Source organism: Lissotriton helveticus, chromosome 5_1 (assembly GCF_964261635.1).
Source record: "Lissotriton helveticus chromosome 5_1, aLisHel1.1, whole genome shotgun sequence".
NCBI classification, from domain to species: domain Eukaryota; kingdom Metazoa; phylum Chordata; class Amphibia; order Caudata; family Salamandridae; genus Lissotriton; species Lissotriton helveticus.
In genome coordinates, this window is record NC_136065.1 from 45,054,286 (window position 1) to 45,342,643 (window position 288,358).

Sequence of the window (288,358 nt, forward strand, 5' to 3'; positions counted from 1 at the left end):
GGCCGCGGCAGCGCCAGCAGGTCCCACGAAGATGAAGGGTGCAGAGGGCCGCGGCAGCGCCAGCAGGTCCCACGAGGATGAAGGTTGCAGAGGGCCGCGGCAGCGCCAGCAGGTCCCACGAGGATGAAGGTTGCAGAGGGCCGGGGCAGCGCCAGCAGGCAGGACAAGAGTTCACAAGGCAGGGCTGTGGCAGCGCCAACAGTCCGTCAAGGATGATTTCGTCGCGGTGTCTCTCGACTCCAGGATACAACTGCCTTCCTGTCCTGGGGCGGCCCCAGTTATAGGTCTGGCGCCCTTTGATGTCCGGACCCTCGCTCTTGGAGGTCGGGAGGTCTGGGATGAGGGAGTCCAGACACCCAGCAGGGGGGTGGAGCCAGCGCCCGAGGAGGCTGGGGGTGCTCGGCACCTGGCGGGGGAGAGCCATCGACACTTCTTACTCCCATTGACCTGCCAAGTGGTCCGTTCACCTCCTGGGTGGAGGGTGGTGCCGGGATGTCGGGGCCTGGCCAGGCCCAGGGTTGGGGTCGGGCTGAGGCCGCGTGGCCGCGTGGTGCCGTGTCCAAGATGGCGGCTGGGCCGGGCAATGGTGCTGACGGTGGCCCGGGCCCTGTCCTGCGGGGAGGGAGCGAGCCCTTCATGTGGCCTGTCCAACAACCTCAAACCTCCAGAGGGAGCGGGTCCTCTCCTTTGTTCTCGCCCCTCGCCTCAGCCCCCCTCTTTGACGTCACTGTCCCCCTTCTTATGTTGCCGTTGGACACGCTCGCTGTTGCTCCTTCCTTGGAACTAGTTACAAAGCAAAATGCAGTTGTCAGGTGTGAAAATGCAGCACGAGTAAAAGTGTGAGGGGCCAAAGAAACAAAATGCCTGAAATGCTCAGGAGTAATTGAAATTAGGTTAGAATAAATGTGCAGCTACAGATTAAGACACTCATTTAGACTCCAAAACAAAAATAAAAGGCATTGCTATTTGCAATGTCAATAGCTCAAACTCGCGTCAATGCGAGACCTATTGCATTGCAAATGCTTGTTAGTTAGGTCTCGCCCTATACCACGCAGGCGATTCTTGTCAACGCTCGTTGCTTTACAGTCACTGTGTCTGACAATAGCTCAGAGGTTTGCACGTACCGTTTGTCCTTTTGAGATTTGGGAGTTCGATCCCCGCTCCCCTCACCACCTGCGTGATTTTTATTTTTATTTTCATTTACATTTTGTCCTGACTTTCTCTACCTCCCCTCCATGCATTGCAGACTCTGCCCCTTCCTCTCCCACTGCCCCTCAATTCATCCAAAGACTCTGCCCCTTCCTCTCCCACTGGTCTCAATTCACCCAAAGACTCTGCCCCTTCCTCTCCCACTGACCCTCAATTCATCCAAAGACTCTGCCCTTCCTCTCCCACTGCCCCTCAATTCATCCAAAGACTCTGACCCTTCCTCTCCCACTGCCCCTCAATTCATCCCAAGACTCTGCCCATTCTTCTCCCACTGCCCCTCAATTCATTCAGACTCTGTCCCTTCCTCTCCCACTGCCCCTCAAATCTTCCAAAAACTCTGCCCCTTCTTCTCCCACTGCCCCTCAATTCATCCAAAGACTCTGCCCCTTCTTCTGCCACTGCCCCTCAATTCATCCAAAGACTCTGCCCCTTCCTCTCCCACTGCCCCTCAATTCATCCAAAGACTCTGCCCTTTCCTCTCCCACGGCCCCTCAATTCATCCAAAGACTCTGCCCCTTCACTGCCCCTCAATTCATCCAAAGACTCTGCCCCTTCCTCTCCCTCTGCCCCTCAATTCATCCAAGGACTCTGCCTCCTCCTCTCCCACTGCCCCTCAATTCATCCAAAGACTCTGCCCCTTCCTCTCCCTCTGCCCCTCAATTAATTCAAAGACTCTGCCCCTTCACTGCCCCTCCATTCATCCAAAGACTCTACCCCTTCCTCTCCCACTGCCCCTCAATTCATCCAAAGACTCTGCCCCTTCCTCTCCCACTGCCCCTCAATTCATCCAAGGACTCTGCCCCTTCCTCTCCCACTGCCCCTCAATTCATCCAAAGACTCTGCCCCTTCTTCTCCCACTGCCACTCAATTCATCCAAAGACTCTGCCCCTTCTTCTCCCACTGGCCTCATTTTATCCAAAGACTCTGCCCCTTCTTCTCCCACTGCCCCTCAATTCATCCAAAGACTCTGCCCCTTCCTCTCCCACTGCCCCTCAATTCATCCAAAGACTCTGCCCCTTCTTCTCCCACTGGCCTCAATTCATCCAAAGACTCTGCCCCTTCTTCTCCCACTGCCCCTCAATTCATCCAAAGACTCTGCCCCTTCCTCTCCCACTGCCCCTCAATTCATCCAAAGACTCTGCTCCTTCCTCTTCCACTGCCCCTCAATTCATCCAAAGACTCTGCCCCTTCTTCTCCCACTGCCCCTCAATTCATCCAAAGACCCTGCCCCTTCTTCTCCCACTGCCCCTCAATTCATCCAAAGACTCTGCCCCTTCTCCCACTGCCCCTCAATTCATCCAAAGACTCTGCCCCTTCTTCTCCCACTGCCCCTCAATTCATCCAAATACTCTGCCCCTTCCTCTCCCACTGCCCCTGAATTCATCCTAAGACTCTGCCCCTTCTTCTCCCACTGGCCTCAATTCATCCAAAGACTCTGCCCCTTCCTCTCCCACTGCCCCTCAATTCATCCAAAGACTCTGCCCCTTCCCCTCCCACTGCCCCTCAATTCACCCGAAAACTCTGCCCCTTCTTCTCCCACTGCCCCTCCATTCATCCAAAGACTCTGCCCATTCTTCTCCCACTGCCCCTAAATTCATCCTAGGACTCTGCCCCTTCTTCTCGCACTGCCCCTCAATTCATCCAAAGACTCTGCCCCTTCTTCTCCCACTGCCCCTCAATTCATCCAAAGACTCTGCCCCCTTCTTCTCCCACTGCCCCTCAATTCATCCAGAGTCTGTCCCTTCCTCTCCCACTGCCGGCCCCTCAATTCATCCAAAGACTCTGCCCCTTCTTCTCCCACTGGCCTCAATTCATCCAAAGACTCTGCCCCTTCCTCTCCCTCTGCCCCTCAATTCATCCAAGGACTCTGCCCCCTCCTCTCCCACTGCCCCTCAATTCATCCAAAGACTCTGCCCCTTCCTCTCCCTCTGCCCCTCCATTCATCCAAAGACTCTGCCCCTTCACTGCCCCTCCATTCATCCAAAGACTCTGCCACTTCACTGCCCCTCAATTCATCCAAAGACTCTACCCCTTCCTCTCCCACTGCCCCTCAATTCATCCAAAGACTCTGCCCCTTCCTCTCCCACTGCCCCTCAATTCATCCAAGGACTCTGCCCCTTCTTCTCCCACTGCCCCTCAATTCATCCAAAGACTCTGCCCCTTCTTCTCCCACTGCCCCTCAATTCATCCAAAGACCCTGCCCCTTCTTCTCCCACTGCCCCTCAATTCATCCAAAGACTCTGCCCCTTCTCCCACTGCCCCTCAATTCATCCAAAGACTCTGCCCCTTCTTCTCCCACTGCCCCTCAATTCATCCAAATACTCTGCCCCTTCCTCTCCCACTGCCCCTGAATTTATCCTAAGACTCTGCCCCTTCTTCTCCCACTGGCCTCAATTCATCCAAAGACTCTGCCCCTTCCTCTCCCACTGCCCCTCAATTCATCCAAAGACTCTGCCCATTCCCCTCCCACTGCCCCTCAATTCACCCGAAAACTCTGCCCCTTCTTCTCCCACTGCCCCTCCATTCATCCAAAGACTCTGCCCATTCTTCTCCCACTGCCCCTAAATTCATCCTAAGACTCTGCCCCTTCTTCTCGCACTGCCCCTCAATTCATCCAAAGACTCTGCCCCTTCTTCTCCCACTGCCCCTCAATGCATCCAAAGACTCTGCCCCCTTCTTCTCCCACTGCCCCTACATTCATCCAGACTCTGCCCCTTCTTCTCCCACTGCCCCTCAATTCATCCAGAGTCTGTCCCTTCCTCTCCCACTGCCGGCCCCTCAATTCATCCAAAGACTCTGCCCCTTCTTCTCCCACTGGCCTCAATTCATCCAAAGACTCTGCCCCTTCCTCTCCCACTGCCCCTCAATTCATCCAAAGACTCTGCCCCTTCTTCTCCCACTGCCCCTCCATTCATCCAAAGACTCTGCCCCTTCTTCTCCCACTGCCCCTCAATTCATCCAAATACTCTGCCCCTTCCTCTCCCACTGCCCCTCAATTCATCCAAAGACTCTGCACCTTCTTCTCCTACTGCCCCTCCATTCATCCAAAGACTCTGCCCCTTCTTCTCTCACTGCCACTCAATTCATCCAGACTCTGCCCCTCCATGCATTGCAGACTCTGCCTCTTCCTCTCCCACTCCCCCTCAATTCATCCAAAGACTCTGACCCTTCCTCTACCGCTGCCCCTAAATTCATCCAAAGAATCTGCCCCTTCTTCTCCCACTGCCCCTCCATTCATCCAAAGACTCTGCCCCTTCTTCGCCCACTGCCCCTCAAATCATCCTAAGACTCTGCCCCTTCTTCTCCCACTGCCCCTCAATTCATCCAAAGATTCTGCCCCTTCTTCTCCCACTGCCCCTCAATTCATCCAAAGACTCTGCCCCTTCCTCTCCCACTGTCCCTCAATTCATCCAAAGACTCTGCCCCTTCCTCTCCCACTGCCCCTCAATTCATCCAGACTGTGCCCCTTCCTCTCCCACTGCCCCTCAATTCATCCAAAGACTCTGCGCCTTCACTGCCCCTCAATTCATCCAAAGACTCTGCCCCTTCCTCTCCCACTGCCCCTCCTTTCATCCAGACTCTGCCCCTTCTTCTCCCACTGCCCCTCAATTCATCCAGAGTCTATACCTTCCTCTCCCACTGCCGGCCCCCCAATTCATCCAAAGACTCTGCCCCTTCTTCTCCCACTAGCCTCAATTCATCCAAAGACTCTGCCCCTTCCTCTCCCACTGCCCCTCAATTCATCCAAAGACTCTGCCCCTTCTTCTCCCACTGGCCCTCAATTCGTCCAAAGACTCTGCCCATTCCTCTCCCCCTGCCCCTCAATTCATCCAAAGACTCTGCCCCTTCCTCTCCCACTGCCCCTCAGTTCATCCAGACTCTGCCCCCTCCTCTCCCACTGCCCCTCAATTCATCCAAAGACTCTGCCCCTTCTTCTCCCACTGCCCCTCAATTCATCCAAAGACTCTGCCCCTTCTTCTCCCACTGCCCCTCAATTCATCCAAAGGTTCTGCCCCTTCTTCTCCCACTGGCCTCAATTCATCCAAAGACTCTGCCCCTTCACTGCCCCTCAATTCATCCAAAGACTCTGCCCCTTCCTCTCCCACTGCCCCTCCATGCATTGCAGACTCTACCCCTTCTTCTCCCACTGCCCCTCAATTCATCCAAAGACTCTGCCCCTTCACTGCCCCTCAATTCATCCAGACTCTGCCCCTTCTTCTCCCACTGCCCCTCAATTCATCCAAAGACTCGGCCCCTTCACTGCCCCTCAATTCATCCAAAGACTCTGCCCCTTCCTCTCCCACTGCCCCTCAATTCATCCAGACTCTGCCCCTTCCTCTCCCGCTGCCCCTCCATGCATTGCAGACTCTGCCCCTTCACTGCCACTCCATGCATTGCAGACTCTGCCCCTTCTTCTCCCACTGCCCCTCAATTCATGCAAAGACTCTGCCCATTCCTCTCCCAATGCCCCTCAATTCATCCAGACTGCCCCTTCCTCTCCCACTGCCCCTCAATTCATCCAAAGACTCTGCCCCTTCACTGCCCCTCAATTCATCCAAAGACTCTGCCCCTTCACTGCCCCTCAATTCATCCAGACTCTGCCCCTTCTTCTCCCACTGCCCCTCAATTCATCCAAAGACTCTGCCCCTTAACTGCCCCTCAATTCATCCAAAGACTCTGCCCCTTCACTGCCCCTCAATTCATCCAGACTCTGCCCCTTCCTCTCCCACTGCCCCTCAATTCATCCAAAGACTCTGCCCCTTCCTCTCCCACTGCCCCTCAATTCATCCAAAGACTCTGCCCCTTCCTCTCCCTCTGCCCCTCCATGCATTGCAGACTCTGCCCCTTCTTCTTCCTCTGGCGTCCATTAATCTCTGCCTCTCTCGCCCTCATCCTCGCTCTTTTGATCTGTCCATCGCTGTTCTCTGTCCTGTCATACTGTCCCTCCTTCCACTGTCCATCAGTCTTCTCAGGTTGTCTGTCACTGTTGGAAAGGCGACCCCAGGGGAGACAGAAGGTGTCTGACTGTCCGCCCCGAGGCCCACCTCTCTGTATGGAATAGGCCGAGCGCCGTAGGGAGGCCTCCTTGGCGAGGCTCCTCTCCTACAATCGTAACAGCAGAGCAATCACACTACTTACAGATAGACACGACACAGGAAAGATGTTCACAAGAATCTTTATATAAGTACTCAAAGCAAGTTCTTGGCAGGGTAGCAGCAAGGATCGAGGGATCCGTAATGTCGTGGTCTCGGGGGAAAAGGGGTAGCAGGACAGTCTTGGCACCCACTGGTGCGTGGATAGTTCAAGGGTTCAGGCCGCGACAGCGTCAGCAGGGCCTCGAAGGTGGTTCAGTTGGTACAGGCCGCGACAGCGTCAGCAGGGCCTCGAGGATAGTTCCGCTTGGACAGGCCGCGACAGCGTCAGCAGGGCCTCGAAGATAGTTCAGCTTGGACAGGCCGCGACAGCGTCAGCAGGGCCTCGAAGGTAGTTCAGCTTGGACAGGCCGCGACAGCGTCAGCAGGGCCTCGAAGATAGTTCAGCTTGGACAGACCGCGACAGCGTCAGCAGGGCCTCGAAGGTAGTTCAGCTTGGACAGGCCGCGACAGCGTCAGCAGGGCCTCGAAGATAGTTCAGCTTGGACAGGCCGCGACAGCGTCAGCAGGGCCTCGAAGATAGTTCAGCTTGGACAGGCCGCGACAGCGTCAGCAGGGCCTCGGAGATAGTTCCAGGTGCAGGAGTTAGGATCAGCCGCGACGAGGTCAGCAGGGCTTCGACTCCAGATACAACTGCCGTCTGGATCCGGGGCTCGCCCAGATATAGGACTGGAGGGCTTTGATGTCCGGACCCTCGCGCCTGGGGGTCGGAGGGGCCGGGATGAAGGTGTCCAGACACCCAGCAGGGGGGCGGAGCCCGCTCCCAGGGAGTCTGGAGAGCGATCGATACCAGGCGTCCGGGGGCGGTGGAAGGCCCATCGAGACTCTCCTCCTCCGGGGTCTGGTCGAGTGGCCACTTTACCACCTGGGAGGATCCTGGTGCCTCGATGTCTGGGCTTCGCTGGGGCCGGGCCCGGGATGGCTGCGGCCACGTGGTCGGGGCGTGAGGGTCCCAAGATGGAGTCGGGCCGGAAAGGGTGGCCTGGTCAGGGTGCCAGGCTGGCAGCGTTGGCGAGCAGGTCCTGCCGGGGTACCAGGGAGGGGGAGCGCTGTAGGTGGCCCGGGAGGCTGCTCGCGCCGATGGTTCGTGAATGTGCGTGTCAGGGGGGTCGATAGTAGGTAAATGGAGGGCCGCTGTCGTCCCGGGCCCTCCATGCGGACGGGGTCGGACCACGCCACGAGGCCGTGTCCAACACACGTCCCCTCCAGCTGAAGGTGGGGAGAGTCACCCATCTTCCTGGGGGCTCTCTTCGTCGAGGCGGAAAAACCGGGACAGGCCATCAGCGTTGGCGTGGTCACTGCCAGGGCGATGCTCCACAGTGAAATCCATACCTTGGAGGGAGATGGACAATCGCAGCAGTTTGGGATTTTCGCCACGCATGTGCATCAGCCACCTTAGGGGCCCGTGGTCAGTCTGCACCCGGAAGTGGGTGCCGAAGAGGTAGGGCCTGAGTTTCTTGAGGGCCCACACGACAGCGAAGGCTTCTCTCTCGATGGTGCTCCATCGCTGTTCTCGGGCCAGCAGCCGCCGGCTGATGAAGGCCACAGGATGGTCAGTTCCCGCGGAGTCCATTTGCGATAGGACCGCCCCGATGCCGTGTTCCGAGGCATCGGTCTGGACCACAAACTCTCGGCTGTAGTCGGGGGCCTGGAGCACAGGGGCGGTACACATGGCTGCTTTCAAGGTCTCGAAGGCCACCTGACACGCGGGTGTCCACTGCACTTTTTGGGGCCGGTTCTTCGAGGTCAGTCCTGTGAGGGGGCCCACAATGCTCCCATAGTTCTTGATGAAATGCCGATAGTACCCCGTGAGCCCCAGGAAGGCTCGGACGGCGGTTTGGTTGACCGGGGGTTCCCAGGCTAGGATAGCGTCAATCTTGGGTTGGAGGGGAGCCACTTGGCCGCTCCCCACTTGGTGTCCCAGATAGGTCACGGACCCTTGGCCTATCTGGCACTTGCTGGCCTTCACAGTTAGCCCGGCCCGGCGGAGGGCAGTCAGGACTTCCCAGAGGTGTTTCAGGTGCTCAGCCCAGTGGAGGCTGTAGACCGCAATGTCGTCTAGGTAGGCGGCACTGAACTCTTCCAGCCCCGCCAGTACCTTGTTTACTAGTCTCTGGAAGGTGGCCGGGGCGTTTTTCATGCCGCAGGGCATCACCTTGAATTGGAAGTGGCCGTCGGGTGTGGAGAAGGCGGAGCGCTCCTGGGCGCCAGGGGTGAGGCCGATCTGCCAATACCCGGCGGTGAGGTCGAAGGTACTGAGGTACTTGGCGGCCCCCAGGCGGTCGATCAGTTCATCGGCCCGGGGGATGGGATGTGCGTCGGTTCTCGTAACAGCATTCAGCCCCCGGTAGTCGACGTAAAACCGGAGCTCTGGCGGGGTGCCAGGTGCGGCGGCCTTGGGGACCAGGACCACGGGGCTGGCCCAGGGACTGTCGGAGGGTTCGACTACCCCCCAGGGCCAGCATCTTGGTGACCTCCGTCTGGATGCAGGCCCGAACTCGGTCGGGGACCCGGTAGGCCCGGTGTCGTACTGGCTGACTGTCCCCGGTGTCGACATCGTGGACACACCATTGGGTAACCCCGGGGGTGAGGGTGTGGTCCCACAAGCTTGGAAACAGGCGATGGTGATCCCCTTGCTTAAAAAGCCTGGCCTTGATCCGAAGGCCCCAGTTAATTATAGGCCCATCTCTCTGTTGCCGGCTCTCACGAAGATTTTGGAGAAACACGTACAAGGTGTGTTGTCCAATTTTCTTGAAACTAACGAGATCCTGCATGCCACCCAATCGGGCTTTCGTCCCCATCTTAGCACAGAGACTGCGCTCCTCGAGGTCTCAGAAACCATTAAAGGGGTTCTGGACTCGGGGGGCAAAGTCATGCTGGTGATGTTAGATCTGTCGGCGGCGTTCGACACCGTTCCCCATGATGGTCTTCTCGCCAGACTCTTCGAGATAGGCCTTCGGGGGACGGTGTTCGATTGGTTTTCTTCCTTTCTAGCCGGCCGCCGGCAAACGATCTGGGCGCCGCCGGATTCCGCCGTGATGCCGCCTCTGGGAGTCGGGGTCCCACAGGGCTCTATTTTGAGCCCGACCCTCTTTAACATCATTATGACCCCTCTGGCGGCGCTGGTGGAGTCGTTGGGCGCCCGGATCGTATCCTACGCGGATGACACCCAGCTCCTCTTCTCTTGTACGAGAGGAGGTGACTTTGATGGGGAGAGTATTCGGGATTGCCTTGGGGCTGTTTTTCACTGGTTCCATCTGAACAGCCTCAAGTGCAATTCCGATAAGTCCGAGGTGCTTTTCTTTGGGTGTGATACAGAGCCAGACTGGCAGGCCTGGTGGCCACCGAATATGTTCCCCCCGTCTTGTTCCTCTCAGGTTGCCAAGAATCTGGGGGTCAAGATGGATAATAGGCTAACCTTGAAATCCCAGATCTTGGGGGTGTCGGGCACTTGCTTCGGCATCCTTAGGATGCTGCGGAGGTTTCTGCCCCTGCTTTCCGAGGAGCATAGGAGATTGACAGTCCAGGCTCTGATTGGGTCCAGGTTGGATTATTCCAACATTCTTTACCTGGGCCTACCAGAGTACTTGCTGCAGCGGCTTCAAGTGGTGCAGAATGCCGCTGCTAGGGCAATCTATGGTTTGAACAGGCGTTCCAGTGCGTCGGGCTTGCTAGAAACTCTGCACTGGCTCCCCATCCGCAAGCGGATTGCCTTTAAGGCTCTAACTTTGGCCTATAAAGCTCTTCACAAGGGGGGAGCCAAGTACCTCCAAAAGAGACTGGTCTTTTATCAACCGACCAGGTCTCTGAGGTCGGAATCCCTGTACTTGGCAGTTGTTCCTCGTGTAAAGAAAGCGCGCCTTGGAGGCCGCTCTTTCGGATGGCTGGCGCCACGGCTGTGGAATTCTTTGCCGCTTGCTCTGCGGGGAGCCACTAGCTTGTTGGCCTTTAGAAAAGGCCTTAAAACTTGGCTGTTTACTCAGTAGCCTGTTTATTGTGAGTTTTTGTCTGGCATCTTTGTTTTCTTTCTTTTTATCTGGTGTTATGTTATTATGTTGCAGCGTTTCCTTTCTCCAATAAAGCGCCGGGACACTCTTTTTGAGTAGCCGAGCGCTATATAAATAAATAAATAACATAACATAACATAACAGGGAGAACAGATCTGTGAATTGTCCCAACAGTACTTGACAGTCTCGGCGCTGTGCGGGGGTCAGGTCGGGGGAGAGAGAGATCCCTTCGACGGAGCCGTCCTTCTCAGTGCACTTTAGGAGGTCGGGCAAGGGCTCGGAGTCGTCTTCGGTCCCATCGTCGGTAGCGAGTAGCAGGCTCAGTTCGGTGCGGGCAAAATGAGGTTTGAGCCGGTTGGCGTGCAGAACCCGGAGGGGGTTCCGGGGAGACTCCATATCCACGAGGTAGGTGACGGGGCTCTTGCGCTCGATCACTTTGAAGGGCCCCGACCATTTGTCCTGGAGGGCACAGGGTTCGACCGGGGACATGACCCAGACCTGCTGGCCCGGCTCGAACTCGATGGAGGAGGAGTGCTGGTCGTACCAGCGTTTCATGTCCTCCTGACTGGCCTCCAGGTTGGCCTCTGCAAGGGCCCGGAACTTCCGAGTCTGGTTTCGGAGGGTCAGGAGGTATCGGTAGACATCCGGTGGTGCGCCTTGGACGGTAGTTTCCCCGCCCTCTCTGACCAGGCTGAGCGGACCTCGGACAGGGTGTCCGTACAAGAGTTCAAAGGGGCTGAACCCCAGGGATTTCTGTGGTACCTCCCGATAGGCAAACAGGAGGCAGGGCAGTAGGACATCCCATCTGCGTCGTAGTGGCTCCTCTAGACCCTGTATCATTCCCTTGAGTGTCCGGTTGAACCGCTCCACAAGTCCATTCCCTTGGGGATGATACGGGGTGGTGAACTTGTATGTGACCCCGCACTGTTGCCACAGGGACCGCATATATTTAGATATAAAGTTCGTGCCCCGATCGCTCACGACCTCCCGGGGGAATCCTACTCGGGAGAAGATCCCCATCAAGGCTCGCCCCACCACGGGAGCGGTGATGGTTCTGAGGGGGATGGCCTCAGGATAGCGGGTGGCGTGGTCCACCAGGACAAGTACGAAGCGATGCCCTTGCGAGGTTGGAGGGTCCAGGGGCCCCACAATGTCTATTCCCACTCGCTCGAAGGGGGTGGTTACGACTGGAAAGGGTTGGAGCGGGGCCTTCACCTTCCCTCCGCTCTTTCCGCTGGCTTGGCATGTTGGGCAGGTGCGGCAGTGGTTATGTACATCCGTGCGCATTTTGGGCCAGTAGAAGTGGGTCACCAGGCGGCTGTAAGTTTTGTCCTGCCCCAGGTGCCCTGCGAGGGGCACTGTTGGACAGGCCACATGAAGGGCCGCTCTCCCCCGGCCCAACCAGGCCCGAGCCCAGCCACGCAAGTACCACACACCACCATTGCACGTCCACCGTCCCCGCAGGGACCCCTACACTCGAACCTGTTGACAGCGGAGGCCGACCCACTACCGGCCTGCGCGCCCATCCTGGGCGCCATCTTGGACACTCCACCACGAGGCCGCCTGGCCCCCGATCGACCTCAACCCTGGGCCTGGCCAGGCCTCAGACATTCCGGCACCAACATCCACCCAGGAGGTGAGCGGGCTACTTGGTCAGTCAATGGGAGCAAGAGGTGTCGATGGCTCTCCCCCGCCAAGTGCCGCTCGCCCATCGCCTCCCCGGGCGCTGGCTCCACCCCCCTGCTGGGTGTCTGGACGCCCTCATCCCGGACCTCCCGACCTCCAAGTGCGAGGGTCCGGACATCAAAGCACACCAGCCCTATAACTGGGGCAGCTCCAGAGCAGGACGGCAGTTGTATCTTGGAGTCGAGAGATGCAAAGAAGAACTCATCCTTGACGGACTACTGGCGCTGCCGTAGCTCTGTCTTGTGCACCCTCGTCTTGCCTGCTGGCGCTGCCGCGGCTTTGGGAACCACCCTATCCTTCATCGTCGTCGGGTCCTGCTGGCGTGGCCGCGGACCGTTTGTAACCACCACCTTCATCGGGACCTGCTGGCTCTGCCGCGGACCGTCGTCTTCCTTCATCCATCTCGGGACCTGCTGGCTCCGCCGCGGCCCGTTCATCTACACCACCGAGCTCGAGGATTGAGAGCTATTTCCATCTTTTTGGTAACAAGACTGTCCCGCTACCCTTTTCCCAAACAGAGACCAGAATAGAGGGGACCCCTGAGTCCAGACCTCCTTGTACCATTCTACCGTACTTGAAGAATTGCCTATAAAGTATCGTGAACTTTATCCTTGTGTGGTGTCCGTCTGTGGGGGGGAAGTTACTTGTCTGTACGATTCGCTGGAGACGGCTCTCCCCGGAGACCTCTCCCCTTATCCTCGGCCGACCCTCCCGGTCCGTCTAACATTGGTGGCCAGCGACGGGATCCGAATCACCGCATAAACCGTACAGAGAGTAGCTCACCCCACGGCGAATCACGATGTCAACTAAAGACAGCGGATCAACGGAGAAATTCCAGATGGAGAAATTGGACGAGTACAGCCATCGTGAACTTAAACAATTCTGTATCGAATTAGGTATCGCTACCACCGGACTAAGTACCAAAGATGACTTTAAGCAGGCCCTAGAATCTTGGGCAGAAACCGGGGCCGCCGGAACCCCCGATCAAAACATCGCGGCACAAACCACCATGGCCCCTGAAGAGCGAAGAACGGGTCTCTCGCCAGACGAGATCCAGGAACGAGAAAGAACCCGACTACACGAGCTGGAAATGGCCCGGCTCAAAATGGACGTTGAACTGAAGTTGGCCGAACAGAAAATCAACTTAGAGCACCTGCGTCTCCGAGAAGAAAGAGAGGAGAAACAGAGACAAAGGGAGCTTGAGGAAAAGAAACTGGCATATGAACATGAGCGGAAACTAGCTGAAATCGACCTACGCAAACAGAATAAAGAAGCAGGGGTGTCCGAGCAACCCCACACTCCAGGGGCGACAGAGAAAAAGGTACACATCCCCAAGGATGTCGTTCGAGAATACTTCCGAGAGGACGACATCCAGCAATGGTTTAAGGCCTATGAAATCGCTATGACTGCACACCGGATCGATAGAAGCGATTGGGGGGCTGGTCTGTGGGGAAGATTCCTCAATGAGGGCCGCGACGCCCTGCTGCAACTCCCGGAACACCAGATGACCTCCTATGACCATATGAAAGCGGCACTCCTCACCCGCTATGGCCTCACACCCGAGATGTACCGTCAGAGGTTCCGAGACTGCACCCGCATCCCGGGTACAACTTGGGTGGACTATGTCAATTACTTTAGCCGAGCCTTCGAGGGCTGGATCAAAGGAAGCAAGGTCACAACCTACGAACAACTGTTCAATCTTATGGTATGGGAGCATCTGTCGAACAATTGCTTCATTGAACTTCGCCAGCACCTCCTCGACAGCAAGTTAACGGATCCCCGGCAGCTCGCAGCCGAAGCTGACCGGTGGGAGATCACCAGAGTGGGTCGAAATGGGTCCTACGAACAGAACCGGAACAACAATGGTCAGCACCGTCCCCGAGGAGGAGGAGGCCAAGGACGCGGAAGAAGCAACGCTCCGGCCACCCCCACTACCAGCACCACCCCCCCGGCCAACCGGGGCAGCACCCCAGCGCGACCGGGATATCGAGCCAATGTTACCTGCCATCGATGCCAACGAGTCGGACACTATGCAAACGACCCAAACTGCCCCCAGTACCAGAGCCCAAGACCCCGCCAAGTAGCCGCTGCTGCTCTGGGGGAGGAACAGATCTCAGAGGAACAAGAAGAATATGAACAGGAACACCAAGAGTGGGAGCCAGCCGCCATGGCTCTAGCCTGCCTAGGGGGGAGAGACATGGTCCCGCGGGTCCCCCTACCCGCTAATACCCAGAAGTACAGCCAATGGGTGAGCATCAATGGACGCCGGGCTGAAGCCCTTCGTGACACGGGGGCCAGTGTAACAGCCGTCCGCTGTCACCTGGTGACCCCCGAACAGTACTTACCAAACATTCTCTGCCCTGTACGTTCAGCCGATAACTCAGAAAGTCTGTGTCGGATGGCCTGCGTCCCCTTCGAATGGGGAGGGGTCTCCGGCATGTTGAAGGTGACGGTCCGAGATGATGCCCCCGTAGACTGCCTCCTGGGTAATGACCTGGAAAGCTCTCCATGGGCAGCCGTCGAACGAAAAGAGCACCTGGGGATGTTGGGCGTCCCGGACTGGGCGTGCGTCACCACCCGGTCCATGACCGCCCGTGCCAACCCCCGCCCAGAGGAACCCGAATGGCCGGCGCCACCGCCTCCGGTCGCCCCCGCCGAAATCACCGACCGTGACGTCCCCCCCGAACCAGCTCAACCTCCAGACCTCGCTAACCCCGACCAGTGGCTTCAAGAGGGGGGGCCCACGCAAGAACAATTTCGCCAAGAACAAAAGACCTGTCCCTCCCTCGAGGGACTCCGCCAGCAAGCGCTAGCCCAAAGCGCAGGGGATACCTCCGGAACTCACTGGGTCTACTGGGACAATGATCTGCTGTACAGTGAGCAAAGAATCGCGGAGCTGGGGGCCAGCCGAGTCCTAGTGGTACCCCTCCGATTTAGAGACTTTCTGCTAAACCTGGCCCACGATGTCCCCCTGGCAGGACACCTGGGTCAAGACAAAACCTATAGCCGCCTGGTGACCCACTTTTTCTGGCCCAAAATGAGGGACAATGTACACCAGCATTGCCGATCTTGCCCCACGTGCCAAGCCAGTGGAAAGAGCGGCCGCAAACTGAAAGCCCCCCTGCAACCTTTTCCCGTGGTCACCACCCCGTTCGAGAGGGTCGGAATCGATATCGTAGGGCCCCTGGACCCGCGCACAAAACAAGGCCATCGATTCATCCTGGTGCTAGTGGACCACGCCACCCGCTACCCGGAGGCTGTTCCCCTGCGAACTGTGACAGCCCCGGTAGTCGGCCGGGCTCTGATGGGGATCTTCTCCCGGGTGGGCTTCCCCCGGGAGGTCGTCAGTGATAGAGGCACGAACTTTATTTCGAAATATATGAAATCTCTCTGGCAACAGTGCGGGGTTACCTACCGGTTCACGACCCCCTATCACCCTCAAGGAAACGGACTCGTTGAGCGGTTCAACCGCACGCTCAAAGGGATGATCGGGGGGTTGGAAGAGCCCCTCCGTCGCCAGTGGGATGTGCTGCTGCCGTGCCTCCTCTTCGCCTATCGAGAGGTTCCCCAGAAGTCCCTGGGCTTCAGCCCATTTGAACTGCTATATGGACACCCCGTGCGGGGGCCGCTCAGCCTAGTCAAGGAAGGCTGGGAGTTGCCCCCTCTAAAGAACCCACCAGATGTTTTCCGCTACCTCCTAACACTCCGCAACCAGACCCGGCGATTCCGAGAACTAGCAAAAGCCAACCTAGAGGCCAGTCAAGAAGACATGAAAAGGTGGTATGACCGGAATGCCTCCTCCATCGAATTTGAACCTGGGCAACAGGTATGGGTGATGTCCCCCACCGAACCCTGCGCCCTACAAGACAAGTGGACAGGGCCCTTCAAAGTGGTCGAGCGCAAGGGTCCGGCTACCTATCTCATCGACTTGGAATCTTCCCGGAACCCCCTCCGGGTCCTCCACGCTAACAGACTGAAACCGCACTTTGTACGGACAGAACTCAGCCTCCTGATGGCCACAGACAATGGGGCTGAAGAGGACTCCGAGCCCCTCCCCGACCTCCTACGGACTCGGGAGAAAGACGGCTCCGTAGATGGGGTCCGACTCTCAGAGGCCCTCACCCGGGAGCAACGCCAGGAGTGCCGAGTCCTCCTGTCACAATTCGCCAGCCTGTTCTCCCTCACCCCAGGTGTCACTTCCTGGTGTACGCACGATGTGGACACGGGGGACAGCCCCCCTATCCGCCACCGGGCCTACCGCGTGCCAGATCGGGTACGGGCCTGCATCCAGGAAGAAGTAGCCAAAATGCTCACGCTCGGGGTCATCGAGCCCTCAGACAGCCCCTGGGCCAGCCCTGTAGTACTGGTCCCCAAAGCAGCTGCCCCCGGCACCACACCAGAACTCCGGTTCTGCGTCGACTACCGGGGCTTGAATGCGGTCACCAGGACAGACGCACATCCCATCCCCCGGGCAGATGAACTAATCGACCGCATGGGAGTTGCCCGCTACCTCAGTATCTTCGACCTGACGGCGGGCTACTGGCAAATCGGCCTCACACCCCGGGCACAAGAACGTTCTGCCTTTTCCACTCCCGATGGCCATTACCATTTCACAGTCATGCCCTTCGGCATGAAGAATGCCCCAGCAACATTCCAACGGCTCGTCAATCAGGTCCTGGCGGGGCTCGAAGGATTCAGCGCCGCCTACCTAGACGACATCGCTGTCTACAGCAACCATTGGTCCGAGCACCTCCACCACCTCCGAGCAGTGCTGCAAGCCCTTCAGCGAGCTGGCCTCACGATCAAGGCCAGCAAGTGTCAAATTGGGCAAGGGTCTGTAACCTACCTCGGGCACCAGGTGGGAAGCGGCCTGGTGGCCCCTCTGCAGCTAAAAATTGCCGCCATCCAGTCCTGGCAGCCCCCCATCACCCAGACCGAGGTACGAGCCTTCCTCGGCCTCACGGGCTATTACCGAAGGTTCGTGAAAGACTATGGTACTATCGTGAGGCCCCTCACAGAACTCACGTCAAAAAATCAGCCCCAGAAAGTCAACTGGGCCCCAGAGTGTCAAGCTGCATTTGAACAATTGAAAGCCGCCATGTGCTCCGCTCCTGTGCTCCAGGCCCCCGACTACAGCCGGGAGTTCATCGTCCAGACGGATGCCTCCGACCATGGCATTGGGGCAGTCCTGTCTCAAGTGAACACCGAAGGCCGTGATCAACCGGTGGCCTTCATCAGCCGGCGACTCCTACCACGGGAACAACGCTGGAGCACCATAGAGAGGGAGGCCTTCGCGGTGGTATGGGCCCTCAAGAAGCTCCGGCCCTACCTTTTTGGCACACCCTTTCGGGTACAGACCGACCACCGACCCCTGCAGTGGCTGATGCAGATGCGGGGGGAAAACCCGAAGCTACTACGCTGGTCCATCTCCCTACAAGGGATGGACTTCACAGTTGAACACCGGCCTGGGCCAGATCACGCCAACGCAGATGGCCTGTCCCGGTTCTTCCGCCTCGACGAGAAGAGTCCCCAAGAGGATGGGTAACTCTCCCCGCCTTCAGCTGGGGGGGACGCATGTTGGACAGGCCACATGAAGGGCCGCTCTCCCCCGGCCCAACCAGGCCCGAGCCCAGCCACGCAAGTACCACACACCACCATTGCACGTCCACCGTCCCCGCAGGGACCCCTACACTCGAACCTGTTGACAGCGGAGGCCGACCCACTACCGGCCTGCGCGCCCATCCTGGGCGCCATCTTGGACACTCCACCACGAGGCCGCCTGGCCCCCGATCGACCTCAACCCTGGGCCTGGCCAGGCCTCAGACATTCCGGCACCAACATCCACCCAGGAGGTGAGCGGGCTACTTGGTCAGTCAATGGGAGCAAGAGGTGTCGATGGCTCTCCCCCGCCAAGTGCCGCTCGCCCATCGCCTCCCCGGGCGCTGGCTCCACCCCCCTGCTGGGTGTCTGGACGCCCTCATCCCGGACCTCCCGACCTCCAAGTGCGAGGGTCCAGACATCAAAGCACACCAGCCCTATAACTGGGGCAGCTCCAGAGCAGGACGGCAGTTGTATCTTGGAGTCGAGAGACGCAAAGAAGAACTCATCCTTGACGGACTACTGGCGCTGCCGTAGCTCTGTCTTGTGCACCCTCGTCTTGCCTGCTGGCGCTGCCGCGGCTTTGGGAACCACCCTATCCTTCATCGTCGTCGGGTCCTGCTGGCGTGGCCGCGGACCGTTTGTAACCACCACCTTCATCGGGACCTGCTGGCTCTGCCGCGGACCGTCGTCTTCCTTCATCCATCTCGGGACCTGCTGGCTCCGCCGCGGCCCGTTCATCTACACCACCGAGCTCGAGGATTGAGAGCTATTTCCATCTTTTTGGTAACAAGACTGTCCCGCTACCCTTTTCCCAAACAGAGACCAGAATAGAGGGGACCCCTGAGTCCAGACCTCCTTGTACCATTCTACCGTACTTGAAGAATTGCCTATAAAGTATCGTGAACTTTATCCTTGTGTGGTGTCCGTCTGTGGGGGGGAAGTTACTTGTCTGTACGATTCGCTGGAGACGGCTCTCCCCGGAGACCTCTCCCCTTATCCTCGGCCGACCCTCCCGGTCCGTCTAACAGGCACATCGTGCGCCAGGTTCAAAAGGAAGTCTTTGAATCGCAGGGGAACCACTAGCACTCGGCTGGCCCCCAGCTCGGCAATTTTCTGTTCACTATATAGGAGGTCGTGGTCCCAGTAGACCCAGTGGGACCCTGAGGTATCCCCGGTAGCTTGGGCAGCGGCTTGTTGGCGGGTCCCCTCGAGGGAAGGGCAGGTCTTCTGTTCCTGCCGAAACTGTTCTCGGGTGGGACCACCCTCTTGGCGCCATTGGGCTAGTTCGGGGATGTCGCTGAGCTCGTGGTGGTCTCCGGGCTCCGAGGGCCTGGTCTCGGAGTCGCATTCTTTGGGGATGGCAGAGGGTGGTGGCTCGGGCCACTCCGGCTCCTCGGTCGGGGCGGCCGGGGCTCGGGCTGCCATAGATCGGGTCGTCGCACAGACCCACTCTGGTAATCCCATCATTCCTAGGTGCTCTCTCCGCTCGACTTGGGCCCAGGGAGAGCTCTCGAGGTCGTTCCCAAGGAGGCAGTCCACGGGGGCGTCGTCCCGGACGGTCACCTTGAGGGTGCCCGACACTCCCCCCCCCATTCGAAGGGAATTCTGGCCATCTGGCATAGAGTTTCTGAGTTGTCGGCGGCCCTCACGGGGCAGCGTACGTTCGGGATGATCTGTTCGGGGGTCACCAAGTGGCAGCGGACGGCCGTCACACTGGCTCCCATGTCCCGGAGGGCTTCGGTCCGTCGTCCATTGATGTGGACCCACTGACGGTATTTTCGAGTGTTGCTTGGTAGCGGGGCCTGGGGTACCAGGTCTCTATTGCCCAGGCAGGCTAGGGCCATGGCGGCCGGTTCATACTCCATTTGATCTTCCTCGTAGACCTCTACGTCTTCTTCCCTCTCTTCTCCCAGAGCTGCAGCAGCGAACTGGCGGGTCGGAGGCCCGGTGGTCCCGGAACGCTGGTTCATGGGGCAGAGGGGGTCACTGGCATAGTGACCGGTCCGCTGGCATCTGTGGCAAGTAATGTTCGGGTGGGGCCCCGGCCGTGCTGGGGGGTCCCTCTTCAGGGACGGCGAAGTGTTACTCGGGGGGTTCCCTGGAGGGGGACCCCGGCCCGAGGCTGGCGGGAAGCTTCGGCTTGGGTTCTGTCCTCCGCCTCCCCGCTGGCGGGGGTGGCCCCGACCGCCCTGACCGGTTTCTCCTATCGGTGTTCGGGGAACCCGGGTGCTCACCCACCGATCTGCCTCGACGGCGAGTTTCCGGGGCTCGGTTAGCTTGCTGTCGAGTAGATGCTGTCGGAGCTCGACAAAGCAGTTGTTGGAGAGGTGCTCCCAAACGATGAGGTCGAACAGCTGCTTGTAGGTGGACACTCTGCTGCCCTTTATCCATCCTTCCAGGGCCCTGCTATAAAAGTTCACGTACTCGACCCACGTGGTACCGGGGATTTTCTTGCAGTCTCTGAATCTCTGCCGGTACATCTCGGGGGTGAGGCCATACCGGACAAGCAGGGCGTCCTTCATATGGTCATAGGAGGACATTACGTCGTCGGCCAGCTCCAGCAGGGTGTCTCTTCCTTCGCTGACGAATCTCCCCCATAAGCCGTGTTGGACAGGCCACATGAAGGGCCGCTCTCCCCCGGCCCAACCAGGCCCGAACCAGCCACGCAAGTACCACACACCACCATTGCACGTCCACCGTCCCCGCAGGGACCCCTACACTCGAACCTGTTGACCGCGTAGGCCGACCCACTACCGGCCTGCGCACCCCTCCTGGGCGCCATCTTGGACACTCCACCACGAGGCCGCCTGGCCCCCGATCGACCTCAACCCTGGGCCTGGCCAGGCCTCAGACATTCCGGCACCAACATCCACCCAGGAGGTGAGCGGGCTACTTGGTCAGTCAATGGGAGCAGGAGGTGTCGATGGCTCTCCCCCGCCAAGTGCCGCTCGCCCATCGCCTCCCCGGGCGCTGGCTCCACCCCCCTGCTGGGTGTCTGAACCCCCTCATCCCGGACCTCCCGACCTCCAAGTGCGAGGGTCCGGACATCAAAGCACACCAGCCCTATAACTGGGGCAGCTCCAGAGCAGGACGGCAGTTGTATCTTGGAGTCGAGAGACGCAAAGAAGAACTCATCCTTGACGGACTACTGGCGCTGCCGTAGCTCTGTCTTGTGCACCCTCGTCTTGCCTGCTGGCGCTGCCGCGGCTTTGGGAACCACCCTATCCTTCATCATCGTCGGGACCTGCTGGCGTGGCCGCGGACCGTTTGTAACCACCACCTTCATCGGGACCTGCTGGCTCTGCCGCGGACCGTCGTCTTCCTTCATCCATCTCGGGACCTGCTGGCTCCGCCGCGGCCCGTTCATCTACACCACCGAGCTCGAGGATTGAGAGCTATTTTCCATCTTTTTAGTAACAAGACTGTCCCGCTACCCTTTTCCCAAACAGAGACCAGAATAGAGGGGACCCCTGAGTCCAGACCTCCTTGTACCATTCTACCGTACTTGAAGAATTGTCTATAAAGTATCGTTGAACTTTATCGTTGTGTGGTGTCCGTCTGTGGGGGGGAAGTTACTTGTCTGTACGATTCACTGGAGACGGCTCTCCCCGGAGACCTCTCCCCGTATCCTCGGCCGACCCTCCCGGTCCGTCTAACAAGCCGGCACCCCAGTCTGATTGCGGAATGCGGTGCGCGGTCATGGCAACTTCGTACGCCTTGAACCATTGCTGGATATCGTCATTCTTGTAGTACTCCTTGACGATATCCTTCGGGATGTGGACCTTTGGGTCGGCAGGAGGTGAGGGGTTCCGGGCTACCGTGGCGCCAGCTTCTTCGAGTTTGGCTTTGATTTCGAGTTCTTTCAGGCCACGCTCGTGTTCGTATGCAAGTTTTTTCTTCCAATTCTCTTTGCCGCCGCCTCTCTTCCAGATCTCCCTCTAATCGCCGTTGTTCAAGGGCCATTTTTTTTTCTGCTAATTGGAGTTCTCCGTCCAGCCGGAGTCGGGCGAGCTCTAGTTCATGGAGCCGACTCCTCTCTCGCTCCCGGGCATCTTCGTGGGAGAGGCCCGGGTCCCTGTTGGCGGTTCTTTCCTCTATGGGGGTTATGACGGTACTCACGGGTACCTCTCGGACAATGTCATCGTTCGTTTGGGGTGGGGTCTCTCTGGACTCCACCCAGGTTTGCAGCGCTTCTTTGAAATCGTCCTTTGTACTTAGTCCAGTGGTAGCGATACCCAAGTCTTTGCAAAATTGTTTAAGTTCTTTATGGGTATACTCCTCTAACAGGTCTTTCTGGAATTCTGCGGTCGTTCCGGCTTCCTTAGTAGTCATCGTGGCTGTGGGTCTCTGTCAGTAGTGACGTGTTACTCGCTATACGATTTGCGTGGGCTCGGATCCCGTCGCTTGCCACCAATGTTGGAAAGGCGACCCCAGGGGAGACAGAAGGTGTCTGACTGTCCGCCCCGAGGCCCACCTCTCTGTATGGAATAGGCCGAGCGCCGTAGGGAGGTTACTTGGCGAGGCTCCTCTCCTACAATCGTAACAGCAGAGCAATCACACTACTTACAGATAGACACGACACAGGAAAGATGTTCACAAGAATCTTTATATAAGTACTCAAAGCCAGTTCTTGGCAGGGTAGCAGCAAGGATCGAGGGATCCGTAATGTCGTGGTCTCGGGGGAAAGGGGGTAGCGGGACAGTCTTGGCACCCACTGGTGCGTGGATAGTTCAAGGGTTCAGGCCGCGACAGCGTCAGCAGGGCCTCGAAGGTGGTTCAGTTGGTACAGGCCGCGACAGCGTCAGCAGGGCCTCGAGGATAGTTCAGCTTGGACAGGCCGCGACAGCGTCAGCAGGGCCTCGAAGATAGTTCAGCTTGGACAGGCCGCGACAGCGTCAGCAGGGCCTCGAAGGTAGTTTAGCTTGGACAGGCCGCGACAGCGTCAGCAGGGCCTCAAAGATAGTTCAGCTTGGACAGGCCGCGACAGCGTCAGCAGGGCCTCGAAGTTAGTTCAGCTTGGACAGGCCGCGACAGCGTCAGCAGGGCCTCGAAGATAGTTCAGCTTGGACAGGCCGCGACAGCGTCAGCAGGGCCTCGAAGATAGTTCAGCTTGGACAGGCCGCGACAGCGTCAGCAGGGCCTCGGAGATAGTTCCAGGTGCAGGAGTTAGGATCAGGATCAGCCGCGACGAGGTCAGCAGGGCTTCGACTCCAGATACAACTGCCGTCTGGATCCGGGGCTCGCCCAGATATAGGACTGGAGGGCTTTGATGTCCGGACCCTCGCGCCTGGGGGTCGGAGGGGCCGGGATGAAGGTGTCCAGACACCCAGCAGGGGGGCGGAGCCCGCGCCCAGGGAGTCTGGAGAGCGATCGATACCAGGCGTCCGGGGGCGGTGGAAGGCCCATCGAGACTCTCCTCCTCCGGGGTCTGGTCGAGTGGCCACTTTACCACCTGGGAGGATCCTGGTGCCTCGATGTCTGGGCTTCGCTGGGGCCGGGCCTGGGATGGCTGCGGCCACGTGGTCTGGGCGTGAGGGTCCCAAGATGGAGTCGGGCCGGAAAGGGTGGCCTGGTCAGGGTGCCAGGCTGGCAGCGTTGGCGAGCAGGTCCTGCCGGGGTACCAGGGAGGGGGAGCACTGTAGGTGGCCCGGGAGGCTGCTCGCGCCGATGGTTCGTGAATGTGCGTGTCAGGGGGGGTCGATAGTAGGTAAATGGAGGGCCGCTGTCGTCCCGGGCCCTCCATGCGGACGGGGTCGGACCACGCCACGAGGCCGTGTCCAACAGTCACTCCTGCGGTATAGCGCTTCTCATGGTCAATCCGTCACTCTGGCATTCATTCTGCTCTGTGTCAAGTTCTGTACAGTTTCGATTCTCGTCAGGGGGGGCCGGGTCACGTGATCTGCAGCAGGTTCTTGAAGACAGGGTTCCGCCAGACCCTCCGGTCCTTTCACGCCCCTGTCAGGAGAGAGAGAAAGGGGGAGCCCTCAGAAGAAGAAGGGGAGAAACACGCAGAGCAGCCCTGTGAGTTGAACTTTATTTTTGAAAGATGTTTTCTTGGTTTTGCTGACAGTTGATAATCACCACCGGGCCTTGAAACAGACACACAACGGGGCCAGTTTACAGGCAAATCACACTCATCCATGTTTTAACATTAAATGCAAATGCTTAGAGGTAATCGATATCTGCCATTGAGTTCCTGCTTCTGTTTCACATGTTCCATGAATGTGGCCCTCGGCTCTCGCCTTATAGCTATAAAGAGGCTCAGGTCCACGTCCATTCCTGGCACTCAGAAGGCGCCACTGGGATCCCAAACATTATAAGGGGGAAGAGGCTTGGATAGGACAATCAGGAATTGAGTGAATGCATTACACAACTGCAAAATGATTCCATAATTGTGGAAAAGTCCTTCTGGAAACAGCTGCTGGTGCAATTCATGCGTCACGTCCAATGTTTCAGTCCCCGGTTTTGGTTCGGGAGCAGCTGTAACTCGATGGAGGTGTTCATGATTGAAACCACATGTTTAATATCAATAAAACGTCGATATTACTAGACGCATTACTTAATAAGCATTGGCAAAGTCAATAGGTCTCGCTTTGTGACCTATTTACTTTGCCAATGTATTCTAAACACGCTGCAAAGAATCTCTGATCCTGTGCAAGGTGGATAAAGGTAAACAAGCATTTGTAATGCTATAGGTGGAAACTTTCACCTATTGGTATTGTAAATGACAATGCTTTGTATGTATGTGCACTTTGTACTCAGTCATTGTTTGAAGAATTTCAAAACACATAAATAAGAGGCATTGTCATTTACAATGCTAATAGCTCAAAATCTCACAAATGCGAGACCTATTCCATTGCAAATGCTTGTTTGTAAGTAAGACTGCACTCCATGGGGGCGTGGCCTAGACATCCATCATGGTGGATGCAGCCTAGTGAAGCTCCGACCGCCCAAGCCATGATCTGCAATAATCCGCCGATATCCCTCTCCTGAGTGAGCCAAATCCACTGCTCCTGCACTCGGGGCAGAGAGGCGTCCGTTCCTGGCGCCGTGGCTGATCTGACACCGAAAGTGGACACTACAGGTGACAGAGGAGTCATGGCCTAGTGCCCGGTCCAGCGCTGTAGGACGAGATTGTGCTGTCTCGGGCGCCCGGCGTGGTGAGTGCGGCCCAAGATGAAGCCGGAGTGCAGCCTAACCCTGGGCGTAGTACTACGCTACTCTCGCGTAGCGTGCGTAGTATGCTCTACTACGTGAATTGCACATAGCACAGTGCAAAAACAAGTAGCGGGCATTCTTTGCTTGCTCGCGGTCCTCAACATCAAGTTGGCGACTGCGAAGGAGCAAAATCAACATCCCGGAGAGACCATTTCCTCATTCGCAATCAGCAACATCAAGTTACCGATCGCGAGCGTGGAAAATACACCTCCCGGCGAGATTCTCAACGCGGGGAGGTCAGGTTTCTCATTGCGACTGGTCACGTATGCTCGCGGCCACTCGCTATGAGATACTACCAGTCCGCGTTGAGAAAGCTGCAGCTCGAGTACAAATATACTTGAGCGGCAGAAAACGACTGCTTGCACTGTGCAAGATGCCGTTTGCAATGATTGCTAAGTGCAGACAAGCATCTGGATCTGTGCAATTAGTGCAAACAGCATTTCCCTACCGCACTACGCAGTTCGCGTAGCTACACTTAGCGTGCGTAGTGCGAAGTGTACTTCGCGTAACTACCCATAGCGCTACTATGCAAACTAGCACTTCGCGTAACGCTACTACGCACACTACACCCAGGGTTAGTGCTGCCCACGTGGGACTTGCTGATGACTCGGGTGCCGGGGCTATCGCGGCTGAAGCCAGATCTGGGTCCTGGTCGCGGGTGCCTGGGAGATCCTGAAGGTCCTGCGGGGCTCGTGGAGGCCCTCATGTGTGTCATGCGGCGGTGCGTCAGGCAGTTAGGGCCCCTGATGGCTGGGGCATAGCCATTGACCCCCACACAGAAGACTCACCCACATCAAAGGGCCTCAGACGCGAGAGGTAGTGCAGAGTCCTCAAGGTAGACCCTGTGCAGCTCAAAGGGGCCCTGTGGGCGCCCTGAGCCGTGGGTGTGCCCCGCGGGGCCGGGTGCCACCCCAGGGATTCCAATCTACCCAGGCATGCCGGAGCAGACGGTGACACTGACTGTGCCCGGGCCGACCCTGTTGACGCATCTTCGTGGCTGGCTGGGCCTGAGGGCCTTGAGAAGACACCTGCTTATGGTCGGGGCTGAGCCAGTAGGGGTGCTCGGGCCCGCCCGCTCCTACCATCCTGCTAGGGGGGCTCGTGGGGCTCAAGAGGACTAAGACACAGCAGTGGAGGCAGGCATTGGGGCCCACTGTCTGGGGCACGAGCCGCCTGTAAGACGACGTGGCAGCAGACTGATGACCTCTGGGCCTGTGCTGAGGGTGTCGCGGCCCGGCTGATGGTATAGCAGAGGTGGCCCTTCACATAAAGGGCCTGCTGAGGAGATTTGCCACTATTCCACTGGGCTGCCGGACAGGGCCAACTTCTCCCACTGAACACAAGGAATGCAGCAGGTAGGCCAGTGGTACGGAGCTTATACTTTTACCCCCCCCACCCCGAGGAACCGGGCCTACTGGGGATCTCCCCTGATATCGCGTGGCGGCCTTCCCTGGAGTGGATACTAAACCACCCCATCGAGGGCTGGTGGAGTGGGCCACCCACACTTGAAGGCTGTGGGCCCAGCTCCACAACATCCTGGAGGGACAACGGGGCACCTGGGTGGCAGGTCGACTAGCGGAGATACCTGCCTGAATCCTCAACTGAAGGAAATACAATCAGGAGCAGGGTAGACACTGTACTATGGCTCCCCCTCCCCACCTCTCCTTTTTCTTCATGGCCAAGGATAAACCAGCGGGCCCCACCTCCAAGCAAAGCACCCTGGACCCGTTTGCAACAGCCCCTGGTAGTGCAAGCAACACTGACACCAAGAGCCCTCTTTCCGACAACGCCGCTTTGCTGGCCGCGAGCACTCGGGTCCGCGATACCCTAGACACAAAGATCAGTGTTGTGGGTTTGGGGGCCTCCTTTCTGCGTCAAGATTATAGAAAGGCTGTGGATCGCATCTAGGACTGGGCGGTGTACTTCGCTCCATTCGCAGTGTTTGCAGAGTTTTCTGCACTCTGCACTCCGTGGAGCTCACGGAGTGCAGAAAACTCCGCTTCGTGATGTGCAGTGGAGTTTTTTTCCCCACTTGCGATCGCGAACGGTGAGTTTGCGATCCCAAACTGTAAGTTTACGAGCGCGAGCTTCAGCTCGGGTAGAATTTCTAGCCAAGCAGTAGGAATACCAGCACAAACTGCAGTTCACACTGCACTCCGCGTTTATATAGGTGGAAACCCATGCTTTCAACGGTGGAGGACACAGTTGCAACCCTGCAAAAAAAGGTGATGTCCCGCTTTGAAGATGCAGAGGGCCACTCCTTATGCAATAACCTGCACTTCAATGGCTTTCCGTAGAGGTGCAAGGGCTCCTCCATGGAACGCTTTCTCTCGCAGTGGTTGAGATCCCTCCTGCCTAAAGACTCCTTATCCTCCTGTTTCGTGGTGGAGAGAGCCCACAGGGCATTGACTAGGAAACCCCCTCCGGGGGAACGCCCCAGGCCAGTAATTGCCAAGCTGCTGAATTATGTAGACCCGGACACCATCCTTCAATATTCAAGAACCCACAGGGATAAACTGCTCTACGATTCACAGAACATAATGATCTTCCCACACTACACCCACCGGCTGCAGCAGCGCCAGTCATTAACAGCCTTCAAACGCAGACTTGGAGAACTCAATGTGCAGTATATGCTGTTGTACCCAGCCTGAATGAGAATAACATAGAATTCTAAATCTCTCTTCTTTGATACGCTGGAAGCAATCTTCACTTATGCCGGCGAGACAGTACATCTAAACTACACACCCCACCGCCTCTGGAGTCTAACTCCTCGCAGGGTACACATAGGAATCGTCCGAAGAGGGTCAACTCCAAAAGGCGGCACTGGTCGAGGTCTAACTGGCGCTCCCAGACACAGGGCAACAAGTCGTGAATGCAGTGGGACTGCTCCTGCCTCTTCTGCCCATGGCTTTGACTGAGGATATTTATCACCCCGAAGGCTATGGCTCACCTAGAGAGCAAATATGGCTTGGGGGCCTTGAGCCACTAACACCCCCATAACAATTATGTTTAAGTTTTGTCGGAAGTTTGGGTTCTATTGGCAGAGGTACCCTGGCAACCCCTGTTGGGGCCTCGGGCTCTCACCAACTGCAACAGATACTCCTTGTTGGTGGAGGTATTGGGGTGGGGGCTGGGTGGCGGGGATGTTTAGATTCCCTGGACTAGAGTTATTTTAGTTCACACATAGGCACAGGGAACCCAGTATATTTTCACCCGCTCATCCTAGCTGGGAACCTCCCTAGATGACAGATGACCGCACACACAAGTAATTCCCTGCCTGGGGGTCCGAACTTTATAATGTGGAACATTAGAGGGATGCTCAATAAAATAAAGAGAAGCACTGTCCTTCAGCAAGCCAATCGCTGGAAGCGGCTATACTCCTACTGAAAGAGACCCATCTACTACGCAATAAATCCCCATGTCTTGCGTGGTTTGGTTATGACACAGTAGATCACTCAGCGTTCACATGCTGCTGTCGCGGAACGGCCATTCTGGTGCACCGCAGTATCCCCTTCACTCTGTCCAAACTCTGGTCAGATCCAGGGGAACAATACACTATAGCGACAGGTACATTATACCGCAAAACAATAACCATAGGCAGCGTTTACGCCCCCTCCCCCCCTTTAGGACACACTTTCATTGACAAAATCACACCACTGTGGGGAGAACTCCTGGCTGGCCTAATAACACTGGGCGTCAACTGCATTGAAGCCATGTCAACCTTGGACCGCCAACGTGAGTCAGGACATAGGCACCAATCGGGAGAATCCAAACTCCACCAGCTACCACCACACCTGGGTGAAATGCCCGCCACGTTCCTTTCAGCAGTACATTAGTCCCTATCCAGATTTGACTACTTCTTCTTACCATGCAGCCACATACATAGGGCCTCACATGTCTATCCTGCCCAGAGACCTCTCCGACTGTAAAGTCTGGATGGGCCCTATGCCCTCATGCTGGCAATCAGTCACACGCAGACACAGGACACACCGGAGGTATGGTGCAACTGGCCCAGAGCACGTGGATGTAGTAATGTCATTATCTTATTTGTATCTTCCCCTTAGCTACTCAGCCAAGATGGATGTAGTGTATGTGTGGAATGTGGAATGCCTGATGAGAGAGTGTGTAGAATGTTAGTGTGCCTGCCGGTTGGAGAGAATGACAGTTGGAGTGAGTGGGCTGAGTGGCTGAGATGCTGCTCCTGGTGGGATTCCCTTTGGACTTATTGTAACCTGCAACATCCTATGAATAAACCTTCTACATGGAAATATACCTCCTGGCTACCTCTGGTCATCTGTACATTATACCTACAACAGTGGGCTCGGCCTCTTTTATTGAAGCTGTGTCACCTGACCAGTGACATCAGTGGTGGGTGGGTGTTCAGTGTAGTTACAGGCTCAGCACTAGAATGCTGACTTATGCTGGGCATTACATCCCTCCCCAAATTGGTTTATAATTAAACCAAACAGAAAAAGTCCAAACACCTGTGGGGGAAAGAAAACCTAGAAATGTACCACTGGACTTGCGCTTTCAAAACGAGTCTCTTTGGCTGCTTGCAAGCCGCAGGCAGTATAGTTCTTGCATTCAGGACTAACAATTCTCTGTGGCACGGTTCGCAGTTGTTCGGCGGGTTCATTCTTTGTCTGTGCTGTCTGTCCGCTATTCTCAGCCCTGCCTTTGCTTCGCTCCGTTGGTGATGAGAGATAAATGGATGACACAGGTGTCAACAGTATTCTGGTTTTGTTCTCTCTTCTTGCTTCGTGATGTTTTCCGGGCAGGCTTTAGTGTTGACCCTTGGCAGGTGAATAGAGTAGGTGCACACATCCCTCTCACTAGGATGTCCCTCTCGCCGGTATTCCTCTCTCACCAGATGTCCGGGAGGACCTCTTTGCCAGGTTTCCACTGGACTGGTGTTTTCGGTCGTGTTGCTCCACCATGGCCTTCGGGCCTTGAGCAGGACGCTCCACGAGCCTCACCGTCGTGTCCTAGTTCCACCTGAAGGTTGAGTTGTAGACTCTTCTCATTGCTCGCGAGGCTTTCATCCCCTTGGGTCCTGCAGATGTGCATCTGTGGATCTGTCTCCCGTGCCGGACTTGCTGGCACCAGAGTCCCTTGAGACCTCTAATTCTGGGTTGACCCACGGGCTGGTGTGAGGTGGTCAGTTCCTCAGCTTCCGGAGGCCTGAGCAGTCTCGCCATCCAATCTTCCGCTAAACCCCAGAGGTAGATGTCGCCAACAGTCTAGCTTGCTCTCTTCTGCGATCGCCATGTGGATGCATGGCTCGTAGGTGGTTGCCTTTGGTCTGTGCTGCCGGTGTTCTTGCCAGGCTGGTCTTCCATTGCACTCAGGTGTTCCAGTGCCCGTCACCTTGCTTCTTTCCGCAGGGGTGGCTTCTTCTTTGCAGTGGCAGCATGCAATTCCGACTTCTCCCTTCTTCTTTTCTTCTTAGTGGCGGTGGCCACTCTGTTCTTTCTTCCTTCTTCTTGAAGTGGCTGCGTGCCACTCTGACTTCTCCTTTCTTCCTTTCCTCGGTGGCGGCGTGCCCCTCCGATCTTTCTTCTTCTCTTCTCGCGACGTGCCCTGGTCCCCTTTTCTTCATCTTCTCTGTCCAGGCTTCCCCATGCAGCGCGAGCACTCTGCACGTGTCTTCCTGGTCTTGTCCTAGTCCTAGGACACTGCCTTCTTGTCACTCACTTCCCAGGGTTAGCATCGCGACCTTCTTTTCTTCTTTCTGTCGCTTTCATTAAATATGGGGTGGAATTTCGTGGGTCCATGTCCTCGGACCGCGCCTTGTCTGAACTTCTTGGACCTCGTGCTGGTCCCCTCTGCCGATCACTGACAGGCAGGCTACTCGGTGCGACCCTCTGCCGATCACTGACAGGCAGGCTTCTCGTTGCGACCCTCGACTTCTTGGTGCCGCCATCTGGCTGGCCGGCTTCATGCTTGGTGACCAGGCTGAATGGTCATGTTGCTTCTGTGTTGGATCCTCACTGCTGCGGGTTGTCTGCGCAACCATTTTCTTTCCTTCGCAGTATCTTCCTTGTGACTTGCTGCTTTGGGCTAGTGCGGTCTGCACTGCTGCGCAGTTGCGTCATGTGCTTTCGCACGCCCTGGTGCGTTCTTGGGGTTTTCTTTGCGCTCCTTTGTGCTTCTGGCGTGCTCCTACGCCATTACCTTTTATCTCCCTCGGTGGTGTGATTGCTTGTATACTACTTCGGACGTGACTGCGGGCAGGTTGCTGACTTTCGTAGTCTTTTGCTGCAAACCTTCCTTGTGTTTTGTGGCGCGTTCCTCTCTTCTTGGGAGTAGCCACCTGCCAGCAGGTGGTTCTCTATCCGTCTCTGGGCGTCACTCGGGCAAAGGTGTTCAGGGGTGCTGCGAGCTGTTTCTTGGTACCTGGAGCAGATCTGTCCTGAACAGGTTACATGTCCTTTCTTTCATTGGAGCCTCTCACTCTGCCATCATTTGCTCAATTCCTTCATGTTGGGGGCGCAGTTACTCAAAATGGCCACTAGATGGCAGTGTTCTCTTTTCTGAAAGCGTGGGCCCGGGATATCTGCTGGGAATTGAAACTTGTTTTTTTTCTTTCTTTTGACGAACTGTCTCCTCGCCGGCTTCGTGTGCTTCCGCTTGTGAGCAGGCCATTCGCTGGGTCATGCATGCCTATCCCTTGACTTCCGAGGGTTCCACATTCTCCATGCTATGGGCGAGCACATCTTTGAACGGCCGCCTCGCTGCCAGGTTCACTCTGCTCTACCGTGAGTCTTTTCCTGTTTTCATATCCCCTGGCTCTGCGAGCACAAAATCCATTCAGTGAGGGGGGCTCTTCTCGTTTTGCTTTTCTCCACCCCTCGCGGCAGGCATTTCTCTTACCGGGCCACGCAGGGAGGGGCATTGGTGCTGCTCCGCCGCTGGTCACTCTCTGCTTGCTGCGGTCACTTTCTATCCCGGCTGGGGCCTCGTAATTTTCCTCACTTGTTCCCCACCGCCACAGCAGACTCTCATTCCTCGCGCTGCGTGGCGGTAGAGAAGTGTTGGCGCTTCTTTGATTTCTTCATGGCGCTGCAGGCTGGGGCGGCTGGAGTTGCTTTTACCGGCTGCAGGCCGGGTGCTGAATTTAGTTTCCCTTCCCCCACTACCGCAGCCACACGTCACACGCGGCGGGGGGTGGGAAGCGATTAGCGCTTCACTGCGGGTGGGCTCCGCTGGAGATTCCTGTCATAGCGGGTGGGCTCCGCTTCACTTATTCGGCGCCCGGCAGCTCTTCACACGCTGCGGGCGGTTCCCTTTCAAGTTTGCTCACCCCGCCGCCGCAGCCTCACTTCTCACATGCTGCGTGGCGGGGGACGCTGCAGACAGGCCGCGGGTGGGCTCTGCGAGCCTTGCTTTATCACGGGGGCAGTTGCGGCCGACGCCGCGTCGCTGTAGGCAAGCCGCGGGTGGGCTCCGCGAGCCTTGCCGTATTAACGGGGGCAATATCTGGTCCCGCTCGCCCTGTTGGGGCAACGTGTACAGTTAATGGCGGGTGGGCTCCGCTTTGCACGTAGACTCGGCGGCGCTAGCTGGCGGCCGCTATTATCAAGCTCACCTTCGGCCAACGGGCTTATTCAACCACGCGGGTGGGCTCCGCGTTGGTTCAGCATACGTGGGCACATTCGCGGCCGACGCGGGTGGGCTCCAGTCGGTCCGCACTTTTCTTCAGGCTCACTTGCGGCCGGTACAGGTGGGCTCTGGCCGGTCCGCTTATACTCTTGGGGGCACCGCCACGGCAAGGCGGCATTCAGCAGGCTGGAGAGGTGCGGGGTGGATTCCCGGTCACCTCCTCCTTCTCCAGGCCTGGGGCTCGACGCACGCCTCGTGGGCCTCTCGGCGGCCGGCTTCTATCTCAGGGGGTGTGCCTTTGCAGCAGGCAGGTCTCTCTTCCCCTTTTTCTTGAAGTTTTCATGTTAGCTGCGGCACGCTGGGCACAGCTCCGTCCTCGTCGCCATTGTAAAGTCTGGATGGGCCCTAGGCCCTCATGCTGGCAATCAGTCACACGCAGACACAGGACACACCGGAGGTATGGTGCAACTGGCCCAGAGCACGTGGGCTCGGCCTCTTTTATTGAAGCTGTGTCACCTGACCAGTGACATCAGTGGTGGGTGGGTGTTCAGTGTAGTTACAGGCTCAGCACTAGAATGCTGACTTATGCTGGGCATTACACCGACCACCCCCCGGATCTACTTAGACTCCACATTGGGCAAACAAACCCCCCCTTCGGATGATGCTTGTCACCCTGGCACCTTGGCGACCCGGGTTACCAAGACGTTCTCCGACAGGCAATTACAGACAATCTATTGTCCAATTTGGGCACTGCCCCCTCCAGTGTTATACTGTGGAAAGCCCTTAAACCCACTGTTCCCGGGGTAGACATCAACTTTAGTGCAGGGAAAAACGCAAGCGCCTTGCAAAAATAGTAGACCTAGAAAATCCAAAGCTGCAGAGACCTCAGGCCCAATACCGCAATGCAGCCTCCTCAAAGTACAACAACAAATCCATCAGCATCTCACTAATGAGATGTATGAGATCTGGTTAGCGACCCAACATAGGATTTATCAATGGGGTGACAAATCAAACAAAATGCTTCATCGTTTAAGTCAGGCGGCGATGTCCCCCGCCTCGGTGTTGGCACTGCGAAACGCGGACAGAGTCCTTTGTAATACTCCGACACAGTCGTCCAAGGGCCAACTATGCCTCCTTATACGAGCAGAAGGCACTCATATCACGCGTGACAATAGGGGAATTTCCAACAGACAGATCACCCAAAAATCTCCCAGACCACCTGCGCGACCAGCTAGATGCCCCCATTACCACAGAGGAACTCGGTGCGGCTTTATCCAACATGCACGCCGGTCACGCGCCTGGTCCCAATGGCTTCCTTAGTGACTTCCTAGTGACACATGGCGCAGCTCGGCCACATCTTTTGGATGTACTTCATGAGGCTCTGGAGCTGCACATCTTACTTCCTGATTGGTGCCATGCCGAGATAGTGGTGTTCCTTAAACCAGGCCAACCCCCAGAAGAACCATCTTCTTACCACCCCATCCTCTTCCTAAATTTGAACCCAAACTGATGGGTAAGGTCCTTGCTGGCCTCCACACGTGTATCCACAAACTGATCCACCCCGACCAGGGCAGCTTCCTGCTGCACCGGTCTACCCAGCACAATATTAGGCAGGTTCACAATGCCATTGTGAAGGCCCCGGAGCTGGGCTGCCCTGCGGCCATTCTTTTGGCTGATATAGATAAGGCGTTTGATTCCCTGAGTTGGACATATTTTTTTCAGCTCCTCTGATCTCTCAACTTTGGCCTACGCTTTTTGTCTTACATACAATTATTACACACAGAGCTCTCAGCCTCTGTGCGGGTAGCAGGCTTCTGGTCCACACCCTTCCCAATACGTCGGGGTTTTAGGCAGGGTGGCCCCCTGCATTCATTGCTATTTGTGCTCGCCACAGAGCCCTTAGCTACATGGGTGCAGCGGGACCCATTAATTTGTGGGTATGAATGGTCACAAGACCGGTCCGACAGTATTGTGCTATATGCAGACAAGGTATTATTATTTTTAACCGATAGCGGATTTTCCCGATACTTTGGGTGTTTGGGGAGACCTCCAGCCTTGGAGACAATCCAGCGAAGTCAGTGTTATTTCCAGTTTGCGGTCACCATGGGCGCGTCTCCTGGGCTTCGCAGTTCTCTCACGCAACCAAGGGCTTTAAATATCCGGGGGTCTTCATCTCGCCTTGTCCCACGATATCTTTGGCACATAATATCAATCCACGTACGTGGTTCACCCAGGTTAATGCACTCCTTAACAATTTCCTATGGGGAGGTGGCATCGTCCGTGTTGCGCTACGAACCTGCACCCAGTCGATGTACTGTGGCAGGATTGCGGTGGCCGATATATATGCCTACTATGTGGTATCTCATCTGTCGAATATCAACGAGTGGTGGTACAGCTCATACACCGATCCAGCGTTTGCTGTGGAGTGACATGCAATAAAGGGTACCCCCCCCTTGAGCCTCCTCCACAGTCATAAAAACCTTGTCCACCCAACCCCCACCTGCAGAACTGTCATCCAGCTCTGGCGTTATATCGTGAATCAAATGGGCTGGGACGGGTGCCTGACGCAGACAGCCCCTCTTTGGCAGGGTACCTACCTGCGACCTTTGTCGGACTTCCAGGCTTCTGAGCCAGGGACCTCATTGGAATCTCTACCCTTAGTGACATTCTGCTGGGACCCACTCTCAAATTGTTTCAGCAATTGCAGATAGAATTCCACTTGCACTGGACACAGTTTTACAAATATCTGCAGCTGAGACACGCCCTGACTCCCCTAATCTGTTCGCCGGAGGTCTACCAGAATTTCATACCCTAAGGGACGTTTACTAATGGGGGGATCTTGGCACGCATAAGACCCGGCAAATCACCAGACACTGACTACCCATATCCAAACCACAGTACAAAAAACCCGAGATGCGTGGGAAGCCTGTAGTGTAGTTCCTATATTCCCAACAGGCTTTGCGCATTGGAATAACACAAACTATAGTTTAGACGTAGAACTGAGGTCGACTAGGTCTCTATTGAATATGTTAGACTTAATTATGAATGCCAGCTAGCTCAGAGGTCACTAGAAACTTTCTCGAGTAAACAAGAAGGTGTTAACTTTCCTGAATAGACAAGAAGGTATTAGTTTCTGACAACCGCATAAACATGACAACTTTGCTCCCCTAGAACAAGAAGTATATCTCCAGAGTCGCGGAAACATAGATAGCTATTTCACTCAGTCAATCGTGCATGCTTAGTTTCACCAGAGGTGCAGAGAAATAGAGAGACTGGCGTTTTCAATAAAAGTGGTTATTTATTGAGCAGTCTTCTTTCTCATGCAAGAGAAGTGAATTGCTACAATTGCAATACTTGTCATAAAGTAAAGTGCGTACAGTAAAAGGAGTATTATGAAATAATACTGTAAACACATTTATATGGTTTCTAAGCCATAAGATACTTAAAACGGATAAGATACATACAATGATAAAAGTTGACTAAACGTACTCAACTGGTGCTTCTAAAATACGCCTACCCCGGTGTACCTAACCTAAGCCTAGTACATGGGACGGAATAAATAAGATGTAGTTTGAGTTAAGATAGTTTCTGCCAAGAATCTGAATCAAGAATTCTCTATGGGTCTAATCAGCTCCGTACCTTGGTTATAGAATGAAGGAGGTCTTGAAACTCTCTCTCAGGACTCGATCTCCCAGCAACCCGCGAGGGTGACAGGGAAACACTGGAGCTGGATTTCTCTAGCCTTCAGCCGGGCGTCGGGCAAGTAGATAGCTGATCTGCTCCAAACAACTGTGTATTTGCTAAGGCAGATGCTGGTATATTTAAACCTGGAAGGTGCCGAGTTTGACGTAAGGTTGGACATAAGACGTCAATAAGAATTTGCAGTTCTTGGAGGACTCCAGGAGTTCTTGGACAAATCAAAACAGAAGCAGGGGGAATTCCTGGGCTGCTGGAGGCTTGGTTTGTTTAAAGATGGCGTTGTATTTTCTAGTAGTCTATGGGAGTAGCTTTGCCTTGGACTGCATTGGCTATGACTAAATATGGATCTGATTCTTATGCCTTTATAAGGATATGATTTGATATAACCACATAAGGGCATACATCGGGAATATCTAAATAGGGTCCTAGATACGTTCACAGCACCCACTCCACGTATAATGCCCATCATTACTAAATACTAAGCAATATTTAAACATATAACGATGCATGTGTTTTCCAGCCCACCCCAAAATACATAAAATGCATTTGAAATGGTATATACACGAAAAGTACGTTTTCAAGCAGTGGTATCATTCAGACAATATTTTTTGTATATTGGAATCTTGACTGAATGAATCACGAAATTTACATTTATGAAATGGCTCTTAATACGGAAGAGAAGGTCGAGACCATTTCATCACATATTTATACAACACTGTACATGTGCTAGAGGCTAAGTCAAAATATTGTCTCTAGAGTTTCTAAAAATAGAAATCTTGTTCTCTAAGAATAGTTCTACTTTAAGCAAAGTATCATGTGCCAAAAAGGTAAATATTTTGGAAACCGGGAAAAAAATAATTTCGTTTTCAGGGGAGAAAAAAACATTTCCAGTGTTTTTAGAAGTTCTGTTTATCTCAATTGAAGGCCAAATTCAGAGTTCAGGGAACGCTGTGTGCTCGTGTTTTCAAAAGCTATTCTCGTTGTTTGGAGAGCACATTAAATCAGATAGGCTGGTGAAAAATTTGTCTACAACGGTAGGTGAAAGTTCGACCAAGTTTGAAAAAGCAGAAATAGTGCATATGTGAAATTCATTGCCATCATCGATGTCTAGATCAGCAATGGTCACAGAAGGTTGTACCCGTGTGCCACTTTCATCTCGTACTTCACCGCCACCTAATCGTAATGGTTAAGTCTCAACGAATGCCGTCATCAGAATAGGTAGCCGTTGGGGACAACACGTTGCATGAGCCGTTACCGAACCAAGCAAAGTATCTATCCATAGGTACTGCTGATGGGAGTGTGAGACAGATGTCCAACACGCATTCTTCTCCGCAAAGCAGGCATCGTAGAACAGGTAAGATGCAATCTTGCCAGATTGGTCTGAATGAAAGAAACCAGGTAGTATTCCGATCTCTTAGCCGGGCCAAGCCGAGGACTTTAGTGATCCGGTCTCGGTATCGCATTGCTAGGATCATTTCTTCAATTGCAGCCTGAGTTTTGTCTGTGACTTGACTTGCCATATCGCAGCAGAAGGAACAAAAATAAGATTCTTGCAACGAGTCCCAAGATGAGAGGCAGGCCGCCGAACACAGAGTGCACGAAATTCGGGAAGATGCTCAGGACTGCTTCAAAGGGTGATAACAGTCCCCAAAAAATTGCCTTAAATACATGTGCGATGCCACTGGTATCTCGTATGTTCAAGATTTGACTTAACATTTCTACGAAATGCACGGGGCAATTTGTCGATAATAGTGTATGTATCTCTGCCGCCGTCCTTGCAACTTGCAGATCATACGTTTCTCTAGGCGAGGTTAAAGGCACAGTTGTTTGTAAAAGAATAGACTTCATTCTGCTTAAAGTATCAATTCGAATAGAAGAGCTATTCAGAGAAGGCCATATTGCTGCCTCCATGTCTGGTTTGCTGTTTGGTTACAATACTTGCATTCAACAAATGACCCTGGAAGTAACGCTCACGAGATAGGCTTTTCCTGGCACCATGCCACAACAGCTGTGGTCACTTATTATAACGTAGCTACCGTTGGAAAGTTGTCTGAAAAAGGGCTCTATCTGTGTAGCAGGGGTGCCATGCAGATGACATGAAAGGTTATTAGATGAACCTTCGCAGGCTCCTTGCAAGTTAATACCTTGACACAGAAGTGTACCGCTTAGTTAATTTTTACAGTTGTTACCACTAAGAAATACCTCTTTTTTTTCCCTTCACTATAACATCTATGTGTATAAGGTAAATTCCAGGTTGACTTGATGTATCCTTTACCCAACCTTTCATACAGGCCCGCTGGTAAATACTTATGACAGTATTGACACTCGAAAGTCGTTATCGGAATTGTAATGGTTCCATGTATTATCCATTTAATGACCGGTCTATCTGACATTGTCAATGGTAATCTTTCTAGTTTTTCAATGCTCAGCACTGTATAGTCTGCTCCTTTTTGTGCCAAAGAGATTTGTTTATCTGTAAGGTTAAAGATAGAAAATAATGACGTTGTGTTGATTAGACACCATGCCACGTAGCCTGAACGGAGGTTTTGTAACGTCCACCTTAGCTGTACAATAGAACGCAATTGAGACTGGCCATGTTGTAATATTAGCATATCCTGTTCTATTATATCAATAGCAGATGATACAATGCTGTCCAGTGAATAAATTCTGGAGGACAGAGTCGTTAACCCATTGTCCACTACAGACAGTGATTTTCCCAAATTAAAACGATCAATTTCTCGTATTTTTTCAGCATTTTCAATTTGCATTACTTTCCAAGCTTCTTTGTAAGCAGCGTATATACTGGCGTATATGAAACGTTTTTGACGCTGTTTGCGAGGTCCCAGTAAGACATCTCGCAAGTCAGCACCTTCTTTAAGTAAAGTCAAGTGTTGCTTAATTTCAGGCAGTGTGGATTTTTTTAGCCACTCGAGGCATAGTTTTCCTACACTGTATGTTGTTACTATCCCTGGATGTTGTCTCTGGGAATATCTTGGGTCTGGTCTGTTCTGTTTGAACACCTGTGTTTTGTTCAGGAATCTATCTTGACAGTTATTAGTGTCTATGGGCCAGATCAACCATTTTCTCCAATCAGGATTTGTTCTGTTTTGTTTTAAAATATGGGATTCCTCTATCTCCTCATCTGTAGTGCTAATACTATCAGGTATGGGTTTAGGAATAGACAGTTTGTTTAATTCCTTTATCTTGGCTATGCCAAGACAGGTTGTTTGTTGAATGGTGTCATTCAGGAACATTATTTGTTCTGGGATCATGCAGGCTCTGAATAATGATTCTAAACCTTGTACCTGCCAGTCTTTTGTACCCCAGATAGTTTTTGTCTCAATGTTGTTTTTCATGAAATGTTATCAGAATAAATCAGTTTAGTATTTGTCAACATGTTTTTCATTCCGGTCTTATTCATAATTTTAAAATAAAACGTTTCTGGATCTGAGTTATTGAATCCTGAAAAGTATGGGAATTTCTCATAAAATGTTTTCGAACTGCCTTTTGGCGGAGTTGGACAATGTTCCCATTAATTATAACTAAAAACATTTCTAGGATTAGCAGATTTATGCAAATAGTGATGCCCATAATGATTAAAACAATACATTCCCTCATAATTTGATGAACATTGTAAATAATCATGTTCTGTAAATTTTGCTGACATTTCGAAATCGGACATCATATTGTTAATATTTTCAAAGTCCCAATCATCAGAGGAAGTACTAGGTGATACAAAGTCACTTAAAGAAACCTTGAGCTGATGTGGATATTTCAAGAGTTCAACCGGACCATAGATTTCGTAATCAGTAGTGTCCCATGCTACACTACCAGGTATAGGAATGGCTGTGATGTTCACTGATGATAGTTCTCTTTTTTCGATGTGAGATGATCTGTGGGGCTTTAGAACCAAGTTGATGTTCTGACTTGCTGTGTCCATTGCACTATATTTTCCATCTGTCATTCTTCCCAAGCTTAAAACCAAAATGAGCCAGAGGAGAAGGAAAAGTAAACCTAACACAATCCTCAATTCAATACATGGTAAAATCAGATATGTTTCTCCAAGTTGATGAAAGAGTTCTGTAATTTTGTGTTTGAAAGTTTGATTTGCTGGCTTGTCTTCATGTTCACTTGGATCATCAGAAAAGTCATCGAAATTGATGAAGTAGCCAGATGCAGTTCTGTCAATTGTTGGAATTGCTTCTGGATTTCTTTTAGTCTTTGGATCTTCTTTTGTCACATTAGTATAGTTAGAGGCTACCTCATTGTAGACAGGTGTTTCTTGACGAACTGTTGCAATTTGGGTTTCAAGAGGCACAAGTTCAATGGCTTTGTCGCATAGTCCTTTTTTTATTCACTGCAGGTTTATCAAATGTGTCTTTCAGTTTGAACCTCTTGGATTGTAGCAAGGTTTGGTCTTCTGCTACATCTTGGGAGTCCACTTGGCCTACTACTTATTATTGGCCACATGATTGTGGTTTTACCAGGTCGATTGATACAACTCTGTTCTCCTTTTTACCAGCAAGGGGCGGTAGTACTACTGATCTTGTTCCGCTGATTGCTAGGACAGGTACTGCTTTTCTGTAAGAAGGCCCAAATTCCTTCTTTACCGCAATCTTTTCTCTGACCAGATCCCCAATCTTTGGAATCCAGACAGGTCTTGCTGGGACAGGTGGTTTTTCTTAAGTGGCCGTTGGCTCTTGCTTTGTGTTACTTAGACTTCTTCTTGTTTCATTTAAGTCCTGTAAAACAGCTGAACGATCTTTGATATCAAAAGTTTTTGTTTCTCCACTGAAGTATGGTAATCGAGGTCTTCTTATCATTCTTTTACCAAACAAAAATTCATACCGAGTGATTCCACCCAGAGAATTTCTTGGCAGATTATTAACACATCGTTGGACACTTATTAGATGTTTGACCCACCCGTCACCCGATCCGAATACCCTCGCTGTTATAGACTGCTTTATGTCACGGTTTTTTCTCTCCACTACCGCATTTCCCTCAGGATGGAATGGACTAGAGTACCGCAATGCAAAGCCCAAGCTGGCCCTGGCCTCCTTGTAAGCTCGAGAGCTAAACGCAGGACCCTGGTCAGAATGTAGGATGCCAATTGCATATGTGCCGATAAAGACTCGCAAATCTTTTATAACAGTTCTGGCGTCAGCCGAGCGCTGGGACCACATCCAAATGTATCTCGTCTTAGTAGTTGTGGGGCCGCATCCGTCCGTAGGGACGCCTGCGTGTAGACAGTCTAATGCTATCTAACAGAGGTGTCTGGGCTTGACTGACCATGCTATTGTCAGTTACCTGGTCCGGTTTATAACTGCGATCTCTGTTGCATTTTTGGCAGTTCATTGCAAAGTTATAAACTTGCACGCTCATCCCCGGCCACCAGTATTTTGATTGCAATTCTATTACAGATTTCAAGATCTCTTGGTGCCTCAGACCCATTCCCATGTGTGCTTCTTGAATCAAGTAAGCCCTCCGGTTTGTGTTTGGAATTACTCTGTCCCCCACTCCAGGGATTCGAGCAAAAGGAACGTAGTTTGCGTCAATTAGGCATGTATTTCCGAGTGGATAATTTAGAGGTAACGCCGCATAGTTGCCTTCCATTGAGGCTTTTACTGCTAGTAGCGTTTCACTGTCTATTTGTATTTGAGAACGCTTTTTTGTAGCTATGGAAGCCGGTTGAACAGCTGCCGCTGTGGCTCTGTTAGCCAATGAATTCCCTGCAACGTGAACGCCATCACGTCGAAGACTCTGCGTATGTATCACGTGAGTCTTTCGTAGTTCTTTCTGTAAAATAACTACTTGTTCCCATAGTTTTTTATGTTTTATTGTGACACCTGTCGTTTTTGTAACTGTTTTTAATCCAGGTCTGCATGGACTTATTGTAAGACTGGACGCAGTAATGCGAATCGCACACTATTAGTGTGGGGAATTCGCGATCGGCATTTTCAAGCGCCATCTTCAAATTTCGTAGTTCAGCTCGCTGAGCTGTACAGTTTCTGAGTGATTCAGTTTTAGTGACCATCTGTCTAAATTTACCTAAGCACCAGCGACCTTTAACAATCGCGCATGCTGCATTGTAAACTTTGTTTATCCACAACGTAATGTTATGCAAATCTGTCTGTGTAGATTACACAGGTGTACTGTTCCAGAGGCAGAATTTCGATCGGCAGAGGACATTCATGTTCATATTCTAGATGTTCTAGTTTTTTCATTTTAGGATCAAATGCGTGTATCACGTCTGTTGTAGCAAGAGAATTAACCCACTGGATCCATTATGGGTCTAATGCCATAGCATTTGGAATGCTCGGTCTTGTTACTGCCTCAAGGGCTGATGCTGCCGTTAAAACAGAAATGCTCTTCCCTTGAGCTTGGGCTTTTTCTTTTGCTTCAGCAGTTTGAACCGCGGTTAGAATTTTATCAGTAGAACGGAATTTCATTTCAGCTTGTGTGTACAAGTGTGATTTATAAGCTATTGGTACCGTTTCTCCCTCATTAGAGGTCAGGTATGTGAAACGGCATCTTCCTGGGATGAGTCGGATTACAAGGTTGCGTTCGTTTGTGCGTGTTTGCATTTTTGTTTTAGTTAACATGTCTGTTTGTAATGATCGTAATATTTCTTTGTGTTTCTGAGTCCAATTAATTGGTTTGAAATCAGGTTTTATTAATTCGTAGAGGGGTTTAACCCTCTCTGCATAATTTAGAATGAAAGTTCTTCCAAAATTCAGGAAACCTAGAATTGATTTAAAGTTTTTCAGCATTTTTTGGAGCTTGGAGTACTGCGCACTTCTCTAAGAAGTTGTCTGCTAGGCTTTTGCCTACACTTGATATTTCATATCCTAAAAACAGGACAGTTAGGTGGGCAATTTGTGACTTTTTAAAGTTGAATTTGTACCCTTCAGATGCAAACCCAAGTATGATGGTGTTCACTCTTTTCAAGTGTGTCTCCAGGTCATCGTCTGTGAGATAGATGTCGACATAAGATAATGCCTCATCATCATATGTGGAGAGCACCAGGGAGCTTACCAGCGTTTTCGCCATGTTTTCAGGTAAAAAGGGCAGAATTTTTTTGATGAGATACTAGAGTAGCTCAGTCGTGCTTTTCACACAGACCCCTTTTCCCGTAAAAACTCCAATAGACGTCTGGAGTGGGTAAAAGGTTAATATCCTCCAAAACTTAGTAGGAAGAGATTCCTATGTATTAGTTTTTGGTTTAGTCAACGTTGAAGGATACAGTGTTCCAAAATATTGTGCACCTAATCTTTGTTTCCTTGAAACTCACTCTGCAAACTTTCATTAAACAATGTTGACGGCGACAACAATGCAACCGGTGAAGCTGCAGTTGATGCGAATCAACCGGGTTCAGACGTTACAGGGTTTAAGGAAAATGAACCGGATGCAATACTCATCCCGGTAAATGTAAGGAAAACCTTAACTATAAAACTTATAGAAAATGGAGTATCATCAAGAGGTGGTACGGTCACATTTGTTCTCGAGGCACATGAATATCGGCAGACAGAGGTATTCTATTCATGGATAACTTTTCCAGCAGCAAATGCTGTGATACGCGAGTTCCACTATTACAAAATAGAGGAACCTCCAGAGGAATACTCCCCTTTCGAGGAAGTTGAAATTCCACTAACTTACCAAGAGCATGAGCTCTGGTTTAATGGCGCCCTAAAACATCAAAATCACATTACCAGGCTCGGTCCACTAGGTAGACCAGGAGCCACATGGCCGGTTCTAGCCAGCTATACACCACATCCTGACATTGAAAAAATGTCAAGCGGAGAACTTTTAGTTCAGCTAAAACAACTAATTAAAATACATAGACAATTGGTACAATCTGCCATGCGGACTTTAACAGACCAACCAGCAATAAAAATTCCACAGTACACCGCTCACCAGGGGAACACAAATAAAATCACACCACAGACTATTCAATCAGTCATTGGCAAATTACCCACAAAACGGGAATAAATTCCATTCTGGTTAGCTCAAAAAAGTACTCAGATAGAGGCAGTATTTCCTGATACTACACCTCACGAAAAAACACAGAATTCTGACACTCTGCTTACCAATGGGGATTGCACCACATGTGGAGGACTGTGACACTTGGGGAACAGTCTTTGCTTCAATATACACAAAAACACATGGTGTTCAGTCTATGGCGGTTATACCAGACGTACTAAGACAGATTCAAAATGAATATGGTCCTGAGCCTGCTTTAAATCTAGGTATGAAATTACTGAAAGACTTTAAGCAAGTCTCGGCTATACTACTAGCCAACATAAAAGGAGAAGCAGCATCCGTGGCGGTCCGCCAAAAATTAAAAGAAACCGATATAGCAGACCAACCTTTTGAACTTGCCAGAATAATTGAAAAATCCTATGAAGAATTAGGTAGAGATAGTTTGGGTTGGAAACCACTAAAACCACAACTAACTGAAAATCCTGAAAAGACTTTCATTAAAAATAATTTCATTACTCCAAAAAAGAAGTGGGAGGGTAATAAACAGACCACTCCCAGAGAAAAACAGTTTCAGTCCAGAGGAAGATCTCCAGAGAGTCAAGTCTCCCCTAAGGGAGCCCTCCGAGAAAAGATATAACCTTAGAAATAGGGACAATTTGAGAAAACCTGACGGATATCAAGATATTGATACTCGTCCCTCTCGATCTTTTCAGACTTCCTCACAAAAACCGGAAAGAAGAGGACGGTCAGAACATAAAGAAGAGCACGTCCAGTCCAAAGACAAAGAACCTGCTCATCAAAGTAACAAATTACTATTTCCCAAAAAGAAGGTAGCCAGCATTAAAGTAAAACATGCCGAGGATCCTGAGGACACAACTCAAGAACGGAGAGTGGGCCCAAACAATGCTAGACAGCGCTGCAGAAGTAACCATAGCTCGCAAGATCCTGATGAATCTTCTGGAGACAGTGGACACGAATGAATACATTCAGGTGGAAACTGCAGACACCAGAGTTAGCGTGCCCCATAAACTATATGAAATAACATTACGTATAGAGGGGGACAAACTAGGAAAATTAAAGGTCTCTTTTGAAAGAACCTATCTAAAGGCTATGATATCCTTCTAGCAGAGAAAGACTGGCCACCAGAGTTTGTCAGGGAGTGCCCACATGGCGAAGAAATGATTATGCCTGCCTTCTCAAATCACATTCCAATTCATAAAAAATACGCATATGCAAGAAAATGGGCAGTGGCCCAAGCCCCTGCATTATATAAAAAACATGTAGGATGGGATGAGGACTCTCCTCACCATAAAATCCAGTAAAAAAAATCAACCTACTGCACAGAGGCAGTATCCTGTTAAGCACGAAGCTAAAAAACAAGTCAGAGATCTTAGATCAACTTGAATATCAGGGGGTGATTGAAACATGCACCTCGCAAATGAACAATCCTTTGTTTCCTGTCTCCAAACCAGACAATTCATATAGTCTAGTTTTGGACTACAGACACCTAAACTCTTGTTGCAAAACATTTGCAGTACAAAACTCACACAGTGCAGCACTAATGAATAATATTGTGCGCAAAAAATATAAAACAACGTTAGATATTTCAAATGTTTTTTTCTGTCAAAACATTGCACCAGAAAGCAGGTATTTAAACGCTTTCTCAAGCATGGGAGACCAAAATCAATTTTGTCGTCTCCGACAGGTATTCAAGAAGAGCCCAGGATTATTTTCAGACAGAGTAACAGAGTTACTACAAATATATGATGATGAGGCATTATCTTATGTCGATGACATCTATCTTACAGAAAATGACCTGGAGACACACTTGAAAAGAGTGAACACCATCATACTTTGGTTCGCATCTGAAGGGTACAAATTTAACTTTAAAAACTCACGAATTGCCCACCAGACAGTCCTATTTTTAGGATATAAATTATCAAGTGAAGGCAAAAGCCTAGCAGGCAATTTCTTAGAGAAGTGTGCAGTACTCCAAGCTCCAAAAACGCTAAAAAACTAACAATCAATCCTAGGTTTCCTGAACTTTGGAAGAACTTACATTCTAAATTATGCAGAGAGGGTCAAACTGCTCTACGAATTAATATAACCTGATTTCAAACCAATTAATTGGACTCAGAAACACACAGAAATTTAAGATCATTACAAACAGACATGTTAACTAAAACAAAACTGCAAACACGTGCAAACGAACGCAACCTTGTAATCCGAGTCATCCCAGGAAGATGCGGATTCACATACCTGACCTCTAATGAGGGAGAAACGGTACAAATAGCTTACAAATCACACTTGTGCACACAAGCTGAAATGAAATTCAGTTCTACTGAAAAAATTCTAACTGCGGTTCAAACGGCTGTAGAAAGAAAAAGCCCTAGCTCAAGGGAAGAGAATATCTGTTTTAACAGCAGTATCAGCCCTTGAAGCAGTCACAAGACCGAGCATTACAAATGTTATGGCCTTAGATCCAAAATGGATACAATGGGTTAATTCTCTTGATACAACTGACGTAATACACGCATTTGATCCCAATATGAAAAAGCAAGAACATCTAGAATACGAAAAAGAATGTCCTCTGTGGATCGGAATTCTGCCTCTGGAACAGTACAGCTGTGTAATCTACACAGATAGATTTGCGCAACACTACGTTGTGGAGAAAAAAGTTTACAATGCTGCGTGCGCGATTGATAAAGGTCGCTGGCGCTTAGGTAAATTCAGACAGATGGTCACTAAAACTGAATCACTCAGAAACTGTACAGCTCAGCAAGCTGAACTACAAAATTTGAAGATGCGCTCGAAAGTGCAGATCGCGAATTCCCCACACTAATAGTGTGCGATTCGCATTTCTGTGTCGAATCTTACAATAATTCCATGCAGACCTGGATTGAAAACGGTTACAAAGATGAGACAGGTGGCACAATAAAATATAAAAAACTATGGGTATATGTAGTTCTTTTGCAGAAAGAACTACAAAAGACTCACGTGATACATACGCAGAGTCTTCAACGTGATGGCGTTCACGTTGCAGGGAATTCATGGGCTAACAGAGCCACAGCGGCAGCTGGTCACCCGGCTTCCGTAGCTACAAAAAAGCGTTCTAAAAAACAAATAGATGGAGAAACGCTAATCGCAGTAAAAGCCTCAATGGAAGGCAATTATGCGGTGTTACCTCTAAACTATCCACTCGGAAATACATACATTATTGATGCGAACTCTGTTCCGTTTGCTCAAATCCATGGAGTGGGGGATAGAGTAATTCCAAAACGAACCGGAGAGTCTTCTTGATTCAAGAAGCACACATGGGAATGGGTCTGAGGCACAAGAGATCCTGAAATCTCTAATAGAATTGCAATCAAGATACTGGTGGCCGGGAATGAGTGTGCAAGTTTATAACTTTGCAATGAATTGTTAAGACTGCAATAGAGATCGTAGTTATGAACCGGACCAGATATCTGACTCTAGCCCAGTAAGACCAGCCCAGACACCTCTATTAGACAGCATTAGACTATCTACATGCAAACGTTCGACAAGACAAATGCGATCCAATACATATTAAGACTAGATTCATTTGGATGTGGCCCCAGCGCTCGGCTGACGCCAGAACTGCCATAAAAGATTTGCGAGTCTTTATCGGCACATACGCAATTGGCATGCTACATTCTGACCAGGGTCCTGCGTTTAGCTCTCGAGCTTACAAGGAGGCCATGGCCGGCTTGGGCATTGCATTGCGGTACTCTAGTCCATTCCATCCTGAGGGAAATGCGGTAGTAGAGAGAAAAAAAGTGACATAAAGCAATCTATAACAGCGAGGGTATTAGGTTCGGGTGATGGGTGGGTCAAACATCTAATAAGTGTCCAACATAGTCTTAATAATCTGCCAAGAAATTCTCTGGGTGGAATCACTCCGTATGAACTATTGTTTGGTACAAGAATGATAATCGAAGACCTCGATTGTCAGACTTCAGTGGTGGAACAAAAAGCTTTTGATATCAAAGATCGTTTAGCTGTTTTACAGGACTTGAATGAAACAAGAAGAAGTCTAAGTAACACAAAGCTAAAGCCAACGGCCACTGAAGAAAAACCACATGTCCCAGCAAGACCTGTCTGGATTCCAAAGATTGGGGATCTGGTCAGAGAAAAGATCGCGGTGAAGAAGGAATTTGGGCCTTCTTATAGAAAAGCAGTACCTGTCTTAGCTATCAGCGGAACAAGATCAGTAGTACTACCGCCCCTTGCTGGTAAAAAGGAGAACCGAGTTGTATCAATCGACCTGGTAAAACCACAACGATGTGGCCAATAATAAGTAGTAGGCCCAGTGGACTCCCAAGATGTAGCAGAAGAACAAACCTTGCTACAATCCAAGAGGTTCAAACTGAGAGACTAATCCCATTTGATAAACCTGCAGTGAATAAGGATAGGACTATGCAACAAACCCATGGAACTTGTGCCTCTTGAGACCCAAATTGCAACAGTTCATCAAGAAACACCTGTCTACAATGATGTAGCCCCGGACTATACTAATTTGGCAAAGGAAGAAGCAAATCCACAGATCAAAGAAAATCCGGAAGCAATTCCAACAATTGACCGAACTGCATCTGGCTACTTTATCAATTTCAATGACTTTTCTGATGATCCAAATGAACATGGAGACAAGCCAGCAAACAAAACTTTCAAAGAAAATGTAAAAGAACTCTTTCACCAACTTGGAGAAATATATCTGATCTCACCTTGGATTGAATTGTGGATTGTGTTAGGTGTACTTTTCCTCCTGCTCTGGCTCATCTTAGTTTTAAGCTTGGGAAGAATGATTGATGGAAAATACAGTACAATGGACACAGCAAGTCAGAACATAAACATGGTTCTAAATCCTCACAGATCCTCTCATGTTGAAAAAAGAGAACTATCATCAGTGAACATCACAGCCATTCCTATACCTGGTGGTGTAGCATGGGACAATACTGATTACGAAATCTAAGGCCCGGTTAAGCTCTTGAAATATCCACATCAGTTCAAAATTTCTTTAAGTGACTTTGTATCACCTAGTACTTTCTCTGATGATTGGGACTTTGAAAATATTAATAATATGATGTCAGATTTAGAAATGTCAGCAAAATTTACAGAACATGAATATTTACAAGGTTCATCAAATTATGAAGAAATGTATTGCTTTAATCATTTTGGGCATCATTATTTGCATAAATCTGCTAATCCTAGAAATGTTTTCAGTTATAATCAGTGGGAACATTGTCCAACACCGCCAAAAGGCAGCTCAAAAACATTTTATGAGAAATTGGCATACTTTTCAGGGTTTAATATCACAGATCCAGAAACATTGTATTTTAAAATTATGAATAAGACAGGAGTGAAAAACATGTTAACAAATACTAAACTGATTTATTTTGAAAAAGTTTATGAAAAAATATCTACATTTGGTTTTGAATTTTGAAATAAGCAATGTTGAGACAAAAACTGTCTGGGGTACAAAAGAATGGCAGGTACAAGTTTTAGAATCATTATTCAGAGCCTGCATGATCCCAGAACAAATAATGTTCCTGAATGACACCATTCAACAAACAACCTGTCTTGGCCTAGCCAAGATAAAAGATTTAAACAACCCGCTTATACCAAAGCCTATGCCTGATAGAAATAACACTACAGATGAGGGGTTAGACGTGTCCTATATTTTAAAACAAAACAGAACTAATCCTGATTGGAAAAAATGGTTGATCTGGCCCCCAGACACTAATAACTGTCAAGATAGATTCCTGAACAAAATACAGGGGTTCAAACAGAACAGGCCAGACCCAAGATATTCCCAGAGACAACATCCAGGGATAATTACAACATACAGTGTAGGAAAACTATGCCTCGAATGGCTACAGAAATCCACACTACCCGAAATTAAGCAACACTTGACTTTACTTAAAGAAGGTGCTGATTTGCGAGATTTCTTACTGGGACCTCGCAAACAGCGTCAGAAACGTTTCATATACGCCGGTATATACGCAGCTTACAATGAAGCTTGGAAAGTGACACAAATTGAAACTGCTGAAAAAATACGAGAAATTGATCGTATTAATTTGGAAAAATCACTGTCTGTAGTGGACAATGGGTTAACGACTGTCCTCCAGAATTTATTCACTGGACAGCATTGTATCATCTGCTATTGATATAATAGAACAGGATATGCTAATGTTATAACATGGCCAGTCCCAATTACGTTCTATTGTACAGTTAGGCTGGACGTTACAAAATCTGCGTTCAGGCAACGTGCCATGGCGTCTAATCAACACAACGTCATTATTTTCAGTCTTTAACCTTACTGATAAACAAATCTCTTTGGCACAAAGAGGGGCAGACTATACGGTGCTGAGCATTGAAAAACTAGAAAGATTACCATTGACCATGTCAGAAAGACCTGTCATTGAATGGATAATACATGGAACAATTACAATGCCGATAACAACTTTTCAGTTTCAATACTGCCAAAAGTATATACCAGCAGGCCTGTATGAAAGGTTGGATAAAGGATACATCAAGTCAACCTGGAATTTGCCTTATACACATAGATGTTGGAGTAGGGGCAAGAAAGAGGTATTTCTTAGTGGTAACACCTGTAAAAAAACACTAAGCGGTACACTTCTGTGTCAAGGAATTAACTTGCATGAGCCTGCGAAGGTTCATCAAACAACCTTTATGTCACCTGCACGGCACCCCTGCTACACAGATAGAGCCTATTTTCAGACAGCTTTCCAACGGCAGCTACGTTCTAATAAGTGACCACAGCTGTTGTGGCATGGTGCCAGGAAAAGCCTATCTCGTGAGCGTTACTTCCATGGTCATTTGTTGTATGCAAGTATTGTATCCAAACAGCAAACCAGGCATGGAGGCGGCAATATGGCCTTCTTTGAATATCTCTTCTATTCGAATGGATACTTTAAGCAGAATGAAGTGATTTATTTTACAAACAACTGTGCCTTTAACCACAAGAATTCTCTATGGGTCTAATCAGCTCCGTACCTTGGTTATAGAATGAAGGAGGTCTTGTATCTCTCTCTCAGGACTCGATCTCCCAGCAACCCACGAGGGTGACAGGGAAACACTGGAGCTGGATTTCTCGGCAGGAGAAAAGACAGCGTCTCTCTCAGTGCGTCAATGGGAGGGTCGGCTTCCTTCGGCACTCGCATCAGCAGGGCGTCGGGCAAGTAGATAGCTGATCTGCTCCAAACCACCGTGTGTTTGCTAAGGCAGATGCTGGTATATTTATACCCGGAAGGTGCCGAGTTTGACGTAAGGTTGGACATAAGACGTCACTAAGAACTTGCAGGTCTTTCAGGACTCCAGGAGTTCTTGGACAAATCAAAACCGAAGCAGGGGGAATTCCCGGGCTGCTGGAGGCTTGGTTTGTTTAAAGAACGCGTTGTACTTTCTAGGAGTCTATGGGAGTAGCCTTGCCGTATTTGGACTGCATTGGCTATGACTAAATATGGATATGATTCTTATGTCTTTATAAGGATATGATTTGTTATAACCACATAAGGGCATAAATCGGGAATATCTAAATAGGGTCCTAGATACGTTCACAACAAGCCGACATCCCGACCTTACAGAGGATGCCTGTACTGAGGCTCTAGCTAGTCATGAGTTGCCACTATAACCACATGTTACAGTATAATCCATGTTAAATAACTCCACTGAGCAAACTACACCTGCTACCCCTTCTGGAGGATGGTCGTTATCCAGTCCCCCATATGTCTCAGATGCGGAGAATCGGAGGGGACCTTCCTACACATGTTCTGGAGCTGTGGGGCAATGTAACCATTTTGGCATGCCTGGGTCGGTTCCTGTACTGGCGTCTTCCATTCGATCCCAAGCTTTTCTTGATTCACAGCACCGAAGGGATAGGGGGAATTGCTATAAACAACATCTACTATTTTTGGGCCTCACACTTGCCAAGCGGGGCATTGCCCAAACATGGAAGGGTACCTCCCCTCGATCAATGGGTGGGTGGAGAAAGGCCGCGGACAAATGCATGGAGGCTGAAATTGGAGTGTATCAGGCGTGTGGTTGTCCACGAAAATATGGTCTCACTGGGCAACATACCGCAGTAAATACTTGTCTCCCATCAGACCCTCCCTAAACGAGGCAATCAAATCAAACTGGACCAATATTTAGGTAAGATGATTTGCTCTGTCATCTTAACATGTACACCTGAACATTTTACTGATAGTGAAACATATAGTAACCTGTGCCAAGTTTAGTTATTGGGCCTGTACGTTCACAGGCAATGTTGTTTGAATATAATTGGTACCATCTCATATAAACTGTATCCAAAATGTATGCTTCGAGCACCTCCCGCTATGTATGGTTAAAGTCAATAACGTATTAACAATAAAAAAAAGACTGCACTCCATATATCTACACTTATTTCTTGCACTTTCATCTCTGCAGGTAAAACTTCAAGAGTGGCTGCGTCTTCTGAAGAATGAGGGCAAATATTTTCAGGAGTCTAAAATCAAGGAAGAAGAACAGTATCAAACCATGAGGGTGAGTGGCTGCAGTGAGTGCTGTGTCTCTGTGTGTCTGTGTATGTCCCTGCCCATGTCTTTTTGTGATCTCTTAGAGTTCAAGAACACATGAGCAAATGAATGTTCGAGGCATGTGGGCTGCTGAATTCATATCAATTGCATTAGATTGCCGCCTAGTGTTGGGCCCGGATGATTGCACATTGTTGTCCTGGAGAAGTCTTCGAAGTATCACGGGATAGGTGTCTCCTCCCCTGGACTACAGTGCACATGGGCATCCTCTCCATCCTCAGATTGTTTTTTTCCGCCATTGGGTTCGGATGTTCAAATCTTAGCTCAAGTTAGGAAACTTTTCTCAAAGCCAAAAGGCTTTCGCGAGCGTCGGTATAGTTTCGATCGGTATCGATAACATTTATCTGCAGGACATCGACTATCGGACGGCTTCTTTCACCTCTCGCATCGAGTTTCATCGACGATGGAGAGTCGAGGCCTTTTCAAAAGGTGTCCGCTTTGTAACGCAAAATATGCACACAACGACGTCCACCCTGTGTGCAACAAATGCTTGTCGCCGGACCACAATGAAGACCAATGTATGGCCTTTGCCCGGTTCAGATCGAAGAAGACTCTTCGAACCCGACGCGCGGCTCGATTGCAATCAAATAGGCCTGCGCCGGAACCAGATAATATCTTCGGGACCGGAGACGAAGAAGTCGTCGAGATACCGGACCGAGATGAATCATCGGAGCAGGGATCCGTGCATGGATCCGACTATGAGGCCGATGGAGAGGAGTATCTGGAAGACGAGGAGAGTTATGAAGTAGTCGACGAGGTAGGAGACGTCGACGTTCAGGCCCTTGGGGCCAAGGAAGATAGCTCAGAGGAGCTAGGCCCACCCGTCGATATGGGGGCCGATGGACATAATATCAATACGGCTCAGGTCGAGGGATCGCCACAAGGCCTTACCCAAGATCGCCCTTCCAGTTCAACAGCCCCGCAACAAGGCCCGGCTTCGAACATTATCATTGAGCCATCGGTTTCGAAACCAACTTTGGTTGATCTCAGCAAAACGAAACCTAAGCCAGCACAGTCGAAACCGAAAGTGCAACTGGCTCAAGTCGGCGCCAAGGCCTCAAACCCCTCGGGCCGACGAAACAAATGAGGTACTTCGATGCGGGGAGCTTCCAGAAGGCCCTCGACTCCAGTAGCGGGGCGCCAAAGGCCACGGTGAAGATCTTCGAGTCGAAGACGTCGGCGCCGAAGGGAGCCGCTACGCAGCTCGAATCGAGACAGAGCTCCAATCCTCGCTCAATGACGGGACCGGGGACGAACGTCGGTTCACAGTCAGATGCAGACGCGGCTCATGTGGTGCGTAAGGCCCAAGACATGGCCCTACATGTCTGGGAGTCGATTCAAAGAATCAAAGACAAGGCTTTGTCGGCGGGACCGAAGAAAGTCACAACTACCAAGTTGGTCACCGCGCTCGCTGCGTCGGCGCCAATAAAATACGGTTTACCGCCGCCAGTGAGGCCAAAGATGTTCAAGCCAAAAAAGGCCATTGACCCCATAAAAAGACCTGGGTTAACTTACAGGCCTGCAACCGAGACAGAGGAACAAGAACCGAGGAAGTTCATCGACTCAGAAACGAGGAGACTAACTATCGACAAAAGGAAAATAGTCCCAGAAAAACCCATGGAGTCTTTCAGGATTCCTCTTAAGAAAAAGAGGGGATCACCTGCGTCACCAGTGATGGTCGAACACTTGCAAACATATGAGCAGGAGCCTCAGTCCTTTTCCCCTACATACTCGGATGCAGGGGCATGTGATGATAATATTGATGCTGATGACGATGTGATCGACACTGGTTGTGATGATCAGAACCACCCATGGGCAGACCCTGCTTACCCAGGCAACCCGCAACATGACCCTGATACTACTGTCTACAATGTCCAAACATCACCAACTGAAGACACTACAGCTTTCAACGCTCTGATTGAAAGAGCTGCGTTAAATCATGACGTTGATCTTCATAGTGATACTGTGGAAGTGGACTTCCTTGTGGACACGTTCTCAACTTCCGAACGAAGTGTAAAGACACTGCCAATGCTCATGGGCGTTCTTAAACACGCCAAGGACATTTTCAAAGAAAATACTAGAGCAAGGGTAGTTAACCCGATAATAGAAAAAAAGTATAGGCCGGCCCCCGAGGATCCTACCTATATTAAAGGTCAATTGCCTTTGGACTCTATGGTGGTTGCCAATGCAAGAAAGAGGGCGAACTCGCAGACAATGGGAGATGCGCCTCCGCCTGATAAAGAGTCAAAGATACTGGAAACATCTGGCAAAAGAGTGGCAGCACAGGCTGCAAACATCTGGCGTATTGCTAATACTCAGGCGCTTCTGGCCAGATATGATAGGTCACACTACGATACTCTGGAGACATTATTACAGCACCTCCCAGAACAATTCAAGGAAGGAGCAGAGCTGTTGGTTCAGGAGGGGAAGCTGATCTCCAACGCTTCCATCAAGTGTGCACTAGACACAGCTGACACTGCAGCTAGGGCTATAACCACTAGCGTCATGCTAAGACGACATGCTTGGTTGAGGATATCTGGTTTCAAACCAGAAATACAGACCACCATTCTTAATCAGCCGGTTAACACTGACTTCTTGTTTGGCCCTGAAGTTGATGCCACCCTAGAAAAAATTAAAAAGGACACGGAAACTGCAAAATCCATGGGAGCTCTGCAGTCGCAGTAGTTTCGGGGTGGTTCCTTTCGTCGCTCCAATAACAGAGGACCCTCAAGGGGCCAAAACACCCAACAAACGCAGTATAACAAGGGAGGTACACAATCCACCTACAATAAAAATCCCAGGGGTGGATATAGAGGAAATAACATCAAGGGCAGAGGAAGAGGAAACAACAACTCCAGATCCTCTGCCAATACCAAACAGTGACGCCTTGTCACTGCCCCCCGACCATCTAACACCTGTCGGGGGGGAGACTACAACAGTTCCTGTCTGTATGGAAATCCATCACCACAGACAGTGGGTACGAGATATTGTACAGTACGGGTATTGTCTAGAGATTACAGCCACTCCACCCAACATTCCACCACGACATCGTCCTATGTCTGCAGAGCACTTACACTTATTGCAGCAAGAGGTCGTCAGTATGCTGCAAAAAGGAGCCATAGAGCTCGTGCCTCTAGCGGAGCAAGGATCAGGGGTGTGCTCTCTGTACTTCTTGATTCCAAAAAAGGACAGGTCTCTCAGGCCCATACTCGACCTACGGCCTCTGAACCAATACATTCTGTCAGAGCACTTTCACATGCTCACCTTACAGCAAGTTCTACCGCTTTTAAGTCCGGGAGATTTCCTCGCAACACTGGATCTCAAAGATGCATACTTCCACATTCCCATGCACCCTTCCCACAGAAAGTATCTCAGGTTCACCATTCAGGATCAACACTACCAGTTCAAAGTCCTCCCCTTTGGAGTGACGACGGCACCCAGAGTATTCACCAAGTGTCTGGCGACAGTGGCGGCACACCTAAGGAGACAGCACATACATGTCTACCCTTATCTGGACGACTGGCTTATTCAGGCAAAGTCGGCCCCGCTGTGTGCCAGCCATGTGTCCCACACCATTCACCTCCTTCACAATTTGGGAGTCTCACTGAATTACCCCAAGTCACATCTTCAACCCGCCCGCGTACGGCAGTACCTGGGCGCAACAATAGACACTCTGGCGGCCAAAGCTCAGCCAAATTCAGTGCGGATACACAGCATGCAATTGCTGATCCAAAAATTCAGACCTCAACACTCGCTTCAGGCAAAAGTGTTCATGCAGTTGATAGGCATGATGGCCTCCTGCATCTTCATAGTCCCGCATGCGAGACTACATATGCGACCGCTTCAGGAGTGCTTGGCACGTCAGTGGAACCAGGCTCAAGGGCAGTTAAAAGACCTGGTATTGGTGAGCGGTCGGGCATACAACTCTCTGCATTGGTGGAATCCACAAAACCTTTGCAAGGGCCGACCGTTCCAAGAGCCTGTACCACAGGTAATACTGACAACGGACGCATCTCTCCAGGGATGGGGAGCTCATGTACTCCATTACACAGAGCAGGGACTATGGACGTCACAGCAGAAGATGCACATCAACCTTCTAGAGCTGATGGCAATCTTCATGGCACTGAAAGCCTTCAAAGTACATCTGTGCTACAAAGTCGTGTTGATCCGGACGGACAACATGACTGCCATGTACTACATACAGAAGCAGGGAGGAACACACTCTCCACAGTTGTCTCACCTGGCTCACAGCATGTGGAAGTGGGCCATTCAGAGGAACATGTTCCTCATGGCGGAACACCTCCCAGGCAAGGACAACCAAATGGCGGATCTGCTCAGCAGGCACAGCCACCAGATGCACGAGTGGGAGATACATCCATCAGTGCTCCATCCGTACTTCCATCAGTGGGGTCATCCAGAGATAGACCTATTCGCCACAAGGGAAAACGCAAAATGCCCAAGCTTCGCCGCCAGGTTGCCACATCCGCAGTCGCAGGGCAATGCGATATGGATGAACTGGTCAGGCAAGTTTGCGTACGCTTTTCCCCCAGCGCCATTGATTCCGCTAGTGGCACGCAAACTGAGGCAACACTCGATGACACTCATCCTGGTTGCTCCAACGTTGGCACACCAACCATGGTACACCACGCTCGTGGAACTTTCCGTGGTGCCTCATCAAAGGCTGCAACTGACACCCAGACTTATGATGCAGAGCCATGGCAAAATTCAGCACCCAGAACCGCAACAGCTCAACCTGGCGATCTGGCTCCTGAGGTCCTAGAATTTATATACCTCAACTTGCCTCCAGACTGCATGAATATCATAAAGGAGGCAAGAAGACCCACAACTAGAGCATGTTATGGGGCGAAATGGAAAAGGTTTGTCATATACTGCAACAATAATGACATTAACCCACTAGATGCATCTATTCAGAACATTATTTGTTATCTGTTGCATTTATACAGATGTAATCTGGCTTACAGTTCCATCCGCATACATCTATCCGCAGTAGCGGCATAACTGCAAAACAGACAGCACCTATCCCTATTCAGAGTACCTACAATTAAAGCCTTTCTTAAGGGACTCAAGAGAGTAATCCCTCCAAGACTTCCACCTTCGCCAGTCTGGAACCTCAACCTGGTTCTCACAAGACTCATGGGGCCACCCTTTGAACCTCTAAATTCATGTGAGATTCAATTTTTAACCTGGAAAGTGGCTTTCCTAGTTGCCATTACCTCACTCAGAAGAGTTAGTGAACTCCAGGCGCTAACCATTCAAGAGCCATTCATACAGGTTCACCCAAACAGAGTTGTTTTACGTACAAACCCCACTTTTATGCCTAAGGTGATTTCGCAGTTCCACATGAACCAAACCATAGAACTGCCGGTTTTCTACCCAAATCCAGAAAATGTTGCAGAGAGATGCCTACACACGTTAGATGTGAAAAGGGCCCTCATGTATTATATAGACAGAACTAAATATTTCAGAAAAACGAAACAACTGTTCGTCGCCTTCGCTCCACAGCATAAAGGCAATCCCATTTCAAAATCAGGAATAGCCAGATGGATCGTTAAGTGTATACAAATTTGCTATGAAAAAGCTAAACGCACTTTAACGATTCCTCCACGTGCACACTCCACACGCAAGTTAGGAGCATCCATGGCTTTCCTAGGGAACATTCCACTAGAGGAGATATGTAGAGCAGCCACATGGTCCACTATTCATACATTTACGAAACACTACTGCATCGATGTACACTCTAGACAGCAGGCAGCTGTAGGACAGGCTGTTCTCAAAACCCTTTTTCAGACTGCTGCAGCTGGCACGGGCGGCCGCCGCTAATGGAGGGACTGCTATGTATTCTATGCAATAGATATGAATTCAGCAGCCCACATGCCTCGAACCGAATATGCTACTTACCAGTATGCATCTGTTCTTGGCATGTAGGGCTGCTGACAGTCATATCCATCTGTGTCTTTACAAGGTTTGTGTGTGAGTGTGCACATTAATGTGTGCATGTGTATGAGTGTGTACCTCTGGGAGTGTGTATGAATGGATCTGGAGTTATACATCTGTGTGACTTTATATGCATCTGTGTGGGAGTATACATATATGCATGGATGTGTGCCTCTGTGCATGCATGGACTGAGGATATCCACCTGTGAGTTTGTACAAGGTTTGTGTGTGAGTCTGGAAATGTATGTGTGGTTCTGTGTGGGTGTGTACCTCTGTGGGTTGTGTATGCAGGGATCAGTAATGATCTATACATCCATCAGACTGAGCAAGCCTGGTGTAAGCCCCTTCCTAAACAAAGGTTTTATCAGTGTAATCAGCTATGGTTGTGTATATACTTCAATAAACCTCATAACATCCAAGAGAGTTCATCTAAGTAAAAAACAATGATCAACCATAGTACATCAGAGCACACCCGCTCACTATATCTATGATCCAACAAGATAGTGAGAGAAAAAATGGTGGAGATTCTTCCACAAGATGCGTTCCAATTGTCCTTGTCAAGTGTCCTTTCAATAAAGTTTCAAGCACAATCCTGAATCGGGTCTTTTCCGTTTAACTTTTATTTCCAATTTTCCAAACACACTTTGCTATCTACAAAATTTTACAGTTACATGTGCAATCAGACGCCATTGCAGGTACGGGTTGGCTTATCAATAGTTGCAAGTGTAGCTGTATTAAAGCCATAGTTATTGTACATCTTCTCAACCCTTCACCTTTGTGTAGTGGTGCCTCTTCTGTATTCCCTTTCCCATGGCGGCATCATCCATGAACCCACCCCCCTCTTTCTTAAACGACATTGGCGATCCAGATATACACTGGAAGGACTGGATCAATTTATTTGATTCATACCTCATAGCCATTGGGGGAGAGAAATTTTCAGCCGTACGGAAGCATAATGTCTTGCTCCATAATTTAGGAGTGCAAGGAAGGCAAATTTATTACACCCTTCTAGTCCCTGCATTGGAAGATGATGAGTTAGACTTAGATGTGTTTAAAATCACCATGCTAAAACTAGAAACCCATTTCGGGGACAAGGTTAATGATGTTCTTGAGAGACACAAGTTTTTTTTCGCGAGTTCAGGCAAAGAATGAGTCTATTATCAATTATATAGCAGCACTCCGTGGTCTCACCCAGCTGTGCGAATTTGGGGAGTTGAACGACTCCCTCATTAGGGATCAGCTGGTGAGGTGTACACACAACCCTAGAATAAAGGAAAAGTTACTTGCAAAGAATCCCTCTTTGAGGGAAGCCGTCTCCATGGCCCAATCCATCGAACACACCGCGAAGTGTATTCTGGAAATGGACCAACCTAAAGAACCCAGTAGTAGTGTGAACAAAATCAAAGGATTGGTTCTGGAGGATAGGAGAGAGGGAGAAGTGTACAAGGTCAGGTCCAAGGAAATTAAAGGTGAGCAACCCATAAGCATCACAGAGGGTTTGAAATGCTTCAGATGTGGCAGCTGCAATCATCTAGCCAATAGTGTACATTGTACTGCACGTAATTCAACTTGCATGAAGTGCAACAGAAGGGGCCATTTTGCTAGAGTTTGCAAGGAAGGGGAGATGAATCAGGTGAAGGTGGTGCACAGCGAAGATGTACAGAATCAAAACTATGTGTTCTAGGGAACCGCAAGGTGAGCTCCTGTTTTGCTCCGCATAATTCTCTGCATTGGGGTGTTTGTGTTATTATTTCCTCTATATTATAAAGTGTGGTGCTTATGCCAGTTACACCCTTTGCCTTTATTGTTCCCTTTAGTCCCTGGAATTCCTTTTTGTTTTGGCCCAAGCCTTCCCGGAGCTGGGGTATTGCTGGTGAAGTTGTTACATCCTTGTGTTTCACCCGGGGTTCGCATGCACTATTACGAGTCCTTCGCTTCCATTTTTCCCTCACTTTTTACCCTTCCTTTCCTTTTCCTACTATTTCTCTTCTGTTTCGAAGGGAGATGTGTTGCAATCTAAGTATGTTAAGTTATCATTAGTGGCACATTCCGCCCACCCCTCCGGACTTCCACCTGTTCGTATGTTCCCTTGGAGGCAGCTTTGGAATGTTGGAATTCACCTGACAGTCTGGAGAGTTGGGTGACAGAATAAAGGTTGTTCTTACCTTATCCTGGTGTCAAGAATCTTCTTTGCAACACTTACATTATGCAAATCTCCTTTATTGCCAACTCACAGCAGCAACAAATAAAGAATATAGAACTTCAAAAAAATTTTAATAGGCTATAAAGTCCCGCCACATGGAGTGTTCTCCCTTTCGGTGTTGCTTCTGCTCATACGAGAAGTACAGCCTTTATAATACTAATACTTCGGGCTAATATCGATGTTGGCGGTCCAAACTGCCTCATTAGAATGCGATTGAACACCGTTATGTCGCGTGCCTATATAACACTATGGGAGCATGCATTCTGGCTGTAATGCATGCTCCGATAGTGAAATTGAAAGTGCGGTTCATCCCTGCACCCTGCACCCCGTGCAGGGATCAATAGATGCCCCCTCTGCCTCCAACCAGAGACCGTGCATCAAAGGAGGCCTTGGTGGGGGCTCCCAAACATGCTTTCGACATGGTTTCCATGTCGGACAGACCGGCCCTTGAAATTACAGGCCGGCTGCCATCTGGCGGATGGGCTCGAGAGCCCGTCGGAAGCCAGTCGCAATGAGCGGCCGGTTTACTTTCCGACGGCCCATTTCTTATATCTCATCTTGATTAGGTGGTCGAAAAGTAAACCAACTGGCACATTATGATCCGGCTGTGAGAAGTTGGCCTGGTATATGATGTTCACTAGTCTAGTGGGCACCTTGCACCAGTCCAAACGACCCTTATTGATGGTAGGTTGTTAAGTCAACCTTATAGAAAGCTATCCTAGTGGTAGTTGTGGAGAGCAGCCTTCAGGCGAGTTAAGCTAGTTGGTTTACCAATTATAATCTCTTGAATGATCAAATGAAAGCACACGACACAAGGAATATATCAAATATATATGTATGTATTCTAAATACAACCCCTCTAGGCTCGTTATGAGGTCAGAGGTAAAAGTACAATACAAGGAACTTAATTAGCATACGATAAGTTGCACAGTATATGTTATGCCCTAGGGGCATATAGGCCTAGGGCCTATTGAACCGCTATAACCACCTAAGGTTAGAATGCAGGAGGCCCACTGGGGACGAGTGCAGTGTCTAAACACAGCCATGGATCACCATTGACTTTCTATGGAGAACGAACAAGTTACAATTTGAAAGATTAAGGGCACTTCTAGGTGAACTACGATGGAACCCTTTTAGACTACGACACTTCGGAGTACTCGTGTTACCTCCTCCAGGGAAGCCGGGTGCATAGGTGTCTTTAGGTGTCGGGTTTCGTCGTCGATTCCTATGGAGAGCTGCGAAGAAAAGCTGCAGGCGACCAGAGGAAAAGTGTCTGGGTGGATCCAAGGGTGGATCGGAGATGTGAAGAACCTGAAACCAGAGTTGACAGTCTGGGTCACTAGCCAGTGACCAGGATGGCGAGGAGAAGATCCCAGCCGATGTCGGGTGATTTCAGGTGAAAGAGGTGAAGCTTGACTCTTCAGCCACGAGGACCAGGAGGCCGACGATGACCAGGAGCTGGATTTAAGCTGTCCCACGAAGTATCTAGTTGACTGCAGTGTTGGAATCCGGAGTGGACCCAGCAAGCCTTGACAACAGCAACCCACGCAAGATGACAAAATTGGCTTCGGTGCAGACCAACAAGGTCTGAGGGACTCCTCTTGGAGAGGAGTGGGAGCATGTCTGGAGCAACCAAGAAAGCTCACTAAATCAGAAATGGCCCTTCGTGGGGGCTCGCTAGCCAACGGACTAGGAACCGCAAAGGGGCCTCGAGCGGAAATGCATAAAGCGGGCACACGGGACACTCGTGGAGTGTAGGCCTCTGAGCTTCGGTGCACGGGGCAGGGGCTTCAAATACCTCAATGCACAACTTCAGGATACCTTGGGAAGTAGGTGCAGTTGCAAAGATGCTGGATGTCCAGGAGTTCCGGTCCTGCGTCTCTCGTGTCTGCTACAGGTCTCAGCTTTGCTGGGAGTGCAGGTCAGCATCAGAGATGTCTGGAAGTCTGTGTCCTGTGTCGCAGATTCTTCGGGATCCAGCGGGAGCCTCGAAAATGAAGATCGTCAAAGATGCAGTTAGTGCCTGTTTGAACAGGGTGGTCACTCCTTGACCACAAGGGAGATTTCTTCTGTCTTGCAGTCGAAATGGAATGTCAAAGGTCCAAGATATATGTTGCAGAGTTTCGTCCAGGGTAATGTAAAGTCCTAGGGACTGGGTTTCTATACTTATAGTAAGTTTAGGGGTTGGACTAACTCTAAGGTCCCTCCTATGGGTGGACCTGGGGAGGGGGTGGTTAGACCCCGACCCCTTCCCCTTTGTCCAGTTTCGGGCCAGAGCTGGGGCTGAGCGCCCCAGCAACCTGTTTGAAATGGGAAATGCATGGAGCACCTTGTGTGCCCCAGGCACTGTCTGAAAAGCATTCACTGAATGCAACCCACCCTGCCCCAATCCACTAAAGCCAGTCTGGGGAGGTGCCAGCACCTCCCTAGACAGGAAACCTATTGTCCCGGCCTCCCCTGCTATAGTTATGTCCAGCACCAGGAGGGCAGACTCGTGTCTGTGGCAGCAGCATCCATTTTGTGATGCTGGGTCTCTGTTTAACTTTAACCGGGTTTACCAGTACCTACATGTCTTCTCCCTCTGGAAAGGTGGAAGTATTCCAAAGTGTATGACACCTTACACGACATGTTTTGATAAAGCCAAACCAAAGTTAGCATTAACCGCGAGGATTATAATGCACTTAAGAGTATATGGTATGGCTATATCATAGAAGAGCCATAAGGAGATGGTTCCAAAAGCTGCAGAGGGGCTCAGCTCATGCTAGGGCACCCTCTCACACAAAACCAAGCACTCTGCCTTCAGGATTGTGATTCAGAAAAGGGGGTGGTGATGAACAGAGTGCCTGAATTAAGCAGACCACTCTTACCCAGTCCAAAGATCAGGGCTTGATCCATCACCGTTTTTTAGCTCACTGCACCATCCCAGCTCAGAACTTGGCTATATGCAAATTAGTCTGTTCCTGTCCCAGTGCATGATGGGAACAGGGCAAACCAAACTACCAAGCCAATTCTTATACTGGGAAGGAAACAAGCTTCCGGGGACCGGTTTCTGCCATTTCAGGCGTCGTCGGCCCGGCTTGCTTGAATCCTGATGGTGCAATGAGCAAGGGACTCACATCTGAGTATACCCTTCCACGCTTATGGTGGACAAAATGATTCAGAAAAGGGGGTGGTGATGAACAGAGTGCCTGAATTAAGCAGACCACTCTTACCCAGTCCAAAGATCAGGGCTTGATCCATCACCGTTTTTTAGCTCACTGCACCATCCCAGCTCGGGACTTGGCTATATGCAAATTAGTCTGTTCCTGTCCCAGTGCATGATGGGAACAGGGCAAACCAAACTACCAAGCCAATTCTTATACTGGGAAGGAAACAAGCTTCCGGGGACCGGTTTCTGCCATTTCAGGCGTCGTCGGCCCGGCTTGCTTGAATCCTGATGGTGCAATGAGCAAGGGACTCACATCTGAGTATACCCTTCCACGCTTATGGTGGACAAAATGATTCAGAAAAGGGGGTGGTGATGAACAGAGTGCCTGAATTAGGCCTGCCATAGGAGTGACTTATAGGTTACTATGTGTCTTTATGTAAGGTAGATATAGGTATACTATATCTAAGTAAGGGGTGCTTACTAGGGGTGAGCGGATTTTGCGTATTGGCAATCCGCGTATTTGCGTATTTGCGTATTTCGAAAATACGCAAAATCCGCGGATCCTAGCGTATTTTTTTTTTTGTGTTCGCACGGGTTTCTGCAAGTTCGCAAGGGTTGTATTGTACAAAACGCTCGCGAACGTGCAGAAACCCGTGCGAACACAATGTGCCTACTCATGGGTATTGCGCTCGTGAAAGTCAAGGATGCAAAGTCTATCCAGCATCACAGCTGATTTTCCACGGTAGATTTGGTAAAGAAGGCACATTGCCCGGCCTCGACGACGCTCTCGATTGTTTCTGGGCTGATGAATGAGTCACTGCATTTGAGCTTCAACTAGTTCCAGCGACCATGTGTGTGTTACTATGCAATCGCGCCGAAGGGCGCAGGGGTCTCTTGAGTGAGCTGCTGTTGCTGTAGTATTTTACAATGGCGCCAGCAAGCTGCCAGCGCCGTTGTAAAATAGTTACAAAGTTAGCTTGCACAGGAAGCACTTAGATAAAATAAAGCAGCACCTGCTTCGTTTTATCTAGTGGTTCCTGTGCAAGCTAACTTTGTAACTATTTTACAACGGCGCTGGCAGCTTGCTGGCGCCATTGTAAAATAGTTACATGAGTGGGGGTTCAACTTTTGAACCCGTTACATCCGCGGATTTTTTTTTCGGATTTTGTGGAAAATACGTAAAATACGCGGATTGCGTATTCACTAAAAATCCGAAAAATCCGCGGACGTAACGGATTTTCCGCTCGTGCCTAGTGCTTACACCACCTTACCCAGGCTGTAAGTACAGACCTGAGGTGTCCGTTTGGAAGGCTAACCAGGGGTTGCACAAGACATGCTGCAGCCCGTGGTAGGCCTCTGGGGTCCCTATGCCCTGGGTACCTAAGGGACCATATACAGGGGCTCACAAGGGTGACCCAGTAGCCAATCTGGTATGTACCTAAAGTACATGGAAACCATTTTATAGAGCAAGCAGACAGACTGGGCCCCTGAATAGCAGGATCCCAGTCCAACTAAGTCGAAAACCATTAAAACACCAGGCAAAAAGTGGGGGTAACCATATAGTCAGATTCCACCTTCCTACACGGCAATAAAGGCTCTGCCCTAAGGTCGGAGCCTGTACAGGCCGCATCATAATCCGCGTCTTACTGTGTTTTTTCACCTTGAGATATCCCACCCTCCCCTATAGAAAATAAGAGTAATATCTCCCTCCTACCCTTGTACCAACACCCTCAACCAGTTTATTGTGTAACTTCCCATGTCTCCCAATGTCTTTTCCTAACCCTAGAAAGGAGTCTGGTTGTATTTTTATATTTAACTTCCCCTCTCTTACAGCGTCGGGTCGAAGGTCCTACTTCCTCTGTACCCGACACAACTTTTCAGCGTTTCTCTCGGCTCCTTAAGGCCGAGAAATACTCCCTTGCTGTGGACCGATCTTTTTTTTCTAAATCCGACCCCACGACACTTGTTGCTGCGGGTCACCTCCCACTGAGGCCGTTGAGCTACGCAAGCGGGGCTCACCCATCGGCAGCAGTCCAGTAGAGTCATCTCACAGGCGTGGCAACGGAAGAAAGTCTGTCTACTTAACAAAGATGCCAGCAGCCCTCCTTTCCCCTCAGCGACTGCTGGCCCATGTAAAAAAAAGCCAACGGTGCGATACGCAATTATCGTACAGTTTTATAAATAACACCAAAAAAAGAGAGATTCCAAGGCACAACAATAAAGAAAGGACCACACAATTAGAAGAAAGACCCTTAAGAGATGGTCAGCCACACTCGGAAACGGAAGAAAGTCTGTCTACTTAACAAAGATGCCAGCAGCCCTCCTTTCCCCTCAGCGACTGCTGGCCCATGTAAAAAAAAAAGCCAACGGTGCGATACGCAATTATCGTACAGTTTTGTAAATAACACCAAAAAAGAGATTCCAAGGCACAACAATAAAGAAAGGACCACACAATTAGAAGAAAGACCCTTAAGAGATGGTCAGCCACACTCTGTATGTGCCTGGCCATTTTAGGAGATTGGGGCACCTTAGTAAAGACACTACAGTCGCCATTTTAACTGATTGGACAAACTGCTTGAATTCTGGCAGTTGCAGTCCAACGGACTGTCAGAGCAGCTGTTTCCTTACACCGAGCCCAGTAATCTTAAATATTTACCTTCTGCCATGTCCCTTGAATCTTCAGAGAATACTATGGAGGATAGACTGGAAGAACTTCTAAATAAGGCACTGGATAAGGTAATGGGACACTGGATGACATAATTAATAAAAAAGTAGAGGTTCTCTCCAAGAAGGGTTGGTCAGTTTCTGTCCCAGGACACCCTGATGGGAGAGATGGGGAGATTAAGGCCCAGAGGAAGAGGCTGCAGGGGAAACCCTGACTAAGGGAGTTATAAAGCCAAACGCTCAAAACAAATTACTTCACACATTAGCGGTGACAAGGATGGTGCCTCTAGCACTGCAGATGGGCAAGAAAAAGGCCCAGAGGTTCCTATTCCCATAGATTGTGATGAAACATTGCAGGATGCAATTAACCTATCCTGTTCCTCCGACTTTGATTCAAGTATTGAGGAGATAGAGGTGAGGAATATGGGTACAACTAAGGAGGCATCAAGGGCATCTGGGTCCAAAATGGGCATTGTTGACCCATTCGGAGAGAATATGTTTGACCCGCTGCTCATCAAACACCCCTTGTCTCCGGAGTTGGCTCCATCGCGGCATTTTGCTGAGTACCTCTCCTTTTGACCTTGGAAGGAAATACCAAAAGAGGCCAGCTCCCGTCTTAGATCCGAATGCCCACACCCCTCCCTCCCAGATAAAGTTGGGTCTACCTCAGAGTTACATGCAAAGGTGGTGGCTCTTAGCTCCAAGGGAGGAAAAGGCCCTAGGAAAGGTATCGATAAAGGCCTCCAGTTCTGCCAAGACTGTCTATTTAATATTACTGGCCCACTCACAAAGACGTTTGAGAAGGCTGAAGTCGCATATCTTGAAGACACCATCATTGACCCCAAGGAATTGTGCCAATGGGCACAAATAGCCATTTGCCGCCTGGGGAATGCAAATACTGCACTCTCAAATGAGAGATGAAAAAGCATATTGCTAAAAATAGATCCTAAATCGGTCCAACTGGCCACTAGAGAAGGAGTAGCTGCCTCCCAGGGTCTACATTTCTGGGGACAATTTTATCAGGGACATGGCGAAGTACATGGGAGCATGTAGCTCATTTCAGAAGTCATAGAAAGACATCAAGAAAGTCTTCCAGGATAGGGTTTTTAGCTAGACTGGGAGAACAGGGGGTAAGTTCCTCGGCCGTGGCCAAAGCTCTTCAAGACCCTACCTGTGATTACTGGGCAAGATTTGCGCACCCACACTTTGCTCCACATTTGTCATTTATGCCCACAGAAACAAATACCTCACAGAAGAGGCTTCAGAAGTGAGTGGAGACAAAGGGGCTTTTCAGTAGGTAAGAAGTATGAAAGACCTTTCAGATACCCCAAAAAGTAGGAGGCAGACTAGCCCAATTTTGTGGAAACTGGAACTTGGTGAATCAGGACCCTTTGGTCCTAGACACAGTGGAGGGACACAAGATCGAATTTTCAGATTCACCATTACAAAGGAAAATTCCCCCAAAATTGATATTCTCACAAGAAGATTCTATCTTAGTAACACAAGAGGTAGTGGAATTATTGACCAAAGGGGCAATACAAGAGGTAACGGAATCAGGCTTTATCAGCAATATCTTTCTAGTGGAGAAGAGGGACAAAGGAATGAGACCAGTGATAAATCTAAAAGAGTTGTACGAATGGATTGTCTACCACAACTTCAAAATGGAAGGGGTGCACCTCCTTAGAGATGTGCTAAGGAAAGGGGATTGACTAACACGGTTAGATCTAAAGGATGCGTACCTGCCCATCCCAATTTGGACTCCACACCAAAAGTTTCTCCAATTCACCTGAAGGGGCAGACTATGGAAATGGTGCAGTCTCCTTTTCGGACTTTCCTCATCCCCTTGGTGTTTGACCAAGGTTCGCGGGACGCGAGACAGCTGAGGCTAATAGTTTACTTAGATGATATCCTGATAATGGCACAGTGCAGATAAGTGGTCTCACCCCACACAGAACTTACCATGAGCCTAATAGATCACCTGGGTTTTGTCATAAACGGGAACAAATCTAGCATGGTAGCAAACCAGTAAATGCAGTTCTTGGGTTTTGTCATGAACATAACAAGGGCAGAATTGAAATTGCCACTGGAAAAGTTAAAGAAACTTCATAACGAATTGAGGAATCACTTAGGGAGAAAGAAATTCCCCTTGTGGGCTCTAGCAAGGAACCTAGGCCTTCTGTCGTCAAGAAGCCGAGCAATCTACTGTGCGCTCCAAAGACTCAAAGTCAAAGCATAAAGAACATGTCAATCGTATTCTCAAATGCTGTCTCTGGACCTGGATTCAAAGAAGGAACTACTTTGGTGGCTGCGGAATGAAGAAGCATGGAATGGAGGAGCCATTTTTGGGGAAAACCAGGAGATTGTGATAGAATCAGATGCAAGTTTAGAGGGATGGGTTGCAAGATGTGGCGACTCATCAGCAGGGGGACGATGGACAGATCAGGAGGAGGAGTTGCTCATCAACTGCTTGGAATTATTGGCAGGTTCATTTACAATTCTATGCTTCAACAAAGACTTACTGAAGTGTTCTGTAACATGTGCATGGACAACGTATCTGCGGTCAGATACGTCAAGACAATGGGGGGCCCTCAGATTTCGTCAAGGTCTTCTGGAGTTACTTTCTGAGCAAGGGCATGTTGGTAGCAGCTGAGCATATCCCAGGATAGAGCAATGGTGTTACAGATTTGTTCTCCCGGAATTTCAGGGATTCTATCAATAGGAGGTTAAACATGGACATTTTCCTCAGTTGCCAGTCTATATGGGGAACCTTTGGGTGGACCTCTTTGTGGACAGATGGAACACTCAACTGTCAAAATCTTTCAGCTGGATGCCGGACCCTCAGGCCTCTGGGTGGATGCCTTCTTTCAGAATTGGCAGGGCCTAGCACCTTATGCTTTCGCTCCTTTTGTCATGCTACCAAGACCTCCTCCTACTACTACCTAAGCTACTGTTGCATGTTTGCAGGAACATGAAGGTCACAGTAGTGATAACACCACTTTGGAGGTCACAGACATGGTTCTCAATTCTACTACAAATGAGCATAGGCTTATAATCTTAATTCCAACTTTCAGGGAAGTAATTACAGGCCCAGACAGAAGGAGAGTCACATCCTATTGAAGAGCAAGGACACCTGACGCTGATGGCCTGGCGGATTTCAGGAGACAATGGCAGATCCAGGCCTTTCGGCAGACGTTTGTAGACTCATATCGGAGTCATGAGTGCCTGGCACAAGGAAAGCATATAGACTGGCTTGGGAGAAATGGGTTTGTTCCTTTGAAGGAACTACAATCTTGTTTCAACTGGTTTAGTAAATGTCGTTAATTACTTATCTGGTTTATTCACATTAGGACTTTCTTTCTTATAGAACAGTTAAGGTTTGCAGATCGGCTTTTGCAGCATGTCGCTGCCTTGTAGACGGAGTCTCTGTGGGCCAAAACTTACTGACTAAAAAATGTATGCGAAGTATGTGGGTACTAAACCCACCTTCTGCAAAATATACTGCATTATGGGACATTAGAGATGTCCTACAGGTTGGGGAGATAATTCTTGATTATCCTCAAAACATATCTCTTATAAACTCACTGTCTTGCTGTGCCTGGTGTCTTGTAGATGGACTTCAGACATAAAAGCCTTAGACATCACCATCCGGGCCTACCAATCAGAATGGGTTAGTTTTATTTAAAAGGCGAACAGAGACCATGTCAACAAATGTTTTCTACCCCTATTTACAGAGAATGAAAGAATGTTTGTAGTGAAATGTTTGATGAAATATGAGAGGACTGTGAGTATGAGAGGAAATACAGAAAACATGCTAATATCCTATAAATTGCCTCATAGAGCAGTTTACTCCCCAACCATAGCACAATGGGTGACAGAAGTAATGAAAGAAGCAGGTGTAGACATTACTATGTTGGTGTAAGGCACATCACATGATTAGACACTTATTTGCTCCTGACTACAGTCGCAGATGCAGACTGGATAAGCTCACAGGCGCAGGTGGTGAGGTTCGGGGGGAGGGATGGGTAGTTGGGGATAGGTTAGACGTTTCCAGGGGGGAGGAGGGAGGGAATGAATGGGGGGGAGGTACATAAAAATAAGGAAAAGCAGATATGGATGATCTTAATACACTGTTTACGGCTTGTGGTGGGGCTATTGCTTATGTTATTCTCCCACTTGATGCCGCCCGACCCCTGGGATGTGGGCTTAATGGCAGTGTACGGAATTGAACAGAGTCCGGCGCCTTATAGCAGCCAGAGATAACAGTTTTGTGTTGAAAACTTGTGAGCTTTGTACATCTGCAATAAAAAAAATTTACAAAAAAAAAAAAATTACTCTTCCTGGTAGATATCCTCGGGGCTGCAGCTTGGTCCAATGAAAATGTTTAAAAGTTGCTATTTTTGACCTGTAACAAGCTTTATTGACAATGTATTAAATGCACTTTAAAACTAAATAATGTTAACCTCTGTGTCATGCCATAACATTTAGATTTTTCACAGCCTGGTGGGCAGACATTCTAGGTTTCATTAAAGACACGGAGCCTTAGATTATCCCTCCACATTGGAACCCTCCCTGATGGAGAAAAGTTATTGATTTTGTCTTGGGTTTTTCTTTTCCAGAGTAAGATGTTTTCACTGATTAAGTTTTTCGTTTGTAAGTTATGGATCTAAGAAACTATCTTGTTCGCGAAACCAAAAAAGGAAGAACACTGCATGCGGGGGAACTTTATTGTCTATTATAAAGTTATTGAAGTTCTATATTCTTCTATTGTTGCTGCTGTGAGCGAGCAATAAAGGAGCGGGCAATAAAGGAGATTTGCATAATCGTAGCCCCTGTGTCTTTAATAAAATACAGACTTTCTCCCCACCGGGCTGTGAAAAATCAAAATTCTCTTTCAAATGTAATTTTTTGGATGTCTCTCAGACAAAGCCTTTGTGCAAGGTGATGACAATCAGAATAGGCAACCCCTCCACCCTCCTCCTGGACCCCTACTCTCTGGACGGCCTATAGGAAGCTTTATAAAATCTAACCAGCTTTTCTTTGCTTCTGACAGAACAAGCTAAGAACTGAGAAGAAGAAACTTGAATCTGAAATTGAAAAACTGCGGCAACTCCTGAAAGAAAATGAGCAAACACTGCACAGGAGACTGGAGGAGATGGAGAAGAAAATCACCATGGTGGAAAATGCAAATATCACCAAACTTTCCAATCAAATCACCTCTCTCAATGCAGTGATAACGGAGATAGGAAAAAAGTGTCAGGCGCCAGCATGGGAACTTCTGAAGGTGAGATACTGTTTGGTAAATACAACAAAAGAAGGAAGTGAAATAATTCTATTTTGTGTGCATTATTAAATGTATGAGTGGAACACACAATGATCTCCTGGCAGGGTCAATGCACAGTGACCCCACGCACTCTGACAGCTGCACAAAATATACAGTCATGGATTATTTACACTGTCCTACTTGATGCTGAGAGCCCGATTCAATATACAAGCAGTGAAATGTACAGTGACCTCTTACAGTGTCACATACAAGTTAATGTGACACACCAAGAAATTCCAGTGACAGTAATTAACGGGGAACCAAAGGAGCAAAATGTGAAAAAAGGCGGATAAAAATGTAAAGCATAATGTGAGCAAACATCCAAGAAATTTGGAAAGAAACCAAATTCCTCCTTTTCTAAGAAGTTTAAAAACATTTCTGTTTTAAATTGATTACTTTTCTCCTGATGCAAGTGGCCACCTACTTTCGAGTGCACTGATCTCTCGTTAGGGTGAACAGCTATGTAACTACAGTACAGAGGATAGGTGGTCCCAGTGGGACAATTTGGAAGAACACACATATTTATGTAGCAGCATCCATTAAATTACTCGTACTATAAAATTCTGCTCATTATTATTTATTCATATTGAACATCAATCTGAATGTTCAAAATCCAGCAAAACATCTGGAACATACATATGCAAAAGTGCCCCGAATTTGTAAAATGGAGAAAGGAAGGACTTGTGTGCAAAGTGGGGTTAAATGAGAGTGGAAAGCGAGTGACCATATACACATCAACAATGATATTAGTATGAATTCTAAGTTGTCCTGCGCATGAGGGAGCACGCCACGGTAGGCAATTCATCTGAATTATTACTACCAGGGGAACCCGCAAGTTTCATGCTGAGTTTATTTTCCGCTTAACACGTTTCAGAGCCCCCACCACCTTTGTCAAAGGCTGCCTGCAGCTTCGCAAGAAAACATCCAAGGAATGTTCTGTCATCTTCGGACGAATGCTCTCTGTCGCCCTCAGATGGATGCTCTCTGTCATCCTCCGAGGGATGCTTTCTGTCGCCCTCAGATGGATGCTCTCTGTCATCCTCCGAGGGATGCTTTCTGTTACCGTCGTAGGGATGATCTCTTTTGCCCTTGGAGGGATGCTCTCTGTCACCCTCGTAGGGATGCTCTCTTTTGCCCTTGGAGGGATGCTCTCTTTTGCCCTTGGAGGGATGCTCTCTGCCACCCTCGTAGGGATGCTCTCTGTCGTCCTCGGAGGGATGTCCTGGATGTTTTCTGTCACCCTCATCTAGTGCCCTTTACATGGAGCTACTTCTCATGAAGCTTCTTGGCTGTAAACTAATCAACATATTTGAGCAGAACATTACTGTTAAAGTGACAGCATATAACCACAATAAGGAGGTTTACACCTCTAACCCCACCCTAAGCCATATTGGAGAGGAATTTGGTTAATATTTAGGGTGCCAAGAAAATCTAGTTTTAAATTACATTTCTAATGCTGCTGGGCAGCAATTTACAGATTCATTTTGCACACACTGTAATATAATCAAGGGTTACTTGTAATATAAAATTGTCACTATTATTCAAACTAAATTTATCTGGGGCAACATGCCATCACCTACTCCAAATGCCTGGTTACATAGCTGGTTACAAAAAAAGAGTACAGCCCAGTTAGGCCACCGGGACCTGGGTGACTAACAGTACAGAAGATAGGTGGTCCCAGTGGGACAATTCGGAAGAACACACATATTTATGTAGCAGCATCCATTAAATTACTCATACTATAAAATTCTGTTCAATATTATTTATTCATGTTGAACATCAATCTGAATGTTCAAAATCCAGCAAAACATCTGGAACCTACATATACAAAAGTGCCCCGAATATGTAGAAGGGAGAAAGGAAGGACGTGTGTGCAAAGTGAGGGTTAAATGAGGGTGGAAAGGGAATGAAAATATACACATCAACAATGATATTGGTATGTCCTACATGACAATTATATACAAGCAAAATATTTAGCAGCCATTATGCCACTGAATAGGCACAATGAACAAAGCACTGTTGCACGCATTGGCTTATATACAACAATGTGTCAACATTTCGACCGTTGACAGACGTAGGTGACCTTGATCCTTACAATGGGGTCTTCCTCAGGACTGTAAAGGGGCACCAGAGAATTTAATAAAGGGAAATAACTGGGTTGTACCCTTTTTTTGTAACCAGCTATGTAACTAGGCATTTCGAGTAGGTGATGGCATGTTGCCCCAGATAAAGGTAGAGATTTCCACAGAAAACTCTTTAGTTTGAAGAGTAGTGACAATTCTATATTTCGAGTAACCCTTTTTTTCCTCTCCTTAATGCGATTTTTATGGTTATGGCGGACAAGGTCCCTTGTCTTGGTTCCGATTGGTATGGCTGGAGACCGCCCTTTATTAACGTGCTGAGGACTGGGACTTATCCTAGGACCTTTAGATTTGTTGAAGTCGGTCACAAAAACCACGTGCCGACCATTTGAATCTGAAAGATCGCATTATATGTATCATTGGACATTTCTACGAACCCTACCTCATGTTTTTGTCCCGTAGATCCCAAAACCTTGTTTTGTTGCTGTTCCCTCTTTGTTTATCCAATAGCTTGACTTTCCTTACTGAGCCAATCCACTCTATTGCCCTGGGAGGGGTAGTAAGAATCCAATTCACACATATCTCGCCCCTAGCTAATAATATTACGGTAAACAATAAACACTTTTAACTTTACTTAATACAGTAGTAGAATGATTACTATCGAAAATATCAAATAATACAATTAGTGGGCTTACCTCAATATTTGTTTCTAGAACTTTATCAATGGTCTTGTCCACTTCTTCCCAAAAGATTCCCAGGTGTGGACTCTGGTGGAACGTGTGAATATCATTCGCCTTGGGATCCCGGCATTTTGGACATTTTCTTACCACCTGGTTGTTCAGTTTGGAGAGTCTTTCCGGCGTCCAGTATGTCCTATGTAAAGTGAAGAGATGATTTCTCCTAAGTGGTGCAGAGACTATAGTTTGCCATAAAAGAGTGCAAGATACTTGCCAAAGATGATGCAAGCCTTGAGTAGGGAAGGTCTTTCGCCATACTTCATCTGGGACAGTGAATTCATTGTCAGGGGACTGTATCAAGTGCCAATACCATTTCGATATTTCTTTTTTCCGTACGTCGCTTAATAGTTCGTATTCCAGATTCGCTGTGATTTTTAAACTTAATTTCACATGTTTCGACCAATTCTGTAGTTGATCGTATTTAAACCTAGAGATCTTGCCCTGTGTTACTTCCAATAATGAGTCCCAACTTATTAATGATCCAGAGTCAATCAAATGTCCCCATCCTGTTATTCCTGCTTCCCTAAGTGGGGTTGCTAATGTATCTTTTAGGCACTCTGGGGTTCCTGGAGACCTCCAAATGGTTGCTAGCTGGCTATAGTACGGAATCTTCCAAATTCTTCTAATATCGTATCATAACTTATATGCAGTGTTAAGTACCTTTAGTTTGATCTTTTTAAAGTAGTTTGGATGTCCAATCTTGTAGAAACAATGATCATCCTGTGTTACGGCTTTCCAGTAAGAAGAATAGTCGGCATTAGGTATAAGAAAATTTCTTATATGTTTAAAATGAAAGGCTCTATAGTAAGAAAGCAGGTCAGGGCTAGCAATGCCCACTCGATATTTCCTTTGACACAGTTTTCTCCATGATATCCTCACTCCCTTTGAGGCACAAATATAGCTATTAATTTCACTCTGTATATTTTTTAGCCAAGGTATCTTAAATTCTAACAGTATAGCGTTAAATAAGAAAATAAACTTTGGCAAAATAGGCATTTTAATTACATTTGAACGCCCCAAAAAGGACGGGGATAGACAACTCCACGATTTTAAGAATTTCCTCATTTCCTTAATCTTTGAGTTTAGGTTAACCTGAGCAACTTCTTCAATGTTTTTCGTAACCTCTATTCCCAGATACTTGATGCCATTTTTGATTCGACTAATGGTGTTACTACATTCCAGTGCATTATTTCCGTTTTCTGAATATTCCCTTGGTAGCCTGAAATTTGGCCAAAGTCAACAAGCAGCTTCGTGATGAAGGGGAGAGTTTTATTAAGATCGCTCTTATAAATAATTGAATCATTGGCATACAATGCCACTTTATTTACCCAGCCGTTGAATTGGAATGGGATAATTTCCTCGACTCTCCTTATCATATTGGCCAGTGGTTCTATATACAAATTACAAAGATGAGGAGACAAGGAGGAACCTTGTCTCGTCCCCCTTCCAATCTGAATCTGTTTAGACAAGCTACCATTTATGAGTACTTTTGCAACTGGCATAGTATATATATTTCTTATTACTCTTAAAAAATGTGTTCCCAAACCAAAGTGTTTTATAGCTTCATGCATGTATATCCAATTTACACGATCAAATGCTGTAGCAGCATCAAAGGTTAAGACTGCTAATGTGAACTTTGCTTTGGAAGCTTTGTCAATGGACCAGATTAGTTGATGAGTAAGATCATGTAGCTGTCTTCCCTCTTATAAACCCTTTTTGTTCAGTATGTATGATTCTACCGGAGATATTCCCTATCCGTACTTCTAATATTTGGGTAAAAATGTTATAATCACAATTTTAAAGTGAAATGGGTCTGTATGACTCACATCTGAGTGGATCTTTTCCTGATTTTAACATTAAGCTGATGGTGGCATCATTCCACGATTTAGGGAGCTCAAGACCTTTCAAGTAAATGTTATTGAAGAGAGTCGTTAATCTTGGAATTAGTATTTCCCTTAAGACTACATATAATTCCACTGAGATAGCATCTGGGCCTGCAGCTTTCCCTTTTTTAGATTTTTGTAGAACCTCTAAAACTTCTTTGCAGGTAATTACTGCATTTAACACTTCGCTAAGCCCTTCTCCCAGAATTGGTAACTTTGATTCCCTGAGGTACAAATCTACCACATTGACTGAGGGGGTCTGATCCTCCGTATACAATGTCGGAAAAAAATCATCGAATGCCTTTTCTGTTTCTGTACTGCTCTCTACCTTTGCATCTACCAAGTCGCTATGTATTGCATTTATTATGTTCCTGCTGTTGTCAATATTGGTTGTCCATTCTATGAGTTTCCCACTATTCTCTCCGTATTCATAATTTGACAACTAGCAACCCATCTTTTCATTATCCTTCCTTCCAAATAGACAGACCATTCAATTTTCTTTTTAAGAACTTCCTCTTTTACTTTTTCTTGTTCTGTTGCAGAGGTTGCTGCTTCATAATTCCTGTGTTGGTCTAGAATATCTGATTCTAATTGAATTATAATATGTCTAGATTCCTTATTTCTTTCTGCAGCTAGTCCAATCAGCGCTCCTCTGACTACGGCTTTGTGTGCATCCCACACACCTTGCAATGAAACTTCACAGTTAGCCTTAATTTGAAAGTCTTCCTCTGTTATAAGTTTTAACTTTTCTATAATTTCCTCATGTAATAAGCGTGTGCGATCTAAGGTCCACCTAACCTCACCCTGTGTATAGCTTTGGATGAATTCGATTTGGACTACGGAGTGATCGGATAGATGGGCTGGTACATGATTTACTTTAATAAAATGTTTGCTTAATGATATATCTATCAAGATATAATTCTTGATGAATGCCCATACTTATGGTTTATATAAGTAAATCTGCTAATCGGATCCCCTTTACTCTTCCATATATCACTAGTCCCAAGTCTTCTTTAAACCTATTAATCCATTTCCTCATTTTCAGGAGATTTAAGGCTCTCCCTGGCGGGTGTCTGTCTTTTCTTGGGATTAATAACAGATTAAAGTCTCCCCCTATCATTGTTGGGACCAATATATTACTTAGCTGAGCATACAGGGATTGCAGAGGGGCTGGGTCATCTGAATGTGGGCCATTGTATCCGACTACAAAAAAAGTTTGCCCTCTATGTTGATCTTAGCTGCAGCCCATCTGCCATTTGAATCAGCAAACTCTTCTACAATCTTTATCTTTGAGGGTTTTAACAATTATTGCTACACCTTTAATACAGCAGGACTGATTAGTACAGATTGATATTTCCACACATTTTCATGTTTTATCATTTCAAGCCACTCCGATTTAACAAGTGGGTTTCCTGTAAAATTATAAGGCCACATGTATAGAGCTTCAAGTATTCAAAGATTTTTTGTCGCCTTCTCCACACCTTCAGGCCATTTACGTTCCATGTTATAATTTTAATTTTACCCTCTAATGCTACCATCTATATTTTCTGCTCACTTCCTTTGTCGCTCTCTCCCCAGGCTCTGATTGTTTTAGGTAAAAGGTTCCATTTTCAGGACCTTGTATTCCCTGTCTCTTGCATATCGGACAATTTTTGTTTTGTTTTTCCCTAATGCTCCCCACTCGATAAACCAAAAATAAAATAACCTAAACTAACCCCGGTCACCCTCTCCTGGAGAACCCTCCCTTCTGTCTTTGGGCAAATATTATAGCCCTATTTATGTTCCGACTTCATGAGGTCATCCATTTGACATAACTGGCCCTTATTTTTTTACTTTAATTTGCTCAAGTAATGTCTCAACTTCTTTTGGTTCTTTAATATTGTAAGTTTTGTTATCCCACATAATTCTCAGTAATGCTGGGAATTTCATCTGAACAGTAGCACCTGCATTTTCCGAGGATTTTTCCTTTGTGCACTTCGTCTAAAAGGATCTCTGTGTGCTCTTTGGATATCTTCATCCAGTGCTTTGCTTTTGTCTCTAGTTCCGGAACACAATCCTTCAACAAGGATACCAAAAAACTATTAATATTCTGTCCCTCTGAGCCCTCCGGGATATTTAAAATTCGTAAATTGATCCTTCGAGAGTTCAATTCAATTCAAAGAAATGTATTCGGTTATTATACAGGTAAAAATAACCATAAAAGTACAATTAATAGATTACAATCATTCCATATGTAAAAATGTCAAAAAATGCATGTAATCAAGAACTTCTATGTTAAAATTCATATTACATTTGTTTTCTGAAATTTAAAAATGCAAAAACGGAAGCAACAATAAAAATATTATCCAATTTCTGAATTGTCAGGAATCCTGAACGGCATTGTCTTAGTTCCATTCTCTTTAACACTGGAACAATCCATCTTTTTCTGGGTATCATATAAAATGTGTAAAAGAACAAAACATGTATAGACGACTGAGCAGACATATCGTCACATGGGCATTTACAAAGTAATCTTGACCAATCGTTCACCTCAGGAAAACTTAAAGATCTATGCAGGATGTTAAGTCTGAGGCAAGTTCAAAAACCTGTCAATCCTTAATAGGTAACAAAATCTAAGGCTGAATATTCACTCAAATGTAAGTAAGTAAGTAAACGTTTATTGTTTTAGGTTAATTAAAACCATTACAAAAAATATACATTGAAAGCATGTGTCCTCAGGTAAAAGTTAAAAGAAGAGTTTAAAAACAGAAAATTTTGTTGTAAAAGTAGTAGTGCTAAAACACAGTGTAATATGAGAGGTGAACATTGTTCATTGCATCTTATCTTGGCTATGGTTCCTTAGATCTGTTCGGGGCGAATTCATGGCTTATTAGTTTCAGCTCCACTAGTTTCAGGAATTTCACCAACTTCCCATTTAGTGGCGGAAGACCTGGATCAAAAAAAGGGAGAACTGCTTGTCTGCAAGTGCGAATTCTTTCTTCATTAAAAGCAGATTTTAGCAGGGCTGCTATTTCCTCTTTCAGCCCCGGGCAGGTGCATAGCAGATGTTCAAAGCTTTCGTTCCCTGCACCGCACAGCCTACATTTTACCCCACAGTTCCTTCTCAGCCATGGTTGTAGATGTGGTATGGCTGTGCTCCACCTGAGGTCCTGGACTTCCTATGGACTCTGCTTTCTGTGGCCCTAGCGCTGGGAGCGCTCTATTTTCTCTTTTAGCTCTGGGAGCGCTGTATTCCTGCTGCGAGCGCTTTCTTGCTGTCCTAGCGCCTTGGGGCGCTTCATCCATGCTACTAGCGCTGGGAGCGCTAGATTCCACAAGCCGGTGCCCACCCGGCATTTGCCCCGTTGGTGTGGAGGGCCCGAGCCCCCTACCTCGCTTGCCCCCGTAATTGCTATATTTTTCGAGCGAGCCTACTCCTCGTCAATTCCCCCGAGTTCACCGCCGCCGGCCCGGGACCCCTCGTGATGCCCTCCCCCGGGCCACGTTCGGATTGGCTGCCGGCCCGGGCTTGGCTGCTGACATCTCCCCCGGCCGCGCTGTGATTGGCCGGCGGCCCGAGGAGCTGTGATGGCGGCTGGAGAGAGTGAACGACGAAGCAGGGAGCGGCGGGAGCCTACTCCGCGCCCCTGCGCCCCCCAAGACAACTGCCGCTTCCCCCCCCCCCCCGGGGCCCCCAGGAGCGAGAGGGAGCCCCGGAGAGCGAGGAGAGACCGGCGCGTCCACCGACCGGTGAGTGCTGCAGGAGGGAGTGGCGGGGGCGTCGGGACACATTGCCGGTGCCCACCCCTCCCCTCCAGCGCGAGCGCCCAGGTGCTCCGAGGCCCGTGGGGACTTCCCTAATATAGAGTCCTCCGAGGGGGGGCCCCGCCTGCCCACACCTTGCTTCCTGAGCCCGGAGAGGCTCCACCTTTGGTCCTTTTCCCGCTGAGCCTGCGAGGCTCGGCCCCAGCCCATATCATGCTTCCCAAGCACCAGAGGCTCCCCCATTTGGCGCGCATTCCTCCTGAGCCTGCGAGGCTCCACCCCAGCCCCTTGGTTCCGAGCCTGCGAGGCTCCAATGTGTTGCCCTCATCATCTACAGCTGCCCAGCACTTCGTGGGCAGCTGCCACGTGTAGGTTTATGACGGGCTACCTGCAGCCTGTCCTGACATTGAGACATTGGGCGTCCTAGCCCCAGAAAGGCCAGTTGGCCTGTTGAAAGTATTTGGCTAATGTTATGTGATTCCTGAGAGGTATATTGTGTTGCACCTCTGAAGGTGCTCCTGATACGTTATGTGTTTTATCCTTTGTGTTCCTTCCAGAATGTCCTATGCCTCAGATAGGTTGCTTATGGTTATAGTGAGTCCTAATGCTAGTTCTTTGAAGTCCCTGTTTGTTATGTGTTCTAATGCCAGTTCCATCATGTGCATATTCCTAGCAGTGGCCCCATGGCTCTGCCTTGTATATAGTCCCTTGTAAACCCTGCCCGTGCCCCTGGCACCTTGTAAATTGTGTATTTATCCCTAAGTAGGTTTTTCAATACAAAGTCTATTTTTCATATATATCTTGTGTAGAGTTCCTTTTGTGGGGGGCCCTGGAGGTTGTTGCTGGGGGTGCGTGCGCAAATGCTTTACACATGACCTCCGAGATAAGCCTGACTGCTCGTGCCAAGCTACCAAGGGGGTGAGCAGGGGTTGTCTTGGCGGGTGACTTCCCTACCCTAACTAGAATTGGCGATTTCTGCCTGGCCTTGGCGCAAGCCTTGGCCAACCAGGGATCCCATTTCTAACAGGTGCCTTGCCGCCCAAACTGGCTTTAATTAATAGTCAAATTTACCTCTTTCAAAGTAAAGTCCATATCCAGTTTCTGAAAAGTGGGTATGTTCTCCAAGTAAGGTTCTAGTCATTCCGGTACCTGATCAGTTGAAGGTTGATCACTATAGATTTTAGCATAGTGTGATACCCACTCATCTACCAAAATAGCAATCTCTATTGTTGCTTTGGAGTTGTCATTAAAAAATGGGGCATTAACCGCCTTCCAGAAAGCGGCAGTATCATGATTAATAGAAGCCTCGTACAAAGCATTCCATGCTTCCTTTTTTAATTTGTCCTTCCTTTTTGCAAGGGCCTTATTATAGCTCCTTCTGGCTTCCCTTATCAGGTCCTGATCCTTGACTCTGGCTTTTAAAGCGTTTTTGAGCCTAGAATAGGCCTTAGTACAGGCAGAGTCAAACCACCACCCTGTTTTAGCACCACGCCTTTTGGCGTCTACCCAAAGACATTTTTTAATTTGGGCTGAAATTACTTTAAAGTTCTCTATAATTAGAGTCAGGGGAATTTTCATCTAACCAGGCATGAAAACTAGCATTACACTTTGTCCATAGATTAAAAAGAAAGTCCTCAGGAATTACTTTCGTCCACTTCAAGGAATATCCATTTTGTCGGCTCAAAGCAATATTATTTAAGAGCTGCCTAGAACTATTTATCCTATTGGGCTCTTGATTAAGTACCAAGATATCAACACTCAACGAGAAGTGGTCGCTTAAAGCGATGTCATCTGTACTAAAATTCCTAACACATGCAGAGTGTCTACAGGATATCAGAATATAATTGATAGTTGAAAAAGCAACTCTACCATTAAAAATGGACTGAAAGGAACCTCTGGATGACACAGACTATTGGCGAACCCCATATCGCAAGAAAACATGATGTCATTCAGGAGATCCCCATACATTGTATGTGAAAAGTGGGGAAGACTAATGTCTTTACTAAGTGTAATCCCACACATCCCCCTTTCGCCCTTGTGGCATAAAAAGTTGTTAAAATCCCCTCCGCAGACCACAAAGACATCTTTAGAAATCTGGCCAAGTAGATTTTTTACAGTTCTGCATAGGCTTCCCAGCATTTCCTCCACCAGCTCAGAGGGGGCATTATTATAAAAATTCACAATGATCACGCATAGTGCCTTGTCCACATGTATCCTAACAATGTGATAATAGCTGTTGTTATTGACCATCTCTACTTTCCCAGTTTTTAAATAATTGGAAATATAGGCGCATAGCCCACCTTTTGCTCTACCATACATCGAGCTAATGGATGCGGTATGGAATGTTTTAAAACCACACAGGTGGATAGGGTCTTCAGCCCAAGTTTCTTGTAAACATAGTATCTTGAATTTCGTTACATGATGCACCCACACTTTATTGGTCACCTTAGTTTTTAATCCAGCCACATTCCAAAACATAATCTGGCATTTAGTGTCCTTAGCGTTACTGTCTGCACTACCACTATGGCCCACACTATTAGTGGGAATAATTTTGTCATAAGAAGTGGAATTGTGCACGTAATCTTCGGCTTCTCTACACAGATGGCGGCCATGTTGGTTGATTTCTCTTGTATGGGATGTACTATACTGATACTGTTTAGGCTGTCTGTTAATTCACCCATCTGCCGTGCATCAACAAGTGGGTTAATAATGGCAGCATCAGAGGGTTGCCCCGATCTCAGTCAGTCCACTTCTTCCAACCCATTCACTCAAAACGATTATGGGACGGCATACAATCTGGCCAATTTAACCTTGTGGGATTCCAACTTGGAGGCTGATAAAAATATCCCATGGGAACAGCACCAATCTGTGTGTTACCTGTGAAATCATTACCAATTCTATTTAGAATCAGTTTCACAAGGTTTGGTGTTTTGAATGTCAATACAACACAGTCCCTGCAAGATTTAGTTTTCCTCTCCCCAACCAACTCACCCTCCTTACCATCTTGCATTCGTCAAACAATTTGCCAGTTAGTCCTGTTCTACAACCCAACCATTGTAGGGACTTATTCCTTAGGTTCACCCATGTTTCATCCCCTGCATTGGTCAGTGCAGGAACATTAACTGAAACCACTACATACGGTGTTTGCTGCTGGAGGTAGATCTAAGCGCGTAACATGTTGTGTCCCGGGTGTCTGGTGCACAGTACTGAGACTTTCTAACGGGGGAGGTTGTGGCTGTCTTTACCAGAGCTTGGTGGGCCTGTGCATTGGTGGCTAGCGTGTTTTGCGCTGCTCGAGGTGGTACTGCTAAGGGAGCTTTAATACTGGCAACGACAGAGCCCATATATCTTGTATGTGAACTAGAAGCTATCTGATCATTTGTAGTAATATGGTCAACTGAACTAGTTCTACCCGTTGCTGTAAGCTGGACAATATCTAAACATTTGGATATTAATGCCTCAATTGCACCAATTCTAGTTGTGAGGCTTCCAAGGCTGTCTCTTATCAGACTGTCTAGGGCCTCCAGTTTTGCTCTAAGTTTTTCTACTTCCGCCTGCGTTCGCATATTTAAATATATAATATAATAATAAATTCTTTATTCGGTTAATCACAGAGAAAACCATGAAAGACAACAATTTCAACAATAAAAAAATACTGTTAATACAATGGACATGCATTAAGACGAGGGCATTTGAATTATTTAAAAGTCATTGTTTTTTCTTGTACGTGTAACTAAAGGTTTTTTCTATGATTCATGATACACTTTAAAAAGTTTAGGACTAAATAACAGAGTTCTTCAGACTCTAAGGATTGCAGACGATAAAAGGCCGGTCGGCACTGTCTAAGACCCCACCTCCTGCATATCGGGAGGATCCAACGTTTTCTGTGAGGATGGTAAAATTTACAGAACATGAAAACGTGGATATTTGATTGAGTAGATGTCCCATCGCAAGGACATGGGGGCAGGCTTTGTTCCCAGGCCTTATTTGTGGGAAACGCGACCAGTCTGAAAAAAAGGTTCAGTGTAAGCCTGGTCAACAGCATCCTCTCGTATAGTTTGGTCTCTAAGGTAAGATATTGTTGAATACCAAAGGTTTGCTGGACTATATTCGCCTGAATCACTGATGGTTTTGCAGCATCCGCGGACAGCCTTAGTGTTTCCAAATGTCGTAAAGCAAGTTCTTTGAGCTCCTTTTTTGGGAGAGATGCAATCGCCGCTGGTTGAAGGTAATATTGTTCAAGCCCAAGGTCAATGAAAAAGGATCTAATGTAACGTAGCCATTTCAAACTAGAGGAATGGTCGAGTGACATTGTATCGGTCACGGCCAATTGAGTTAGTGTGTTTGTGTCCGATACCCAAATACGTCTCCACAGCAACAAGGGTTGGATTTTGATAAGATCCTGGAGATAGGGAATTCCAAGTTCCATGTGGGAGGCGTAGGTTGATGCGCCCTTCGGGGTGGCAAGAAGAAATCTAATGAATTTATTTTCAATTTTTTGAAGGGCGCCAACCTCCATGTGGCCCCAGATTCCTGCTCCGTAGAGAGCGATAGCCTGGCACTTAGCTTTGTAGATTCTCAGGAGTTCTACTGGACGCCTCCTTCCCAGTTTCCGTGAGAAAGACTGCAAGGCCGCTGTCGAGCGCTTAAAGAGATGGCATCGATTATCCACGGCTGGTTTCCATGTTAGCTTGTGGTCTATCATGATCCCAAGGTATGGGTATTGGGTGGTAGTCTTAAGGGGTTGATTGTCGAGAAAGATATTTTTTGTGTCTTTCTTTGCCCCCCCCGTAATCATGACAAAAGTTTTCTTTACATTGACCTTTAGGTCCAGTGAGCTCATAAATGAGGTATATCTGTTGAGTGAGTACTGGAGTTCGCGAGGAGTTCGGGCCAGGATGACAGCGTCATCCGCGTAGAGGAGCGCTGGGATTGGTCTCTGTTTCAGTTTTGGGATGTCCTGGGCCCCCCTCAACATCTCTTCCTCCAGGCCGTTTGTGTAGAGTGAGAAGAGAAAGGGGGACAGGACACAGCCCTGCCTAACTCCCCGCTCCACCCCAAACGACTCCGTCAGCTCGCCTCTCTTTCCAAAGCGAACTCTCGCCGAGGCCCCAGAATACAGCTCTCTCAAAAGATCCAACAGGGAGGGCTCCATACCCATTTCTCTTAGGACCGCCCATAGTTTAGAGTGTGAGACACAGTCAAAGGCGGCAGACAGGTCTACATAGACCATGTAGATCGTGGTTTTCTTGGCGTGCATGTATTTAGCCATTATGAGACTAAGATTGAGTGCCTGCTCTACTGTCCCAAGGCCTTCTCTGAAGCCGAATTGAAGATCCAAAATGATGGTATTGTCCTCACTCCACTGTTGGAGTCTCTCCAGGATGACCCTCCCCACTACTTTGCCAAGAGAGTCCAAAAGCGAAATAGGGCGGTAGCACTTCGGATCCTGGCGATCCCCCTTTTTGAAGATGGGGACCATGACTGATCTTGTCCAGGAATCTAAAATGCCTTCGCTAACCGCGGCTGTGCAGACTCTTGTGAGGATGGGAGCCCAAAGATCTTGATTGCATTTGAAAAGATCGACCGGGACACCATCGGGGCCCGGGACTTTACCTGTCTTGCTTCTTTCCAAGGCAACCAAGATTTCCGTGATGTCAAAGGATATAGGGATTGGATATTGTACCTCGTTGTTATGGCTTGATCCATGGTCTGTGATTTCGGAGGTTTTGAATATATTTCCGAAATGAGCTATCCAAGTTCCCTCGTCAATGGCCACCTCTATCTTGGGAGAGTTATTATCTAATAGGTATGGGGATCTAACCGTTCTCCAGAAGTCCTTGCTGTTTTTTGATGAGGAGCTCTTGTCTAGATCTTTCCACAATTTCTCTTTCATTTGCTGTAGTCTTGCCCTACGATCATTTTTGTATTGCCTTCTCAGGCGTTGGATGAGGCCCACATCCCTAGGTTTTTTATGAAGGGCAGTTTTTAAATCTGTTAGAGCCCTCGTACAGTTGTGATCGAACCATCCTTTTTTTTTAAGGTGTTTTTTTGTTACTTTCCCCGTAAGCAATTCCTTGGCCACGGCCAGAATTTCTCCAAAGTTTGAGAGGATCTCTGCATAATTTGTTTCTAGGTCCAGGCAATTAATGATATTCGAGTATGTCTGGTTCACTAATTTTTTCGTGAGTTTTTGTGGGTCGATCTTCTCCCATTTGATGGAGTAGCCATTGTGTTTCCCCAACTGCAGGCTTTCTTGTATGAGAGCTTTGGCTATATGAGGGGTCTTGGATTTGTGTTCTGGTAGATGGAGTTCTATTCTTAAGGCGTAGTGATCGCTTAGTGTGTTTGCCAACACTTTATGGTCTGTGGCCATTGTGGTAAGCCCTTGAGAGAGCAGAATGTAATCCACTGTGGTCTGGTGGCCTCTGCCCACGTAGGTTGGGTCGAACTGGTGTTCTTCCGCCTTTAGTGAATTAGCAATCACTAGATCAAGCTCTGAGAGAATGTTATTCATGGCTTTGCCGGATTTGTCGGATTTGTTGTGGGCGAAGTGGGCTAGTGAAACTTCCTGTTCATCCACAAACCCACACTGTTTGGAGGCTGCTGTTGTACATGGATGGAGGTTAAAATCGCCTCCCCAGAGAAGATGAATCAGTTCGGAGGTAGTGTCCCGCTGTAATAGACATCCTAGTCTCTCCTGCATGTTTTCAACAAAGGTCAGGAAGTCATTTTCCGATAAATTGTTGTAAGAATTAACAAGAATGATGGTAGTGTCTTTTTTTGCAAAGGAGAGAGAGAGTATCTGGCAGTTAGGATCGGTAAAAAGATTAGTCACTTTTAGGCGGGATAAGGTGTTGGCAATATAAGTTATTAGTCCTCCTTTGGGTCTGCCTACTACACTACTAGTAGTAGCTGGGGAGGAGTAGGTTGTGTACCCCAGTAGATGGACCTCTGAGGTTATCCAAGTCTCTTGAAGACAGATGATTTTGCCTTGTTCTAGGAAATTCACAGCCACAGGGTCTTCGATCTTGGATCGCAGGCCTGCCACGTTCCAGAATAGGAGGGGTATTGCGAGGAGATTGGATTTTGGAACTAAGGTTGGTAAACTCTTTGCAGTATTGTTTCTTGGCGGTGGGGAAACTAGGAGGGTGGTGTTAGTGTGTTCTGTGTCTATTGATGGTCAGTCTACCATTTCCAAGGAACTATATCTGTTTGCTACAGGGATGTTATACCAGGATTCCCATCTGGACGGCTCTCTACGGGGCATCCTCTGCTGTTGGTATCCCCAATCTCCCCAATTTGGTCCGTGATGTCGTGGATTTATTGTATACCAAGGGTTTTCCTGCTCTCGGGGGCGAGGGGGAGCGTAGTGTCTAGTCTCATAAGCTGTGTGTTGGCGCTGAGGTCATTCTATCCAGGGGGGAACTGGGTCCTCAAAGAAGTTACTACTTGTGGTCTGTATGAAGGGGTAGAAAAAGGAGAGAGGTTTGATTCTAATACCTCCAATTTCGTTGGGTTGGTCCCAAGAGCTAATATAGTCTGCCGCCCAGGGATCTTCAAAAGTAATGATAATGCAGTCCCCTGAAAACTGTTTAGTACCTTTCCCCACCCATGGGGTCCTACGTAAGGAGGAGATCCTTCCATGGCAATTTGGTGGCATAGGACGATTTGTCTGTAGCCAATGGTGGACTTTATTTTTTAAGGACCATGGGGGTTCCACCGTATTAGGGGCTAATTCGGGAACTCCGATCATTACCGCTACGTAAGGAGCAGCCTCGGGGGGGAGATCAAAATGGGTTTTGCTTTCTCCAGCTCCCCTTAAGGTATTTCTTTGGGTCGATTGAGAAAAAGGGTTAAATGCCGGGATTTTGGAAGGTGCAGTCTTTCTTGACGTTACTTGTGGCACAGTAGTTGCGAGTGCCAGATTATTGTTGTCTTGTTTTGACAAGGTTGGCGCTGTACTATTAGGGTTTGCGGTGGTTAAAGTCAACGTGGTTATCGGTGTGGGGGTAGAGAGTGAAGCTGTCGATGTGACTGGCTGTAATGTGGTGATTTGGGGGATGGGAAGTTTTGTATTTGTGCCGAGGGGATTAGAGAGAGTATTATGGAAAGGATTTGTGCCCCCTTTCTTTTGCTGGGTAAGGCCCTGTTTGGGTTCTGGCATAGAAGTGAGCTTCAATATGTGGTTCTCTATCTTAGCTAGTTTTTGTTCTAGTGGCTGTATAAGTTGTTTAAAGAGTTCGGCTAGCTTATTTATAAGGATAGAGTTATCCTGTTCTTCTCGGCTCTTCTCTGCAGATGGTTGGGTTTGTGAGACCAATGAGATAGGAGTAGCACTTTCTTGATGATCGTGATGGACTATTACAGTGCAGAGTTGTTTCTGTGCGAGTGGTGGTGGGATAAGGGTAGGAGCTGTTATCGATGTAGAAGAGTTTGTTTTAGTAGAGGTGTTTTTACTAATTGCTCCTTCCCTCCTACCTCTGGCGTGAGTATCCTCCATTGGTGGTATTTGAGTAGGTGATTGGGGAGGTAGCTCAGGAGTCTTTTCTAGTTCTGAGCCCAGAGGAGAATCTATGAGCTCTGATACTGAGAGATCTACGTTGTTTGGGAGGCTGCGTCTGCCTTCGCATGCGTTCCCTAGTGCCTTTGTGTTGGTTTTTGAGACAGGGGTTCTAGCTTGAGCTAAGTTTCCCAGGGATGACCTTTTGGCAAATTCTAGGTCTAGTGAGACTCTGTTTTCCATAAGGGAGATGCTTTGGTCGATGAACGTATTTGCTTTTGTAATAAACTCGTCCATGGGGCCCACTAGGCTTCCGACACTCCCTAGAGCTAAGGTCTTTTTCCCTCTTGTAACTACCATCCTGTCAGATTAAAAATCGGGGAAATAGGAAATGTTCTTGTGGATATAAATAAAGCTAAAATTCGCAGTAATAAATGTTTGTATAATGTTAATGGCTACTTACAGGGGGTATGGCCCAGCCCAGTCTCTCAGTCCTCGAACGGCCTCAAACGGCCCGCTCTTTGCCCGGTCTTCGCCCCGGCGTTCGCCCCGCGCGCGTCCCGCGACGCGCGGTCAAGATGGGGTTTATGGCGAGTGAGAGGTTAAGGGGCGGGGCACTGGAAGGGGGCGCGGCACTCACGGGAAGAGGACCAGCTGGAGATGGTGTTTGCTGGTCCTCGCAGTCCCGGGGCCGGCGCCTCGTCCTCCTCTGCGGCCTCGCGTTGGTGCAGGTCTTCTCAGCGGCACTATTAAAATGAGCTATGCTACTCCTGTAGCAGGGGAAACGGACAGAGAACAGTCTTGCCAACAATTAGGCTCCACGAGTGGCACCCGCGAAGCGGGTGCCGCGAGCAGTTGTAGTGCTAGGCTGGGGGCGGGGCACTGGAAGGGGGCGCGGCACTCACGGGAAGAGGACCAGCTGGAGATGGTGTTTGCTGGTCCTCGCAGTCCCGGGGCCGGCGCCTCGTCCTCCTCTGCGGCCTCGCGTTGGTGCAGGTCTTCTCAGCGGCACTATTAAAATGAGCTATGCTACTCCTGTAGCAGGGGAAACGGACAGAGAACAGTCTTGCCAACAATTAGGCTCCACGAGTGGCACTCGCGAAGCGGGTGCCGCGAGCAGTTGTAGTGCTAGGCTGGGGGCGGGGCACTGGAAGGGGGCGTGGCACTCACGGGAAGAGGACCAGCTGGAGATGGTGTTTGCTGGTCCTCGCAGTCCCGGGGCCGGCGCCTCGTCCTCCTCTGCGGCCTCGCGTTGGTGCAGGTCTTCTCAGCGGCACTATTAAAATGAGCTATGCTACTCCTGTAGCAGGGGAAACGGACAGAGAACAGTCTTGCCAACAATTAGGCTCCACGAGTGGCATATTTAAGCGAATGAAAGTTTTTTCCCAGTTTTCAGATTTATTTACTGGTGCAGACTTAATCTTTTTTGGGCCCTTTTACGGATTTTAGGGGATGGCCTCTCCGCTACAATGAAATCTATTACTTCTCCCCCCGTGGGACTTGGGTCAATGCTACACAGTTACTCTGGTTCCTAGCATGCTTGTTTGGTGGCTGGTGCAGTGCATCGAGTTCCTGCTCACTTTCAGAGATATGGTCAGAGATGTTTACCACACAGCCATTTGTGCCTTTTTTACCTCTCTGATCTCCAACTATCTCAGATCCAACTTTCAATAAAGTGCTCCCATCTCCTCCAGGCTTTAAGGCCTCTTCAACTATGTTGATCTACCTTTGTATGGCACCAACCGTGCCAGTAAGATTGTTTAGAAAGGACTGGCGAGGATGCTCTTCTACGTTAACTAGCTTTTTCTTCTGGGCAGACATTGTTTTTCGCTTCCCCATATTTAAGTAAATAATACACAAAATATAAAACACAAAATGAACAACAGCCCAGATAAAAACAATTCACCAATAGGTGTGTCGATCTGTACTGACTCCCTTGATCAAAAAAATATCAGAAGGAAAGGTGTCCAATGTCCAAATATCCAAAGTCCTATTAAGGTATGCCCAGAAACTATGGTAGTCCTCTCATTAAAAGTAGGTGCACCTTTTGGCAATTAAAAATAATTCAAAGTCAGAATCACAGTACCTTTATAACAGGAAGTTCAAGGCCGTGGCCCAGCCCGGCATCTGTCGGTCACTCACGGGCACAGACGGGCCCGCCCTTGGCCCGAGCTTGGCCCAGGCACACTTGCGCGCGTTATGTGCTGCGGGAGCCCTGACCCCCTTATGAGCACCTCCTGGTGCTCACCAGCATGAGGCGCAGCGTAACTGCCACATGGGATGCTGGGTAATGTAGTCTCCTGATGGTGAGAGGGCAGTGGCGGCACTCGGCGGCACTCGAGCGGTGCGGCGGCTCCTTCTGTGTCCCAGGCAGGTTCTGCGGCGATTCAAGGCAAGTGCTGGCAGGTACTAGCAAGAAAAACATCGGCTCCCGCCTCGCGGGAGCCCTGGCCCCCTTATGAGCATCTGCAAAAAATGGGAGACCTCCTCAATTGGAGATACTTTAAGACTAGGGAGAAGAGGGGAAAGAGACAACACACAGCTAAATATCCTCCCTCATAGTCTATTCATGCTTTACATCAAGACGTGGTTCTTCTCAATTAGTGATATACATACACTCACAACAGTGACTTTAGGCAGAAAGATTTTCCATTGTCTTTATTATTTTGCATAACTTCATCATTTCATTTCTTTCTTTTTTATTCTTCTTTTATATATATTTTCTTTTTTGTTATTTCAAAATCAAGAATTATTTTTAATAAATGCAAAAAGTGAGTACAATCATTACAATCAATATTATTTAAACTAATCTGTACAAAAACAAAACGTCCCTGGACTGTATTCAAATAAATACACACACGTCATACCCATTCATACACATACACACACTCACATACACTTTGCATATGTACATGGTAGATGTTTATAGATGACCAGCAGAACCTTTGTTCAACACAGATGTAAACATTTGGAGCACAAGGCTCAACAAAGCGTTGACGCACGTTTCGGTGGTGTAAAGGGAATTAGACCAAGTTCATCAGGACCTTGTCAGATATCAACATACAATATACAGCTCCCAGGGGACCTAAAATGCACATAGGAAAACAAGAATAAAACACTGTTGTGGATACTAATCTCAAAAAATACATTTTCAATAATTTATTTGGCCATCTATGAGTACATAGTAAGACTGAAGGTCAAGGGACATTTTTACAACAATGCAGCTATACAAGAGTAACAATTTTATGCTCCAACCATACACAACATCATCTTACCCTCCCTTAGTGTAAAAGTTTTGACATGTGATGAAATACATCCAGTGGCAAAGTGAGCAATGGACTCACGTCTGAGCATACCCTGCCACACGGTGATGGATTAAACCCAGATCTTTTGACTGGGTGTGAGTGTTTGATTGGTTCAGATGCTCCGTCCAACACCACCCACTTTTGTACCGCTTTTGGCCACCATAAGTGTGGCAGGGTATGCTCAGACGTGAGTCCCTTGCTCACTTTGCCACTGGATTCAAGCAAGCCGGGCTAAAGACGGCTGTAATGCCAGAAACTGGTCCTCGGAAGCTTGTTTCCGGTCCAGGGAAGGCATGGCTTGGCAGTTCGGGCTGGACTGTTCCCATGAGGCACAGGGTCAGACTGATTTGCATATAGCCATGTCTGAACTGGGGTGGCAGAGTGGGCTAAAGAACGGTGATGGATTAAACCCAGATCTTTTGACTGGGTGTGAGTGTTTGATTGGTTCAGATGCTCCGTCCAACACCACCCCCTTTTGTACCGTTAATTTTATTTGCAGCGCTTCAAAGTTGCATCTGCTCGCCCTCCAGCCACCAAAAACAGGCTGCTTATTTGACACTCCAAAAGCCTCTTCTAGATCACCTGTACAGCAGCAGGTGATTAGCTGCTGAGGCGGGCTCCGACCTGCACGCCTTGCCTCCTCCCCTGCAGCATCTTCTCAGCAACCCACAACACCAGAACGAGTTGTCGGTGGCAGGAACTCCGGAATCCATACTGTAAGTGTTAGATTGACCCCATGCTGTTTGTATCTTTTTTTATTTCATTTTTTTTATTAGCATTCGCTGAAGGATTATTTTAGTCTGCAGCACAGGCTGTAGTGCCATATCCTCTGCCGCTGCACTGGTTTTATTTTTTAAAGGTATAGGCTTCATGTGTTAGGAGCAAAGGATGGCACACAAAACCATTACCTTTTTAAAACTGAACAGGAGCGTTTTTTGTTTACTTTTTTATTTACTCAGCACCAGCACCTATGGTAGTTTTGACGCAAACTGGTGAGAACTATAAGGATCCGGCTGAGAGGATCTCAGAGTACAGGACGAACAGGAAGCACCTTTATGACCACAAAACACACCGGCCTCGGCATTTGTCTGCACGCAAAGTTGTCCATGAGAGTGAGGCACAGAGCGAAGGCCTTCAGTGCAGTTTCAAGCCTGGGCTAGTCTGAGTCATAAATCCATCGATGTATGTGAGGCACTTCTTTTGTAAACAAACATTGGCATTGCCAATAGGTCTCGCATTTGGGACCTTCTAAGTATTTACATCAACTGTTGCATGGCTAAACACTTATAAGGTACAAGGTTTAGCCATGCAACAGCTAATGTTGTTGCACCAAGGATATTGTACTGCAAAACTAAATACTTATAAGGTCCCTAAAGCGAGACCTATTGGCTATGCCAATGCTTGTTGTTTTCTGTTAGTGAGTTTTATTTTATTAAACTCCAGGGAGTTTTCAAGTCCCTCTTCAAGTACAGTATGACCTTAACTTTCAGGGGGCGACGCGGGTAATCTTGTTGTCATGTTCCGCGAGGTAACGCGGTGTGCACGGGTCCCGGGTTGGCGCCGGAAGAAAGAAAACTACAGTTCCCGGCATGCCGCGCGTAAGGCACGTAGAACGCCGTGTGCGCGCGCATGCCAGGAAATAAAGATGCGGAACTAACGGCTGGGAAACGCCGATAATTCCGAAGTCACAGGAACGAGAGTGCGGAGCTACGGTCCTTTGGCAGTGTCTGACTTGTTTTCCATAGTCCGTCAGAACCGTGAGTAAGGGGCTTTATGGCGGCGGTGTGAGGCGTTGGTTCTATCGATCCCAACAGCACACCGGCCGGCCGCCACAGAAAGCTCCCAGTGTGGTAATTGTTTCTGAACTCTGTTTGGCATTTCCAGAGCAGTTGGAGCGGCAATAATCTGGCGCTGCTGCATGGCCAAAACTGTTTGTACATATCTGTATATATATTCTTGGTTCAAGGAAAAGCGAAGGGACTCACTTACACAAGAACACTGAGCCTCGCTATTCCATTTGCCCTGCAGGAGTAGTACTTCGACTCCTTGATTTAGACAGGGCGCAATAACACTGGGGCATCGCGGTGTGATGTAAACACTGCATTCAGTACACCAAGGAGCCTTTTCTCTTGGTGAATTCAAGGGATGTTCCGCAAGAAGCAGCATTTATGGTTCTTTAATTTTCATTTCTGCAGGAGACAGGAGAGGTCTTGAGAGAGGGGCTTGTGGTATACCCGTACAAGTGGATATGAAACTATATTCAGGGTATGTGTAGGGTATTTACTGGTATACAGCAGTTAATCAGGTTTCCTTGCACCTGTATATGTTACCGTGTATGTTTTGTCTTACAGCTGGGTACAAGTCCTCTTACCTCCTCCACCGCAGTGTCTCCGCTAGGAGTAAAGCCTTGTGTATTTTCCTTTACAGGTATTACTCAAGCATAGGGAGAAGTACGCTGTTTTAGTGAAGGGCTCTGTGAATACCTGTTAGTGTGAGGGAGATAGGGTGTGCTAATCTGGTGTTCTTTGTCGTTGCAGATCTCCCTCCCCGCTGTCCCCTTCCTTTCCCGCGCCCCGTTGAATTACTTCATTTGTTCGTGTCGTTGCATATCGAGCATTGGGGTAATTTAGTAGGGCCGGGTATTGGACTCTCATCTCAGCCCCGAGGAAGCCTAAAGCCGAACCTTGACAGAATTATCGGCCCAAGGAATTTACCTCCTCTTGGCTGTGTTGAGAGTCGCCATGACAACCTTAGAGGATGTTATGGCTGCTTTGGCCTTAGTGCAGGTAGAGTTGGCCGCGTCCAATAGAGAGGTAGCCGCCTCGAGAGCAGAGAACGCCCAATTGCGGGCTAGAATGGATAGATTGCCGCAAGCCTCCACAACCCAGGGAGCTACAGGTGGCTCTTCCCCTACCACTTCTTTGGTGGTAGAAATGCCTGCCCAAATACCCCTGGCTCCACCGGAACGATACCATGGGGACATAAGAAAGGTGCAGGTGTTTATGACGCAGGTTCAAATGCACTTTATGTGCAAACCAAAAATGTTTTCCACACATCAGGCCCGGGTGGCTTTCCTTATATCATATTTAGGAGGGGAAGCCGCTCAATGGGCGGTTCCGATAGTCAGAAGGGATGACCCCCTTCTGTATCACTGGGACGATTTTAAGGAAGAATTCGAAAAAACATTCGATAGGAGGGCTGAAACTTTCACGGCGGATCGTGAGCTGCTGAAGCTGAAACAGGGGGATGCCGATCTTGTCACGTATCTCAACAACTTCAGACGACTCGTGGCAGAAACAAATTGGCCAGAAGCCAAGAGAACCGCTTTGTTCTACCAAGGCCTTAGCGAGGAAATGAAGGATGTGCTGGCGCAGATCGATCCTCAACCACGTACATGCACGGCACTTATAGAGCTCTCATTACGCTTGGACCATCGGATGAAAGAAAGAAAGGGAGAACATAAGAAAAAGGACAAAACCGTGATGCCCTATGAACAAGCTGGTAGCGGCAAAAAACCGGCTACTCATACCGAAGCAATGGAGATAGGGGCAGTGCGAGCCTCATTGACCACTAGCGAAAGAGACCACAGGCGCAAACAAGGGTTATGTCTCTATTGTGGCAAGAAAGGCCATTTCCTGCGTGAATGCCCGGTGAAACCAAAAAGCAATAGATACAAGGGAGGTCAAAACCTTGCCGGAGTGGCAGAAAAGGAGTCGGGAAACTACACGGCTTGATGGTGGAGGAAGGGAAGCCTTCAAGCTCACATGTTATCCCTTCACTCTCCCCAAGAACAGAAGCAGAGAAAACTCATTTGTTTCTACACATGTCCATGATGATAGATGGAGTACAACAAGATGTACAGGTGATGATCGACTCTGGTGCTACGGGTTGTTTTATGATACAGAAAAGGGGGTGGTGATGAACAGAGTGTCTGAATTAAGCAGACCACTCTTACCCAGTCCAAAGATCAGGGCTTGATCCATCACCGTTATTTATCTCACTGCCCCATCCCAGCTCAGAACCTGGCTATATGCAAATTAGTCTGTCCCTGGCCCAATGCATCATGGGAACAGGGCAGACCAAACTACCAAGCCAATTCTTCACCAGAAAGGAGACAAGCTACCGGGGACCGGTTTCTGGCATTTCAGCCTCTTCGGCCCGGCTTGCTTGAATCCTGATGGAGCAGTGAGAAAGGGACTCATGTCTGAGTATACCCTGCCACACCTATAGTGGCCAAAAACGATACAGAAAAGGGGGTGGTGATGAACAGAGTGTCTGAATTAAGCAGACCACTCTTACCCAGTCCAAAGATCAGGGCTTGATCCATCACCGTTATTTATCTCACTGCCCCATCCCAGCTCAGAACCTGGCTATATGCAAATTAGTCTGTCCCTGGCCCAATGCATCATGGGAACAGGGCAGACCAAACTACCAAGCCAATTCTTCACCAGAAAGGAGACAAGCTACCGGGGACCGGTTTCTGGCATTTCAGCCTCTTCGGCCCGGCTTGCTTGAATCCTGATGGAGCAGTGAGAAAGGGACTCATGTCTGAGTATACCCTGCCACACCTATAGTGGCCAAAAACGATACAGAAAAGGGGGTGGTGATGAACAGAGTGTCTGAATTAAGCAGACCACTCTTACCCAGTCCAAAGATCAGGGCTTGATCCATCACCGTTATTTATCTCACTGCCCCATCCCAGCTCAGAACCTGGCTATATGCAAATTAGTCTGTCCCTGGCCCAATGCATCATGGGAACAGGGCAGACCAAACTACCAAGCCAATTCTTCACCAGAAAGGAGACAAGCTACCGGGGACCGGTTTCTGGCATTTCAGCCTCTTCGGCCCGGCTTGCTTGAATCCTGATGGAGCAGTGAGAAAGGGACTCATGTCTGAGTATACCCTGCCACACCTATAGTGGCCAAAAACGATACAGAAAAGGGGGTGGTGATGAACAGAGTGTCTGAATTAAGCAGACCACTCTTACCCAGTCCAAAGATCAGGGCTTGATCCATCACCGTTATTTATCTCACTGCCCCATCCCAGCTCAGAACCTGGCTATATGCAAATTAGTCTGTCCCTGGCCCAATGCATCATGGGAACAGGGCAGACCAAACTACCAAGCCAATTCTTCACCAGAAAGGAGACAAGCTACAGGGGACCGGTTTCTGGCATTTCAGCCTCTTCGGCCCGGCTTGCTTGAATCCTGATGGAGCAGTGAGAAAGGGACTCATGTCTGAGTATACCCTGCCACACCTATAGTGGCCAAAAACGATACAGAAAAGGGGGTGGTGATGAACAGAGTGTCTGAATTAAGCAGACCACTCTTACCCAGTCCAAAGATCAGGGCTTGATCCATCACCGTTATTTATCTCACTGCCCCATCCCAGCTCAGAACCTGGCTATATGCAAATTAGTCTGTCCCTGGCCCAATGCATCATGGGAACAGGGCAGACCAAACTACCAAGCCAATTCTTCACCAGAAAGGAGACAAGCTACCGGGGACCGGTTTCTGGCATTTCAGCCTCTTCGGCCCGGCTTGCTTGAATCCTGATGGAGCAGTGAGAAAGGGACTCATGTCTGAGTGTACCCTGCCACACCTATAGTGGCCAAAAACGATACAGAAAAGGGGGTGGTGATGAACAGAGTGTCTGAATTAAGCAGACCACTCTTACCCAGTCCAAAGATCAGGGCTTGATCCATCACCGTTATTTATCTCACTGCCCCATCCCAGCTCAGAACCTGGCTATATGCAAATTAGTCTGTCCCTGGCCCAATGCATCATGGGAACAGGGCAGACCAAACTACCAAGCCAATTCTTCACCAGAAAGGAGACAAGCTACCGGGGACCGGTTTCTGGCATTTCAGCCTCTTCGGCCCGGCTTGCTTGAATCCTGATGGAGCAGTGAGAAAGGGACTCATGTCTGAGTATACCCTGCCACACCTATAGTGGCCAAAAACGATACAGAAAAGGGGGTGGTGATGAACAGAGTGTCTGAATTAAGCAGACCACTCTTACCCAGTCCAAAGATCAGGGCTTGATCCATCACCGTTATTTATCTCACTGCCCCATCCCAGCTCAGAACCTGGCTATATGCAAATTAGTCTGTCCCTGGCCCAATGCATCATGGGAACAGGGCAGACCAAACTACCAAGCCAATTCTTCACCAGAAAGGAGACAAGCTACCGGGGACCGGTTTCTGGCATTTCAGCCTCTTCGGCCCGGCTTGCTTGAATCCTGATGGAGCAGTGAGAAAGGGACTCATGTCTGAGTATACCCTGCCACACCTATAGTGGCCAAAAACGATACAGAAAAGGGGGTGGTGATGAACAGAGTGTCTGAATTAAGCAGACCACTCTTACCCAGTCCAAAGATCAGGGCTTGATCCATCACCGTTATTTATCTCACTGCCCCATCCCAGCTCAGAACCTGGCTATATGCAAATTAGTCTGTCCCTGGCCCAATGCATCATGGGAACAGGGCAGACCAAACTACCAAGCCAATTCTTCACCAGAAAGGAGACAAGCTACCGGGGACCGGTTTCTGGCATTTCAGCCTCTTCGGCCCGGCTTGCTTGAATCCTGATGGAGCAGTGAGAAAGGGACTCATGTCTGAGTATACCCTGCCACACCTATAGTGGCCAAAAACGATACAGAAAAGGGGGTGGTGATGAACAGAGTGTCTGAATTAAGCAGACCACTCTTACCCAGTCCAAAGATCAGGGCTTGATCCATCACCGTTATTTATCTCACTGCCCCATCCCAGCTCAGAACCTGGCTATATGCAAATTAGTCTGTCCCTGGCCCAATGCATCATGGGAACAGGGCAGACCAAACTACCAAGCCAATTCTTCACCAGAAAGGAGACAAGCTACAGGGGACCGGTTTCTGGCATTTCAGCCTCTTCGGCCCGGCTTGCTTGAATCCTGATGGAGCAGTGAGAAAGGGACTCATGTCTGAGTATACCCTGCCACACCTATAGTGGCCAAAAACGATACAGAAAAGGGGGTGGTGATGAACAGAGTGTCTGAATTAAGCAGACCACTCTTACCCAGTCCAAAGATCAGGGCTTGATCCATCACCGTTATTTATCTCACTGCCCCATCCCAGCTCAGAACCTGGCTATATGCAAATTAGTCTGTCCCTGGCCCAATGCATCATGGGAACAGGGCAGACCAAACTACCAAGCCAATTCTTCACCAGAAAGGAGACAAGCTACCGGGGACCGGTTTCTGGCATTTCAGCCTCTTCGGCCCGGCTTGCTTGAATCCTGATGGAGCAGTGAGAAAGGGACTCATGTCTGAGTGTACCCTGCCACACCTATAGTGGCCAAAAACGATACAGAAAAGGGGGTGGTGATGAACAGAGTGTCTGAATTAAGCAGACCACTCTTACCCAGTCCAAAGATCAGGGCTTGATCCATCACCGTTATTTATCTCACTGCCCCATCCCAGCTCAGAACCTGGCTATATGCAAATTAGTCTGTCCCTGGCCCAATGCATCATGGGAACAGGGCAGACCAAACTACCAAGCCAATTCTTCACCAGAAAGGAGACAAGCTACCGGGGACCGGTTTCTGGCATTTCAGCCTCTTCGGCCCGGCTTGCTTGAATCCTGATGGAGCAGTGAGAAAGGGACTCATGTCTGAGTATACCCTGCCACACCTATAGTGGCCAAAAACGATACAGAAAAGGGGGTGGTGATGAACAGAGTGTCTGAATTAAGCAGACCACTCTTACCCAGTCCAAAGATCAGGGCTTGATCCATCACCGTTATTTATCTCACTGCCCCATCCCAGCTCAGAACCTGGCTATATGCAAATTAGTCTGTCCCTGGCCCAATGCATCATGGGAACAGGGCAGACCAAACTACCAAGCCAATTCTTCACCAGAAAGGAGACAAGCTACCGGGGACCGGTTTCTGGCATTTCAGCCTCTTCGGCCCGGCTTGCTTGAATCCTGATGGAGCAGTGAGAAAGGGACTCATGTCTGAGTATACCCTGCCACACCTATAGTGGCCAAAAACGATACAGAAAAGGGGGTGGTGATGAACAGAGTGTCTGAATTAAGCAGACCACTCTTACCCAGTCCAAAGATCAGGGCTTGATCCATCACCGTTATTTATCTCACTGCCCCATCCCAGCTCAGAACCTGGCTATATGCAAATTAGTCTGTCCCTGGCCCAATGCATCATGGGAACAGGGCAGACCAAACTACCAAGCCAATTCTTGTTGGATGGTGCAGTGAGCTAAAAAACGGTGATGGATCAAGCCCTGATCTTTGGACTGGGTAAGAGTGGTCTGCTTAATTCAGGCACTCTGTTCATCACCACCCCCTTTTCTGAATCATTTTGTCCACCATAAGCGTGGAAGGGTATACTCAGATGTGAGTCCCTTGCTCATTGCACCATCAGGATTCAAGCAAGCCGGGCCGAAGACGCCTGAAATGGCAGAAACCGGTCCCCGGAAGCTTGTTTCCTTCCCAGTACAAGAATTGGCTTGGTAGTTTGGTTTGCCCTGTTCCCATCATGCACTGGGACAGGAACAGACTAATTTGCATATTGCCAAGTTCTGAGCTGGGATGGTGCAGTGAGCTAAAAAACGGTGATGGATCAAGCCCTGATCTTTGGACTGGGTAAGAGTGGTCTGCTTAATTCAGGCACTCTGTTCATCACCACCCCCTTTTCTGAATCATTTTGTCCACCATAAGCGTGGAAGGGTATACTCAGATGTGAGTCCCTTGCTCATTGCACCATCAGGATTCAAGCAAGCCGGGCCGAAGACGCCTGAAATGGCAGAAACCGGTCCCCGGAAGCTTGTTTCCTTCCCAGTACAAGAATTGGCTTGGTAGTTTGGTTTGCCCTGTTCCCATCATGCACTGGGACAGGAACAGACTAATTTGCATATTGCCAAGTTCTGAGCTGGGATGGTGCAGTGAGCTAAAAAACGGTGATGGATCAAGCCCTGATCTTTGGACTGGGTAAGAGTGGTCTGCTTAATTCAGGCACTCTGTTCATCACCACCCCCTTTTCTGAATCATTTTGTCCACCATAAGCGTGGAAGGGTATACTCAGATGTGAGTCCCTTGCTCATTGCACCATCAGGATTCAAGCAAGCCGGGCCGAAGACGCCTGAAATGGCAGAAACCGGTCCCCGGAAGCTTGTTTCCTTCCCAGTACAAGAATTGGCTTGGTAGTTTGGTTTGCCCTGTTCCCATCATGCACTGGGACAGGAACAGACTAATTTGCATATTGCCAAGTTCTGAGCTGGGATGGTGCAGTGAGCTAAAAAACGGTGATGGATCAAGCCCTGATCTTTGGACTGGGTAAGAGTGGTCTGCTTAATTCAGGCACTCTGTTCATCACCACCCCCTTTTCTGAATCATTTTGTCCACCATAAGCGTGGAAGGGTATACTCAGATGTGAGTCCCTTGCTCATTGCACCATCAGGATTCAAGCAAGCCGGGCCGAAGACGCCTGAAATGGCAGAAACCGGTCCCCGGAAGCTTGTTTCCTTCCCAGTACAAGAATTGGCTTGGTAGTTTGGTTTGCCCTGTTCCCATCATGCACTGGGACAGGAACAGACTAATTTGCATATTGCCAAGTTCTGAGCTGGGATGGTGCAGTGAGCTAAAAAACGGTGATGGATCAAGCCCTGATCTTTGGACTGGGTAAGAGTGGTCTGCTTAATTCAGGCACTCTGTTCATCACCACCCCCTTTTCTGAATCATTTTGTCCACCATAAGCGTGGAAGGGTATACTCAGATGTGAGTCCCTTGCTCATTGCACCATCAGGATTCAAGCAAGCCGGGCCGAAGACGCCTGAAATGGCAGAAACCGGTCCCCGGAAGCTTGTTTCCTTCCCAGTACAAGAATTGGCTTGGTAGTTTGGTTTGCCCTGTTCCCATCATGCACTGGGACAGGAACAGACTAATTTGCATATTGCCAAGTTCTGAGCTGGGATGGTGCACTGAGCTAAAAAACGGTGATGGATCAAGCCCTGATCTTTGGACTGGGTAAGAGTGGTCTGCTTAATTCAGGCACTCTGTTCATCACCACCCCCTTTTCTGAATCACGGGTTGTTTTATGGACGCCTCTGAAGCACGGAGACTAGGAGTAACCCTAGTACCAAAAAACACACCAGAGACGGTCTACGCCGTAGACGGGAACGAACTACACGCAGGACCCATACGTTTCCATACGAAGGAATATGAATTGGTTTATGATAATCATCATCAGGAAATGCTGGTTTACAATATCATAGAAGCCCCACAGTATGGCATCATACTAGGTCTCCCATGGTTACAGAAGCATGACCCCGATATCCGTTGGACCACTAAGACGGTCCAGTTTCTTTCGCCATACTGCAGCGAACACTGTATGATGAAGCCTTGGAACCCTGCTTCCACCTTAGCTTCTATGCAAACTATAGCCACAGCAGCAGAAAAAGACGTGACTTTGCCTCCTTGTTATGCAGAGTTTGGGGCGGTCTTTAGTGATAAAGAAGCAGAAGAACTCCCACCTCACAGAATCTATGATTGTCGCATCGACCTCCTACCAGGCTCTGAAATTCCCAACGGGAGGATCTACGCTCTGACGTTGCCAGAGACAGAAACCCTGAGAGACTATATTGAGAAATACTTGGCTCTTGGTTTTATCAGACCTTCCAGATCCCCAGCAGCGTCTCCCTTATTCTTCATTCCTAAAGCAAATGGAGAAAAAAGGTGCTGCATTGACTATCGCGCGCTTAACGCCATAACGGTAAAAAATCAATACCCTTTGCCCTTGATCCCCGTACTCCTGGAACAAGTCCGCGCAGCTCGTATTTATACCAAGCTGGATCTGCGTGGGGCATATCACCTTGTACGCATTAGGCAGGGTGATGAGTGGAAAACAGCCTTTAAAACGCGGTATGGGCTCTACGAATATTTGGTGATGCCCTTTGGGCTTTGCAACGCCCCGGCCGTGTTTCAATTCTTTCTCAACGAAGTGCTTCGCGACTTTTTGGACCGTCACGTGGTCGTTTACATAGACGACATTCTGGTCTATTCTAATTCAACAGAGGAGCACATAACTCATGTCAAATCAGTATTACAGGCTCTAAGGGAACACCATCTCTTCTGTAAAATCACCAAATGCGAATTCCATGTCACAACAGTGGAATTTCTGGGTGTGATGCTGACACCATCGGGACAAGTGATGGCAGAAAGAAAGGTGCAGGCCATAGTGGAATGGCCAGTACCCAAGAATGTCAAGGACATACAGAGCCTGTTGGGCTTTGCCAACTTTTACAGGAGATTTATAGCAGGATTCTCAGGAATGGTGGCACCCCTCACGAGACTTACCAAGAAGAACACACGGTTCGTGTGGGACCAGGAAGCAGAGCGTGCGTTTACCGCACTAAAAACTGCATTCTCCTCTGCCCCGGTGTTAACGCATGCCAATCCGGATATCCCGTTCATCGTAGAGGCAGACGCCTCTGAGATTGCCTTGGGGGCTGTATTGTCTCAAAAAGAGGGTTCCACAGGTGCTCTACATCCAATTGCCTATATGTCAAGGAAACTCAGCCCTGCAGAAGTAAATTACACAATCGCGGAGAAAGAACTGCTTGCCATCAGAGACGCTTTCTTGACCTGGCGACACTGGCTGATGGGAGCCAAACACCTGATCACGGTGTATACAGACCATCGCAATCTGCAGTTTTTAAGAGCAGCAAGACATCTGACCCCCAGACAGCTTCGGTGGATGTTGTTCTTCGAAGAATACCGCTTCATGGTTACGTTCAGGCCCGGTACCAACAACAGAAAGGCTGATGCGCTAACACGAAGAGAAAATCACCTACTCCCTGTGGAGAAACCTGTTCGATCTATCATCGAGCCAGGACAAGTGATAGGAGTAACACACACCAACGATTTCCTATCGGGAGTACGGAGAGGAGCCCAAACCTGTGTGTGGCGCACTTGGCTACGGCATCACCCTGAGTGGATGATGAAACAAGGCATCCCTATGAGAGGAACACAAGTTCTTATACCTACGGCTGCGTTGCGAAAGACTGTCTTCTCCTGGTGTCACAACGCCCCGTGTGCGGGACATATGGGATTCATTAAAACGTTGGAAAAAACCCAAAGACAATTCTGGTGGCCTTCCATCAGACCAGATTTGATCCGATGGGTGGCGGAGTGTGTCACCTGCAATCAGATGAAATCAAACCGACAACAACCGCAGGGGTTGTTACAACCGCTTCTCACTCCTACCCTTCCGTGGGAAAGATTCTCAGTGGACTTCATTGTAGGACTCCCAAAAGACCAAGGCAAGACGGCTATAGTGGTTGTGGTGGACTTCCTAACAAAAATGGGCCACTTCATAGCCTGTGCTCAGGTGCCCACTGCGGGCCAATTGGCTCACCTCCTACTAGAGAACGTAGTAAGGTTACATGGTCTACACCGTGATATCGTATCCGATCGCGGGGCTCAGTTTACAGCCCGATTCTGGAAAACATGGTGCACCGCCTTACACATCACCTCGTCTGTGTCCACAAGCTTCCATCCGCAAACAGATGGACAGACGGAGAGAGTAAACCAATCCCTAAAGCAGTATCTCCGTTGTTATGTACAAGAAAGCAGCGATTCCTGGGTGACTTGGTTGTGGGTGGCAGAGGTGGCCTACAATAGCACCCAACACGCATCCACACTCCACTCACCTTTCTATTGTTCCTATGGGCATCACCCCCGGTTCACCCCCATGCTGTTACCTTCAGAGAATGTGAAACTACCTGAGGTAAGAGAAAGATTGATGCGTGTGCGCCAAGTTCTTTTGGATACGCGCAGGAATCTTACAAAGGCCAAAGCTAGGTACAAACACCAGGCCGACAAGCACCGGAGACCCAATCCGGTCTATCGGAAGGGGGATCTGGTGTGGTTGTCCACGCGTAACATCAGGTTTAAAAGGCCCAGCGTGTTTAACCCCCGGTTCATCGGTCCTTACCGTGTGGTGGAACATGTGAACCCTGTGGCTGTGCGTCTGCGTCTCCCGGCGCAGATGCGGATCCATCCGGTTTTTCATGTGTCGCTCTTGAAACCCTCTAGGTGTCCTGTGCGTAAATCACCTCTGCCTGTCTGGGTACATCAGGATAAGGAGTATGAGGTACGGAAGGTGCTGGACTCTAGATGGGTGAGGGGTCGATTGCAGTACTTACTGTCCTGGAAGGGGTATGGACCAGAGGAGGATTCCTGGGAACCGGCTAGGGCCGTTCGGGCTCCCAGGCTGGTGGCTCAGTTCCATCGTTTGTTTCCGGCTAAGCCAAGAGCGGGTCGGTCCCCTTTGTGAAGGGGGATGTACTGTCATGTTCCGCGAGGTAACGCGGTGTGCACGGGTCCCGGGCTGGCGCCGGAAGAAAGAAAACTACAGTTCCCGGCATGCCGCGCGTAAGGCACGTAGAACGCCGTGTGCGCGCGCATGCCAGGAAATAAAGATGCGGAACTGACGGCTGGGAAACGCAGATAATTCCGAAGTCACAGGAACGAGAGTGCGGAGCTACGGTCCTTTGGCAGTGTCTGACTTGTTTTCCATAGTCCGTCAGAACCGTGAGTAAGGGGCTTTATGGCGGCGGTGTGAGGCGTTGGTTCTATCGATCCCAACAGCACACCGGCCGGCCGCCACAGAAAGCTCCCAGTGTGGTAATTGTTTCTGAACTCTGTTTGGCATTTCCAGAGCAGTTGGAGCGGCAATAATCTGGCGCTGCTGCATGGCCAAAACTGTTTGTACATATCTGTATATATATTCTTGGTTCAAGGAAAAGCGAAGGGACTCACTTACACAAGAACACTGAGCCTCGCTATTCCATTTGCCCTGCAGGAGTAGTACTTCGACTCCTTGATTTAGACAGGGCGCAATAACACTGGGGCATCGCGGTGTGATGTAAACACTGCATTCAGTACACCAAGGAGCCTTTTCTCTTGGTGAATTCAAGGGATGTTCCGCAAGAAGCAGCATTTATGGTTCTTTAATTTTCATTTCTGCAGGAGACAGGAGAGGTCTTGAGAGAGGGGCTTGTGGTATACCCGTACAAGTGGATATGAAACCATATTCAGGGTATATGTAGGGTATTTACTGGTATACAGCAGTTAATCAGGTTTCCTTGCACCTGTATATGTTACCGTGTATGTTTTGTCTTACAGCTGGGTACAAGTCCTCTTACCTCCTCCACCGCAGTGTCTCCGCTAGGAGTAAAGCCTTGTGTATTTTCCTTTACAGGTATTACTCAAGCATAGGGAGAAGTACGCTGTTTTAGTGAAGGGCTCTGTGAATACCTGTTAGTGTGAGGGAGATAGGGTGTGCTAATCTGGTGTTCTTTGTCGTTGCAGATCTCCCTCCCCGCTGTCCCCTTCCTTTCCCGCGCCCCGTTGAATTACTTCGTTTGTTCGTGTCGTTGCATATCGAGCATTGGGGTAATTTAGTAGGGCCGGGTATTGGACTCTCATCTCAGCCCCGAGGAAGCCTAAAGCCGAACCTTGACACTTGTGTTGCGTAAGGGATAGCTCATATTTTGAGTACAATTTTTTGTATCCACTTTTATAGCCTCTTTTATATTTGTGGGGTTCTCTAAACCCTCTTCCTCTTTCAATTCAGTCTCCGATGCCGAACTCTGCGCTTTAGCTTGAGCTTGTATTTGGGCTTGGGCTTGTAATATTGTGTTGTCTGGGGGGGTTCTCCTGAGAAGAATTAATTATCAAATTCTCTGAGGTCACCCCTCCTGGTCAGAATCATGCAAGCGCACACACTGTACCGGCAGCTTTTCCTCTGTTCACACCCCTCCTTGCGGTTTAAACAGTCCTTTAAACCATCTTCTTTGAGATCAGCTCCCACGCTGAGAAGGGAGCAGCTGTTGGGTGGCCCTCTAAAATCCGTCCTAATCAAGACTTTACAGCGTGCTAACAAGCAGAGCACAGCCTCCATCCAAACACCTCCAATCCTCCTGTTCCTGCTTCCAACACTCTCCCTCCGTGAGCTCCTTGGCGGCTACGCACCACAAATTGCACCGGACCCCACCTCCAGCTCTGAGTCTGACACCGTTATTCCCACAGCGACAGAGCGTTGGAGTCTTCCCTCACGCCGAGCCTCGTCTTTCGTTCAAACTGGGTAGGAATTTTAAACTTTGTTTTAACATTTACTGCTGCTGATGTATAGTGCGCACTCCTGCATTACCGAGTTTACTGATTTCCCATTTTTCGAGTCTTCAGGGCGACTACTCCTGCGTTGCACACCTCATTCTGACGGAGCTCCCGACCGAGCTGCTTAGCCGGCCGCCATGTTCTCCTGACTCCTCATGAGTAACCCTGGATTATATTACAGAGTGTGCAAAATGAATCTCTGCAAATTGCTACCTGGCAGTATTAGAAATATAATTTAAAACTAGATTTTCTTGGCACCTTAAACGGCAACCAAATTCCTCTCTAATTTGGGTTAGGATGGAGTTAGAGGTGTAAACGTCCTTATTGTGGTCATATGCTGTCACTTTAACAGTGATGTTTTGATCAAATTGATTAGTTTACTGCTAAGAAGCTTCATGAGAAGTAGCTCCATGTAGAGGGCACTAGATGAGGGTGACAGAAAACATCCAGGACATCCTCCGAGGACGACAGAGAGCATCCCTCAGAGGATGACAAAGAGCATCCCTCCAAGGGCAACAGAGAGAATCCCTACGAGGGTGACAGAAAGCATCCCTCCAAGGGTGACAGGGAGCATCCCTCTGAAGGTGACAGAGATCATCCCACTGAAGGTGACAGAGATCATCCCTCGGAGGGTGACAGAGAGCATCTCTCCGAGGGCAAAAGAGAGCATCCCTCCCAGGGTGACCGAGAGCATCCCTTTGAGGGTGGCAGAAGGCATCCCTTTTAGGGTCACAGAAAGCATCCCTTTTAAGGTGACAGAGAGCATTCCTCTGAGGGCAACAGAGAGATTTCCTCGGAGGGTGACAGGGAGCATCCCTCCGAGGGTGACAGAGAGTATTCCTTCCAGGGTGACACAGACCTCCAAGGTTGACAGAGAGAATCCCTCGGAGTATGACCGAGAACATTTCTCTGAGGGTGACAGAGAGCATCCCTCCCAGGGTGACCGAGAGCGTCCCTCAGAGGGAGACAGAGAGCATCCCCCAAGGGTGACGGAGAGCATCCCTCCGAGGTTGGCAGACAGCATCCCTCCGAGGGTGACGGAAAGCTTCCCTCCGATGATGACAGAGATCATGCCTCTGAGGGTGACAGATAGCATCCCTCCGAGGGTGGCAGAGAGCATCTCTCTCAGGGTTACAGGGAGCATCCCTCAGGGTTACAGGGAGCATTCCTCAGAGGGTTACAGGGAGCATCCCTCAGAGGGTTACAGGGAGCATCCCTCAGAGGGTTACAGGGAGCATCCCTCAGAGGGTGACAGGGAGCATCCCTCAGAGGGTGACAGGGAGCATCCCTCAGAGGGTGACAGGGAGCATCCCTCAGAGGGTGACAGGGAGCATCCCTTAGAGGGTGACGGAGAGCATCCCTCTGAGGGTGACGGAGAGCATCCCTCTGAGGGTGACGGAGAGCATCCCTCTGAGGGTGACGGAGAGCATCCCTCTGAGGGTGACGGAGAGCATCCATCTGAGGGTGATGGACCGCATCCCTACAAGGGTGGCAGAGAGCATCCCTCCGGGGTTGAGGGAGAGCATCCCTCTGAGGGTGACAGAGAGCATCCCTCTGAGGGTGACAGAGAGCATCCCTCTGAGGGTGACGGAGAGCATCCATCTGAGGGTGACGGACAGCATCCCTCCGAGGGTGACAGAGATCATCCCTCCGGGGGTGACAGAGATCATTCCTCCGGGGGTGACAGAGATCATCCCTCCGAGGGTGACAGAGAGCATCCCTCCGGGGGTGACAGAGAGCATCCCTCCGGGGGTGACAGAGAGCATCCCTCCCAGGGTGACCGAGAGCATCCCTTCGAGGGTGGCAGAGAGCATCCCTCCGAGGGTGGCAGAGAGCATCCCTCTGAGGGTGACAGAGAGCATCCCTCCGAGGGTGACAGGGAGCATCCCTCCGAGGGTGACAGGGAGCATCCCTCCGGGGGTGACGGAGATCATCCCTCCGGGGGTGACGGAGAGCATCCCTCCGAGGGTGACGGAGAGCATCCCTCCGAGCGTGACGGAGAGCATCCCTCCGAGGGTGACGGAGAGCATCCCTCCGAGGGTGACGGAGAGCATCCCTCCGAGGGTGGCGGAGAGCATCCCTCCGAGGGTGACGGAGAGCATCCCTCCGAGGGTGACGGAGAGGATCCCTCTGAGGGTGGCGGAGAGGATCCCTCCGAGGGTGGCGGAGAGCTTCCCTCCGAGGGTGGCAGAGAGCATCCCTCCGAGGGTGGCAGAGAGCATAACTCCGAGGGTGGCAGAGACCATCCCTCCGAGGGTGGCAGAGAGCATCCCTCCGAGGGTGACAGAGAGCATCCCTCTGAGGGTGACAGAGAGCATCCCTCCGAGGGTGGCAGAGAGCATCCCTCCAAGGGTGACGGAGAGCATCCCTCCGAGGGTGAAAGAGAGCATCCCTCTGAGGGTGACAGAGAGCATCCCTCTGAGGGTGACAGAGAGCATCCCTCTGAGGGTGACAGAGAGCATCCCTCCGAGGGTGGCGGAGAGCATCCCTCCGAGGGTGGCGGAGAGCATCCCTCTGAGGGTGACAGAGAGCCTCCCTCTGAGGGTGATGGAGAGCATCCCTCTGAGGGTGACGAACAGCATCCCTCCGGTGGCAGAGAACATCCCTCTCTGGTCCCATAGGCTGTTCTGGATCAGTGTAAGTTGAAGTAGTTTATAATGACCATGACCTGTCAATGTTGGTACAAACATGTAATTTACCAGTCAGTCTAAAAACATGCTCAAATGCCATTTCTGCTTCTAAGAAAATGATAGAGAGTAAACATATGTTTCCCGTGTGACGAATATGGGAATCAGGCCCACCATCACCAATGAAGATAAGGTTTGGCCCATAGTTTTGTGTCAGTGTTGAGAAATGAAATGGCACCCGTAAGACCCACAGTCCAAGGGAGGCTCATCCTTCTCACAAGAGAGGACCACTCTTGCCTCCTACTAGAATGATGGACCCGACCCGTTGATATGACCTCACAACTCCTTTTGGGATGCTCTCCCATGACCTTGTTGATTACCCTCTCTTGTAATTACAGGAAGATGACTCCCGACATGTTTATGAACCTCTTGTGTCTGTCGTGGATGATGGCCCATGGCCTGTTGATGAACCTCAAAGGGTCCTATGCATTTGGTTTATCTGACAATAGTGGTCCCCTGCTTGCTACCACCCACTAAGGCAGTCACTCTACTGGCTTATAATTTCAATAGACCAGGCTTCTCCAAGAGGAGCTTGTCAGCTACTGGCGTCTCCCCAGCTACCTGCAAGTAGCTCTTGTGTGTAACCTGCGTACTAAATTAGACGTTTTTGCTTGGTTGAATTAATATATGTACTAAAATTCTGAAGTGTGTATTTCAGATGAACATGTATTTGGTTTCGGATCTCATGAACCGATGTTTAGAAGGAAAGTGGATTTCCAAGATATATGTAAAGCTGTTATTTGAGTGATAAAACATGCAGCTTTGGAGAGAGGTATTATTAATATTATTACCTTGAGCCGTGGGCATTGCCCTTATGGCCCTCATGTATTACTCATGCAGCTTTGTAGACGCATTAATATTATTACCATGGGCCGGGGGCATTGCACCTATGGCTGTCATGTATTACTCATGCAGCTGAGGAGGGACGTAATATTAATACTATTACCCTGAGCCGGGGGCATTGCACCTATGGCCATCATGTATTACTCATGCACCTTTGGAGAGACCTATTATTAATATTATTAACCTGGGCCGGGGGCATTGCACCTGTGGATGTCCTGTATTACTCATGCAGCTTTGGAGGTATGTATTAATTAATAATATTACCATGGGCCGGGGGCATTGCACCTGTGACTGTCATGTATTACTCATGCGACTTTGGAGAGACCTATTATTAATATTATTACCATGGGCCGGGGGCATTGCACCTATGGTCGTCATGTATTACTCATGCAGCTTTGGAGGGACATATTATTATTATTATTGGCGGGGGCATTGCCCTTATGGCCCTCATGTATTACTCAAGCAGCTTTGGAGAGACTTATTATTAATATTATTACCATGGGTCGGGGGCATTGCACCTATGCCTGTCATGTATTACTCATACAGCTTTGGAAGGATGTATTAATAATATTATTACTATTACTATTGCCCCTGTTACCATCATTCAGAGGCATTTGAAATTGCTGTAAATCGGGCACGAGACAACGACTCCTGTAATCTTGTCTGACGTGGTCACTATTGCAACACAAATGATTGCAGCTCGGGTGCTTTTCTTCGATCATAAGTGGCTCTTATTGCAGAAAAACTTGGAGACCCCAGCAGTAGGCAATACACAGATGTCGGAGCAGTACCCTCAAAGACGGTAGAATTTTAGGCACAAACCGGAGCCAGGAACCTATTTTACATTTCTCTCATTAGTGAGGGTCTTTAGGAGTCATAAACATGCCCCACCCGCTTCCCCAGCAGTCAGTCTGCACTGCCAAAAGACCCAGTATTTAAGTGGCCTTTCCTGAGATAACAGTTTAATTTTTCTTTTAGTTTTACTGAGCGCAAACTCAACCCGAAGGTATCGGAGCGCTTTACATGAGCACTGGTTACGTTACAGACGAGCACATCCATTTTGTTCGGCATGGAGAGATGAACTGATTTGGCCAGAATCACAGGATGTTGAGCATCTCTGCCGAGCCTCAAACCCGGTTCCCCAGCTTCGAGGTTGACCGCTCTAGCCGTTAGGCCATAGCCGGTCCCCTAATGATATCACACACCGGAATTGTGAAGCTGCCACTATTGTTTAAGATGTGGAGCTGGAGCTGGTTCCAAGGTTGTGCAAGAGCCATCTAAAATAAAAGCTATTAGCTAATAGGTCCGTTGTTGGTTATTCGTTTTGGATAGCTCCCAGAAGGTCATGCTGCAGAGTGCTGAAGAGGAACCCCCCCATCTTGTCACTTGACTCTGAAGAGAATGGCACACTACACTGACGGAAACTCACCAGCACAAACATGCACACAAAAGGGCTCTTAAATGATGAAGTCTACATTTTACTAATCAGAAAATGTATATTTTTGTGCCTCACTCCTCTGGCTTCCACTTGTGATTCTATTTTTCGCTCCTCTTTTGTTTATCTTTCTACACCCTTTAATTTCGTGGCCAGATTTCATGATTTCTTTTACCATATTCTGAACATTTTCTCAAGTATCTCTGATGTTTGTTTACCAGGTTAATTTTCTGTCTTGTAAAACATCTTAAGAAAACATTAATCCTGCAAAATAGTTTATTGCCATAACCGATACTTACTCGCAGCGCTTCTCACCCTCGTCTTTGCTACTCCCTGGACTGGGCATGATGAGGCGGAAACAGTAGAGCGACTGAAGGGAAAGCAGCAAGGGATAGAAAATGACCCATCAGTGCAGGGCTTCATAATAAAGCCATGCTGTGATTGGCCATGTTCTTCTGTAAAGCAAAACCTGCTGCCTCCAAGACTAGGCCTACTCTTCACCTTTTGAGCCAATCCAGAAGCTGCTTCACAGCATAGGAGCAGCATCGGGATTGGCTGGAGCAGGCAAAGTCAGCTCTCCTTAGGAGACCGGGGAGGCTGCAGATGTGATCGCTGGCTCACTATCGTTGTGCAGGTAGGGGAGGCCTTATGTGCACATGTCGGGTTGGTCATAAGAAGACACCCATTCACCCTGACATGCGCACTTACACGTCTTTAGACCCAGACACTCTTCCCGTGCTGTCTATAATGATGCTCCGCCCACTCATAAATTGAATGTCTGCTGCTTGCAATGTGCATCCAGCGCACGGCTGTAATATACGTAAGGCCGCCGGTAATATAAACTTTCTAAATGCATCTTAGGGTCCAGGGGGGCAACACCCTCATAGAGAAACTGCAGAGGGTGGATTTAAATCTAGTACATCAGGGCTAGAATTTTGTGATTGTTGCCCCCGTATGTCATGGTTTTCCTTCCATATGTCAAGAAGCATCTCCAATGAGCTAGTGCCAGTATTTTGCCACAGTTACCCCCACGCCAAAAATGACCTCAAGTGTGACCGTAGCAGTGGTTTTCACAAGTGCCCGTCCATGCCAACAATTGCCTCCAGTGTGCCAGTAGCAGTGGCTTTCACAGGTGCCTGTCCATGCCAACAATTGCCTCCAGTGTGCCAGTAGCAGTGGTTTTCACAGGTGCCTGTCCATGCCAACAATTGCCTCCAGTGTGCCAGTAGCAGTGGTTTTCACAGGTGCCTGTCCATGCCAACAATTGCCTCCAGTGTGCCAGTAGCAGTGGTTTTCGCAAGTGCCCGTCCATGCCAACAATTGCCTCCAGTATGCCAGTAGCAGTGGTTTTTACAAGTGCCCGTCCATGCCAACAATTGCCTCCAGTGTGCCAGTAGCAGTGGTTTTCACAAGTGCCTGTCCATGCCAACAATTGGCTCCAGTGTGCCAGTGGCAGTAGTTTTCACAGGTGCCTGTCCATGCCAACAATTGCCTCCAGTGTGCCAGTAGCAGTGGTTTTCACAGGTGCCTGTCCATGCCAACAATTGCCTCCAGTGTGCCAGTAGCAGTGGTTTTCACACGTGCCTGTCCATGCCAACAATTGCCTCCAGTGTGCCAGTAGCAGTGGTTTTCACAGGTGCCCGTCCATGCCAACAATTGCCTCCAGTGTGCCAGTAGCAGTGGTTTTCACAAGTGCCCGTCCATGCCAACAATTGCCTCCAGTGTGCCAGTAGCAGTGGTTTTCACAGGTGCCTGTCCATGCCAACAATTGCCTCCAGTGTGCCAGTAGCAGTGGTTTTTACAAGTGCCCGTCCATGCCAACAATTGCCTCCAGTGTGCCAGTAGCAGTGGCTTTCACAGGTGCCTGTCCATGCCAACAATTGCCTCCAGTGTGCCAGTAGCAGTGGTTTTCACAGGTGCCCGTCCATGCCAACAATTGCCTCCAGTGTGCCAGTAGCAGTGGTTTTTACAAGTGCCCGTCCATGCCAACAATTGCCTCCAGTGTGCCAGTAGCAGTGGCTTTCACAGGTGCCTGTCCATGCCAACAATTGCCTCCAGTGTGCCAGTAGCAGTGGTTTTCACAGGTGCCTGTCCATGCCAACAATTGCCTCCAGTGTGCCAGTAGCAGTGGTTTTCACAGGTGCCCGTCCATGCCAACAATTGCCTCCAGTGTGCCAGTAGCAGTGGCTTTCACAGGTGCCTGCCCATGCCAACAATTGCCTCCAGTGTGCCAGTAGCAGTGGTTTTCACAGGTGCCCGTCCATGCCAACAATTGCCTCCAGTGTGCCAGTAGCAGTGGTTTTCACAGGTGCCTGCCCATGCCAACAATTGCCTCCAGTGTGCCAGTAGCAGTTGTTTCACAGGTGCCTGTCCATGCCAACAATTGCCTCCAGTGTGCCAGTAGCAGTGGTTTTCACATGTGCCTATCCATGCCAACAATTGCCTCCAGTGTGCCAGTAGCAGTGGTTTTTACAAGTGCCTGTCCATGCCAACAATTGCCTCCAGTGTGCCAGTAGCAGTGGTTTTCACAGGTGCCCGTCCATGCCAACAATTGCCTCCAGTGTGCCAGTAGCAGTGGTTTTCACAGGTGCCCGTCCATGCCAACAATTGCCTCCAGTGTGCCAGTAGCAGTGGTTTTCACAGGTGCCTGTCCATGCCAACAGTTGCCTCCAGTGTGCCAGGAGCAGTGGTTTTCACAGGTGCCTGTCCATGCCAACAATTGCCTCCAGTGTGCCAGTAGCAGTAGTTTTCACAGGTGCCTGTCCATGCCAACAATTGCCTCCAGTGTGCCAGTAGCAGTGGTTTTCACAGGTGCCTATCCATGCCAACAATTGCCTCCAGTGTGCCAGTAGCAGTGGTCTTCACAGGTGCCTGTCCATGCCACAATTGCCTCCAGTATTCCAGCAGTAGACGTTTTCTATGAGTCCCTCTATAAGCTTCGAATTTCCTTCAGTATGTTAGGGCCAATGGCAGACTAGCAAGCATTACATCATATCACTCACATTTACTCAACCACACTCATTCATTCTCACTCAGTCTACCTCACTCTCACTCATTCTTCCTCTGACACCATCCTACTTACTCATACTCTCTTGCTCTAACTCTGTCATTCTCACACACTCTATCACTCATTCTCTCTCCTTCATTCACACTGACTCTAGGTCTTACTCACTCATACTTTATCACTCGTGCACTCACTCCTATTGTCACTCATTCTGACTCACTCATGCTCACTGCCACTCATTCTCACTTATTCTCACTCACTCCCTTTTAGTGGCTCTCACACACTACCTGTCATTGACACTCACAGTTACTTACACGCACTCATGCTCACACTTACAGACTCTTAAACACTCAACCACACTCTGATCCCCAAGCACGTACCCTACGTACATTTAAAAGCATTTTTTTTATTTAAGACATCTGCCACAGAAGTTGTCATTCTAGATCCTTGTGCCCCATTTTTTATTACACTAACAGTTAATAATAATCTATTATTCACTATTAGTTTAATATAAAACTGGCTGAAAACAAAGGTGGAGCACAGCTCTCATAAGGGCGAGCTTCCTCTGTGTACTTGGTACTCATTTTGCTACCTCTGAACCCAGAGGTTGCACAAGCAGTGTCAGGGGTCACAAGGGGCAAGCCTGGAGTCATAGCTGTGACCCCTGGCAATCCCTAAATGATGCCCATGTATGTGAGCCTGTTGAGAACATCATACAATGTGCCAAGTGACCTCATTCGGAATATCAGAATGTGCTGTGTTTTGTGACTCCATTCAGAGTGACACTGTGCTCTGCCATTACCATTCCGAGTATCAGTTTCTGTTATATCCCGTGATCTCATTCAGAATATCATATTTTGTGCTTAGTCATGCGAGACCCCAGAATGTGCTGTGTCATGGGACCCCAGTCACTGTTTTCTAACCATAGATAGTTAAGTGTTTCACTCCTAAAAATACTGCCATAACTTTAACATCTCCTGTGGAAACTGATTTCACTGTGTGTTGTTTCTCTGTTTTGCAGGATGTCAGAAGCACCCTAAGCAGGTAAGGCTGGTTTATTATCCTCCTGTCAGTGTGTAAGGAGCAGGTCTCAATGCTGCTGTGTGTAAATGCCACTCTGAGCTCACACAAAGTGTTAGGAAACTTTCAGATCCTCATAAATTCACTTTAAATTCTCAAAAAAAATCTTAAGTCCTCATAAACCTCCCCTGCAACATCAGGAAACTCTCTTAACTTTTCATAAATCCCTGCAAGTTTTCAGCAAACTCTTTTGAGTCTTAAAATAATTGTCACAGAAATGAGATGCTGTCCTCATAAAACATATTTGTATCTTTAAAGCTTAACTGAAGTAGTACGAAAAGTACCCTGAACATACAGAAAAAGCACTAGAGCACACATAGAAATTCCATTTATTAAAGAAGTTAGTCCTAATATGAAGTCCATCACATTTTTGTTCTTTTTTGTGAACGTATTTTAATCCATTTGTACTTTTCACAATGTTCGGTTTATATATAAGCAGGAATGGCCAATATCTGGTCTATATGAGCAAAAGCAGCTGACACGTGTTTCGTCCATTGGGCTTTGTCAAGGCTGCAGAAATACAAAATACAAACATTGGAATGGAACATCATCTCTCATGAAATCTTTTACGTAAAATTCTTACGAGTCAGCCTCATATAGCAGTGAAGAGGTGTTGGAAAATAGTGACATGAAATTAAATATGCTGGTCACACTGCACTGAGGATATTGTGTAAAAATGCATGATAGCGTCAGCTCACCCAAAGCCATAAAAAGTGGTACCCATGATAGGTGATGTTGACCGAAAGATGAGAACGCAAGGAAGGGGGCCATAGAGAATGCCTGTATATATTATAATACAAGCGAAAAACTCGATTTTGCATGCATTGTGCTTTCTTAGATACGAAGAAATATGCATATTTAGTGTTCCATTTTGCATGCACGGATAGAATAAACATTAGTAGTGAGATTCAATAAAAATATAGAATACCTGAGCACCCTGTAGTAAGGACAATGTCCAAAAGTAGTCCGAGAGATACAGAGAAGATCTTATCAGAATCTATTTAAAATATATATACAATTGTGTGTATATGCGACCATGCTGAGGAAAATATAGTAGTGTGCGGAAAAGTAAACATTAGTTCACCACAAGGAGAGCGAATTCTCCTCAGATGTAGAAAGGGAAGTGCAAAGAACAACATATAAAAGTAGACCAGTTCAGAATGGAAACTGGTCACCCAGGGTAAACAAGGGAAGTGATTCCATGTGTAGTGCAATACAATGAAAAGGGCAAATATATGAATATTTGTCTTGCAAATTTCCTAGTGGAGTGGGGTGCAAGAAGCATTTTCTTACTGACTGGTGGTGATCGGTCAGTATAATACCAAAAGAGGCCATCTAGGGAAACCTACCAAACCCACACATTTCTGAAACCTAGGGACCCGGGAGAGTCCAGGGAGGTATGGCTTGCCTGGATCTCCCAACGTTTCCCTAGCCAGAATACCCTGCAATCTTCAAATGTTGCTGAGAAAATCAAATGTTTCTCCATTTTCTGTGTGAGAAGTTGTAGGCTCACCGGACTGACACAAATGTCCTAACACTCCGCGCTCCCCAAGGTCTCCCGATAAAAATGATACCTCACTCATGTGGGTGGGTCAAGTACCCACGACAGGCAAGGGACCAAAAAATATTGTGGAGACTTCAAAGTTACCCATCATAAAACAACCTGGTTTTGCAGGGAGGGTGCATCTGGGTTTTTGCCACCGGCCTCACGGCCATCAAGGGGAACCTACCAAACCCACACATTTCTGCAAACTAGACACCTTGGCGAGTCCAGTGAGGTATAGCTTGCATGGATCCCTCAACGTTTTCTTACCCAGAATCCTCTGCAAACTTCAAATTAAACAAAAAAAATCACTTTCTCTATAATTTTTTGCGTGGGATCACCGTGCCGGCATGAATGTCCTACCAGCCAACCTTCTCCTTGTTCTCCCGAAAAAAATGATACCTCACTTATGTGGGTGGGCCAAAGGCCTGTGACTGGGAAGAGCTAAAAACATAGGGCTTAAAGGAGTAGCACCACAAATTTTACGTGCTACGTTAAAAACACAAATATGTTTTTTGCTGATTTTGAATTAGAGCCACACAAGTGAAGGATCATTTTACTCTGAGACCAAGGGTGGTACGCCATTTGTGCCGGCACAGTAATCCACACAGAAATGTGTGGAAAAAGTGATTTGTATAGCTAAATATGATGTTTGCAGGGCATTCTGGGTAAGAAAACACTGGGGGATCCATGCAAGCCATATCTGACTGGACTCCCCAGGCTGTCTAGTTTTTAAAAATGTGTGGGTTTGGTAGGTTTCCTTAAACAGTCGCGAGCCTGGAGGCCAAAAAAACAGGTGACCCCCCCCCCTGCAACACCAGGTGATTTTATGATAGGTCATTTTGAAGTCTCCACAGTACGATTTGGGCCATTTCATGTTGCAGCCACTATGCCTACCCACACAAGTGAGGTACCATTTTTATCGGGAGACCTGGGGGAAGGATAGGTGGTAGGAAATTTGTGTCAGGCTGGTTTTCCCACAACATTCCCACAGAGAAATTAAGTAAAATTTGAGTTTCTATAGCTATATTTGTGATTTGCAGGGGATTCGGGCTAGGGAATCCCCTAGCCCGATCCATGCAAGCCATACCTCCCTGGACTCCCCAGGGCTTCTACTTTTCAGAAATGTGTGGGTTTGGCAGCCTTCCCTAGGTGGCCTCTGAGTCTGGGGCCAAAAACCCAAGTGCCCTCCGTTTGCAAAACCAGGTATTTTTGTGATAGGTGATTTTGATGTCTCCACAATATGTTTTGGGCCCTTGCCTGTCCCGGGTACTTGACTCACCCACACGAGTGAGGTATAATTTTTATCAGTAGACTTTGGGGAATGTGGGGTGGGTGGAATTTTGTGGATCCACACAGATTCCAGAACTTTCCATCACAGAAGTTTGAGAAAAACTTGTGGTTTTTTCCAAAGTTTGAGGTTTGCAAGGAATTCTGGGTAAGAGAACCTGGTAAAAGCCACACAAGTCACCCCATTCTGGATTCCCCTGGGTGTCTAGTATAAAAAAAGCATAGGTTTGCTAGGTTTCCCTAGGTACCGGCAGACCTAGGGTTAAAAATCTACAACTAGGCACTTCACATAGAAAGGGTCAGTTTTCACTGTAAAAATATGGTGTGTTCACATTGCGTTTCGGGACGTTTCCTGTCACTGGCACTAGGCCTACCCACACAAGTGAGGTACCATTTTTACCGGGAGACTTCGAGAAACAGAACAGTAGAAATGTTTCCTATTCATTTATCCCTTCTAAATGTAGGACAGTGTGTAAAAAAAGTATAATTTTCAAAAAAGTCCTCTAATTCAGATGCTGGTATAGGTACCCACATATATGGAGATGTGCACATAACCACTGCTTCTAAACTCCATATGTTGTTCCCATTTCGGAAATTCATAGTTTTCCTCAATACCTATTTTTCATTCTTTATATTTTACCAAGTGGTTTGCTGTATACTCGGAACACAATAAAAAACCATAGCAAGTCGCAGCTCATTATTGGCTCTGGGCACATCGGATTCTTGGTGAACCTACAAGTCCTATATATCTCCACAACCAGAAGGGTCCTGTGGATGTAACAGTATATTGCTTTAAAAATCTGTCATACTTAAAAGAAGTTACAGGTGACAACGTTGGCACAAATGGCTGAATTTTCAACTCATTTTCAATGTTTCCTATTTTTAACTGTTAGTTTCTATAAGAAAACCTTAAAGATTCTACACAAATGACCCCTTACTACTACGAGTTCGGTCTACTTTAAATAAAATGTATAGCTTTTCAGGATTCGTTATTGCTTTCATACCCATTTTTACCTGAAAGGAGGTTGAAAGCACAAAAAATAGCAAAAATAGGCTTTGTCCCAGTAAAATGCCATAATTTTGTAAATAAATTTGGTTTTCTGACAAAAGTTTGTCAGTCCCTGAAAGCTGGGAAGATGGTGATATCAGTACTACAAACCATTTGTTCATACCATTTGCAGGGAATAAAACAAACGCTTTCATCTGCAGCATGTTTTTCCCATTCATCCCCAAAATTCAAAATTTAGTTGTATTTTGGCTAATTTCTGGGTCCCCTCCAGGGGAATCCACAAACCCTGGGTACCTTTAGAATCCTCCGGATGTTGTAAGAAAAGTACCCAAATTTGATGTGGATACTTTATATGGACAAAAAGTTACAGGGTCCAAAGCGGGAACTCCCCCAAATACCCAAATAAGTGCTCAGCACTGGGGGTGGGGGGGAAGCCCAGCGGTTAAGGAGTTAAAAGTGACAAAACATGTCAACAAACATATGTTCTTCATGTCTTGGGTTGATGACATCCACAGCCATTCTAATGTCATCTAGCACTGCAAGGAGAACAGTTCTAGTGTTTCTGTTTGAGTGAAATCTGTCAACTAATGCGGTGTGAGATTCTAGAAAAGTACAGCATTGCTTTGCCGCATCGGACTCACTAATATTGGCAGCTGCCAGTAAACAAGACACAGAACAAAAGTTAAAAGTATTAAGAAGAACGAGTCCAGGTTTTACCCAAAAGGAGACAGGCTCCTATTTCTTTATTCCAGCTTTGCTTCAGACTAACAGTCGCACTTCCATAAACACAACAGACATCTGCTGCGCTGAAGATTGCTAGACTCGTAAGTGAATAAAAAAGGGTGGGATTGAACTAGGGGAGGGTACAGATTTGGAGCTTGTTTTTTATTAGAAACAGGGATTCATCAATTGAGAAATGATGTTATCTGAGAGCAGTAGGACACACACATGTCTCTGGATCATTTAATTGAGGTTTTACATGGAAAGAGACTTGGGGGGTAAGGGCCAGTCCAGAGAAGGACAGATTCCTGTGAACTCTGCCTGATGTTTGTAGACATCCTGTGATCTCATGAGTCCTGTCTCTGCTGTACCCCACTTGTAGTCTTGTGCCCTTGTCTCTGTTGTACCCTCCTCTAGTCTTGAGGCCTGGCTATGCCATCCCCTCCTTGGGTGTTGTAAGGCTTGGCTGATGTCTCACTTGTCTCGCTCCATCGTATTCCTCCTGGTGTCTCTTGAGACCTGGCTCTGCTGTCCTCTCCTGTGATCTCAGTTACTGTCTTGGTTATACTCCCCTGTAGTCTGACCAGGCTTGTCTCAGGTGCACCCGACTCTGGCCTCACAAGGTATGGCCCTGTTTTATCCTCATGTGATCTCATGCCCGGGTCTCTGTTGTACCCTCCTCCAGCCTTGAGGCCTGGCTATGCTCTCACCCCGGGTATTTTAATGCCTGGTTGTGGATTTACTGGTCTCTCTCCATCGTATTCCTCCTGGTGTCTCAAGAGGCCGGGCTCTGCTGTCCATTCGTGTGATCTCAAGTCCTGTCTTGGTTATTCTCTACAGGCTTGTCTGAGGTGCACTTTTCTCTGGTCTTACAGGGTATGGCCCTGTTTTACCCTCCTGTAGTCTCTCAAGGCCTAGATCTATTTTCCCCTCATGTCCTCTCGCAAGGACTGAATCTGTTGTATGCCTTGTAAAATTCCTATCAGCCCTGACTCTGTTGTACCCTCTTGCGCTCTCATCAGGCCTGGCTCTGCTGACCCCCTCCTGTGGCCTCACAAGGCCTGGCTCTCTTGTACCTCCTCCAGTCGTCTCACTAGGTCTCGCTCAGTTATACCCCCTCCTGTGGCCTCACAAGGCCTGGCTCTCTTTTACCTCCTCCAGTCGTCTCACTAGGTCTCGCTGAGTTATTCTTCCTGTGGTCGCTCAAGGTCTCTCTCTGTTATCCCGCCTCCTGTGGTTTTACCAAGTCTTGTGCTTTTACACCTCCTCATGTGGTCTCACTAGGTCTCACTCTATTGTATTTGTATGATATTGGGATATTAGTTGATGGGGTGAGAACACCACTCAAGCAACCATAAAAATCCCAAAGCAATTTAGAAACTGAGTTTATTTTAATAAATACAATGATGCCAAAAGAACATGAATCCAATCAATAGAACCAAAGTTATTCATTTTTAAAGTTGTTAATAGAAATAGCGCCAAGAAATACAAAGCCCAATTTCAAGTATCTGGTCACGGGGAAGTGGAATATAGTTGCAAGGTCAGGACAATCACAATGGAGTGCAGATTTGACTCAAGGAGTATGGTAGTCCCACTAGGAAGTTACTTTCTCAAGTCCTTGCAACGAGCGCTGTTCTGGGTGGCAGAGGCCTCCCATTGGCAGTCATCCTGAACGGTTGTTGTCGTAGTGAATATCAAATCCCGCTGAAGCTTTGCATTGCTGGTCCATTTGTGGCGCAAAGAAATGGCTTTGCAGCCAAGAGGAGCCCAAAACATCTGTTTCTTCACCTTTTCTGCAGGAGGCGCTTCCACTGATGCCTGCCAATGGTCCAGGACCTGAGGTTACCTGTTGTGAATCAGGACTCACTTCAGACAGAGGTCAACAAAAGGCTCAGGCACGTCCAGGCCAGTCAAGTTGGTACTGGTCACACAGGGCATCAGCTGACCAACCCTTGTGATGAAGGCAAGCAGGTCCAGTCCTTTTTTTCAGACAGCAATGCAGTCCTTCCAGCAGCAGGGCAGTCCTTCTGAATCTTCCAAACTAATAGGAGTGTTCTGATGGTATGCTTTGAAGGTCCCAGTTTCATACTAGTGTCAGCTTTTGTGGGGAAATTCCCCAACGAACCCTAAAGCTAGTTCTGGTCAGTTCTTCCCCATCCCCTGGTCGTGTCTCAGACCTTTCCAAGGTGACAAAGGCAAGGCCAGCCTAATGTTAGGTTCCCTTGTGTGTGCTGCAAGCAGAGTCTTTGGAAATGTAGTTAAGGTAGGGCCAGCTTTTCCCCAACCATTCTATTAGGAAGGTCCTTTCCCCTCACATGCTTTGCTCAGTGTCTGGAAGGAATACACAACCCACAATACGTGAGCCAATCACAGTCATGTAAATGAGGACACTAGCATACAGGCACAAGTGATTTGAGCAGAAAAATGCCAGCTTTCTAAAAAGTGCAAAAATAACTTTCTAAAAGTGGCGTTTTCAAAATTATAATTTTCAATTTAAATGTATTTGAGTGTAAACATATTTCCCTATCTGTCCCCAAACTGAAGTTACCACTTATTAAGTTTAATAAGGTAACTCAGTGTTAGCCTATGGGAAAGATAGGCCTACGCAGTGTAAAATGAGATTTTCGCTGCTAGAATATGTACAACGGAAACACATGTCCTACGTTTTCAATACAATGCACCCTGTCCTTGTAAGCATTAACAAGCATTTGCACTGCAATAGGTCTAGAAATTTGCGAGAGTTAAAGCTATTTGTGGTGTAAATGAAAATATTATTTACCCATGTGCTTTGCTTTACAGTGCTGTGGCCTTTGGGACCTTATAAGTGTTTAGCAATGCAGTATATTATCCTGGGTGCTGTGCCGCCAGGGACTAAATAACTATACAATTAATAAACACTGTGTCCTGCAGTCCGATTCAGGAATATACGTGTGCCCCCGGAATTATTTATGGATGCATCCCAAGGCCTGAGGACCTGTGATGTCTAACTGAAATGTGATTCCTATGGCTGCCTCCCCGGCTGCAGAGGCTATAAAACAATAAAATATACATTTGCCTTTTCCTGTCCTGTCTGGCAAACACCATGAAAGGAGGCGATCTTCTGATTTCTGGTAGCTGTAAAAACCTGTCTCTGTATCTTTTCGAAGAATAAACAAAACTAGTGGCCCACAAGCTGCGTAATACAGGGTTTTATCTCTGTCAGGTTATATTTATTTGAAAAGTTTTATAATGTGCGAATATGACCCAAACGGGTAGCAGTGCGCTGTACAAAGTGGCGTAGGTATGAGTACAACAACAAAATGGATCAGAAGAGATAACTTAACAATCAAAAGGTCAAGAGGGAAAAACACAAGATCGAAGGGGGGCATGGCGAGTCAGCTAGATTAGTGGGACCAGAATGGTTTTAGCAGAGAAGAAACATAAAACCAATTGAAACAGCACGTTAAAAGAGAGTATCCAGACCGGAAAAAGAAGTAGATTGAGATAATATCCATGTTAATACTGTTGGAGGTCATTCAGGAGTAGCCCTTTGTCATGTTTTTTGAAAGAGGCAGTAGATGAGTTGGTTCTGATCTCTGGGGGAAGAGCGTTACATACTCTTAGAGCAAGACCAGAGAAAGCACAATTTTAAGTTCTTTTCTTATTGAATTTGGGAGGATTCAATAATAGGGTGTTAGAGCTTCTGAAGTTTCATCTCGAGCCAGATATCTCAAGTTTTTTGCCAGGTAAAAGGGGTGATGTGATGAATAGCTTTGTGCATCAGGCAAGCTATCTTGAGCCTGATCCTCGCGTCAATGGTCAGCCAGTTTAGTTGAATTAGGTCTGGCGTAATGTCGTCAAGTTTTCTAGAGCCAGTGATGAGTCTGGCCGAAGTGTTCATTGTGGCTCTAAGTGGAGTTTTAGGTAGCCCAGTGATCCAGCGCCACTATAGAAAATGTCATAGCAACGCTACCCAACTCCACAATACTCACCGTTAATCATAAAACACTCACAAGGCCCATAAACTAACGTGACATATTTTTGGGCAACTGAATCATGTGACCTAATTAATAAACCTATTCACAAAATATATATACATTTATATACAACTGCAGTATAATGAATTCACCATGGTTTTTATGAAACTCAGCATTTAATTAAGTCACTTAGGTGAATGGATCAACTGATGGTAACAAGACTGTGAAATAACAAGGCCAGCTTGTCTTTTCAAAAATCTTATTTATTAGCTATTTATTCGTGGAAAGTGCATTTCATTAAGAATCTTTTTATTTAAGCAGCATTGTTTGAGGAATTGCAAATTAGTTTGTCAGTTTCAAGCAAAATCAAATAGCATGTTAAACAAAGAAATAACAGTTTTCCATCACCTAAGCCCTATTTTCCCTGTCTAAAACTCACTTCGCCTAAAGGAATAAAAGGTAAAAAGTCATTTAGCCCTATTGATCCTTACGTGCTCCAAAGAGTCCGTCAGCACGTCACACCCAAACTGGATTCGGGAAGAGCCAAGAGCCAAGAGCCCCCTCCCTCCCATGGGGACAGTTTTTATACCTTTTCTGACTAACTAAAGTATCTATATCGCACATTTTTTCTGTCAATCCAAACTCGCGATTGGCTGATCCATGTCAGTCCACTATTCGGTCATGCTCTTCTGACCAAGTCCGGGGCCTCATCATAGCCCTTATTGTTCTTAGTTTTCACCATCCTTTTGCTTCCTCTAAAAGGTACATTTCCCAAGGAGAATCTTTCACTTCCTAATCTTGGCAAGCCTTACAGCATCCTGTCCTTGGCAAAGACTCCAAGAACACATTTAACTCGACCGCAATTGTTTCTGCATTAAACGTTGTTTGTTCAGCAAAAAGATGACTCTTTCGACTGCGCATGAGTAAAGACTTTACTCTGGTCAAGCTTTCACGAGCTGCAGGACTGCCAGCCATTTTCTCAGGCCCATTCGTAAAACTAATGCATAAACAAACACAAGACATCAATTAATGAAAGAAATAAAGTTCATTCTGTTACCCACCCACCTTCGCTAATTATTAACCCATTAATAAATATTACTTAGCCAAAGCATTTTAGTAACAAACAGAATAAGCCTCACAAAGACGAAAAGACAAAACATAAACATATGAAAATAAGCACATGCCATTAATTTAAACAACCGCAATTGATTCTGGCATAACAATAGAAACAATTAGCTTATTATTTTCCAGGAACAAGCATCTGCAACATAATGCACATATATGAGCACACATGTTAATCCCCATGTATCGTGATTTGCAATTTTAATCTAAGTTGGTTAATATTATTCATTCCACTCACGTTAATACAATTAGTTTTATAATAGGAGTTTAACTTTGCGAGCTAAAACAAAATCTCGCTCCATCAACTCCCTCCCCAAAAACTTAGCAAAATTTGTATTCCAAAGATGAACATGCTTTGATTTTCACTGTGTTAGTATTTCTAAAGCCTTGTCTCAGCTGTTGGTCTGCAACTCTCATATTGAGTTCTACGAAACTCTTCCAGTTCTATCTCTCTCTCCTGTTCTTTTCTGACGTTATAATATCTCTTCTTTTCCCTCAAGTATTTCTCTCTTTTGTGTAACATACAACTGATCTTCAACAACAGCATCACAAAGACTATAACTAATAAAGGTGTCAGTATTTTGCCAATAATTGAACCACCAATCTCTTGAAACCAGGTTTTGATTGCTTCAAATCAGTTGCTCAGACGTTCTGAAAAATCATCCTCTTCTAAGGGTACAGTTTCTGATTGTAACTCAGTAATGTTTTTAATATACATCTCGATATTCTGACTCTTATCTGGGATATCGGTGCAGCAGTGTTGAACATGTAAAATGCCACAGACTCCTCCCTCTTTTGCTAGCAGAATGTCTAAAGCAAGACGATTCAGCATTACCATGGACCGTATAGCAATGAGCTCAGTATCCACTAATTGAAAACAACTTGCTGTATCAGTTGACAACCTGTCAACAATTGTGGACAATTTTCTGATTCTTCCTGCATTCAGGGTTATACCCACTAAAGGTATCACTGCTTGAAAAATGTCTCCCAAAATTTCTGTGAAACTCTCTCTTTTGAATCGATTTAAATGTTTGCTGATTTCAAATGAACCTTCTGCATTTCTGTCAGCATGAAGTATTTTCGGAAAAACAAGTCCAACAAAACACGTCCCATACCAGGGATCTGGGAGGTTATAGTAAGCTTTGTCTCCACATTCAAAATAAATTCCAGGAAAAATTGGATCCTTGCCACCTTTGAATCCCCAACTCCCCATGATTTGATAAGTGTCCTCACAATGACTTGCACCCACAAAATAGTCATCGAACAATGTGTTATCTCTCCTAATACAGAATTTACCACTAATTGGTTTGTCTATGTCTTTAGCAACATTCTCAAATGATTTACCATTAAGTTTTTCGTCCTCTAACTGCCAGAATTTTGATTTAGTCTGTTTGAGCATCTCATTTCTTTTATAAATTGCTCTTCTCTCCTCAACTAAATTGAGGAAAGACTTTTCCTCAGATCTCAATTTACATGTCAAATTGTTTTTAAAAGCATACTCATAGGTGAGTTCATTTGTCACGATGAAAAATTCCCTCATCTGTTTGGCTTGCTTATGCTTATTTAGGCTTTTCTCAATTTTCAGATTTGCAAAAATCTCGTCATGGTTAGAATAATAATATTCCAAACGACCAGTCTGATAAAATAAGCTAGCTATTACACTGCAGGTTATGCCATAAGTAAGAGGAAGCATGTTATAGGTTACTCCCTCCGAAAAAGAAGCAGGCAATTTCACACAAATGTAACAGTCTTTGACTTCCATGACCTTTCCATATTCAGCCAGGAATCTTGAAAAAGTATTACTAGAAAAATCACCAACAGATCTATCCTGGTGAATCTCTGGATTATGATCAATAACTCTGTTAGTTTTGCCTGTTGCACTATGTTTATCTATTTTAACTGAAGCTTTGCTCGTCATATTGGCCTTATACATCTCCTTGTCAATTCCAAAAGGGAAAATGACAGCTAAAACTAACCAAAGCAAGATTATTAGACTACACAAATCAAAGACATTTTACAGCATCTGCTAAGAATGGAACATCTTGAATTATTATTATTAATAAAAGTGTAAGGCATTTTCACTCTGTTAACAAATCCTTGCAAAGAAAACAAAAATCAAAAATTTAAAAATGTCTAATTTTCTAAAATTTCCAATACCCCCCTATTTTTTTTTTTTTTTTTTAGAAAACCCCACCTACTAACAGCTTTTCTTCGACCTTGTGCCTCACAACAATGTGTTTTTTTCAGCTAACACAATTTCTTCGACCTTGTGTCACCTAACACAATTTCTTCAGCCTTATGCCAAAAACAAAACCCTACAAATTTTAACAGAAGATACTTCAATCCTTGTCACTATTGTCATCTATCTCTTCCTGACTACTGCTACTAATCTCAACTACAGGTGGAATTATTATGTAGGTCCATTCAGGTGACTTATATTTCTGGTTTGGTTTCACAACTCTCTTTGCCCTACTACTAATGACTTCTATTTTCTTTCCTGATTCAGTTTTCTTTTCAGGATCCTTTTGATTTGTTATCTCATTAATGTGCTCCTTTGATTTGTTAACCAACTTGAATTTCAGACTTTCATTTTCTTTTGGCCAGTTATCACCTTTTCTCAGTAATTTCTTCTTTGGCTCGGACACATTACACTCTGCTCTCCAAGCTCTTTTTCCGAATTTTCTTATATCAGATTCTTCATCACTCTCTTCAGATTCTGTATCTGATACTTGAAACTTGTATTTAGGACTTTCTTTACTCTGCAGCTTCACTCCGTTAGAAACATCATCTTTATAGCTGGTACTCGGTAATTCGTCTTCTTCTTCTTCAATTACCTTCAACTTCCCAGTTTCAGATTTTCGGTTCCTGCTTTCAGAGCTTCTTTTCTGCTTTTCAATACTCTCCTGGTCTTGTATCACAACTTGATCAGACTCTTTTTCTGCTTCTTTTTCTAGCACATCTTCATCATTTTCAGAGTCTTGTATTACAATTTCCAAATCTTTTTCATTCAATGCTTGATATTCATTTGCACTCTCCAGATGTCGACTTTCTTGTCGATCTTCAGGATCTGGATTTTTCTCACATTCTTCTTCAGAATCTGAATCAGTAGTTGTATCACTTTCTTCATCAGGATTTTCAGGTGGAGGTACACGAATGGTATCGCTTGGGTGAATCCACCTCTTCAAACCCTTACACTTCACTGCATTTGATGGGACAAGAATGACTTGCCTAGCTTTTTGCCACCTCGGTACTAGACAGTTTCTTCTTCGATGAACTTTTGTCCTCACCCAGTCACCTGGCAATAGATCATGTGCTTGCTCTTTTTCTCTTGTTTGCACTTCAGTTCCCACCTGATGGAACACAGAAGTCACAACGTCAGACAGATTCTTGCAATAGTCCAAAATGACGCTATCATTTATAGTAATCAGCTTTCCTACTGGAATAAATGCTTGTCTCATAACTCTGCCCATGATGATATCATGTGGGCTTAGACCTGTCTTTTTATCAGGAGTACTTCTTAGTGACATCAAAACAAGTGGATGTGCTTCAGTCCACTTCATACCTGTAGCTAGACACATTTTTCCAATCCTATTTTTAATAGTACCGTTCACTTGCTCAACAACACCTGATGCTTCTGGTCTGTAAGCACAATGCAGTTTCTGTTTAATACTTAAAGCTTCACAAACCAATTGTAACAATCTGTTTTCAAAATGTCTTCCACGATCAGTTTCCACAGTTACCGGGAAACTGTACCTAGGTATTATCTCCCTTAAAAGTAATTTTGCAACAGTAACTGAGTCATTGTGTCGAGTGGGGAATGCTTCAACCCACCTTGAAAACAAACAGATTATCACCAACACATAGCGTAACTTATTGCGTGGTGGCATTTCAATGAAATCCATTTGTAACCTGGTGAAAGGACCACCCTCCCGTCCTATGGTTCCCATGCTTCCAACTGTTTTTCTGTTGGGGTTCATTTGTTGGCAAATCAAACACCGTTGGCAAAGAGATAATGCAATTATCCTAAACTTTGGATTATACCAAGTCTGCCTGAACAGCCTAATCATAGAATCTCTTCCAATATGTCCCTGAGCCAACCATTCTGACCTGTCTCTGTGGTTTTGGAGGTTGCATTCCCTGAATAATTTTTATTCTCTCAATTGTCACTTGTCTGATTCCCTTTGCAATTCTGTGACCAAGGTATTTTACTTCTTGTTTGCAAAACTGTAATTTTGCAGGGGACACTTTATGTCCTTCATCTGCCAGATGATTTAAAAAAGTAATTGTATCTGTGACACAGTTATCTCGTGTCCTGGTCTCTACAAGGAGGTCATCAATGTACTGAACCAATGTCGATTTTCCAGGTAAATTTAGATTCTCCAATGATTTCTTTAACAACTGATTAAAGATAGATGGACTCTCTGTATACCCTTGAGGGATACGACACCATGCTAATGTGCGACCTTGGAATCTGAATGCAAAAATTTGCTGGCTGTCTGGATGCAATGGAACAGTAAAGAACACATTGCAAAGATCAATGGCAGTATACCATTCTGCATCATGCGGAATCTGGTAAAGAATCAATGCTGGGTTTGGAACAACTGGGCAACATGGAACAACTATTTGATTAACCCTTCTCAGGGCTTGAACTATTCTGTACGTTCCATTTGGCTTCTTGATCCCCATAATCGGTGAATTACAAGGACTGCTTTCAATTTCCTTTAGAACACCCTGTTTTATGAATTTGTCAATTACAGGAATTACACCTTCAATTGTTTCTGCTTTCATTTTGTACTGAGGAATGTTTGGAAATTCTATTCCCTGTTTCACTGTGATTTTAACTGGGTCAACATGTTTCATTAAGCCTATCTCACTTCCTGTCAAATCCAAAATTTCAGCTTTGACTGTCTTTTTCAGTTCTTCAGGTAAATTGTCTTTATCAAACGCAGAAAATAATTTGCTTTCCTCAGCTTCGACCATTAACATTGTCAATTTGTACAGCCCATCTTCTTCTAATGTTTGCAGCTCAATACCCTCCGGTGAGCAATATATTTTGCAATTCATTTTACATAAGATGTCCCTACCTAAGAAGTTTACAGGACTGCTGTTGCAAACTACAAATCTGTGTTTGTCTTTACATTTGCCAATTTCTACTTTTACAGGCTCTGTCAAATCTGTTTTAATTTGTTGATTAGCTACACCAACTACTTGGATGCTTTCACCAGAGAGAGGCAGGTTTTCTATTTCCACTAATCTAACAGTAGAACGGGTAGCACCAGGGTCCACAAGAAAAGTGATTTCTACATCATTCACTTTGCCATTTACAAATGGACCAGACTGGTCAACCTCAAGAGTGGCTCCAAGCACACACTCTTCCCCCTCTCTCAGGCACCGTCATAAGTAATCCTCAGAATCACTTCCACCATTTTCTGTCATCAAAAATTGTTGAGAAACATTTGGCACATTCACTCTTTGCGGTCTGATTACCTGTTCACCTCCACAGAATCCTGTTTCCGAATTGTACCTCTGACCATTCACACAATTTGGAAGGGGTGGTTGTGGAATCTGACTCTGCTGATTCGCTAACTGTCGCTGTAGCTGTTGCTGCAGATTAAACTCATTTAATTGTCGCTGTAGCTGTTGCTGCAGATTTACATAATTCTGCATCTGTGGATTTAATGATGCATTTTTTAAATTTCTGGGCGGATTTTTACACTCACGCTTCCAGTGTCCAATTTCGCCGCAATTAAAACAAGGTAGGTTTTGTTTTAGCTCTTCAATATTAACAATAAATTTTGGTTTGTTAAAATTTCCCTTAAATTTTCCTTGCCCCCGATTCTGATTAGTATTTACATTTTTGTTCTCCAAATTTGCAATCTGCTGTTTAGCTACTTTCACTTGTGCCCACATTGCCTTTTCCTTTAGCTTTTTCTGTTTGGCGTCTATCTCATCACTGCAGTATTTTGCTTTTCTCAGCATATCATCAACTGAAAGTGATTGCCATCCGACAATACCATTTCTGATCATCTTACCAATCTCAGGTCTCAAGCCATAAACAAATCTGTAAATAAAGTGGCTCATGTCCTTTTCACTTAATTTTTCATAGCCACTGTACTGTTTAAAAACCAACAGTAATCTTTCATAAAATGAATGCACTGACTCTTTTGGCTCCTGATTTGTTCTGTCTATTTTGACCCAATCAACTTCTTTCGGGGGAATCTTATTTTTCAACCAGTAAATCACTTTGTCATACAATCCCATGACTTCTGATGATGGGGCACCTGTTACTGTATCTCGAGCAGGTTCTACTTTTGGCCAACTTACAGCAATTTTACATTCTGTCCAAAGATCTGATGGGACAACAATATCAAAGAATCCATCTAGATGAATCCACAGAACTTTCGAAACCTTTATGAATCTGTCCACCTGTCGATACCATTCCACTGGCTTCTCTCTTAACCGCGGAAAATCATTTGTGAATAACAAAATGTCTTGTCTAGACCAGGGAACATGCACATAACCACCTCCCGCTATTTCTCTCATTGGGTACTGATTAGCCAGCCTTTCTCTCTTTTCTTCCTCTCTCCTTTTTGTCCATTTCACTCTCCATTTACTCAAATCACCCAACTTTTTAATATACACAATCAAATCTTCTATATGCACAATCCTTCCCATTGTATTAAAATTCTCAATGTCTTTTTCAGTAAAGTCTAATCTGTAATGTTTTCCCAAATTTTTCAGCCTGCTCAAATCAATTTCTAATTCTGCAGCTGATTCTTCTAATTGTTCATATTTATTCTTCGTTTTCCACTGTACACTTTTGCAAATGAATAACAATTCATCATCTTGATAATGCTTCAAGCTGTCAGGACCAATTGTGCCAATAATTAATTCCTCTAAATCTGCTTTTAGTCTCGCAACATCAAGCTTTGCGATTGAATCTGATTTCTCAACACTCTTTTCTGGGGATTCAGTATCTGACTCTGCACCCATTGGTGTTCTGCATAATGAACCTGGATTAAAAGTTAAATCAGGCATGATTGTTTTCTCTCGATGTATTTCAGTTAATTCTGAATAGAATTTTTCAGCCACTTTCTGAATTTCTGCATTTAATGGATTAGTCAAACCTGGATGTCTAATTTCTCCCTGATCGAAAACAGGTTGAACAGGACCAATCGTTACTGGAACTGTTACTGCTTCCATGCCTTTAGTTAATTGTGGAATTAATTTTACTTTTGATTGTATATATTCTGAACCACTTGGAGTTTCCTCATCTCTTCCAGATCCCATTAAGTCTCAGGAAGTCTCATTTCTCGAAATTGGAAATTCAGGAAAATTTCTACTCTCAGCAAATGCACTAGAATTAGTTCTTGTTTCTACTCTTTCAGGTGTTACTGTATTATTCGGATAAAATCTGGGTGATTCCTCATTAAGTGAAGGTGCACTTGGAGTGGTTCCTGTAGAAACCGAAACCATCGGGGTAGACCATGAACAAGCTGGTTTAAAAGGAGTCTGTTTCTTATTGTCATATACATTTCTTCTAAAACTGGATCTTCTAATTCACTTTATTCAATATTATTTTTCTTTGGGTGTTCTTTTGACCTGGTATTTCAGTAACCATTACTCTTACTGGGTATAAACCATCACACATGTCTGCCTGTCTCCATCGACGCATTCTATCGTCATGGGTTTCTCTATGGGTGTTCGATTTTGGACCTCTTGTTATACCTCTCATTGCTTCTCGCTGAAGTTCAAACATCTCATCCTCCCATTCAACAAAAGCCTCAAATTGTGTAGGTCTAGGCTTTGACACAAGAGCCGTCATTTTTTCTCTTAAGTTTTTCAAAACTCTCATATTAAATGAACCATCTTCTGGCCAAGCTAAAACACCATCGTCCTTGGTATAATCCATCCAATTGTCAAACCAAAGGCAAGTATGAGAACCATATTCACCTTCCATATAGGCTGCAGGTGTTTTGTACTTATGAAGTAATTTTCCACCTCGCGTTTCAATTTTCTTATCGGGTGAAAATATATTTTTCAATTTCTGAAGCCATGTAAGCTTCTTTTCCTCTTTCTTGTAATAATAACTCATGTTTTTAATCAAATCCGTTCAATTTAAAATGATTGTAAATGTTTCCTGGTAGTTCCGCCAAACCAGCCAATCCGTCCGCGAAACACACCAACAAGCCAATCAGGTTAAGCTATGTCACCACCTTGCTCAACCAATAGAATTACTGCTTTCAGGATGAGCCAATCAGCTAACAGCTCGTCAGAGTCACGTGAGCCAATCAGTGCGCTAGCTGTGATGTATGCTAGCCAATCACAGCGCGGACCCTGTGACGTACACAGCCACTGCATCTTCTCGTCTCTCACTCCTAGAGCTCACCCCTCCTTCACAAAATATTTTCACAGCGCCATTTTAAGAACACTTTTCAATGAATTTTAGTTAATAACAACAGAAAAACAAACCATTTGTCTGTTTCGCTAGAATAAAGTGATAGTTTTTACAATCATTCAAGTATTCTTTTGCGTGGAATAGACAATGCTACTCTCACAGAATATTCAATCGTTGATAAAGTAAACTTTACTCTACCCTTCTAACAGGTAATAATGAATTTGTTTCCCTCTGAATGCACATAAAGTAGCGATTCAATGTTTGACTCAAACGAAATTACAAAATCATTTTTGCACTTTCAAACGGAAAGTTTCCCTAACCATACATACATGAAATCCTGGCAGGACTTTAACCAACCATAGAAATCCACATTTGCCAGTAAAATAAACGACGTTACCTTACCCTTCATTCAAGTTTGGATAAAATTCTACTACTCTTTTCACAGTGAGTTTTATAACAGGCTCTAAGTCCCTATACTCGAAAGCTACAATTTCATAGACAATCCTCACTATACATTCTACCTAGCACACCTAAAATCCTTAAACTTGTGTTGTACGTCCACACCACTAGTGATAACAATCCCACTAATTTGAAACAGAACAAATGCACTGTGCAACTTCACCTGTCACACAACTCATATGCCGGCACAACTAGGAGTTTTCACACTGCTGGAAAAAACCTTTCGACAACATATAACAACTTTGACAAACTTAACATGTTTTAGTCATGAATCCTATGTAATTACCATGTAGCATGTCCGTTACCATAGTAACCGTAACTCTGCTACCAAAGAATTGATCCAGCGCCCCTATAAAAAATATGTCATAGCAACGCTACCCAACTCCACAATACTCACCATTAATCATAAAACACTCACAAGGCCCATAAACTAACGTGACAGATTTTTGGGCAACTGAATCATGTGACCTAATCAATAAACCTATTCACAAAATATATATACATTTATATACAACTGCAGTATAATGAATTCACCATGGTTTTTATGAAACTCATCATTTTATTAAGTCACTTAGGTAAATGGATCAACTGATGGTAACAAGACTGTGAAATAACAAGGCCAGCTTGTCTTTTCAAAAATCTTATTTATTAGCTATTTATTCGTGGAAAGTGCATTTCATTAAGAATCTTTTTATTTAAGCAGCATTGTTTGATGAATTGCAAATTAGTCTGTCAGTTTCTAGCAAAATCAAATAGCATGTTAAACAAAGAAATAACAGTTTTCCATCACCTAAGCCCTATTTTCCCTGTCTAAAACTCACTTCGCCTAAAGGAATAAAAGGTAAAAAGTCATTTAGCCCTATTGATCCTTACGTGCTCCAAAGAGTCCGTCAGCACGTCACACCCAAACTGGATTCGGGAAGTGCGAAGAGCCAAGCGCCCCCTCCCTCCCATGGGGACAGTTTTTATACCTTTTCTAACCAACGAAAGCATCTATATCGCAATTTTTTTCTGTCAATCCAAACTCGCGATTGGCTGAGCCATGTCAGTCCACTATTAGGTCATGCTCTTCTGACCAAGTCCGGGGCCTCATCATAGCCCTTATTGTTCTTAGTTTTCACCATCCTTTTGCTTCTTCAAAAAGTTACATTTCCCAAGGAGAATCTTTCACTTCCTAATCTTGGCAAGCCTTACAGCATCCTGTCCTTGGCAAAGACTCCAAGAACACATTTAACTCGACCGCAATTGTTTCTGCATTAAACGTTGTTTGTTCAGCAAAAAGATGACTCTTTCGACTGCGCATGAGTAAAGACTTTACTCTGGTCAAGCTTTCACGAGCTGCAGGAGTGCCAGCCATTTTCTCAGGCCCATTCGTAAAACAAATGCATAAACAAACACAAGACATCAATTAATGAAATAAATAAAGTTCATTCTGTTACCCACCCACCTTTGCTAATTATTAACCCATTAATAAATATTACCTAGTCAAAGCATTTTAGTAACAAACAGAATAAGCCTCACAAAGACGAAAAGACAAAACATAAGCATACGAAAATGAGCACATGCCATTAATTTAAACAGCCGCAATTAATTCTGACATAACAATAGACAAAATTAGCTTATTATTTTCCACGAACAAGCATCTGCAACATAATGCACATATATGAGCAAACATGGCAATCCCCATGTATCGTGATTTGCAATTTTAATCTAAGTTGGTTAATAATATTCATTCCACACACGTTAATACAATTAGTTTTATTATAGGAGTTTAACTTTGCGAGCTAAAACAAAATCTCGCTCCATCACCAGCAAGGCCACCAAACCATATTCCAAGTGTGAGATAACTAGGGATTGTACAGCTGGCTGGTAGTCCTCAGGAGGAAGGTTACGCTTGATTTTCCTAAGGATGTTGAGCTGAAGATTGGCTCCCCTAAAAGTAGCCCGATGTGATTTAGCATTTTTAGGTATTTGTCCAAGGCTATACCTAAAGATTTAGCGGAGTGAACAACATGCGGTGTGCAGTTAAGAGTAGAAAGTTTTTTAGCCAATCATGGGTAGGTGCAGAGTGTTTGGGGGGGCAATCAGAAGGAATTCAGTCTTGAGAGTATTTAACAATAGATTGTTATGAGTTAACCATTGTTGAGTTTTAAGGAGTCCATCATTTAGAGTATCTTTGTCATCTGGAGAGGCGATCTTCAAATATAGTTCAGTGTCATCCGCATACATATGGTACTGGATGTTAGACCGTTTCAAAATATCGGAGAGAGGTTCCATAAAAAGGTTGAAAAGAGTGGGCGAAAGTGTGGAGCCTTGAGGTACTCCATTGGTGACCAGGGTATTGGTGCAAGGCATTGGTTAACTTTGATCCTTTGGGTGCGGTTCTCTACGAAAGAGGCAAACCAGTTTAACATTGGGCCGAAAATCCCATCCTTTATTGAAGAAGAGCAATTAGGTTTTCATGTTTAATTGGTATTGTTATTGTTATTTTGTTTTCTATAGCGCCCACTCACCGGCAGGTCTCAAGGCGCTCATGACCAGAGAACAAAACAACACTTAAAAAGATCAGAGAAACAGTACAAATTAGTGTGAGTCCAAAACTTCCCTAAATAAAAGTGTTTTTAATGATTTCCTAAAACGTAGAAGATTACCTTCTTTCCGGAGGGCCTCGGGTAGTCTGTTCCAAATTTGAGGAACCAGGACTGAGAAAGATCTCCCGCCCTTAGTTGTCTGTTTAAACCTTGGGCAGACTAGCAACTGAGCATCCGATGACCTCAAAGATCGTTCCGGTTTATAAATCTGCAGACGATCCTTGATATAGGCAGGTGCTTGCCCATAAAATTGCCTTGTGAGCCGTACAAAGGATTTTAAACTCACCCCTAATAGTGTCAAATGCTGAGGACAGGTCAGAATTATCAGAAGACAAGGGACATTTTGATCAAGAGATCTCAAGGTGTCATCAACAATGTGAGTTTGTGCTGTTTCAGTACTGTGCCCTGCTCTTAAACCCAAGTGGTAGAGGTCAAAGAGTTGAAATTTCTCAATATGGTTGCAGAGCTGTGTGTGGAAGCATTTCCCAAGCAGTTTAGCTAGTCATGAGACTGGTGATCGGACGGAAGTAGTTAGGATCAGCTAAGTCGGCATTGGGCTTCTTTGGGATGGGAGTGGCTTGACCCGACTTGAGGCAATCTGGAATCCTCCTATATAAGAGGGATTCTTGGATGATCCGGAACCACAGTGGGAGGATGGCTGAATTGAGATCTTTAAAAATCTTGGCTGGTAGTGGATGGCTGAAGGGAATAGAAGGTTTTAAGGACACCATAGATTGGAGCAGCTCCGTGTCATCTGGAAGAAGAAAAGTATTCCAAGATGCGTTGTTTTTGGGAGCGCAAATTATGTGGAAGGAAGGTGCGCTCACTGCACGGGGTTCCGTAGGTTCCTCTAATGATGTGAAGGAGTTCACAGGGAGAAAATGTGGAGTGGTAGGTTGCAGCTCAAGTTCAATTTTCCTTTTCTTTTCAGAGATGTGTACTGAGAAGTCCTCTCCACTAGAAAAGGAGATCACATGTGTCGAGCTATGGTCGGTAGAGTGGTTAGCTTGCTGTTTGTTGATTTCGAAGAGTTTCTTGGGTCTGTTTTTAGCCCTGTCAAGCTGAGCCCTGAAGTGATCGGTTTTAGCATTGCGAATATGTTTGTTGTATGCGCTTCTCATCTTCCTTAACTGATTGAGGCTGGAAGTGGAGAGACAGTTTCTCCAAATTCTCTCTGAAAGCCTACATTTGCAACGTTCATCATTTAGGGAGCTATTGAACCCGGTTTTGGATTGTTTGATCGGAAACTTTTTGAGTTGCTTAGGCGCAATAGAGTCCAAAATACTACTCGTATGGTTAATGTGGTGATCAGTTAGATCGTCCAGATTGGTCATGGTAGGGGGTGGCTTAAGACTATTCTTGCTGATGGATGTTAGATCACTAATGTTGATGTGTCTCGGGTTACGAGACAGTTGTTTGATTTTACGTGGTTGGCCCTGTCTGCGCATGACCTTTTTCCAGGATGCGGCAAGATATTTGGTGATGATCCAACCAGTCACAGGGTAAAATGTCCTCAAGTTAAATCATGTTGTCTTTAGCTATGATAAGGTCGATATGATGAGGTAGAAATAAAGGGCCCAATTCACAAAGGTAAACTGAGATGAAAGTCTAACTTTACACATTTTAATATTTACAAAGGGCATTTACTAGAAGAAAATTTAGACTTTTGTCTCAGTTAAACTTAAGTTTTGGTCTTAAGTTTAACTGAGACCAAAACTGAGACAAAAGTCTAACTTTACTACTCATAAATGCCCTTTGTGAATTACGAAAGTTGTAAAGTTAGATCTTTGTCTTAGTTTACCTTTGTGAATCGGGCCCAAAGTGTCCAGCAAATCCCAATACATGTATAAGTCAATGCTGATGTTTGAGTCAGCTCTAATTTAAAAAGGTTCAAGATCAGTAATTTAGAAATCATGAAGGTTTATTAAAATATTAAAGTGCAATACAGAAGGTAAAACAATAGATAGTTTCAATTGCATAATAAATGAGTCATTAGGAAAAAACAGCATGAACAAAATAAAAAGTCCAGAATATGCAGCAAATCAATAGAGTATCAGACAACATCCCTAGCGGCTCGTGAAAGAGTCTAAAATATCTCTCTGGAACACCTGTTAACATGCATCCTTTTGTAACAAAATTAAGCATAACCGCAACTTAAATCGCGCAGTTAGCATAGGGTGTGCCAATGTACTGCATGTTGTCCAATCAGAATAAAAATGTAATAGGTCATTCAATGCCACCATCCTAGCACTATCTCTCTAATACGATAATAATTAGCTCTCCTTGACCTGAAGTCATCGGACATTTTAGCACAAATCTGGCCGCATAAACAATATCTGCCTTAGAAATGGATAGGACTACAGCGAGAGAGCAGGAAGAGGCAGTGAAAAGCAACAATTCAAATAAAATGCAGCGTATCCACACAAAGCATCAGGGTACATTTTGCTTTGAGCGGTGTCACTGAGAAAAAAAAACATGGCTCTTTCCCAATCCAAGATGGAGTCAGAGCCTAATTGAGGCCTAATTCGCATATGTCAAGAAAACACAGTTCTGTTCTTCTCTGCATTGTCATTTCAAATTAATAACGCTCATTTTACAAAGGGAACATTATTTAAACGGAAAATAACACCAACAGGGTAATACATCTGCCAAGTGACACCTCAACAATTTTAAGTGTAAACAAGCTGCCTAAAGTGTGACCTATCATGTTTCTCACATAACCTCTACACATGAGCATGCAGACCAGCAGTGTCAGATTTGCTGTGATGTGAGTATACCTGGAGCCAGTACCACACCCAACTCTGCCTTCAAAAGGCATAGAAACAATAATACTCCTCTCCAAACCATAATATGTCTCCTTCTGTAATGCATACGGAGAGTAACAAGGGCCACACTAATGGCCGATAACATAACATGTCAGTCTTCAAGACTTCTATATTGCATTGCCTTTCTCTTCCTGCTTAAATTCTAAGCGCCTCATTTATGAGGTTTTGCCGTGGAGAGTGCAGCGGGCCTTCGTGCTGCGCTTTTCTACAGCACAAGAAAAGGGCAGGAATACGCCGTAGCTATAAGATACGGCTCATTCCTGTCCTTTTCTCCTGCGCCTGCGCACAATGGGCTGCAGTGCGCCAACGCAGGCACCTTTGCACAATGGTGTAAGGGTGCCTGCGTTGCAGGGATGATTATTTTTGTACAGGAAGGGAAACCTTTGTGTACAAAAATAATCACATGAGGCTTTTCCTAGCAAGGGGAAATAAAGATATTTCTCCCCGTTGCGCCTCCCTTGCGCCTCCCCTGGGGAGGCGTAAGCTTTTGGCACTGCCTCAGATTTATGATTTCTCGTAAATCTGGGGCAGTGTCAAAAGGCCATGGATGTGGCTGGGAACGCCCCCAGCAACACCCATTGCACGCCCCTTTAACGCAGAACACTGAAGGACTGATATTTATCAGGCAGCATTAAGCCCAAAAAAAGTGGCTTAGTGCTGCCTGATAAATATCACGCAGGCCTCCGCGCCACGGAACGTCACAAAAAGTGACTTCCAGAAGCGCAAGGAGTCTCATAAATGAGGCCCCAAATGTCTTCAAGACAAGCATACATCACCCAGTTATGGTTTTGATCACACAGCACTTTGCATTCGTCCTCTTTTTTTTTTTTTCCTCTAATGTTTAAGTAGTAAGTTTAGGTACGTACTGTGGAATAAAGTCCCCATGTAATATTCAATGCGCAACTTAAGGTGTATCACTCAAACCAGACTACTTCTTAGCTGTCACTATACAACGTGTTTTGTATATTTTTAATTACTTCAATACCATACACATATTCTTCCTACCTGCTCTCATCATAAATTTACAGGTTCTCAGATCACAATTGTGAAAACTAATTAAAAGTTATAATTTATTTGTTTTGTGGATATTTACAGTGGTGAAGCAAAGGTGCTTTGGGTCTTAATGCAAGCAATCAAATTTGCAGCCCTTTCCCCCAGCTTTTAGTAAAAAAATATATAATACAACTAATATCGAAGCAGGGGGCTCCTTATGCCCCTGGGCTTGGTGCCACTGCCCGTGCTGGACCTTCTTCAGCTCCGCGCCTGGTTATTCATATCTCTTCGGTATGTTAATGCACTGCGTGCAGTTTACTTGCAGAATGAATCTGATACATTCTTGCATCGTTATGTTTGTCGCTTACAGCAGCGGTAGGATGCCTTTCGAGTGTAACAAAGGTCTTGTTCCATAAACATTATTTTACATAGAAGTTACCAGAACGGTTACTTTAGGAAAGAGGGCAAGAGCGGAAGACTTTGAAGCTGTGGAACCGGGAGTGAGTCTGGCTTGAGGCTCAAACTTCCTGTGAATCTGGGAAAATCACTTAATATCAACCATGCCTAAAAAAAATAAAATAAAATGAATGTGTCCCTCTTTAATGCAACTGGTGCTCATGTAAAGTTCTCTGAAACCTTCTGGTCGAGTTTCGCTATATAAAACTGCCAAAAACAAAAACCGCACAGCACTGAAGCATTGTTCATTTGTGGGCTGGGTGAGTCATGTCCTCATTAACCTCTCGCAGTCTACAGCCAATAACTGAAGCGAGAAAAGTAGAATTTAGTTAATAGGAGTGGTTTCACGTCTACCTCAAAGTACGATACAGCCAAACCGCCTGCACATCAATGAACCATTTCTGAGCCCAACCTCTGGATGCAGGTGGCTCCTACGAGGCTGCAGCTCTTGTAACATGACGGGAGGGGTCAGGGTAAGGTCGGGAGCACAAGGAGGAGCGGGAGGGGCTGCAATGCCTCATGCCTTCTTACAAACAAGACTTCAACAAACACAATTCCTCTTCAAAAGAAAGTCCTAACCAAACGATTATCCTACCAAAAAAGCCCAACTGACCGTGGACATCAAAAAAGCCATAAAAATACAAACACCGGAGCTGGAGGCACGGCACGGGAGGCAGCACTAACACAACTGTGGCATTAAAAGAAGGTGGAAGGGAATCTGTATTTAAATGTAAGCAGCTATGCCGCCAAAGCTGAACACAGGCAAACAGTCGCAGAGTAGGAAACAAAGAAAACACTAGTCCGCCAAAAGAACAGATAAAGAACCATAGCAGTATGAGACAGTACTTCATCCCTGCTCCGTGGGAGGAACAGAAGGGAAAAGGGGGGACAACAAGGCAGGGCTGACCATTAGCAAGCAAGTACTTTTAAAGGACTCTGAAACAAACACAGAGGGATGGCTAGGCCACAAGAGAAGTACACTAAAGTATACAAGAGGTCGTATGCTTAAATTCAACCTAAAAAGGAAGGATTAGGCCTCGTGCAAGGTTTTTTTCCAGGTCGAAATGTCAGTTTGCCAACTGTGGCATTAAGTGAAGGTGGAAAGAAGGAATATTATATTGTTATGTAAGCAGCTATAGCACCAATGGTAAACACAGGCAAACAGAAACCAAGGAGGAAACCCCATAAAAATATTCCCCCAAAGAACGGATAAAGAACCATAGAGGAATGAGACAGTACTTAGTCCCAGCTCCGTGGGAGGAATGGAAGAGAAAAAGAGGGACAGAGAGGCAGGGCTGATCACTAGCAAGCAAGGAATTTTAAAGGACATTGAAACCAACTAATCAAATGCACGGGCATGGCTTTGAGCCTTCAAGAGAAGAATACAAAAGTATACAAGAAGTTGTACGCTTAAGGTCGATTTAAAAGCAAAGGTTTAGGCCTGGTGAAGGGTTCATTTTTCCAGGTCGAAATGTCAGTTTAAAACACAGTGGCAGGCCTGAGACAAGTTTACATGATAAATTAAATGTACCAATCAGGTTTAAACCAATGTTACCATGTTTTTGAGGGAGAATCAGTGGGAGCTGGGGGTCTCTGATTGCAGAATCCATGCAGATAAAAGTTAAATGAATTACATCCTATTTCTTACCCATTAAAGTTAATCCGATGGATGCATTTTAGGTGTAGCATAACCCTGGAATTGAATAAATAGTTTTAGATGCAATTCCTGGTGTGCGTGGGGTTTAAAGTGCACAGTGGTGGGTCTTACTTAACACATCTCATTCTGCAAAACTATACACTCAAAGAAGAATTCCAGACAGTAATCTTATCTATCATTGTTTAGAAAATGTGTTTCTTAATTTTTTTTGTGGCAACATAGGTCATATACAATACCGACAAAACAGTAATTTGACATATAGGAGCAGGATTCCTTCGAGGGGTTAGTGTGTCACATCAGTCCCTGCCCAGAGAGAAAAAAGAGAGGTATAAACAATACAACTTCAGCGTCATCATGTGCCCTCGTCAGGTACGGGTAACATTACAGTAATACTAATAATAATAGCCATTGTAGAAGGTGGGGAGAGAAAACTGGAGACAAAGGTGCAATCACTGAAAGGAGGAGGAGAATCGCACCAAACCATTCAAATGTAAAACATACAGTCTTTGCAGAGGTCGCTGCTCCTTGGCTAAGGACTTACCGCACCCCTCTCCTGGTCCCTCCAATCATGTACAATCGCTGGGCGAGGGTGTGTCGATGGCATCCGTGAACTGTTCAGGGGCGATTGGGCAGCAATCAGCATGGGCAGGCCGGTTGATCACCTCTCCGACTACATGTTCTTGGAGTAACTCTCCTTTCAATGGCATGAGTGTACAGTTTTGTAATCATCTTGACCCGGATCTCAAGGTCCCGTTCTGCGTTATTGTCTGTGCGGACTCTCTGGAGTCTGCCCTCCTGAGCCACCGAAAACGCCAGGAGATCAGATACCCATTTAGTCCATGTTCAGGGGTGTCAGGCTCGCCCGGTGTATTGCTATACACCCATGGACTTGTACAAACCCCAACTGGACACATTTGTGCTGCATTTTTTTCCCCTTTTTGTGGAGTGGCAACAATAGGCCTGATTCACAGAACTAACTTAAGAGAAAATCCTAAACTTACTACTTTTGGTATTCACAGAAGGCATTTAGTAGTAGTAAAGTTAGGATTATTTTGTCTTAAGTCTGTCTTAAGTCTGTCTTAAGTCTGTCTTAAGACAAAATCCTAACTTTACTACTACTAAATGCCTTCTGTGAATACCAAAAGTAGTAAGTTTAGGATTTTGTCTTAAGTTAGTTCTGTGAAATAGCCCCAACACCAGTAAACAATGACGGATCATTAGGTATGCATTCACATGCATTATTCTGCGGACCACACACAGCACTGCGTCCCAGTAGGGGTGGAACAATGGACATTTCCAAGTAACATAACTGAAATCAACCGGGATTACAGCAACTTCTGGTCTCTCCGGGTAGAACCTGTGTAGGCGCTGGGGTGTCAGTTTAGCTTGATATATGTAATAGAATTGCGTCAATTTAAACCTGGCCTTACTCGTCACCTCCCGTACTAATGCCGGGGTCCTCGTCCTTTCAGTGTTGTTAGAAATGGGATTTCTTCTTGGCTAGGGCAAGTGCCTAAGCGAGGCAGAAACCACCCTTCTAGTCAGGGCAGAGGAGTTACACATCAAAGATAACCCCTGCTCACCCCCTTGGTAGCTTGGCACGAGCAGTCCCTGAGGCTATTTGTAAAGAGTTTGCGCAACACACACACAGCAGCGACACACTAGGCACACCACAAAAGAAACTCCACACAAGGTTATATCAAAAATAGCCTTTGTATTACTCATAAAACACATTAGAATATAATCACATATATACACTGTGCCACCTGGCACTTGGTATGACTTTACAGGGATTATATACTCTACAGGTCCAATCGGGCCGCTGTCATAACATCATAATTCACAGTCCGCGAAGGCAACCAGTAACTACTGTTAAGGGCGCACTTAGCACCAAGCATGAGGCATGAATATTATACCATTTCATAGAAAAGCATATTACACATATACAACATTCGTGCACCATAGGAATCACTAGTCACCATTCACATTTCACAAGCACATCTCAGGCATAAACGTAACTGCTCATAGAGTGCACACATTACCACAACAGCATAAGCACATTAGGTACAGACAGCATTACTGCACACCCAGGTGCCCCTTTCTGACAAATGCACGTTATGAGCCCCCACAGCACATCATAATGTCAGGGCACGCATATATGGTCATTAGAGTGAGGCATTTGCAATGAGATCACCTCAGCGGAGCACCTCAGGACACAACGCAGCCTTGTACCCACTATGTAATGATTTTTACCACACACAGCATGGAACACCAAGGCCTCCGACCTCACAGCAACGGGAGCTCAATACAAAAAAGCTCAACCCCAATCACCATTCCTTGGAGGCTGTCAGGCGTCCTCTGCCTAACTTCCTAGTGACACCTCGTGGCCTGAGATACGGAGTGAAGTCTCTGTCGGGCTTGGAATCTTCGATCCTCCTCCTGGCGTAATACTGCGGGGTAGACTCCTGGCGTTACTCATCATGCTGCCGCACTCTTGTGGCCCGACAGCTAATGTGAGCCCATAAGGCTCAGCTTTCTCTTGCTGTCGGGCCCCGCCCACAACCAGGCAACAGCCGCCTGGCTTCCGGCAGTGGCGCAAATATGTCTGGCACCAAGAAAAAGGAAATGTGAAGCGCTCCACATGCTCCACGGCAGCGGGGGCCCACTCCTCTCCACAACCACAGTGGGAGATGATCCGCCACTCTTGCCGCAGTGCAATTGCTCTCTCTGACTCCACAACGGCATACTTCAGCAGGAGCCCGTATGATGGGCTCGAACTCACAGAGTGCAGAAATCTTGGAGCGCTCGCCGCGCTGCTTCAAACTAACCAAAGGCAAGCCACTCAGTCCTGGGGGACTCCTGAGGCTACCCACCACCAGGCACAGTCAGGCCAGCACAAAGGGGTCTAAAACTCAGGGGCAGTCCTCTCCCCAGCCCAAAGTCACACGGGGCAGAGCTGGGCATGCCAGCTCACAGGGCCCTCCAGCAGAGGGGTAATCCTTTGTGGCGGTTTCTCCTGGTGCCCAGCAGTCCTCCGGTAAGCACCAGTTCAGTGTGTACAACCAAACATGGTGTCACTGCCCCAATATTTACACCACATAAATACTGACACATTTATACCACATCAATGGAGTCTTGTATATGCACCTCTCCCATTCTGACGTCAACTGTATGACTAAAAACGGGGTGCCCACAGAAAGCACTCAACCACTCATGATTAACTCAGGGAGGGAGGCGTCCATTACAACATAGGCATCACATAAAGTCTTTGGGGCATTTTACCAAGGGGCCTTTCCGTGATTTGACACCCGCTTTGCATCGCATCGTTAATGAAATGCAAAGTAAACGTGCCTCAATAGGCTGCATGGGGAAATATCGCGAAGGCAGCTTTACGATATTTACAACAATGCTCCGGCCGGTGTAGCGATAAACCAAATCGCACTAACCGGGCATTAACGCTGGATTTTATTGTCTGCTAAAATCCAGTGTTAGGCATACTTTGCATGGGAGGTGGAATGTGGGGTTACGACCACAGGGTCGTATCAGCAAGGTAATTGCTGTTTTTCCAGCGATGTTGGGAGATTTCCCTGCTACCGCTGGAATTTTCATTGCCAATGCGCTAAGTGTTGTAAATACAGCGCTAGCTTGGCGATGAATTCCAGCAATAGAGAAACTCGCGCCAGGCACGGCCAGCAAAAATTATCGCTGGAGCTTGTTAATATGCCCCTTTGTTGTTCCCCCTTTCACAGGGCTCTGTGAGCAGTCCAGACCAGTTCTGGGGGTACGTACATACAAAACATCTCTTATGTTAGTATAGACCCTAGCCCCAGACACACCACGGGGGGCAAAGCCAGCATCGGGGAAGGCAGGCACAGTCCTATTCAGGTCCATGTGTTACTCCTCCCACTACTCCAAATGCAGATCGGGTCTATTCAGCCTAGCTCTGACTCGCCCAGGCCCTCTTGAGCCACTGCACCTCCCCAGTCCCTATCACTCCAGACATGCATTACACAACAGGCAGGCACCAAGACACACAGAAATGCCCTTTCCTAAAAGTGGCATTTCTAACATAGTGATAACAAATCTGCAAACACCACTACGCAGCATACCAAACTTGATCACACCACCCCTCTCATAGCATTCATTACCACTGAAACACATATCAGGGAATCCCCAATGCATGCCAATGAGAGGGCAGCTTCACAGTAGTGAGAAACCAAAATGGCTGTTTGTCCCTACCGGGATATGCCACACAGTTAAGGCACATGTCCTACCTTTTACCTAGATTGCACCCTGCACATAGGGCTAGCTAGGGCCTACCTTAGGGGCGACTGATATGTAGTAAAAGGGGAGTCACAGCGTGGCAACCATTTAATGTGCCACAATAAACAGTAAACTGCGCACGCAGGCCCTGCAATGACAGAGACCCGAGACAGGTTTGAAAGGCTACTTTCGTGTGTGACGCAATCAACGCAGCAAGCCCACCAGTAGCATTTAATTTATGGGCCTGGGTATATGAGATACCACTTTACAAGGGTCTGATAGGTAAATTAAATACGCCAAACATGTGTAGATTATTCTTACCAAGATTACCATAGAGAGCACATGCACTTTAGCACTGAACAGCAGTGATAAAGTGCCCAGAGTATTAAAACTACCATTACCATGTCAGAAAAAATACTAGGAGTAAGTAACTCTTCGTCGGAGGTGGCGTGCTTAAGATCTATATAATTCTGTCTGTCAGATTTCAGTGCTACATTCAGTTGAGATGCAATACCTTTTGTTCACCCAGGGTCCAGTATCACTTGAAGCACCCGAGATTCTCCTGGTTCTTCCTGGGAATGACCTCCAAATGTCTTGGGCCGTGTGCAAGATGCTGGGGTATTGTAAAAACTGTCCCTCTCCTGTCCCAAAAACTGTCCCTCTCCTATCTATTTCCTCCTGCAACATGAAGATTCTGTTTAGGAAGAGGTCTCCAGCCCTCCGGCAGCCCCCAGTCAGCCAATCCGAGACATCAATGGAGTCTCGTATATGCACAAAAGGGCGCAACCACCAGATTGGAAGGAGATTGGCATATGGTGCCCGAATTATCACCTCTCCATGCTGACGTCATCTGTATGTCTAAAAACGGGGTGCCCACCGAAAGCACTCGACCACTCATGAGTAACTCAGGGAGGGAGGCGTCCATTACAACGTAGGCATCACATCGTAATGCCTTTACAATGCAACTTTTACAACGCAGGTGCCTTTACATCGCATCTCATTACAACACAGGTGCCTTTACAACGCATGCCATTACAACGCATGCCATAACAACGCATTGTAAGGTTAGTAAGGGAGAATTTTAGGGTGGGAATGGGTTCTGGGGTAGCAAGGGTAATATTATGTTTTAGGGTGGGTATGGGGTTTGGTGTGTCAGGATTATTTTTAGAGTTCAAGGTGTATTTTGTTTTTTGGGGTGCAAAGGTTATTTTTCGGGATCAGGGTGTGTTTGAGTTTTGGGGTGCAAGGGTTAGTTTTAGGGTTCAGGGTGTGTTTGGGTTTTAGGGTTGCACGCACTGGAGTGGGAATAGTAATTTTTAACCCTCCGCTATCACAAACATTCCCCTACTGTTGCACTCACTGGTGTGGGAACAGTAATTTTTACCCCTCCAATATCCAGCACTTTCCATACTGTTGCAATAAAAGTATGCGTTGTAATGGTATGCGTTGTACGTCATATATTCATATATTCCTCAGAGAGGTCAGCTACTTCAACGGAGCCTGATAGGAGTATCTTTTCCCAGTTGGGGCTTCTTTGCACCACATTGCGATCGGCCGGCCAGATGGTATTATTTAAGGTCCTGAAGACCAAGGCCTCCCTGGCTGGGGTTCAATTTAAGGATTTCAAACAAACTCTACTTCTCTTACTTGCCTATACGAGGGTCACCAATAGGCTATCGATACACTGAAACAGCGAGGGTGGTAATTCCCAGAATGAATTCTGCAGGGTACATAGGCAGCGTAGCAGTTATACTATATTACTCAACGACACTCTGTCCGTAACTGGCAGTGGGAGAGTAGTCCAAAATTGTACTGAGGCAGTGAGTCCGGTCCTTATTCTGCCAATATTCAAATCATATTGCTGTTCTTGTTCTTGAGTCACTTGCATTCCCACATAATGAAAGCTCATTGTCTCCCACTTCAGTCCCACCTGCTGGAGTTTGTCAGCTAACACCGCCAAGGGGAAGAACACTGTCTTTCGTTTATTTACACAGATCCCTGAAACGTCTTCAATCTGCGTCAGCAGCCAATGGAGGCAAGGCACCATTTACTCCGGGTTCATCGCATAGATCAACGCGTTGTCTGCGAATAGGGACACAATATGTACCGTATCCACCACACTCAGGCCCCTTTCACACATTTCAGCCCTTGGGTAGATTGTGAGTGGCACCCCAGGTGGAAAGGTTTCCATGCTGGGGAGGGGAACTAAGTTTATCTTTAAGTCACGTGGGGGTTCCAGGAGAGCCCTAAATTGGTGCCAAGTCTTCATAGTAATCTATCCCAATAAAAATTTTCCTTAAGGATTCCCACACCTTCAGGGCTGTTAAGAGTACCTTTAGCCTACCTTTTTTAAAAACTTTGGGTCCCCCAAACTTAAACAAAAAACGTTTTCAGGCCTAAATGCTTCAACATAGCTCTATACAATTGACCCATGTAAGAATGAACTAGCTCACCAGCCAAGAGCGGGGAATTCTAGAACTGGAAAACCTAACAATAGGCGTGAAAATCCAGAAGAGCCAGGCCCCCTTGCGTCAGTCGCCCTCGGAGCTTTTTTCATGAGATCCTGGCTCCCCTGGATGCCCATATGAAGCTGCCGACCCTTCCTTGCTTCAGTCTCCTCCTGAGCTTCTTTTGTGAGATCCTGGCTCCCCTGGACGCCCATATAAAGCTGCCGACCCTCCCTTGCTTCAGTCTCCTCCTTCTTTTATGACATCCAAGCTCCCCTGCTCCCCTGGACGCCCATATAAAGCTGCTGACCATTTCCTTGCATTTCTGCAAAAGCTTGTTGGGGAAAGGAAGTGGTTTAGTGTGAAACAAGAAGATCACCTTGGGAAGATCCAGCAGCTTAATGAAGTTCACCCTCCCACAGATACCGATCGGTAGATTTTGCCACCATCTTTTAAGGAGAGCATCTATATCACGGTGTTGCTTGAAGATGAAATACCTTTGAAAAACAAGAGACAAGAGACGTTTGGCAAAATATGAACAGTTCTTTTAATTAAACATAGAGGCCGGGAGAACAGTACAGGCAAAGGGTCTGAGGACTGTCTCAAATTACAATCGATCTGTAGCGTTCTTATATACAGTTCATTATAGACAATACAATTCTTCTGGCAATAGTTGTATGGTGAGGAATGTAAGTTGCTGCCTCTAGAGTCATAAATTCATTTTAATGGATTATCCAGGTGGGCCTCGACCTTGCATGGACAAAATGCTGCAAGTGGTTAAAGTGTCCAGATGTTTGGCATGGGGAGCACGTGATCACTGCGTGTGCTGTGATCGGATATGCTCTATGTTCCTAACTCACGTGGCATCTGACTTAATGCTGTTTTTGGAGTGCGCGTACCCCCTCCAGCCATGCGTGCTTTATTGGGGCCAATTTCCCTTAACCATTGTAGTGTCTCTTCACTAATCTGTAGGATTGATCTCGAGTTTCCCGTCCATGCATTTGTCTGCCGGCTACGTGCCACCCCACCTGTGGCCTGTCAGTCAGTATCCTTGGGCCTCGGTCTCATTGCTTGCCAGGCTAAGTATTTAAGAGTCGGGGTTGATGTGACGTTCACAACGGGTGAATTTGTGAATAAGGACGAGATCTTGTTCACATAAATGAATGTATCATTTGTCATATCATCATCGATTTTTTCCTAATTAACAATGGGATGCCTTAGTTAAGTTTACTCTCGGTATTTCCTCCAAACTATTGAGTTACGATGATCCCTAGATTCCTAATCTGTTTTGAAGCCCTAACTTCTCTTTAGCCCATGTCATAATCTCTTATTCCTCTTGTTGAATAGATATCCTGACAGACTCACAAAATCTCTGGCATGCATCTCAAGCTGTGGAACCGAGAGCTCTGGGTTCGATGTATACAGAACTATGTCATCAGCAGACAGTGCTATTCTGGTTAGCAACCCTACAGTTTTGAAGGAAAGAATGGTCTAATCCTGCTGAATCATCTGGGAAAAGGTCTCTATATATACACAGAATAGAATTGGCGACAAAGGACACCGCTGCCTAGTTCCCCTGGATAACTGAAACAAAGCTGTAAGTTCGCCATCCAAAATCTTAGCTGCCAGCACCTTGTGTAGCATTTGCACAACTCTGGTAACATTGCTGCTGAAACCATAACTCTGCAATACCTCTCAAAGATAGAACCAATTAACGCTATGAAATTCTTTAGCAGCATCAATTCTTGCATTGTCAACAGGGGATTAGAGGCCTCGGCCATATCATTTTCACCGATATGTCAATGGGTTAATTCATACAGCATCCTTCCAGGCACAAAACACTTTTGATCGAAATGGATCAATTTTGGAAGGACACCTGATAACCTCTTAGCCAAGATTCCTGTGATCATTTTGTAAACACAGTTCAACTAAGATATAGGTCTATAGGAATCTGCTAACCTAGCATCTTTACCCAGTTTAAGGATCATAACTACAGTTGCCTCATATTAGGAAAGTGAAATCGAACAGCCTTCAGAGAGATCTTATTAAAATAAGATACCCAGAAAGAGACCAAAGAGTTTAACAATTTGTATAGAATTCAGATGGGATCCCATCTGGGCCTGCTGCTTTCCCTTTACTGAGCCTCCTAACCTGTCTCCGTATCTCTCCTTCTGTGATCCCCTCTGGGCCTGCTGCTTTCCCGTGACTGAGCCTCCTAACCTGTTCCCTTATCTCTCTGTCTGTGATCCTTCCCGTACGGCCTAAAATCTGCTGTTCCGTAAGACGTGGGCGTTTTTGTTTTGCAACCAGTTTTTCATTACTAAGCGGTCTGGGTTCAAATCTTCCTTTTATAACCCACTAAGGCTCTTCAATGTCTTTGCTGTAGAGAATGATGACATGGTTTACACTGGCAGGGATTGGATGCGAGAATGTTGTGTTGTGGGCACGGGCAGGAATACATGTGGACCTCAGGTAAGAAGGTATTTATTATCTACCTGTGGTCGCCAGTAGATAGTTATAGTTAGGACCTAGTTTCCATAGAAAAGCGTTTTTTCTTTTCCCAATATTTTTTGAGACGGTTGACAAATCTTCGCGAAATTTTAAAAACTAGTGTGGCGCTCTGTTCAGCTCCTGTCTTGAAAGTTTCGGGGTGATTCGCCAAGCGGGGACCAAGAAAAAAGGGGGGTCCCAAAACATGTTTTCTCCATCTTATTTTCCATAGGAAACTTTGGACACGGCTACAGCTCGAACTGCTGAACGGAATTACACCAAATTTTGCAAAAAGGTAGCCCTTGGTTCAGAAAGAGTCCTTTTTGTTAAATGGTGTAAATCCTTTCAGTAGTTCCTACGCAATTCAAAAAGTAGAGGGTGGAAAATCAGTTTCCCATAGGAAACTTTAGACATGGCTACAGCTCGAACTGCTGAACGGAATTACACCAAATTCGGCAAAAAGGTAGTGCTTGGCTCAGAATGTGTCCTTTTTTTTAAATGGTGTAAATCCGTTCACTAGTTTCTGAGACAATAAAAAAATAAAAGTTTTGATATCTAGAGGCACTGTGGATCTGCAGACCCTCCCGATCACGAGCTTTATTCTAATTGGCTTTCAACACTCCAAACCAGGAAGTGTTGGCAGTCATCTTGTGACTCGATAGAACTGAGTCACAAGAAAACAGGGAAGCAAAGGTGAGAAAGAAGAAAAGGGGGCAGGATAGAAACACCCTGACCCCCTAGGCCTGCTCAGGGGGTCCCACAAGGACCCCCAGGGCCCAAAAAAGCATTTATTTTTTATTTTGGCGAAATTCGTACTGGGTCCGTGAATCCCGCCGAAATTTTAAAAAAATGAAGGGTGGGCTCCCGCGCTTCATTTAATTGAGCCCCTGCTCTTATTTTTTATTATCATCATTATTCGTAATGTAGTTGTTGTTGTTATTGTTGTCGTCGGTTGAGGTGTTGTTGTTATCGTCGGTTGTGGTGTTGATTGTCGTTGACGGTTGTGGTGTTGTTGTTATTGCATTCTACCAGCACACTCAGATCCTCACACACAAGGCCACCTACACATTTCCATCCGGGTGAATACTGGAGTAGCGTGTTACCCCTTCTCGAAGTGCTTCAGAGTGTTGTCAAGCTTAAGAAGCGCTATACAGATGTAAACACAGCTACTATACACAGATTATGTTATCGCTACTGTTAGTATCTGCAGCACAGAACCGTCCCTCGGCGCTGTGTTTCACGCTGGCGAGTGCACTTCATGTCGCTTTCACTTGATGGTGAGTTCTCGTGACTTCATGCTTCTGTACGGGACGCACGCCCCCGAGGTGCCTTAACATGTGTAACAGGAGTTAGAAATTAGCATTTCAAAAACCATAGGTTTCAGACACGTTATAGTTAGTTGGACATTTCATTCCTACAAAACCATATAAATTCCGGCGTTATAGTTAGTTCAGCTAACTATAACTCGCGCCCCCACAATGCACTGCAGATGACATCACATGTTACATCATTCATGACATGGCTGGTGACATCACTGATGACATCATCCAGTGACTGTGCGCTTCTGTAAAGTTTAAATATGCTTTATATATATAAATTCCAAGGTGTATTGAAAAATGAATGGGGTATGAGTGTCTGTATGGATGATTTTGTGGGTGTGCGAGTGACTTTGAGTGAGTGATTAAACATGTGTTACTGAATACATGGGTTAGTGACTAAACTGTGTGAATCTTTGTATCAGTGTGTTACTTGGTGTGTAAGTGTGTGCATGCGTCGGTAAGTGGCTACATGAATGTTTATATCAGTTATTGTTTGGTTACCTGAGTATTTGTATGGGTGCCTCAGTGTATGTGTGGGTGGGAAGTGTGTGACTCTGTAGAGATGTGTGAGTGGTTAATTTACTGGGTGTATGGGTTCAAGACTGTATAAGGAAACAGCTGTATGGGTGGGTGAGTGAGCTTGTTGGTGTGTTGGTGAGTGAATGGATATCTTAGTGGTAAATGTGCAAGTAACTATATATTTAAAAGACAGTATATTTCAGTAATGGTGTGTTTAACCACATGACTGCTAAGGCAATTCCCCTCCTGTGCTGCATATGCATGATCCCCATTGTTCATGACAAGCTCAGCTCGTCATAAGCACACGACCAGTGTACTGCATGACGAGCTGAGCTCGTCATGAGCAGCGAAGGAGTTAAATAAGTATATGTGAGAGTAAGTGATTGTGACAGGGGCTTTATGGATGAATGTGTACTTGTATGAGTGATTGTAGAAGAGAGTAAGTATGGATTAGTTTCTGTAGGAATAAGTGAGTTGGTGTGTATTTAATTTAAGGTGAGTAAATGGGAGTGTGATTGATTCTTTGCATGACTGACTAGATGTGTGAGTAACTCTGGATGAGTGGTGATGTGTGAGCGTCTGTGTAGCTGTATGAGTGCGTATCATAGTATTGTATTGATGAGTGACTGCATGTATGAGTGACTGTATAGGTGAATGACTGGATGTGTGTGTAGACCTGTAAATCAGTCAGTGTGTATGTAGTAACAGGTATTGGTGTGTGTACGGTTTCGAAAATGGTAGTGTATATTTTAGAGTGGGTGTATGAAAGGTTCCATTAGGGTGTTTGGAGATGTATCAGATTTTCACATGGATCACATCAGTGATATCATTTGAGATGTCATCAGTGATGTCATCAATGATGTAACTGACCATGTCATGAATGATGTAATATGTGATGTCATCAGCAGTGCATTGCAGGGGCGCGAGGTATAGTTAGCTGAACTAACTATAACACCGGAATTTCTATAGTTTTGTATGAATGAACTGTCCAACTAACTATAAAGTGCCTGAAACCTATGGTTTTTTTCTGTGAATTTGTAAGTATATACACGAGACTCCACCAGGAGCCGTTGCAACCTGTTAGTCAGCCCCCCTTTCACTGATCCAACGGATGTTCCTAGAAGACCCACGCTAAAGCACTCCGTGGCCTCACAAGAAGCGCACTGGTCTCACTGAGCTATCTGCCTTCGAACACCCACTTCCTATCATAAGATATTGAAGGTACTTTTGGATATCGTTAGAGCTTTGACTGTAGTGTATGAACAGTAACTCACACTGAGCTCTAGTCCGCAGGTGCTGCTCTTAATACTGAATCTTATTTCAAATACAGGTCTTATATGATGTTCTTTCTTTGTTCCTGTAGCTATCATTGCTCTTTAATACAAAGATGATGTGTGTGTTTTTACAGGTGTAATAATGTGAAGATTCAGAGCCCAGAGGTGGTGAAGAGTTATAAAGGTAAATATAATTGCGATAATTAGCTCTGAATATTACTGTTCATGAAAATGATATGGTGTGGTGTGGTATGGTATGGTGTGGTGTGGTATGCTATGGTATGGTGTGGTGTGCTATTGAATGGTATGGTATGTATGGTATGTTATGGGATGTTATGGTGGGATGGGATCAGATAGGATAGTGTGGACTGGTATGGTATGGAATGTTATGATGGTATGGTGGGTGTACTATAGGGTGAGATCATGGTATAATACGGTATAGTGGTATGGGGTGGTTTGATATGGTGGTAATGCATGGCATGGGATGGCGTTATGGTATGCTATGGTGTGGTGTACTATGGTGTGGTATGGTGTGGTGTGTGGTGTGGTATGGTGTGGTGTGGTATGGTGTGGTGGGCTATGGTATAGTATGGTGTGGTGGGCTGTGGCATGGGGTGGTGTGGTGGGCTATGGTATGGGGTGGTGTGGTAGGGTGTGGTGTGCTCTGGTATGGTGTGGCATGCTATGGTATGGTGTGGTGTGCTATGGAATGTTATGGTATTATAGTATGTTATGGGATGTTATGGTGGGATGGGGATGGATTAGATGGGGTGGTGTGGACTGGTATGGTATGGAATGTTATAATGGTATGGTGGGTGTACTATAGGGTGAGATCATTGTATAATATGGTATAGTGGTATGGGATGGTTTGGTATGGTGGTAATGGATGGAATGGGATGGCGTTATGGTATGCTATAGTATGGTGTGTGCTATGGCGTGATGTGATGTGATGTGCTACAAAATGGTATGGTATGTATGGGATGTTATGGTAGGATGGATTGGATTGGTTGTGATGGTGTGGACTGGTATGGTATGGAATGTTATGATGGTATGGTGGGTGTACTATAGGGTGAGATCATTGTATAATATGCTATAGTCGTATGGGATGGTTTGGTATGGTCGTAATGGATGGAATGGAATGGCGATATGGTGTGGTATGGTGTGGTATGGTATGGCATTTAGTGGTAACGTGCACTCACGTCAGGGTACAGTTACTTGATTTGTCCCTAAACTTTGTCTTTTCAAGATTTTTCTAGATTTATACTTATCTCTATTCTGGATACGTACTGCCGCATTTCCTTTGTTTAAAACATTTGTCCCTAGGACATTCATGCTAAGTTTATCGGAAATTCAGATGCGGTAATTTCACACCTCACATTAATTAGTTTATTTATTTATGGGTTTTATATAGTGCCTGAATCACCCCCGAAGGGGTATCTCTGTGCTTTGAACCGTGCTGCTGGACAGGCTGACGAGCATTATTAGAACAGAGCAGTCTTAAGAAGCTTTATAAGTCGGAGATAGTCAGGACATTGTCTCAGGTAAATAGGGAGTTGATTCCGATAAAGGGGAGCGAGGTAGGAAAAGGATGTCCCACCTAACCTTGACTTCCTGATCCATGGGACCAAGAGAAGCGATTTGATTCTTGACCAGAGGGTCCTAGAAGGGACATAATGATTACGTTTCTTGGAGATGTAGAGGTGGCCATTGCTATACAAGGCCTTGTGGACGGTGCAGCAGATTTAGAATTAAACCTGCTTGCGCACTGGAAGCCAATGAAGCTGTTGAAGGAGAGGAAGGGAGACAGTTTTCTGGGGGGCATTCGAGACAAGGGGTGCTGCGGTTTTCTGAACCACCTACAATCTGCTAAGCGAGGACTCATTGGCTGAGGCCAGGCGAGCATTGAAATAGTCTAAGCGGCTCACTACCATTGTCTGAATGAGGGTTTTGCGAATGGAATGTGGGATGAAAGGACAAACTCACCGTAACAAACCCAGCACGTAGAAGCAGGAGTCGGCAGTATAAGCGGAACACTCCTTCACGGTCAAGGCCCGGTCTAGGTGAATGCCCAGGTTTTTAACAAGGGCCTTGGGGGCAGGGGGGGTGCTGAGTGCTACCGGCCACCAGTCTGGTGTCCACAGCATAGATGCCTCTCCGCAGAGCATAATCTCCGTCTTCCCTGAACAAAGGTGGTGGATTTATTAAATAAGAAGAGGAGCTGAGTGTTGTCAACAATGCAGATGAAATAGACGTAAAGCCACAGGTCCGGAGGGGTTGGCCAAGGGAGCAACATAGATGTTGAATAAGGTGGGGCTTAAACATGAGCCCTGGGGAACTCCGTTGGTCAGTTCCATTGTCTTTTACCAAAAAGGGCCTGAATTGATGGTCTGAGAACTGGAGGACAGGAAGCTTGTCATCCACTGAAGAGCAGGTTCTCTGAGTCCAATCTCCTCCAATCTCCTGAGCAGGATCTGGTGGGAGACCGTGTCGAACGATGATACTGTTATGATACTGCTAGGCTTGACAACTGCGAGTAACTCAGTTACTGCAGTATTCTGGGACAATCGAATGGAAAATTACCTCAGAATTTTGTATTTACCACACAACACATTCTATTTTCCAGAGTTTTAGCACCAACAGGGACCTAGCACATGCATCTACACGGACCCAACGCATGCATCTACAGTGAGCTAGGGCATGCACCTGAACTTACTTAATGCATGCACTCACACTAACCTAGCACAAGCATCTACCCTGGCCTAGTGCATAAACCTACACTGACCTAGTGCATACAACTACAGTAACCTAGTGCATGCACCTACACTGACCTAGCACACATCTCTACACTAACCTAGCGCATGCACCTACACTGACCTATTACACACACACAGTTGATAAGATCTTCCCTCAGTCTACACTCACACGATGCACACACAGTTTGGCCTGTCGCATCACGCACATATGCTCTCATGCCATGCACGCACACACACAACACAAGACAACAGTAGATTACTGCTGCACTGATTTCCGCAGATAATTCCTGAACGCAATGTCATTTTCTTGCTACTATTTCTGTAATTTCGGCCAAAGTGGAATGTTTCCCCTGTAATATGTGGTTGAGTGGAACTGCATGTTGTAATACTGCATGTGGTAATACTGCATGTGGTTATGCTCCACATGACAATACTGCATGTGGTAATACTGCATGTGGTAATCCTGTACGTGGTAATACTGCATGTGGTAATACTGCATGTGGTAATCCTGCATGTGGTAATACAGCATGCGGTAATACTGAATGTGATAATCCTGCATATGGTAATCCTGTACGTGGTAATATTGCATGTGGTAATACTGCATGTGGTAATACTGCATGTGATAATCCTGCATATGGTAATCCTGTACGTGGTAATATTGCATGTGGTAATCCTGCATGTGGTAATACTGCATGTGATAATCCTGCATATGGTAATCCTGTACATGGTAATATTGCAGGTGGTAATAATGCATGTGGCAATACTGCATGTGGTAATACAGCATGTGGTAATACTGCATGTGATAATCCTGCATATGGTAATCCTGTACGTGGTAATATTGCATGTGGTAATACTGCATGTGGTAATACAGCATGTGATAATCCTGCATGTGGTAATACTGCATGTGGTAATAGTGCATACGATAATCATGTGTGTGGTATTACTGCATGTGATAATAGTGCATGTGGTAATTCTGCAAGTGATAATCCTGCATGTGGTAATACTGCATGTGGTAATCATGTATTGGGTAATACTTCATGTGATAATACTGCATGTGATAATACTGCATGTGGTAATAGTGTATGTAGTAATACTGTATGTGGTAATACTGTGTCACTTGGAATACCAGTTGGGAAGAAACTTCAATTTTTTTTTCAAATTAGGAAATAGGACTCTTTGGACTGTGGCTTTTGACAGGGTGTTGGACTTCAGAGAGATATTCTGGCTCAGCCCCTGTAGTGTTTCTAAAGGGCGTTGGAGTTCAGTGAGATATTCTGGCGTGCTCCTTCCAGATGTGGTGTAAATTAATCATATGTAAAACAGAAGCAGTAATTACAGCCTTTCTTTTTGTCATTAAATCTCTAATTGTGAATCTCTTCTCTGCAGTGATGGTGACTCTGGATCCTGACACGGCTGCTCCTGGGCTCCTCCTGTCTGAGGGGGGGAGACATGTGAGAAGGGCACGCATAGCAAAGCCCCTGCCGGACACCCCCAAGAGATTCACTCACAACCCCTGTGTGCTGGGGAGGGAGGGGTTCACCTCTGGCAGACATTACTGGGAGGTGCAGCTGCTGCGGGAGTGGGATGGGTGGCATGTGGGGGTCGCAGCAGAGTCTGTGAACAGGAAGGGAGTCTTCTCATGGTCACCTGAGGGGGGACTCTGGGCTGTGCGGGGGGCGGTGGGTCAGTACTCTGCTCTCACCTCCCCTGAGACCACTATGTCCCCTCGTGAGAAGCCCCTGAAGCTGGGGGTGTATCTGGACTACGAGGGGGGGCGGCTGTCCGTGTTCAATGCTGACTCCTGGGAGCTTCTCTACTCCTTCCCGCAGGTCCCCTTCACAGAGAGGCTCTTCCCGTACTTCTGTCTTGGTCCAGGTCTCCTCGGTCTCTTTGAAGCGGCGCTGAGGCTGGTGTGAGCCCCCCACACCCCTCAACTGTCATCCACGGTTTAAACCCCAACATTCCAAAGAATCTTCTTCAATGACCCTCTCACCTGTTTCCATGACAACCAGAAGCCTTACGTGAAACTATGTGTCTCTTTTCCTTGTACATTTTTAAAACAAGGGCAGACAATAGTTGCCGTGTGAATCATGCACCAAACATCATGTAACATATGATAAAGTCTCTGCAGAATTAAACAAGCATTGGCATAGCCAGTATGTCTCGCCTTTGAAACCTTATAAATATTTAGCCAGAGCTATTGTCTTTGGCAAAGTTTCAAAGGTATGTTGTAGAGCAGTGTGGCTGCTCTGCTCCGCACTGCAAACCTGGTGTCTAGTGCAGTGACGTGGGGCAGTGGCATGGTGTGGTGTGGTGTTATACGGTGTGTGTTGGTGGGATGCATGTGGGTGGCATATGCATCTTTACAACAAAAATCGCTAAAGTTACCTTTACATTTTTATTGTCGCCTGAAAACCTCTGAGCACACAAGGACATGTTCTTTGCAGCAAACGTACATCTTAATCCTCTGCACTACTTTAGAATGAATGGAAACAGCCACTAGAACACACTCTGATCTCTCTCCCACAGACATTATTTACCAAGGCTAACTTTACATTTTCATTGTCGCCTGAAAACCCCTGAACACACAAGGACATGCTCTTTGCAGCAGGCATCTGAGTCCTCTGAGCTACTTTATCATGAGTGGAAACAGCCACTAGAAAACGTTTATCTCTCTCCCACAGAAACATTAATAGCCGAGGTTACTTTTACATTTTTATTGTCGCCTGAAAACCTCTGAACACACAAGAACATGTTCTTTGCAGCAGCCATCTTAATCTTCTGTACTCCTTTAACATGAGTGGAAACAGCCTCCAGATAAAGCTTCGATCTGTCTCCTGCAGGAACATTAATCACCAAAGTCACCTTTACATTTTTATTGTTGCCTAAAAACTTACAGACACACAAGGACATGTTCTTTGCAGCAGGCACCTTAATCTTCTGTACTCCTTTAACATGAGTGGAAACAACAACTAGATAAAACTCCCATCACTCTCCAGCAGGAATATTAATCGCCAAAGTTACCTTTACATTTTTATTGTTGCCTGAAAACCACTGAAAACACAAGGACATGTTCTTTGCAGCAGGCATCTTAATCCTCTGTGCGACTTTATCATGAATGGTAGCAGCCACTAGATAAAACTTTGATCTCTCTTCAGCAGGAACATTAATCGCCATATTTACCTTCACATTTTTATTGTTGCCTAAAAACCTACATACACACTAGGACATGTTCTTTGCCAGAGGCATCTTCATCTTTTGCGCTACTTTAGCATGAGTGGAAACAGCCACTAGATAAACATCACATCTCTCTCTAGCAGGAACATTAATAGCCAGTTACATTTATATTTTTATTATTGCCTGCAAACCTCTGAACACACAAGGACACACAGAATTTCAGCGTTTGTGTTCGGATTTTTCAAAGTGGCATGTGGCGCACACACATGACCTTAGGGCATGTATGTTCGCCATATGTGCACCCATGCTTATTTCAGGAGTGAACAAAGCGATACAAAAGGAGATGATGGACGGAGCGTTTGAGCAAATCAAACACTCACCCCCAGTCAACGGATCTGGGTTTAATCCATCACCATTCTTTAGCTCACTCTGCCACCCCAGTTCAGACATGGCCATATGCAAATCAGTCTGACCTTGTGCCTCATGGGAACAGTCCAGCCCGAACTGCCAAGCCATGTCTTCCCTGGACCGGAAACAAGCATCCTGGGACCGGTTTTTGGCATTGCAGCCGTCATCAGCCAGGCTAGCTTGAATCCAGTGGCAAAGTGAGCAAGGGACTCGCGTCTGAGCATGCCCTGCCAACTTAGGGCGAACAAAGCGATATAAAAGGAGATGATGGACGGAGCGTTTGAGCAAATCAAACACTCGCCCCCAGTCAACGGATCTGGGTTTAATCCATCACCATTCTTTAGCTCACTCTGCCACCCCAGTTCAGACATGGCCATATGCAAATCAGTCTGACCCTGTGCCTCATGGGAACAGTCCAGCCCGAACTGCCAAGCCATGTCTTCCCTGGACCGGAAACAAGCATCCTGCGACTGGTTTCTGGCATTGTAGCCGTCATCAGCCAGGCTAGCTTGAATCCAGTGGCAAAGTGAGCAAGGGACTCACGTCTGAGCATACCCTGCCAACTTAGGGCGAACAAAGCAATACAAAAGGAGATGATGGACGGAGCGTTGAAGAGCAAATCAAACACTCACCCCCAGTCAACGGATCTGGCTTTAATCCATCACCATTCTTTAGCTCACTCTGCCACCCCAGTTCAGACATGGCCATATGCAAATCAGTCTGACCCTGTGCCTCACGGGAACAGTCCAGCCCGAACTGCCAAGCCATGTCTTCCCTGGACCGGAAACAAGCATCCTGGGACCGGTTTCTGGCATTGCAGCCGTCATCAGCCAGGCTAGCTTGAATCCAGTGGCAAAGTGAGCAAGGGACTCACGTCTGAGCATACCCTGCCAACTTAGGGCAAAAAAAGGGATACAAAAGGAGATGATGGACGGAGCGTTTGAGCAAACAAAAACTCACCCCCAGTCAACGGATCTGGGTTTAATCCATCACCATTCTTTAGCTCACTCTGCCACCCCAGTTCAGACATGGCCATATGCAAATCAGTCTGACCCTGTGCCTCATGGGAACAGTCCAGCCCGAACTGCCAAGCCATGTCTTCCCTGGACCGGAAACAAGCATCCTGGGACTGGTTTCTGGCATTGCAGCAGTCATCAGCCAGGCTAGCTTGAATCCAGTGGCAAAGTGAGCAAGGGACTCACGTCTGAGCATACCCTGCCAACTTAGGGCGAACAAAGCAATACAAAAGGAGATGATGGACACAGCGTTTGAGCAAATCAAACACTCACCCCCAGTCAACGGATCTGGCTTTAATCCATCACCATTCTTTAGCTCACTCTGCCACCCCAGTTCAGACATGGCCATATGCAAATCAGTCTGACCCTGTGCCTCATGGGAACAGTCCTGCCCGAACTGCCAAGCCATGTCTTCCCTGGACTGGAAACAAGCATCCTGGGACCGGTTTCTGGCATTGCAGCCGTCATCAGCCAGGCTAGCTTGAATCCAGTGGCAAAGTGAGCAAGGGACTCACGTCTGAGCATACCGTGCCAACTTAGGGCAAACAAAGCGATACAAACGGAGATGATAGACGGAGCGTTTGAGCAAATCAAACACTCACCCCAGTCAACGGATCTGGGTTTAATCCATCATCATTCTTTAGCTCACTCTGCCACCCCAGTTCAGACATGGCCATATGCAAATCAGTCTGACCTTGTGCCTCATGGGAACAGTCCAGCCCGAACTGCCAAGCCATGTCTTCCCTGGACCGGAAACAAGCATCCTGGGAACGGTTTCTGGCATTGCAGCCGTCATCAGTCAGGCTAGCTTGAATCCAGTGGCAAAGTGAGCACAAACTGCCAAGGCATGTCTTCCCTGGACCGGAAACAAGCATCCTGGGACCGGTTTCTGGCATTGCAGCCGTCATCAGCCAGGCTAGCTTGAATCCAGTGGCAAAGTGAGCAAGGGACTCACGTCTGAGCATGCCCTGCCAACTTAGGGCGAACAAAGCGATACAAAAGGAGATGATGGACGGGGCGTTTGAGCATATCAAAAACTCACCCCCAGTCAACGGATCTGGGTTTAATCCATCACCATTCTTTAGCTCACTCTGCCACCCCAGTTCAGACATGGCCATATGCAAATCAGTCTGACCCTGTGCCTCATGGGAACAGTCCTGCCCGAACTGCCAAGCCATGTCTTCCCTGGACCGGAAACAAGCATCCTGGGAACGGTTTCTGGCATTGCAGCCGTCATCAGTCAGGCTAGCTTGAATCCAGTGGCAAAGTGAGCACGAACTGCCAAGGCATGTCTTCCCTGGACCGGAAACAAGCATCCTGGGACCGGTTTCTGGCATTGCAGCCGTCATCAGCCAGGCTAGCTTGAATCCAGTGGCAAAGTGAGCAAGGGACTCACGTCTGAGCATACCGTGCCAACTTAGGGCAAACAAAGCGATACAAACGGAGATGATAGACGGAGCGTTTGAGCAAATCAAACACTCACCCCAGTCAACGGATCTGGGTTTAATCCATCATCATTCTTTAGCTCACTCTGCCACCCCAGTTCAGACATGGCCATATGCAAATCAGTCTGACCTTGTGCCTCATGGGAACAGTCCAGCCCGAACTGCCAAGCCATGTCTTCCCTGGACCGGAAACAAGCATCCTGGGAACGGTTTCTGGCATTGCAGCCGTCATCAGTCAGGCTAGCTTGAATCCAGTGGCAAAGTGAGCACGAACTGCCAAGGCATGTCTTCCCTGGACCGGAAACAAGCATCCTGGGACCGGTTTCTGGCATTGCAGCCGTCATCAGCCAGGCTAGCTTGAATCCAGTGGCAAAGTGAGCAAGGGACTCACGTCTGAGCATGCCCTGCCAACTTAGGGCGAACAAAGCGATACAAAAGGAGATGATGGACGGGGCGTTTGAGCAAATCAAACACTCGCCCCCAGTCAACGGATCTTGGTTTAATCCATCACCATTCTTTAGCTCACTCTGCCACCCCAGTTCAGACATGGCCATATGCAAATCAGTCTGACCCTGTGCCTCATGGGAACAGTCCAGCCCGAACTGCCAAGCCATGTCTTCCCTGGACCGGAAACAAGCATCCTGGGACCGGTTTCTGGCATTGCAGCCGTCATCAGCCAGGCTAGCTTGAATCCAGTGGCAAAGTGAGCAAGGGACTCACGGCTGAGCATACGCTGCCAACTTAGGGCAAACAAAGCGATACAAAAGGAGATGATGGACGGAGCGTTTGAGCATATCAAAAACTCACCCCCAGTCAACGGATCTGGGTTTAATCCATCACCATTCTTTAGCTCACTCTGCCACCCCAGTTCAGACATGGCCATATGGAAATCAGTCTGACCCTGTGCCTCATGGGAACAGTCCAGCCCGAACTGCCAAGCCATGTCTTCCCTGGACCGGAAACAAGCATCCTGGGACCGGTTTCTGGTATTGCAGCCGTCATCAGCCAGGCTAGCTTGAATCCAGTGGCAAAGTGAGCAAGGGACTCACGTCTGAGCATACGGTGCCAACTTAGGGCAAACAAAGCGATACAAAAGGAGATGATGGACGGAGCGTTTGAGCATATCAAAAACTCACCCCCAGTCAACGGATCTGGGTTTAATCCATCACCATTCTTTAGCTCACTCTGCCACCCCAGTTCAGACATGGCCATATGGAAATCAGTCTGACCCTGTGCCTCATGGGAACAGTCCAGCCCGAACTGCCAAGCCATGTCTTCCCTGGACCGGAAACAAGCATCTTGGGACCGGTTTCTGGTATTGCAGCCGTCATCAGCCAGGCTAGCTTGAATCCAGTGGCAAAGTGAGCAAGGGACTCACGTCTGAGCATACCCTGCCAACTTAGGGCGAACAAAGCAATACAAAAGGAGATGATGGACAGAGCGTTTGAGCAAATCAAACACTCACCCCCAGTCAACGGATCTGGGTTTAATCCATCACCATTCTTTAGCTCACTCTGCCACCCCAGTTCAGACATGGCCATATGCAAATCAGTCTGACCCTGTGCCTCATGAGAACAGTCCAGCCCGAACTGCCAAGCCATGTCTTCCCTGGACCGGAAACAAGCACCCCTTTTATACCGCTTTGTTCGCCATAAATTGGCAGGGTATGCTCAGACGTGAGTCCCTTGCTCACTTTGCCACTGGATTCAAGCACGCCTGGCTGAAGACGGCTGGAATGCCAGAAATCGGTCCTAGGAAACTTGTTTTTGGTCCAGGGAAGGCATGGCTTGGCAGTTTGTGCTAGACTGTTCCCATGAGGCACAGGGCCAGACTGATTTGCATATGGCCATGTCTGAACTGGGGTGGCAGAGTGGGCTAAAGAACGGTGATGGATTAAACCCAGATCTGTTGACTGGGTGAGAGTGTTTGATTGGTTCAGATGCTCCGTCCATCACCACCCCCTTTTATACCGCTTTGTTCGCCATAAGTTGGCAGGGTATGCTCAGACGCGAGTCCCTTGCTCACTTTGCCACTGGATTCAAGCAAGCCTGGCTGAAGACGGCTGGAATGCCAGAAACCTGCCCTAGGAAGCTTGTTTCCGGTCCAGGGAAGGCATGGCTTGGCAGTTTGTGCTGAACTGTTCCCATGAGGCACAGGGTCAGTCTGATTTGCATATGGCCATGTCGGAACTGGGGTGGCAGAGTGGGCTAAAGAACGGAGATGGATTAAACCCAGATCTGTTGACTGGGTGAGAGTGTTTGATTGGTTCAGATGCTCCGTCCATCACCACCCCTTTTTATACCGCTTTGTTCGCCATAAGTTGGCAGGGTATGCTCAGACGTGAGTCCCTTGCTCACTTTGCCACTGGATTCAAGCAAGCCTGGCTGAAGACGGCTGGAATGCCAGAAACCGGTCCTAGGAAGCTTGTTTCCGGTCCAGGGAAGGCATGGCTTGGCAGTTTGTGCTGGACTGTTCCCATGAGGCACAGGGCCAGACTGATTTGCATATGGCCGTGTCTGAACTGGGGTGGCAGAGTGGGCTAAAGAACGGTGATGGATTAAACCCAGATCTGTTGACTGGGTGAGAGTGTTTGATTGGTTCAGATGCTTCGTCCATCACCACCCCCTTTTATACAGCTTTGTTCGCCATAAGTTGGCAGGGTATGCTCAGACGTGAGTCCCTTGCTCACTTTGCCACTGGATTCAAGCCATAAGTTGGCAGGGTATGCTCAGACTTTAATACCGCCTTATTTCAGGAGTGCAGCACGGTGTCCTTTTGACACCCTGGCACACTTGAAATAGCATTCTCAATTTGCGATTCTATAATTAGGAATCGCAAATTGAGAATGTCTTCCCATTTATTCCTATGGGCCTCTAGGCCCATAGGAATAAATGGGGAGGTATTCTTTAATTGCAAATCGCAATTTGCAATTCAGGAATATGTAGAATTCGCAAAATGTATTGCAAATCCTACATACATAGCGTTTTGCGATTCTCAAATAGCGATTCTCAAATATTCTCTATTTGAGAATTGCAAAACCTAACATTGATACATATGGCCCTTAATCCTGCGCTACTTCAGCTGAAGTGGAAACAGCAACTAGATAAAACTCCGACCTTCTCCCGCAGGAACATCATTTGCCAAAGTTACCTTTACAGCTTTTATTATTGCATACAACTCCCATCTCTCTCCAGCATAGACATTAATCTCTAAAGTTACCTTTACATTTTGATTGTTGCCTGAAGACCTCTGAACACAGAAAGACATGTTCTTTGCAGCAGCCATCTTAATCCTCTGCGCTACTTTGGCGTGAGTGGAAACAGTCCTAGATAAAACTTCCTTCTCTTTCCCATAGGCACATTAATCACCAAAGTTAGCTCTACATTTTTATTGTTGCCTAAAAACCTATAGATACACAGGACATGTTCTTTGCAGCAGGCATCTTAATCATCTGTGCTACGGTAGTATGAGTTGAAACAGCCACTAGATAAAACTTCCTTCTCTTTCCCATAGGCACATTAATCGCCAAAGTTAGCTTTACATTTTTATTGTTACCTAAAAACCTATAGATACACAGGACATGTTTGTTGCAGCAGGCATCTTAATCATCTGCGCTACTTTAGTATGAGTTGAAACAGCCACTAGATAAAACTTCCTTCTCTTTCTCGCAGGAACATTAATCGCCAAAGTTACCTTCACAGTTTTATTGTCGTCTGAAAATGTCTTAACACACAAGGAAATGTTCTTTGCAGCAGGAAATGTTCTTTGCAGCAGGCATCTTAATCTTCTGGGTCACTTTAACATGAGTCGAAACAGCCACTAGATTAAACTCTAATCCCTCTCTCCAGCAGGAGTATTAATCACCAAAGTTACCTTTACATTTTAATTGTTGCCTGTAATCCTCTGGACACACAAGGACATGTTCTTTGCAGCAGGCATCTTAATCCTCTGTGCTACTTTAGCATGAGTGGAAACAGCCACTAGAGAACACTCTGATCTCTCTCTATCAAGAACTCTCTTGTAGCTCCCTTAAAACCTACATAGGATCTGCACGTTTAGACAACATACACTGTATGCCTTGTGTCCAGACTGATTCCAGACACCCCCACCGTGTATGTTAGCCTGTGTACCAGCTGGGTCCTCGTGCCACTAGAAACTCTTTTTTACCAAGGAAAGAATAGTTTTTGGCAACTATCGAACATGACAACCCTGATCCTCCAGGACTGTGGAAACAGTGTACTACTTTTCGCTCAGTCACTCGTGCTCACTTTGTCTCAGAGAGATACACAGAATAAACAGTAGGGACGTTTTCGATAAGCATTTATAGAACAGCCGTTATTCTACTATAAGATAAGTGTGCTGAAACAATCATTAGACAGAAACATATATAAATTACTAGAAGCACTAGAAAGGTAAAAGGAATGTAGATTTCTACCATTTTGCCAAAACCATGAATACAGGCAAGTATATAAAATACATGACAGTAAAATGCATACTAGTGCGATGCAACCCTAACTAGATGTACCTAAGTTTACCTAGCAAGTCAGTAGGCGTAAAGCCAAGAATCCCTCTAGGATAAAGTCAACCCCATTACCTGAAGTCTGAGACTGGGGGTCCTCGTCTTGGTCTCGAGCTGGACTCCCCGCAAGGGATGTTCAGACCTCGGCGAGCTGGAGTATCTGCATGCAGGAACCTCAGCGTCTCACGTCAGTGTGTCGGCAGGGAAGTCCTGATCTCCTCTCTCCATCTCAGCAAGATGCGATGTATTTATACCCAGAGGTCTCCCCAGGGGTTCTACCTTGCTGTGCCACTGTCGGACTTGGGATGACGTCGGGGATGAACCTTGTACATAGTTATTATGCAGTAGATGTAGGGCCAGCTGAGTTTCCAAGAATCCTCATGAATCCTCATGCATAATGTATGAGGCTATTGTTCAGGGAAAACTCCAGGTACTGTGAGCAGTACTGTAACTAGGTAAAGGGTCAATCCTAAAGCCCGTTATCTATGTAGTGAAAGGTAGGGAAAAATATAGGTGAAGGGTTATGATGTTACCCGGGCCTATATTAGGGTACCTATACAGAATATAACACCCACTCCTCATCCGACTGGATAACATTATTAAATTCTAACGTACTACTAGGTTGCCTAGACAGTGGTATGCAAAACAACTAGTTTTAAAATATAGTTGTTGGACTTGGCCCTTTTTGCAGGGTCATCAATGAACTTGAACTCTGACCTGTTTTAGTTGCTTTTATGACTCTGGGCACTTTACCACTGCTGATCAGTGCTAAAGTGCATATGCTCTCTATGTTAAATTGATGTTTTGATTAGTGACTCCATGACTGACCTCGTATCGTGCACCGGCTGCGCCCGGTGCTTGTAAATCAAATGCTGCTGGTGGGCTTGCAGCATCAATTGTGCCAACCACCAATGCAGCCCGGAAAGTGTAACTCTGGCCTGCCACTGCAGAGTCCGTACGCAGTCTGGGACTGTTGTGTCGACTAATCGAGTGCACCCACTCGCCAGTCCTTAAACCTTCCCTTTTCGACATAGCAGTCACCCCTACGGTAGGCCTAGGGGCAGGGTACTTTGTATGTAAAAGGAAGGACATGCCCTGATGTTCGTGGCATGACCTGATAGTGAATTACAACCTATTTCGTTTTTCAATATTGCAAGGCTACCTGTTCCCATAGGCTAGAACTGGCGGATTTGATTATAACATCTTATAATTCTAATTGACCCGAGGGAAGAGGTAGAGATTTGATTTTAGTATGCCGGAACTCAGAATGAAAAAATGCATCTTTTAGTGAAGTTGGTTTTAACATTCTAGACCCTCTGCCTTCAGAGGATAAAGTATTTCGGAGTATAAATATGGGGACCCAAACCCCAAGAAGTTAGATCACTTCTGGGAACACAAGACAAACCTTTGCCGAGGAGAAGAACCAAAGGAAGCTGCAGGAGTTTGGACTGCCCCTCTGCCAGCGTGCTGTTGTTGGGTTGGCCTGCAGTAGTGTCTTCATTGCCGAGGAAAGGAGAAGAAACTTTTACAGAACTTTCATCATCTTGTAGAATATTTCTCTAAGTGCTTGAACTGAGCTTGCCGCCTGTCTGAAGTCTCAGCGGTACAAAAGACTTCACCCCTTCTGTTTGCTTGCTTCTGGAACTTCCTGTTTCAGTTGCTACAGAAGGAATCTGCAACACAAACGCCAGCGAACGTCTCTGCAATCTGCATCGAAGTCGTGAGGGCTGCTCCGACTTGTACCCGTAGAACGACGCCTGCTGGTGTTCTGTATCGACCCCGAAGCTGACATCTTCGGGGAGCCGATCCTCGGCGAAGGTGGCCAAGAACTCATCAACACCGTGACCTCGTAAGGAACCGTGGTTTCGGCACCATCGTAACGTCACCTCCTCTCTGTTCGGGAACTGATGCCTCCCCTGCCTGTGCAAGCATCCAGGACACCGACTCATCATCTCCCCCAAAGCTAGGAACCGACGCTGCAAACCGCCAACGACACTGCATCTCCCCAACGCCGTGAGCTGTCTTTGTTTTGCTTTCCAAGATACTGTTCTGTGGGGTCTGTTTTGATCTTGGGCCCTACGCTGCCCACCTCGTGGTCGGCGCCTGTGAGAAGTTGGCCTGATATATGATGTCTCCAAATCTGGGGGCACCTTGTATCAGTCCAAACAATCCCTTATGGTGGTGGTTGTAAGTCAACCTTATAGACAAGCTATCCTAGGGGTAGCATGGACTAAGCAGCCTTCAGGCTAAACTCAAGAGGGCATGTGAAGCCAGCTGTTTTACCATATGCAATCCTGTAATATCAAATGAAAGGACACCACACAAGTTATATGTTATAAAAATATATGTATTTATTACTACAATAATCCTCTGTACTCTTTATGAGTATAGAAGCACAAGCGTTTAAACAAAAGCACAGTAAAACATATGAAAGTTGCACAATTATGGATGAGGCCAGGGGCCACTCGAACCATATACAAAAATAAGTAATATAAGTATCACTAATTGAACAGTGGTAAGGCCTAGGGCCTTGGGAATCACTGGGACTAATCGGGACTAGCAATGATGAAGTCGGGAAAAGCCCGCGGGATTCGGGTGCAGCGCTGAAAGCACACACATGCACCAATGCAAAGTCAATGGTGCGTAAAAGTTATCGAGTTACTGTTTTAAGAGTCTTCCGACTGGACTAAAAGTACAAAACTTTAGACTTAGACACTAGAGGTGTATACCACTATAGGAGCACCGGCGTTCAAGAGTTACCTCACCCACAGGAAGCGGGTGTACAGGTGCAAAAGCGTGTCGGGTCTCGTCGTGTAGATCTGTGGAGCCTGGAGATGAAGATGCTGCAGGCGGCCAGAAGAGAAGTGTCCGGTGCGATCCAAGGGTGGATCGAAGATGTAGAGTACCTGAAATCAGAGGGGACAGAGTCTGGGTCACTCAGCAGTGACCAGGGTGGAACCAGGAAGGAACCAGGCAATGTCGGGCGCAATCAGGTGGTTGTCGAGAAGCTTGTCTCCGCTGCCACGTGGACTCTGGGGCACCGAGGATGTCCAGGAGTGGATCATGAGCTGTCCCACGAAGGCTCTCGCTGTCGGCCGTGTCGGCTTCCGGATTGGAGCAAACAAACCTTGGCAAGCGCAACCCACGCAGGATTCGAAGATCGCTTCTTACTCGGACCAGCAAGGTCAGAGCGGGTGCTCCTTTTCAGGGGAGCGAGGGCCAGTCTGGAGCAACCAGACTAGTAGAGCAAATTCAAAGGTTCATCGGTACTGGGGCCGCTAGCCAACGGGCAAGCGACCGGACCAATGCGTCAAGCAGGAAAATGCAAAAGGGCCCCACGCAGCACTCGGTGAGTGTGGAGGGGTAAGCTTTGGTGCAAAAGCTGCTCGGGGCTGCGGCTTCTCAAACCCCAATGCACAGCGTCGAGGGAGCCTCGGGAGCTGCACGGTCAGCACTTCGTAGTTTTTCCAAGATGGCCGGCCCCACGCTTCAGGGCGCCTCAATGGGTCTTAGATTCACTGGGACTGTGGATCGGGCTCTTGCAAGGCAGGAACGCTGGGTCTTGTCGATCTCTGTCGCTCGAGTGCCGGCGGGAACTGCAACAAAGCAAATGGTGAGGTGCAGGATGGTGCCTGTTTGCACAGGGTGGTCACTCCTTGACCACAAGGGAGATTCTTCAGTCTTCCACGTCGAGTGGGATGTCGAAGGGTCCAGAGTTTCGTTTCATAAGTTTCAGTCAGGATAATCTGATGTGCATCTGCACAGCTCCTACCTTTATTCCAAATCAAGGGGCTGGATTACCTGCTAGGTTCCTCCTATGGGTGGGACCCAGGAAGGGGGTGGTTACACCCCTTTCCCTTTGTCCAGTTTCGCGCCAGAGCTGGGACTGGAGGGTCCCAGCACCGGTTTGAACCGGACTATGCATGGGAAGCCTTGTGCTCCCCAGGCGTGTCTAGTTTCATTCAATCCTCCCTGCTACAATCCACTATATCCTGTCTGGGGTGGTGTGACACCTCCCTGTGACAGGATATCTATTGTCCAGGCCTCCCCTGCAGGAGTTTCGGTCAGCTGCAGGAGGCCAGACTCGTGTCTGTGGCAGCAGCATCCATTTTGTGATGCTGGGGCTTTGGTTAGATTTAACCGCGTTTAAGCAAAGTAACATGTCTTCTCCCTCTAGAAGGGTGGAATGCTACCCCCGTCGCCAGGACTGGTGAGGAGATAGTATTCCAAAGCGTATGACACCTTACACAACATGTTTTGATAAAGCCAAACCAAAGTTAGCAAGTAACCGCGAGGATTATAATGCACTTAAGAGTATATGGTATGGCAATATCCCGGAACAGCTAAGGGAATTGGTCCCGACAGCTCCAGACAGGCTCAGCTCATGCTAGAGCACCATCTCACATAAAACCAAGCACTCTGCCTCCAGGATTGTTAAGGCCTGCAATAGGAGTGACTTATAGGTATATATGTGTCCAGATATAGGTTTAGATATAGGTATACTATATCTAAGCAAGGGGTGATTACACGACCTTGCCCCAGCTGAGTGATCAGCCAGTTGTGTCAGTTTGGATAGCCAGCCAGGGGTGGCAAAAGATATGCTGCAGCCCCTGATAGGCCTTGGATGCACCTATGCCCTGGGTACCTATAGTACACTGTACAGGGGCTGATAAGGTGACCCAAGCCAATTTAGTTATGCACCTAGGGTGCATGGAGTCCATTTTAAAGAGAGAGCAGATAGCCTGGGGCCCTGATTAGCAGGGTCCCAGGCCAACTAATTCGAAAACCAGCTAAACACAAGGCAAAAAATCTGGGGTAACCATAGTCCGGTATCCACCTTCCTACATCGCCGTACTTTGGGAAGTTTTTGACCTAGACGTCGTGATAACTCCCGTTGGGGTTATCTAATGCTAAAGACTGATTAAGTGAATGACCTATTTTTTAATTACTTCTACTATCTGGAAGTATTACTTGTGATTACAGTATTGTGGATTTTTGTCGTTTGTAGTCTTGTGATAAGTCTATATAAAGAATGCCTATTTTTAATAACCCGGTGTGGTGTCCATCTGTAGTGTTTTCACTGTATTACTGTATGTGTTCACAAATGCTTAACACACTGCCTCTGAGATAAACCTGTCTGCGTCTGCAGGGGTTATCCAGGAGTGTAATCCCCTTTCCCTGACTTAGAAGCAAGGGTCCCCATTTGGTCAAAGCTGTATACCATTGCAAACTAGAGACCCCCATCTCTAACATTGGTGTTCAGCGGTGAGGATTCAGACTTGCATTTGTGACTCATATACAGTGATTGGTGTACACTACTAGTGAGTGCAGACCAAACACAACAACATACTCTTTTTTCTGTTTTCTGGTATCCTCCTGGAAGTTTTTTTGATACTAGGACTCTGGTTAGTTGTTGCAAATTGGAACTCGTCTTCTGACACATGTTTATCTACACAATGAAGGAGCTACATGTGTTTTGCCAGGAAAGAGGGCTGCCTGTGAAGAGAAGGTCCAGGGAGGATCTAGAGGCATCCCTATTTCAGTATGACTTACCCCGCTGGAAGGCAACACTACCAGTTGAGTCTAAGGAGGAGGAGTTCTCTAAAAGTGAGGAGGAAACAGAAAAAGATGCCTGGTTTCTGGCTTGTGAACAGAGGCTGAGAGAGAGTGATGAGGAGCTGAGAAAGCTTCATGAGGGCAAAAGGGCCTTAGCCCACGAAGTAGAAATTTGTAAAGCTCAGGAAATGAGCTTTGCTGAGTTGGAGGTGGAATCCAGCTCAGATGGTGGCAGCAAAATAGAATTTTCTAGTGCTGAGGGAATAGTACACACACCCAGAGATTTGGTGCCTGACTTGAAGGAGGGGGTTAACATACACCAGGAGGTTCAAGGACATGAGGTAGCTCCAGTGGTGCGCAGTGTCCCTAAGGAGAATAGGGTAACTGACGCAGGGGTTCATGGTCCTAGTGGTGGGAGGGACACTCTACGGACTCTAAATGAGAGGTGCAGGGAGAGGAATTCTCCCAAGGATGAAGTCCTGGTATGTGAGTGTGAAAACCGCCCAGAAAAGTGTGGGTTGATTGACAGAGACAGTCAGATATTGTCTTGCCAATCTCAAGAGAGTGCTGGGGAGTACGTGTGGGAGGCACTGGATGGCGAGGTGAATCATAGTTTGGTTAACCCTTGTAGGGGGCTGTGTGATCCAATTGTGGGAGAGCATATTCTAAGTCCCTGTTTTCCAGAGCTATGTCATCACTTGTTGGAGTATGAGTTCTCTGATCTAGGAAGCTTGCACTGGAGGCAGACCTTGTGGTGGATTCCAAAGGGTCTGGAGAGGCATGGGGAGTGACCCTAAGAGGAATGGTGCAGGTGTCTTCCAACCCAGAGTGGTGGAAGTGGTTCAGAGTAGCCCAGCCAGGTCCCCTTATAGTGAGGAGGTTGTAGGGTCTCACATCCTATCTCACAGGGGAAGGAGTGAGACTGGGGCGTATTCTGAGCCCCAACCTCAGTCTCCAGTACTGGATGGTTCCTTACGGGAACACCAGGTAGGAAGCCTTGTCTGTCCTGATGAACCATCCGTTGAGGGGGATCTACCCGTGTCAGGTGAAGTAGGAGTGGCTGTAATCAGCCCTCCATCAGTTCTGGTTCTGGCAGTGCCACTCCTAAGTGGAGGGTGCAGAAGTCCAGATTGAGGGGTGAGAGGGGGAAAGAGTCCCCAGTGGAAGAACCAGTGGGCCAGGGGCCAGCCAGAAGGGCTGAGTCACCAAGGAGTGACCATGGTGACACCACTTCTGTCCTGGGGGATCTTCACACACTGTCAGATGGACAGGGGTCGGGAGATCTGCGCCAGGCAGACTGTCACACAACACATGAGTTATGTGTCACCCTCGGGAGGGTACATGTACTCCCCAGGAAGTCCTGGTTTGCCAGGCAATTGCTCAGCCTCAGGGTTCCATCCCTGGGTTGGGAAGTCAGGTTCAGGTGTTGCCTGACCTGGAGGGAAGGACAACTGTAATCAGTGTCCCTACCAGTTTGTCTTCTGGGGGCACCGCTCCACGTGGGAAGGTGCAGGGCCCCAGTAAGGGGGGCAGGGAGAGGGCAGCCTCGCCCCTGACCTCTGTCCAGTCTAAGGTTACAGACCCTTGGCCGGGATCCCATTTGGAAGGGGTACCGCTCCAGGTGGGAGGATACAGAACCCCAAGGAGGAGGAGTGGGTGTGGGAGAGCCCACCCTAGTCCGGTCCAGCTGCTGGGTACAGGCCCGGGGCTGGTGGGTCAATGTCAGGATGTCATACCTGACAGGAGGGAGAATGGACAAAGAGTGCCAAGCACCTGGGGCTACTGCCCACCGCTCTCTGACGCCACCGAATTTTGAGAGCCCTTAGAGGCATAAGGCCTGGGTCTCATCACTGACCACTGTCAGTGGCCACCGTGGCTTGCTGTCTGTCAGTTGGGACACACCTGTGAGCAAGCTAAGGTTAGGTGCTGCACAGACTGTGTCCACAGATGAGAAGAAGGGTTCCCCATGGGTTAGCTTGGTGGGCCCTTAGAGTATGGACAGAGGGATCCAAATGAGTTCAGATTGGCGTAGAACTGGAATATGCCCCTGCTGTTGCAGGCATGGGTCCATGTTCTATCGCCCAAAGCAGGGAAGCCCATCAAGGAAGTGATTAGTGTACCCTGCGTTTTGGCTGGAAGAGGGTTGTGTTGGACTTGCCCCTTTTTGCAGGGTCATCCCGGAACCTTTTTGATTCCTCCTGTATTTTTCTGACCTGTTGTTGGCTGTTTTATGACTCTGGACACTTTACCACTGCTGATCAGTGCTAAAGTGCATATGCCCTCTATGTTATATTGATGTTATGGATTAGTGACTTCATGATTGTCTTAATTGATTTACTTGTCAGACCCTAGTATAGTGCACCATGTGTGCCCAGGGCCTGTAAATCAAATGGTGCTGGTGGGCTTGCAGCACTGATTGTGCCACCCACAGAAGCAGCTTGTAAAGTGTGTCTCAGGCCTGCCATTGCACAGCCTGTGTGCAGTCTAGTACTTCCATGTCGACTTGGTAAGTGGACCCACTTTCCAGTCCCTAAACCTTCCCTTTAATACATGTTAGTCACCACTAAGGTAGGCCCAAGGTACCCCCAGGGGCAGGGTGCATTGTATGTAAAAGGTAGGACATGCCCTGATATTTGTGGCATGTCCTGATAGTGAATTACAGCCAATTATGTTTTTCACTATTGCAAGGATACCTGTTCCCATAGGCCAGAATGGGCAGTTTGATCATAACATCTTATAATCCTAACTGACTCAGGGAACTAGCTAGAAATCGAGTTTAGTATGCCTGAACTCAGAATGATAAAACACATATTTTAGTGAAGTTGGTTTTAACATTCTGGGTTTGAAAATACCACATTTTGGAAGTCTGTATTTTCTTTCCTAACCATCCAGCCTGCCTCTGCTAGTGTGTGTATTGTATGTCTGGTTTTGTGAGTGACAGGGTCTGGGGGCTCCAGGCGGCAGGGTGAGTCAGCACTACGCTGAATAGGGTGATCTACCTAAGGAGTGGTGGGAGGAGTAGCACCTGGGTCTGAATAGGGCTGTGCCTGCCTTCCACAATGCTGGCTCCACCACCTGTGGTGGGTCTGATGACCCTGGCCCACACTGACAAAGGAAGAAGTTGTGCACTGGCAGAGTGCACCCAGAACTGGTTTAGGCTGGACATAGGCACCCTCTGTCTTCAGAGGACAGCGGATTTTGCAGTATAAATATTGGGGCCCAGACCCCAGGACTTTAGATCTTTTCTGGGAACACAAGACAAACCTTTGCCTAGGAGAAGATCCAAAGGAGGCTGCAGGAGTTTGGACTGCCCCTCTGCCAGTGTGCTGTGGTGGGTTGGGCTGCAGTGGTTTCTTCATTGCCAAGGAAAGGAGAAGGAACTTTCATCATCTTGCAGAGTATATCTCTAAGGGCTTGAATTTGAGCTTGCCCTCTGCCTGAAGTATCAGAGATACAAGACTTCACCCCTTCTGCTTGCCTGCATCTGGAACTTGCTGTTCTAGTTGCTACAGAAGGAAATTGCAACATCGACGGCAGCAAGCTACATCGTAACCGGCCATAAACCGTGAGCGCTGCTCCGACTTACGACGTAGGCCCAACTCCTGCTGTTGTGCCGTATCGATCCGAAACCGACATCATCGCGGAGCCGATCCTCGATGAAGGTGGCCAAGAACTCATTGACACCGTGATATCGTAAGGATCTGTGGTTTCGGTCCCAACGTAACATCACCTCCTCTCCGGTTAGGAACTGACACCTCCCCTGCCTGCGCAAGCATCCAGGATACTGACGCATCATCTCCCCCGAAGCAAGGAACCGACGCTGAAATGTGCCAACGACACCGCATCTCCCTGATGCCGTGAGCTGTTTTTGTTTTCGCTTTCCAAGGTACTGTTTTGTTGGGGTCATTTTTTACTCCGGGCCTGACGCTGCGCACCTCGTGGTTGGCGCCATACTTTGGGAACTATTTGACCTCGACGTCGTGATAACTCCCTTTGGTGTCTATCTGTTGCTAAACACTGATTAAGTGAATTTTTGTTGTTTGTGGTCTTGTGATAAGTCTGTATAAAGAATACCTATTTTTATACAACCCAATGTGGTGTCCATCTGTAGTGTTTTCACTGTATTACTGTATGGGTTCATAAATGCTTAACACACTGTCTGCTCGTGCCAAGCTACCAAGGGGGTGAGCAGGGGAGGGGTTATCCAGGAGTGTAATCCCCTTTCCCGGACTTCGACGCAAGGGTCCGGTCCCTATTTGGTCAAAGGTATATACCATTGCCAACTAGTGACTCCCAGGTCTAACATATTCCCACTACATATTCGAAGAATAAAAACCAAAGTAGGCAAGCTTTAGAAGCATTTGCGGCACAATTTAGGAGATACAGAATTATTAAAGCATTTTCGCAATGAGAGACGTTGATTAAAAAGGAAGATCTGGAGATATAACAAAGCCAAACAGGAAACATTGATGGGCTTAAAGCAAGGCTGTGTGTTAGCACCCCCTTTATTTGCAGATCTCTCGATGGAGTTGGATGAGCTGACAGCGCATGCTCCGAGCCTGGGTGGACAACAATTGTCAAATATTCTTCATGCAGATGACGTATTACTACTTAGCAATACACAAACAGGACTTAAACGCCTTCTTAACTGTCTTAGCGTGTACGCAGAGTAGAATGGCCTGACAGTAAATAGCAAAAAAAACGAATTGATCGCTTTTAACCAGCGCACAAAAAAGAACAACTGCGAATAGTACCTTGGCAACAATATTATAAATGAGACATTTACCTATGTACATTTAGGCATAAAAATAGATGCAAGAGGAACATTTGTACCTGTTGGACCCGGCCTCATGGCGTGGTCCTACCCCTCCCGAGTGGGGGGCCCCAGACGACATCGGCCCTCCACAGAGCCCTGGGCGGACCCTTCCGCCCGATCCTGCACGCACCAACACTACCGGTCCGGCCACCATCCCGGACCCCCACTACCGGCCTGACTCTGTCATGGGCCCATCACGTCCTGAGCACGAGGTCTCGCCTGACTCCATCTTGGGACCACCACGTCACGAACACGTGGCCTTGGCCCCGGCCCAGGCCCCCCAGCGAAGCCCCGACATCGAGGTGCCAAGACCTACCCAGGTGGTCGAGTGGCCACTCGACAGATCCCGGAGGAAGGGGAGTTTCGATGGGCCTCCAGCCGTCCCCGGACGCCTGGTATCGATCGCCCCCAGCATCCCTGGGTGCTGGCTCCACCCCCCCGCTGGGTGTCTCGACACCATCATCCCGGCCCCTCTGGCCCCCAGGCGCGAGGGTCCGGACATCAAAGGACTCCAGTCCTATATCTGGGCCAGCCCCGGAGTAGGACTGCAGTTGTATCCTGGACTGGAAAGCCCTACTGACGCTGTCACGGCCGACACCAGAAGAACTCATTGCCTGTAACCTGAAGAGACCCTGAGAGCCTGCTGGCGCTGCCGCGGCCCACCTTTGCCGAACCATCTTGAGAGCCTGCTGGCGCTGCCGCGGCCCACTTTTGCCGAACCATCTTGAGAGCCTGCTGGCGCTGCCGCGGCCCAACTTTGCCGAACCATCTTGAGAGCCTGCTGGCGCTGCCGCGTCCCACCTTTGCCGAACCATCTTGGGAGCCTGCTGGCGCTGCCGCGGCCCACCTTTGCCGAACCATCTTGAGAGCCTGCTGGCGCTGCCGCGGCCCACCTTTGCCGAACCATCTTGGGAGCCTGCTGGCGCTGCCGCGGCCCACCTTTGCCGAACCATCTTGGGAGCCTGCTGGCGCTGCCGCGGCCCACCTTTGCCGAACCATCTTGGGAGCCTGCTGGCGCTGCCGCGGCCCACCCTTTGCCGAACCATCTTGGGAGCCTGCTGGCGCTGCAGCGGCCCACCTTCGCCGAAATCATCTTGAGAGCCTGCTGGCGCTGCCGCGGCTCGACCTCTCGGAACCCCCCGGCTCGAGGATTGGGAGCTGTGCGCAGGGTATCCCTTCATACACCCCAACCGAGACTGTCCCGCTACCCTGACCCCCCTTTTACGAGACTTTACAGACCCCTAATTCTACTTGTACATATCGCTGAGAACCAGCAGCCTTTATTTCCGAACTCGACCTCTGGTGTGGTGTCCATTTGTAGTGTGTGGTTACTCTGCTGTACGATCCTAGGAGAGGGCCCTCACCCAGGAGGCCTCTCAGTAACGCTCGGCTACTTCTTGACGGAGAGGTGGACCTAGGGGTGGTCAGTCAGACATCTTCTGCCTCCCCCGGGGTCGCCTTTCTAACAGTACCCCAAAGAAAGACAATTAATGGGAAAGCCCAAACAATTAATTCTGCCTTTTCAGCACTGGCAAGATCCATCCGAGGCCACAATTTGAAAACTTTGGGAGCATTGCTTAAGTCTAAACTTAAACCTTCCATTGCATATGGATCTGAGATAATGCTAGGCAATGAGACTAACCTTCTTGACAAATTAGTGCTAAGATTGTATAAACAAACCTTTCGGCTGCCCAGATCTGCCTCGCCATCCAGGGGCGCATCACAGGCCCCCGCAGCCCACGTTATGCAGGGGGGGGCCTGTGCTCCAGGGGCCCCTTCGCAGCAGTCAGCCAGCAACCCCTTTGCACTCCACACATCCGATCCATCTCGGATGCTAGGAGTTACGTAACTTACGTTTGGCTCGGCGGCCGCCTCATGAATTAAATTTTGCCCGGCTGATCATGCTCATGCGCATGCCACTTTGCGCAATTAAAAGTGCGCATGTGAAGCTGCAGGCCTTCATGCATTGTAGAACTGTAGCACTGGCTCATTTCAACTCAAGCAATTTGCATAACACTCCTGAAAAGGAAAGTCTGGAATTGAATATGCTGCCCTGCAGACGTGAAGTCAAGTACACCAGCTTCTCAGCAAGAGGAACCCTGCTCCACAATTGTAAGTAAACATATGTGGCAACGCACTCTACGAAGGAATCCCAGCCAAACACCTACAACAACTACAACGCATCCAAAACGCCTCAGCCCTACTGATAGTTAACGTCCCCCACCGCAGCCACAACACCCCCCACCTGAGAGACCTACACTGGCTCCCCGTCGACAAGAGGATCACCTTCAAGCTCCTCACCCACGCACACAAAGCACTCCACAACGCCGGACCAGCCTACCTGAACAGCAGACTCAGCTTCTACGCCCCCACCCGCCAGCTCCGCTCCGCGAGCCTTGCCCTCGCCGCTGTCCCCCACATCCAACGAACGACCTCCGGTGGCAGATCCTTCTCCTACCTCGCCTCCAAGACCTTGAACACCCTCCTTACCCACATACGGCAGATCCAAGACCTACTCACCTTCAGAAGACTCCTCAAGACCTGGCTCTTCGAGCAGTAGCAGCACCCCCCCCCCTCCCCTCAGCGCCTTGAGACCCTCACGGGTAAGTAACGCGCTCTACAAGTACTATGATTGATTGATTGATTGAATTATCGCGTGATGCATGGACTGGGCCCTGGGGCAATATTGATGAGTGCGCTGGTAGCTTAGATGAAGGATCTCGCGTTTCTTACACTTCCATTCAGTGGTAGAAGTGGGCGGGATCGGCAGGGCACGGTGTTCCCCTACTTCTCCAATTTCATAGAGTCCGTTCTCCTACTTTATTATTCGAAGCATGCCTCCCAGAAGGCAGAAATCACCAAGGCCAATAGCTAAGCCTCTGCTTTTGGGGACTGGAACAATGGGCAGAGAAGGAAAAGGACTCTCTCTTTTCCTTCATGCCCTGAGAAGACGAGAACAGGGTCACATTCTCCTGCCCGCCACTCTCTTTGTCCCCCCTCTTCCCTCTCTTTCTTCTCGCTCCTCCTTGTTGGACTTAGCCCTTTTTGCAGGGTCAACCCTGAACTTTTTGCCTTCCTCCTATATATTTTCTAACCTGTTGTTGGCAGTTTTATGACTCTGGGCATTTACCACTGCTGATCAGAGATGAAGAGCTGAAGAGGTAACTAAAATCACATAGGCCACGCAGGTAATAACTGAGAGAATCATGGAGTTTGAACCATGCTTTAAAGCATGGGGGATTCGCCTAAAAAGACAGGAAAAAACAGGATATCCAGAACCATTATGCCAAGCACAAAAAGAGAGATTCGATTGCTCAAAAAATAAAGAAAATCCAGATAAATTGCTAAGTGTCCTGAAAGGGGTCAGAAGTATATCAGTCTCACAGACAGACACATATTCACTGAGCTCAAGGCTAGCCCAAGGACCATCAAGAGAGAATGATTGGAATTGGGTAGAAAGGACCATTAATACAAGGCCCGTGAAGAAATTACAAAATACACAACAAAACACTCTAAAAAAATCACCATTTAAGAATTTGTTCTCGGAACATAAACGGCTTAGGAAATAAAGCGGATGACACTCAGCTTCTACTTTACCTCCAGAAATTTGACATAATTGCCCTTCAAGAGACCTGGTCGGATCAGCCGTACCAAATACAGGGATTTGAAGCACATCACATACCAGCTACAAGAAATGCCAAATACGGCCATTTAAAAGGAGGCCAAACGATATACACCTCAATAAAGAGTATTAACGAAATAAAGAATAAAGACGCTACACAGTCAGATAACAACAGCATATAAACAATTGAGCTGGAACAAGGGGGTAAAGATCAAAACCAAAAGCTGACACTGCTAAACGTTTATGTTCACCCTGAGAGAAAAAAGCTGGGATGAATCTACTGACTGCAGAAGCAACAAAAATATTGTCAGAGGAGTCAACATCCAACCTCTTAGTAACAGGAGACTTTAATATGTACTTACGCGGGCCCCAGACAAGGGACTCACTTCTGGAAGACCATTTTTGTGCATCCCACAACAGGAGGCAGGCAAATGGGACAAACAAAACAGACTGGCAAGAGACAGCTTAAAAGACTTAGAACATCTCAACCTTGTAGCTCTAAACGGCCGCTTCACAAACGACAGCCCATCGGCAGCCACTTTTCATAATGCAACTGCAAGTTCCACAATAGACTTTACATTCTCATCACTACAACTGTTTGACGAAATTCTGGACTTCCGAATAGGAACAACCGCAGTCAGTGACCACTTACCGCAAGAGATCACCCTTAACACCTATGGGGTGGTGGTTACCTTGTCAGTAGCTAATGTGGGATCTTCATATTTGGTCATACAAAAAAGAATAAAATGCAAAACGCATAACTTGGAAGGCTTTGAAAAAGAAGCAAACAACTTGTGGGAAAAAGCATTGTGACCCGGACAGATAATTTAAGCCGATGGGAATTATGTACCCACAGCCTTGGAACCGCCCAAACAAGAAAAAAAATGGACCAGACAATATCGGAATATCAAAACCAAACAAGCTCCATAAAGAGTTCTCATAACATGGAAGAGAAAGACGAGTTAATAAAACAGAACATACATTTAAAGCTCCATAAGAGAAATATCAATCAACTACTGTGGCAACTACACTGAGATGGTCCGGACAAAGAAGTCCAAAAGGAACTGCAAAAACAAAAATCCATCAAAAATAAACTAATCTGGAACTTGAAAAGGGAGGCAGAGGAAGAGTTATGGGCTAAGCTGCTCCATGATGCAAAAGGAAACAACACCAGTGGAAGATTCTGGAAGACAGTGAACGACATCCAGAACTCAAGAACACCTAGCCTAAATTCCCATATTACAGAAAAAGCCTGGTCCGATTATCTACTGCTTCACTTCAACACAACACAAAAGAACACTGTTAAGATGGTATTAGAACTCGAAAGAAAAATCCTAGATTGTACACAACTAACAGAGACAACTACAATGAATTTTACAGAAAAACAAAGAATAAGCAGGATAGCAAAAGGAAAGATAGAGGGGGCACCAGGCCCCAACAGAATCCCCACCCCCATCTTGTATAAACGAAACCCGGAATACTGGGCAGCAGCCCTATCACAATTGTTCAAACAGATTTCGGAAACTGAAATGATTCCTGACTCATGGAAAGGCTCAATAATAGCTCCAATATACAAGAAAGGCAGCAAAAATGGTCCAAAAATTTACAGACTTGTTGCCTTAATCGACAACGAGGCCAAATACTATGCTGGTCTATTACTAGAGGAGCTCACGGAATGGGCAAATGAAAGTGCTGTGATCCCCATTACCCAGACAGGCTTTCGGAAAAAATCAGGAACAACGACAAATATTCTGGCTCTAACTCTCCTAATAGATGCCGTCAAACTCGTCAGCTTACCCCTTTACGTATGTTTTACTGACTTCACATCAGCATTCGACAACATCAACAGAAACTTACTATGGGAGAAGCTGGTGAACAGGAAAATACAGACAACTTTACTATCACAACTGATGCTATTACACATGGACACGTGGGTACAAATTAAGTTGGGCCCAGGAGACTTCCGGTCAAGGAAAATACTGACGACCAAGGGCCTCAAACAAGGGTGCGTGCTAGCTCCGACCCTTTTCAAAATTTTTATGTTGGATCTTTCTCCAATGCTAGACGAATGCAATCCTCACGCCCCAAATCTAGGAGGACTAATTGTTTCAAACTTGATGTACGCCGATGACATTGTGCTTATTAGCCGCACGCCGATAGGGTTACAACACCTAATCAACACATTATATAACTATGTGGCTACGAATGGCCTCAGCATAAACCTCTCAAAAACAAAAGCCATGAGAATAAATGTGAAAAAGTCCACACCCAAGTTTCTCTGGCAAATGGGAGGTCTAACATTGGAAACCGTGGCCGAATACAAATATCTGGGTGTAATTGTTGACAGAAAAGGTATGTTTCTACCACAGAAAGAAGCAATATCAAGGAGAGGAATCACAATAGCGGTTGCATTGAGAAATCTTAAAAAGAAAGTATCCAGCTGTAGTTTCACTCCACTTCTACAAATAATTCAAGCAAAATTAACACCGACCATCACCTACGGAAGCGAATGCCTCAGAGGAAGGGATGCACAGATACTGAACAATACAACAGCCACGGGAATGCGAATGTTATTCAATTTGCCTAAATATACCTCTCAAGCACAAATAAGACTTGAATTCGGCCTGAGGAACCAAAGAATAGAAAGGATGGGTGCCTATGCCAAAAGTTGGCACAAAATACGGGGAGCGGATGCCTCATGCTTGGATTACCATCTTTGGAGCGAGCTAGAAAGGAGAAACACGAATGCCGCCGCAACTTACTTAAAGCATTCAATAGATACCTTGGAGCTACAAGATGCTTGGAAGAACATTGACTCACATAATACATTTAAACAACTAGCAAATAAATCTGTAAGGATTATGTCGCTAATAGAGGACAAAGCAACGATAGCTAAAAGGGCACATGGCTGGACCGTCATCCAAAACTACACCAGAAGCTCCTGCCAAAGCTACTTAGGAGTCGGTTACACATGGCCCTCAAAGGAGAAATGTATACGACTAAGGCTGGGCATCCTTCCATCACAAAACCATCTTTCCCCCGTGGAAACGGCCACAAAAGATAACAAGCTGCCGATTATTTGGAGATACAAAAGAGGACATCCTTCACTTAATATGTATCTGTAAAGGTCTGGATAAGGAGCACAGACAACATCTAAAGCCAACCCTAAAGAAACTGGGAATAAGGACATGCCGGCAGGCAGTCAAAGCATGCTTCGACGGAAAAAACATCCAATTAGCAAGTCATCTGGTCAAATTTCTGGAAAAGGCGGAAAAGAAGCAGAATGCCAGAAGAGAGAGTCCGGAAGAAACTAACCTACATAACATTTAATTTCGACTGCCTTCCCTGTATGTTCCTACCACAAACTCAAAGAACCAAATTCCTCCTCATAAGTAAACCCGGATACCCCGGTCACTACGGAATGGTCACGAAAGCTTAAGAAATTGTAGAAGCTGCAGGTAACCAATGTCCATTTGATGGTACTGCTCAATCTGTTCCAAGAGCCCATTGTGGTACGGATGAGAACATAGACTATTTTTGTCCACACAATGACTTAGCATTTAGATAAGGGAAAGCCTAACGACACGCAATTTGTATTCTTTTAGCTTCATGAAAACGCTCGAATATTTTAAAGAACATTTTAACCGAAATGCTTGATAACAATGTTTTATTAGACAAAAGTTATATTTTAAGTTCATTTACATGTAAATTTGCTGATTGCAATAGTTTTAATTTACTGAGCAATAAGAATTACTTACACTGCTGATCAGTGCTAAAGTGCATATGCTCTCCATGTTAAATTGATCTGGTAATTAAGGATTCAATGAATGGCTGATTTGGTTTACTTGTCAGACCCTAGTACAGTGCACCAGGAGTGCCCAGGGCTTGTAAATCCAAATGCTGCTGGTGGGCTTGCAGCACTGGTTGTGCCACCCACAGAAGCAGCCTTGTAAAATGTGTCTCAGGTCTGCCATTGCAGAGCCTGTGTGCAGTCTAGTACTGCCATGCTGACTGGGCAAGTGCACCCACTTGCCAGTCAATAAACCTTCCCCTTTCTGCATGTCTTACACCTCTATGGTAGGCCCAAGGGGAAGGTGCATTGTAAGTATAAGGTAGGACATGCCCTGGTGTGTGTGGCATGTCCTAATGGTGAATGGCCAATTTCGTTTCTCACTATTGCAAGGCTAACTGTTCTCTGTAGGCCAGAATGGGCAGTATTGATTATTACATCTTATAAACTTACCTGATTCAGGGAACATGGTGGAAATTCGAGTTTCGTATGCCTGAACTCAGAATGATGAAATACATCTTTTAGTGAAGTTGGTTTTAACATTCTGTGTTTGAAAATACCACTTTTAGAAAGTAGGTATTTTCTTGCCTATCTATCTAAGCCTGCCTCTGCTGGGCTGTGTATTCCCTGTCTGGAGTTTGAGGGACAGGGGCTGGGGAATTTCCAGGAGACAGTGTGAGGCAGCCAGGGCTGAATAGAGAGATCTCCATGCAGATGGGTGGGAGGAGTTGCACCTGGGACCTGAATAGGACTGTGCCTTCCCTCCACAATGCTGACTCCACCGCCTGTAGTATGTCTGATGTCTCTGCCCTGCTCTCTGAAAGGAAAGAAGGAGTCATGTAAACAGAGAGCTCCAGGACTGACCAGAACTGTTTTGGACTAGGCAAAGGCCCCTCTGCCCACAGAGGACAAAGGATTTAGGGGTATAAGTAGTGGGACCCTGAACCCAAAAATTCAGATCACTTTTGGGAAGACAAGAAGAAACCTCTGCTGAGGAAGGAACCTGTGAAGACTGAAGGAGAGGCTATCCCCACCTGGTTGCTGTTTTGGGGAATTGGCCTGCAGTGGTTGCCTTACTGCCTAGAGAGAGGGTACCCTCATCGACGTGTGCTAAAGATATCCAAGGGCTTGGAAGAGAGCTTTCCCCCTAACCGAAGTCTGGGGACAAGTAAACTTCACCAGCCTTTGTGGATTGCTATTGGGAACGCGGTTTCAGTGGCTACAGAGGCAGGGGGCTGTGACTGACTTTCATGACTGGCCTGGTGTCCTGTAGGCACTGTATCGAACAATGTCTGCATCTTTCAACGTAAACTCTGAGCTCACCGACTCTGCTCTGATGCCGTCACCGAACCGTTGCATGCACCGTAACCTGTGGACACCGCGAAGTGCAACGCCTGGCTACACCGACTCCTACTGGTCTGACCGACACAGTCACTGTCGCTGACTTCAAGTCCTGTGGACGCATCGGAGTTGGGCGCCGCTCGCATGCTTCGCGACGCACCGCCCGACCCGTACTGATGTCCGGACTGATCAACGGCAGCTCCTGAACTCCGGCTCTGTCGCCACACCGCAAGCTGAAAGCACCGCAACGAAGCAGCGTCTCGCCCTGCAACATACGCCTCGGACCGACCAACTCCATCAACGGGCCGTTGCCTGCACAGCATTGAGGGACAACGCGCCCTGCAACGCTTTCTTTTCCGCAACGTGACGAATGCCAAAACCGACTCACATGCCCGTAAAGGCACTGTGACCGAGTCTGTCTACACTTGAGTGGGCCCGTATCGACGCTGTCCACTGGAATTGTTAGACTCTGTGTTATTTCATCAATGCTGTAGCTACTGACTCGCACAGAACTCTGATTTAAGCATTTTTTAACAAGAACTCTTGATTTGTAATAGTATTGTGGATTATTTTTGTCGGTTATGGTCTTGTGGTAAATTATAGAAAAGATACTTATTTTTATAAATATACAACCTGTGTGGTGTCCATTTGTAGTGTTGTCACTTGATTACTGTATGTGTTCACACATGCTTTACACACTGCCTCTGAGATAAGCCTGTCTGCTTGTGCCGAGCTACCAAGGGGCTGAGCAGGGGTTATTTTAGGAGTGTACCCCCTTACCCTGACTAGAGGAGAGGGTCCCTATTTGTCACAAGAACCTACCTGTGCCAAATAAAGACCCCCAATTCTAACACTCCTAATTTAGTGAAAACTGAGACTTCAAGAAACAGGTATTACCTTCTCTTTCCTTTTTCGTTTATTTGCTCCCCTGTGAAATCGCTCTAAAAAAGAAAAACTGTTTTGCTGGAAACTGTGTCATTTACTGAAATTTTTCAATTTCTACGTGCAGCCTCGAAGTGGAGAGAAATAAAACTTTCCCAATATGAAAAATAAGCAACTAACTAACGAAAGTGGTTGCAAGGTGGCCAAATAGATTTTTTCACACTTAAACACATTAGCGCCACTTTACAGTGTTTGCTAGAGAAGCGCTACTTTTTTGAGTAACATGGTTATTCCTGGGTGAGAAAGTGCACCTTTCCTTGAGGTACTGATATACCTGCTTGATGTGTGAATTGGAAAAAAATGTGTACAGCTGCTTTGTTTTCACAAATGTGGTCTTTTTAAACCATACTGCCTATGTTTTGTAAGGATATAAAAAATGGACACTGAAATGGGCCCTTTAATCATTGCCTTAACTTTTTAGGAAAAAGCACTCACTAAATAATGAGTGTAAAAGGAAAAAGGTAACTATGGTGTTCCTGCATACGTTTCACATGTTTACTTAATCTTGCATTCCCTATGAGTGTTTGCTTTTTCTAGGATGTTATTTTTTTAGGCAGCATATTGCTCTTGTCTAGTGAGTAATTTGAATAAAGTCATGTCCAGGTGTTTATAGCGGGTCAGCGCAGTGCAGGTTTATCTCAGTGGGGCAGTATGGTGTTCCGTGGGGGAGAGGATGTGGCGCTATGGTCAGAGCTACAGAATTTGGAACTGGGGAACAAGGTTCAGCCTTCACGACCAGTCCACAAGACCACTCCCCCTGAGGGAGCACCTTTCCATGCTAGACCTTAGAAGGCCACACAAGACCTTAGAAGTCCTGGCGTCTAAGCACCAGCAGGTGAACCCTAGCGGTGGCAAGTGTGGGTTAACCTTGAATGCCTGTCCACCACGATCCAAGAAGTTCACCTCCAGTCTTGGGGGCAGGGAAGAAACACACCCTAGAGCACAGCTTTCCAAACTTTTCATGTTGGTAACACACCTTTTAGACAATCTTCATTTCGCGACACGGTAATGCGAGCGAGTTATCACCCCCGAGAAAATTTTGAAAAAATAGTGGGCAAATGGTGCATTTTCAAGGAAATGTGAGAAAGTAGGAAGGTTGATAAAGCAAGTGTGAATCTGTTCTAACAAAGACAGTGACTGGCAAAACTGGGTGTAAGCAAGGTTAGGTTTGTGTCTGAAACAAGAATATAATCATGCACACATTGACACATGCCCCAGTGATTTAAAGCACAAAAAGGGCGGGTGCACGCACTACCAACCCTTTGGACCAGGCACAAAGTCCACCTGCTGCCTTGCTGAATATGAGTTATACAAAAATACATTCAGGAAGGGGAAATTGTGAGTGGTAAAACAATCATGCAACTTATCAGGCGGTCTCTGCGCATTAAACTCAGGTGGGTCCGCTTTCATCAGCGCACCACCATCACTTCCTATCTCCCTACATTGCTTCACTACCACCTTTGGTGGCACTCTACCTCTCTAGATAGCATAACATGCACCCTACTATGCTTCATTAGTATTGCATACCACTGCCAGGCAGTGCTGTACTTTCACCACAGCGCTGCACTTACACTGTCTTCACAATTATTTTTAAAGGGTGGTTTATAAAGCGTGGCATGTATTCTGAGGGGTTTGTTATCTTTCTAGAAAGGGCCCGGTGCTTTTAAAAGAAAGGTGGTGGTGTTAGGTTTTTTCATGCAAGCAACAACAGATTTCTTTGATGAGTTGTGTCCTTAATTTCTTTCTGTTTAGCTGACAGGGTGATTGAGATCTCAAAGTCAGGTACAAGTTGATCCAAAGAGCGGCCTTAAACGCATGGTGACCCTCCTTCGTGCCTCTTTCTTTTGAACCTAATATTGAGTAAAGCTTTGCTGGTTCCCACTTACTACCCATTTCCAATACAAGGACTTGTGTGGCTGTAGGCCCCGCCCAGTGCTGTGAAATAAAAAGAAGGCCAACCGGACGACAATTATTACTGCAAACGCAACACAGACTAAATACCTTTTCTTCTACACCTTCCAGCTAAACTGAGTTCAAGATTGAAAATCAACATGTTTCCTGTATTCTATAGTTGATTTCTGCCCCCCCAGGTTTCCTTCAGTACAGCAAAGAAGGAAGCTTCTGGGAGTCCTTGCATGAATGAGCATACGTTTGCTCAACAGAAGACTCATCAATCTTTTCTGCAACTATTCACAAGGACCAATGCACCTCGCAGGGTCTATTTACAAGGTAATTTATCCAGTGGTTAAAAGCCACACGTGCTAATTCAAAACCGCTCTCCAATATCAACATTGTAATTTGCAGAGGCGCAGGTGCATAAAACATGAACACCGCCTGTGCAAGGGAACCAACAAACTTAGAAAAGGGGATTTATAGGTAAGTTTGTATGTGATTTTTACAGGGTTTTTATAGATGATTTTTATAGTCTGTGAAATGGCGTATGTCCTGAGGTGCTTGACTGAATGAGGCATAGAACAGGAAGATAATGGAGTGACCTGCTTCCTAAGATTCCATTTGTGGCTCTGTACTTCCCTTCTAGGTGATGTTGGTAAGTTTTTTTTTTTCCTCACAGTGCTTCAATTAGAAGAACTGTAAATCACGTGGGCTCTTGGCCTGCTTCTTTGCTTAAGTGGTTACCGTTCCTGTTGCCGAGATGTGTATATAACCTACAAGGGGGCCAGATAAAATAGGGGGCGCAAAGGAGAGAAAAGGGCAAGAGATAGAAAGGGACTGGAAGTTTAACGGAAATGAGGAATGTAAGAAAATAAACACAACGGTGCTAACTAGAATTGCAAACCTTTGCACAGAAAGAATGAATTTACTCCTACAGATTGTGGGCCAGATGTAGGTCGCCCACTACCGGTCGGTAACGGCCGAAATTACCGAACTTCGGACGTTACCGACCGGTATTGGGCTTTTTAGATGTAGGTGGTATTTTTTTATGATTCGGTATTTTACCGGATCGGTAATTTAAGGATTCAGTAAAATACCGAATTCTTAATATACCGATTCGGTAAATTACCGAATCCAGGATGTAGGGAGCACTCAAGTTGGTGCATTCCTCAGTTAAAGATTCGTTATTTACCACCAACTAGAAGTTGGTGGTAAATAATGAAAACCTTTGAAAAAGCATTTATTTTGCTTTTCCAACAGTGCCATGTTGCAGACATACATGCCCTTAAGGCATGTATGTCTGCAACATGTGCACCCATACACAATTGAGGGGTGCAACAGGGTGTCAAAGTGACACCCTGCCACCCTTCAATGTTTTCCCCTTTTACCGAATCGGTATTTAACGATTCGGTAATAGACATTCATTCCTATGGGCCACCAGGCCCATAGGATTGAATGGCAATTACCGAATCGGTAAATACCGATTCAGTAATTACCGAAACTTACTGATTCAGTAATTTTTAACGAAAAATTACCTACATCCCATTTACCTGTTCTTAAATACCGAATCGGTATGATTCGGTATTTAAGAGTCGATAAACGGAGATTACCTACATCTGGCCCTTAATAACCACCTCCACGGCTCCTAATGTATCGATACTGAGTCTGTTTTTGCAGAATTCAAATCCATGACTCTGCAGCCGGCATGCAAACCATTGCGAACTCTTGGACAGGATGCTGACAATACTCCGTCTCTCCTCTCACAACACAAACATAAGAGCTTTGTTCTTCAAACCCAGGGCAGAAAACAACAAACTGTAATGAGCGCACAACAGAAAAAGAAGTTACAGGCTGTCAAACTTACCGAGCGCCTGGGATGGGGAGCAGAGGTGGTCACTGTGTCGCAAAGGGAAGAAGGCTGGGCACTCAGCTCACGCTCACCTGACACTTCTCCTTCCTCGGCGTACTGCGTCACTGAATGCAAACCTCCAAGAGCCCTAATCTACCCGCAGATGTCATTGTGCGACACACCCACACATAGGAGGCGACACAGTACTGTGTCGCAACACACAGTTTGGAAAGCTCTGCCCTAGAGTGACAGTGACTCTGTCACTGAGGTCACAGGACTCTGGAGCAGGATGGCTCTAGGGCAGTGCGACCGCACCAGGCACTGACTTCGGGTGGGGGTGTCGTGTTTGTAAGTGTAATATGGTTTTTAAAGCACTTGCTGCCTCCTTCCGGGCCTCCAACAAATTTCGGCAACAATAAAAATGTCATGCCAACTCCAGTGATTCATGCTCATAAAAAGGAAGTGCAGAGGGTTAATGTGCCTGCTGCTAAGTACATGTACCATGCAGATCACAAAGTGCACATAATGTAAAGAGGTCAGTGGGTTACTGCTTTGTCAGCGAGACCCTATTGTTACTTGCAGTTAATTAGTTAAAATCCAAACATGGAACGGTGAGCTATTAACTCTCATGTTAGAGCTGCATGCAAACTGCAAGGTATAAATCAGAGCGTTATGGTTTTTTCCCCAGTCTTTGATTATCCTAATGTTGCAAAAAAGGGTTCATTTGGGTAGAAATCAATTCTGATTATTAAAGAGAACCCCCAACCATGGTATTACATTTTCAATTCTGAGTTTATGTTTCTCCAGACTAATCACTATTAGAACATTGGAATGTTGGGAGCTCCATTGAAAACAAAGGAGTGCTCCGGGCTTATAATGGCTGGTATAAGCCTGGAGCTCCAACATTCCAATGTTTCTTTGTTCACAGCTCTGGCTGTGAACAAAGGCTTCAAGGAGCCTGAGGGGATTTCAATCCCGTCGTGCTCCCTTAAGGCTCTGTTTTATTTTTTAGAACATTCTTCCCTCTAGTGGCAGAATGTTCTAATAGCCCTTCGTAACTGGGCTATACCGGCTATTAAGGTCCCTCTCCCTTGTAACGCTAGAGAGGGCCTTTAATAGCCAGTATAGCCTGCTCCAGCGGGCTATAAGGCTATATTATAGCCTTATAGCCCGCAGTAGAGGGCTATACCGGCTATTAAAGGCCCTCTCCAGCGTTAAAGGCCCCGAGTCCCTCTCCCTTTAACAAGGGAGAGGGACTTTAATAGCTCCGGGTAAGAGAACGAAATCATTCTTAAGAAACATTTGTAGAAAAAAAAGTATCACTACAGAACATGTTTTAGTCCAGAAAAAGAGAGCCAATTTAAACGGAAAGGAAAGGCCAATCAAAAATGTTACTGCTAGAGCAGGAGATAACTCTGTGCATGGTACTGGAAGGAAAAATCAGTTTAGGGACATTCGTAGACGAATGTTCCGCAACAGGATAATTGGCAATTTGTTAAAAAATATTAAGAAAGGTCAACAGAAAGTGGTTTTTTATAAGAGAAAAAAAAAAGTTGAGAAAATTATTGATCAGGCATTCGAAATTAAGCGAAAGTTATTTATTTTGATAATCCATAGAATTAGGAAACTAAACAAGGCAATTTATGATTTCAAAACAAATAGTAGATGGAAGAGAACAGTTAATCGTAGTAATTTTTGTGAAGTTTTTTCAGGAGAATGGATGCATAGGTCAAGTTGTGAGGCATTTTTTAATGAGGAGATTTATTTCCAGGATAATGATTTGGTGCATGCAGTTGACACCAGTGGTCGAGCTTATGAGGTGAAAGATGGTTGTCCAGTTGAAAAAGAAAAACTTGTGACAACAGAGGCAGAAGAGGTGTTAGGTAATGAGGTTTTAGGAAGACGTCCTAAGGGACCAGTGTATACCTGGAAGTGTAGTAGTATTTGCAGTGTGCGACAGGATTCCATCAATTTGCTTTGTGATTTTGTACGGACATTTAATAAGAACATTTTAAAACAGAAAATTTAATTTATAGAAAATGAAGTTGTTGCAAGAATTAGATCCTTGCAGAGTGAGAGAAGTGACAGGTTTGCATGGTCATTCACTGGCTTGTCTTTCCAGGAGAGTATGCCAGAGTGTTTTTCATCATTTCAGGATGCTAGCAGTGCATCATAATAAAGTGAGGAAATTAGTTAGAATGTTGTATTATGCTAAGAGTCCAGCAATTATGCTTAAACAATTATGCACTGCTCTTTTGCATGGTTCTGAAGTAGATGTGAAAAATATTTGTGAAGAAATTGAGTTTTGTTACTTTGCAAGTAAAGAGGAGAATGTTGAAATTGACCCAGAAGAAGAAGGTAATGTGGAAGATAATGTACAGGTTTCCAGTACAGATAATTTTCAGAAGGAAATTGCCACGTTTCAGGTGAAATCAAGTGAGAGGCCTAATTTCACTTGTGTGTGTTTTCGACGCACTTATTATAAGAATCAGACTAAGTTAGTGGATTTATATGCGAAAAGTGAAAGGGAAAATAATAGTGAATGGAAGGATTTTGCAACATACTTGATGGTAGAAAATTGTTTTGATTTGGGATCGGATCAACGTGTGTGTACTTATTGTTGTAACAAATTAAATCAAAACCGGATGCCTGCTAGAGCGGTTCATAATAATCTGGAATTGGTTGAGATTCCTTCTGAATTGAAGGATTTAAATACTTATGAATCTATTTTGATTCAAAGTGTCCATCCCTTTCAGGCTATTGTACGAATGGAGCCAAAGACTGGGAAATTGCCTCCATCAGATTTACAGAGAGGATTAAAGGGAAGAGTTGTTTATTTGCCTCTAGATTTGAAGAAAAACATTAATACAATTGGAGTAGAGAAAGTGGAAGAGGAACCTCTGGTTATCTTAGTTAATGGGGTTCCGACAAAGAGTAAGAAAATATGGCAAGATTTAGTGGATGTTAGGAAAGTCAAAAAGGCAACATTGTATTTGAAGAAAAACAATAAGTACTATAAGAATGTATATGTTGCAGAAGAGGAAGTAAGTGAAGAAGAGGATAGCGATTTGTGTGCTGGTCAAATTGAGAAAGTAGAAGCCTCTAAAAATGAAGAAATATATGAACATTATAGTGTTCATCCTTTGTATTCCAAGGAAGTCATGGGGAATGCTATTGAGTTGTTTCAAATGAAACAAGCCAAAGGGAGTCCCGTTAGTGTTTGGGAGGAAAGTTTGGAAGCTTGGTGCTTCCCACAACTATTTCCAACAGGTGAAGGAGGAAGATATGATAAGCGACCTGATCAAATTCCTGCTTCTGAATACCGGACTTTACGATTGTATGCAGAAGATGCTAGGTTTCGTCAATGCATTCCCTATTTGTTTCATCTACTGTTTGAAAGCGATCTGTCTGGACTGTCATATGCAGTGAACCACATCTTGAAAAGTGGTGTACAGATGCAAAATATCTCGGCAAGGGACTTTATGGATAAAGTCAATGTGCAAGACAGTATTTTGGATTCTCACCTGATTAATCTTATGGCGTGTCAGTGTGGTACTAATGAGTACTGGTACCATCGTCATGGTGATTTAAAATGTATGCTGAGGAACTTAGGAACTCCCACACGGTTCCTCACTCTCAGCTGTGCCGAGTATGGCTGGGAAGACTTACTTGAATTTCTACGAGAGGCAAATGGAAACATTGAAAATATCGAATTCAAGACACCCGGAGAACTGTGCTCTTTGGATCCAGTGAATGTATGCAGGTACTTCAATCATAGATTTGAAGCTATGATGGCTTTCTTCATCAACAAGAAAAATCCACCTCTTGTAGAGGTGTTGGATTTCTTCTGGAGAAAGGAGTACCAATCAAGAGGTGCTCCTCATATACATATGCTGCTGTGGATCAAAGATGCACCCAAATTTGGAACAGATCCGGATGACTTAATGATGAGTTTTATAGAACAGTATTCTACATGTGCTGTTCCAAAGGCAAAGGAAGACAAAAGCCTAAGAGAACAAATTTTACGCTTCCAAAGCCATCGTTGTGGAAAGTACTGTCGTCGTAAATTCAGAAACAAGGACAAGTTCTACACAAAATGTTGTTTCGCCTTTCCACGACCGGTGATTTCTAAAGGAAGAGTGAACAGTTTGATGTCTTTGCTGCGACATAATGTGATGAAGAAATCACCCAAAAATACATACAATTTGAAAAGGAACGAAGAGTCCAAGTACATCAACGACTACAACCCAGTGATTTTGTCCATGTGGAATGCTAACATGGATATACAGTTTGTGGCTGATAACTGTATGGCTGTGGCTCGGTATGTGACATCTTACATCACCAAAAAAGAAAAGACAGAATTGAAGGATATGTGGGAGGACATTTCCCATGAAAAGAGCCTCAGTAAGAAGTTGTACAGTTTCAGTCTGAAGATGTTGTCGGATCGAGAAATCGGAGCTTACGAATGTTCTGACCGGTTGTCTTCAGCAAGTCTCTATGCCAAATCCAGGAGTATCATTTGGGCGAGTCTTGGTCTTGCTGCAACGCGTAATCGAGTTCTGAGACCTGTACGGGAAATTGAGTATTTGGTGGAAAAGGAACCAAACAGTACAGATATTTTGAAGACCAACATGTTGGATACATATTATCCAAATAGAAGCAGTCACCTCGAGAATGTTTGTCTGTATGAGGTTCTACAAAATTACATATTCAAGAGGAACATCAAAGAAGATATTGATAAAGGAGTGTATGCTGTAATTGGAAGTGAGGGATGTCTGGTCAAGCAAAGAAAATGCCAATTGGTAAATCATCGAAAATTGAGTGGCGAATCTCCTGAAAGAAAAGAGTTCTTCTATTTAGCTCTTTTGCAACTTTTCAAGCCTTGGCGTGCAGAAGAGGAACTGCTTGGAGATTTCCTCTGTTACGAAGACTCTTTCAATGCCGCCAAGGAGACCATAGAATGTCCTGTTTTTCCCAAATATCTACAAATGTTGAATGCGGAAATCGAGCAGGAAGCAACGATTGCAGCCGAGATTGCTAGAGACAGTTCTCATGACAGTCAGAGTTCTGTTTCATTGAGTCAGGATCCACTAGGAGGACCAGTTATCGAAAATGAAGCTGCCACTGCCATGATTGAAGTGGAAAGAGCCATGGCACATGCTCAGGAGGATGCGGTTAACTTAGAAGACTTGGAAAGACAACTCAACGTTGAGCAGAGGAAAATATATGACGAAGTTACCAACCAAATTGATCATGGATTAAGTCATGAGAAGAAAGAGTGCTCATGTACGTCGTTGAAGCCAGTCTGACTGTACGTGAGTGGAGAAGCGGGAACTGGAAAACGTTTCCTCATTAAAGCAATTTCATGTTATTTGCAGAAAAGGACTGAGTCATCGCTGTCTTGTGTTGTCACCGCTCCAACTGGACTGGCAGCACATAACATTAAAGGTATTACTTTGCATCGTCTACTGATGCTGCCAGTGGAGCATGATAACAAATTACAATACCACAAGTTATCTGGAGATGCTTGTTGTGAAGTTGCAAGAGTCTTGAGGAAAATGAAACTTCTTATCATTGACGAAGTAAGCATGGTTTCCAATCTCATGCTTGCCTTTGTGCATTTGAGAATGCAAGAAGTTCTCAAAACAGACTATGATGTGTTATTTGGTGGCAAACACATCATTGTTTTTGGTGATCTTCTGCAGCTGACACCAGTGAAAGGACAACCTGTGTTCAAAATGCTCACGCATGAAGATACCAGGAAGTGCCTAGGGAGTATTGGCAACGTCAATATATGGTTAAACTTCAATTATGCTGAACTGCGTGAAAATATGCGTCAAGCGAAGGATGAAGATTATAAGAATATTCTACAAGATGTTAGAATCGGAAAAGTGACCGAGCATGGGAAAGAAGCTTTACATGCACGATTACTGTCAAATTTGTATCCAGAAGAAGATGTTCTGCCAGAGAATATTTTTCGGAAAATTACTGAGAAGAAATCTGGAATATGTTTGATGCCAACTATTGCAGAATGTGCCATCTTCAACAACAAAATGTTGAATTTAGAAAACCAAGAGATTGTGAAACTGGAAGCTATTGACAGAATAGAACATACGGGAGCAACAATTATTTTGTCTGAGAATTTGAAATCTAAATTGGATTCATTAGAGAAGACTATATCTAAAACTGCAGGTTTTGAAAAGACTCTGAATGTGTGCTTAAATTGCCGTATAATTTTGAGAAGGAATTTACATGTTGAAAGAGGTCTGGTAAATGGATCAATGGGTAATGTTGTTGATTTTGAGAAATACAGAAATAGAGATGGAATTGAATTTAAAAAAATTAAATTTGATGGCATTGAGGAAGTACAGCTAATTGGTCGTTGCTCTGCTAGGTTTTTGCTTGTAAAAGACTTATATGTTCGCCGTAAGCAGTTTCCTGTTTGTTTGGCATATGCGGTGACAATCCATAAATTGCAAGGTTTAAGTGTAGACAGTGCATTGGTGAATATTGGCAGTTCTGTGTTCAAGGAGGGTATGGCATATGTGGCATTGTCACGAGTCAGAAGTTTTTCGGGATTGTACTTGATTGAGTGTGATGTCACAAACATTTGTGCGGATCTAGATTGTGTTAAGGAATACAATAGGTTAAGAAGAGAGTATGCGCCACATTTGCCTCAATATCCTTTGTTTGAGAAACGTGTGGTAGGCCAGAAACGAAGAAATGTGACCAATAATAGGGAGGTTGTAGCAAAAAGACGAAAAGTCGATGAACCTGAAATTATAAGCAGAAAAAAAATGGATTCTGTTGAAGATGTTGTTGGTTTTCAATTTGAAAACAGTTCTGGTGTCAACTGCTATGCTAATGTAGTGGTTAATGTTGTCTTTTCTCTAGAAACTTTAAAAGAAGAGATTGTGGTCAATTCGGATCAAAGATTTTGCAGTTTGTTGAATTCTGTGTTAGAGAAATGTAGCACTGATAGAACAAAAATAGAAAGTGTGTCTGAAATTCGAAATCTGTTAGACAAATCTTCAGGTCAAACGCAATTCTCTCAAAATATTCAGCAAGATTGTCAGGAGTTTTTAATGTATATGCTTGATGTATTGCAAGATGAAGGTGTAGATGTAGATCATCTGTTTGGCCTTTCTTATCAATGGCAGCATGACTGCGAGAACTGTAGGTTATCAAGTACTACTATTGTAGACTCAGAAAGATTTATATATTTAACTTTGCCAGACAGTAAATCAGTGTCCTTTAATAAGCTAGTAAAAGCAGCTGATCACAACATGGAGTGTAGCCAATGTAAGTCTGCAATGTTGTCAACATTATTTATACGAACATATGGCCAGAATGTCATTTTAATGTTCCAACGATGTAGGCCTGATGGAACAAAATTGACAACTTTAATTAAAAATGTTGTGGCTTCGCAGTTGTCAATATCAGGAAGGACTTTTGTAACTGCAGCAATTATATATCATGACGGTCCTTCAACAACATCAGGACATTACACAGCCTATTTGAAGTCTAGAAACGGCTGGCCATTCTGCAATGATTCTGTTTTAACTTTAAAAAAAAAATTGCCTTTTGACCTTAAAAATTCTTACCTGGTGTTTTTACAACCAAAATTTTAGGGAAAGAATCTCGGGATTTGCTCTGAGGAATTTCAAGAGGTTCTAATGGCTCCTACACTATTTGGCCTTGAGGATAAGTGTAGTACAGAGTAAAAAGTTATTTTTGAGTTTTAAGTAGTTCCTGAAAAAAAAGAAGGTTTTCTTACAGAAAGTGGTGGACACGGATTAGTTAAAGGACAACAGAGTATTCCCCAAAGCAAACGGTGTTCTTACCATAACACTTGACGTCATGGAAAAATAAGTGCACTTTGAATGAGTTCAGAAAAACTGTTTCTTTTAATAAGCTAATTCAAGCAGCCAATCAAAACATGGAGTAGAGGTAATGTAAATCTGCAATGGTGTACACATTTTTTGAACAAACTTTTGGTTATAATGTCATTTTAAAATTCCAACTATATAAACCTGATGAAAGTAAGTTTTCAACTTTAATTACAAATGTTGTGGCTACACAGTTGTTGATTTTAGGAAGAACATTTCTAACTGCAGCTATTATATGACATGATGGTCCTTTGACAACATCCACTGTGATCAAGAGAATTAAATAATTGTAGTAGTCATAGAGGTAGTGTAATGTGCCTCATAGTAAGCAGTATCAGTGTCATAGGAAATGTGGAACATGAGTGAGCAAGAAGGGTGAGATATTACTAGTACAGGATTGTGAAAGTGATCTTGAACGTTTTCTTTCTGAAAGTTGCGGAAAAAGAAAATGACGGGATTTGCTTAGAAGAATTCCAAGAGTTATAAATGGCTCTTGCACGATTTGGCCTTGAGGAGAAGTGCGGTAGAGAGCGAGAAGTGATTTATTGTATGTAACATATTTGTCAAAACGATGGAGTTTTTCTTTCAGAAAGTGGCGGGCTGAAAATAATAACAGCACAACAGAGTATAAGCTGTTCATAGGACATCCTTCGACGTCATGGAAAGTAAGTTACTTTTGAGGAGTTCTGATTTCTGATTGGTTATGCTATATGTTTTTTTTTAAACACAATCATTTTGATTGTGTTTTTTTTCCCCGCTGTTATATGATGAATACCTTAAAGTCACTGTTTTTAGTGAAATTTGATATATTCTGAGAACAGTAAAAATAAACCATTTAACATGTATAATTAATTCTGTACTTTTTGTATTTATGATATACATTTAGAACTGTGTAGGAGGCATGGAGAAACTGAGGCTTCTGTAAGTGTCAAGGGAGGTGAGTAATGTACATTGCTCTGTTGCATACAGTCCTCACCTTCTGCGTACTCTTGGATATGCTAGACTACATCTGTACAATGAGATACCTAAGATGAGGAAATACAGGTGATGTGATTGTTAAATGAGCAAAAATATTTGCACGTTTTTCAATTATATCACCTGTGTTTCCTAACATTACGAATCACATTGTGCAGATAAGGTTTAGGCCTGTCCAGGGAGACAGAGGAGGTTTGGCCTTTGTTCAAGAGTGCAGTGGACATGACTCACTTCGTTGGTAGGCCTGCACATGTATTATCTCCTCTGTACTCTTCAACAAGCCTAAATTTAATCTGTAACTCTGAGTAGACCTCACCTCAAACAAATCTCTGGATAGGACACACCTTATCGGCATCCTGAAACAATTATTTAAAATGTTAGGGGCAGTTTTATGATGGCCGTGCGCCTCTTTTGCGCCGCCGTTGCGTCACTTTTGTGACACAGCAGCAGTGCAAAAGATGCACCATGTTGCAAGATAGGCTTCACTTCATCTGCAACAAGATACCGTCAGTTTAAAATGTATATATTTAGGACTGTGTAGGGGGCATGGAGAAGCAGAGGGTTCTGTAAGTGTCAAAGTTGTTGCATACAGTGCTCACCTTCTGCGTAGTCTTTCATATGCTAGACTACATCTGCACAATGAGATACCTAAGCAAAGGAAACACAGGTGATGTGATTGTGGAATGAGCAAAAAAAAATGAACGTTTTTCAATTACATTACCTGTGTTTCCTAACATTATGAATCACATTGTGTAGATGCCTCACTCAGTCTGTATCTGACACTCTTTCCTTCACTTCCTCTGTCTCCTCTCTCCCTCACTCTCTTTTCCTTATTCACCCTTTCCTTATATAGTTTACCTTACTCACTTTCTTTTAGTAGCTTACACAACTTCAATTTAGTTTTCTCTTCTATCCTTCTTTTCTGTCACTGAAAGTATCTTCTTTTTTTTCTCTTAGTAATTTACTCTATTTCAATTTCTTTTTGTGTCTGACTGTCTATCACTGTTTCATTCTCTTTTTTTCTGCATGTTTATCTCTAACTTTATTTCTTTGTAAAATTGGATGATTGTCAATCTTTTCCCTTGTCTTTTTTAATTTTTAAATACATGTTTTAATATTTTTCAAATTTTTGTTCTTTCTTTCACAGATTGAAAGTATAAAAATAACAAGTGACTAAGTTAACGACAATTATAAGGTAAATGTTTTGTACTCTTTTCGTTACATTTCTATCACATTTAACTTCTATTAGTTCCACTGCTTCATTTCTTTAACCCTCAGTTTCCTGCCTTTGCTACTTCCCTCATTCCTTTCTCTATTACTTACTTACTCTACTCCTTCCACTCCTTTTCTCAGTCCCTCTGTTGTCATAGTTCCTCACTCCTGTTCTATTACTCTCACTGTCTCTGGCTGTTCACTCTTTCACTACTTGTTCATTATGCTTTCTCCCTGTAGTTCAAGCACACTAAGGGGCATATTATCAACACAGGCGATAAAATTATCGCTGCTTTTATCGACAGAAAACTGCCGCAAAAGCGGCTTTAGCGACAGTTTTCTGCCGCAAAAGCGGCTTTAGCGGCAGTTTTCTGCCGATAAAAGCAGCGAAAATTTTATCACCTGTGTTGATAATATGCCCCTATGTTATTTACATTTCTTTGCTGTTTCAATCATTCCTTTTCTGTCACTTTTTCTTTTCTGCTTTCGTTAGTCACTATCATACATCTTGTTTTATTCCTATTTACTTTTGCTCACTGTTTTCTTAACACTTTCCCTCAGGATTGTTCTTTTAGTCCGGTTCTATCCCCACCTCTTATTCCACATCCTTTACTATTTTTCTTCTTATTTTGAACATTCACTCACATTCTCTAAGAAACTCTTGTTTATTATTTTTCTACTCTCCTTTTTTTCTTTCACTTCCTTATCTATTTTGTTTTTCACAATTATACCCTCTTCCATCTTTTCTTCGGTAAATAGATCTATTAAACAGTATCTCTCTGTTACTCCCTCTAGCTGTCTTTCTTTTAACATTACTCTCTGTTTCCTTCCCTTATACTAACTCTTCTTTTTAAAAAAAAAAAAATTTTGGTTCGCTTCCGGTTCGCGTACCAGTGCGGTAACCGGGAAGCGCACCAATGAGAAAAATGAAGTCAAGAGTGCTAAAAATTTTAGTAATTTTTTAAAAATGGGAGGTAGTTCTGAAAAGAACTTTTTTTTAAATGTTTTTGTTGTTTTATATTTTTTTTAAATTTTCTGAACATTTTTTGTTTTTTTTGTATTTTTTGAACAATTTTATGTTTTTTTTGGTTTTTTGGGGGGGAAAGAACGAAAAACAGCCATTATAAAGGGCTCAACAAAAAACAAGAAACAAAAAACTGGGAATTAACAGTGGCTCGAGAGGAGCAACAAAAAAAAAACTACTGCTTTCTTCTCTTGCTGCAGTTGTGGTTGTCGATGGAATCATTAATAAGGTGAATGCTTAGTTCCCCGTAGCAGAGGGTCTTTCCGCAATAAATGCTGACCATTTTTATTACACCAATTTTTTTTTTGTATATTTGGTACTGTTTCGCGCCCTTCTGGTGCTGCAACTGAAGATTCACCTGAGGAGGTGCTGGCCTGATGGTCTCTTTTTTTCTGAGCCATATCCCGTACCTCAGCTTGTGCCAGATTGTTAGGGTGCCACCTCTGCATGTGGCGGATCATTGTGTAGTTCCCAAATGAATATTTTTTATTTGGGTTGCCCCTGGACAAGACCTCGTTGCAAATTAAGCATGTCACCTTCGGGGCATTCACTTTTTTTTGCCCAGCAGGGATGGAAAAATACTGCCATATATAATGAACTTTGACATGGCTTTGTCTTGGTTCTTCAGGCAAGTATGTTCTGGTTTGTTGGTCCTCATCATCTTCTTCCTCCTCTTCTTCAACTCCTGGAAGGATCTGGGGTGGTGGACCTTCCTTTCTGGGTGGTGGTGGTGGGGGGTGCACTAGCTGCAGCTACTACTGAAGCCATGTCTCACAAATAGCTCTTGCTTTCTCAAAGAAAAAAGTAAGAAGGAGGAAAAAAGGAGGGGGCTTTCATCATTTGTAGAAAAAAAAAGTTGAGAACCAATGAAAAGTGTTATTTTCAGGTCACATGTCCCGACGCGCTTACGCTACGCGCACAGGAGCGCTTACGTTGCGCGCTGCGGGTCGTGGCACAGAGCGCTTCCGGGTACGTTTACGGAGCGCGCCGAAGAAACGCATCACGCGATGCGTCACGATTACGCGGCGCATCACGCGGCTACGCGAAACGTCATCATGTTGTTTTCGTTCGCGGGAAAAGCGCTCACGGGACGCTGACCCGTACGTTCACCGGTACGTGCCCCGGGAGCGCCCCGGGGCGCGTACCGGGGCAAATAATAAAAAAAAAAATTTACACATTTTCAAATTTCTATTAAAAATTATTACTTTCATACATATAGATATTTGCTATTTAAAAACCTATGAAATTCACTGAAAAAACCATAGGTTATACACCATATATAGTTAGGAATTAGCATTTACAAAACCTTGAAAATTCACTGAAAAAACCATAGGTCATAGACCATATATAGTTAGGAATTAGCATTTACAAAACCTTATTTTACTCACACAAAACCATTGAAATTCGCATATATAGTTAGTTGTACTAACTATATATTGCGCACCCGCAATCCACTGCTGATCATGTCACATATTACATCATTCATGACATGGTCAGTGACATCACTGATGACATCACTGATGACATCTCAAATGACATCACTGATGACATCACTGATGGCATCTCAAATGACATCACTGATGACATCACTGATGACTACATCCAGTGACTGTATAATTCTGTAAAGTTAAAATATGTCTTACAAATTGAATAATGAGTGGATTTATAAGTGTCTGGATGAAGGATTTAGTAGGTGCATGACTGACTGTATGAGTGAGTGATTAAATGTGTCTTACTGAGTGCATGGGTTAGTGACTAAACTGTCTTAATTTGTGCATCATTGTGTCTGTTGTTCTGTAATCTGCTGCATGTGTTGATCATTAGCTATATGAGTAACTATATGGGTTATTGATTGGTTGCCCAAGTATTTGTATGGGAGACTGAGTGTGTGTGTGGGTGGCTGGGAGGTGTATGACTCTGTCCATAGATGTGCGAGCAGTTGATTCACTAGATGTATGGGTTCAAAAGGGCATGTGGAAACATCTGTATGGGCGGTTGAGTGTGTGCATGAGTGTATTGGTGAGTGAATGGATATCTCAGTGCTACATGTCAAAGTAAGTACATATGTAAAACACAGTACATGTGAGAGTTGACATATATAAATAAATGTGCATAACAGCCAGTGAATGTGTGAGTGGCTGTATGGATCATTGTGAACTTGTATCCAGGATTGTATAAGAGAGTAAATATGTGTTAGTATATGTTTGAATAAGTAAGGTGTGTATAACTGTATATTTGAGAAAATGGAGGTGTGATTGATTCTTTGCATGACTAACTAGGTGTATGTGTAACTTCATGGATGAGTGACAGTCTGTGAGTGTCTGTTTACACTGAGTGTATCTAAGGTTATATTAGAGTCTGAAGAGGTTCATCATATTATCACATGAATGATGTCATCAGTGATGTGCTCAGTAATGTCAAATGAGATGTCATCAGTGATGTCATCAGTGATGTCATTTGAGATGCCATCAGTGATGTCATCAGTGATGTCATTTGAGATGTCATCAGTGATGTCATCAGTGATGTCATTTGAGATGGCATCAGTGATGTCATCAGTGATGTCACTGACCATGTCATGAATGTTGTAATATGTGACATGATCAGCAGTGGATTGCGGGTGCGCGATATATAGTTAGTACAACTAACTGTATATGCGAATTTCAATGGTTTTGTGTGAGTAAAATAAGGTTTTGTAAATGCTAATTCCTAACTATATATGGTGTATAACCTATGGTTTTTTCAGTGAATTTTCAAGGTTTTGTAAATGCTAATTCCTAACTATATATGGTCTATAACCTATGGTTTTTTCAGTGAATTTCAATGGTTTTGTAAATGCTAATTCCTAACTATATATGGTCTATGACCTATGGTTTTTTCAGTGAATATATATATATATATATATATATATATATATATATATATATATATATATATATATATATATATATATATATATATATATATATATATTTGAATAATATATGAAATATTTACTTTCCCTACTGTTGCACTCTCTGGAGTGGGAATAGTAATTTTTACCCCTACGCTATCCAACGCTTTCCCTACTGTTGCACTCTCTGGAGTGGGAATAGTAATTTTTACCCCTACGCTATCCAACGCTTTCCCTACTGTTGCACTCTCTGGAGTGGGAATAGTAATTTTTACCTCTACGCTATCCAACGCCTTCCCTACAGTTGCACTCTCTGGAGTGGGAATAGTAATTTTTACACTTCCGCTATCCTATGGTAATAATATTGCATATTTTTTATTTATATTATGTTACTATATATATATATATATATATGTTTTAACAAATATGGCTGTATTTTTTTTAATAACTTTAATTAATTATTTAATAATTTTAGGGTAATTTAAGTATTTTTAAGTATATTTTAGTTATTAATTTTTAATATTTTTTTTATTTAACATTGTTTTTAAGAAATTCGATATTTTTACAAACTATGGTGTCGATTAGGATGGCGGACGGACGCCACCCCCGAGGTGGAGGAACCGTCCGCAGGGGCAGCGGCGTTCCCTCCATTGCAATTAGGATGTGACCGCCACCCTGGCGGTCACATCCCGTATATTTAACATTGCGGCGGGTGCTGCTCAAAGCAGCACCCGCCACAAAGTTAAAAATGCATGCTTTGCATTTGCATGCACAAAGCGGCAGGCACCGCACGGTGCCTGCCGCTTTGTGCATGCAAATGCAGGGGGTACCATAGGTACCCCCCATGTGCACCCCCCAACACCCTGGGGGCCCGCAAGGGGCCCCCAGAAGCAAAGGTCCACATGCTTTTCCACGGCGGAATATCCACCATGGAAAAGCATGTCTCCGCACCCATCATAATATGGCTGGTGGTGTCTTGCAGACACCGCCACCATATTGTGGTCCACACCCTGCGGATCAGCGGTGGATGGACCTGCCATCCGCCGCTGATCCCACCGCCATCATAATCTGGCGGTGGGTGTTTTCAGTGACCGCGGCGGTGAATTTGCATCCTCCGGGCCGGCAGTGGCTTCCACTGGCCCGGAGGATGTGGATTCACCGCCATCATAATATACCCCTATATTTTTTATTTCTTTTTATTTTTTTTTGTCGATATTGTATGTCAGGCTTTCGCATAATATGTATACAATATGAGTAGTCTTACATTTTTATTTTTATACAACAAAACTGTAGACTCATTAAGTTCAGGTATTTATAAGTGTCAAAGGCAATGTACTTCAGGCCCCCCATGCTGGCTGCGAGTCCCACTCATCCCCCCGTAACCCCATCCAGTCCTATATCCTGGCAGAACTTAGTTGCATGCGTATCCCAGTCCCCTTCTCAATCCCTCTCAACCATCCTCTGGTGTATCAGCCCTCCATCCCTTCTTCGTCCCCTGAGCTATCTACGTCGTCCTCAGATAAAGGTTTGCTCAGATCTCCTCTATAGCTGTTCCATGCTTGCCATATCTTATTCCACTTGCGAGGGTTAGCTCTCATTTTATATACTGCTCGCTCGACCACCATAAGTCTGTCCATCCCCCTACACCACTGCGATAGTGTCGGTGACTCTGTCACCCCCCACTTCTGCGCTATATCTCGCTTGGCCACCATGACCCCAATCGTAACCCACTGCTGCCCTCGACGTGTCAGATCACTTCCTTCCCAAACATTCAATAAGCACACCCGGGGATCTGGTGCAAGTGACGTCTCTAAGGTTTGTGAAATGGTGCGCATGATTTGTCTCCAATATGCAGCGATAATCGGGCAATCCCAGAGTGTGTGAAGCAGTGTCCCCTCCTCGCCACAACCTCTGAGGCAGTTCGGGTGGTCCGCTCTGTGCATTTTATGTAGGGTGGTTCTGGTGCAGTACACTCTGTGCAGTATTTTAAATTGTACCAATCTAAATGGCGCTGAAATGCCTGCTTCTCGTGGTGATGCCAATGCGGCATTCCAGTCAGTCTCGTCCATGTCACCCAATTCAGTCTCCCATTTCTCCTTCAATTTAAGCAGGGGGTCTGGAAGATTATTCAGTAGCTTCCGATATGTGAGTGATGTGGCACCTGTCTGCCTAAAGTCGGTGAGCAGGCGGTCTTCTAGCGGCGAAGATTCGGGGACTATCGACCCCGGCTCGATCACCGTCATCAAAGCATGCCTTATTTGTATGTATCTATAGGTTTCATTAGAGCTCATCTCATACTGCTGCTGCAGTTGTGAGAAAGGGATCATCCCGTTGCTGGTCCATAGGTCCCCCACTGTTGTGATTCCAATATTATCCCTTTGGGTAAATCCCTTACTGAGTCTCAGGCAACCAAGTCACTTAGTGTCCCATAGTGGTGTAAGTTTAGTAACAACCCCATTCCATTTGAGTCGTGCCTGCGCCTTATGCCAGAGCTGCACCGTGTGTCTGGTTGGGCCAATTAGCTTCGCCGTGAGACCCTGGTTGCACAGCGGGGCTAGGAGGCTGTGTGTACCTAATTGTGCTCTGTCCGCCAGATATGCCGGGCCGTTTTGCGGGGCATGGATCCACTGATTTATCACCTTAAGCTGCGATGCCCAGTAATATAGTTGTATGTTTGGCAGAGCTATTCCCCCGTCATACCATCCTCGATTAAGTTTTGGGCGCTCTCCCCATAGCAGGGTTGTCATTGCCGCAGTCACTTTTCGGAAATAGGAAGGCGGCACCATATCCGGGGTGTTTTCCAATATATATAGGAGACGAGGTAGCGCCATCATTTTAAACAATGCCGCTCTTCCCAACAGTGTTAGAGGGAGGGCTTTCCAGTGTCTTACATCTGCCTTCAAACGAACAAGTGGTGGTATCAGGTTTAGTGCATAGAATACCTCCGCGTCTCGAGTGATGTGGATGCCCAGATATTTAAACGTTGTATTTGCAATCGTTAACGGACAGTCATTAGGTAGGGTCGGGGCAGGACCCCATAAGACGTAGATGACCGATTTCGACCAGTTAATCGTATACCCAGAGGTTACACCATGTGTATCGCATAGCGCCAGCAATCTTGGGATACCGGCCTCCGGGTCAGACAAATAGATTAACATGTCGTCTGCATACAGTGAGACCTTATCTTCCCAATTATCTCCCCACTGTACTCCCTTCAATAATGGCGTCGCCCTAAGGACTGTGGCTAATGGTTCTATGACCAACGCGAATAGTAGGGGTGAGAGCGGGCATCCCTGTCATGTCCCTCTGGCCAGAGGGATGTCTCGAGAAATGTGGCCATTGGCAGCTACGTGTGCGACTTGTTCCGTGTATAGTAGTCTTATCCAGGAGATGAACCTGGGGCCAAAGCCCATATGGGCTAGGACCGCGAAGAGGTAGTGCCACTCCACCATATCGAACGCCATCCTGGCGTCCAAGGAAAGTATGGCCGCCGGGTCCGTTAGCGTGTGTGCCCTAGCGAGAGCCCCGTGCACGCGCCTGAGGTTCAAAGCCGTGCTCCTATGTGGCATGAAGCCTGACTGGTCTGGATGAATCAGGTGTGAGAGGTGGGGTAACAGTCGATTGGCCTACAATTTCGCCAAGATTTTTGCTTCGGCATTAAGAAGCGAAATCGGACGGTACGAGGTGCATTCTGTGGGTGATTTATCCGGTTTCGGAATGGCCACTATGGTCGCCATTCGTTGATCCAGAGGTAACGTGCCTCTCTCCCGACTCTCCACAAACATCTCTAGTAAGGGCTTGCACAGCACTTCTGTCATAGTCTGAAACCATTTGATCGGGATCCCATTGGGGCCCAGTGCCTTGCCCATATGTAGCGCGTTAATCGCCGTCCGTATCTCTTCCACCGACAGGTCAGTTTCCAGGTCGTCTACGGCCTCTTGCGGCAGGGTCTCAGTCTGCACATTAGTAAGCGCTGCTATCGCCGCTTCCGCTGTGACCTCCGCTTCCGGGGTGTAAACCCCTTGAAAGTGGTCAGCTAGGATTTCTATAATTTCAGTGGGGCGTGAATGTATCAGCCCCTCCGCGTCTCTCAGTTGCAGTATAGCCCTGCTGCCGTCCATCTTTTTATCCAGCCATGCCAAGAGCCTACTAGCCTTGTCCCCTATATCATATATTCTGTGTGTCGTCGCCTCTATATTCTCTACTGTCCGTCGTCGAAGGTGATCGTCATGTAATTGTTGACAGATATGAAGCGCCTCCTCTGTCGGGTTCGCCATATGTTCCGCATTAGCCCTTTCCAACTGTTGTTCTAAATCTATCAGTTCCTGTTGTTGCGCGCGTTTATGTCCTGCTATCGTTGCTATTGCCTGTCCCCGTAACACTGTTTTGTAGGCCTCCCATAAGGTTGTGGGGGATGACACCGAGTCTGCATTTTCCGTGAAGTAATACTTGGTCGTTGTTTTCAGGGCCTTACGGATGTGTGGAACTCTGAGATACCCTGGGTAAATTGGGTATACTCTTTTGCGTGTGCTTTCAGAACATGACAAGTGAGCGTCAGTGGGGAGTGGTCTGATATACCCCGGGGTCAAATCATCATGTCACTAATTATGAGGCGGCCCTCTCCCAGCATGAGGAAGTAGTCAATACGGGATAGGCTATTGTGGGTCGCCGAGTAGTAGGTGTAGTGTTGGCCTTCGGGGTGGAGATGTCGCCATATGTCCCGTAGACCCTGTGCTTCCATAAAGTCACTAAAGCGAGATGGGCCGGGTGCCTGGGTTCTGACCGGGAATCTATCCTGTGTATTGTGTGCTACAGCATTAAAATCCCCCCCCACTATTAGATCACCCTCTGGGAGTTCCAACAGAAATCTACCCAGGTCCGGAAGTGCGGTTGCGTGCAACGCCGGTGGGATATATACAGACACTACGTGAAGGGGCGCCCCTTCCCATTGACCACATGCCGCTGCAAAGCGGCCATGATCATCAGTTTTAAAGGACTGTAGTATGAACCGGGATGACTTCTTCATTAAAATACCTGTCCCCCGGGACCCTGAAGTGAAGTCTGAATGGACTATCATGCGGTAGCCACGTCTATCCAGTGCCTTAGTAGTGTCACCTATTAGATGTGTTTCTTGCAGGAGGGCCAGATCATGATTTATCCTTCTGATGCTTTGCAGGACCAACCCTCTCTTGATCTTGTCCCCCAGTCCCATCACATTCCAGGACATCAATTGAAGTGGGGCCACCGGGCCCGAGTGGGGACCCCCCCTAAATTATCAGTCTGTGCAGCCTGCGCCGTCGCTTAAAGGTGGGTCTATTCGTGCCTTGGACTGAGGCCATCGTGACCGGCGTGTGTTAACCAGCACATAGTGCCATGCAGTGTACCTCGCATATTCCTTAAGAGTCAAACAGTTCAAACAATCAACCTGTAACATACTCCCTTCCCCCCCTGCGCCCCCCCACCCTGCCCCCTGCTACACGGACCTCGAACTGCCCGCCACCCCAACTTAGCAGAGTGCCTAACCCATCCCACATTTAAACACAAAGTTGCTTGCTCGTTGCGGGAGAGGAACACTCCGGAGTCGGCGACCCCTCATACTCTCCTTGGAGGTCTTCAGCCCAGTGTCCATGGCAGCCTACCCGGCAGCTCAATCACTATTAAATGTTCTCTGGCCATCGGACTGCAATTCTTCCGCCTCCACGTCCTCGTGAACACTGTCTCTCGTTGGTGAGCGACTCGCTGCCTCGGGTCCCGTTGTCTGGACGTCTGTCCGTCCATCCGTACGTTGGTCTCTCGCGTTCCAGCCCGAACGGCGGGATTGAGAAGACGGTCTCCAGCCGTCCAGCCAGTCTCTGGCTACTTCTGGATTATCGAAAAACCAAGTTTTGTTTTCTGCCACCACTCTCAGTCTAGCTGGAAACAGCATGGAAACAGCATGGAGTATGGAATTTCTCTCTGTCTTAATTCTTTTTTAATTTCCATAAACGTCTTCCGCTTACGAGCCACCTCCGCTGTGTAGTCCGGGAAGAAGGCCAGAGTGGAGTTCTGTATCCTCACCGGAGGAGATACTCTTGCTGCCTGTAGATGGCATCCCTATCTCGGAAGTTAAAGAGTCTCGCTAAGATAGGTCTCGGGGAGGCTAAGATAGGTCCCCCTGTTTTGGCCGTCCTCCCGGCACTCTGTGCGCCCTCTCAACGGAGAAGAAGGTCGACAGTCCCTTAGGTTGGAGTTTCGATTTAATCAGGTCTTCCACAAAGAGGTCAGTTGCCCTGGCACCTTCAGATTCCGGAACTCCGAGGATTCTTATGTTGTTTCTTCGGGAACGCCCTTCCTGGTCGTCCAGCTTTTCTTTCAGCGCCCTGTTCTCTGCCGTGATTTTCTCCATCGCTGTTTGTAGCTCTGACACATCTTCCACCAGGGACTTCGTGACCAGTTCCAGCGACCCCACTTTTTCAGCCATTTTGTGGAGATCTGCTCGTATGAGAGTTATCTCTGTGGAGATGGAGCCCACCGTGGTCTGTACCTGTGTCAGCGCCCTCATCTCTTCGTCCAATGTTGCCTTTTTCACCCCTGCACCATCCGCTGTCCTCGTGGCGTTCGATCTTCCCTCCGCCGGGGGTGAGGCATTTTTGCCGCAGGCGTAGCGTTTGATACGGGTTTGTGTTGTGCCACTCCTGGAGCTCTTACCCGCCATAACTGCTGCTGTTCCTCTATTGGTCGTCAGCACCGGATGGTACTTACAAGGAGCTGTCCGGAGGCGGGGGCATTAGTGTGCGTTCTCTGTCCAGCTGTTATTGCAGCCTGTACCCCGCGTTCTTGTGTCCAGACAGCCGGAGGTCAGGCGGGGCGGGCTCCGCACTTGGGCTTCTGAGTTCCTCTTTGGGCAGCATGGTGTATGTATTCACGGTGGGCAGCCGGTCCTTCATCAATGTTCGTGTAGCATTAGACCCATTGAAGGCCGCGTGACTGAGGGTGCGTGAGTTCCTGTGGATGGCGCTGGCTCACAGCGTCCTCCTACAGATTGCGCCCTTCAGTAGATTTGGGATGTGTCTCTATCCGTGCGGGACAGTTGCGAATCTCGGCGTTATGGCAAGTATTGCCTCTTGACCTTGTTGATCTGTCAGATGTTTCACTTGTGCGCCTGGCCGGCCAAACTCGGGAAGGTCCCTCGCGAGCCAGCCATGCAATGACCAACAAGGAATCAGGTCCTATCTCCGTCAGGCTTATCTCCGTTTCCCAAGCTTCTCCATATATGATATATGCGCTGTAATTGCACTTTCAGTTTAGTCCTGTTGCCAGTCAGGAACAACACGGGGTGTGGGGGGGGGGAGGATCACAATTTATGGTATGTTTTCTGAAAATAACGTTAATCCGGGGATTCTTAACGCCCCCGATGCCTCCGGTATGGTGTATTGTTCCCCCGCGTTGGCGCCCGGCCACCCGGCCGTGCTGCCGCCGAGTGCGAATAATCGGCGGCGGTTCCCTTTGTTGCTCTGCCGCCGGTGGTCCGTTACCCGCTGGGGCTCCCCTCTGTCACGAGCAGCGTCACCCGGGATACGCTGACGGGACGCCTCGATCCTCACCCTTCGGTCGCCGGTCACATCCAGTCCCACGCAGCCGGCCCGATGGCACTTCCGGTCGGGTACTTCGATGAGTGGAGTCCCCTGCTTCTGGCCGGTGTCCGGGGCATCAGGATAGTCGAACGTAACTCCACCTTCCAATGTCCGATTCGCATCGGAGTTTTCGCCGCCAAAGCCGCCCGGTCCTGGGCCTTCGATTCCTCCCTCGGAGTCTTGCAATAGCCACGGATCAGGGTACGGATGGTAGGAGAGGCCACTTCTCTCACAGAGCTAGCCCTCTAAGCTGCCGCCATGTTCGGCTGCTAGCCACGCCCCCCACCCCTATATTTTTTTAAACGATATTTTTGTACTTACCTGTTTGTAGATAGAAAGTCGATATTTTTTTCTGTCGATATTTTGGCACCGATATTTTTGCTAGTCTATATTATGTCCGTCGATATTATGTCAGTGATCCATTAATGAAGGCCAGAATTAATGTATGTCACATAAATGGTCATGCCTAGTGCAATTGCGCAGACACACCCAACATTTCAATAGAGTACATATAGACTTATGTATCATACATAGAAACGAGAGTGTCACAAAGTTAAAATAATTTTCAGATAGCAGTTAGTCTGTAAAATAACAAAGAAAATGAACATCCGGGGGCAAGATGGCGGCCGCTGCGGAGGCCGTGTGAGTAGCTTGTGTGCTGCTCCTCTGTGGCTCCTTACCTGTGATCTTTCCCACCCGTCTATGATGACTGAACTTTCATGAAAACTGCCCGAAAAGTTTGCTGTTTGGCGGCGGCTATATTTATGATTCCTTGGACTTTCCCGTAGCCTGAGAGCTGCCCCTCTGTGCGACCCTGCCGCGCGGCGTGGTGAGGACCCGTAGCGGCGGTTCTCTCGGCTGCTTTCGCGGAGTGGGGCGGAGTAAGTGGCGCAACCGGAGTGGAGCAGCGGAGCAGCGGAGTTTCTGGCGGAGAACGCCGGGATCGAAAGGAAGAGGAGCAAAAGCCCGTGCGGCTGCAGCTCTGGGCTTGGTGGAGGCGACGGAAACAACGACAACGACTGGAGGGTCTGATCCTTTGGACGTGGCATCAAATATGGAGGCATCTGGTCCCCCGCAAATGGGCGACAGTGGTGAAAATGGATCTGCTAACAGGTCGTCTGAACAGGTACGGGGCTCCTTGGGATTAGGCAAAAACGCTGGCCTTGGAGTTCAGGGAGCAGGGAAGCCATTACTACAAGATGGTAGGAGGGGGCAGCAAGATACCCCACTAAAAGACTGAACAGTGCCTGCAATTTTTATTAAAAAAATTGGCATCTAAAACTAAGTAATCAGGAGACATGTAAATCAACCCTTAGTCTTGCTATCGAGTGGGACTATTGTCGACAGAGCTTTACCAGCTGATTTGGTAGCAAATACGGGGGCAAATGTACCTATAAACGATACTGTAACCGGAAAATTGCTGACCAATACTATGGCAACTGATGCTCCTATATCAGGTAGAGGGATGAGAGCTGATCTGATGACTATGGGAGAGTTACCAACTGAGGGTAAAGATATGTCATCGGGATTAAATACAGACAATAACGGATGCAATGTTCAGGAAAAGCTGAATGATGCGGAGTCCGCCGGGTCAGGTGGTAAATTCTATTCCATGTCGGACCTATCAATCGTATCGGAAAATGAAAATGGAAATGATAATTTGAGTGCAGTTGGTGATTGGGGGATGACATGGACATGGAAATACATGATGACGAGGACTCCTGTTTGGAGCAATCCTTGAGCCAAGAGACTGTAAAGAAAATGCAAGAATCTGGGGACTTTCTGGCACATGAGACAATGATCCCCGTGGACCAGCCTAGATGGGATGGCACACCGCCTGAACAGTCTGCTCAAACTGTATTCAATGTTAATAATCCAGAGGAGGATGGTGACGTGGTTACTTTGAATGCAATATACAAGATCATCATGGCTCATAGGGCGGAGACAAAGGCAGAAGGTCTGCGAACACAGGGGGCGGTGCGCAAATTACAAAATACAGTTTGACACATCGCAAAGTCTTGCTCAGAAACAACCACTAGGATCGTGGAGGTAGAAGAGCGTATCTCTGGTGTAGAGGATTCCTTGGGGAAACAGCAGTCGTTCATTGAAACTTTACAGAAGACCAAGGCGGACATTGATTGGAAATTAACCGATCTTGAAAACAGATAAAGACGTAATAATCTCCGTGTGCTGGGCATACCTGAGAATAAGGAGGGGCAGGATGTGAGACAGTTTATTGTTGACATTTTTAAGGAGGCCTTTCCTGATTTGAAAAATTGGAATTAGGATACTGAAGTTATCAGGGCTCATAGATTTCCATTCGCTATACGTAGGAGAGCTGGGGGGGAGGCGAATACACAGCCCAGAGCAATCTTAATATGCCTGGGCAACTATCTGCTCCGTGAGGCAATATATGATCTTGCTCGGCCAGATAGGCGTCGATCTGGTAGAGGCTGCAAGTTTTTTGTTCGCCCCGACTTTTGCCCGACTACTGTAGAGCAAAGGTGGAGATTGCGGCAGTTAATCTCAGTCTTTCTGGCCAAAGGGGGGCAGGCTTTCCTCTTAAACCCCGCCAAGCTAAAGGTGATCAACAAAGAAAAACCCAGTTCTTTACATCAGAGGTTGCTGCGCAAGACTTTTTGAAGACAATGGGCAGTCAATAAGCGTAGGGTATATGTTTTCTTTTTTCTCAGCTTAGTCAGCATCTTTTTTCTTTTGCTCTTTTTATTGCTTTCCTCTTTCGGTACATTATTAATATTAATCTGACTGTAATATTAGGATATTAGGGATGTGTATTATTCAGTTAGTACTGTGTCAGATAGTATCTGAGTGTTTGGCTCAGGAATTATTATTTGTGCAATTGTTGTAATGTAATGCTTATTTTGTGAACAACAAGCTAGCACATTGTTAACCGGAAGGGGTGCATCATAATGGATGAGTTTCACTGTGACGGCTGGATCATGGGCGGGGACTGTGGGGGGGGGGGCGGCACACAAACACTTCTCATCACTGAGGACATGGTCCTTACGTCCCGCCTTGGGTGGCTGGGGGAGGGTGGGGGCTGGGGAGGAGGTTTGGGGTGTGTGGTGGGTGGTCCAGGGATTGGGGAAAAAACAATCCATGAGTGCACTTTTTTGCAATGTGTGATCTATAGGTGTATATGGCACATGCCTTGTTGTGTTAGATGTGCAGGGGAGATAGATGATGGATAAAGGTATTAGAATAGGTTCTTTGAATGTTAGGGGATTAAATCACCTTAATAAAAGGCAGCGCGTTGCGAGTGAGCTGCAGATGCTTCAGTGTGATGTGATGTGTCTCCAGGAAACCCACATAGCATGGGCTAAGACAAAACTGCTATTGGAGTTGGGGTACATGGTACTTGCTTGCACTGAACAGGCCATTACATCAAGGGGCGTTTTTTTTATTTTGGCCAAAAACCACATTGCTAATACTGGAAGAACACTGACAGATAAACATGGGAGATGGGCCATAGTCGAATGCGTTTCTGGGACATTGAAATGTACGATATGTTCAATATATGGTTCCAATTTTGATGAGGAATTAGTTTTAGAACTACTTAATGTTGAATTGGCTTTATGGCCAACTCCAGTATTAGTCTGTGGAGACGTAAATATAAACCTTCCCTCTAATTCTCTGGGAAACGCCAGCTACAGGTACACTGGCAGAAAACCGAATGTTTTTAAGGCGCTTCAATCTTTGTTAGATGCGCATGGTTTGGCAGATGTGTGGGCTACTTTTAGGGGAGAGGAGCCGGGGTATACTTTTATTCCTGCCCACACAAAAAACTTGTAAGGTTGGACTATTTTTTTGCTCCACATTATCTATTGAAAGATGCCCGAATTCAAGGGTACCCAAGAGTTACCTCTGATCATGGCCCTGTCGTAGTGAATTTAGCATGCACTCGGACCGCACCTATGCCCCGGGGCTTTTCTTTTAATAGGAAATTATTATTGGAAGGAAAGTTTGTTTCTTATATGAATGACTGGATCGCAGCTTTTTTTCACAGTAACCGGGGTAGTACGGAAACTGGGTATGTTTGGGATGCTTTTAAAGCTGCTTTTAGGGGGGAAGCTTTAAGCTTTGGCTTATACAGGCAAAAACAACTGAGGATCAACTTACAAGAATTGTATCAGGCTTTGACATTGGCAGAAGAAAAGCTTATGCAGGGTATACATGGTGGCATCGATGTTGGTGACCTGTCAACAGAAGTAGCCAGCTGTAAGGCGAAAATAAACCTCCACTGGTGTCAAGAGGCAGCTAAGAAATATCTAACTAAGCAACAATTGAATTATGAGTATGGGGAGGCAAGTGGCAGGTGCCTGGCTCAAAAACTTAGATCAAAGGAAGTGGCCCAGAGAATTAATGCAATTCTTGATTTCAGTGGGAACCGTGTGGAAAATGAAGCTGGGATATTATAGGTGTTTAAAGACTTTTATGAAGTATTGTACGCAGGAGAAAAGTATGATTGCCAAATGGGTGAGCTCTTGATACAGCGCTTCTGTGACAAGGGCCTGGGGGAATCAGAGGCAGAGATCCTGGAGGCCCCTATAACTATGGGAGAGCTAGAGAGAGCTATAAATGAGCTGGCATCTGGAAAAGCGGCAGGGCCGGACAAACTTCCGCTTGAGATTTATGAAACCTTTTTTGGAGTCCTGCAGGAGGATATGTTGGTTACATTCAGACAAGCTCAGATTGGTGCCTCTCCTCCAACTTGGGATGAGGCCAGTGTCGTAGTGTTTAAAAAAAAAAGATAAGCCTGCTGTTCATCCGGCCTCATATCGTCCGATATCTCTTTTAAGCGCGGATGGTAAAATATATTCAAAAATTCAGGCAACTAGGCTGGCGGAAGTTATAACACCACTTGTATCGATTAGACAGCATGGATTTATTCCTAAACGGGGAACGACGAATCACGTCAATAGAGTAATAACGCTGTTTGATCATGCTAACTGTAGTGGGGAACCGCTTAGCCTCATTTTATTGGACGGCGAGAAGGCTTTCGACCGCGTTACATGGGGGTTTTTGTGGGCGGTGATGCGGCAAATTGGGTTCAGGCAACAGTTTATAACTGCTTTACAGACGCTATACCGTCACCCAGTAGCTTAGATTAGTATAATGGGGCTCGAATCTAAACCTGTGTCAATTACAGGTGGGAGGAGGCAGGGGTGCCCCTGCTCCCCATTATTGTTTTCTTTATACATAGACCCTTTTTTAAAAATGTTGGAAAATAGTTCTCGGATTGAATCCATAAAAGAACAGCAAGATCAATACCGTGTTTTCGCATGTGCCGATGATGTGGCCATAGTAACAACTAAGCCAGCAAAGACGATGTTTGAGATAGATCGATTGGCAGTACAGTATGGGGAAGTATCTGGCTATAAGTTGAACACATCAAAAACACAAATCTTATGTGTTAATACAGGGGCATATGCGGACCCAAGGGTCTTGCAGGAGATGATGTATCTGGGGATTAGGATACGGGCCTCTTTGAGCGCATTGGTGGAGTCTAACTGGGGGCGGTTAGTGGTGAGTGCTCGCAAACAATTGGATCAATGTGAATGTTTACACCTTTCTATGGTGGGAAGATGCAACGTTCTTAAGATACTGATCCTGCCGAAAATTCTATACTTTTTTAGATCTGTGCCTTTGGAGATATCACGATCAAATCTTGCTCTATTACAGTCTGTATGTGCCATATTTATACGGGCCCAGGGAAAAGCGCGAATAGCGATACGATATATGGTCTTGCCGAGGGATGAAGGGGGCTGGGCCATCCCGGACTTTACACTATATTACTACGCGTGTATGCTGCAACATATGAATATACTGCTGACTGGGGCAGGACCATCTGCTATGGCTGAGCTTCCCTCTATCTACAAAATGCTACTGGGTAGTGAAGCTAAAAACTCGTCTGTTTCTCAATGTGGACTGGAGCTACTACAAGCGCATGAGGTTTAAAGTTCTTATCTCAGCCTATAAAGTATGGATAACTGATAAAAGGAAATATGCGGTCGAAACGGTGTCTTGTTATACTCCATTAACAGCTACCACCTTCCCCCCAGCAGGGTTCTAGGATCGGGTGGTAGATAACTGGTGGGCTAAAGGGGTGTGTACTGTTAGAGATTTATATGCGGATGGTGGGCTGAAGTCCTTTGATCAGCTAAGGGATAAATTTTACTTATCTCAGGCTGATTTCTTTAAATATTTACAAATTTCCGATTATTTGGTGAAAGCGGGATGGATAATTCAAGTTAATCCTCTCATTGAGGCATTGAGGAAAGATGCACGGATAGGTACTCTCTATACATTAATGCTCAGCACAACAGTTGATGATTTGGAAGCCCATAGCCGCAAATGGGATAACAGATTAGGATGTCAGGGTATACAAGTTGAGACTTTTATAGACTTGGCAGGATGATTGTTTATTTCCACTATTCTCTATGCCCAACATTACAAAACTATTTTTAATCTATACTACACACCAGACAAAATATCTAAATGGGGGGGAGACAAGGAGGGAAAGTGCTTCCGCTGTGGGATTGAAGCTGCTGATGCGGTGCATGTCTTTTATTCATTTGGGCATTTAAGCACGCTGTTTGGGCATATGGAAAAGTTCTTAGCTGAAATCCGGGGGGAGTCTATACAATTGTCTGCTACTCAGATCTTGTTGGGGGTAGAGATGGGATCAGCATCGGATAAGTTACCAAGCAAATTTAAATATTTGATTTTTTTGGCCACAGCTGTGACTCGGCTTTGTATTGCATCAATGTGGTTACAAAAAGACGCCCCCATCATTCGAGGCATGGAGGGCAAGGTTTTTTGCAATGTTCAATATGGAATACAGTCTATATGCTCTAAAAAGGCAGACGGAAAAGGAAACTTGGACGTCAAATTTAGGGGGCAGTCGAGGCCTATATGGACCTATAAATCCATCAGCAGGGTGCAGCTTGTTGCTTTGTTTGTACATACCTTTTTTTTCTCTTCAGCCTTACATCTGTGAATTTAACGTTATAATGATATGGTGCATTGTCCTCTGTTATGATGATTTGATATTGTAATATATGTGCCTTTTTGTGTACTTATGGAGTATCAATAAAAACATTAAATACATAAATAGTCTGTAAAATAACATGTTATCTGTATTGCCCCCAATGAGATGCCGAGTTTGACAGCGAGGTGTGAGCACCTCAATGTGCCCTGTTCACATCCAACATTAACTCTCAGTCAGTTAGCATTCAATTCTGACAAAAGGACGTGACGTGAAGTGAGGCATTCTGCAACCAGGTGCAGACCAGAGAAGCAAATGATTGGTGCATGCAGCCGTGTCACGTACCTGCGGGCTGCTGCTCTGACTGCAGCACACCCTCCAGCCGCTGCATTGACATACTGTCCTGGGGCACACTTCGGGCGATCTGCCAGGGCCTGGTGAACCCGGTTCAGGTTCAAGAACAGCTGCTGGAATTAACTCCAGCCACTCAGGGCCGGCCCTGTGTTCTATGTACTTACAGCCAGATTCATCAAGGGAAATTGCGCTTGCAAAGGGCCAGATTCTGAGAATCTGGCCCTTTGCGAGCGCAATTTTTGCATTTGGGATTCATCATCCCAAATGCAAAAATCGCTTATACAGAATTCGCATTTTAGCGAGGAATAGCATTTAAAGAATCTCTATTTGAGATTCCTTAAATGCAATTCATGAAATTTTTAAAATTTGCGAATTCGCAAAATTCCAGGCCGCTATTTACCGCGAAGTCTGACTTCCTGGTAAATAGCGAAAACTTAGAAAAATGCACTTTAGTGCATTTTTCTAAGTGGTATGTTACACACACACATGTCCTTTGGACATGTGTGTGCGCAACATCAGGCTACTTTTCCATTTCAGGGGTGCTACAGGGTGTCCTTTGGACACCCCTGGCACCCTTGAAATCGCATTCTTATTTGCGATTAGCTAATTGCTAATCGCAAATAAGGATTGACTCCCCATTCATTCCTATGGGCTTTTAGGAATCGCAATATATTTTGCAATTTCTACATGAATCCCGATTTGAGAGTCCTTAATAGCGATTCCTTAAAAATCGCTATTAAGTACTCGCAAATCGGGACCATCATGAATCTGGGGGTTAGTCGGCACACACATACCTGTGCAAGAAGTCTGAGGCACTGTGTTTAATCCTTGAATATGTATTTCAATATTTTATCTAACAGGGTTTAGGTATGGTTCAGAGGGACCAAAAGGATGAATCTAATCACTGACGTCCTCATAGTGGTTTACTATGTGGACTCATTCCAAGTACCCAGTGCTTCTCACACTGTCGGCCCCAGAGCACTCAGAGTTTCCAGGTCCTTGTGAGAGAAACTAAATCCATTGCAGGGTTTTACATTTAATTCCAGGATATGTAGCCATGATATATGGGATAAACCTATGTTTGGCACTGCTCATCATTTGTGTAATCTGAGGTCCAGAAACTGAATTGTGGAACGTGAAGCTTAAAGATATTGCAGATATCACAATCTCCAGGAAAGTGTTTAAAGCCTGTAGTTTAGCAGTACATTCTGGGTGAAGGGGCTTTGAGCTGGTAGGGGACAGGAGGAACTATCTCGTTTGTTAAGTTCAAGTTTCATCTGGGAAATCCTCGACACTACGTCAGAAAGGCATTGGACCAGAGTGTCATTATTGCCAGTGCCATTGATACTAAGGTACAGCTGCATATCTTCATGCAGGGCAGTAGTCAGAAAATTAAAACTGTCCCTCTTTGCACCGAAGCAAGAGAGCACAAGCCTACCTAGAAGAGCTACCTTGTCTCTTCCGTCTAAGCACCTATCCATTCAACCCATTACCTTCCACCCATCCTTTGGTATCTACCATTTCACCTTTATGTTTTGTCATCAATTCATTCTTTTATCCATCATTTAATCTTTCATCATTCCATCCACCAAACATTCTGTTCATCATCTATGCATGCATGCATCCATCCACCAATCATTTGGCTTACCCATCCATTCAATAAAGCATTACCTCCAACAATTGATCCCTTCGCTCGATTTACTCTACCATTGTTTCACCCATTGTTTCATCCAGCCATCCTCCTATCCACTCATCTTCACCCACTCATCCACCCCCATCACCCACTTATCCATTCTTTCATCCAGGCATGCTCCTGTCCTCACCCACTCATCTATCCTTTCACCCATCTATTCTGTCATCTACCTATCCTTTCACCCACTTACCTATTCTTCTTCTCACTCACCCATCCACCCACCCTTTTACCCACTCACCCATTATCCTTTTACCCACTCATCCATCTATCCTTTAGCCGCCCATCCTTACACACACATCCATCAACCCACCTTTTCGCTCATTCAGCAATCCATGCATCCATTCATCATTATTTTCCTTTTCTATCAAACCATCTTTGTTCCTTATAGCGTCAATTCTGAGTGTTTTTTATCTGGCACACTGCAGACAGACAGAAGTGGCCCATAAAAACTCCAACACTGTAGCTACTAAAGCTAGGGTTTCATGACGCTCATCTTCTAGTGGTGAGAATCAATATCAGGGTTGGCCAAGATCTCAACTAAGGGCTAGACCTACTCTCCGAAAAGTAAATAGGGAGGGGGAGAGAGGTTAGCTTCAGAAACCCCAAATAAATAGCTGTGGGGTGTAGCATTTTGTTGCGTTTGACAGCCTTTTGACAGACAGTTGAGTAGCATGCTTATATGCCTCTTCTGGCATAAATGTACTCTGATGCCAAGGAGGTCTGCTTACTATTTATAACAATATAAATCTAAAAAAAAATTAAACAGTTTTAGTGGTCGATAGTTTTGAAGGCACCAGACAGGTCTTGCAGTATTAGCATGTAATCTTTGCCCTAAACAGGTCTCGCATTTACGCGAGTTTGAGATATTGGCATTGTAAATGACAATGCCTTTTATTTATGTTTTGGTTTTTGAAACATAAATAAAAAGCATTGTCAAGTACAAACAAAACCAGTCTCGTTGCAGTAATGTGCAATAATGTGGTGCATCGCTAAATACTTATGAGGTACTAATGGCAAGACCGATTGCATTGCAAATGCTTGTTGTAACTGTGGATCTGCTTACTAAGATGGGCTCATTTTCTACCACTGAAAAACTCCGCTTAGCTAGAGAAATGGTGAATGTTTTCATCGAACAAATAGTAAGGTTACATGGATTACCCTTCTTTATAATATCTGATCGAGTGACACAGTTCGTGTCCAGGTTCTGGCAAGGGATATGCACCGCTCTGAATATTAATCACAGGTTGTCCAAAGCAGATCATCCCCAAACTGATGGCCAAACAGAAAGGACAAACCAGACATTAGAACAGTATTTGCCCTGTCTCATGAGTACTTTCACAGTTGACTGGGTTCAGGCTCTCCCATTGGCAGAATTTTCATAAAACAACACCATTCATTCTCATTCATCCACTTGTATTTCTGTAATGGGTGTCACCCTAAATTCTTGCCCTTATCTGTACCATTACATCTAACAGAAATACCTGCAGTCAAATCACATCATGACACCCTTTTAGACATATGGGAAACGGCTACACAAAAATTGAGACATGCAAAAGACGCTATGAAACAACAGGCAGATAAACATTGGTGCCCTGCCCCTTTACATGATGAAGGAGACCAGGTCTGGTTAGCCGCAGGAAACCTGAGGTTAGCAGGTCCACGAAAATTGCAACCCCAATATATAGGACCCTATCCGGTGAAGAAAGTGATCTCTCCTGTTACCTTAAAACTAGAATTACCTGAAGACATGTGTATCCATCCTTTTTTTCACACTTCCTTGTTAAATAAATACAATTCCTTATCCGATCCTGAGAACCCCCCCTCGCCTGTCACTATTGAAGGTAACTGGAGAAGTGTGGCTCTCTGGTTAGAGGAGGCAGACCTGGAAGCAGAGGTCAGCCCGGGACCAGGGTTCAATTCCCGGCTCGGCGGGGTCTTGAGTCCTAAAATGTCCATGGACTCGACAATTCTCTCTCCGGTGCCTACTCGATTCAGGGGTTCACACTCTGCGACTCTGGGCAATAGCTTGCTTAATCTCCACAACGGCCCCTCGCGGCGGGATGCCTGGCTTTCACCTTGTGGATACCCTGCCGGGGTTATCTCACAGGGGAATACCAGGACGGGTTCCCTAAGCAAGCGCTTAGAAACCGCTTGGTGATTTGCGCTATATAAGTTCCTGTACATTTACATTTACATTTACATTTAGAATACCAAGTGAAACGCATTCTGGATTCACGAAGGCACAAAGGCAAACTACAATATCTCATAGATTGAGCAGGGTTTTCTCCAGAAAATAGATTGTGGGAACCTGCAGAACACATGCATGCACCTGTCTTGGTGCACCGTTTCCATGCCCTCCATCCTTCAAAACCCCACCCGGTAAATATGCCTTTGGGTGGGAGAACTGTCAGATCCCAGGTGCCCTGCGCGATAAACTGGAATAGACTATAGCATAGTAAGTGCATTTTGTGTTTGGGCGTCTACGATTGCCTTTTATGTTTCCTAATTAACCTCCTTTCTTCAAGTGCTTTACAGAGAAAATACCCCTATGTCTGCTGACAGGAGTCAGCCTTTGTCCCTTCTCCCTTGCAAAGCATTTAAAAAATGCTTCACACCCGGGAGCTGTTGCTTGGCTTACTTGTCCTGGACTTGACCACGCCCCCTTCTGCATCTCTGAGCTTCGTCTTCTGTATTCCCTTCCTGACTCTTTCATGGCTGGCAGTTATTGGTTTCAACTTTCTCTTTTGGATCTCCTTCGCTGGCCGCCTTGTCTTCCATGCCAAACCAAACAGCCTGCTCAGGACGTCAACACCGGCCAACTTCCAATTTTTGTTGTAAGTAACTTTCGGCGAGGTGTGGACATGCTCGCATTTGTAAAGCGGCTGGTGTTTGCAGACACCGGACATCCTACTTCTCTCACTCTAGGAGAGGCGCCTTCTTTTACCCAACTACGAATCGGATTTCGAGGCAACTACTCCTCCCTGAAGCCACTTCTTAGCGCTGGAGCGCTAAAGGTCAGTACGCTGACCTTCTTCTTTGGTTGCTTGTTTTCTTTTATTTTTGTTGGACTTTTAATTACATGTATGGCAAGACTAATTTCTTATACATTCCTAAAGACAACAGATTTAGGAAATTTCTAAATCTTTGCAGGAATGGTTGAAATTTTTCTTACTACAGAAATTGGCGTAGGAAATATTTTATGGTGAGTCAATCCTTGATTGCCCTGGCGAGAAATGCCCTAGTTTAAAGCGCGTTGAGAGAGATAGGTGTTGAATTATATATTTGGTATTAACAGAATATTTTGTTGTTCTATTTTCAATTGGAGACAGAGAAGAAATTCTGCATTATTCATGGTATCAATTCCTGTTCTGTTGAAGTGGTGTGGTCCCTCCAAAAAAACCTTTCCCCCGTCTCCCGGACGAGAGTAGTCGAAGAGCGAGTGGTTATTAGAACTCCTCTTGGTGCTGACGTCTGAGAGAGTGGGGGACTACTCTTCACTCGTGTGGATTCCGACAAGTCAGGTTAGTGGTTATTCTGCACGGGACAAAGAGGTGTTGCTACTCTCATACGGGAAGAGTTTGGCACTTTTTACACTTGCTTGCTCAATAACATCTCATGTCCTCAACCTCCCTATCACTCAGTGGAGGGGTACCAATGTCCAGCACCCCAATTCATACAATCGTTGTTGCACTGCTTCTACCATGGCATGTAAAACTTAAAAGTACATGTCCAACATTTTAAATACACTGCACCCTGCCCTATGGGCAGTGTAGGATCTACCTTAGGGGTGACCTATAAGTACTAAAAGGAAGGTTGGCAAGATGTTTATCTTGCCAGGTCAAATTGGCAGTTTAAAGCTGCAAAGCACAGGCTGTCATGGCTGGCATGAGACATGTTTAAAGGGCTGCTTAAGTGGGTGGCACAAGTGCCACAGGCCCACTAGTAGCATTTCATTTACAGGCCCTGGGCACATGTGGTACCCCTTGTTAGAAATTGGGTTAGTGGTTGACTGGTGTGTAGGTCCTGCACAAACCACAGCCACAATCCCAGTCAGGGTAAGGCCCAAGCAAACCCCCTATTAACCTGTTCTCACCCCCTGGTAGCTTGGTACAGAACAGTTACGCTTAACCTAGAGGCAATGAGTAACTATTTGTGCAACACTTCAAACAGTAAAACAGTGAAAATAACTCACAAAAAGAATGCCACACCTGGTTAAAAAAAATAGCGCTTAATTCAATAAATAAAACAAGACCAAAACGACAAAAATTCAATCAGTAGAACCGGAGTTATGATTTTTTAAAGAATAATTCAATATAGCTCCCAAAAGCATAAAGCACCAACCGCAGCAATCTGGTTACACAAGACTGGGTCAAAGTCAAAGGTTCAGGCTGACCACGATGAAGCGCAGGTCGAATACAGTTCCAAATTCGTCCTGATGACGTTTTACCTTTTAAAGTTTTGTGCCAAGACTCATGTTCATGTTGAAGAGGGTCACTGAGAGCAAGGAGAGCATTTCAGGCGGAAGTTGGCTTGGTGCAAACAGCAGGCTGGGTGTCGCTGACGGGCAGGCTGGAGCTTTGCATTGGTGATTGGCAACAGGCTGTCAATGCTGCTGGTTTAAAAGGCAGGCTTGCGGCTGCTTACGCTGATTTTCCACCTGAGCGGCACAGTTCCGGTGTAAACCGGCCTTTTCGCAGTCACAAAGAGATCAAAAGCTTGAATGTTTGAGCTCAATAGCCACACCAAGGTCCCAGGGCCCAAGAGGCACCTTTTGGGGGTCAGGAACTCCCTTAAGATGAGTCCAGGAGCTATTGGGGAGTCTGCTGTGACCCTGAGGCTCAGATAAGGAGGCCAGCAGACTAGCCTTTGAGCCACTCTGGGGTCCTGAGTTCAAGATGGATTTTGGGGTCCAGTTCTGCTTCCCCAGGGAAGAGGGCAGCAGGCAACCAGAAGTACAGAAGTTCTTCATAGAGCAGCAGTCCAGCAGAGGGGCAGTCCTTGTAGCAGCACAACAGACTATCACATGGGGTGTGATTGTGCAGCAAGAATGTTTATTATTTTTTTTTTTTTTAAATAACCATCAGCTTCCATATGGATTTCCAGCCCGCACCAGCTGCACGGTGGTAGAAGGCGCTGATGCTCAGTGTAGCGTTCTTACAGCAAACCCCTTTTATGAAAAAAATGAACAGTGTTCATCAGGAAGTGAGGAAATGAGGTTAATTAATGGCTAATTGTTTGCGCGGCTCAGAGAGCAGCATTGAGCGCTAATTTTACAATTTCCCCTGAACCTTACCGCGTTGTGGTTCCAAAGGCCTTACAGCTGATGGCTAATTAATGCAGCAGAGCGGGGAAGCATATCAAAGGGCCTTTTGTGTCTTCTTGGAAAGTGTGTTAGATCGGAAGCATGCTTTCTTTTGGTTGGCAGGCAAAATTGCCCTCTGATTTGGGGATTCACTATCAAACATGATTCAGCGTGGAAAGAATTCGACCTGTGGCTGATGGCTGTGTTGCCGGGCAGAGCTATGGCTTCTTGCATAATGGGTGTAATTGTTTTCGGCGCGGCGTGATTTCAGACATAACAGCTAAACTCTAAGTGTGCAGAGTCAACTTTAATTCATTACTGAGAGCTAAAACACACTATCTACACCGTATTATTTTGTATGGGTTTGAATCAATCAGGAGGAGGGAAGGGGCAGACATAACTCTTCGATAATTGCAGACCGTGTAAAGCAGGGAGTCCCATTGCATTATTTTTATGGAAGACACAGGGCACCTTCACTGAGCAGAACTGGTTACAGATTACATCTGGGTCAGCTCTGATCTTTCTATAACACACTGCAGGTGCAGAGCGAAATGCTCCTGCCTGTGCAGAGGGTTAACATGCCTGCAACGAAGAAGGTGTACTTTTACATCACCGAACTGTACTTTATGTAGACAGCTCAGCGGGTTAATGCTTTTGCCACAGAGATCCTCTAGTTACGTGTGGTGCAGCCGCACCTGCCGAGCTGAGGGAGGGTGCTGTGCTTAGACATAACTTATGGGTGTAAAAGCTCCTGCTGGAGAGTTACTTGTCTAGCAGCGGTTTTGACTCCCCAAAAAGTGTCGCAGAGGGTTACAATGCATTTTGCAGAGATCAGTTGCTTTGAACCAGCTTCAAGATCTTAGAGTTTCTCGTTGCTCAATTGGGTGTAATTTCTAATATTTATATGTTTCCCTCCTCCTCATTGCGTGATTTTGCCCATGAGAAAGTGTCACTCATAGTTGTTGAAATGTCACTCATGATTACATTGAAATTATGAAAATGTCACACATAGCAATCTGAAACCTTGGCAGCTATGGAGGAGTGTGTGCATGTGTACTGTATAACCCTTGGGCGAGTTGGCTGGTTTCCAGATGTGCGGGCTCAGAAGTGAAGCATTCAGAGCGGGCAGCTTCTGTGCCCCTAGTGACCCTCTAAGCCAATTTAGAAACCTGATGTGCAGCAGAGAAGACGTTGTAGCCAGATGGAAAGCGTACTGCTTTAAGTTCCACTTTGGTTCTGAAGAACAAGTAGAGCAATAGATTTGAAGTGTGTTCACCTGGATGCCGTGAGGAAGACTAGTGGTTACCTCACTTCTCACAACAGCTTGCAGGTTTTAACTGTTTCAAAAGCAATGCAGAGCTTTCTTTCTAGTAACTACATAGACCCCTGCAGGCTGATTCTCTTCAAAGGCATTCACACTTTCTGTACGATTCCTTCCAGTATATCATCTCACAGATCAGAAGCATTACTATTGGAGGAGAATCATCTTTTGCAAAAGGGTATAGAGGTAAAAAAAGTATGAGGAGCCAAATAGCAATTTGTAGCTCTCAAGTCACCACTATTTCTATACCCTGGGTTTGTTTTGAAGCTGCACTCTGGTAATTTGTAGGAACGTAATTAAGGTGTCCCCATTTGGGAAGGCAAGGGAAGCCCTTCCCCTGCCTCCCCCCGCCCCTCCCTCCACATCATCTAATCCTTTGGGGAGCATTCATTTGGCCGTTTCTGCCCCCAGGGGGGGCAGATCGGCAGATTGTTTTTTTTGGGCCACTAGGCCACCAGGGACTTTTTTGATGTTGGGGAGGTGCCCCTTGAAGAAGGGTCGCTCCCCTTTATGGGAGGATGATTGTGGCCAATTCTGCCCTCTTTGAGTGGCAGGTCAGCAGTATGTTTTTAGGTCCATCTGCTCCCAAGGGGGGCAGAAGCCACTAGACACCAGGGTTTTTTAAATGATGGTGTTGGGGAGTGTCCTCTTGGGCAAGGGTTGCTCCCCTTTTACGTGAGTGAATATTTTATTTATACTCTTAGACCCACCCACCCCTTAGCTTGGCTGGTAGATTGTGTGTGGACCGTACCATTTTTTGCATATGTGATTGTAATGTTTTTTCCCCCTCTTTTTTATTCTGGTGTAAAGCTTTTGATTCCTGTTTGTGGCTTCGGCAGTGGGTGTTCTGCAGTTTTCCGTATTTGCATTTTTTTGGTAATAAAAACATCTGTGTTGTATTTACTCCAAATGAGCATTATTGTCATGCATGAATGCATTTTTTATTAGTGGTGTCATAACGGCAGCATATTTAGTTAGCGGTTTGAGTATGAAATTCTTTGCAATGTGGTTTGCATTGACTTATGTGTTTTCTTTTCCTTTTCTTTTTAGTGGGATATTCTTGATCCTTACAGTGTCTGTGCAGAGTAGGTGGAGGTGAGTCTAGCTGCTTCTGAGAAGTGTGTGGTATAGTCTTGGAGTATATAGGTCTTTGAGATAAAGCTACAGTTTGTTCATTTCTTTTTTTACAAAGTGTTTGTTGTTGTTGACTTGTTTGTCAAGTTACCTTTATTAGTAATCATTATGGCTAGCCGTAGAAAGACTGCTCAGCAGTTGGTTGGTATGCTTCTTGAATCTTCCTCCGAGCAGGAATATGAGACTGACAGTGCGTTTGGGGGAGAGGAGGGAGGGGAAGATTCAGGCAGTGAGTTTTCTCTCCACATGGAATCATCGGATGATGAAGATACTCTCAGAGCGGATGTAGCTACCTCAGTACGGATGAAGTTCCTGTTTTAGAGGAGGATACTTCTGTGCCGATGGTGCAAGAGGCTTCTGGATTGCAGCCTGAGGCTGCAAGGCTTCCTACTGGACGGGCTGGACTCTGGGTTGATCCAAACATGGTGCAGCTGGTGCTGCCTGCCTTTAGTGGTGATGCAGGGTGTAGAGTGGATTGTGAAATTTCTTTGCCTATACAGTTTTTCCATTTGTTCATGGATGATGTCAATTCAAAGAACTTTATTCGGTTATTATACAAAAAAAAGTAACCACAAAAGTACAATTAATAAATCACAATCAAAATCTATACTTAAAAATCGCAAAAATACATGTAGCTAAAAACATATATATAAAAAGTTCATATTACCATTAATTTTTGAAATTTAAAAATGGTTTTCAAAAAGGCAGTAATGAAGCCAACAGTAAATACATTATCTAAGTTCTGAATCGCTAGGAATGCTGGGCGGCATTGTCTTAGTTCCATTCTCTTTAACACTGGAACAAAATATGTATGGACGACTGGGCCGATACATCGTCGCATGGGCAATTACAAAGTGATCTTGACCAATCATTCACCTCAGGAAAGCTTAAAGATCCATGCAAGATGTTAAGTCTGAGGCGCGTTAATAAGAACCTGTCAAAATCCCTAGTGGTTAGCAAGATGTAATGTTGAATATTGACAGTAACCAGGGTGAGATGATGTGCCACCACCATAGATCTGGTCATTTCAATAGTGTTTCTAAGTTCACTCAAATGTGTCATACATAGGTTTTTAAGAACCTTTCTAGGAACCTGACACATTGATAAGGGATCACTAAAATATTCCTTATGGCCTATTTGAAATACACAAAATCAGAAAATGAGGCTTAGGCGCACAGCATCAAGTTGAATGTATGGTAATTGAGAAAATTGGTGGTTGGTTAGAAGTTGATAAAGGTGCTCCTACGGGCGACGCAACTGGCCGAATGCGTCCACTGATACTTTAAGGTGAGTGTGCTACGTGGTACGTAGATACATCCCCGTAATTCCGATAACGAACGAGACTCCTCCATGCTAACTAGTTACGCGACCCCCAGCGCTTTAATACAAGATTTTGTGAAATCACTAAACAAAACTATATGATGAAACCTTCGTATTGACTTTTCATTAACTTTACTTTATTGAACTTTATTTGAGTCGGTTTATCTGAACCTCTTAAGTGTGCCCACCTTACGGGGATGTATCTACGTACCACGTAGCACACTCACCTTAAACTATTTGAAATACAAACATTTTGACATAGTGTAGCCATCTTATCTTATTAGCACTATCGATACTCAATGCGTCCTTTAAAATAAGACGATTGAATACAGACTCTTCAGTGGTCCAAACCCTATGCCACAAGAGGACAGGTTGTATTTTGATCACATCCTCAAGGTAGGGCAGATCAAGTATTGTGTGGCAGATTAGTGTAGAAGTACTGTCCGGTACTGCCAGAAGGTACCTGAGGAAAATATTTTCTGCCACCTGTAGCATGGTAACATTCGCGTACCCCCAAATGCCTGCACCATAAGTAGCAATCGCTTCACATGTAGCCGTATAAATACACAATAATTCCCCTGGCGAACGTCTAATCATTTTCCTGCTGAAATTAGTTAATGCCATCAATGACTTACAGAATAAGAGCCTTCTAGTTTTAATTGCATTGCACCAGGAACCAGTCTGATCAAACAGAATCCCTAAATAGGGAAAAGTGGTTGTACTATCTAGTGCCTTTGAATTGAATTTTTCTTTTTATTTGCCCCAGACCCGCATCTCATCGAAAAGGTTTTGGAACAGTTAATTGTAAGGTCCAGGTTTGTCATAAATTGAGAAAAGGACGTTACAACCCTTTGCAAACCAATGGGCACGCGGGCCATCAAAACCGCATCATCTGCATAAAAGAGTGCATGTATGGGACGTGCCGCTGCCAAAGGCAGATCCCTGCACTCCTTGAGCAGAGTGCTTTCTAAATCATTGATGTATAGAGTAAACAGGAATGGGGCAAGGACGCAGCCCTGCCGCACCTCCTTTGAAATTTGAAACACTCTGGTAATATCCCCTTCCTTCACGAATTGAACTTTCGCCCTTGCCCCTGAGTAAAGTTGCCTAAGAAAGGAAACTATATGGTCGTCCACCCCCAGCCTTTCTAAAATTGCCCACAGCTTTACATGAATGACGCAATCAAATGCTGATGTTAAATCAACAAAAGTTAAGAGCTTCCCTCCTTTGGCTTTTGTATATTTGTCTAAAAGAATGTGAAGATTTAGACCCTGATCAATATTGCCAAGGCCCTTTCGGAAGCCATATTGGAGATTGCTGATAATTGATTGCTCGCCTGCCCATGTTTGTAGTCTATCTAAGACCACGCGCCCGATTATCTTATCTGAAGAATCTAATAGTGATATTGGGCGGTAGCAGGCTGGACTTGCTCTATCGCCCTTTTTGAATATGGGAACAATAGTGGATTCATACCATGTCGTTAGCAACCCCAAGAGCAGCATGCTTTAGAAAGTTGCGTAAGCAAGGGTCCACATAGCACCACGTTTTTTTAAAATAAATCAACCGGGACACCACCCGGGCCCGGTGCCTTACTGCCCATACTAGCTATTACAGCCGAGATAACCTCTTTCAGAGACAAGTCCATGTTGAGTTTGTGAAAAGTGGGTAGAAGCTCTAAATCAGCTTCTAACCCTGCTCGTACCTTGTTAGCCGATAGTTGATCACTATAGAGCTTGGCGTAGTGTTATATCGCGATTCGTAGATGCCTAATGCAGGGCATTCCACGCTTCCTCTTTCATTTTGTCCTTCCTTCTTGTAAGTGACCTCTAATAGCTCCTTCTGGCTATTAAATCATGATCCTTAACTCTTGCTTTTAAGACATGTTTAAGTCTAGAGTAGGCCTTAGTACATGCAGAGTCAAACCACCCTTCACTTTTAGCACTGCACCTTTTGGCTTCTACCCAAAGGCATTTTTTAATTAGGGCTGAAATAGCTGTAAAGTTCTCTGTGATTACAAAATGCGGGGAATTTTCATGTAAACAGGCACAAAAACTATCATTACACTTTGTCAGTAAGTTAGAGAGGAAATCCTCTGGGATCACTTTGGTCAACTTCAAAGTGTATCCATTTTGTCTGCTCAGGGTAATATTATTTAAGAGCTGCCTAGATCTATTTTTCCTATTAAAGTATCAAAGCTTAACGGGAAGTGATCGCTTAACACCTTGCATGCTGATGACGGCCCCCATCCGTCATGCACTACGGGGCTCGTGTGGTGATGACGGCTGGGGGCCGTTATAAACCCGCCCACTCGCGATTCTGCCGCACAGGCGCAGAACCGCGGCAGCAAGCAAGGGGTTAAAGCGATATTGTGTGTAATAAAATTCCTAACATGTGCAGAGTGTCTACAAGATATCAGGATGTAATCATTAGTTGAAAAGACACCTCTACCATTAAAAGTTGGACTGAAAGGGACCTCCGGTAGGCACAGACTATAAAAAAAAATCAGATCACAGGAGAACATGATGTCATTCAGGAGATTCCATACAATGTATGTGAAAAGTGCGGATGGCTATTGTCTTTGCCAAGTGTGATCCTGCAAGTCCCCCTGTCTCCCTTGTGGCATAAGAAACAGTTAAAATTCCCTCCCAGATGACAAAGACATCTTTAGTAATCTGGTCAAGTAGGTCTTTTACGTTTCTTCATAGATTTTCCAACATTTCCTCCACAGTTTGCGGGGTGGGGGGGGGCATTATTATAGAAGTTCAAAATAATCACAAGTGATGCCTTTTCCACATTCATACTAACAATGTGATAATAGCTATTATTAATGACCATCTCAACTTTTCCAAATTTTAGATGATTGGAAATATAGGTACAAAGGCCGCCATTTGCTCTGCCATGTGTCAAGCTAGTGGCTGGGGTATGTAATGTTTTAAAGCCACACAAGTGAATAGGTTCCTCAACCCAGGTTTCTAGTAAACTAAGCATCTCAAATTTGTTTACATAATCCACCAATACTTTATTAGTCACTTTCGTTTTTAGTTCAGCCACATTCCAAAACATGATCTGACATTTAGTATCCTTTGTATTGCTGCCTACATAACCACCATAACCCACACCATGAGTGGAGATAATTACGTCTTGGGAGGTGGAATAATGCACAGAATCATCCCACTTCTCTTCACAGTTGGCGGCAGTGTTAGTTGGTATCTCTTGTGATAGATGTGCTGTGCTAATGCCGCTTAGGCTGTCTAGTAATTGGCTCTTCTTTTGTGCATCAACAAATGGACTGATAGTAACAGCATTAGTGAGATCCCCCAATCTCAGTCAGTCTACTTCATGCAGCAGCGCTAGGGATCTTGGGAGTTGTAGTACTCCCGTCCGGCGTCCGCCCAGTCTCCTCGGTGTTTTCCGGTCAGCTGCGGGCAAAGATCCTCGTAAAGTGCTGGTGCAGGGACAAAGGTTTTTCAAACTGGTAATGGGCTCATGGATGATGTATTTTTGGGTGAGATTGTTGAGCAGGCTAATTTGTATGCTGAACAGTTTTTGAGGGACAACAGTGCCAGACTTATGCACCACTCTAGAGCTACTCGGTGGACTCCCACAAATCTGGATGAGATGAAGAAGTTTTTGGGTTTGACTTCTTTGATGGGCTTGATAAGGAAGCCATCCCTGGCTTCAAATTGGTCTACCAGTCCCTTAATGGCAACGGCTATATTTCTTGCATTTATGAGTCGTGATCTGTATTTACTTTTACTTCAGATACTGCATTTTGTTGATGATGCTTTGGCGTTGCCACGAGATCACCCTGACTGTGACTGTCTTTTTAAGATTCGTCCTGTTCTTGATCACTTTGTGGATCTGTTGATGAGTCTTTGGTCCTGTTCAAGGGTTGTTTGGTTTTTAGGCAGCACATTCCTAGCAAGAGGGCACAGCATGAAATTAGAATGTATATGTTGTCTGAGAGTAGGACAAGATATGTTTTAATTTCCGGGTGCACACTGGTAGGGACTCCACTATTGACCCCCCTGGTTGTCCATCCACTGTTTGAGTTTCAGAGACAATTGTATGTGATCTTGCTAGAGGACTGTTTAACAGAGGCCACCATTTGTACCTTGATAACTTCTACACTGCTGTGCAATTGTTTAAGGAATTGTTCAAAGTGGACACTTTTGCTTGTGGCACAATCTGCTCTAACCATAAAGGTTACCCAAAAGAGCGTGTTTGCAAAAAGCTTCAGAGGGGACAGTGCAGGGCCTTGCATGGTGAGGAACTGCCAACTGTGAAATTTGTTAACAGGAGGGATGTGTACATGTTGACTACTATTCATGATGAGAATACTTCACCTGTGCCTGGAGTCAGCTTGGTGAAGTGTTCAAACCTGTGTGCATTTTAGACTACAATAAGCACATGGGTGGTGTCGATAAAGTAGATCAGAGGTTGGAACCGTATGCTGCTCTTCGTAAGGCTTACATTTGGTATAAGAAGTTGGCCATCCATCTCTTCAATTTAGCAACTTTCAATGCTTTTGTTGTGTACAAGGAGTGTTCTCCTGCATCAAATATGACTTTTGTTCAATTTCAGGAGTCTGTTATAGGCAGCCTTGTTGTTGTGGAACAAGGAAGTGTTCCTAGAGCAGGAGTGGTGGAGAATGTGGCTAGATTGACAGAGCGCCACTTTCCTGATTTAATTCCTCCCACGCCCAAAAAAAACCCAATCCCTGTAAGATATGTAGAATCTGTTTGCAAAGAGGTGTGTGGAAGGGGAGTCATATGCACTGTGCTGATCGTCCTTCAAAGCCTGGGCTGTGTGTGCCCACATGTTTCAGATTGTATCACACTCAAAAGAGTTTTTGGGAGCAAATGTGAGCCTAATAGTCTACTGCCTGGTTTGTATGGATTTATATAGTTGTTCAGTTTAATGTTTGGCAATAGAATGATGTCTTTAGTTACTGCTGTTGTTTTTGTAGTTATAGTTTTGTATTTAGTTGCAATTGGTTTGTTTTTTCTTTCTTGTTTGAAAAAGATGAATGACGGTGTGCGTTTACTGGTGCTTGGCTGGTGGTGTGCGTGAACTGGCACTTGGCTGCTGGTGAGTGGACTGGCTCTAGGCTGGCGATGAGTGGACTGGCTCTTGGCTGGTGGTGTGCGTGGATTGGCGCTTGGCTGGCAGTGTGCATGGATTGGGGCTTAGCTGGCGGTGTGCGTGGATTGGGGCTTGGCTAGCATGGGTGCTTGGATTGGCACTTTGCTGGTGGTGTGCGTGGACTAGTGCTTGGCTGGCGGTTTGTGTGGACTGGCGCTTGGCTGGCAATGTGCGTGGACTGGTGCTTGGCTGGCGGTGTACGTGGACTGGTGCTTGGCTGGCGGTGTGTGAGTAGTGACTAGCTGCTGGTCACTACACACACTGCTAGCCAAACGCCACTCCACGCAATCCATGAGCTAGTGTAGTTGCTGTGTCAGGAATGTGGCCATGTGAAAGTGATGGGCCCTTGAATGGCGCTGCCTGCTGGTGTGAGTGTTGTAAAGTACTGGGCCCACAGCTGGCGGTATGAATGGTTTTGTATGTGTCACACGTATGAAAGGTGTATGAATAGCCTGTAAAGAGGTTGGTGGCGTGCCTTTGCAGGGGATTTGGGTAAGGAAACGTTGGGGGATCCACACAAACCATAACTCCCTGGAATTCCCTGGATGTCTAGTTTTCAGAAATGTGTAGGTTTGGTAGGTTTCCCTGGATGGCCGCCGAGCACGGGGTCAAAAACCTAGGTAACCTCCCTTGCCACCACCTTTGCAAGCCCCTTGCGCCACTTTTGCGTCAATTTTAACATGGGAAAATTGACGCAAAAGTGGCGCATTGGGCTTGTAAATCTGCCCCCAGGTTGTTTGGTGACTGGCAATTTTGATGTCGCCGCAATCCGTTTTGGGCCCCTGCCTGTCGCGGGTACTTGGGCCTCCCACATGAGTGAGGCACCATTTTTATTGGGAGAGCTGGGGGAACGCCGGGTAATGGAAATTTGTGTCAGCCCAGTGATGCCACAACTTTCCCACATAAAAATGTGTGAAAAGGTGAATTCTTCAGCTAAAATTGAGGTTTGCAGGGGATTCTGGGTAAGGAAACGTTGGGGGATCCACACAAGCCATACCTCCTTGGAATCCCTTGGGTGTCTAGTTTTCAGAAATGTGTGGGTTTGGTAGGTTTCCCTAGATGGCAGCTGAGCACGGGGCCAAAAACCCAGGTGACACCCCCTTACAAAATCAAGTTGTTTGACGATAGGCAGTTTTGATGTCGCCTCAATATGTTTTGGGCCCCTGACTGTCGCGGGTACTTGGGCCTCCCCCACGAGTGAGGTACCATTTTTATTTAGAGACCTCGTGGAGCACTGGGTGGTAGGAAATTTGTGTCAGCCCAGTGATGCCACATTTTTCACACACAAAAATGTTTGAAAAAAGTGTTTTTTTCTGCTAAAATCAAGGTTTGCAGGGGATTCTGGGTAAGGAAACTTTGGGGAATCCATGCAAGCCATAACTCCCTGAAAACTCCTGGTGGTCTAGTTTTCATAAATGTGTGGATTTGGTAGGTTTCCCTAAATGGCCGTCGAGCACGGGGCCAAAAACCCAGGTGACCCCCTTTGCAAAACTGTTCTTTGATGCAATTTTGATGTCGCCTCAATAAGTTTTGGGCCCCTGCCTGTCCCGGGTACTTGGGCCTCCCACACGAGTAAGGCACCATTTGTTTTTGGATACCCGGGGGAACACTGGGTGGTAGGAAATTTGTGTCAGCACGGTGATGCCACAACATTCCCACACAATAATGTGTGAAAAAGTGATTTTTTTCAGCTAAAATCGAGGTTTGCAAGGGGGATCTGGGTATCGAAACGTTGGAGGACCCACACAAGCCATACCACCCTTGAATTCCCCAGGTGCCTTATTTTCAGAAATGTATGGTTTTAGTAGGTTTCCCTAGATGGCCGCCGAGCACGGGGCCCAAAACCCAGGTGACCCCCCTTGCAAAACCAGGTTGTTTGGTGATAGGCATTTTTGATGTCGCCTCAATACGTTTTGGGCCCGTGCCTGGTGTGGGTACTTGGGTCTCCCACACGAGTGAGGTATCATTTGTATCGGGAGATCCAGGGTAACGCTGGGTGGTAGGAAATTTGTATCAGCCCGGTGAAGCCACAACTTTCCCACACAAAAATGTGTGAAAAAAGTGATTTTTTTCAGCTGAAATTGAGGTTTGCAGGGAATTCTGGGTAAGGAAACATTGGGGGATCCATGCAAGCAATACCTCCCTGGAGTCCCCCAGGTGTCTAGTTTTCTGAAATATGTGGGTTTGGTAGGTTTCCCTAGGTGCCTGCAGAGCTAGGGTTAAAAAACGACAGCTAGTTTCACTATGAAATTTTGTTGTATCCACGTTGCGTTTTGCGCCGTTTCCTGTCGCGGGCACTATGCCTACCCACACAAGTGAGGTACTATTTTCCATCGGAAGACTTTGGGGAACGCAGGGTGGGTGAAGATTTTTGGATCCACATAGATTCCAGAACTTTCCACCACTGAAATGTGAGGAAAGTTAGTTTTTTTGGACAATTTATCTGGTTAACAGAACCTGGAGAGAGGCAGTCGAGTCGCCCTATCCCGTATTCCCCTGGGTCTCTAGTTTTAAAAAATATATAGGTTTTCTAGGTTTCCCTAAGTGCCGGCAGAGGGTTAAAAAACTATAGCTAGGCACTTTGCCAAAAAAGGGTCATTTTTCACTGTGAAATTATGTTGTGTCCACGTTGTGTTTTGCGCCGTTTCCTGTTGCGGGCACTAGGCCTACCCACACAAGTGAGGTACAATTTTTCTTGGAAGATTTTGGGGAACACGGGGTGGGCGGAAATTTGTGGATTCATGCAAATTCCCGAACATTTCACCACAGAAATGTGAGAAAAATTCGTTTTTTTTGGCAAGTGTTTAGGTTTGCAAGGGATTCTGGGTAACAGAACCTTGTGAGAGGCAGTCAAGTCACCCCATCCTGGAGTCCCCTCTGTGTCTAGTTTAAAAAAATGTATAGGTTTGCTAGGTTTCCATAGGTGCCGGTAGAGCTAGGGTTCCAAAACTCCAGCTAGCACTTTGCCAAAAAAGTTTAATTTTTTCACTGTGAAATTGTGTTGTGTTTACTTTGCGTTTTGCGCGATTTCCTGTCGCGGGCACTAGGCCTACCCCCACAAGTGAGGTACCATTTTTCTCGAAAGACTTAGAGGAACACGGGGTGGGTGGAAATTTGTGGATCCACGCAGATTCTAGAACTTTCCACCAGAGAAATGTGAGGAAAATGTGTTTCTTTAAAACATTTCTTTGGTTTGCAAAGGATTCTGGGTAACAAAACATGGAGTCCCCTGGGTGTCAAGTTTAAAAAAAAAAAGAGGTTTTCTAGGTTTCCCTAGGTGCCGGTAGTGCTAGGGTTAAAAAACTACAGCTAGGCCCTTTGCCAAAAAAGGGTCATTTTTCACTGTGAAATTGTGGTGTTTCCACGTTGTGTTTTGCACCGTTACATGCTGCGGGAACTAGGCCGACCCACACACGTGAGGTACCATTTTTCTCGGAAGAGTTTGGGGAATGTGGGGGTGGGTAGAAATTTGTGAATCCCCACAGATTCCAGAACTTTCCACCACTGAAATATGAGGAAAATATGTTTTTTTGTAAATTATTTAGGCTTGCAAAGAATTCTGGGTAACAGAACCTGGTGGGAGGCAGTCAAATCACCCCATCTTGGATTCTCCCTGGGTGTCTAGTTTTCAAAAATGTATAGGTTTTCTGGGTTTCCCTAGGTGCTGGCAGAGCTAGGGTTAAAAAACTACAGCTAGGCACTTTGCCAAAATAGGGTCATTTTTGCTGTGAAATTGTGGTGTGTCCATGTTGCGTTTTGCGCCGTTTCCTGTCACGGGAATTAGGCCTACCCATGCAAGTGAGGTACCACTGTTCTCGGAAGAATTTGAGAAACACGAGGAGGGTGGACATTTGTGGATCTACGCAGATTCCAGAACTTTCCACAACACAATGTCAGGAAAATATCGTTTTTGGGACATTTTTTTTGATTTGCAAGGGATTCTGGGTAACAGGACCTGGTGAAAGCTAGTCAAGTCACCTCATCCTGGATTCCCCTGGTTGTCTAATTTTCAAAAATTTATAGGTTTGCTACGTTTCCTTGGTGCCAGGCAGAGCTAGGGTTAAAAACTACAGCTAGGCATTTTGCAAAAAAAGGGTAATTTTTCATTGTGAAAATGTGGTGTGTTCACGTTTTGTTTTGAGCAGTTTCCTGTCGTGGGCACTATGCCTACCCACACAAGTGAGGTGCCATTTTTATCGAGAGACTTTGGGTAATTCAGATTTGTAAAGTAACTGTATTAACTATTGACTTTCAATGCATTTCTGCCTTCCAAATGAAAGACCATGTGTAAAAAAGAAGTTATTTTGAAAAAGGACTGATAATTCTCATGCTACTATGAGTGTTCCAAATTTCGGAAATGTGCAAATATCTACTGTTTCCAAACTCTATATTTAGTTCCCATTTCAGAAATACATAGGTGTCTTTCATACCATGTACATTTTCTCAGAGTAATTTCTATGTACCCGCTACGTAATAAAAAAAATTGCATGTCGCTGCTCAGTTTTCGGCTCTGGGTTCGCCAGGTGAACCTACAAGTCCTATATATCCCCACAACCAGTAATGTCCTGCGAATGTAATTATATATTGCTTTCAAATAGTTGTCATAATTAGAAGAAGTTACAGGTGAAAATGTTGACACGAAAAGCTGATTTTCAACTAATTTTCCATTTTTGCTATATTTAACTGTTAGTTTCTACAAAGAAACCTTGAAGGATCTACACAAATGACCCCTTGCTGAATTCAGAATTGTGCCTATTTTGTAAAACAGTATAGCTTTCCAGGATCCATTATTGCTTTCATACCCATTTCTACCATTAACTGGAAGGAGGTTGAAAGCACAGAAAATAGAAAAAATAGGCTATGTCCCAGAAAAATGCCAAAACTGTGTAAAAAAGTTTGATTTTCTGACAAAAGTCTGTAATTCCCTAAAAGCTAGGAAAATGGTGATTTCAGGCCCACAAATCCCTTGTTTTATACTATTTGCAGGGAAAAACCCAAAAGCTTTAGTTTGCAGCTCTTTTTTTCCCCTTTTTCCCCAAAAAAACAAAATGTTGCTGTATTTTGGCTAATTTCTGGGAGCCCTCCAGGGGAATCCACAAACCTGGATACAATTAGAATCCCCATGATGTTAGATGAAAAGGATGCACATTTGGTGTGGATACCTTATGTAGTTATAAAGTTACAGGGGCCTAAGCACAAACTAACCCAAATAAAAAAAAAAAGTCTTAGCACAGGTGGGGGGGAAGGCCTAGCAGTGAAGGGGTTAAGTGATGCCGCCCCTAGCTCCTCTCTCCCATCCTGCCAGTGATAGCCTATCCAGTCACACCTACTCTCCATTGTGTGTGGCTGTCTAGGAAGAGTACACAAAGTTCAACTGTTAGCTGCACCTAGTCATGAGACCCCGAGAGAAGCAGCAGACACAAAACGTCTCAGGCAAGAAAATGCCAACTATCTCAAAGTGCTACGCAAACATTCTGGCCATCAATTGTTCTTTTTGCATTTGTCACCCCGAGTGGGACGGGTATGCCCAGAAGTGGGTCCTGTGCTCTCCATGCCACTGGAGTCAAGCTATCCTGGCTGATGAGAGCTGAAACCGGTCCTAGGATGCTTGTTTCCAGTCCAAGTAGGACCTGGCCTGGCAGTTCGGGCTGGACTGTTCCCATTGGGCTCAGAGTCAAGACTGATTTGCATATGGCTGGGTCAAAACTGGAAAGGCATGGTGAGCAAAAAAAACTATTGATTTAGGCCCAGATCTCTGTACTGGGGTGTATGTATTACATTGTTCTTCATTTTGTCCATCAATTGTTCATTTTGCAACTATCTAAAAGTGGCATTTTCAGAATTATAATTTAAAATCCAACCTCACCTTAAAGTAGGATTTTAAACTAGGATTCTAGCACCACCAATCATGAATTAGGTATCTCTTCCCATGTGTAAAATTGCACTACTAAAATGTAATAAGGCATCTCCAATGGTATTCTATGAGCGAGCTAGATATTGCAGTAGTGAAAAACAAAATTAGGAGGTTTTTCACTACCAGGATATGTAAAACTTAAAAGTACATGTCCAACCTTTTAAATAGACTGCACACTGCCCTTGGGCCTGTCTAGGGCCTACCTTATAGGTGACTTATATGAATTAAAAAGTAAGGGCGGGGCCAGGCAAAGGCTTTATTTTGCCAGGTCGACATATCAGGTTAAAATTGCGAACACAGGCCCTGCAGTGGCAGGCCTGAGACATGTTTAAAGGGCTTCTGAAGTGGGTGGCACAATTAGTGCTGCGGGCTCACCAGCAGCATTTACTTTACAGTCCCTGAGCGGTATACACTCAAAATATCGAGTTTTTAATATCGATTTGCATTAATACCGATTAAAAAATATAGAATGGACACAATATCGAATGGACAGAATATAGACTACAAAAATATCGAATTTGAGGTAAGTAAGTTAATATCAATTTTTAAAGTGTTTTTTATGTTAGTATATGTTTGAAAAGTGTATATTTATTTTATTATTTATATTAATTAATTATTTTTATGGTATTTAATTTTTGCATAACATAATTCTGCAGCGGGTTGTGGGTTTATAGGGGAATAGGGTGGGAAGTAATTTACTTATAATTAATTAAATTGTTAATTTATTTATTGGTATTTATTTCGAATCAATTGTTAATTAATTATTAATTGTTAATTAATGAAAATATAATTGGTAATTAATTTTGTAGTGATACTTGATTCGATATGTTTCATATCATAAAAGTACAAACATTACTAAACATAAAACCAACGTACAAAAGTATTACATTCATTTCATCTTAAAAGGTTAAAAATCTATATACAATTAAAAGTTTGATTACAGGGGATTAAAGTGCATTTTCAAAATGTTCATATATCAGGATATAGTGGGAGGTTAGATTTTGCTGTTACCTAACAGCCTAGTCCGTATGAACCAGGCGCTAGCAAGATAAACCCGCAGACAATATACAAGGATGTTGTATCAGTTAAGAGGATACGCAATGCAATCCTGAAATCTCTAATACCCATCTCCCTACACACTGGTTTTAACCATCTTGTTCTAGGGTGTTTGTACGCTTTACAAGCAAACAGGAACTGAGCGAGAGATTCTTTCGTACATGGGCAGCCTGGACAGGTAACATCATGATCCCTCACTCCTTTCCACCCCTCTGTAAACTTTTTAAGGGGGAGTATACCATATCTCATCGTCATGAAGAGGGATCTATCTCTTGGAATTTGGATGTAGTCCAGAAATGGCTCCAACTTCCTTGTTGGCTTGTGTTCTAGTAACTGATTAGTCAGGGGCCCCCACTTTGTACTTTTCAGATCCTCAGCCTTAACCCATTCCCAATATATTTTTTTAACAATTTGTTTAGGGGGTGGGGATTGGGAAACCCATGATTCGGCCATTCCTAGGCTCACCACCAGCTGCCTTAATTTATTAAGCCACTTTATCTTTTTGGATGCGTTCAGGATAATCAGCTCATCCAACACCAAGGCATAGTTTGCCAATTCTGGAGTCCTTCTCAGGTGCATCCAGAATAGCAAAGGGCGGAGGCGTACTATATCCGAAATTGATCGTTTGCCCATGTAATTCATTTTAATTAATTGATTAATTGATAATTATGTTAACTTTAGTAATTTATTTTCTGTAGCGGGTTGTGAGTTTATAGGGGAATAGGATGGGAAGTAATTTAATAATAATTAATTAAATATGTTAATTTATTTATTGGTATTTATTTTGAATTAATTGTTAATTAATTATTCATTGGTAATTAATTAAAATATAATTGGTAATTAATTGTAATGAATTGATAAATATGTTAATTTTAGTAATTTATTTTCTGTAGTGGGTTGTGGGTTTATAGGGGAATAGGGTGGGAAGTTATTTAATTATACATTATTAAATATGTTAATTTATTTATTCGTATTTATTTTGAATTAATTGTTTAATTATTAATTGGGAATTAAATAAAATATAATGGGTAATTAATTTTAATTAATATATGAATTGATTATTATGTTATTTTTATTAATGTATTTTCTGTAGTAGGTTGTGGGTTTATAGGGGAATAGGGTAGGGAGTAATTTAATTGTAAGTAATTCAATTTTTAAATTCATTATTTTTTTATCTAATTTTTAATTATTTTTTAATTGTTAATTAATGTATTGTTAATTGGTAAATAATTTTTATTAGTAGGTAATTATTTTTATTAATTAATTTGTATTTGTATTTTTAATTGATTAATTATTATATTATATAAAAGTGTTAATTATTTTAATTAATTTGTAATTGGTATTAATATTTATTTTATTTTTATTTATATATGAAGTATTCACTTTCCCTACTGTTGCACTCACTGGAGTCGGAATAGTAATTTTTACCCCTACGCTATCCTACGCTTTCCCTACTGTTGCACTCTCTGGAGTGGGAATAGTAATTTTTACCTCTACGCTATCCAATGCTTTCCCTACTGTAGCACTCTCTGGAGTGGGAATAGTAATTTATACCTTCCCGGTATCCAATGCTTTCCCTACTGCTGCACTCACTGGAGTGGGAATAGTAAATGTTATGCCTACGCTACCCAACGCTTTCCCTACTGTTGCACTATCTGGATTAGGAATAGTAATTTTTACCCCTACGCTATCAAACGCTTTCCCTCCTGTTGCACTCTCTGGAGTTAGAATAGTAATTTTTACCCTCCCGCTATCCAACGCTTTCCCTACTGTTCCACTCACTTGAGTGGGAATAGTAATTTTTACCCCTACGCTATCCAACGCTTTCCCTACTGTTGCACTCACTGGAGTGGGAATAGTAATTTTTACCCCTACGCTATCCAACGCTTTCCTTACTGTTGCACTCTCTGGGGTGGGAATAGTAATTTTTACCCCTACGCTATCCAACGCTTTCTCTACTGTTGCACTCTCTGGAGTGGGAATAGTAATTTTTATTTCTATGCTATCCAACACTTCCCTATTGTTGCACTCTTTGGAGTGGGAATAGTAATTATTACCTTCCCGGTATCCAATGTTTCCCTACTGTTGCACTCACTGGAGTTGGAATAGTAATTTTTACCCCTATGCTATCCAACGCTTTCCCTACTGTTGCACTTTCTGGAGTGGGAATAGTAATTTTTACACTCTCGTTATCCAACGCTTTCCCTACTGTTGCAGTCACTGAAGTGGGAATAGTAATTTTTACCTCTACACTATCCAACGCTTTCCCTACTGTTGCACTCTCTGGAGTGGGAATAGTAATTTTACCCCTACGCTATCCTTTTTTTTTTTTTAACAGTTTTTATTTGAGTTTCACATGTATTACACACATCCCCAACCCCACCCTTCCCCCGGTGAACAGGTACCCATCATTTTCAATACGGAAAAAAATATATCTGAGCATACTCAGTTTAAAGAAAGAAGAACATGTACACATCATTTAAGGTATGGAGAGAATATTTGTTAGCATATTCAATTTCAGGAAAGAGGAAGCGAACCGGTAAAGATATAAGCTTGCTTACATCAAATAGCCTGCCTCTATACCCCCTACAGTCATTCCTTTTGAATCTAGGCTAGCAATGGCGCCCATATCTTCATACCCTGGATCCTCTTATCCCTCCCTTTATTTCTATAGATTGCAACCTCCAAGCTGCAGGTCGCCAGCAGCCTTGCTCTCCATTGTAGGAATGACGGTGGTATTGGGTCTATCCATGCTGATGCTACGCATAGCCTAAAGATGGCCATTGCTACAAAAATCAGTCCTTGACTTTGTATTGGTCGAGTGATGTTAGATGTACCCAGCATGACTTTTTCAGTTGTAATGGAAACCCTATACTGTGCAATATCCGAGAGAAAGTCAGACATTTCTGCTAATACATTTGCTAATATAGGGCATGAGGCGAACATATGAACTAAATCCGCCGTGGGGTGTGCGCAACGTGGACAGATTCTACCTTTCCCAGGCCCCCATTTTGATATTTTGTAAGGGGTATAGTAGAGTGAAAAAAATGTCTTATAGAACTGTGCCTGCAATTTCATCGACATTAAGTAGGTGCGTGACATTTCGTAGGCATCGAACGCTGTTTGGGGAACCACATTAAGCCTAATCTGCCATGCCGCCCCATGTTTATCCATATCATCTGGTAAACATGAGTTCAGCCCTGCATATATTTCACCAATTCTTGGTGTTTTTGCTAAAATTAATTTATCTATAATTAGGCAAGGTTGAAATCTGATACGACCCCCCGCTTTCCTTAATACAAAGTCTCTTACCTGAAGAAATTTAAAGAAATCCCTATTCGTCATGCTAAAATCTGATTTTAATTCATCAAATGATTTAAATCTGTTTACTGTAATGAAACACCCGAGTTGTCTAACCCCTGATTCAATCCATCTCTGCATACATGTGTCCCGGAATATTTCTGGGAGATCCATATTTTGTGACACTGGGGTGTAGAAGGAATACCGGCCTAAGCCTACTAGTTTTTTAACGTTACCCCATACTTTAACAACATAGAAATGGTCTTGAATTTCACCTTTTTGAAATAGTCACCATTTACATGTCGCCACAGACAGCCAGCGCTCCCATCCCCCAGGATCAGTTCTTGAGGAGAGGGTATGTTGCGGCCATCCGAGTTATTGATTAATAAATTTACACTATATTTTAGCACTGTAGCCCAATAATATAGTTTAAAATTGGGGAGAGACCATCCACCTCGTTCTCTAGGTAATGTGAACCATCTAAGTGCTCTGCGTGGTCTATTATATCCCCACACAAACCGTGAAAACATAGTGTCAATTTTTTTAAAAACTAGTGGGGAAAATTCTAAACATATTGAGCGGAAGAAATATAAAAACTTAGGAAAAAATAGCATCTTTACAACATTGGTTCTACCCCCAATAGTCAGATGTAAATTATGTAGCCGAAGCAGTTCTTTCTTGGTATGGCTCAATATTGTCATCAACGATCTTTTCAATTTTAGCGCTAATACTCACGCCTAAGTATGTTGCCTTGTCAGTTACCCTTGGATCCCTCATTGTGATTTTATTATTGAGCACTATCTGAGTTTTGTTAGAGTTCAGTTTATAACCTGACACTCTACCAAAGTCATGGGCTTCTCTTTCTATCCATTTTATAGCATTGTTAGGGTCTCCTGTAATAATGGCTATATCATCCGCATATGCCAGGCATTTTGTTTCTAAATCTCGTACTTGTATTGGGGGAATTAAGGCATTATTTTCTAGTCTATGTATAAATGTGTCAATGTAAATTGCAAACAATAGGGGTGAACAGGGACACCCCTGTCTTTTACCCCTAGTGATTGCGAAGCTTTCAGAGAGTACCCCATTGATCAAAACACAGGCACTGGGTTTTACATAAAGCTGTTTGATTGCTGTTATATATTTCTCTCCAATCCCACAATTTGACATGACTGCCCACAGAAATTTCCAGGAGACCCTATCGAACGCCTTCTCTGCATCTAGCAATATAAGCGCCATAGGGTCTCCTGTCACTCCCGTGTAATCAAAAAGAGAAATAACTCTTTGTATGTGATCGATTGTTGATCGTCCGGGAACGAACCCATGTTGTCGTTCCGAAAATATTTTATGTATAACGGGTGCCAGCCATGCTGCCAGTAGTTTTGAGTAGATTTTCGAGTCCCCATTGATCAAGGTAATGGGACGATAAGAACCCATTTCCTTGACATCCTTGTTTTTTTTAGGGAAAACAATTATTTTAGCCAGTGACCAGGACCTTGGAGGGGTCCCCCCTTGAAAAATATACTGAAACAATGCTGTCATGATGGTTCTAAGTTGGGGAGCAAATTTAATATAAAATTCGGTGGGGATCTCATCCATACCCGCTGCTTTCCCGTTAGCCAGGGATCTTAATGCTAGTAATATTTCCTCCCAGGAGATTGGACCATCCAAGAACTCTTGATCTTCTATTCCCAGGGGGTCGGGAGTGAGTGGAACCAGATATGTTTGGGGTTCTCCACATTCTATAGCTTCTTCGTGATATAGTTTCCTATAAAACCCTTGGAAGGCCAATCTTATTTCTGCGGGTTCAAATCTTAAGCCCAAGTCTGGATCTCTAATTTCTTTTATTAATGCAAATGATATCTCTTCTCGAGTTCTAATGGCTAATTGGTGTCCCACTTTTTCACTTAGCTCATATGTTTTTTCCCTGTGAGTGCGGGCTCTAGCAACGGCTCTTCCAATTAATATTTCAGAAATGTAGTTTTTAGCGACTGCTACCCTACATACCTCGTTGTCTGTCGGCCTTCCTTCCTGTACCGCTTTAATGAGTTCCACCTCTGCTCGTCTTAAGTCTTGTTCTAATAGTGCCATTTTTTGTTTTTCTGCTTTATTATATTTAAAGGAGAATTTCATTGTTTCACCTCTGACACAGGCCTTCAGTGCATCCCACACCATGTCGTTCGTGGTAGATCCCCTACGCTATCCAACGCTTTCCTTACTATTGCACTCACTGGAGTGGGAATACTAATTTTTACCCCTACGCGATCCAACGCTTTTCTTACTGTTGCACTCACTGGAGTGGGAATAGTAATTTTACCCCTACGCTATCCACGCTTACCCTACTGTTGCACTCTCTGGAGTGGGAATAGTAATTTTTACCCTCCCGCTATCCAACGCTTTCCCTACTGTTGCACTCACTGGAGTGGGAATAGTAATTTTTACTGCTATGCTATCCAATGTTTTTTCTACTGTTGCACTCACTGGAGTGGTAATAGTAAATTTAACCATCTCGCTATCCTATGGTAAATACATTGTATATTTTTTATTAATACTATGTTTATATATATATATATATATATATATATATATATATATATATATATATTCACTGAAAAAACCATAGGTTATAGACCATATATAGTTAGGAATTAGCATTTAAAAAACCTTATTTTACTCACACAAAACCATTGAAATTCCATATATAGTTAGTTGTACTAACTATATATCGCGCACCCGCAATCCACTGCTGATGATGTCACATATTACATCATTCATGACATGGTCAGTGACATCACTGATGACATCACTGATGACATCTCAAATGACATCACTGATGACATCACTGATGACGTCATCCAGTGACTGTATGTTTCTGTAAAGTTAAAATATGTCTTACATATTTAAGAATTAGTGGATTTATAAATGTCTGGATGAAGGATTTATTAGGTGCATGACTGACTGTATGAGTGAGTGGTTAAATGTGTCTCACTGAGTGCATGGGTTAGTGACTAAACTGTCTCAATTTGTGCATCATTATCTTTGTTGTTCTATAAACTGCTGCATGTGTTGATCATTAGCTATATGATTAACTATATGCGTTATTGATTGGTTTCCTACGTATTTGTATGGGAGACTGAGAGTGTGTATGGGTGGCTGGTAGGTGTATGACTCTGTGCATAGATGTGTGAGCAGTTGATTCACTAGATGTATGGGTTCAAAAGTGCATGTGGAAACAGCTGTATGGGCGGTTGACTGTGTGCATGAGTGTATGGGTGAGTGAATGGATATCTCAGTGCTGCATGTAAAAGTAAGTACATATGTAAAAAACAGTACATGTGAGAGTTGACTTATATAAATAACTGTGCATAAGAGCCAGTGAATGTGTGAGTGGCTGTATGGATCATTGTGAACTTGTATCAGGGATTGTATAAGAGAGTAAATATGTGTTAGTATATCTTTGAATAAGTAAGGTGTGTATAACTGTATAGTTGAGAAAATGGATGTGTGATTGATTCTTTCCATGACTGACTAGGTGTGTGTGTAACTCTATGGATGAGTGACAGTCTGTGAGTGTCTGTTTACACTTACTGTATCTAAGGTTATATTAGAGTCTGAAGAGCTTCATCGTATTATCACATGAATGATGTCATCAGTGATGTCATCAGTAATGTCAAATGAGATGTCATCAGTGATGTCATCAGCGATGTCATTTGAGATGTCATCAGTGATGTCATCAGTGATGTCATTTGAGATGTCATCAGTGATGTCATCAGTGATGTCATTTGAGATGTCATCAGTGATGTCATCAGTGATGTCACTGACCATGTCATGAATGATGTAATATGTGACATCATCAGCAGTGGATTGCGGGTGCGCGATATATAGTTAGTACAACTAACTATATATGGAATTTCAATGGTTTTGTGTGAGTAAAATAAGGTTTTTTAAATGCTAATTCCTAACTATATATGGTCTATAACCTATGGTTTTTTCAGTGAATTTTCAAGGTTTTGTAAATGCTAATTCCTAACTATATATGGTCTATAACCTATGGTTTTTTCAGTGAATTTCATTGGTTTTTTAAAAGCTAATATCTACAGAAGTAAAATGTATTCTTCTTTAAATCCAAAAATATATTTTATATGTTTATTAATAATTTTTTTAAAATATTTTTTTGGTTTCGCTCCCGGTCCGCTAACCGGGAAGCTTCCAGTTAGCTCAATTCGATTCCGCGATCCCGTCCGCGAACCGGTAACAAATCAACATAGTGACGGTATTGCGTTGCCGCGTAATGCGTCTTATGACGTACTGCGTTAGCGCACCCGGAAGTGCCCCGGGGCGCGGACCGAGGCGCGAAACGCAACTCCCCGGAAGCGATCCGCGGCGCGAAAGCGCGACGTATCGCGTTGCCACGAAATGCGTCTTGTGACGTACTGCGTTAGCGCACCCGGAAGTGTCCCTGGGCGCGGACCGAGGCGCGAAGCACAGCGAACCGGAAGCTAACCGGGGAGCGTTCCGCAGCGCGCAACATGAAAGTTAGAGTCATGTGACTTGTTAATAAAGCTTTTCATTGGTTCATTTCACTTTTAGTTTCATAATTATGGAAGGCTAGGTCAGGTGACCTAAAAATAACACTTTTCATTGGTTGAGAAGTATTGTTTTTTCCAAATGATGAAAACCCCTCCTTCTTTCCTCACTCTGACTTTCATCATTGTGAGAGGAAGACCTTTATTAATACTTGAGAAATGACTTCAGTACTTGCTTCAGCTGGTGCACCCCCACCACCACCTCCACCTCCTCATGGAAAGAGAGGACCACCTCCCCAGGTGATCACCAACACAGAGGAGGAAGAGGAAGAACTAGAGGAAGAGGAGAGAGAAGAACCACAGTTCTTGGAAGAGGTGCCCCGGGTTTCCCATAGGAAAGCCAGTTTCATCTGGCAGTTTTATTCAATCCCTCCAGGGCAAAAGAAAGTGAATGCGAGGTATGTCACCTGCCTCATCTGCAAAGAGAAATTATCAAGAGGGACTGATAAAAAGTATAGCTATGGGAACTATACCATGCATAGGCACATGACCAGGAAGCATCCACTTAATTACAGCCGGGCGGAAATACGGGATATGGAACAAAACCCAACAGCAACTCCTGTGGCCAGGTCAACATCGTCAATATCATTGACACCAGCAGAGGCACGGGAAACTGTGCCAAACATCCAAGAGAATTTTGGGCACATGAAACATACTTGTATGCACTGTGGTGCGTTGATATCATGTGGTAACATGAGTATTAATGCCATCAACCTGGCTTATGACAATCATAATTGCCCTAACCGCCCCCAGTAATTTTTTTTTGCTCCTGTTGAGCCCTTTTCAACGCCTGTTTTTTGTTGTTCCCCCCCCCCCAAAAAAACCCAAAAAAAATATAAAATCGTTCAAAAAATACAAAAAAAACAAAAAATGTTCAAAAAATACAAAAAAAATATAAAACAACAAAAATATAAAAAAAAAAGTTATTTTCAGACAGAACTACCTTCCCTTTCCAAAAAAATTGCTAGAATGTTTAGCACTCTGGCAAGCTCTATTTCTTTTGGTTCGCTTCCGGTTTAGCTTCCCGGTACGCGTACCGGGAGCTAACCAAAAAAAAAACTTTTTTAAAAAAAAGAGTAAGTATAAGGAAAGTAAACAGAGAGTGATGTTTCAAGAAAGACAGCTATAGGGAGTAAAGAAGAGATACTATTTAATAGATCTATTTACCAAAGAACAGACAGAAGATGGTATAATTGTGAAAAACAAAATAGATAACGAAGTGAAAGAAAAACAAGCATTGGCATAGCCAATAGGTATCGACTTTTGGACCTTCTAAGTCTTTAGTTATGCAGCATAATATCCTTGGTGCAGCAACATCAACTGTTGCATGGCTAAACACGTATAAGGTCCCAAAGGCGAGACCTATTGTCTATGCCAATGCTTGTTTCTTAAGTAGAATTGCAATACGTATGGCTCTTCCATGTAAAAAAATCTTATCTTGTGCTCTAAAGATTGCTAAAGTCTCGACAGAGAACAGGCTAGATTGTAAGTAGGGTAAATTGCGCTTGGTGATCTGTTTGAGGGAGCGTCTGCTTTGCCTGGTGTCTTTGGAGAGCAATTTTGATTGTTATACTGGACAATATAGCCCTAATGTAAATAACATAGGGGCATATTATCAACATAGGCAATAAAAGTTTTGCAGCTTTTATCGGCAGAAATGTGTCGCTAAAGCTGCTTTTGCGGCAGAAAACTGCCGCTAAAGCCGCTTTTGCACCAGTTTTCTGCCAATAAAAAGAGCAATAATTTTATTGGCTGCATTCATAATATGCCCCTTAGTGTGCTTCAACTACACAGAGAAAGCATTATGAACAAATAGTGATACAGTGATCAGTCAAAGACACTAAGAGTAATAGAGACGGAGTGAGTGAACAAGAGTGAGGAACTATGAGAAGAGAGGGACTGAGAAAAAAAGTGGAAGGAGTTGAGTAAGTAGGTAATAGAGAAAGGAATGAGGGAAGTAGCAAAGGCAGGAAACTGAGGATTAAAGAAATGAAGCAGTGGAACTAATAGTAGTTCAATGTGATAGAAATGTAACGAAAAGAGTACAAAATACTTACCTTATAATTGTCGTTAAATTCCTCACTTTTTATTTTTATACTTTCAATCTGTGAAAGAGAGAACAAACATTTGAAAAATATAAAAACATGTATTAAAAAATTACAAAAGACAAGGGCAAAGATTGAAGGACAAACAGTTTTTCAATAACTTTGACACTTACAGAAGCTACACAGTCCTAAAGATATACATTTTAAACTAACACTATCTTGATGCAGATGAAGTGAGGCCTATCTTAAAACATGGTGCATCTTTTGCATTGCTGTTGTCTCAGAAAAGTGTCGCAAGACACTAAAATTTAAAATAATTGCTTCAGGATGCCAATAAGATGTCTACTATCCAGAGTTTTGTTTCAGGTGAGGCCTACTCAGGGTTGCAGATGAAATTTCGAGTTGTTGAAGAGAATAGAGGACATAATACATGTGAAGGTCTACCAATGAAGTGAGTCATGTCCACTGCAATCTTCAACAAAGTCCAAACCTCCTATGTTTCCCTGGACAGACCTAAACTTGATCTGCACAATGTGATTCGTAATGATAGGAAACACACATGATGTAATTGAAATACATGCAATTTATTTTGCTCATTTCACAATCACGTCACTTGTGTTTCCTTTGCTTATTTATCTCATTGTGCAGATGTAGTCTAGCATATCAAAGAATACGCAGAAGTGCAGCACTGCATGCAACAACTTTGACACTTACAGAAGCCTCACCTTCTCCATGCCTCCTACACAGTTCTACATATACATCATAAATGCAAACAGTACAGAATTAATTATACATGTTAAATGGTTTATTTTTGCTGTTCTCAGAATGTATCAAAATTCACTAAAAACAGTGACTTGAAGGTATTCATCATGTAACAGCGGGGAAAAAAAAACACAATCAAAATGATTGTGTTTAAAAAACCCATACAACATCAGAAATCAGAATTCAGAACTCCTTAAAGTTAACTTACTTTCCATGACGTCCAAGGATGTCCTATGAACAGCTTACACTCTTTTGTGCTGTTATTACTTTCAGCCCGCCACTTTCTGAAAGAAAACCTCCATCGTTTTTAAAAACACGTTACATGCAATAAATGACTTCTTGCTCTGTACCACTATTTTCCACAAGGCCAAATCTAGTCAGAGATATTTATAACTCTTGGATTTCTTGTAAGCCAATCCCATCATTTGGCATTTCCGCAACTTTCACAATTAAAATGTTGAAGATCATTTTCACAATCCTGGAATAGTAATATCTTCCCCTTCTTGCTCAGTCATGTTCTACATTTCCTATGACACTGATACTGCTTAATATGAAGCAGACTTACACTACCTCTATGAGTAGTACAATTATTTAATTCTCTACATCACTTTTAATCACAAAGCAATGTAAAACAGTAGACAGCATTGCAGACTTACATTCCCTCTACTCCATGTTTTGATTGGCTGCTTCAATTAGCTTATGAAAAGAAACAGTTTTTCTGAACTCATTCAAAGTGCACTTATTTCTCCATGATGTCCAATCCTATGATTAGAAGTTATGTCTCTGAACTACACTTATCCTCAAGGCCAAATTGTGTAGGAGCCATTAGAACTTCTTGAAATTCCACAGAGCACATCCCGAGATTATTTCCCTAAAATTTTGGTTTTAAAAACACCAGGTAAGAGTTTTTAAGGTCATACGGCAATTTTTTTGTGAAAATTACAACAGAATCATTGCAGAATGACCAGCCATTTCTAGACTTTAAATAAGCTGTGTAATGTCCTGATGATATTGAAGGGCCGTCATGATATATAATTGCTGTAGTTACAAAAGTCCTTCCTGATATTGACAACTGCGAAGCTACAAATTTTTTTATTAAAGTTGTCAATTTTGTTCCATCAGGCCTACATCGTTGGAACATTAAAATGACGTACTGGCCATATGTTCGTATAAATAATGTGGACATCATTTCAGATTTACATTGGCTACACTCCATGTTGTGATTAGCAGCTTTTACTAGCTTATTAAAGGAGACTGATTTACTGTCTGGCAAAGTTAAATATATAAATCTTTCTGAGTCTACACTAGTAGTACTTGATACCATACAGTTCTCGCAGTCATGCTGCCATTGATAAGAAAGCCCAAACAGCTGATCTACATCTACACCTTCAGCATGTAATACATCAAGCATATACATTAAAAACTCCTGACAATCTTGCTGAATATTTTGAGAGAATTGTGTTTGGCCTGAACATCTATCTAACAGATTTCTAATTTCAGACACACTTTCTATGTTTCTTCTATCAGTGGTACATTTCTCTAACACAGAATTTAACAAACTGCAAAATCTTTGATCAGAATTGACCACAATCTCTTCTTTTACATTTTTTAGAGAAAACAAAACATTAATTACTACATTAGCATAGCAGTTGACACCAGAACTGTTTTTAAACTGAAAACCAACAACATCTTCAACAGAATCCTCTTTGTTTCTGCTTGTAATTTTAGGTTCATCGACTTTTCGTCTTTTTGCTACAACCTCCCCAGTATTGGTCACATTTCTTCGTTTCCGGCCTACCACACGTTTCTCAAACAAAGGATACTGAGGAAAATGTGGCGCATACTCTCTTCTTAACCTATTGTATTCCTTAACACAATCTAGATCCGCACAAATGTTTGTGACATCACACTCAATCAAGTACAATCCCGATAAAGTTCTAACTCGTGACAATGCCACGTATGCCATACCCTCCTTGAACACAGAACTGCCAATATTCACCAATGCACAGTCTACACTTAAACCTTGCGATTTATGGATTGTCACCGCATATGCCAAGCCAACAGGAAACTGCTTACGGCGAACATATAAGTCTTTCACAAGCAAAAATCTAGCAGAGCAACGACCAATTAGCTGTACTTCCTCAATGCCATCAAATTTAATTTTTAAAAATTCAATTCCATCTCTATTTCTGTATTTTACAAAATCAACAACATTACCCATTGACCCATTTACCAGACCTCTTTCAACATGTAAATTCCTTCTTAAAATTATACGGCAGTTCAAGCACACATTCAGAGTCTTTTCAAAACCTGCAGTTTTAGATATAGTCTTCTCTAATGAATCCAATTTTGTTTTCAGATTCTCAGACAAAATAATTGTTGATCCCATATGCTCTACTCTGTCAATAGCTTCCAGTTTCACAATCTCTTGCTTTTCTAAATTCAACATTTTGTTGTTGAATTTGGCACATTCTGCAAGAGTTGGCATCAAACATATTCCAGATTTCTTATCAGTAATTTTCTGAAAAATATTCTCAGGCACAACATCTTGTTCTGGATACAAATTTGACAGTAATCGTGCATGTAAAGCTTCTTTCCCATGCTCGGTCACTTTTCCAATTCTAACATCTTGTAGAATAGTCTTGTAAACTTCATCCTTCGCCTGACGCATATTTTCATGCAGTTCAGCATAATTGAAGTTTAACCATATATTGACGTTGCCAATGCTGCCTAGGCACTTCCTGGTATCTTCATGCGTGAGCATTTTGAACACAGGTTGCCCTTTCACTGGTGTCAGCTGCAGAAGATCTCCGAAAACAATGATGTGTTTGCCACCAAATAACACATCATACTCTGTTTTGAGAACTTCTTGCATCCTCAAATGCACAAAGGCAAGCATGACATTGGAAACCATGCTTACTTCGTCAATGATAAGAAGTTTCATTTTCCTCAAGATTCTTGAAACTTCAAAACAAGCATCTCCAGATAGCTTGTGATATTCTAATTTGTTGTCATGCTCCACTGGCAGCATCAGTAAACGATGTAAAGTAATCCCTTTAATATTATGTGCTGCCAGTCCAGTTGGAGCAGTGACAACACAAGACAGCGATGACTCTGTCCTTTCCTGCAAATAGCATGAAATTGCTTTAATGAGGAAACTTTTTCCAGTTCCCGCTTCTCCACTCACGTACAGTCGGACAGGCTTCAACGACGTACATGAGCACTCTTTCTTATCATGACTTAATCCATGATCAATTTGCATGGTAACTTCGTCATATATTTTCCTCTGCTCAACGTTGAGTTGCCTTTCCAACTCTTCTAAGTTAACCGCATCCTCTTGAGCATGTGCCATGGCTCTTTCCACTTCATTCATAGCAGTGGCAGCTTCATTTTCAATAAGAGGTCCTCCTAGTGGATCCTGACTCAATGAAGCAGAACTCTGACTGTCCTGAGAACTGTCTCTGGCAATCTCGGCTGCAATCGTTGCTTCCTGCTCAATTTCCGCATTCAACATTTCTACATATTTGGGAAAAGCAGGACATTCTATGGTCTCCTTGGCGGCATTGAAAGAGTCTTCGTAACAGAGGAAATCTCCAAGCAGTTCCTCTTCTGCACGCCAAGGCTTGAAAAGTTGCAAAAGTGCTAAATAGAAAAACTCCTTTTTTTCAGGAGATTCGCCACTCAATTTTCGATGGTTTATCAAGTGGCATTTTCTTTGCTTGACCAGACATCCCTCACTTCCTATTACAGCATACACTCCTTTCTCAGTATCTTCTTTGATGTTCCTCTTGAACATGTAATTTTGCAGAACCTCATACAGACAAACATTCTCTAGGTGACTGCTTCGATTTGGATAAAATGTATCCAACATGTTTGTCTTCAAAATGTCGGTACTGTTTGGCTCCTTTTCCGCCAAATACTCAATTTCCCGCACAGGTTTGAGAACTCGATTACGCGTTGCAGCAAGACCAAGACTCGCCCAAACGATACTCCTGGACTTGGCATAGAGACTTGCTGAAGACAACCGGTCAGAACATTCGTACGCTCCGATTTCTCGATGCGACAACATCTTCAGACTGAAACTGTACAACTTCTTGCTGAGGCTCTTTTCATGGGAAATGTCCTCCCACATATCCTTCAATTCTGTCTTCTCTTTTTTGGTGATGTAAGACGTCACATACCGAGCAACAGCCATACAGTTATCAGCCACAAACTGTATATCCATGTTAGCATTCCACATGGACAAAATCACCGGGTTGTAGTCGTTGATGTACTTGGACTCTTCGTTCCTCTTCAAATTGTATGTGTTTTTAGGTGATTTCTTCATCACATTGTGTCGCAGCGAAGACATCAAACTGTTTACTCTTCCTTTAGAAATCACCGGTCGTGGAAAGCCGAAACGACATTTGGTGTAGAACTTGTCTTTGTTTCGGAATTTACGACGGCAGTACTTTCCACATCGATGGCTTTGGAAACGCAGAACTTTTTCTCTTAGGCTTTTCTTCTCCTTTGCGTTTGGAACAGCACACGTAGAATACTGTTGGATGAAACTCATCACTGAGTCTTCTGGATCCGTTCCAAATGTAGGTGCATCCTTGATCCACAGCAACATATGTATATGAGGAGCACCTCTTGCTTGGTACTCCTTTCTCCAGAAGAAATCCAACACCTCTCCAAGAGGTGGATTCTTCTTATTCATGATGAAAGACATCATAGCTTCAAATCTATGATTGAAGTACCTACATACATTGACTGGATCCAAAGAGCACAGTTCTCCGGGTGTCTTGAATTCGATGTTTTCTACGTTAGCATTTGCCTCTCGTAGAAATTGAAGTAAGTCTTCCCAGCCATACTCGGCACAACTCAGAGTGAGGAACCATGTGGGAGTACCTAAGTTCCTCAGCATACATTTTAAATCACCATGACGACGGTACCAGTACTCATTAGTACCACGCTGACACGCCATGAGATTAATCAGGTGAGAATCCAAAATACTATCTTGGACATTCACTTTATCCATAAAATCACTTGCCGAGATGTTTTGCATGTGTATACCACTTTTCAAGATGTGGTTCACTGCATATGACAGTCCAGACAGATCGCTTTCAAACAGGAGATGAAACAAATAAGGAATGCATTGTCGAAACCTAGCATCTCCTGCATACAATCGCAAAGTCCGGTATTCAGAAGCAGGAATTTGATGAGGTCGCTCATCATATCTTCCTCCCTGACCTGTTGGAAAAAGCTGTGGGAAACACCGAGCTTCCAAACTTTCCTCCCAAACACTAATGGGACTCCCTTTGGCTTGTTTCATTTGAAACAACTCAATAGCATTCCCCATGACTTCCTTCGAATGCAAAGGATGAACACTATAATGTTCATATATTTCCTCACTAGTAGAGGGTTCTACTTTCTCAATTTGACCAGCACACAAATCGCTATCCTCTTCCTCACTTACTTCCTCTTCTGCAACATATACATTCTTATAGTATTTATTATTTATTTTCAAATACAATGTTGCCTTTTTAACTTTCCTAACATCTACTAAATCTTGCCATATTTTCTTATTCTTTGTCGGAACCCCATTAACTAAGATAACCAGAGGTTCCTCTTCCACTTTTTCTACTCCAATTGTGTTAATGTTTTTCTTGAAATCTAGAGGCAAATAAACAACTCTTCCCTTTAATCCTCTCTGTAAATCTGATGGAGGCAATTTCCCTGTCTTTGGCTCCATTCTTACAATAGCCTGAAAGGGATGGATACTTTGAATCAAAATAGATTCATAAGTATTTAAGTCCTTCAATTCAGAAGGAATCTCAACCAATTCCAGATTATTATGAACTGCTCTAGCAGGCATCTGGTTTTGTTTTAATTTGTTACAACAATAAGTACACACACGTTGATCCAATCCCAAATCAAAACAATTTTCTACCATCAAGTATGTTGCAAAATCCTTCCATTCACTATTATTTTCCCTTTCACTTTTTGCATATAAATCCACTAACTTAGTCTGATTCTTATAATAAGTGCGTCTACAACACACACAAGTGAAATTAGGCCTCTCACTTGATTTCATGTCAAACGTCGCAATTTCCCTCTGGAAATTATCTGTACTGGAAACATGTACACTATCTTCCAAATGACCCTCTACTTCTTGCTCAATTTCAACATTCTCCTCTTTACTTCCAAAGTAACAAAACTCAATTTCTTCACATATATTCTTCACATCTATTTCAGAACCATGCAAAAGAGCAGCGCATAATTGTTTCAGCATAATTGCTGGACTCTTAGCATAATACAACAGTCTAACTAACTTCCTCACTTTGTTATGATGCACTGCTAGCATCCTGAAATGATGAAAAACACTCTGGCATACTCTCCTGGATAGACAAGCCAGTGAATGACCATGCAAACCTGTCACTTCTCTTACTCTGCAAGGATCTAATTCTTGCAACAACGTCATTTTCTGCTTCAAACTTTTTTTGTTAAATGACCGTACAAAATCACAAAGCAAATTGATGGAATCCTGTCGCACACTGCAAATACTACTACACTTCCAGGTGTACACAGGACCCTTAGCACGTCTTCCTAAAACCTCATTACCTAACAACTCTTCTGCCTCTGTTGTCACAAGTTTTTCTTTTTCAACTGGACAACCATCTTTCACTTCATAAGCACGACCACTGATGTCAACTGCATGCACCAAATCATTATCCTGGAAATAACTCTCTTCATTAAAAAATGCCTCACAGCTTGAACTATGTATCCATTCTCCAGAAAAAACTTCACAAAAATTACTACGATTAACTATTCTCTTCCATCTACTATTTCTTTTGAAATCAAAAATTGCCTTGTTTAGCTTCCTAATTCTATTGATTATCAAAATAAATAACTTACGTTTAATTTCAAATGCCTGATCAATAACTTTCTCAACTTTTTTTTTTCTCTTATAAAAAACTAGTTTCTGTTGACCTTTCTTAATATTTTTTAACAAATTGCCAATTATCCTGTTACGGAACATTCGTTTACGAATCTCCCTAAACTGTTGTTTCCTTCTACTATCATGCACAGATTTATCTCTTGCTCTAGCAGTAACATTTTCATTTGTCCTTTTCTTTCCATTTGATTTACTTCTCATGTTATGGATTGAAACATTTTCTGTAGTAATATTTTTTTTATTACAAATATTTCTTATGAAATATTTAGAGCTCTTACCCGGTGCTTTCTTCGTGGCTTGAGAAATCTTTTTGTTAGAGGACTGCTGCGTTTTTTTTTTCTCCTGCTGTCTTTGACGTTTTCCAGCCTTTATCTGTCTTAGTACTGTAGGCATATTGAAATCTTGAAATGATCTGCAGTTGAATCTGAGGAAAAATATAATAAAAAATGTTAATAAACATTATTATCAAACAGTAAATCAGTAATAGTGATCAAAAACATAACACACTACTTGACATTTTAATTTGAAGATTTTTTAGTCATTGCCATTTTTACAATACAGAAATACCAGAAAAGAAATGACATTTATATTTATGTTACCTATGCTATTTTATATGTGAATCTGATCTAATTTTATGAGCATATTTTAATATTTTATTGAAGACACTACACATAACCTGTTTTTGAAGGTGTCTTTATTTTTAAATTAAACGGTTTACCTTTTTACTTTTTATTGATTATAAATTTTAAAAATAAATGTTTATAATTCCAAAGGCTCAAGCAGGTCAGCTTCCCATCCTATATCATATAATTCGGACAAATCTGCATCCTCATCACGCTCTTCTTCATCCTCAGGATTTAAATCATCCAATGGATCAACATCCACTGATGTTTCAATTACAAGTTCAATGATGAGGTCAAAATCAACTGATTGCAGATTGTCGCTCATGTTGAGGTTGTCTTTATCTTTAAAGAAAGATAACAACAATGAGATGTTGCAGAGTAAGAGACAAATCTCACAGATTATAATAGTAAAATTATTTAACAAGAGTAACATTTTGCAGCTATTATTTAGCCATGTCCAGCGATGCTGAGCAGGTGAAGCCTATGTCTAATTTTTCACTGAACAGGACTCATCTGTTCTTAACCTTGGATAAGCCTCAACGACTCTGTGTCCCCTGCACATACTCAAATGTTAAAGTGCAGATTTATATTAAATGGCACATCCCCAGGCATGCACCAGTTAATGTGCACCACTGCTTTACCACCCATGGTGTGCCGCATTTACAATCAGATAGGAGAAAGCTGCTTCAAAACCCTGCGCCTGCTTGAAGCTGGCATAGGTCTTGACGCAGCATTGTAGAGATGGGGCACCCCTGAGCCTTGCTGGAGCTGCATCGCACTTACGATACAACTCCAGCAATGCGCCACCTTTACGGCACAGATGCGTCACGCATCTGTGCCGTTTTTGCCCCATGCTGCGCCGCATTGTAAATGCAGCACAACATGGGTGGCGGAACAGTGGCGCAGGATGACTGTCACATCCCTGGTGATGCGCCACTCATCATAAATCTATCCCTAAGCTTCTTATCTTGTTACAGATGAACTGCCATATGTATCATCAAAATATTTTACATTTTCTAAATAGCGAATTTTAAGGAATAAATAGCGATTCTTTACCATTCCTAATTTGCGATGAGCAAATTGCTAATTGCAAGTTACCCATTCATTTCCATGGCCTAGGAGGCTAATATGAATGAAGGTTTAATTTGCGATTAGCAATTTGCTCATCACAAAGTAGGAATTTTTCCAAGGGTGCAGGGGTGTCTCAAGAACACCTGCTGCACCCCTGAAAAACAAATTTAGGGGCATATGGCACACATACATGCCTTAAGGGCATGTGTTGGCGTCATATGGCACCTTTTCTTTTTTTGAAAAAAAGCTTTTTGAAAAGAATTCACAAATTACCACTAATTTACCACAATAGTTTCCAAATCCTTAATGTCATTTTTTACATAGTTTTTGTTTGATACATTGCATTTAAGTAGTCACAAAATTTACAAATGCTTCAGTGCAATCGCAAAATAAGGAATAGCAAATTTTGCTACTCCTTATTTTGCATCAAAGTTGTTTGATACATACCATTTGTCTAATTAACATTCGCAAAGGCCGAAATTCATAGAATTTTGATCTTTGCAAATGCTAATTAGCTTGATACATATGGCCCCAAGTGAGGCTTGTCTTGCGACATGGTGCATCTTTTGCATTACTGCTGATTGGGTTTTATGTGGTACGTTTTTTTTTTACACTATGACATATCTGCCTAAATGCATCAATTTTTAATGTTGTCACCTCATAGCAAATATTATGCACCACCGCTGCATCATAAAAGCGACGCACAGTGGCAGAAAAAAGGCATACACCTATCATAAATCTATCCCTAGCATTTTAAATGATTAATCCAGGATGACAATAAAGTGTGTCCTATCCAGAGGTTTGTTTAAGGTGAGGCCTACTCAGGATTGCAGATTAAAGTTACGCTTGATGAAGAATACAGAGGAGATAATACATATAAAGGACTACCAATGAAGTAAGTAATGTGCACTTTATTGCGCCAGTCATCATAAATGTATCCCTAAGCTTCTTATCTTGTTACAGATGAACCACCATATGTATCATCAAACTATTTTGCATTTCCTAAATAGCAAATTTTAAGGAATAAATAGCAATTCTTTACTATTCCTAATTTGCAATGAGCAAATTGCTAATTGCAAATTACCCATTCATTTCCATAGGCTAGGAGGCTCATAGGAATTAATGTTGCAATTTGTGATTAGCAATTAGCTCATCACAAAATAGGATTTTTTTCAAGCGTGCAGGGGTATCTCAAGAACACCCTGCTGCACCCCTGAAAAAGAAATTTGGGAGCACATGGCACACCTACATGCCCTAATGGCATGTATGGGCGTCATATGGGACCTTTTTTTTTTTTTGAAAAAAATGCTTTTTGAAAAGAATTCGCAAATTACCACAAACTAGAAGTTGGTGGTAGTTTCCAAATCCTTAATATCATTTTTTACATATTTTTTTTTTGATACATTGCATTTAAGGAATCACAAATTTTGAATTATTGACATTTTAAGTAATTTCCACATGTGCAGTGTTTTCAAAATATAATTTGAAAATCGTTTTTGGGGAAAAGTAATGGTTTGCAAATTTATGACAAGGACATAATGGTGTATGCTTCTCTATAAGGCATTTCAGTATCTCTAATGTCATTTTTCCCATATTACATTATAAGACCTTTCCCCATGAAGCACATTCCTTGTAAATATGCTCCCACCTGTGCATTGCAAATTTAGATTTTGACTGTTTCAGACACATAGCCATGTTGAAAGTGACCCAAAAAAATTGCAAACGTTTTAAAATAACACATTCATGTGTCTTAAGGACATTTTAAGTCATTTCCCCATGGACAATGTTTTCTAAGTGGCACAAAAGAGGTATACACCTATCATAAATCTGTCCCTAGCATTTTAAATGATTAATTCAGGATGACAATAAGATGTGGCCTATCCAGAGGTTTGTTTAAGGTGAGGCCTACTCAGGATTGCAGATTAAAGTTACGCTTGATGAAGAATACAGAGGAGATAATTTATTGTAAAGGCCTACCAATGAAGTAAGTGATTTCTACTTCATTGCACCAGTCATCATAAATGTATCCGTAAGCTTCTTATCTTGTTAGACATCAACCGCCATATGTATCATATAACTATTTTGCATTTCCAAAAAAGCGAATTTTAAGGAATAAATAGCGATTCTTTACCATTCCAAATTTGCTTTGAGAAAATAGCTAATTGCAAATTACCCATTCATTTCCATGGGCTAGGAGGCTCATATAAATGAAGGTGCAATTTGCGATTAACAATTTGCTCATCACAAATTAGGAATTTATTCCAAAGGTGCAGGGGTGTCTCAAGAACACCCTGCTGCAACCCTGAAAAAGAAATTTGGGGGCATATGGCGCACATAAATTTTAACAACATTCCTTTACCTCAACAACGATTTTCAAATCATAACTTCAAAACACTACACATGGGAAAATTACTTAAATTGTCCTTAAGACACATAAAAGCGTTTTTTGATTGGCTTTCCTGCATGGTAGGGTCACTTTTAACATGGCTATGTAACACAAACATTCAAAATCAAAATTTTCCATGCACAGGTGGGAGCATATTTACAAGCAATTTGCGCCACAAAGAAAGGTCTTACATTAAAATGGGAAAAATAACATCAGGGACAGTCAATTGCCTTATAAAGAACCATACACCATTATATCCTTGTCATGAATTTAAAAACAATTCCTTTTCCTCAAAAACGATTTTCAAATCATAATTTCTAAACACTGCACATGGGGAAATGACTTAAAATGTCATTAAAACACATGAAATCATTTTTTGATTGGCTTTCCAGCATGGTTGCGTCACTTTTAACATGGCTATGTAACACAAACATTCAAAATCAAAATTTTCCATGCACATGTGAGAGCATATTTACAAGCAATTTGCGCCACATAAATCATAATTTTCTCCTTAAAGCACACTATTCTCTATCTAAAGTAAAGAAATATTTTCTCACCTTAGCAAATACTTTCAGTTTGAAAACAGTCTAAGAAACACACCAATTTGTCTTCAGCAGAGCAAAAGGTATGCACTCCAGAGTCTGCAGCTATCAAAAGCACAGAAATGCTGTAATTCTTCACACATATTTCTCATGTCACCCAATCAAAACTCTTCCCTCACTTTTTTTCAAATGAAAACCCTTCCCCCTCTGCCCTTTCTGCCTATTTTCCATAGCAACCACCTCTTGGAGAAACTCTGGTGTTTGCAAGTTCACACAACAATGTTGCAATTGAACTCTGAACTCTCAGTGCACCTGCATATCCAGTGCTTTCTTTCATTTAATGATTTTTTATTGACCACTCAAAATACATCTTTCAAACAACACATCTGTACACCCTAACTTTCTGTTTTCATCAATCAAAATCCACCAATCACTGTTACTACTTCATGAACACAGAAACTCCACAGTTTTTTTCATTTCAAACTCTCATTTTTTCAACTGCCATTTCATTGCCACACTTCATCTGACTGCAGGAGAACCTTCTCTCACCATGTTTTCTGTCTGGATTGTTGGTCATAGTTATATTCACTGGGCTCAAAGGTACGTTGAAAGCAGGAATTTACCTAACCTCAATTTACAAGATGTGGAAATTAAGTGGTTTGGCCACAGAGGATTAAAATGTCACCAATTGATACCATTGGTGAAAACCTTTATGCATTTGCCAAAACCTGACCTGTTAATTGTGCACTGTGGAGGTAATGACTTGGGCACTTTGACTGGTGTAGGTCTGGAAATGCTTTTAAAGGACACCTTTGAGCAATTAATGGCACTTTTTCCTCAGACTGCCTTGGTATATTCAAATATATGCCAAAGACAGAAATGGAGGTGGTCAAACCAATTTTGTCCACAAATTGAGAAGTCGAGGAAGCATGTAAACAAATCTGTTTCAGCTTACATGAGAGACCATGGAATGGGCTCCCTGTACAACAATAACTTGCGTTACTACATGCAAGATATCTACAGAGGAGATGGAGTTCACTTCTCAGATGAGGGCAACAGAGTTTTCACTCTGAATTTAAGAATGTGCATTGGTACCTACTTATAAGTACCTAAATGTACCATAAACCCAAAAGCTCTTCTCAGAGCTACCCTACATCTAATCACTCACAATTATTATTTTACTCTAACTTTTTTCACTAATTTTCAACAAAGTACGCTCCCGGGGGCGCTACCCGGTACGCGTACCGGGAGCTAACCTCGCGAAATTTTTTAAAAAAATGTTTTTTTTTCGCACATATAAACCTCCTCAGCCACCCTCAGAAAACCTAGGGGGTCAAGATAAGTCTACCGTGCCCCCTTCTACCCATTCTGAACATTATTTGCCCTCCATCTTGTATCTTAATTCGACCGAAACACAAAATGGTGGACTCCCGGAACGCTTAAGGTACGCGAACCGGGGCGCTCAACGGTTCGCGTACCGGGTCGCTCCCTGGGAAGCGCACCATCAAAAAAGGTGGGAAAGTAGTTCACAGAAAAGCCACTTGAGACAATTTCACCAAATATAGATTAGCTCATACTACATACCAATCCCTACCATTTACACAAATTTGATTGGAATTCCATTTAGCCATTTAGCCTGTAGACCTCTCTAAATACCGTGAGGTAAATTACTTCACAAAACACATCTGAAATGTTGGAATTGACAACCAATTAAAATGTTACTTTCATTTTCTACTTTTTTTACCTGACATTTGATTGGTTATGTACCCGAATATATATAAAGGAAGAGAAGGAAACACAGCCATTTTGACTACTACTTCCTGGTGTACATTTCAATAGGATTTTCATTAATAACTTCAACTTCTTTTTAAAGGTAAGTTGTTATTTTTAAAACTGAAGTATATTGTGCACTTTAAGTTAATATGGCAAACTTTTTCTGTTAGTTATATACTATCCCTCTGTAGTACTTATAAATTTAGATACACTTTTTTATATTCCTACTTCCACTCTGATACTATACACTGCCCAAAGATAAATTCTCTGTTAAAAACTGCCTATCTAAAATTAATCCCAACAGTGCCCTACCTCTACTAATATATATTTTTTTTATGCAAATTTCAGGGAAAATGGGAAGTGAACAAAACATTTCATTTGAAATTGTCCTTCCAGAGTCCAACACAGAAATCATTGATCCAAATGAGATTGAATTTATGGATGAAACTTGGGACCAAGAATTACTGCAATGTGTACAAGCAGTAGATAACCTCCTTGCAAATGAGGACATTTTACAACCTCAGAGACTACAATCTATATTCCATGATTATTATGAAATTTCTGACAATGAAATGTTAGAAAGTTTAATAAATTATGAAACACAATAAAAAAAGCTTAAAAAATAAAAAAAAATAAAAAATAATCAACAAAACCAACAATCAATTAACATACAGCATTTGAAAAGTCTATCATTTATTTTTCATTGTGGTACGCTGCCCAGAACGCTTCCTGGTTCGCGTACCGGGCGCTACCCACGCAAAAAAACCAAAAAAAAATTATTTTTTTTGCCCCGCGGGGCCCTTTTAAAGCCTCCACATTAAACCTAGGGGGTCAGGGAGAATCTACTATGCCCCCTTATGGTTATTTGCCCCTTTGTTTTGGCCTCCTCTTGTCTCTCGATCCTACCGAGAGACAAGATGGCGGCCGCTACGGACTTTTTGGAATGTTGACAGACGCCAGAGAACCAATCAGCTTCGCTTCACAAAGCTCCGTTGCGCGAAAAGTACGCGTCCTGCGCCGCTGCCCGGTCCGCTGTTACAGATATATATCTTTTTTTAAACGTTAATTTCTCAAAATCCACTGGAGCACATATATTGAGACCTACAAAAGGCACATCGGGCTACCAGTCCCTACAATTTTGCCAAGTTTCGTGCAAATCTATTCAGCCGTTCGGGCTAAAAGTGAGGCTAACCGCCCTATGGAAAAATCAATGTTAAAAACACGTTTTGGGACCCCCCTTTTTTCTCGGCCCCCCCTTGACGAACCCCCCCAAAATTTTCAGGGGCTGCTCAGAAACAAAATGTGCCATTTTCCTGAAAAATTCAGCCAATTCCGTCCACAAACGCCAAAGTTATTAGACATAGAATTTTCAAAAAACCCATAGAGAAAAAATCCTAACTATATATACCTACTGGCGACCGCCAGTAGGTAATATATTCACTGAAAAAACCATAGGTTTGACACCAGTTATAGTTAGCTGGAAATTTTATTGACATAAAACCAATGATATTCCACGTTATAGTTAGTTGGACTCACTATAACTTGCGCGTGTAATGCACTGCTGATGACATCACATATTACATCACTCATGACATCACTGATGACACCATCCAGTGAATGTGTGTCTTTCTGAAAAATAAATATGTATTATATAAGTATATATTATTGAATATCTTAGTGAATACATATATTAGTGAGTAAAGCTTAAATATTTAAATATATGTATAAGTGTTTCACTTTGTGTATAAGTGGCTGCATGGGTTGATGAGTAGGTACATGTGTATGTATATAGGTTATTAGATGTTTTTCTTAGTATCAGTATAAGTGTTTGCATGGTTTGGTGGGGGTATTACTTACTACATAGATGCAAGAATGACTGAGTCTCTGTTTGTATGTGTTTTGAAGACAGCATATGTGCAGGACTGTATGGGTGGATTAGTGTGCATATGTCTGTGTTAGTGAGTGAATGTCTGTCTTTTTAGTGTTTTTATCAGTAACTACATTTGATTTAATGTAGTATATGTGAATATTGATGTATATAAGTGACTATATGTGAGAGTGAAGGATTATAAGAGTTCCTCTTTAAATTAGTATGTGTTTCTATAAGTGATTTTTTAAGAGAGTAAGTATGTGTAAGTTTCCTTAGAAGTAAAGTAATAGTGTGTGTGTATAGCTGTTTATTTTCAATAGTTTATTTGCATGTGTGAGTATGTGTGTGAATATTTTTTGGATGACTTTCGGTGTGTAACAGGATGTGTAGGTGTATCACTACATATGATTACTGAATATATGTATGAGTGAATATATAGAACTGTTGGTGAATTAGTGCATGTGTATATAGATGGTGGAATTATTGAATTGGTTGTTGTAACTGGTATGGGTATCTCCATTTTTTTGAACATTTTAGTTTCTATTTTTGAATATGCGTTTCAAGGGTTAGATTACAGTGAAAGGAGGTCTGTCACTGTGTCACAAGGATGGTGTCATCAGTGATGTCATGAGTGATGTAATATGTGACGTCATCAGCAGTGCATTACACGCGCAAGTTATAGTGAGTCCAACTAGCTATAACGTGGAATTTCATTGGTTTTATATCAATAAAATTTCCAGCTAACTATAACTGGTGTCAAACCTATGGTTTTTTCAGTGAATTTCATAGGTTTTGTAAATGCTAGTTCCTAACTATAACGTGTGTAAAACCGATGGTTTTTTCAGTGAATTTCATTGGTTTTTAAAATGCTAATTCCTAACTATCTCGTGTATACAACCTATACTTTTGTCAATAAAGTTCTGGCAATATTTTTTTCGAAAACAAGCCGTTTTCTTCACTGTTCAAGTTGCATAGAGACTCCTTGTAAAGCGATACAGAATTAGAAAGTCTGTACCTTGCCTTTTTTTCAACGCATTAAAATTTGTCAGTAAATAAAAATAGCCTTTCTAAACTTTCGTGCGCGACCTGGTGTGCGCACTCTCGGCAACAGTTCTCAACAAAATGGATAGCGCATTTCCAAGCTTTCATGCGCGACCGACTGCGCGCACCCACCTATATATTTCGTGAAAACTTTGCAATCTGAACTTATTGAATTTCTTCATAGACCCATCAAAGAACTTATAATACGTCAAAGAGACTAAACCTAGGCTTCTTTTTTAATATTATGAAAATTTTCATTAAATGGAGCCGAATGTCTTTTTAAACTTTTGTGCGTGACCGAATGTACACACCTTGGTATTTAAAAAAAAATATAAAAGGTTTTATACATTAACAATTGTATGCTTGAATCAAGCTCAAAAGATATATTAAATCCGAATATGTTTGAATTTACTTCTTTTCCCGTTTTGAAACTTCGCTTGTTGAAAATGGCAATGTATATGCACATAAGCGGCGTTCATTTGTGTTCACTGTACCCCTTGTTGTAAGCAGAACGGATATCGCGAAACACTGACTGTGTTATCCCGCCAGCATAGACCCATGCACACACGTACACGACAGCCATTTTAGGCACCATGGCCTCTCTGCCCGTTTGTTAAACCCCCGGCACCCCTCCCCGCGCGCACTGCTCATGCATCGGCCATAAAACCCTCTCCCTCTGCGTGACCCTACTCTAGAAGTAACCCTCCTGCTCGACCCACACCCCCCCATTTCCTCCCAAGAACACCCTTCCCCTCAGCTGACGAGCCCCCCCCAGCTGCACTTGGCCTTTCGACCCGGTCCCAAGTCCTAAGACCAAGCCTCGTGGATGTACACCCCCCCTTTTTTTCTGCCCAGCATAACGAAACCGTGATACACCAACCGAAGTGCCCGATCTTATCGCCTGCCCAACCTTTGATCTGATCATCCCCTCCTGCCCTCGTGTCCTGTAGGAATGTCCGGCTGAGAGATCACAATCTCTTGTTACATTCAGGAGGGGAGGATGACATCTGAGCGACTGGTATGGGAATAGGCCTGAAGCTGGGATTCCAAGCATGCTTTTTCCTACTTCAAAGCGTCTTTATTGCAATAAGGAATGTTTGTGCATCATAAACATGTGTATAAAAGACGAAGCCTCAGAGAAACTTGTTAGAGCACCTCCTGAAGACACTATGCGAGTGTCCGAAATGACAGGCTCTCCTCATGAGAAATAAAACTCTGTTCTTGTTTTCCTGCTTCCAGCGCCCGTCTCTTTATTTGGTAATTGTTCAAGATGGGAACTAAGAGGCGTCCTGCGCCAGCAGCCTGGGCATCAGGTGCGTTATGGGGTGACTTTTCCACAATTGGCGTCCCAACGCGGGGTCCATCAGCGACATAAGGTCCGGTAAGAGAGGTCCAGACGATGGGGTGAACATCTAAACGATTGGAGTATACCTGCCTTGAGAGGGCCCTCGTCCGGCTGCCGATTGAATGAGCTTCACCGATTCCGAACGGATCTCTCTCAAGTGACCTACTGTCCTGACTGGAATCCCACAAAAATGTTGCGGTAAAAACATGGAGAAAGAGAACGATTGGGCGCTGGAAAAGGGAAGGCGAAGAATTGCCCACACGGTCCGGTCCGGGTAAGGTTAAGTAGGACGTCTTTACGTCCGATTGGTAGGATGGTTTTATCCATCTGATTGATAGATTGATTGTACTTGAAGTATTGTTTCTCTTTGAGACATTTTCTATTTGCAAACAGCGATGAATAGGAACGTTCCTCTCTCTTTGCAAATAGTGAAGGATAGGTAATGCAGACGTTTGTTCCCCATTGTAATCCGTCATGCCTATCTTTCTCCCCACTGATTGTTTGTTATCGATTTTTATCGATTATTGCTCTTTGAGATATTCCCTGTCTACAAACAGAGAAGAATATAAATATTCTGCCCCCCTTTGCAGATAGTGAAGGATACGTAATGCAGATTTTTGTCCCCTATTGTAATCCGTCATGCCCATTTTTTCTCCCCACAGATTGATTAATTACTTTGACATTTTATTGTTCAAGGAATAGTTCGTTCGAGGCATTCCCTGTTTGCAAATAACGCAGAAAATAAATATTCTGTCTAATCTTTGCAAGTAGTGAAGGGTAGGTAATGTGGACCTTTGTCCCCCGTTGTAATCTCTCGTGCCTATCTACTCCCCACTGATTGGTAAACTAGTTCCACCCGGACCATTTATTAGAGGTAGGTCATCTGGCTCGACCTGAGGGCACCCCTAATAAAAAGGACATATGCAACAATAACGAAGTAATCACCGTATCCTGTTAACAGAAACTTTAGCATGAAATACGCTAGAAAGAAAAAAAAAAAAAAAAAGAGAAAGAAATAAGAAAGCAAAATCAGTAGGCCACTGATGAGTTTTTCATTTCGCTACAAATAGGAAAACGCTAGAAATAGCTCACGATAAAACACATGATTTTGCTAGAAATAAGAAACGTTAGAAATAAGCCCGTAATAAGAAACATGAAAATGGTGAGAGAAGTCAAGCTTGACATCGCGACGCCACGAGGCAACTAGGCTTCGCCACCCCTCACTGCTCCAAACATATCTGTCCCACCGCCTGCCACGCCCCAATAACGGTAACATGAGAAAGATACACACAGCAGATACCTACCCCCATTCTGGAAACTCCCGAAGTGCAACAGGTCCGCGGCTACGCCCATCCGGAAGACGAGATCTTCGGCACGTGTAGGGCGGGTCATGCTGCCAGCCGTCGGCCGGGGAGGTCGTCGCATAAGGTGGGCCAGAAGAGGAGCCGAGGCCGACGGGATCCGGGCGTCCCCTCCTCTTCTTTCTTCAATAATGGCTGCGACAACACGGGGGGCGGATGTCTTGCTCATGCCATCGACCCCCCCCCGTATCTCCTGGTCCAGCCCCGGCTTGGTATGAGCTCCCCGTTCGGCCCTGAAGCGGCGCCTTGCAGGCCACCGGGGGGGGGATGTCTTGCCTATGCTGGAACTCGTAAAGGGGTGGCCCGGTTGCTTGTTAGTTAAGAAATGAGTCCCACAATCAGAAGTATTCTCCTCGACTTTGAAGATTCTATAAGAGCCACGGGGGCCCCCGACCCCCGCAGGCACCCCCGATGGGGAATGACTGCCATGATTGCCCGCGGAACGATGAAAATGTAGCCGCGAGACGTCGGCGCTCCCATGCTGGCGCCAGCCTCAGTTTGAATGACTAAAATCCTGCAGACTACAGTTCGGATCAGTTCCGGTGAAAACCCAGTATGACCCGGTAGAAAAAAATTGTTGCCTCCCTCCCCCTTTGACTGATGGTTCATACCGCCGATCCTTTCTGTTGCCCTTTAACGGAACTTTTGGACTGCCGAAAGAGGCTCTGGGCCAACCACGAGTTGGTGGAGATTTTGACTTTGCCTAGATCTGCCTGGCTACACCCAAAATGGCGCTGGTACAAATGAAACTTTCAACTCCTTGTTGTACCCCGATTGCTCAGCCTTGGTGTCATGAGATATGTATGCAGTTTTTTTTTTTAAACACAATGAATTGATATGGGATGGGTACTGATTATGTGTTCGGACAATGAATTGACATGAGATGGGTACTGATTGAACATTCGGACAATGAATTGTTGTTAAGTTTTGGCGCATCATGATTATTGAAAGTTCGAATTTCAACACTTATGATACTCGCTCACACTGAAGTTTCGATATGATTTTATTGCACTTGTCGCACTTTTTATTATGAAATCAACGACCACCGACTCCATTAGGTTTTCCACTAATAAGTATCCCCACATGTACAGTTCCAGCCTGCTCCGTGGCCGGCCCACGGGGTTGTAGGCCCGTATTTGTGCACCGACATTCTTATTAAAGATTTTTGAAAGCAAACGTAGTTGTCACGTGTAGATTGGTAAGTTTCGAATAAAAGACCACTATTTCCGATATAACTAAAATACAGGTGAAATGGCTCAGCTCGATTAGTTAAGGGTTAAAAGGTATAGTACGCAGAAATATTGCAAATATAAATGGTCTAGGTTTTTGTTGTATGTGTTTTTCATTTTTTGTACAGCCTAAAGCACATATGTTAATATTTTACTCCTTTTCACGTTTTGAAACTTCGCTGAATTAGACCGCTACTTCCAAATGGCGTACGTGACCAGATACTGAAGGAATGCGTCTTGAAAGTGGCTGACTGTAATGTATGATATTTCACTCAGTGACTTTCAGGCCCAGGTTGTATGTTCAGAGGAACACTTACCGTTTATTAGAGGTAGATCGTCCGACTCCACCGGAGGACACCCCTAATAAAAAAGACATATATATAAAATGCGGACTAGCCGCTGTATCGTACTAGCAAAGTTTAACTTAAAAATCGTTAGAGAAAACAAAAAGAATCAAGCAAAATCAGTAGGCCACTGATAGGATCTCTTTTTGACCTCGCTAAAATAGAAACATTAGGAACAACCCCTCATGAGAAATATGAAACTAGTGAGAGAAACCGAGCTCGACGCCATGATGGCTGCAACATATTTCGGCGACGCCGCCCACCCTGCCCAAAATAACGACAAACCCTATGCACATATTATAAATAAATAGAACACACCAGCAAAGTAACAGAGTAAAACGTTTTATTAAATAACTATTTACATGCCAGCCTGCTGCAATATGAAAACAACACTTCCAAAATGATCGACTACCTTTAAGAAGAAAAAAAGAATCTTTCATCTGGCAATTTTTCACTTATCCTGAAGATCAAAAGAAAGTAAATGCATCAAAAGTAACCTGCACGATATGTGACTCGTTTCTCTCAAGAAGAAATCCAACAAAAAAATATTCCTTTTCCATACATACCATGGTGCGCCATGTCAAACAAATGCACCCTGTGCAATTTGCAGAGGCATCGACAAAAGCCCTGGCCACGCTATTACCATTAGAGGTGGCCAGCACATTTTCTGATCGACGACCTGTATCTCCATCGAGTGCACAGAAGGACTTGAGATATTTAACTATATATGGTCTATAACTTTTGGTTTTTTCAGTGAATTTGCTCCGCCAGCCACCCCGCCCAAAATAACCACAAACCCTATGCAAATATTAAAAATATATACAACACACCAACAAAGTAACAGGGTAAAACGTTTCATTAAATAACTATTTACATGTCAGCCTGCTGCAACATCGATCCAAATGCATGACACTGTTCCTGTCAAGGTAGCATAGCTGGCGGCCTAGGGGTGGAGGACCGTTGTGCAAATACCGCGGGGAGGACTCTGGATATGCTTGATCCCAGAGATTCTTAGATGTAACTGCCTTCCACAAATGGCATAAGTCCTGGATGTTCGGTGCCATACTTGAAGGTTTGACCTAAAGACACGTCCTGCGGTGCCCTAGTCCAACCATCACATATACCTCCGCCAGGAGACGGCGTGGGGTGCACTGGAAGGGAGAGGCGGCGCGAACGAGCCTCCCCAGGTGGAGGTTTCTCAGCTGCACCCCAGCGCTTCACTCGACAAGCTGAGTTGCGCCCGCTCCTGCAGCACATTGCCTCGCTCGGCCAGCTCAATTACGCCTGCTCTTGCTATTACAGCGTATCACCCGCCATCCGGCTGAATTGCACCCACTCTTGCGGTACAGCGACAGGCGGCTGCCACAGAGATCAGGAAATGGCGGTCGGCTCCACAGACTTGGGCCTGGCCTGCAAGGATGGCTCTGGACAACCCTGGAACTCGGACGCTTCACTGCTACGGCATGGGCCCCATTCCCAAAAGCGTCCCATCAGCCTTGAAGATTCTACAAGAGTCACCGGGGCGCCCGACTCCCGCAGAGTTCCGGTGGGGAGCTTCTGCCATGATTGCTCGCAGAATGGCCACGACGTAGCCACGGGGTGCTCTCATGCTAACGCCAGCTTCAGTCTGAAACTTCCAGAAACACTGTAGACTACCAATTCAATCAGTTCCGGTGGAGCCCCAACGACGTATCGCGTTGTTGCATAATGCGTCATATGACACGCCGCGTTAGAGCGCCCGGAAGTCCTCCGGTGCGCGAGGCGCGAAGCGCAGCTCCCCGGAAGCAATCCGGGGCGCGGAGCGCGTAACGTAAGCATAACAGGTCATGTGACTTGTTAATAAAGCTTTTCATTGCTTTAGAAATATTTTTATGAGCATATTTGATTATTTCATTAAAGACACTACACATAACCTGTTTTTCAAGTTATGTTTAATTTTAAATGAAACGGTTTACATTTTCACTTTTTATTTCCAGTAAATTTTAAAAATAAATGTTTATAGTTCCATATGCTGAAGCACGTCAGCTTCCCACCCTATGTCATACAATTCTGACAAATCGGCATCCTCATCATGTTCTTCATCATCCTCAGGATTTAAATCATCTAAGGGATCCACTTCCACTGATGTTTCAATGACAAGTTCAACGATAAGATCGAGATCAACGGATTGCTTATTATCACTCATGGTTAATGTTGTCGTTATCTTTAAAGAAAGAGAACAACAATGAGATGTTGCAGAGTAAGAGACAAATCTCAGAGACTATAATACCACACGACAGCAAAATAAATATATTATATAATATATAATTTTATATATAATATTATATAATATAATAAAAAACAAAATAACAGGTTAAAACGTTTTTATTCTTGAACAAAAATATATTAAAACAACTATGGAGAACCATTACACGAATAGTTTTTTTTTTTTGCAATGTCTGCACTCGTATTAGATAAGAAACTTGCCTTGAAAACAGTGCATTTCTGAATAAACATTTCAAATATACACGTTCTCTCTTTTAATCCATAATCTCAACTAAAATGATTGTATATTGAAACAGTATTTATGTGTTCCACGTAACTTCAGCTGTACTAACTTAATATTTTCTTTTGTCGACCTGATTTACTCATACTAGAACCCACAGGCCTATAACAGCCCGTGAACCCTTTCTTTTACAGTACATGACAAAACAAACAATTACAGACTTACCTTTACCAATGCTTTGTACGATGTACAACAGTGACAGTCACAAAATAGATATTCGTTTGACGGAAGTCTCAATTATGCTGCTATCACTGCAACCAAAATTCAATGGCACAGATATCCAGTCAATACAGACTCATATATGTCTCTTCAGCCAATCATATTTCCTCCAGCAAAATTTTGTATTCAAATATACATTTCAGTTCGTTGTCCCTCACAATATTTTCAATGTCACATAAAAGTCACCCATCACCCACTGCCATCTCTGGCTGTTTCCATGGTAACACCTCATTCTGCACCTGGCTGAAGGCACAGGTAAAAAGTTCATATCTCAACGTTCTACAGCAAACTAACAACACTGTTTTCCCTCCAGAAATACCTGCCTATCCACAGCTCTGTTACATGTCATTTTTTTCACACCCAATACTACTTTTTCTTTTACATAACATTAACATGCAACGTAGTCTTCAATCTTCACGTATTAGAATCAACCAATCATCTTTTGTTTTTCAACCACACCAAGCCTCATCCATTTTTTTATCCTGACTTTCAGCTTCTAACTGCCATTCCACTTCCAGAACCCATCGGAGTACGAGTGCATCTGCCTTGAAAATGAAGGTTTGGCTTTTAGGACACAGCTATATTCACTGGAGTGGAAAATATGCAGCAAGCAGACGAATTTCCAACCTTGATTTAGCAAATGTGCAGATAACGTGGATTGGGCAAAGAGGATTAAGATGTCACCAATTAATACCATTGGTGAAAACTTTTATGCATCTCCCAGAACCAGACCTTATAATTGTGCACTGTGGTGGGAACGATCTAGGCACATTGACTGGGGTAGATCTGGAAATGCTTCTAAAAGACACCTTTCGACAATTGATGACACTTTTTCCTCGAACTGCCTTGGTATATTCCAATATATGCCAAAGACAGAAATGGAATTGGTCCAATCAACATTGTGCACAAATTGAGAAAGCAAGGAAACATGTAAATAAATCTGTTTCTGCTTTCCTCAGAGATTATAGCATGGGTTCTATTTACCACAACAACTTGCGTTACCACATGCAAGACATCTATAGGACAGATGGTGTTCATTTCACGGATGAGGGAAACAGAATCTTCCTCTGCAACATCAGACTCTGCATCGGTACATACTTATAAATGCAGAAACAACTCAATTAACACAAGGGCTCTTTTCAGAGCCACCTTATATCAAAGCACTCAAACTTCTGATTTATCTCCATTTTCACACTCTTGTAAATAGGTGTGCGCGCCCGAGTGCGCGCACCCCGCAACTTTTTCAAAGAAAAAAAATATATATATTTTCGCCTTTAAAGACCTTACTGCACACCCTGAGAAAACCTACGCAGCAAAACAATCTCTACCTTCTCCCCTTTCCATGTTCCAACGCTTTGAAATGACAATATATTTACTCGCAGTGACAAAATGGCGGTCAACACTTCCTGATTTCCTTCAAATCGAACGATAACAGACGTCACGCAGCAAAAAAAAATTCCGCTCGCGCGCAGCCGCTTGAGTGCGCGAACCCGTCCGCGCTTATAGATATATAATTGACTTTGACTTTAATTTTCTCAGCAACTACTGAACGGATTTACACCATTCCACAAAAAGCGTAATCTGCGAGCCGGACTCTACAGTTTTGCAAAATTTCTTATAAATCCATTCAGCCGTTCGACCTGTAGCCGTGTCTAAACGTCCTATGGAAAATAACATGGAGAAAACATGTTTTGGGACCCCCCTTTTATCTCAGCCCCCGCTTGACGAATCCCCCCCAAACTTTCAGAGAAGGAGCGGAGCGGACCGAGCCATCTTCTTTGAGAAATTCGCAAAGATTCATCCACCAGGGCCAAAGTTAATCCAAATAGAATGTTGACGATTTCCTATGGAAACTAGGTCCTAACTATAACTACCTACTGGCGACCGCCAGTAGGTAACATATATATATATATATATATATATATATATATTCACTGAAAAAACCATAGGTTATAGACCATATATAGTTAGGAATTTGCATTTACAAAACCTTGAAAATTCACTGAAAAAACCATAGGTTAGAGACCATATATAGTTAGCTGGACATTTTATTGACATAAAACCAATGGAATTCCATATATATTTAGTTGCACTAACTATATATCGCGCACCCGCAATCCACTGCTGATGATGTCACATATTACATCATTCATGACATGGTCAGTGACATCACTGATGACATCACTGATGACATCTCAAATGACATCACTGATTACATCACTGATGACATCTCAAATGACATCACTGATGACATCATCTAGTGTCTGTGTGTTTTTGTAAAGTTTAAATATGTTTTACATATTGAAGAATGAGTGGATGTATGGAAGACTGAGTGTGTGTGTGGCTGGCTGGGAGGTGTGTGACTCTGTGCATATCAATGTGTACTTGTATCAGTGATTGTATAAGAGAGTAAGTATGTGTTAGTATATGTGTGAAAAGTATGGTGTTCTGTGTTTAACTGTATAGATGAGAAAATCGAAGTGTGATTGATTCTTCACAGGACTGACTCGGTGTATGAGTGCATATGATAGTGTTGTAATAATGAGTGACTGTATGTATGAGTGATTGAATGGGTGAATGAGTGAATGTGTGTGTAGACGTAGGAATCAGTGAGTGCGTATGTAGTAACTGGTATTGGTGTGTCATGATGTCATCAGTGATGTCATTTGAGATGTCATCAGTGATGTCATTTGAGATGTCATCAGTGATGTCATCAGTGATGTCACTGAAGTATGGTGTTCTGTGTTTAACTGTATAGATGAGGAAATGGAAGTGTGATTGATTCTTTACAGGACTGACTAGGTGTGTGAGTAACTCCATGGATGAGTGGCAGTGTGTGAGTGTCTGCATAGGTGTATGAGTGCATATGATAGTGTTGTAATAAGGAGTGACTGTATGTATGAGTGATTGTATGGGTGAATGAGTGAATGTGTGTGTAGACGTAGGAATCAGTGAGTGCGTATGTAGTAACTGGTATTGGTGTGTCATGATGTCATCAGTGATGTCATTTGAGAAGTCATTTGAGATGTCATCAGTGATGTCATCAGTGATGTCACTGACCATGTCATGAATGATGTAATATGTGACATCATCAGCAGTGGATTGCGGGTGCGCGATATATAGTTAGTGCAACTAACTATATATGGAATTTCATTGGTTTTATGTCAATAAAATGTCCAGCTAACTATATATGGTCTCTAACCTATGGTTTTTTCAGTGAATTTTCAAGGTTTTGTAAATGCAAATTCCTAACTATATATGGTCTATAACCTATGGTTTTTTCAGTGAATTTCATTGGTTTTTTAAAAGCTAATATCTATAGCTGTAAAATATATTCTTTATTACGTGACGTATCACGTAGCCACGTGAGACGCCTCATGACGCGTCGCATAACCGTGACGTATCGGCTCTGCAGCGCAAACAAAACCCGTAACGTAAGCGTGCCGGAGCACGCTTACAGATATATATATTTTTTTTAACCTTAATTAGACAAAATCCACACGTGCACATATCTTGAGGCCTTGCAAAGGCACATCAAACAAACAGTCCCTACAATTTTGCCAAGTTTGCTGGAATTCTATTCCCTTATTTTTTTTTTTACTGTTTCTCTTGGTTTTCCCCTTGTTACGCTTACCGGGACGCTACCCGGTACGCGAACCGGACGCTCCAAAAACACAAGATGGCGGACTCCCGTTACGCTGCCGGTTAGCTGCCCGGTTCGCGTACCGGGAAGCGCCTCTACCGCGAAAAATCGCGGGGGACTTTAATATCCCCCTCATCAATCCTAGGGGGTCAGGAGGGGTTTACCTTGCCCCCTTTCCTTCATTTCCCCTTCTTTTTTCACCACATCTTGTCTCTCGAACCTACCGAGAGACAAGATGGCGGCCGCTCTGGACTGTTTACAATGTTGACAGCTACGCTGCCGGTTAGCTGCCCGGTTAGCTGCCCAGTGAGCTGCCCGGTTCGCTGCCCGGTTCGCGTACCGGGACGCGCCTCTACGGCGTAAAATCGCAAAAAAAAAAAAATTTTATTTTTTGCCCCGCGGGGCACTTTAATATCCCCCTCATCAATCCTACGGGGTCAGGAGTGGTCTACCTTGCCCCCTTTCCTTCATTTCCCCCTTCGTTTTTCACCACATCTTGTCTCTCGATCGTACCGAGAGACAAGATGGCGGCCGCTCCGGACTGTTTAGAATGTTGACAGACACCGGAGAGCCAATCAGCTTCGCTTCGCGAAGTTCCGTTACGCGTCAGGTACGCGAACCGGGGCGCTAACCGGAGCGCTGTCACAGATATATATATTTTTTTAAACGTTAATTTCTCAAAATCCACTGGAGCACATATATTGAGACATAGCAAAGGCACGTCGGGCAAACCATATCTACAATTTTGCCAAGTTTCATGTAAATCTATTCAGCCGTTCGAGCTAAAAGTGAGTCCAACCGCCCTATGGAAAAATGAATGGGAAAAACGCGTTTTGGGACCCCCCTTTTTTCTAGGCCCCCCTTGACGAAACCCCCCCAAATTTTCAGCGGCTGCTCAGAAACAAAATGTGCCATTTTCCTGAAACTTTCAGCCAATTCCGTCCACAAACGCCAAAGTTATTAGACATAGAATTTTCAGAAATCCCATAGAGAAAAAATCCTAACTATATATACCCACTGGCTATCGCCAGTAGGTAATATACATATATAAACATATATAATCTGCATATCTATATAAATATAAATGCATGCATACATATACATATATGCATACATATGCATGTTATTTACATGAAAGTTTTAAAAACACTAATAAAAGCAAAGCTAAAAAGCCACCTCATTACAAACAGAATGGCTTTAACTTAAACGAGGGCGAGATCTATTGCATTTTCAATGCTTGTTTACTTTGGTTCTATCAAGAAGGCATTCAGATGTGTCACACATTTGCCACAAATTCTGAATGTTAGCACTCTAGTTGCTCATTAGATCACTGTAGTAAAGCTAGTGCTCACCAGGGAAGTCTGCTGCTAATCATGGTTTGCAGCCATTTTCCCGCATTTTTTATCCCGCAGACTTTCAGTCCGCATACCATTATCCCGCAAGGTCATTGACCTCGCATACCATTATCCCGCATTTTTTCAAAACGCATGTGCATTTATCGCGCATGCCTTTACAAAGAATTACGTTTTAAAGGCATGTATGGTAAATGCATTTGCGTTGTGAAAACCACGATGACGAGAGAGGTAAGTGGGTTTGTGTTAATTTTTTCGTGGGTTAGTGATTGTGTAGTGTAGTGTAGTGTTGTGTAGTGTTGTGTTAGTGTAGTGTAGAGTTGTGGTGGTTGTTTAGTGTAGGGTCATGCTGGGGGTAGTGTTTTAGGGTTTAGGGTTGTGTTGTAGTGTTTGCGTAGTGTAGGGTCATGCTGGGGGTAGTGTTTTAGGGTTTAGGGTAGTGTTGTAGTGTTTGCGTAGTGTAGGGTCATGCTGGGGGTAGTGTTTTAGGGTTTAGGGTTGTGTTGTAGTGTTTGCGTAGTGTAGGGTCATGCTGGGGCTAGTGTTTTAGGGTTTAGGGTAGTGTTGTAGTGTTTGCGTAGTGTAGGGTCATGCTGGGCATAGTGTTTTAGGGTTTAGGATAGTGTTGTAGTGTTTGCGTAGTGTAGGGTCATGCTGGGGGTAGTGTTTTAGGGTTTTGGGTAGTGTTGTAGTGTTTGCGTAGTGTAGGGTCATGCTGGGGTGTAGTGTTTTAGGGTTTGAGGTAGTGTTGTAGTGTTTGCGTAGTGTAGGGTCATGCTGGGGGTAGTGTTTTAGGGTTTTGGGTAGTGTTGTAGTGTTTGCGTAGTGTAGGGTCATGCTGGGGGTAGTGTTTTAGGGTTTTGGGTAGTGTTGTAGTGTTTGCGTAGTGTAGGGTCATGCTGGGGTGTAGTGTTTTAGGGTTTTGGGTAGTGTTGTAGTGTTTGCGTAGTGTAGGGTCATGCTGGGGGTAGTGTTTTAGGGTTTTGGGTAGTGTTGTAGTGTTTGCGTAGTGTAGGGTCATGCTGGGGGTAGTGTTTTAGGGTTTTGGGTAGTGTTGTAGTGTTTGCGTAGTGTAGGGTAATGCTGGGGGGTAGTGTTTTAGGGTTTTGGGTAGTGTTGTAGTGTTTGCGTAGTGTAGGGTCATGCTGGGGGTAGTGTTTTAGGGTTTTGGGTAGTGTTGTAGTGTTTGCGTAGTGTAGGGTCATGCTGGGGGTAGTGTTTTAGGGTTTAGGGTAGTGTTGTAGTGTTTGCGTAGTGTAGGGTCATGCTGGGGGTAGTGTTTTAGGGTTTAGGGTAGTGTTGTAGTGTTTGCGTAGTGTAGGGTCATGCTGGGGGTAGTGTTTTAGGGTTTAGGGTAGTGTTGTAGTGTTTGCGTAGTGTAGGGTCATGCTGGGGTGTAGTGTTTTAGGGTTTTGAGTAGTGTTGTAGTGTTTGCGTAGTGTAGGGTCATGCTGGGGGTAGTGTTTTAGGGTTTAGGGTAGTGTTGTAGTGTTTGCGTAGTGTAGGGTCATGCTGGGGTGTAGTGTTTTAGGGTTTTGGGTAGTGTTGTAGTGTTTGCGTAGTGTAGGGTCATGCTGGGGGTAGTGTTTTAGGGTTTAGGGTAGTGTTGTAGTGTTTGCGTAGTGTAGGGTCATGCTGGGGGTAGTGTTTTAGGGTTTAGGGTTGTGTTGTAGTGTTTGCGTAGTGTAGAGTCATGCTGGGGGTAGTGTTTTAGGGTTTAGGGTTGTGTTGTAGTGTTTGCGTAGTGTAGGGTCATGCTGGGGTAGTGTTTTAGGGTTTAGGGTAGTGTTGTAGTGTTTGCGTAGTGTAGGGTCATGCTGGGGTGTAGTGTTTTAGGGTTTTGGGTAGTGTTGTAGTGTTTGCGTAGTGTAGGGTCATGCTGGGGGTAGTGTTTTAGGGTTTAGGGTAGTGTTGTAGTGTTTGCGTAGTGTAGGGTCATGCTGGGGGTAGTGTTTTAGGGTTTAGGGTAGTGTTGTACTGTTTGTGCAGTGTAGGGTCATGCTGGGGGTAGTGTTTTAGGGTTTAGGGTAGTTTAGTTGTTTAGTGTATGCTAAAGGCATATTCGTTCTAAAAGTTTTCGTTATTTTAATTTGCGGCCTAATAGTACATGCAGGATTTTTTTTGCGGACTGATGGTATGTGGGATTTTGTCATATATTCGCTAATCATACTTTCTATGGCAAAATGAACCCCCTCATTTTGTTCCTTTTTAAATTAAATGTTTTAAGAGTTACCACTTTATTCCAATCAAGATGGCTTCAGGTGTGCCATACCTTTGTAATAAGTAGGACTGTTAGCACTCTAGTTGTTCTTTAGAACACTCTGGGACATTCTGTCATTGGGCTATAGTTGGGCTACATGTGGCTGATATTTGGGCTAAATTTGTTTTTTTTGTCTCTGGTGGCCATCTTTGGGCTACATTGGGCTACATTGGGCTACATTGGGCTACATTGGGCTACATTTGGGCTCCAACATATATATAGCCCAATGTAGCCCAATATATATTTTTCAAAGTTAATTTTCGTAAAAACCACTGGAGCCTATATCTTGAGACATAGCAAAGGCACATCGGGCTACCAGTCCCTACAATTTTGCCAAGTTTGGTGTAAATCCATTCAGCCGTTCAGGCTAAAAGTGAGGCCAACCGCCCTATGGAAAATTGCATGGGAAAAACACGTTTTGGGACCCCCCTTTTTTCTTGGCCCCCCCTTGACGAAACCCCCCCAAATTTTCAGGGGCTGCTCAGAAACAAAATGTTCCATTTACCTGAAAATTTCAGCCAATTCTGTCCTCAAACGCAAAAGTTATTCGACATAGAATTTTCAAAAATCCCATAGGAAAAAAATCCTAACTATATATACCTACTGGGTATCGCCAGTAGGTAATATATATATATATATATTACCTACTGGCGGTCGCCAGTAGGTATATATAGTTAGGATTTTTTCTCTATGGGATTTTTGAAAATTCTATGTGTAATAACTTTGGCGTTTGTGGACGGAATTGGCTGAAATTTTCAGGAAAATGGCACATTTTGTTTCTGAGCAGTCCTTGAAAATTTGGGGGGGTTCGTCAAGGGGGGGCCGAGAAAAAAGGGGGGTCCCAAAACGTGTTTTTAACATTGAGTTTTCCATAGGGCGGTTGGCCTCACTTTTAGCCCGAACGGCTGAATGGATTTGCACGAAACTTGGCAAAATTGTAGGGACTGGTAGCCCGATGTGCCTTTTGTAGGTCTCAATATATGTGCTACAGTGGATTTTGAGAAATTAACGTTTAAAAAAAGATATATATCTGTAACAGCGGACCGGGCAGCGCTCCAGGACGCGTACTTTTCGCGCAACGGAGCTTTGTGAAGCGAAGCTGAATGGTCCTCCGGCGTCTGTAAACATTCCAAACAGTCCGTAGCGGCCGCCATCTTGTCTCTCGGTAGGATCGAGAGACAAGCGGAGGCCAAACCGAAGGGGCAAATGACCATAAGGGGGCATAGTAGATCCTCCCTGACCGTTTAGGTTTGATGTGGAGGTTTTAAAAGGGCCCCGCGGGGCAAAAAAAAAAATAAATAATAATAATCGAACAGCTGAATGGATTTGCACGAAACTTGGCAAAATTGTAGGGACTGGTAGCCCGATGTGCCTTTGCTAGATCTCAATATATGTGCTCCAGTGGATTTTGAGAAATTAACGTTCAAAAAAAGATATATATCTGTAACAGCGCACCGCTTCGCGTACTTTTCGCGTTACGGAGCTTTGCGAAGCGAAGCTGATTGGCTCTCCGGTGTCTGTAAACATTCCAAACAGTCCGTAGCGGCCGCCATCTTGTCTCTCGGTAGGATCGAGAGACAAGAGGAGGCCAAAGCGAAGGGGCAAATGACCATAAGGGGGCATAGTAGATCCTCGCTGACCCCCTAGGTTTGATGTGGAGGTTTTAAAAGGGCCCCGCGGGGCAAAAAAAAATAATAATAATAATAATCGAACGGCTGAATGGATTTGCACGAAACTTGGTAAAATATTAGGGACTGGTAGCCCGATGTGCCTTTGCTAGGTCTCAATATATGTGCTTCAGTGCATTTTGAGAAATTAACGTTCAAAAACAAGATATATATCTGTAACAGCGCTCCGCTTCGCGGAGATAAAATTATATGTGTATTACCTAGCTGTTGCTAACACCAGTTAGCGACGGCTAGTAGGAGATAGCGACCATCTTGGGCCCCACTTTGCATGTGAGTGATATTTATCACTAATGACATGCAAAGTGGGCATGCCAAGATGTTAGCGACTGGAAACAGTCGCTAACATCGCTATCTCCTATTATCAACTTTTGGAAATATTCGAGATAAGCGCGAATATCTCCAAAAGCTAGCACCTGCCCTGAGCAGTTCTTAGCCATGTTATCCAATGGGAGGTGGATAACATGGCTAAGAGCATTAGCTCGGTAATGCATGAATATCGCGGAGTTTTCAGCGATATTAATGCATTGCGGTCGTTTTTTATCGTATTTGCGATAAACCTTGATAATAGCAAGGTTTATCTGCGATAATTTCTGACGGTAAA

General features: G+C 45.4%; 1 protein-coding gene across 1 annotated transcript; it reads left to right on the forward strand.

Annotated features, from left to right (window-relative positions):
- The first annotated feature begins 31,574 nt into the window (after positions 1-31,574).
- On the forward strand, positions 31,575-160,759 carry LOC144754114 (E3 ubiquitin-protein ligase TRIM11-like). The gene is made up of 6 exons (XM_078641680.1): positions 31,575-31,632; positions 52,622-52,717; positions 71,788-72,018; positions 116,468-116,490; positions 155,992-156,041; positions 159,997-160,759. Exons 2-6 carry the CDS (start codon positions 52,712-52,714, stop codon positions 160,524-160,526), a joined length of 840 nt encoding a protein of 279 aa, XP_078497806.1. The 5' UTR covers positions 31,575-31,632; positions 52,622-52,711; the 3' UTR covers positions 160,527-160,759.
- The last annotated feature ends 127,599 nt before the right edge of the window (positions 160,760-288,358 follow it).

What these genes read in the sequence shown, in the direction of transcription:
- LOC144754114 (XM_078641680.1), top strand. An exon ending in CAGCATGGGAACTTCTGAAG is followed by an intron (nt 72,019 to 116,467) that starts GTGAGATACTGT and finishes TCTGTTTTGCAG; the next exon opens with GATGTCAGAAGCACCCTAAG. An exon ending in GTCAGAAGCACCCTAAGCAG is followed by an intron (nt 116,491 to 155,991) that starts GTAAGGCTGGTT and finishes GTGTTTTTACAG; the next exon opens with GTGTAATAATGTGAAGATTC.